Raw genomic sequence first — 264,852 nt, forward strand, 5'->3', positions numbered from 1 at the left:
GTCGAGCTAAGCATTCAGTTTCCAACAGATGCCTCTGCAAGCACATTAGCAGAGCTTGGAAGCAACAGCCATCCTCTACAGTTTGTCCCCAGCACCGGACACACCTCCACCAACCTGTTGCACATCATCGCTCGCTCATTACACACATGCTTATTGGCCGGGTGAAAAAGGATGCAGCCAGAGTCTAATTCTGCTCCACTTGGTCCACTGCCCATTGGGACACCCACCGATAACACCCAGCCCTCAAAACCCTTCCTCGGCGCTAAGCGCACAGGCAAAACACCTGCTTCAAAGCACTTTGCACACCAACGCCCACCTCACTTAGTGCTCGCCGCGCACAAAACTGGCACACGGAACTCCACCAGGATGACAACCATCAGCACAGGGCCTGCTGCTTTCGAGAGAAATTCCCAAAAGCCCGCCGCCGCCCCCCGCTGAGCACATACGCTGAAACTCAGGAAAGCATCTCACACAACCCTCCTGCAAATGTCGAACACCCACCCAGCACGGGCATGTTGCAAATGTGCAAGGACACACACACACACACCTGTGGCACGCTCGGCAGGCGCTCACCTGCTGTCTTGCTCGCCGCCGGTTGGATGCCACGCAGAAGGAAGGAAGGAAGGAAGGAAGGAAGGAAGGAAGGAAGGAAGGAAGGAAGCCGAGGAGAGAGATGTGTCCGTGCGTGAAAGCGTGTGTCCGAGTGCAGTGCGCATACTCTCACGGGGAGACACGGGGATTTCAGCTCCCCGGCTCCCACATCAGGCCGCTTCAATCACTCGCCACTCCCCACCCCCGCATGCAATGAGTCACTGTGCTGTGTGTGAAGGAGATGAGGAGGAGGAGGAGGAACAAGAGAAACGGGGATTTTCGAGGGAACCTCCACAAAGGTGGTTTGGAGCAGTGTGCTAGCGCCACCGCCCCCGTGTTAGTGCAGAAGGAGGGCGGCACAGGAGAGAGGAAGAAGATTCCTCCTCTACGGGGGGGTGGAAGGGAACGGGAAGGAAGAAATGGGTGGGAACCCAAAACCAACATGAAGACGTTAAAAAAAAGAACACAGTGCAGCAAGGAAGGGTTGGGGGAGACGGGAGGAAGGAGCCACGGCTAATGCTGCGATTCAGCACATCTCCAGCCTCAACTGTGCGCCAGGAACAGCACTTTTTTTTTTAAGGCCCCTGCCCCCGTCCAGGAAGCCTTGCAGTTTACACGACGCACACAACTGAACATGAAAGCTGTTTCCTTCGGCTCCACGCTGCTCCCTCCTTCAGCTGCTTGGAGAGAGCTTGTGGGGCACTGTTATGTTGTACACAAAAAGGCCTTGACTAATTGGGGCTGCTGTGATTCCAGACAGGGCTCCCCTATGTGTCTGTGTCTGCCGGCGGAGGAGAAAAAAAAGCAGAGCATCTCTGGCACAGGTAGCAGACACACACACACACACACACACACACACACACACACACACGGCAGCAGTGTTAATGAGGCCCGGGCAGGTGAACAATAGCCGGCGTAACCCAGGCGGGAATCTGCCACCATCTGCTCACGTGGGAAGAGGGGAAGGCGGGCAGGCAAGACGTAAGAGTGTTTTGGATCAGGCCAATGGCCCAGCGTAGCCCAGCATCCTGTTTCTCACAGACACTGACCATATGCCCGCTGGAAGCCTGCAGGCAGGACCTAAGGGCAATGGTGCTCTCCCTTCCTGCAGTTACGAGCAGCTGGAATTCAGGACAGGGTTCGAAATTCGCCAGGTGCCAGGGGCACATTTTGCACCTGGCTATTGGCCACTTAAGAACAAGTGAAGATGCCCGGGATCTCTCCACCATTTGGGGGATCCTTGGATCTTGGCTGTTTTCACACACTAGCAACACATCCTTCGGAATTCTATCGGTTATATTTTATCTGCGCATTAAGAATGAATTTCAGGAACCAATAAGTAGTATTTTTAAAATACGACTTTCATAATGGCAACTAGATATTCCGTTTTGGCAACTGTAACCCTGGTTTAAGGAGTTACAGTTACAGCTTATATATCTGACTTCCTAACACTCAGCAGAGGAAGTATCAGCTAACAGGCACAGCCACCAATAGCCTTGCCCACCACAAATCTGCCCAGCCCTCTTTTCAAGCCATCATGGCGTCTTGTGGGAGAGAGCATTCCAGATTTTTAACAAGCCACAGCGTCAAGTAGTGCTTTCTTTCACCCGGCAGGGGCAAGAAAATGAAGGTGCATGAACCCACCCCTCACTCCGCCAAAACATAGGCCTCCTCCCAACTTCACAGAGCAGGCCCTGCCATGTCTTCAAGCAGCTGGTTTTGACTGCCATGCAAGTAATTTGTTAATTAAAACTATTATCATTCTTGCTGCCAGGGAGGAATAGAGGTGCTTGTGAGATTTTCGGCCCCAGGTGCCAAAATAACTTGGCCAGCCGGGCACCATGACTTTATTATTATTATTATTATTTGGCAGGATGCGGGGGATCAACTGCCACTTGCTGTTCTGCCTCAGGCAGCAACACGCCTTGGGCCCTGGCTCCTCAAGTTTACCTCAGCTTAACTGAGGGATAAGGGAAACCTGTAGCCCTTCATATACTGGTGGACTACAACTCCCATCATCCCTGAACACTGGCCATGAGGGCTGGGGCGGCAACTCCGGCCTAGCCTCTCTCCCCAAACCAGCAGTTCTCACCTGCTATGATTCATGAGGACAAGCCCCACTGGAACACACCCCTTCCAGGCATCTTGGGGTGATGGTGGAGACTGTTCCTGCACACCCTTTGCTCCGCTTTGCTTGTGTTATAATCCAGGGATGGTGGACCTGGGGGACTGCAGCTCTCATCAATCCCAGCCAGCATGGCCAACAGCCAGGACTGATGGGAGTTGTAGTCCCAGTAACAATCGGAGGGAGGCAGTTTTTCACAGCCCAGCATTATGGCTGGGAGCAGTGCTATTTTTCTAGGAAAAGAGGTGCCGTAACTCACCATGAACACCTCGCTCGTTTCTCTTTGAATGGCAATGGTGCCCACCTGAGAGGTGCCAGAACTGAGTCCAGCTGGAAGAAAAGCCCATGGCTGGGAAACATCTGGTTTCAACACTGTGATATATCACCAGCTAAACATCGCAATATACCAATATATCATGATATCTGAATTAAGGATGGAGCTACGTAAAGACATTGGCTGGCTTCACGGTTTTCCCCGCATCGTGATTTTTGCCGGCTCCTGCTCTTGCGATTCGCTGCTCCCTGCAGGAGGCAGGGAAGAGCTGAACTGGCACAGTTAAGAGGGGCTGCAGGAATTGAGAGAAGCATTTGCCGGCTTCACGGTTTCCCCCACGTTGTGATTTTTTTGCATAGCACACACACATACGCATCATGATTTGCGATACATTGCCAGGTCAAAAATTACGAAACCGATAACACAATATGGACTTCAAACCAGTTTTGGGAGATATATCACCCAGCCCTACCCAGCATCAGACCTAGAACCACACCCTGTGAACTCGAGAATCACGACTTTCCCCTCTCATCCTCCTCTCAAGTAATGCTATCAGGGCAGGACCCTGGAGCAGAGGTCCAGGCCCCACCCGGCAAAAACTGCAGGCCCCCATTCCCCATATGCATCAATGCTGGCTTACCATATTTTGAAGACATGTGCAGTAATACACATAGGAATCAGACCACTGGTCCCAATAGCTCAGTAGTGTCAGGGGCTCCCAGGATTTCAGGCAGGAGTCACTCCCAGGCCTGCCCAAAGGTGTCAGCGATTGGATGGACCTGAGACTTTTTGCACGCAAAGCTGATCATCTACCCGTGAGCTACAGCCCTTCGTCATACTTGCACTGTTTACCTTGCAGTCAAAAGGTGGGGAGACTGCAATTTGAAAACAAGTAACACACATCACTATCTAAGCAGCCGCCCACATCCTCATAACACCAAGCGGGGACAGGAAGAGCATGAGACTCTTAATCTCAAGGTCGTGGGTTCGACACCCACCTTGGGCAAAAGATTCCCGCATCGGAGGGGGCTGGACTAGATGCCCCCTTGTGGTCCCTTCCAATTCTATGATCAGGCACGTCTAGTTGAGCATCCTGCTCTCACAGTGATGGGGAGCCCAAAAGCAGGACCTGAGAGCAACTGTTCTAAAATTACCTAACCACTATGGGCTTCCTTCACCTGCTGCCTCTTTCGTGCGTCGTCCAGTGAACCCAGGAGTCCGGCCTCCAAGGAGTCCAGCTGCCCTCATTCGCTCTCGCCTGATGTGAGAAGATAAGAGTGTAGTTTTCTCTGCCATCTGCGGAGTTGGGTTGGGGGAATCCAGATTGGGAGGGTTTGGAATAGGTAGGTTAGTTTCGGGAGGGTGATCATTTTGATCATGGCTATTTTGTCTGAGGGAGTGAAATTCACGTTGTTCCATCTCTGTAGGTCTTTGTTTATTTGTCGCCACAGGGGCTTGTAGTTGTGGAGGTATAATTTATTGAGGTTTTTGGTTATTTGTACCCCTGGGTATCTGATCTTGGTGTGACAGAGTTTTATCTTGGTGATGTTAGTGAGTTCTTTTTGGATGTGAGATGGGGTGTTGAAGCACATAGCTTCTGATTTTGCAAAATTTACTTGTAGGCCCGACACCGTTGCAAATGTGTTGAGTTCTCTGATTAGGGAGGTTGCTGTGTTTAAGGGGTCTGGTATTGTGACCAGTAGGTCATCTGAAAAGAGCCCTAATTTATAGGTTCTGCCGTTTATTTCCCTCTCGCCTGATAAGCCCCAACCCTGCACATATATAGAGCGATGAGTCTCAGGTCCCTCCCCTCCCCAAGTCTGCCGTTGCCTTTCCCAGAGCTTGCATCTCCAGGTAACATGACCCACCCCTGTTGCATCCACAGCCGTGTCGGGTCGATAGGACACCTTGTCGCTGCCAGAACGAGGAATCCTAACGCCGTCCCACAAACTTTTCCCGCAACCCCCTTGATGGAAGCGATTGCCACTCCATTCGCATATTGGTGGACGGAGAGGGGGGGAGAGCCATATACCCCCCTCTCTCCTGATCCTTAATATTGGTTTCCTTCCAATTTCAGTAATGGGCAAGCGGGGGGTGGGGGACTGCTGCGTTTTTCCAAAATGGGAACAGAATTTCTAGGGGGGGGGAAGAGGAGTTGAAAATCAGGACTCCTGAAATTCTTCCAGGTTTTGGGATGGTGGGTGGGGAGCTGGGAGCCAGGATTTTTTTTTAGCAGGCAGGGGTGGATTGAGTGAGAGCTCCAATATTCACAAGCAGGGTAGAGAAGGCCACAAATCCCATCATCCCTGCATTGGTGGGGTTGCTTGTGGCTGATGGGAGTTGGAGTCTCAGCAACACCTGGGGGGTAACAGGCCATCCTTGGTCCAAAGCAAAGCATCTGAAATCAAGAAGCAAAGATGGAGCAAGGCAGGTGATTCTGTTGGGACTCCCGTTTCCCATCATCCCCAGCCAGCAGGGCCAATGGTCAGGGATGATGGGAGTTGGAGTCCCGCAATAGCTCAGCTGGTAGATCATGAGACCCTTACTCTCAAGTTCATGGGTTCCAAGCCCCACATTGGGCAAAAGATTCCTGCATTGCAGGGGGTTGGATTAGATGACCTTCGTGGTTCCGCCCAAGTCTACAACTCTGTGAGGATATCTGGAGGGCCACAGGCTCCCCCATAGGAGAAAACGATTCATGCTTTCCTCAAACTAGCACACGATGCAGTTCACACATGCATATATACACACACCAAGCAAATAGCATAATACCGTAGTTCACAAGACAAATATTGTAGGTGCATTTATTTTTGTTTAATGCATGACAAATTCCCCACATGGATACTGCTTTTCTACAGGACTGGGGTGGGAAACCTGTGGCCCTCTGGAAGTTGGTGGGCTGCAACTCCCATCATCCCTGGCTGCACAGGCTGGGGATGATGGGAGTTGGAGTCCAGCAACATCTACAGGGACCTAGTTTTCCCCGGCCTGATACAGAGAGTTGCATTTACTCTGCATGAACACCTGTAACATGCATGGTAGACACACGAGTCTATCAGGCCCAATATGCACAAGGCAAAACAGACACGCATGTCCATCACAGTTTCCTACAGAATGCATGCAGGGAAAGTGTGCAAAAATTTGATTGATGACTCCCAACTACTCATGCCTTGAATAAAAGTATGTATGCCCAATCTCCCAGGCATGTTTTCTTCATTCAGCTACACAGACACACATGCACGCACACGTTAACATCTCCCATCTCTAACGCGAGTTGCGAAGCTGCAGCGCACACAAACACACAGGGTGTTACTAGAATCTTATTTATTGCACACAGAAAAACAGCTGCTCTATCGCACCCCTTGGTGCATTCACAAACCAAGCGCGAGCTACGGTGGTGTTACACACGCCCGGTCACGGGAAGGCTGTTGACACACGTGTTTCACGCAAAAGGCTGGGGGAGGGGGAAGGACGCTGCATGGGCACCAATGCTTCAGGCACCCTTGTGCAAATCACACCCTCTCTGCCTCGTCTGGGCAGGCACGCTCACATGCACACACGTGCACACGCGTGTGAGCTCCCTCTGTTCTCGAGCTCTACGGAACGCCTCTGGCTATCACCCCTGTTCTCACTGCCCTCTTTTGCTACAGGGGACGCGGCCTTCACTGACCTTGCTCCCTGCCTCGCACCCCTTCGCCTTCTCGCACCCAAGCCTCCCCTTGCCTCGCTGCCTCCCCCCTGCACACTCCCTGGCACACGAGCGTGCACACATACACAGGAGGCCAGCTCTGGCTGCCGAGATGCTCCCCTAATCACATTAGCAGCGTGTTGGCACAACAGCCGCCCCGGGGAGGCTGGCCCATTGTCTGTGCCCTGACGTGCTGAGCCCTGCCAACCGCCTCCTAATTACACCCTGTGCCAGGCAGGGGTGTGTGTGTGTGTCTGTGTGCATGCGGGGGAGGCCATTGCAAGCCTGATGGGTGCTGCCCCCATCACCCGCCCCCACCGCCAAGCACCAGCAGGGGCCCAGTATCCATACATTGCTGCCTGGCTGTATGCAGCTGCAGCACAACCACGTTCCTCCTCCTCCCTCCCCCCCCCACGCAGAAAAGAAGCAAAGCGTTGTAACGTGGCCCTAAACCACTTGCACCCCTATTCCACTGCACCCCAGACACTGCTCCCTTCTCTCTTCCCTCCCCCCATTCTCAGCTCTTAGGCTTCCCTCCCCACCAAGACCCTACCCCATCTCATCTTACCCCCACCTGTGCCTCGCCCCCAAACCTTCAGCCCCCCCGCCTTTCCAGATGCACCCCTCAATCAAATGCCCCCTAGCCCCACCCCGCTCATCCGCCTTCTTGCGTTCCAGCCACCTGCATGCCTCCACAGCCCCCCCTGCTGCCCTCCCCCCCCAAAGTGCACCCCTCTATTCTCCCTACGGAGCACCCTTTCTGCTCTCGCCCTACACCCGGCCCACCTGTACCGCACTTTCCTCCTCTCTGCAGCGTTTCCTTTGATGTCCATGGGTAGCGGGGGGGCCCCCCTCGACCATGCAACCTCCCTCTTCTCAGCGCACCCCTTATTCTCTTCTCCCACCAGCATCTCCTCCTCCGATAGGGAAAGCAAAGCAACCCCCGACCGCATCGCCCGGCCCTGCGCCCTGTCTCCGCGGTAGGGGCGGCGGCGCCAGCAGTAGCAGCGCCCGTCCGGAGTCGCCTTCCCCTTACCTGCAGGACAGAGGCGCCGGAGTAAGCCGGTGCTTGCTGCGCGAAGGGCGGGCGCCTTGTTGAGCTCCACGACCGCCGCCTCCCTCGTCCGGCTGCCCGGGAGCTGGTGCTGCCGGCCGAAGCGGCGGCGCTAGAGGGCGCGCGTCCTGGAAAGGGATGGATGGATGGATAGATGGAAGGAAAGGAGGAGGAGAGGAAAGAGGAGAGGTGGGGTGGTGGTGGGCGAAGAGAGCTGCAGCAGGCAGCCCTCTTCCCTAAACCCGGGTGGGTCAGGGGGCGGCGGGAAGGAATAGGAGGGTTTCCCGCGTGGAAAGGCTGCAAGCGGAGGCTGGACGGCGGCGCTCGTACATTGCGCGTGTGCACGGGCTGTGCCTCGCCGGTGTGCATGGCCCAGCGTGCGCGCGCACGCCCAGCAAGCCTCTAGGAGCGGCGGTGCATTTTCTGGGTTCCGGGGCGGGAACTGGGGCAGCCCCCGGTTTTGCAAAGGCATTTTGGAGGCGCTGGGTGTGCAGATGGACGCAGGTGGTGGGGGCCCTTACGGGGAGGGTCGAGGAGGGGGAGCCCGGCAAGGCAGAAGGTGCCCCAAAGATTGCCAACTTTCCAAGAGGTCCCTACAACGGTCCCTTTGGATCTGGGGAAAGAATTAGCAGGGCCAAGACAGCCTTTACACTGCTGGTTATTTTTATTTGCTGTGAAGCGCGTAACAGGCCAAGCAGGTTGCTTCTCTGCTCCTTCCCCAGTTTGCACCCCCGACGTGCGCAAGGAAAGCTTTGCGCATTTGGGGAGGAGGGGACCTTTCTTCCCTCACCCTTGCCTCCCGCTTTTAACAAGCGGCCTCCTGTGCAGGAACTGAGCCGCTGCAGCCCTTCCTCCTTCCTCAGGTGATGGGAAGGAGATTCATGCGCTTCATTTCTGCATGATTCCTTAATTTCTGCAGAGCTGGTGCCACAGGAGAGTTAAAGGGGAGGTAGGGGGTGATGGGTGGCGCTGTGGTCTGAACCACAGAGCCTAGGGCTTGCTGATCAGAAGGTCGGCGGTTTGAATCCCCGCGACAGTGTACATTGGGAACATGACTGTTGCTCGGTCCCTGCCCCTGCCAACCTAGCAGTTTAAAAGCACTTCAAAGTGCAAATAGATAAATAGGTACCGCTCCGGCCGGAAGGTAAACGGCGTTTCCGTGCGCTGCTCTGGCTCCCTCTGCCAGTAAAGCGAGATGATCGCCGCAACCCTAGAGTCCGCGACTGGATTTAACAGTCAGGGGTCCCTTTACCTTTACCTTTAGGGGGTGACGATAACAAGCTTCTCCAATAACTCGCCCCATCCCTGCCCCGTGGCTGGACTTTTGTGGTTACTGGAAAGGAGGATTTTTAAAAATTATTATTTCCATCATAGCTCCTTTTAACTGAATCATTTAAATGGAGGTTAAATCCAGGCTACTATAATCCTAAACATGCTTCCTGGGAAAGTTAACCCTACGACTTCAGAGAAGAGATTTTAGGATTGGGGCGCTGAAGTGAGACCTGCTGGTATAGGGCAGTATAATAATAATAATAATGCCCTCATTTCTCTCTTTCAGAAATCTAACATGTAGGGAGAGGGTTCAGAAATTCACTTTGCCCCTTCTGTGCTTCCCATCTTAGTTTGTTTTAATCCACAAAGCAATATTAACATGCCCGTGGTGGGTGGGGCCAGGTGCAAAAGTGGGTGGGGCAATGAATTCACATTTTTTCCTTTGTATGTTTCTAGACACTCCCCCCCCCCTCCCCAATCCAGACAAGCAAGAGACATGGTCAGAGTTCGAGGCCACATTGCAGTCAGGCAAAAACATTCAAAGTGTGAAGCCACATTTGACCCCTGGGCCTGAGATTCCCTGCAAAACCATATTCAGCACATTGCCTTAAGCATTCATATTTACATTGGTCATCTCATAATGTAAGAGCTCACATTCATAACTATTTATCCTTACCAGATTCATTCCTTCTTTTCATCTGTGATGAAATAATGTATGTCTTATCTCCCACCCTTTAAAAATTAGATTGTAAGCTCACGGGGGCAGAAGTCTCCTGGAGTTTTTTTTAAACTGAGGTTTCTCTATGAAGTTCCAAGTGCATTGATTTTAGAAATAAAGGGCTCTGCTACGGGTAGTGGAGTAGCAATGGGGGGGCGGGGGTGGTGGTTTGCTCCCTGTGCCACGTCTCTGGGGGGTGACAAGGCATGTGGTTTGCCGGCAGTGGCACTCCAGCACTGTACGGACGGTGCCAAGGATCCTGGCACCGTCCATATGGCACCGGAGCAGTGCTGCCGGCCCCCCGCTATGTACAGCGCATGTGCGCTGTCGCTACGTACGACGCATGTATCGTATGTAGCGACACTGCGCATGTGCGCTACGTAGCGACTCCCCGCCTCCGGGTGCACGACAAGTTTGCCGCTCCGGGTGCCCAAGCGGCTTCCTGCGCCACTGGCTAGGGGACAACTGTGGTTTAATTTGCAGATTCCGCATCCTCTTTTGTAAGGCTTGTTTGACAGTTTGTGTGTAACATCAAAACAGAAAGAAGTTTAATACACATGTCTGAGGTACTAGTCTTTGTTTCAGGCTTGCATGTTAGCTACACATACACACACATTTGCACAGGAGGTGGTTGTTGTTGTCGTCTTCCCTCTGTCTCAGGAGACAATGGAGTGCACCTTCGCGGGTGAAGTCGAACTGCTGCGTTTGCAGCACTGAAGTGACCACCCTGGGGCACAAGACTGGGCAGTGTGTATGGAGGTCCTGGGCTGCCCAGATGACAAGACCCTCCTCTCAGCCTTGCTGATGAAGTCCAAAGGAAAGCAGAGCAATACGTTTGGCACCAGCTTGACTGCAGGAGTTGCTGGAAGGAGACGTACAAGATGCCACCTGACCGTTTTAGGGACTCCACTGCAGATTTGTGTAGGGTTTACTCCTTAGCCTTTTCTTTTCCCGAATATATCTCACAAAACAGTGGAGGTTTAGGATCAGAGTTTTCTTTCTCCTACATGGGCTACTTACCTTCCCAGGTTGGTGAACCCCATCTGCGGCAGATCTGCCCCACGCTTTCCCCTACAGCACATGCAGAAACCGCCTTATTGACTGTTGAACCCACTATTATTGGTCCTGTCTGCTCAATCCGCCAGAGCCTGTCTTTGCATGCAAGGGTAAGTCGCTAACTCACCGAGGCTTTGAGACCCATCAGCCAACCCTCACCTGGTTTAGCTGGGCAGTCGAAGCTATTCCCAGGGTGTTGCTGCTGTCACATGCTTATAGCTTCTAGGAGCCACAAGTGAGAGCTGAGTGCAGGATAGGGAGAAAAAGTGGACAAGCTACCCCACAAGGAGCACGACATGCCCCCCTGCACTGCCCCTCCCCTAACACCTGGTGTCTCCTTGGGAAACCGGGACATTTGAACAAATCTTGGTGTGTACATTGGGAACACGACTGCATGCTTCAAATTCAACAGCCCTCCCAACTTCGTGTCCGTTTTCAAGGGGAGGCAGGAAACTGCAAAAAAGCTACAATTCAATTTTAAACTTAAAGATTGAGAGCTCAGTGTATGCCTGTTTATCAATTTAATTACCCATTTGAAGTTTGGTCATAAACACTTTACGTTTCAAAGGGTGTAGGGAGGGAAATGCAGAACACGTTGACATGCAGATTATGTTGTAAAGACTGTGATATCACGGGGAAGATTGGTGTGCATGTCCAGGACACAATTCTACGCTTCAAGTTCAAACCCCAGCTCAACCCTCCCAGGCACAGGTCTTCTTATGTGTACACACTCTCACAATTAATTTTCAACTGGAAGTTGGGCGCTCCAGATGAGAAGAAGAGTTTGGATTTGATATCCCGCTTTTCACTACCCGAAGGAGTCTCAAAGCGGCTAACATTCTCCTTTCCCTTCCTCCCCCACAACAAACACTCTGTGAGGTGAGTGGGGCTGAGAGACTTCAAAGAAGTGTGACTAGCCCAAGGTCACCCAGCAGCTGCATGTGGAGGAGTGGAGCCGCGAACCCGGTTCACCAGATTACAAGTCTACCGCTCTTAACCACTACACCACACTGGCTCTCATGAGAGTTTTGTGACTGTTCTGAGATGAGAGTTTTGTGACTGTTCTGATTTGAGCAGGCAGTCTTTGGAACCTCGCTTTCCAAAACAAGGGTTCAGGGGTGTGTGTGTGTGTCCCCAGTGGTGCACTCATCGCACACATGCTCGGCTGGCGTGCGCCTTTGCAGCCACACACTGCATGCAAAACCTGCCACTCATTTCTCAGCATGCGCAGGCTCACCAGAGATGTCTCTCGCTCCTGATCGCCTTGTCTCTCTGTGCTTGTTCTGTGCAGAGACAGCCCTTGGGCTATGCTGACTTGTAACATATGGCTTTGCTCTTGCCTGGCCACTCTCTGTGGCCATGTGGTTTCTGGCGTCCAGAGGACAGAGTCTAACATGAAGCAGGGAGAGAGAGAGGACACTGTGATCGACTCACATCTTCACAAGCTGTTCTTTCGTATGCACTTACATGCCAGTTCTAAAATAAAAGGAACCAGGACACATGCCTGCTTAGAAGTTGCTTTTTTCTGATGCTCCAAAAACCCAGATTATGAGACTGGCTGTGTTTACCGTATTTTTCGCTCCATAGGACGCACTGGACCATAGGGCGCACCTCATTTTTAGAGGAGGAAACCCAGGAAAAAAACATTTTTCTGGTTTTCCTCCTCTAAAAGCCCTGTTTGTTTGTTTTTTTGAGGATCAGCTAAAAGTTTTGCAGCTTTTTTGCAAAGGGAAAAGCCCTGGCTTTTTTGAGGATCAGCTGAAAGTTTTGCAGCTGTTTTTGCAAAGGCAAAAGGCCTTTTTTTAGGATCAGCTAAAGGCTTTGCAGCTTTTTTGCAAAGGGAAAAGCCCTGGGGGTTTTTTTTGGGTTTTTTTTTTGAGGATCAGCTAAAGGTTTTGCAGCTTTTTTTTTGCAAAGGGGGAAAAGCAAAGAGGAAAAGCCCCATTTTTATGGGGTTTAACTCACATTTCTGAAAAATCTTAAGGAAAAGGAGCCATTTCTACTGTTTCCAGACAGATAATCTAATCAGCCAGTCACATGTCGCTGGGGAAACAAACAACCTCCCTCTGCAGCACATTCAACAAAGGAGGGCGGGGCTGAAAGTGAGCTGGGACTCTTATCTCTCTCCCGATCTCTTTCTGATCAGCTGCTGAGCGGGGTCCTTTCAACACTCCCTTTTCTCTTTGTAAAATAAAAAGCACAATCTGCTTTGGGCTCCTGGGCAATTCAGCTCCAGGGACCACCATTCACTCCATAAGACGCACAGGTATTTCCCCTTACTTTTCAGGAGGAAAAAAGTGCGTCTTATGGAGCAAAAAATACGGTACTTTGTCTGGAATGTGAAACGTTTTGTGCATGCTCAGAGCTCCTCGGCCCCCATTCCTTGCTTCACAGAGGATTTTAATGGATCAAGTGTTGCCTGAAAAATTCTGGTTCCATATAGACCAGAATTTCTGGTTCCATATATTTGCAGTCAAAGTAGAAATTCTGGTTCCATATAGTTGGAAATTCTGGTTCCATATAGTTGCATGGAAATATAGTTGGTTCCATATAGTTGCATGGAAATATGGAAATTCTGGTTCCATATAGTTGCAGTCAAATATGGAAATTCTGGTTCCATATAGTTGCATGGAAATATGGACATTCTGGTTCCATATAGTTGCAGTCAAAGTAGACTCAAAATAGACCCACTGATTTTAATGGGCATGGTGAATGCAGATCCATTATTTGCAATGGATCAACTTCTGAGTAGGACTCTTACAAAAAAGCACTTTGAGTAGGTTTTTGAGCAGGCTTCCTCGACTTCCCCCTCCAGATGTTTTGAGACTATAATTCCCATCATCCCTGACCACTGGTCCTGCTAGCTAGGGGTCATGGGAGTTGTAGGCCAAAAACATCTGGCGGGCCGAGGTTGAGGAAGCCTGACTTAGAGGGGTACAACTCTCAGGCTGCATACATACCATACATTTAAAGCACATGCCTTCCGAGGAATTCTGGGAATTGTAGTTTGTTAAGGGTACTGGGAACTGTAGCTCTCTGGGGTTAAACTACAGTTCCAAAGAAATTTGGGGGAAGACACATGCTTTAAGTTTATGCTGTGTATGCAGCCCTAATTTCTTTCAAGGGACACATAAACCCATTACTGGAGTCACACACATTCTGTGCAAGTAGCAACTAAGAGACTGAGCTGTAAATCAGGAATTACTCAATTCAAATCTGACTTCTGCCATATGCTGAATAGCTGGGTTTAGGCAAGCCACTCTTCCAAAGCCTCACACTCCCATCAACAATATCAGGATGATAATCCTATCAGGGTACTTCCAGACTGCCACTATTTTGGGAGTGCAATTCAGTCACATATCGGCAAATTCAATTTGCGCAGTTAAAGTTGATACTCGCTTCCTCCCCAAAACTAGATTTCTTTTTTCTTCTTCCACATTTTAAATACTTTATTGAAATGCATAGGTAACATACACAATATACCAAGATGAAAAGAATTGTGTACTAATAATCTTACATATGTTTACATAAATTAAATTTAAATTAAATTTATGCAATCTTTCCCCTGCTATCTTTTTACCAACATAGAATAGACTTCCTATCATTTCCCGATGCATAACCATTCTGGTGATGAATGTACTTATCATTATTACCTTACTCTTTCTGTATTTTCTAATACTTTCTTACAGCAATTCATATCTTTTTTCTTTTTTCTTTGTTTAGACATGTGTCATTCAAACACTGCCATAGATATTGTACCGCTGTTATTATTCTGTAATTATCTCTTATATTTATCCCATTTTTTATAAACTCTTGTCTTGTATTACCTCTTAGTCTGTTAGTCAATTGCGCTATTTCCGCATATTCCAGTAATTTGCACTGCCAATCTGATAATGTTGGAACCTTTTCCCCCTTTCTAATTCATTGCGATCAGTATTCGGGCTGCAGCCGTTGCATATAGAAAAATTTCTCTTAGATTTTTTGGAATGTCTTTACCTAGAATACCAAGCCGAAAAGCTTCTGGCTTTAAAAAAACAACAACGTTAACTTAAAGAAATGAGGTTCCAAAACTCTTTAATCTTTCTGCATGTCCACCACATGTGATACATATCTCCTTTACCTTCCCCACACTGCCAACAATTGTTTGCTATGTTTTTATACATCTTTGAAAGTTTTGATGGGGTGAGATACCATCTACAGTATATTGCAGATGCTTAACAGACCTGACTAGTCTATTTGTTTAATAATGAAACTGGTTTTGCCATTTTGGAAGCCCTCTATCTCTGCAGAATCTCATCTTGAAATTATAAAACACAGGATTTGGGATAATGGAGTCCCTTGACTCATGATAAATGGATTATAAATTGACTCAATCGGCTTACCTGCATTTTGAAGACCTGCCCCATGTGAATATACACATATTAGGTATTAGTATTTTGCCAGAAGAAATCAAAAAGAGTACTATGTATGTATGGTACTACTGCAGCGAGAATGCTAGTGGCCAGGAATTGGAAAAGTAAAGTTGTACCAACTATAGCTGAATGGCAAAACTTAATGATAGAATATTTACAGTTAGCCAAAACAACGGGTAAAATAAGAGGACAGACCAACCAAGAGGTTTGGAGGGAATGGAGGATATTTAAAGAATACCTAATGGAAAGTGGTTTAAATGGAATCCTGGAAGCAGACTTAGATTGAACCTTAGTAAGTAAATGGAAAGTTTGAGACATGAACACGAGAAACAAAAGGGAACTACAATCGTACGTTATGTTAAAGAAAATAAAACAAGAAATACAAAGAGGATAATTGGAAGTTTTGAGAGTGAATGATCTCAAGTGATGAAAGTTGGTGTGTAAGGTATGTGAGAATAAGTGTATGTATGTAATATGTTTGATGGTATATATGTAAAGTATGTATGTAAATATGTTTGATATTGTTTGATGAGGTTTTATTTGTCATGATTTTAATCAATAAAGAGATATATATATTAAAAAAAGGTATACATGCGCCCGTGCGCAACTATTCCAAGCAGGGAATTGCATGGAGTCATTATGTCAGGATGAAGAGAGGGCAGCTCTTTGGCTACAGGCACCTGCCCGTCACTGTCCCTCGCTGTCACGCCACCGCCCGGTGGCACATATCAGCACATTGCAGGCTAATCCTAGCCGACAAACTGGCCTGGCGGGCGAGGTTACCACAGGAAAGAGCAATTACTCTGAGCACGCACGGGAACCCTGGGAGGAGCGAAGGGGCAGCGGGAGTGATGGCGAAGCGGAGCTCAACTGGACATCTTCAGATGGCTGCAGGCCGCAAAAGCCATTTCGAGCACGGGGCTGTCCCTCCGATGCTTTAGATCGGGAGGGGAAACTGCAGCCTTCCATACATTGCTAGGCACAGACTCCACCATCATCAAGCGTGCCGGTTGGGGATGATGGGAGTTGGAGTCCAAAAAGGTTGGAAATGGAGTCCCCCAGAAAATCCAGGCTTCCATCCCCTTCCATTCTTCCCTAGTAGATCAGGGCTGGGGGACCTGAGTCTCTGCAGCTGTTGTTGTTCTCCAGCTCCCATCAACAGCCCCCAGGTAGGATAGCTGATGGTCACTTACCTGCAACTGGATTCCTCGACCTCCCATTTTTGTCCCTCTCCCCTGTCAGAAGATGGGTGAGTTTCACCAGCGCTACACCGACAAGACGCAGCCTACACACCCTCCTTCTGAGAAAACCCCTTAATCCTGATGTTATTCTAGGTAAAGGTAAAGGGGCCCCTGACCATTAGGTCCAGTTGTGTCCGACTCTGGGGTTGCGGCGCTCATCTCGCTCTATAGGCCAAGGGAGCCGGCGTTTGTCTTCAGACAGCTTCCGGGTCATGTGGCCAGCATGACAAAGCTGCTTTCTGGCGAACCAGAGCAGCGCACGGAAACGCCGTTTACCTTCCCGCCGGAGCGGTCCCTATTTATCTACTTGCACTTTGACGTGCTTTCAAACTGCTAGGTGGGCAGGAGATGGGACCGAGCAACGGGAGCTCACCCCATCGCAGGGATTCGAACTGCCAACCTTCTGATCAGCAAGCCCTAGACTCTGGTTTAACCCACAGCGCCACCTGGGTCCCTTTGATATTATTCTATATTTGATATTATTCTATATATTTGATATTATTCATGTTATTCTATGTTAGTACAAATACCTGCTGGAAATGTAAAGAACAAGAAGGGGCCTTTTATCATATGTTGCGGACTTGTAAGGTAATAAAAGCAGTCTGGGAGATTATATATACTGGTATAATGAAATGGAAAAAAATGTTTAAAATAACCTTTGTTTTTTTTAATAAAAAAACAACAACCCAGAAGCTTTCTTATTAGGAATTATAGGTACTGACATCCCAAAGGAGCAGAAAAGACTTTTTTATGTATGGGACAACAGCCGCTTTACTAGCTCAGAGATGGAAAGAAGACAAAGTCCCACCCAGAGAGGAATGGCAAACCAAGCTGATGGACTACGCCGAAATGGCAAAGCTGACTGGAAAGATCAGGAACCAAGAGGACAAAAATGTTAAAAAAGAATGGGGGAAAATTATGTTATCTAGGAGACCACTCTAAGCAGATAGAAACATTAGCAGGATTTCAATTTAACTTGTTATGTAACAAATGCCATGGATAATATGGATTGATATAAATCAATAATATGCAGTTGTAAATGTTGAAAATAGGACCCCGTGGAGGGGTGGGGGGGGGAGTCGTGAGATTCAGAGTAATCTCAATATATGGATATGCATTTGGATTGTTAAGATTTTATATTTGTAAAATCAAATTAAAATGATTAAAAATAAAAATAACCCTGATGTTATTTTATTTTTATCCTCTGGTAGATTTACAAAAAGGAAAACACACACCAATAAATAACTTTTAGAAAGGGGCAAGATTGGGCAACGTATGCACAAAGCATTAAAAACAAACAAACCTGTTTATGCTCTGTTCCACTCCCCCTTTCTTCCTGCCCAGGGCGACCCTGCTCTCTGCCTGCACCTCAGAGACAGGACACCACACGGGGCTGGGCCTCAGCAGTGGCAGCCTCTCCTGTTCCTTACCTGCCCTCCAGCAGCCACTACAAGCTGCCCAAGGGAGGAGGCCGGCGGCAGCAGCCATGGAGAGGCAACAGGACGTTCCCTCACCACCACCACCACTGGGGACAAGTACCGGCTCATCCTCTTCCCTGAGCTCTGCCGCAGCAGCACTGGCAGGGGAAATAGGGACATTCTGGGATCAAATCAGAAGCCATGGGATGGCTTTTGTCATTCCGGCACTATCCCTGGAAAATCAGGACACTTGGATGGTATGGATCAAACGGCTACCCTGGGGAAATCGGGGGTTCTGACTCTTTTTTCTGCCTTCCACTTTTTCTCTCTCTCTTCTGCAAGACCTACACATTAAGATCCCCTTTGAGGAAATTCCTTAGGTTGCATTCCTTCCACACACAGAGAACTCGGAGTCCCAATTCTCTCACCTCCCCCTCCCCTTCCCCTTGATGTATAGCGACTCATTGATCTTCTTCCTGCTGAGAACATGAAATTCTATGTTTCCAGCCTTCTCTCCCAGCAGCATGCAATAACTCATTTGTGCCTCTCGGAGAAGCCGGATTTCCCAGCTGCCCCAGCCCCCCCCCCCACTTGTAGCCACTGAACCCATGCTTGGGAACACTACGGAGGAAAGGGGCTGGGGCAGCAACATGGACCATTATTTCCATGGCAACTGTATCCATGGCAATGGGCCAACCAGTCAATCACTTCCCTTCCACATCTGGCTGGTGGTGTGGTGGGAGACCAGGGAAGGAAAAGGTTTCTAGCTTAACCTCATCAGTAATCAGCGTGGTGACGAAGGAGAAGGAAGTTCTTACTCAAATGATCACACCGGACAACAAGAACAGCTTAAGAGGGGGAGTGATTGGCGCTGAAAGACTTTGCCCTAGAAGTCCCTTTGCAGGTTGTTTTGGTTGGTACAAACTGCTCACAAACAGACTTCAGACTCTAAGCACCAATTGGCAATATCTCTCAGCGATAGCCCAGAGACATCCCCTCTGAGGTCCATTTCCAAACCATTTGTACTGATGCCCCTTAGGCCATTGGCAAGGCACCCGACATCATAATGATGTTGGGTGATTGACAGGTGGGTGGTCCTGCCCACCTGTCAAAGGTGCTCTGCGGGTGGCAAAGGGTTAGATCTAGAGCAGAGGTCGCCAGGCTTTGGGGGACAATGTGCACATCTATAATTCTCACCAAGTGCCATGGGCCCCAATTGCAAAATAGCTACCACAAGGATGTGGCATAAAACATACAGCACTGAGCTGTGGCTAAATGTAAGATGTGATTAATAAACTCAAGCACACAATGATCTGGATTAGAAATGGCTGCAACTTTATTGATTACGGATACAGGAGGATTTGGGGCTCAGGCATTGGGTGGATATGTGTTTCAGCTCCCACAGACACACAGACACACACACACACACACACACACACACACACACACATATATATATATATTTAAAATGGTAAGTATCCCCACGTTCCTGCTTTAAAAAACACAACAACCTGGCAATGCCCATCAACTTGGGGGAGTCCAGCTCCCTCGATTATTTTATGGGGGGGGGCTGAAGGTACTTTGGCCCCAAGAGCTTGCTCCTATGGTGATGGCAGCCCCACCTTTACTTCACATCACACCTGATTTAACCAGTAGTTCCTCTGCCTGTCTGGCTTGGCAAATATCATCAGGTTTCACTACACCACAGCAAGGCTTACTCTGCAAAGCAGACAGTTGTGTCCAGGCAAATGTGGGCTGAGTTGCAGCAGAGGGAAAGAGAGGCACCATTTATTTATTTTTTGCTTCGTGTGGCATCTCTGCACACCTCCACAAAGAAAGGCCACACTTGCGCTGTGCTTATTTTGATCTGTGAGTTGGCTCGGAAACGTCGGTGGCGAAGAGAACAAAGTTGGCAGCGGGGAAAGAATTTGGTTCCAGGAAATGATACTTTATCAATAGGAAAGCTGTTGCTTGCGCCAGGATGAAAGATGCAGCTCCATCCAGTTGGGAGGCTCTGATCCATCCAAGGGGAAGCAGGCCATCCTTCAGCTCAGCAGTCTTGCTCTGCCTGAAACAGCGTTGCATGTCCCTTCTCGGATTCTATTTGTAGTTCTGGTGCGAGGGCCGTTTATGTCAAGAGCGGTGAATGCTGGTTTTCCTAAAGACTCTCTGCAGAACTTGGGCTACAACCAAGATCTCTGGCTGCCATCCACAGATCGGGGAGGTTTTCCTTCCCTTCTCTTTCTCATTGTACCAGAAACCCCACAAAAGTCGGTTACAGAATGCACAATTAGCACGAGGAATGCGCACCACTGCAGGATGTGGCGGAAGGCAGCCATTAGCTTCGACGGCTTTTGGAAAAGGGGGCCTGATCAACAGCTGTTAGACATTATTGCTAATGGAACATCCATGTAGGAACACAGGGCTGTCTCTGTCATGATGTTGGGGAGGGAGTCAGGGCATGGAAGGACAGAGCACAGGGCCCCGAAAGCTGCCATGCTGCGTTCGGGTGCAGTAGCTGTTCCACTGCAAGTTTTGAAGGAAGGTTTGACTACCGGTCAAGTCAGTTTCTGTATGTAGAAGCTTTGGGCAGCCGTGTGTCTTTGGGGCAGTCCAGACCTTACATGCTGGGGGTGGGGAGCCACAGTTGCCAAATGCAGCCCTCCTGTGCTTTGTTCTTGGGTCTCTTTCCAGGCCACACACCCCTCCCCAGCCAAAATCTCCCTCTTCAGGCCTTAGTCTGCTGGCCTTGCTCTGCCTGGCTGCAGGGTCCTCTGGTAATTCCTCTTGCTTGCCTGAATGGAGGGTTTAATAGAGAGGGCTGGGTGCATAGTAACTAGGGTTGCCATATTTTGAAAAGTGAAAACCCTGGCACAAGATTTAGAGAAGGCGTCCCGGTTTCTGATTTGATCCCAGAATGTCCCACTTTTCCTTAGGATGTCCCTGATTGCACTGGAGAAATGCTGGAGGGTATGGAGTTGTCCAACCCCCAAGCTGTCTGAAGGCAATTCTGTATAGGGAAGTTTTTAATGCCTCTAATATGTTAAGTGGTGAGACTAGGCCGAAGCCTGCTGGCATTTCAGTGGGCAGTAAAAATACTCTTATTCTGTGTGGTTCTTAATGGCTTTTAATATAGGAGTGAAGGTTTTAGCTCCGCTCCATTTGATTTTAAGGTTTTTCCTTTTCATTCTTGTTAATTAATGGGTGCGGGGGTTTGGGGTTTTGTTTTGTTTTTTTGCTTGGTTCTTTTATGTAAATTGCTCTTATGGGGCCCTTGAGTGACATAAATGTGTTCTGAAAGTAAATTAGTAAATAATCTTAAAACGCCAGGGAGAAATCCTAGGAACGGAAGGGGGAACACACTGAGCATGCTCAGTGGATGTGGGATGCTGGCCGGCTGTTGGGGCAGACAGAGTAACACAGAGGAAGCAGAAAATTAGGTGGGAGGGAGGGAGAATGGAATTCTGTGGGATAAATCAGCCTTATATAACCAATATGTTTAACCATATAAAGACCATAGAGCAAGCTGTTCTGCCAGGCCTACCTAAGTCACACTTCCTTCCTTGGGAGGAAGTGTTACCAATCTCACTTCTACTATGTGAACCCTACCAGTAAGAGGTCTAAGCTCGATGCTCCAAATCTAGACCACATGGCTTAAGCAAGCCGCCTTCATGTTTCTGTACCAATAATTTAGAAACATTGATCACTCTGGAACTGACCTAAGTTTTTTTCTGCCTATCTTGCTACTGTATGGAAAAGAACATGAATTTGGCCTTTGAAGTGTTTGTAATTCTAATGGATTATTTAAAATTTGTTGTACCGGTATTTGATATAAGTTGTTTAAAGTTATAGTGACTTTTTATATTGGATCAGGTGGTTATTATTAATGTTTGATGTTTTGTTTTTGTTTTTATATGTGTTGGAAGCCTCCCAGAGTGGCTGGAGCAACCCAACCAGGTGGGAGGGGTATAAATCAAAATTATTTATTTATTTGTAAGTAAACCATTTTTAACTTCCTTTCTTTGCTAAGGGAAGTGGGGAATTTTGGAAGCAACTTAATAGGGAATGTTTTAAAGGTCTAAGCCTATAGTTCCACTTACATTTACTTTGCTGCATGGTTTGTGATTTTAAATCTCTGCTTGGACTCTCTCACCAAAGAATACTTGCCCCTAACCTGGATCTAGGCTTCCAGGAAATTCCCTTTTTTTATTTTTCTACCTAGTGCTTTATTCTTTTAACCAAACAAAAAATACGAAAACCAACACATTCTGCCCTACCAGCCCCAATGGGAATCAGGCATCCCTGGTTCTCCTTGCTGGCAGACCAAGTCATCCGATTAGCCATAGGAAGTTGCCTTAGACCAAGTCAGACTTATTAGTCCCTCTGGCTCAACATTGCTCTCATTCACTCCTTACATTTAAAATACTATGATACTAATGTGAACAGTCACGGTTTCCCTCAAAGAACTGCAAGAGTTGCAGTTTCTTAAGGGTGCTGATAGTTATTAGGAGACTCCCATTACCTTCACAGAGTTCCAGTTGACATAGTTGTTTAATGATCGATCCCTCCTCACAGGGAACTCTGGGAATTGTAGCCTTGTGAGTGGAATGTGCTTTATTTGGATTCCTTCCTCCAAGGAGCTGAGGGCACCAACGTGGTCCTCCTCCGTTTCATTTTATCCTTAGAGATTGTGACTGGCTTAAAATCAACCGGCAAGCTTTGTGGCTGAACAGGGATTTGAACCCAACTCTTCCTGGCCTTAGACCAGTACTCTGAGAACCATACCACACGCCTTATAATCCAAAAATAAAAGAATGACAATGGAAAGCCATATCATCCTACACCCCACCCCCTCACACACAATAGTAAAAGAACAGGCAGCAACAAAGTGTGCAGGCGACAGATGACAGAAGGATCATGTCAGTGTTTGCCAAAAGCCTGAGAGAATAAAAAGGCTTTAACTTGAGCATCTAATGTATTTTTTAAATTAGGTTTGAGAATCCCTTTCCTCCAAGGAGCTCACAATTCTCCCCCCCCCTTTATATCCTCACAACAACCCTGTGAGGTAGGTCTGTTGGACAGAGGGAGTGACTAGGCGCAGGCCACCCAGAGTGACTAGGCCCAACCTGTCTACCAGGAGGACCTAGCACTGGCAACCAACTGTGCCGTTGTCCCATCTTGCTTTCTGTGTCTTGGGAGAAGAGCTTTGCTGCCAAAGAACGAATCGAGCTGAGCTGAGTCAAGCCTGCAATTGACCGTGGGGTACTGATGTTTCATTCGGGGTGGGTGAATCTGTCAGTGTTGGTTTCCCTCCATTTTCCATCTTCTCCCCAATCTTAAATTCAGTTCTTCCATATTTCCACATCAGTTAGCAATTAGAAAATTAAAATTCATTAGCTTTTCAGTGAGGATTCCTTCCAATAAACACTTACACGTGTCTGTGCAATTTCCCCTAATTTATATTTATCTTATCAAGCAATTTCTCCTTATATAATGTATTTTCATATATGCATATATGAAACACGCTGTACATTTACTAATCATAGAATATGCACATACATGTGTCTATGCAATTTCCCCTAAATTATATTTATGTTATCAAACAATTTCTCCTTATATTATGTATTTTCATATATGCATATATGAAACACGTTATATATTTATTAATCATAGAATTGTAGAGTTGGAAGGGAACCTGAGGGTCATCTAGTCCAACCCCCTGCAATGCAGAAATCTTTTGCCTAAGGTGGGGCTCGAACCCATGACCCTGAGATTAAGAATCTCATGCTCTACTGACTGAGCTATCCCAAAGCTCAAGCCGACGGCACCCAGCATTCCCAGGCGGTCTCCCATCCAAGTACTAACCAGGCCTGACCCTGCTTAGCTTCCGAGGTCAGACGAGATCATGAGTGTTCAGGGTAGTATGGCAATAGATTCATGTTTAAGCCCACTGTCCCTGGTACACTGGGCTTCAGCTTGTAGGTCAAGACCCACTAGTGAGGTCATGGCCTGATGCAAGGTGGGTTGCAACAGGAGCACTACCACCATGCAAATATATGGTAAAAGATTAAGACATGGAACCCTAAGTGCATGCTTGGGTTAAAAGTGGGTCTGAAACGGCCAGAGACTAGTGCCCTAACATATGAATTTTTGTACACATTACTTGCCTAGAGAACTGAATTGCAAAATTCAGAGATGTGCAAATTTCAGATACCGTTTCAGTATGCAAAGTGTGAATTAGGTAGGATCACCTATGAATGCGAACTGAAACAGATTTATACAGGTACTGTATTGGGTCAGTCTCCCTGTCCATCTCAATGCATTTCAAGGTCACAGAACATTGGGAAGGGCAATCTTTTGGATGGGGGTGGAGGGCTTTTGGGGAATATCCTGCAAAAACCATTATGAAAACAACTAAGCACTCTGAAACACATTTTAATGGCTATTTGGAAAAGCAATTCTCTCCTCGGGACTTTCAGCAACATAGTTTCCTCCTGGGCTGCTAGCTAATCTTTGGCACTCTGCAACAAGGTGATTGGCAAATGGAACTGCAAATATTACCGGGGTCTCCAAATAGCTCTCTGTCTATTATGCATCTCAGCATTAATGGGAGCGATGCTGCGGAGCCAGAGACCCTTCCAAAGAGGCAACTTAATTAAAACCTCTGCAGTTTTCTTGTTAATGGTAGGACAGGGAATGGCATTTACCTTGCATGTGTTTCACTGAAAGTCTTTGCTGGCTGTGTGTGCTACTGAAAGAGGGAGCAGGCAGTGGCACCATCGGGGGGGGGGAGACTGGGGGGGGGAGGCACTGGGCTCCACTAAGCAGAATGAGCTGGTGGACCCCCAAATGCAGTGGGGCTGGCTTGCCGCATTCTGAAGTAAGCAAAGTAAGATTTAGCATCATCTGAAGAGCCTTTCTCTTGTAAGATACTTAAGTCTATAGCCTAACCTAACTACATCAGTGGGTTGGACTAACTACAACATTGACTGGTTGGTCGATGGATGCAGAAGAATGGTGGGAGGAAGCAGTTTGGGAACCCCCAAGGGAAGAAGGCTCGGTGCCAGGGGATTGGTGGTAGGACGTCAATGAGTGGTCAGAAGGAGAAGACTGGGAGGAGGAGTTGGAAACTGAAGAGGTAAAAGGGAGAATCTGCGGTAAACTGAAGTCCAGAAGCAGAAGCAGGGAAGGAGAGAGGCCAAGAGGCAGAGATGAGTCAGGCTGCTGAAGGAGCACGGGGATCTCCCCTCCTGCTGCGACAAGCTCCCCTCCCTCCTGGTCTCCCAGGACCAGGAGAGGCATGAAGCGGAACAAGCATAGGCAGGCACGCTGGCATAGTCTCATATTGCTTGGGGGGGGGGGAACCCTGGAGGGGAATAGACTTAGGTGGCTGTGGGAAGGTGGGGAACTTTAGTTTCTGCAACTGCCTCATATGGGGGGGACAAGACCTACCGAAGCCCTGGTATGCTTGTGTGGATCCTGCATTTCTAATAAGGAGTTAATTCCACCCCCTCTGTGTGATTTGCTGCAGGCTCGCTACTGACAACAGGGTGGCTCTGTGTGCCATCGGCTCTGGCTCCACCTGCTGGAAGTCTCCCCATCTTCTACACCCCCCTCCCTTGCAGCGGAGTCAGCATTCTGGAACCCCGGGACTGGTTTTGAATTTCTGCTGTTGGCCTGCTGGAAGGCTGAATCCTCTTAAACCAGAAAAAAGATAAGGTTAGCTGGAGGAGGCTAGGCATGGATGCCAGTCTTGCGGAGGCTTTGAACTGGGAGAATCTGCCTCCATAGCCTATTCATTCTAGAGGATGCCATATTGTTGTTGGTTTTGGGGGGGGGGCTGAGTGGTTTGGGTGGCAGACGCTAGAGGGCGGGTTTACTGCAGGGGTGCAGGATCTTTGTGCCTCTCCAGATGTGGTTGGATTCCTGCTCCCATCAGCCATAGTCAGTAGGGCCAATAGCTAGGGGTGATGGGAGTTGTAGCCCAGCAACCTCTCAATGGCCACAGGTTTCCTATCCCTACTTAGCTGTGTTTATTTATACTACTATTATGAGTTTGGTTACAAGTTCCCAGTTCTGTACTTGCACAAAAGTTAAAAAAAGAGCTCAGTCAGTGGACTTTTTAAAAGGAACTAAGGTTTATGGGGTGGCCCAAAGCTTATCATGGGGGTACACCCTCCTCCATTCCTTTTTTGTAAGTGCCATCTGGGCTCACCCTGTACCAATTGGTTGTTGCAGCCCCTCCACCCCCACCCTAGTTTGACTGGAGTATTACTGCGGATCTCCAAAGGGGCCGGGATATTTGTGTTATTGATATAGATCAAAGCTTATTTTGGGGTGCAGGGGCATATAAACCAGTTCCTTTTTAGGATTCCGTTTGTGCAGAGAAGGACCTGGGAATCAACCGTAAGGCTGGATCTAGACACATAAAAAAAAGCGTTTCAGGAAAACGCGTTGTAAACTTCATTAAGGGAAATCACACTGGCGAAAGACAGGACTCCACAGAGCCATCTGGTGTCACAGTGCTATAACTCATATATAAAGCACATTTTCTTCACTAATGTAGCTGAGTCCCAACTCCAATATTGCTGTGGTTTTGTAGTTATCTTCTTTTTACAGGATAATAGAATCATAGAATTGTAGCGTTGGAAGAGACCACAAGGGTCATCCAGTCCAACCTCCTACAATGCAGGAATCTATTCCAAAGGTGGGGCTCGAACCCACAACCTTGAGATTGAGAGTCTCATGCTCTACCGACTGAGCGATCAGGTTCTTTAATAGACCCTTTGTCCTGTTCCAAGGAATCTGCCTTATTCCACGGCCGATGGCTTGTCCATCTAGCCCAGTCCAGAAGCTATGGGAAGTTGTTGAACTACAACTCCCATCAGCTCCAGCCACAGTCGGCCAATAGCCAGGGATGATGGTAGTTGTGGTTCAACGACATCTGGAGGTCCAAAGGTTCCTCACACCTGTAGCATGATCTGCTCCAGGTTTTCCCAAACCTGGGTCTCCAGCTGTTTTGGGGACTACAATTCCCATCATCCCTCACGACTGGTCCTGCTAGCTATGGATGATGGGAGTTGTAGTATAAACAACTGCTGGAGACCCAAGCTTGGGAAACTCTGATCTACTCTGACTGGCAGTGGCTCACCGGGGTCCTCAAGCAGAGAGGTCTTGCTGCTATCTGAGCCTTTTTTAAAAAAACTGGAGATGCCAGGTTTGGAAACTGGGGCATTGGGCGTTCCGGTACCCTGTGATTGAAGCACTGGAAAAACATGTTAAAGCAAATTTGCCCTGATTGCAGGAGCCAGACGGGGCAGCTTGAGTTAAGCTGCTGCTTTGAAGCATGTTTAAACAGTCCTTATTACCCTGTTTTAGAAATAAATAGAAGGACGCCACCCCCCCCCCTTACCCTGCTGAGCAAGAGTACAGATCAAAACGTGTTGGGAATAAATAAAAAAATCCACGCAGCTGGTTTCTTTCTGTGCAAGCCCAGATTGTCCTCCCCATGACAATCGATCCTCCTCCCAGCAATGTAAATGTCTCCCAACATGATGTCCCTGATCTATATGGAGAACAGGAGTGGATGAATCTGTCCATTTTGCTTTTTCTCATTTTTCAGTCTTCAATCCAGTTCGCCACACTTCCCCATAGGTTAACGTACTGTAAAATAAAATAAAAAGTCATAGTGCAGATTCCTCAGCATTCTAGTGCAGATCTCTCTTAATACGCACATGCATATTATGTACGTTACGAATTTTGCCCAATGTACACACATTATTATTTTTTTGCAAGCGATTTCCACTGATACAATGCATTCCTGTACGTATGTCGCTGTCACGCGAATACCTGCATTTGTATGAAAGTTTTCCCCCAACAGACACATTTTGCGGTTGGAGGACTGCATCACAAAATTTGGAGAGGTGAGACTTTCAAAGGGTAGCTGAATTTTGGCTCGCGTGTTGTTTGGAGAGGGGTCCGGCGGGGAGTGCGAATCGGGGCGTTTGGCTCCGTGAATTAAAATGCAAACTGCGCCGAATCTCTTTAACAGGCGAATCCTTCCAGGTGTGAAATGGGGAGAGGGGAGATCAGTTCCTGGGATGAGGCCGTGTTTGCCAACAGGCTCCCCCATGGCGAAACGTAACGACATGTATGACTGCTTCAAAATGCCCGGGATAACGTCAGAAAAGTCTCACTGTGCTTCCATCTCAGCTTCTTATTCTTCCTTGTAAAATGAGATGATTCCTACTAATTCCTCAGGGCTGCTTTGGGGAGGGCAAAAATAAAAAAAACAGAACATAAGAACACACGAAGAACCCTGCTGGCTAAGACCAAAGCTGGAGCTAGCCGCCATTATTATTATTATTATTATTATTATTATTATTATTATTAGCCCACAAGCAGGACAAGAGCTCAAGAGCCCTCTCCTCCGGTTGTTGTTCCCCAGCACCTGGTACTCAGTAGCACGGTGCCTCTAATCCCAGAGCCAGCATATAGCTGTCAACTTTTCCCTTTTTTTAAGGGAAATTCCCTTATTCCGAATAGGATTCCTCGCAAGAAAAGGGAAAAGTTGACAGCTACGCATCATGCCTAGCAGCTATTCATATTTTCCTTCCCCATATGCTTGCCTTAATGCCCTTTCAAAGGCAAAGTAAGCTTAGTGGCCACCGCCGCCTCTTGTGGCAGAGAGTTCCACAAGTTAATCTGTGCAGTTGCTTATTTAAAATGTGGTGGCATGAAATCCAGCGCTTTATTATGGCAGATACGGGAGCGGTGTTCGACCGGTCTGCCCTTTGCTAGCCTCCTCCTTCCTGTTTTCTTAAACCCTAACCGTGGATGGCTGAAACCGACTGTCAGCTTCCTTCTCCTTCGTCTGCATTTTGGGTCTAATTCTATACCGACTGTAAAAACGCTAAAAAAGAGAGAGAGAAATATACATCTCTCAATGCAATTTTACATTGGCGATTTTACATTGCTCTACAGCGCCCTCTGGTGTCACATGCTTAAAACAGATTTATTTCAATTGACCAGTATAGGATGAGGATTCAGATAAAATGAGAATCAGTTAGCTCTGCCTGTCACTAGCTCTCTGGCGCCACCTACTGTTGGCCTTCCTTGCCTTTTGCACAACCCAAGTCCCTTCTCTCTCCTTGCCTGGAAGTGCAAACTCCGGACGGCCGTGCAGTTGCCCACAAAACTAACCAACCTGTTTTGTAAACCGCTTTGAGGCTTTTTAAAGTCAAGCGGTGTGTAAGTTTTATGAAATAAATAAAATAAACGAACCCACTGCATGCTAGCCGCCACTGGTTACATCAATGCAATAATTCATTTGGGGGTGGAAATTGAGAGATTGATTCCTTCTTCATTTTAGAATCTAAAAGGTGTGGAAGGCACAACTGCTCTTTCTCCATATGCAAAAGCCAGAGTATATTTTTTTTGGGGGGGGTTGGGTGAGTGCGGAGGTCACATTTTGGTTATTACCAAGCAGGCTTAACCCATGTCGCTTTCCCCTGTTCCCTAGGATGCAAGAAGACGAGAATGAAGGGGCTAAATTGCGTTCCAGTTCCGGCATCCAGTGGGATCCAAGTAAGGGTCACGAGACACATGAAACACCACTATTAGGAACATAGGAAACAGCCGTGTACCATCTAGCTCAATGCTGTCTGCACTGACTGGCAGCAGGTTCCAAGATTTCAGGCAGAGGTCATCCTCGGGCCTGCTTGAAGATGCCACAGACATAAACCCCAACAGATGAAAACAGAGGCATCCTATTCTGCACCAATAATAATTTTACTATTTTTACCCTGCCCATCTGACTGGGTTGCCCCAGCCACTCTGGGTGGCTCCCAACATATATAAAAACATAATAAAACATCAAACATCAAAAAACTTCCCTTCAGATGGCTCAGGAGTCGCATAGCTCCATAACCTCCAACATTTCTCTGATGAAAGTAGGGGCATCTTAAGGGAAAGCGGGACATTCTGGGATCAAATCAGAAACCAGGACGGCCTCTGCAAATCCGGGACTGTCCCTGGAAAATAGGGACACTTGGGAGGGTCTGCACAGATTGAACCTTCTACATGGAAACGAGATTCCCTACCACTAAGCCACAGCCCTTCCCCATTCTTGGCCTTATCATTCCTTTCCCTTTGCAGCCCTTCTTCTGCCAGAAAGTGAGAGTGAAGAGGGAACCTCTTGTCTTTTCCTTGACTTGGAGCAGCATTGTCCCCCGCCACGTAAAACCTCGTAAGTACTGTTTATGTCAGGGTTTTCCTGGGTCGTAAGAATGTAAGAAAAGCCCATTATAGTAGCAGGCTAGATGCCCACGGTAAGTCCATAAGCACAATCATCCTCTCCCCACTTGTAATAAATGCAAGAAGGCAGAGGGCCTTCTCAGTAGTGGCGCCCGCCCCGTGGAACGCCCTCCCACCAGATGTCAAGGAAATAAGCAACTATCCGACTTTCAGACGACATCTGAAAGCAGCCCTGTTTAAGGAAATTTTTAATGTTTGATGTTTTATTGTGTTTTTAATATTCTGTTGGGAGCTGCCCAGAGTGGCTGGGGAAACTCAACCAGATGGGCGGGGTATAAACAATAAATTATAATTATAATTATTATTATTATTACCAAATGAACTTAATTTCTTCTGCCATTTGAGGAATTATTGCATAATCCTCAGCGGGGTGGTAATTTCCAGGGACGGGGTTATCCAGCTTTGGTTTCCTCTGGAGGAGAGAATACTGAAGACTTGGGATATATTTCCAAATAAACTAGGCTTTATTTCACCCTGATCAAAGATCCAGTTTGGCACACCTCATGTGCATTTGTATACACACACACACATGCACCCTCTGGAGGCTTCACCTGGGGCAAAAAAAGGCTACCCCACATAGCTACAGCTCTGCCTTAAGAGGTGTCGATGCACAATGAACAAGTTCCCAAAATATATAGTAGACAGCTAAGATAAAACCATTCAATAGTGTGGTGTAGATATTTCAGCTTTCTTTCTCCCTCCCCGTACTTCCCCTCCCCAGGCGTCAATACTTGAAGCGGATCATTGCAGAATATGAGGCACTGGACATGGAAATCCCATGTATTCGCAAGTTCCCCAAGCCACCAGCTGCTCGGCCCCTTTGCCTCTGTCTGGAGAGTCCGGTCAGTCTTCAGGAAGGAATCCTTTGGCTGGTGGGAGGTGGGAGGAACAGACTGGGGGTGTGGAATCTCTGGGCCGCTGGCACCATATAACACTGGTTCTGAAAGACTTACCATTGGCTCTCAGTATGTTTCTGAGCACAATTCAAAGTGTTGGTGCTGACCTTTAAAGCCCTAAACGGCTTCAGGCCTGAACACCTGAAGAAGCATCTCCACCCCCATCGCTCAGCCCGGACACAGGTCCTCCTCCGAGGGTCTTCTTTCCGGCAGTTTGCTCACTGCAAGAAGTGAAGGTACAGGGAACCAGGCAGAGGCCCTTCTCGGTGGTGGCACCCACCCTGTGGAAAGCCCTCCCATCAAATGTCATGGAAATAAACAACTACAGTGGAACCTCAGTTTTCGAACGTCATCCATTCCGGAAGACTGTTCGGCTTCCGAAAAGTTCGAAAACCGAGAATCAAAGGGCTGGATGCAAAGTCAATGCGGGGAAATGAAAAACGCACACCGGGAAATGAAAATCGTTTGAAAATGGAAGCATTCACTTCCAGGTTGTCGGCGTTTGGGTTCTGAATTGTTCAGCTTCCAAAGTGTTATTTTCGACAACCGAGGTTCTACTGCGCCTGACTTTTAGAAGACATCTGAAGGCAGGCCTGTTTAGGGAATTTTTTTTTTTAAATGTTTGATGTTTTACTGTGGTTTTATATATGTTGGAAGCTGCCCAGAGTGGCTGGGGCAACCCAACTAGATTGGTGGGGTACAAATCAATAAAGACAACATTGCTGTCACATGACTGTCATGTGTATAATGGAGCAAGCTTATTTTCTCCTGCTCTGGAGGGTAGGACTCGAACCAATGGCCTCGAGTTACAAGGTAGGAGATTCTGACTAAACAGCAAGAGCAGGCATAGGCAAACTCAGCCCTCCAGATGTTTTGGGACTACAACTCCCATGATCCCTAGCTAACGGACCAGTGGTCAGGAATGATGGGAACTGTAGTCCCAAAACATCTGGAGGGCCGAGTTTGCCTATGCCTGAGCAAGAGGAACTTTCTGACAGTAAGAGCTGTTAAACAGTGGAACGGTCTCCCTCGGGAGAATGTGGACTGTCCTTCCTTGGAGGTTTTTAAGCAGAGGCTGGATGGCCATCTGCCATGGATGCTTTATAAAGCTGAGGTTCCTGCATTGCCGGGGGTTGGACTAGATGATCCTTGGGGTCCCTTCCAATTCTTAAATCGTTGTGCCCAGAATGCAGTATCTTACGCAAGAAAAGAGTGCAGTGCAGAGTTTAATGTAACGGAGGGCCCTGAAAGAAAGACTGGCTTAGCTGTAAATTTCCTATTTCCTAGACTTCCTTTAAGAAGGTTGCTGCACCTCATAGTGAGTGGTCTGAGTGGATGGAATGGCAGCTGGTGACTTGGGATTCTCCCTTTGCCTTTTAGCCTGAAAAGGAGATGAACCATGCAGAGGTCCTGGCAGCAGTAGAGGAAGCCATTCCCGATGCGTTTGAGTCAGGACTCCTGCGCAGCATCCAGTTTGAGAACATCAATGTGATCTGCGGGACGGCTGGACGGAAGAACAGGTTAGACCTTCCCCATCCTGTCCCTGCCAGGCATCATTGCTCAATCAAAGCATCCGTCGGCCTGCCTTCTCCAGCCCTATCCTCGGTTTCTGCTCCAAGAAATCCCAGGAGTCCTAGACTTTTTGTATGTGTTGGGTGCTGGGGGGGCGGGGGGTGGGGAAGGGTAGACAGTAGTGGAGACTGTTGAATGTCAGCAAGTCCTCCTATGCCTCAGTCAGTATCATCTAATTGGCTCTTTGGCATCACCTGACTTACTAGGGCTGCTGGGGCGCCTTCTTTTATTTAATAGAATTGTAGAGTTGGAAGGGACCCCGAGGGTCATCTGTTCCAACCTACTGCAACACAGGAATCTTTTGTCCAACGTGGGGCTCAAACCCACGACCCTGAGATAGAGAGTCTCATGCTCTACAGACTGAGCTATCCCTGCAGTCTCGGCTGAAATGGTATGTAACTTCCTCTTCTGACTGACAGTCTTTGTGATGCAGGGAAACAGTGATTTCCCCCCCCCCTCTAGAAAAATAGGTGCCATTACTCACCACGAAGTTGTTACAGTAAGTGCCACACTGTACAACAACAACAAAAGAAGTGTGGGGTGAGCCGGGACAAGGAAGGGCAAACTTTGGTGGGAGGCAGTGGGTCAAGGCAGGAGGGGATAGGCAAGGGTGTGGGTGAGATGAAAAGGTAGGGGAGCTAGAGTAGGTAGGTACACACCCTCCAACATTTCTCTGATGAAAATAGGGACGCCCCGTTCCATAATGACAATTTTACTATTCTGCCATTCTGGGTGGCTTCCAACATATATAAACATAATAAAACATTAAACATTTTTTAGAAAGTCTTCCCTATACAGGATTGCCTTCAGACGGCTTGGGAGTTGGATAACTCCATACCCTCCAACATTTCTCTGATGAAAATAGGGACGTCCTAAGGAAAAGCGGGACATTCCAGGATCAAATCGGAAACCGGGACGGCTTCTCTAAATCCGGGACTGTCCCTGGAAAATAGGGACAATTGGAGGGTCTGTAGTTGTTAGGGTTGTCAAGAGGAGCAAGCGGGACAGTGTGTGTATTGCTGTATGCAGCTCTTGATGTGCGTGCGTGTGTGTGTGTTAAGGAAGTTGCAGTCCACAAGTATTTTTTATTAAATAAATAAGAGTACAAACACCTCCCCCTTCCCTATCTCCACATACAGGTGGCTGATCACAGTGTCAGACTTCCGGACGCGGAACCAGCTCCTGTGTTCGGGACTGACTTTGGGCGGAAACCACTTTGTACTGCGGCGCTGGGATGATTTGGTGATGGAGGACTATCGCATGCACCTCCGGAGGGCCCTCGCACGCCAACGCCTGCTGGACACCCTTAGTGACAACTGGGACGGGAACCAGTTGGATGGGATATGAAGTCCTGGGAAGAGAACTGTCAGCAGCAGAGCAAAACACGCTGTTTGTCTGTGTGTATTTTGCTTCTTTTCCCCACACTATAGAGACTCCCCTTTATGTAGGGTGGAGATCCAGCCTGCCAGCTACTCCTGCTGAGAGCAAATTTGGGAAGAGGGCACCCCCTGGAGGCAGTCTGAGGGACGTCCCCTCTCATCCGTTGCCAGCACAGTACAGTACAGTGTTTCTTATAGGGACATGGGTGGTGCCGTGGTCTAAACCACCGACCCTCTTGGGTTTGCCAATCGGAAGGTCGGTGGTTCAAATCCCCGCAACGAAGTGAGTTCCCATTGCTGTCACAGCTCCTGCCATCCTAGCAGTTTGAAAGCACGCCAGTGCAAGTAGATAAATAGGTCCCGCTGTGGCAGGAAGGTAAACGGCATTTCCGTGCGCTCTGGTTTCCGTCACGGTGTCCCGTTGCACCAGAAGCGGTTTAGTCCTGCTGGCCACATGACCCAGAACGCTGTCTGTGGACAAACGCTGGCTCCCTCGGCCTGAAAGCGGGATGAATGCCGCACACCCCATAGTCACCTTTGACTGGACTTAACCATCCAGGGCTCTTTTCCTTTCCTTTTACTTTTTACAGTGTTTCGTGTTTCATGTGCAAGGGCTCAAGCTGGCCGGCAAGCCATGCGTCCTGATCTGTAAGCCATTCCTTGTTTTTCATGCAGGCAACGTGGAGGTGATCTTTCAGGGATGAGCAGAAACGCTTCCCCTTATTAGTGGTTCATACATGAGACTTTTAATCTCAGGGTCATGGGTTTGAGACTCACCTTGGGCAAAAGATTCCTGCATTGCAGGGGTTTGGACTGGATGATCATCATGGTCCCTTTCCAGTTCCATGATTCTATGTCTTCCAGGGATTGGGGCTTGGGGTTTTGAGCCTTGGCATGGCCATGTTCAGAGGTCACCAACTGTGGATCTCAGCTCCCATCTGCCTCAGCCGGCATGGCCAATAGTCAGAGATGGAGGAGGTTGTATCCCAACATCTTCAGGGCACTACATGTTGATGACGCCTGGTTTGCTGGTCTTTAACTGGTAGGTTGGGATAAGTGCGTCATATGCAGACCTAAAGTGGGTCACACAGGAAGCATAATTTTTGTAGTTGTTGAGATTTTTTAAAGGGAAGTAGAAATCCTGTGTGCAAATGTATATAATACGTGCAATGGATGTATATAGGGCATTGGTGGGGAGGAAAGAAAGAATTAGGAGAGAAGAAGGAAGGAAAGAAGATATGAGAGAACACAAAAGCGGGGATGAAAGAGGGTGAGTAACAACAAATAAATGTGAGAGCGAAAGAAAGGGAGGTGAAAGGCAAAGAGGATGAGGAAAGAATGAAAGAATTGTAGTTAGAAGGTACCCTGAGGGTCATCTGATCCAACCCCCTGCAATGCTGGAATCTGAACAAATGGTTCCCCATCCAATTTAAAACCATATCAGACCCTGCTTAGCTTTGTAATGTGCTAGCAGTTTTATTGCTGCACCACGTCTAGACTCCAGTGCTTGGGCCACACCTATTGCTGGCTTTTTTTTTTTGTATTCATATTTTATCGAAAGAATTTCAGTTATAAAGCAACTGTGATACAGAGGGGACAAAAAACAAAAGAAAAATGAGAAAAGAACAAAAATCTCTGGCATACAGAGCTTGGAGGGTTGGCTAACAGGGAATGTGAAAAAGATTCGTCAGGCCTGCTTTAGCCAGTGCACTTAGCATTGCAACCTCAGGATGCATAAAGGATGGAGTACTCGCAAAGCCACTTCAGACAGATAAGAAAAAAGGGAGAAAGGTCTTGATAGCACTTTGCTGCAGAAGCTGAACGAAACAGCACATAATATGAAGAGGAAGGAATGGAGGGGTTTTGTCGTTCTTACCTCAAGCCTTGTACATAGCAGGGAGACATTCAACCAAACACTGAGAAGAACCTCCCTCAGAACTACACAGCTGATCAGAGCAGATGTTACCTCGGTGAGGATCATGCCACTCTGACTGGTCACTAAGCAACACCTACCTACCTACCTACCTACCTACCTGAACACACACCTTCCCAGTTAGCTGCCCTGGGCCAGAGATTACCCAGTGCAAGTAAACATGAAATTGAATTGAGTCCTGAATTGTTGACTCTTATCCATTTCATAGGTCTTTTGCTGCTTGGAGCAACCAAGAACAGGTAAGAGTCAGGAGCCTGTCTCTGAAACCTGGCAGTGCTTACAGTATCTTAATTTCAAACCTAGAACCAATATGAGGTGTTTGACACCAGAATCTAGAACAGGGGTAGGCAACCGAAGGCCCGTGGGCTGGATGCGGCCCAATCGTCTTCTCAATCCGGCCCGCGGACAGTCCGGGAATCAGCGTGTTTTTCCATGAGTAGAATGTGTCCTTTTATTTAAAATGCATCTCTGGGTTATTTGTGGGGCATAGGAATTCGTTCACACACCCCCAATATAGTCCGGCCCATCACATGGTTTGAGGGGCGGTGGACTGGCCCACGGCTGAAAAAGGTTGCTGATCCCTGATCTAGAATGATAATATTTTCATGGTATAGTGTTGCTGAACTGTTTTCCTGCTTTTAAAGCTGCACCACACCCACCCAATCAGAAAAAGCAGCCCCAGAATTGTTTTTTAAATGTTAATAATGAATAGTTTCGTTCTGGAGAAATGAGAAAGATTTCTGACAGACCCCAAAGCGGGAAGGCCACCAACCTAAACTGGTTCTATCAGGTAGGTAGTCGTGTTGGTCTGCCATCTGAAGAAGTGTGCACTGTGCATGCACACGAAAGCTCATACCAAGAACAAACTTAGTTGGTCTCTAAGGTGCTACTGGAAGGATTTTTTAAATTTTTAATTTGGTTCTATCAGGGCAGCTCTTCCGCTCCTGGCTCCAGCTTATCTCCAGGCCATGAATGCTGAAATGTTCGTGCACATTTCAATGACCACTTCCATTTGCTTAATTAAGCAAGGGAGGCTTAATTCTTGGGAAGCGGCAAGTTTTTTTTTTTTTATCGTGCGTCAACTTGCATTATCATATGCCTTTATGGTTCCTTCCAGAATAATGTGTAATCCACTTGGATGAAACTAAGGATCAATGTGCTGCAGTCATTTGTATGTTCAAATCTTTTCATACGTTTTTGGTGGGCTTTTTTTGTAGTATAAGCCAGGAGGAGCCATTTCACCTGCCACCAAAACCACGATAGTCAGAAGCCCCCGAGAAGAGGCAGAGTGGGTAATAACATCCGCAAGAGTGCCCCTGCACATGTGCGGAATGCACTCGGCCACCCGAAGGGCATTTCTGCAACGTGCACGGCAGTCATCGGCTTCTCGCTGCTGGCACGAATGGTCAGCAGGTGCCAAGAGCAAGATTTTGCCTCTGGGAGACCAGTGGTAGAACATGTCTATTGCTACCCTCAGCACCTTTTTGCTGCTGCTTAATGTCCTTATTTTTCCTTATTTTATGCTATTTTGGTGGTCTCCCACTCCCCCCATCGGTTGTAGGCAGCCCTGAGTGATGAAAACACATTTGTAATAATAATAATAATAATAATAATAATAATAATAATAATAATAATAATAATAATAATAAACCGTGGCACAAGTCCTATTGAGTTCAGCAGCCTTCCAGGCAGCCTGAGGGAAGGAGCCGCGACTACATTTCCCAGCATGCCTTTCAAGTAGGGCGGCCGCGGGTGGGGGGTGCGAAGCGCCGTGTGCGCGTGGCGTTCTTTCTTTCTTTTCCTTTCTTTTTAAAAAGCCTTTCAGGAAGCCTTGATGGGGGGGTGTGAGGAAATACCCGCCACTTGTTTCAGCAGTGGCTTAAAGCGGCGTGGACGGACTACAATACCCAGCGTGCCTCGGGATAGGCGGACTACGCGACCCAGCATGCCCGGCGGGGTAGAAATAAAAGAACCGTCGAATATGCGCCGCAGTGCGTGGTGGGAAATGTAGTCCGCGCCGCGTGAGGGAAACTTAAAACCGCCGGTGGCTGAGGGTAACCGTGGCGTTCTGACGGATGTGTGGTTTGCAGTGACAAAGCTTATTTCGGGGTGTACACCTTCAGCCCGTGGGTACATGCCTTTTTATAGTGTATCGTGCCCAAGGAAAGCATTGAGCTGGATGAGACTTAATGCCATTTCGTTGAGGACAGTCTCCTGGATGTGTGGGTCTGTGGTTTGTGGTTGCCCAAAGCTTATTTTGGGGTGTACACCCCCAGTTCTTTATTCTTTTCTACATTTTTTCAATAAATAAGAGAAAGTGTCATTATCTACTTAAACATTATGTACCAAACAAAACAACCTTTCAAACACTTTCTATTTGAGCCTAATCAGTTGTTTTGGATAATAGTATAGTTAAGATGTCCAGTACCCAATATACAATATCCAGTTAAATTATATATCCAGTATCACAAGAAAACCTTTATGTTGTTAAAACATTTAAAAACTGTATTTTATTCAAGGAAGCAGTAAAATCTTACTCCTTACTCTTTCCCACATATATTGGCTATTATAGTTGTGGATATGTACCCTTAACGGTGTCCTGTGCTGAGGGAAAGTATTGGCCCAGGTGTATTTCAATGTTGTCTAATAGTGGACACTCTCCTGGAGGTGTGGAGGTATGATTTGGAGTCACCCAAAACTTATTTTGTTATGTTCACACCTAGTTCCTTATTCTTTTCTACATATTCTGGATATTATTGCCATGGGAGTGCCATGCTTGACAGTGTCCAAAAGAAGCATTGTGTTGGATATGATTTGATGTGTTCTTGTTTTACGGTGTATACCCCCGTTCTTCTCTACACATTTTGGTATGGGTGTTATGTTTAACATTGTCCTGTGCCCAAAATAAACATTTGGGTAGATGTGATTCAATGCCATCTTATAGAGCACACTCTCCTGGAGGTGTGGAGGTACGATTTGCATTGGCCCAAAGCTTATTGTGGAGTGCACCCCCCTAGCTTGTTTGTTATTGTCTTTTGTGAATGTTATGGGAACTTATGAATGTTGTAGAAACACAACAGTTTGGAGTAGTCAATTACTGTGAATCTTGAAAGGGACAGTCCCACACTCATGATGGTATGGAGCAAGGCAAAGCTAATTTTGAGGTTTATAGACATACAAGTTTTAGTTTTTAAACAAATTTTCTGATTGCACTATTTTGAACGGTCCTGTCAATAAGAAACTGGGAACTAATAATCAACTTCATCATAGCAGGGAATGAGGTTTTCCCTAGAAAGCTGAATGATGGCTGGGAGTTTAATACCTAAAAAGGGCCACCTCCTTCCTTTAAAAAGTGTCAAACTAGATGTTTGCTTAATATTTAGGATGCAGCTACATGTCTTGCTCTATGTGTGTGTGATTCTTGCAGGGAATCCAGCATGCAGGTAGGGCTATCTCTCCTCTCCTCCACCACCACTGGAAGAGATTGTACAGAAACGCAATAGCCCAGTTGGGATGGATCGGATTGGGAGGCTTAATTTTCTATATGGGTTGGCTTCCTTTTTCTTTAGGGATCCCCCCAAAATAGAATTACGGAAGGCTTTATCCCAGTCTGGCTGAACTATCTGACGCACCCTATAGTCTCTTTAGTTGCTTTGGAAGTATTTGAGCCCTACTGCCGAGGACTCATTCCTTCAGCTTTAGGAGAAAATAAATGAAATGAGCTTTGGATTTACTCTCCCCTAAGACCAGATGACACTCAAACTCACAGTAACCTGTGATCTATGTTTAGAACACAAAGGGAAAGCTTTACCAACCGTGCAGTTTGCACATGGAGATGATTTTAATACAATATTCCTTTTATAAAGGAAGAACAAACTATGGAGCAGTATGCTATGTGTTAAAAAACCCTCTAGTTTGGCCCTATGATTTCTGCCACACCATAGGAATCTTGATCTTGATTTCATACAGCAGAAGGGATTCATTCAGGTATGTAGCAGGAGGTTAGGAGCAAGGGAAATACGACTGCTTCTTGAGTTTCCTTAGTGTTCTTCATTCAGGTTCAGGACGTTATCCAGCTCTTAAATGGGGTGGGTGGATTTTCTTATTAACTTAGGTTTTACAGAAAGACACCCCAGTAATATTTTATGTGGCTTTGAGTCATCTTGCTTGCAGGAATTTTTCTTATGCGGTGTGTTCTTCCCTGCAGTTTTGTTATGATGTGCCCCTTACTCAGTTCAGAGGGATGGTGGATTAGACCCCTAAGTCTGTCTCAGAGGGCATGACCCCAGTCTGATCCAGAGCCCATTGGCCATCCAGAGAGACTTGCTGGGGAATCAGGCTCCCTGATCGTTAGTGCATCCCCGCAGTCTCCATTGATGCGAAGTGAGGCCAGAGACTTGTCTGACAAATGGCATTTCTATGCAGACATTCTCTCACGTGTGGCTAGTTGGGGTGGAGAATGTTATTATGAAAAATAGTTGTTGTTTTTTTATTCTACCCTTCCTCCAAGTTGCTCACAGTATTAGCGGCTCTGTCCCCAAACCAATTTTATCCTCACAACAATCCTGTGAGGTAGGTTAGGCTGTATGTAGACCACCCAGAGAACGTGCTGTGGCACCTGACAGAAAAGAGATGGCTTGTTTGGTCTCTTTCCAGACATTGGGTTGTAGCCAACTGCCTGCTATATTCAAAGTAGAACCATTGAAATCAATGAGCCTGATCTCAGTGGGTCTACTCTTTAAGTGTGACTTACTTGGATAGAGCCCAGTGTCTTTGGTTTCCATTGTTACTCCCATACATGGATCTACTTCACTCTTGCCTCTGTTTTCTTGCCTCCTGGCTCCTCTTCTTATAAAGGAAGCTTTGCTGTATGGATAGTTGCTGGATAGTCTATAGCTGCACAGCAGGACCTGGGCTGGAACTGCTATCCCGTGCATCTTCTTTTGTCTGCATCCACTCCAGATACTGTATGTAGTGTTATGTCAGGATGATTATAGGAGGGAGCTTAGAGGCATAGCACTAGTGGTCAGCCTGCCTGCTCCTACCTTCCTGAGTCCCCAAATTTCATTTCCCCCCCAAAAGAATGTTTTCATAATTGTTATTATTCCTGCATACTCCCTCAGTACTAGTCTAGAACAGAATGGTGTAAGGTCAGGCAGCGCCTCAAATGTCTGTTGAGTGATACAGACATTTCTTGCATGCCACTGTTGGAAATCACAGGCTAATCTAGATGGGCTATTGGTCTTACCAGCAAGGGAAATCTTTTGTTCTGTTTGTTTCTCTCATTTACACGCCTCAACAGCCCAACTCCCAGGAGCTGCTGTCTGGATAGATATGTCCACGGGAACAGGTATGAGTACTGGATCTGGGGCAACAGAGCTGATGAAGTTTGTCCCCCTGCTCCTGATTTACCTCTTGCAGCTATTTGCACATCATTGGTTATTCATTAGTTCATTATCTGCCTACCCCCACCCGCTCATAATTTTTCCTCATTGGTGTTTAAGGCAATATATTCCCTGACAATCTTCCATCCAGGAACTGACAAAGCCCAGGCCAGCTTGGCTTCAGCATGTCTGCTTCATTTTACGCCATTAAACCATGCCCCTGGACATTATGGAAGGGGCTGGCAATGGACTACATAACTGGGCTACAGCAGGAATGAGCAACCTGATGCCCTTGAGGTGCTGTTGGACTACAGCTCCCATCATCTATGACCATTGGCCATGCTAGTTGAAGCTCATTGGAGTCCAATTACATCTAAAAGGCCACCGGTTTCCCACCCATGCTCTAACATTATTTTCAGTATCGGACCCACGTGCCCCCCCTTAAAAAAAACACGGGTTTGTCTTCCTAGTGCAAGAGCTATTTTTTTAAACCAGCCTAGTGTGGAGATGCATTGCAGGAAATTACTTGTGTTGTGAAATGGCCTCAGATACATCTGAGCTCAGTTAGTGCTTGATTGGCTGGACTTTTGCAAAAATAGCCCTGCGATGATTGAGAATGGTAGGCAAAGGACTGTATCTGTGACTTTGCAAGGAATAAACACGAGCCTGACACCTTTTCATCAGTATGATTTTCTAGGATGTTGGTGTCTTTCACCCACCCACCCCAGATAATCAGCTTGGAAAACTAAAGCAGATTCTCACTGTCAGTTTTGCCTCCTGCCTGGTAAAACTCTACCAGGTTTAGCAGTAACTTGGCAAGCAGTATACCTTTTGTTCATCTGAAAACACTGCATATGGCTAAGTTATAGCCTTGCTTCTTCCTCTTTCTCTCACATATATGGATGCAAACACACCTGGGGCCCCCCTCTGTATCCCATAGAGTTTATATTTGCAAATAAAACCAGTAAATTACATTAGTTGCTCTGCACAGGCATTGGAGGCAGAGACAGGGCCTCTGGCCCAGGACAAGAGGTTTGGTAGAGGAAGGTAAAAAGGGAGTGTGTGAGAGAGAGCGTGAGTGATTTAGTCTGTCCTGCCTGGATGCCATAGGATGGGCTTAGTCAGCACAGGATCAATTACATTCATCTTGGAGATTCTGCTCTCAGGGTGAGGTTTCCTAGAGGTACAGTTTCTTTGTGGGGTGAGAGGAAGGCTGCGAATCCTGGGTTGAGGAACCGCTCTAGGGGTGGGAGTGCAGATGGTGCAAAGAGCAATTTTCTCTAGCAAAGGGCAAAAATAAATAAATAAAGTGGCTGAGTTCTAGAGCAGAGACCTAGAACCCTGGCACTCTAGAGTATGTACCCAAGAGAAGGTTCTAGAATGGCAGGAGCCAATTCTCCCAACACAAGAACCAGATAAGACCCTCAAGCGAGTAATTCAGATCCACCCAGTTGGGCTTTGTGGGATGAGGTGGGAAGTGAAGGCCTTTTGGGACCAAGCTGGGCCCTTAGAGCAGAAACTCTATGCCAGGCTTGAGGATGAGATTGGAAGTCAGGAATTGGGTAGGAATCTTGAGAGATGGAGAAACCACACCTCTTGGCTCAGGAGCCAATCTGGGTCATTGCAAAGGTGCAGTTGTTAACAACTGGGATTCCTGGGCTCTCTCCAAGAAAAATGTGGGTGGAGGGGGGTGGGATGAAAGAGGGGAAAGTCTATTATACATCACACCTGGGTGCTACAAGGCCAGGTGTGGAGGGCAATTATAAACTTGGTGACTCACACCAGAGGAGAGGATTAAATGGGGTGGAGGGGAGTGTACCAACCTCCTTCCCTGTAGCCCCTGTCCCCCACCCAGCAACCACAAAAATCAAAACACAACCCAGTGTCAAATGCAGGCATTACCACCCCTTTCCCCCTCCCCTCCCCCTCCCCAATAATCATTCCCAGGGAACAGATCCCTGAATCACAAAGTCAACATTACATATTTCATTTCAGTACATTAAGGCAAGAGGATTCAATGCTGCGGTTCTCAACCCTTCTGGGACCAGTACACCCTCAGACAACCCAGTTTAATGCTGGGAAATTTATAATCCCTTCTTGGAGAACCCAGGAGTCCTGCCTCCTCAACCCATTCAGCCCAAGTGTCTTTCTGAAGAACTCAGGATTCCCTGGGTGACTCCTAAATCCCCTCCCCCCCATATGCATTAGATCCCACTTTCTGCCCAAATATGAGGACTAGATCTTTAGCTAAAAGCAATATCTCATCCAAATTTTGACTAAGTAACGGTAGATGTTCACTATTTCTAGTAAGCTGAGGAATCCTGCCTTCCGCAGCCTTCTGGAGTTTCTGTCCCGCTTGCTTCATTCCTCTAAAATCATACACTTCTCCCCAAGCTTGGGATCTTCTCCCTTCCCTTGCAGTGGTATGGAAACAGCAGTAGTGTAAGTGGGGGAGTACAGAGCATGATGAGCTCTTGCCAAAGGCTCCACTATGGAGAAGGCCCAGAGGGAAGACTGGCACTTCTTGGGCACTGCCTGCCCTTTCCTCTGAACAATCCAACAGAGAATTTCTTGGGGATCAGAGTTGGGGTCTCCTATGCACAAGAACTGCTAGTTAGTGGCTCTGAGAAATAGGACCCCCCAATTAATTATTCTCCCAAAGTAGGCCATATACCTCCAATCATACAATCTATAACTGCCACCTTTCCAAGCCCTGCTCCCCAAAATTACATATGTAGCGTTGACTGTTCCTCCTTCTGTTCCATCTCCTAGGCATCATTTCCCTATGAGGTCACCCATGCCTCTTTTAAAGAACCCAGGAGAACTGATCCAGTTCCCCTACCATGATAAATCCTTGAAGCCCCCATTTCCCCCTCCTAGAGCACCCAAGAGTCCTGGCTCCAGACCCTCCCCATAATTGTTCTCTTTCTCCCCCCCCCCCACCAATCAAGTAGCTTTTGTTCCCCCACTTACCCGGAGCTGGGACATGAATCTATGAGGGCCGCCCAAGTGAGGAGCTGAGAACGGCAGCACAGATACCCCCCTCCCACCCATAATTGGAGAGGAGACCGTGTTTCCTGCCTCCCCGCAACATCGTCATTATGGAAGACATTCTAAAGTTTTGTTTGTTTCGTTTCGCTCCCTTGTTGGGGTCTGTGGACAGGAGGTGCCAGTGCGGCCAGTCCGACGAGACGAGACAAGAGCCCTTTTTTAAAAGAAAAGAAAAGATGGCCACTCGACCAGCAGCACTCAGGTGCAGCGTCGGCAGCAGGTGTCAATTATCCACACAGTGAGGGGGAGGGCATTTCGCCACGTGGCACTACAGTGTGGCCTCGGCGACTCTTGGGGCGCAGTGGGGCAAACGACAGCCACGAGTCTGGAGCTAGGGTGGGGGCAGGGCGAGGCCACGCGGTATGGAGTTGTGGCTTTGCAGGCACAGTGGGAATCGCCACATGGCATTGTGTTGGGACGTGGCAGCGACAGAAAGGGACACTGCGAGGCGGCTGGGCAGGAGTGATGTGGCGAGAGGCACCCTGAGAGGGAGGCACACACAAAGCCACGTGGCACAGAGCCATGGCACCGGGTTAACCCAGCTATGCAAATGGGGCAAAGGTGTGCGACTCCGCTCAAAACATCCAGTGGCCCGCTTGCCCAACATCAGCTGGCAAAAGTTGCTGCCCAAGCACAAAAATCCCTCACGCCTATTTAAGTCCTTAATTCTTCCACCCTAGCGGCCAGCCTCTTGTATCCAAATGGCTGCCAGCACCCTTCTCTTGCCCCTCTGCGACCTAGTTGTTCCTACTTGGCTGCCTCTGCCTGTTCCTTCCAGCAGTTTTGGCTGCCTCCCTAGACCTCTTGTTCTGCACCTGCTTCTGCTGCAGGCAGCCACCTTGAAAACCCTGCCTATGTGGACCTCCTAAAACCCCTTTGCATGCTAGACTGGGGGCATTAGAGCACTCACCGAGAGCACAGCCTCTGCAACAGGAGCTCCTTCTTAGAGGCTATGACCACTGGCAGTCTCGGCTGAGTCTTTTGAGAAACGGCACTTTGCCCACCCTACTTTTTCCCAACCATGAGGGCTAGAAATCCACCTTATTTTAATAAAAGCAAAAGCTGAAACTTCTTAAGGTTCTGTGAATATCCTGGCTGCCCACGTAAACGTTTATTTGCCTGGGGCCTACCACCAGTTGGGTTTTTCTTTTTTTCTTTTTTGCATGCCTGGGTTAATCTTGTGGTCATGAAGGGAAAAGGGTACATTGCTGGCCTTGATGGGATGTCGGATGCACAAGGTTTACCCTACGTCATGGAGTTATGGGCACATGTGTGATGGGAGCCACGTAGTACAGAAACGTGGCGTGGCTCAGACAAGCAGCGTGCTACGCCACATGGTTAACGGTCGTGGGAAGGACTTAGCTGTATGGCACAGAACTACGGTTTCGGAGGAGCAGGAGTGGGGCGGTCAGCTGCATGGCACAGTTGTGGCGGGGGTGTTGGTGGCCAGCTGTCGATTTTAAGAGTCACAGCACAGGTGAAGTGGTAAAATGGGGCCAGCCACAAGGCCTACAGTCATCGTACAAATTCCCCCGCACACTTTTCCCCACAGCTCGTAATCCCTGACGTGGAGATTGAGAGGGGATGAGTCAAGGAGTCGTACCCCCCCCCGCCCCCCGCTCTTGGACAGAGCATCACTCTGAGGATCCCAGCAATGAGCAGCAGCAAGAGCAACCCCTCCCTGGCCCGTGTCTTGGGGGGGGGGGAAACGCAGTCCGTGCACTGGGTCCTGGTGTCCAAATGGCTGCAATGGGGAGAGCAAGTTATGGAGCACCCCCTTGTAACGCTGGGCTCTTGTTTCTTTGGCAGCTGAGCATTGGGGGAGGGGAAGGGGGATGCTCCATCCACAGCACAGATATGGTCAGTATCCGAGACCTCTTGCCCCTTTGGATTCGGAGGGGGAGGTGCAGGAGCACATGGCGCCGAAGGAGAGAGCACAAGAGACCCAGAGTGGGAGCACCTACCCACACCCTACTTTTATGTCGCTTTGCCTTCCCTGTTCCAGCCCCTCAACCTTGGCTATCCATCCGGAGCTGGAATTCCTGGTTGCCACAGATGCCCCTCTGGCAGAAGAACGTAAGAGAGACTCCCAACTTCTATGGGAAATTGTCTTGTTATCTTCCCTGTTCTGGAAGTGCAGAAATACGCAATGCATTTCCAAATGGAGGTGGCGTGGAAATAGCTTTTGAAATGAGGACAAAATGAAGCTTGTTGTTGAATATGCAAGGTGTGAGCTGGAGCACAACAGCACACATGTATATGGGGACCACACTACAACTTGCGAAGAAGCTGTTTTGCAGACTGCTAAAGCCAGGGTTGTGTGTACTCTGTGGTATAAATGGAGTGAGAATTGTTTGCTTTTTCATCACCAGTGTGAATTTAGGGTGTGATATGAATTCACTCATCTGGTATGACCAATGAGATGTCTACATCAGCTGAACATCAGGTGTCTCATAAGAGTGTGTATAAAGCAGGCTTGGAATTAGCAACTTGTCTGATCACTGATGGGGAACTATTCACTGCTTCCAGGCGATTTACCACGAAGCTTTTGTAAACAGTAACAGATCAGGGTTCTTTTGAAAAGGTTGTTGATGCACCATGGATGATTAAAAATAAGGATGGATGAGCTAATTCTTGCCCTGGAAGACTACACAGACGTGAACCAACACCACACATCAAAGTGCACTTAGTTTCAGAGGATGATTTTTACAAATACAGCATATACTGTCTTATCTTTGCAGTGAAGAGATCACACCTAGGTTTAAACTTATGGGAATGGGGCTGAACCCTACATACAGCATCTTGTGTCTGGCCATGTGGCACAACCCATCCTCTTCTGCCCAAATGCAAGCTCAAGCCACTCACCAGTTCTAGATCATACATGCCTGACAACAATGGCCTGTGACTAGAGAGCAGGTTCCTCCATAGAATGGGGTCTGCGGAATAAATGGACCCAATGTTGGTTTTCTGATAGGATTACTGAAACTCAGCTAAATAAGGGACTATAAGGTCAAAATTATTTTTGCCTATGTTTGCTAAGGCATACACCTTTATGCAGCTGTTCTGTCGTTCAGTTGCACCTCACCCGATTCTCTTTGTGATAAGCCCTGTGGGTGCTACAATGCTGAATTTATGACAAAAGGGTGGTAAGAGCCACAGGCAATCTCAGATCACAAACCACACCAAGACTCACAGATGATCCCTATCCATATTGGAATGACTGATGTCTCCTCATGGCTGGTCCCATGCTGCTGGAATTATATGGGACAGGCAGTTGATACTTCCTGTGCCAGCTATTTCTCCTTCCCTCCCAATCCAAGTTGCCAGTACTGTTGTGTAATAACCCTGTAACACTACTGGCTCCAGCTAATTCTGGTTTTCGAACACTACTAGCCTGATGTGGGATCCAGCCACTGGAAAGAGGCAATACTACACACAGTTCTATTGGTAGGCTTGATTTGTTGAGCAGCATGTGCCTGGCAAGTTGCCCACACCACTGCTTTGCCACTGAGCCAGAGCTCAGCAGCAGCAGAATAGACCTCTTGCCTTACTAAAAAGGTTACGAGGCTCACCCACAGCTGACAGTGGTGTAGGGCAGCTACATGCTGAGGTTGAGAGTCTGGGGTGGGTCTGTATGCTTTGCTCAAGCATGTTGTTCAGTACTGGGTGCAAAACTGCCTGCATGCTGAGAATCTCAGCTTCCACTTCAAAAAGAGAGAGCAAGTTTCTAGTTTTATGACTGTGGAAAGAAGACTAAATGGGCAATGTTTAACAAACTCCCCAAAGATGGGGTCAGGGGAGGAAGAAAGCGGCTCAGGGAGATTCCTAATGAGTTTGTGTGATCTGGGCCCTCCTCTTCAACAGCCAGCACATAATTAATTTTGTAAAGTAAGCATATATGCAAATTTACTTTTCTCAGAGGTTCTTTTTTATATAAAAGGCAGAGTACATAACAACCCTGGTACTGTGAAGATGCACAAGGCAAGCTGTTACATGGTTAGATGAATTGATGTGCAAATAGCTGCAAAGTAAGAACAATCAGCAGCATGGAGGATGAAATATAGATATCTATCTTCTCTATCTATATATACATGCAGGCATGAGCTGCTGGACAGCTGACACCATCCATTCGAGGCAGCGAAGGTGATGAAGCAAGCCGCAACGCCAATGGAGCACTGAAGGGCGAGTGCATGTAAGCAGATTCGCACACTCGAAACGCACACACTTATATATAGCTTGGAAAGCGATGCTCTGCAAGTGAAGTGTCCGTATGCTGTGTCGGTGGCAGTTGTTGGATGAGTGAAATGGGCAAACTGCTACATGGCATCGCAGAGGAGGAAAGTGCACACCCTTGAGGGTGCCCAGGCAAGCTTTGGTGAGCTTCTCCAAGTATCTCTCTGCCAGGGGGGGATCCCCACCCTCACCCGCAGGGTCTCTCCTCGCAGCTTCCCCTGTGCCTAGCCCCACAGCTGCAACCCCTCCACCCCCCACTTCTCCCCACTGGTGGAGGTCCATTGTACATTCAGGCGAGAGGCTCCCCAGGGCAGGGCGGTTTCCCCCATCACCTCTCCAGAAAAAACTTGAGGGCACGGGCAATGTTCATGCGGTGCCCGACTCGCGTCACGCCCAGGTCAATGAAATCTTCCTTGGTGAGGGACGGCAGGTGAGAGCCGTCGATTTCGTTGTCCAGGAACCGATCGCGGTGCTCGCCCAGCTTCAGGTACTCCAGCCAGTCGGCCACGTCGTACTTGGTCCAGAAAGGCAGTGGCTTGGAGCCGAACGGCTTGTCCGTGGCCGGCGGCAGGAAGTGGGTGGGAGACAAAGAGCGGCTGCCCGAGGGGAAGCCGGGGAAAGGGTGCTCACCCCCAGAAGTGGGCGAGCCGCGGAGATCGAAGACGCCGGTGTATATGGGCACAGAAGGCAGGATAGGGAGGGAGGACGGCCTGGGGGCAGGGCTAATCTTGTGCTCACTGGGCAGGGCAGCTGGGCTCGGGGCGCGCCGCAGGGCTGGGCGGATGTCAAACTCCACGCTTTTGGGGTGCTTGCCCTGGGGGGACTTAGGCCAGTTATGGAAAAGGCTGCTTACGGGCTTGGAGGAAATCAGTGATGGGGACGTCTCATCTGGGAGCCTGCAGGGAAGGAGACAAGGAACAAGAGATGGTTAGCCAGAAGAAAACATGAGCTGGAATAGAAGACTGGCTCCCCTGCAGCCCTGCACTGCTGCCTATGATATAGATGTGGAACCTGTGACGCTGTTGGGGCTCCCAACTCCCATCAGTCCCAGCCAGCATGGTCAGCAGTCAAGGACGATGAGACCCAACCAGTGCTGTAGATTCAACTCATTGCTAAGTTCCACTTTCCCTACCCTTGGTGTATGAAATCACTTGTTGGAATACATCTCAGTACCTGGACTTCAGCAGAAAACTATGTACACTTCCAGTCGCACACATGCAATGATCAGGCACAAGTATCCTTTTTTGGAAATCCAACAAACCCAAAGCAGATGTGGGATGTTGCAATCTGGAATGAAAGTTTGGGGGGAGGGGATGCTCCTCTCTTGCCCTGAGGGTTGTTTTTCTTATAGAAATCACTCTCTCCACACAGCTTGTTGTCCCCATGGGTAAAAAGTTCAGTGAGGCAGAAGTTTATAAGAAAACCACCCTGCAGGGAAAATAAGCTTCAACTCTCTCTCTCTCTCTCTCTTCTCACTGCTGTTTTAGATATATATATTTTAAAACTCACAAATATCTGGAGGAAGATATTAATGTGACTGAGCACCATATGATATTAAAGTGACTGAGCACTGACTTGCAGGAGCGCTGCCAACGAAGGACAAAATCACATGAGACAGCAAACTCCTCATATAAATGAAGCTATGCAGGTCTTTCTTAAATTACCTTTGAAGATGGAGAACCAGAAGGTTGCAGTAAGGAGAATCCACATTACCATATCCAGGACAGAGACCATTTCCATGTGGCAGCTCTCTCCACACCTAGATGGCTTCCACACCTGGATCCTATTGCCAGCGTCAAGAGGTTGCTGGCAGTAGGTGTAGAGAAGGGAGGATCCATGGTGCAAGCTGTGCTAGATATGGAGCACTGCTCCAAAGAAAATGCAGCTACGCACCATCAATCACTGTAACGTCTGCTTGGTGATCCTTCATGAAGCTGGTAGAAGTTCCTCAACAGTGGAACAGGAATGGTCTGACATAAGGCACATTTCCATCCCTAACCATGACACATTCATTCAAAAGGAGAAGCTTGCTTGCATTATCAGCTGCCATTTCCATCCTCCCCACATTCGTTTGGTTGGCATAACAGTGGGCCACAGCAGACAAAGGGAAAATCCCACAACCAAACAGGAACACATGGTGAAAAAACAAAATTTAGACTTCAGCAAGCGTAAAAATAGACCTGGTGGTTGGGAGTTTTTAAAAAACAAAACTTCTGCCAGGGTTGCCTTGACAGTCAGAGAGGTATCTCCATGAAGCCTAAATGTATCTACTAAAACTCCATTCTGAAAGTCAGGAGGCTTGGCCTCCTCCAAGTGTAGGTTTCTTGTGGTCTTCTAGGGACTCCAACTCCCATCAGCCCTTGCCAGCATTGTTCTGATCTATTGCTAAAAAGTGGGTTTTCCCTTGGAAAGAAGCAAGGCAAGGGGAAAACTGCTCAGACCCTTGCCTCGAAAGTAAGGGTCAAGCAGAAAACCACTCCGACTCATGCTTTCTAGACAAGGCACAAGTGGAAACATGCACAAGCCCTGAGTCTTCATCAAAAATTGGCCTTGACTGAATTGACTCTCATGGAGCAACTTGGGCTTCAGATTTTTCTTTTGGGAAGGAAAAAAAAATCAGAATAGCACCTCCCTGAATGTATTCATTACCATTTTTAAAAAAGCACACACAACAGGATTTTTGGAATGAATGAAAATCCTTCCAAGTTCAACCACCCCCTATGATATTCACAAAGCAACAAAGAGGCCTTTTCCTGTGTGCAATCAGAAAGGCATTGCAACTTGAGCACTCAAGTTAACTTGGGTCACACAGGGGTTGAGGCCCTGCTTCATAATGACCAAGAAAAGGGAAGCAACTTGATAAGGAAAACAGGCTCCTTCTCTGAGATGTGCACCATCAATGGAACTCAATAGGGGGAGCCCTATGGAACTTTTCCCAGTCTATATTCCATAATGGGAGAATGAAGTGCACTGAGCTGGCAATTGAGGGACCTACAGCAAGCCTGCCTCACACTAGGAAAGTGGATGGATCGAGCAGAATGGAACTGCCTTGTGGGAAGGAGATATGCTTACTAGAGTAGCCTCTGAAGGAAGAATTCATTCCACTCCAATGAATTCAGGAATGGTTCTCTTCTTCCAGAAGTCACCTGTTTCCCTACCTCCATTCCAGAGCATACCATACCCCTCACTCCACCTTCCCATAGTGCTCAGAAGTTATGGCTTTTCTGATATAACCTATTAGAGCACCTCCCTTTACCTGGGGCCCATAAGATGTTTTGGACTACAGTGCCTATCATCCTGGCTGAGCTTGATAGGAGTTGTAGTTCAAAATGTCTGGAGGACACCAGGTTGGGAATGGCTGCATTAGACTATGAATCCCATTGCTTCTCTTCTCACCACCCCATTTAAAATACCCAGGACCCCTCCCCTGAAATAAGGACTCCCAACCCATCCCACAAAAGACACAGGAGTCCTAACTGCCAGCCGATCTTTCCTACCCATTCAAAGACAAGCAGCTTTGATTATGCGTGTTGGGCGTAAGATCGCAACTTTTCTCTTTCCCAACTCCACGGCATCAGAGGAACGGCAAGTGAATTCTCCCAGCGCAGATGTGTGACCGCAGATGAATGACAGAATGGAGCAAATAAAACTCAGCAATGCAACTGCGTTGAATGGAGAGTGCTGTGGACCCACAATGCCTATGCATCTCTGCAAGTGTGTGCATCTGGAAGCACAAGTGCTTGTGCAAGTGCTGGCAGCCCGAGGATGGACCTGGTCTGCTTCAGAGGTGCAAAGAGAGGAGCACGTGACTACAGGAACACAACCTCAGCTAGGAAGGAGAAGACTCTGGCATGGAAGATTCCGTGGCACAGAAGCTGATCAAGGATGGGTGGGCAGAGTCCACGGATGTGGAACTAGCAGCCTTGCAGATGTTGTTGCACTCCAGCTCCCACCAGCCCCAGCCAAGCAAGGCGAATAATCAGGGATGATGTGAGCTCATATGGAGTGCCACAGGTTCCTTGCCCCTGGTGTAGGGCCAAAAAACAACTTGGGACCGGGGTGTTGTAAGGGACAGCTTTGTCCCCAATGTCCCTGCCTGGCAACTGTGGTTCGCAGATGGGGCAGTGCTGAGAGTACAATTTGCCCCACAGGTGTGCTCAGCTTGTGTGAGAAACTGGGCTTTTAGCACTGCAGCTCTCTGGAATCCATTTCCAGCCAAAATTAGGTGCCCAGTGTCACAATGAGTAGGTGCCTACTTTCCCTAAGTACTGACCTAGTCACGGAACAAGAAATTATTTTATTGCATTTTTAAAGAATTTGCAAAGTTTCTTACTGCTTTTAAGCCTGCTGCAATGATTTCATTGTTTTTGAACTTGTGTTTGCAGTGTTTTATTCTGTTGTTATCTTGTACACTGCTTCAATCGCTTTATATTATAAAGCAGTCTATACCTTTGTTAATAATAATAATAATAATAATAATGATGATGATGTAGCAGAAGAGGGGACAACTAAATCACAGATTTCCTGGGTCTAAAGGTAAAATGCTCCCTTTCCGCCTTCCAGACTAAGCATCAGTGCTCTTCCAGATGTAACCTGGTATTGTCAGTGGTCTTCAGACTGTGTTTCAGGGAATCTGAAGGTTTTCTCAATGGAAATACCAATCATGGTGGACAAGCTTCTCTTAGGGCTGATCCAGACTCTATTTTGTGCCATGCCTTCCGGCACAGGGCCACACTTTAAAGCTTCATGTCTGGGTGTTGTTGTTTTCGTGACAGCACCTTTCCTGGGACAACCCACGTTCTCCCACTGAGTTGGAGCAAACATCAATCCACAGAAAACCCAATGGCCATTTGCTCCGATTCAGCAGTAAAACACACATTTTCCCAGGGAAAAGCACCAGGACAAAAAAAAACCCTCCAACTATGCTCAGAGAGAGGGGTGCGGAAGGAAAACAGCATGTTCAACAGAGACACCTGTCTTCCTGCCTCCAGTAGGGCTGATAGCAACTTTGGGGGAAGAAAGGAATTTTGCAACGGAAAACAGCATGGGGAGAATTTCACCCTGCCCCAGTGCTGTCGCACCAAGTTGGAAAGCCATTCCCAGATGTGCTGGGTCACAGGGAGTTTGTTCCTTGTTTAGTGGGGGGCAGGGACCTGCATCCTCCCCAGAGTGTCAACTCAGTGCACACTAGGATGCAAGGCTCTGCATGGCAAGTGCTGCACAGCAAACACAAAGGATCTCCCCACAAAACGAAATGTGAATGCTACGTCGCTACACGAAGAACACAGAAAGCTGCCTTATACCAGGTCAGACCACTGGGTCCATACAGTCTACACTTACTGGGAGAGGTTCTTTGGGGCTTCAAAAAAGCAGCCTGCCTGGAGAGGTTGGGGATTGGACATGGCGTCTTTGCATGCAAAACAGATGGTCTACCACTGAACTACAGGCCTCCATCCCCAAATGGGAAATCTTACTCCTCTACGCATTTACACACACCGTTTGGGTCTCCAGCGCAGGCCCACACAGCATCAAGGCAAACGCAGCCCCACCACCCATGTGTGGTGGCCTATCAAGACCAAGACTGCCAATTTTTGCTGCCCGTCTGCAGTGTAATATAATCAAGGGGTTGTCAGCCAAAATAATGAGCTCCATTCAGCAGGGTGGGTCAACATGTTGTGGGCTACTTAAAAAGGGGCCATTTCCTGATCCCTGCCACAATGTGCTGTGAAACCCAATGGCTTGGTGACTTTCAAAATACTCATGTCTCTCTCTGATCCTTTAGGAGCAAACGTTGGACATTAGAGGAAGAGTCTTGCCCATTATTGGCTTGAAGAGACCTTTGCCTGAACATATCTGAGTACAGTACAAGACAAAGGTATATACTTTGTGCGTGCAAGATGCACACACATGCCAACAGACCCTAAATACATGTATATGCTTCTATAGTCACACTGCTGGTTTGGATGCCTAAGGAGGAGCTGGGCCTGTGTTCTGAGTGCACGCAAAAAGCAGCTGGGATGGTGAGTGCGTGCACACACACACACACACACAACTGCAAGCCAGTGGTACAGTAAATATATGCACAAGACTGGCGAAGTGCTCCATAGAAGGGCACACACCCTTGCCCTGTGCCTGCCAGCACACCAAATGATGTAATGGTGGTAGAAAAAAGGAAAAAATAAAAATAATAAAAAAGCAAGCATTGACGGGAGAATGAGAAAAGGAGACAAACCCAACTGAAACACGAGATGCGGCATGCACGGGGCTGGCTTCCTGCTTCCTGTTCCTCCTCCTCCTGCTCCAGTCGCCTAGTACCTTTGCCTCTGCAAGGAGCTGGGCCTCTCTGAACCGAAAGAAGCCACCGAGTCGGGCGGACGTGACCACGACACCCCGCCCATTTGCTGCAGCTTGGTGCTCAGCTCGCTGATGATGCTGGCCTTCATGGTGGACATGGGGGAGGCTTTGGGTTCCTCCCATGGCAGCGTTGGGGATTTCCGCTGCAGCTCCTTGCCCGGCTCGGCAGCGGCCGGCTGCTGGTGGTAGGGCGGAGCGGGTGTGAGGGCAAACATGTTCTCAGTACATGCAGAAACAGAGATGGTGGAGCTGGTGGGGGTTGCCACCGGCAAGCGACCGGGGAATGGCCGCGACCGTAGCTTGGTCTGCAGGGGGCTCTTCTCTGTGCTGCCTCCGCCACCACTGCCGCTGCTGCCTCCTCCTCCTCCGCCGCTGCTTCCCCCAAAAGCCTGCCCATCCAAATAGGTGATGTAGGTGTCCAAGAGTTCGGTGCCTTCCCCAGACATGCTGGACAGAGTCGAAACGCTGCTGATGGTCTCCAGGTGGTGGTCGCTGCTGCTGCGGCTGTCCACCTCCTCGATCCCCGAGTCCGTCACGGCTTCGGGGGCCTCGGCAGGAGGGATGGCGATGGAGGACACAACAGAAGAGAAGTTGACGTGAGGTGCTTCCTTGGCTTCCGCTGTGCCGGCTTGGGTCAGGGTGGCCACCTCGCTGTCGTAGGACGTCAAGCTGGATGCCGTGGAGTCCAAGGCGGCTGGAGCAGGGGGTGCGGCTGGAGGGGTCATTGCAGCAGGGACTTCGTTGGTGGCTTTGGGGGGCGACTCGGGCTTGTCAAAGCTGTTGGAGAACTCGAGGGGTGGCGGGAGCGGCTCGGTGAACACAAATTCGTCATCCACATCGATGGACGGGGCGGGAGGGGGCAGCACCAGCAACGGGAGCCCATTTTCCTCGGCCACGCGTTCCGTGGGGGCAGTGGCCACCTCTGCTTTCCCACTCTCCTGGCCCCCTTCCTCCTCCTCTGTTGGGCGGCAGTTCTCCATGAAACGCACATGCAGCTCCAGCTTCTCCCCTTCCTCGGGCCGCTTCTCCCACGGCGCGCCTTTGGCCGAGGATGGAGGATGCTGCTGTTGCTCAGGAGAGGGGTGCCGAGGGCTCTCGGGCTCTTTCCGTGGTGATGCCGGGCGCTGGTGGTGGTGGTGGTGATGGTGCTGCTGCTGCTCCGGCGTCCCCCAGAGCCGCAGGATGGAGCTTCCAGGAGACTCTGGTGTTTTGGGAGCCTCTCCGAACCGGGGTGAGGACGAGCGTGAATGCCTGTCATCTCGGCTCTCTTGCTGGGACTGGGACTCCTTCAAGGCCCGCTCACGAGCCACCAGGGCCAGTCCCAAGGGGGATCCAGGGTCTAAAATCTTGCCCGTCAGCGGGTGAATGAGAGGCGTTGAGTGGGACTGTAACTGCGGCAGGAAACTGGAGCACACGGAAGTGAAGGCGCTGGTGGTGCTGGCTCCGTACGTTTTCGCGGCTCGAGGCGGGAGGTAACCGGAGCTGCTCCCGCCGCCGCCGCCACCACTGCCAAAACAGGGAGCCATGTTGAGCTGGATGTACGGCTCGCTGGAGAACATGCCTTCGTCAATGGATTTGGAGTGGCGGAGACGGGGCATGGGCGTCTGTTGAGAGTCGTCGTCCGGCTGCTCGGTGGAGAGGAAGAGGGCAGACTTGCGGCGAGCCTCGCTGTACCACTCGCGGTCCCGCCGGGCAGCCCCAACCAGGGCTGCCCCAAACTGGCTGGTGAAATCCATGCTGTTGTGGAGCTGGAGCGAGGGCACAGGCACTGCCGTCTCCGGCTGGCTCTCTGCCTCCATGCTGCTCCCCTGGCTGCTGCGCCCGCTGCTGCTGGTCGAGGGGGCCTTGATTATGATGGTAGGGATGGGGATGGAGCTCTTTTCCGGTGGAGCAGGCATCTGGGGCTGCAGAGGCGACGGCTGTGCCTGAGAGGCAGATGCTCCCTGCTGCTGGCGCTGCTCGTCTTCCACTTTGGTCTGCTTGACAAGCGGCCCCTTCCGCCGCATGGGCTTGGTGGGGACGTACATGGCGGTGTTGGTGGCCCGCGGCGGCAGGTTGTAGTAGCGCAGGTCTGGGGTGTGGCCCCGCCAGCCGCGGGCGGTCGACCCCTCGGCCCCTGCCTCAGACTCCTGGCGGTAGAGGGACATCTTGTCGCGGGAGCGTGGCTCGTAAGACGGTTCCTGGTGCAGGGATGCTGAGTAGAGCTTGGCCTCGCTGCTGGGGTTGAAGGTTGAACGGGCCAGGGGTGTGGCACGCCCGGATGCCGAGGGCGTGGTGCTGCTGTATGGGGGGTCTGGAGGAGAGGTGGTTGGAGGCGGGGGGATGTCGTCGGAACCGGGGACTGAAAGGCTGCGGCTGAACTTCATGGCAGGGGGAGTGAGGTAGGGCTTGTCATCCTCAGCGGCACCTGGGGAGAAAAGGAATGCTATCATCACCAAACGGTTCTCCCATACCTCCACTGTCTAACCTGCGGCCCTCCAGCCAGACTACAGCTCCCACCATCCTCGAATCATTAGTCCTGTCTGATGGGAGTTGGGAGTCGGGCAACACCACGTGGAGCTGCAGGCTTCCCCGCCCCTGCTCTAAGCAAAGAGAACTCTCTCTTCCCTCCCGGCCCTTCTCGTTCATATCTGCTGTCATGGACTGGTTGGACCATGAATGCTGGGAGGCACTAGTTGGGGAACCCTCAAGGGAAGAAAGCTCAGAGTCCGAGGTATGGTGGTGGTGGTGAGATATCGGAAGCTGAAGGAGTAACAGGGTTCAGTGAGCTGGGAGAGTCTGTGGCGGAGAGAAGTCCAGAATTGGAGGCAGAAGCTGAAGCAGGTGAGTGAGAGGAGGGAAGTCAGGAGGAGAGAGATGAGTCAGGTTGGTGAAGAGCCAAAGGTGTCTCCTGCTGTGACAAGCTCCCCTCCCAACTCTCAGAACCAGGAGAGGTATGAAATGGGAGGAGCAAAGACAGGCTACATGCAGGAACAGTCTTCAGTTGCTTGCAAGAAACCCTGGAGAGGCAGAAACATAGATGGCAGTGGGGAGGCGGGGATTTTTAGTTTTGACAACTGCTGGACCTGTGGCCTCTACTGGCTGCAGCTGTACAAGTAGGGAAGAGACCAGGACCCTGGGCAGGTGGGCAGGCAGCATTGGAAACGCTTGCTGCCCCAGCTAGGTGTGCACCAGTTGCTGGGGCAGCTCTATTAAGCCAGCTTGCCTGCCCCAGTGGAGCCGCCACCAGAGGTGGAGCGAAGGCTTGGGACAGCCCCCTTGTGCTAATATTATGGTTTTAATGGTGATGAGGTTTTAAATTGGGTGAGTGGTTTATTTGGGGGGGGGTTTCTCTTAAATCATTTTTAAGCGTTATATATTAATCTGTATTTCTCTGTGTTTTTGTTTTATAAGGCTGATTAATATTCTACAGCCTTTTAAATGTGTTTGGAGGGGGGTCATTGTTTTGTTTTAACTATTTGCTGGTGTTTTCCCCTGGTATTTTTATCCTGTGAACTGCCCTGAGATCTTGTGATGAAGTATCGTATATAAATCTAATAGATAATAAATAATAATAATTTATTTTAAGGCAGAGGCGGGGGAACCTCAGGCTTGGGAGCCTCATGTGACCCTCCAAGGCTCCCTATCTGGCTCTTGCGATTCTCCAAACACACACACACACACACACACACACACGTGCGCACGCACGCGCACGCACACACACACACACACACACTCACTCACTCACTCTGCCAACTACACCCCTGCTCTGCACATTCATTGAGAGTTTTTGCCATTATCATTGAACTATGATACTGCCTTTTGCGTTCCTCAATGGAGGGCAGGGAGGGGCGGATGAGTCTGTGTAGGAATGAACCTGCTGTAAAATGTGTTGCTTCTCCCAACTCTGACCTCTGGCCCCGACATGTGGCCCCTGGAAGCCTGCCCAGAAGAGAATGTGGCCCATGGGCTCAAAAAGTTCCCCCGTCCCCGTTTTAAGTGATGGGTTACAATAGATGCTAACAGATACAGCCCCTACGTAACACCTTGCAATAACCTAATCTCATAGCAGGGCTGGGTAATACCTGGTTTTCAACATCGTGATATTATCACGAGCTAAACATTGCAATACACCGATTTATCACGATGTTTGAAATGAGGATGGAGCGACTTCCGGTTTGGGCGCCATTCTGAGCAGTTGGGAACCACGCTGCGGGCTCCGGTAAACCACGGGAAGAGCATCCCGTGGCACAGGGTTTCTAGCGGGCCCCAGATGTGCTGACCCGTTCTCAGGCAACCCTTGTAAAAGGGGCGCCTGAGAGAGCGGGCTCCGGCACGGGGCTGTAGAAGCTGTCTCCAACCGAGGAAAACACAGCGGCGGCAACTGCCGGATTTTGAGCGCCCTGCCCTTCCTCAACCTGGACTTTAAAGAAGTACTCTGTAAGTACGGAACCTAATTTCGGATCTAAAAGAGTAATTTGGCTTATGGAGAGAGATTAAAACGAGGAAGTCCGTTTCTCTCCGACAGCGGCAAGAGGATAGTAACGTCAAAGAAGCTGGAGCCGTTTAAAACTTGCTTTGAAGTTTAACTCTGATTTTGTATACCTTAGAGTCCCCAGTTTTTGGGGTAAGACTGAGACTTTGATTGATTTCTTCCAGTGGATTACAAAGTATTAGGCTGATATTATTAACCCTCTGGCTAAGGATCCCTGGTCGGTCCGGCAATGGCGGCTGTTGACCGGCTGGCGCAGCTGGAAAAGTACTGAAACCTTATCACTTCCGCCCAACTAAATCCCACGGTCTCTGTAGACCCAACAATGACACCAATCCAGGAGAGAATATTGTTGGAATTAAGACTACTTCAATCACTTCAGCAAAATCTTGTAGGAAAGTTTATTCAGATTGCAGCAACTTTGGAAAACTTTGCTTTATGCCCACTTGAAGGAGAGGAGGGAGTGAAAGTGGATCCTGTGGAATCTTTGGAAGATGAATTGGCACAGGCTTCTAAACAAGAGGGGCTTCCTTTGTGTGAGAGGCGGGGAGCCCCCAATTTGAACATTATAGCTGACTTTTGGGGTGGCAGCCCAGAAGTTCAAGAAGTTCAAGAAGAACAGGGAATCCAACAGGAACTTGAGAGTGGGGAAATGAAATCTTGTTATGATTTTATTGAAACAAGTTATCAAGAAGAAGGCTACATTCTGGAGAAGAAGCTACATCTGAAGGGAAGTGCAGAAGTGAAAGTGAAGGAAGTTAAATCAACCTTGAATGAGATAATAGGAGAAGGAGAATCTGGACTGGTGGAAGGTTGGGGGGGGAGACTGGGGTGTGTGGGAAAGTTGAAGGATGAGAAACAAATGGGCAGGAGAGGGGTGGGGTAATGGTTGAATTATTAGAAAGGAAGGATTGATCACGGTATCCGACACCAGAGGGAAAATGGAATATGAGATTGGAAGGAATATTTAGGCATAGGTTAATTTGGGTTTTTTAATAGACTGAGAATTGGAATCAGAAGAAATATAGGCTATAGCATAATAAAGTTAAGTTAAGAAAGGATATAAGAGGTAGTGATGTGTAATTTGATGTTTGTTTTATAGAATAAGATTTTGGAGCTAAAATGTGTTGACAAGAATGAGGTTTAAGATTTAAGATATAATGAGTATGATTGTATGATTAAGATTAGAGGGTAAAAGTAGATATTACAATGTTACAAAGTTACTAAAAGAGGATTGGAAATGAACGCAGAGGAGAGGACGTGAGGAGGTCCCAATAGAATGTTAAAAACCTCGGAAAGATAATGAGATTTTTGTATTTTTGTAGTATTATAGTTTTGTATTTTTGTTTTTTGTTTTTTGCATTTTTGTAGTTTTGATATCTGTTTTTTGGTTTGTTATTGTTTGTTTGATTGTGGTTTGTATTTTGTCTTATTGGGAAATTTAATAATTTCTTTATAAAAAAAATGAAATAAGGATGGAGCTATGTAGAAGCGGCGGCTGGCTTCACGGTTTTTCCTGCATCGTGATTTTTGCCGGCGCCAGTTCTTGTGATTTGCTGCCTCCTGCAGGAGGCATGGGACAGCTGAGCCGGCAGAGTTAAGAGGGGCTGCAGGAATCGAGAGAAGCACTGGCTGGCTTCACGTTTCCCCCCCACATTGTGACTTTTGCATAGCATACAAACATGCACATCATGATTCGCGATTTATTGCCAGGTCAAAAATTATGAAACTGATATCACAATATGGACTCCAAACCGGTTTTGGATGATATACAGCATTGATATACAGGTGAAACTCGAAAAATTAGAATGTTGTGGAAAAGTCCATTTATGTAAGCAATTGTTTTCATTAGCTACTGGAGTTTAATATATGAGATAGACTCATGACATGCAAAGCGAGATATGTCAAGCCTTTGTTATAATTGTGATGATGATGGTGTACAGCTGATGAAAACCCCAAAGTTGAAATTGTTAATTTGGGGTTCTCATCAGCTGTACGCCATAATCACCACAATTATAACAAATAAAGGCTTGACATAACTCGCTTTGCATGTCATGAGTCTATCTCATATATTAGTTTCACCTTTTAAGTTGAATTACTGAAAGTAACGAACCTTTCACCTGTATTGCCCAGCCCTACCTCATGGAAACTCTTATTCCCGGTGGTGGGATATTTTCGCAGTGAGTGATCAGTGCTGCAGACACCTGGACTAGTATGTGGTAAATGTACAATTCCATGGATGAACACGATCTTGGGGAGGGGTGCCTGGTTGCCTCTCTCTCCCCACAGTCCCAATTCTCCTTCAGTTCCAGTTGTAGAGCCTACTGCACACCCTCCCGACCCCAGTCTCACCAATAGACTTCTGGCGGAGCATCATGCCTGGGGGGTGACTGGCTGGCAGGTAGGATGGGCGCTCGTAACTGGCCTGACTCAGACGGTGCTGTTCAAAACTGGGCTGAAAGAAAGAAAGAAAGAAAGAAAGAGATGAAGCCAGAAAACTGGCAGGTAAGGCTGTAAGACCAGATGAAAGGACTCAGAGAGGCTGGGTGGCATGGGTGTAGTCAGGATTTTTTGGGGGGGGGCAGGCTTTATGTTGGGTGGGCAGAACTGAGTTATCTGAGATGCAATTGGTCATTTAGTTAAGTATTTTTGTTTACTTACTTGATGGGGGGGACTGCCCCCCTGCCTACTCCCATGGTGGGTGGATGTAGCAGCAATAATGAACTATTGCTCTACATATTATTATTATTATTATTATTATTATTTTTAAAAAACTAATATATTCTATTAATTTTCAAGAGAAAGAATATAGGTACCAACAGAAACATTACCAACATTATCAAAACTATTGGTTTCCCTTCTCCCAGAGAAGAGAAGACAAACTATCACTCTAATCATGAACTGAGGTACTTAGTACCAGGATACTAAGGTTTGCAGAAGTAAAGCAAAACAAAACACACACCCCAAACTTAGATGGGGCAAAAACGATTCCGCCAAAACGGCTTAGTGAGGATGCTTAGTAGCCACAGAATATTAGAGTATCTTTTAACAACCAAGCATTTGAAGAGCAAAACTCACGAGGGAAATTATTGGCGCTTGCTTGCATTTAAAAGAATACTTTTTTAGCCAGCGTTTCACTCTCTGCATAGGGAAACTTCGATCAAAACAACAACAGATCTTGCTAGATGTCTGCTCCACTGGTGAGCTGTGCTTCATCCTACCTCAGCAGAGAAATAGTTCTTGGCAGAGCCCCGAGATTTCCCCAAGGAAGGAAGCCCTCCGCTGCCACATCCATCCCCCACGTTGATTGTCTGTTGAGCTGCTGCCAGGATCTCGTCCAATTTGTCTGAAATGAGGCAGAATGAAAGAAAAGACAAGATTACAACCATCCCCACGCAGAGCACACCTATGTCCCTTTGCCCGCCAGGCTCAGGGCATGTTCCTCTCGACTGGTCTGCTCCAAGACGGAAAATGGAACCCAAGAATCGGAGGTTCCTCCTCTCCCAAGCTCAGGCCTCAAGACTACGCTAAGGGTGACCTGATTTCAGTCTCATGTAGTCTATTCTTATTTTTAAAATTAAGATCCCTACGGTCCACCGATGTGCTTAAAATTTACAGGGACAAATTGCATCCTGGAATCCAGGATACCGAATCTACGCTGAGCTATCCTAATCTGCATTCTTGCCTAAGAAAGTGCATTGCAGGACCAGACCGGTGACAGACGAACTTTGGAGAATGCCTTATGCTGAGATGTTTCTGCTTTCGACTACAACTCTCATAATTCCTGACCACTGGCCTTATTGGCTGCAGCTGATGGTTGTGGGGATTGAGCCTTGAGGGTCCAATATCATCTGAAGGACATCAAGGTTAGGGGAGACTCTCCTAGCCCCAATAATGTCTCCCTGACTGGCGCCAGCTTTCCCAGGTCTCTCACACCTAGCGAAATCTTGCCTGGCCAGTCCTGCTGCCTGAGTTAAGCTTCTAACTAGAGAGGCTGGGGTTTTTCTAACTGGGACCTTGTGCATGCAAACTCCACCTTTGCATTTCCCAATAAAAAACCTTCTGCCCATGCCCACACAACACTACACTTCCTCACCACCAGCCCTCTTGGAAAGCCGGGAACTTTTATGCTTGGGAGTCAGCAACCTTGGCTCAAGCCACGGACCTTAAAGATGACACTGTCAACACTGCTGCAAGCCCACCCTGCTACCAGACACTGCCCCCACCCCTTCAACAAGTAAAACCACATCAAACAACCTGATTGGTATTTGGGGTTTTGTGTGTGTACCTCCCAGCCATTTGGCAAAGAAGGCAAGACTGGTGCTCTTCACAGCCCATTCATTGCGAGCTGTACATCAGCTTCCATCAGCTAGACTGGTGACTGGGAGTGGCCGCTGAGACCATATAACACTGGTCCTGAAAGACCTACATTGGCTCCCAGTACGTTTCCGAGCACAATTCAAAGTTGGTGCTGACCTTTAAAGCCCTAAACAGCCTCGGCCCAGTATACCTGAAGGAGCGTCTCCACCCCCATCGCTTAGCCCGGACACTGAGGTCCAGCTCCGAGGGCCTTCTGTCGGTTACCTCACTGCGAGAAGTGAGGTTACAGGGAATCAGGCAGAGGGCCTTCTCGGTAGTGGTGCCCGCCCTGTGGAACGCCCTCCTGTCAGATGTCAAGGAAATAAACAACTATCTGATTTTTAGAAGACATCTGAAGGCAGCCCTGTTTAGGGAAGTTTGATGTTTGATGTTTTATCGTGTTGTTAATATTCTGTTGGGAGCCGCCCAGAGTGGCTGGGGAAACTGGTGGGGTATAAATAAATAAATAGCCCCAACAGCCAGCATGGATGATGGGTGTTGTAGTGCAGCAGCAACATTTGGAAGGGCGAAAGTTCTGCATCTCTGCTGTTATGGGATAGGAAAACCTTAAAATCTCTTTTTTTCTGTTGGCTTCTGCTCTGGATCTAGCCCCAACAGCAGGGGGCTGCTACCCAAACACCAGGATGTTGGATTTCAAGAACTGGCAAGAGTTTGTTTTGCAGGCTGACACCTATTCCATACACCCTAGCCACGGCTATGCACCCTAGTCCTCGAATACTGTTCTGCACGTGTACGCCAAAGTAAAGACAAAACTGAAGATTTTACATTGCGGTGCTGCAAAACCTGCAGCGTGAAAAGCCAAATTCTGTTACCTGCTAATGTAAATGCAGGAAATAACTGGCAACCCCCCCCCCTTGCAAGAAGCATTGGGAACGCTTCCAACCGAGGGCACCCAGGAGGAGGGCTGCTGCGCAGGTACCCAGCCTTTGCCCCGAGATTCCATCCCGCAGACTGTTGGCAGTCGCCAGGGCCTGCTTGGTACTCACTCAGAGCCATCTGATAGACAGTCCGCTTCTTATCAGTGCCCATCGCCGGCTCATAATCTGCAGAGACGACAGGAGGGGAGGATAACGGGGGTGGGAGGTGCGGGGGGTGGGGTGGACTGGGGACGGCATGTCTAGGAAGGCCGCGTCGTGGAGCTGTGTGGACGGAGGGGGACGGCAGCGGCAACCGATGGGAGCGTCGGTGGGAGAGTGCAGGGCAGGGCTGGGTGGGAGGCAATGAGAGATAAGCGAGGCGGCTGGGTGCGTGCGTGGCGGGGTGAGGGATGCGTGACACTCACCTGTTTTCTTCTTCCAGGGGGAGACTGGATGGTGGGAGGGAGATAGCAAGAGGGGAAGAAATTAGCACCTCCACTTTTGGGGGAGGAGAAAGGTATAGTTGGGGGGGGGGAGGCCTGGAAACCCCTTGTAACAACCGAAGGATATGGGCAGGATGAGGGAGAGAAGATACTGGGCATTAAGGCATCTCACGGGCATTGAGGCATCTTTCGCTGCCCACAACAGCTCAGTTGGTAGAGTAGGTGACTCTTAAATCTCAGGGTTGTGGGTTTGAGCCCCACGTTGGGCGAATGCTTTATGCATTGTGGGGGTTGGGCTAGATGACCCTCATGGTCCTTTCCAACTCTACAGTTCTAGGAGTCTATGAAATGAGGGTGGGTGGGGGCGAGGCAGAGAATCCCCCGAACTCAAGAGCTGTAGTCATGGGGGGGGGGGGCTAGCTTCTACCGAAGCATCTCAGGCTATGATTACAACATAAAAGACACAGACACATACACAGACAACCTCATCTCTAACCCTGTTATGAGTGGAGATATAAGGTAAAGCCTGCAAGCAGTATTCTACTTAATCATTCTCTAAAAAATAATAAATAACTTGAAATGTATTAGGCTACCTTTATCTACATTCTGGCAATGCTGCCATGATTCCTATAAGCTTTTAGGACTCCTCACCCTGAATGCCTAGCCCTGCTCCCCACAAGCCTCCTCCCTTGTTGGGTGTTTCTTTCCTGCAAAGTGGGTGGGTGGGGAGAATTCGGTGACACCCGTTGCGGGTGGGGAGGGGAGAAATTAGTGTATTACGTGGGTAGGTGGGGCGCATGTAGTATTTGCAGTTACAAAGTTGTCCAAGGGGTTTTGAAATCTCCCCCTATTTTGAAAACACGCTTTAAAAATGTGCGAGCTTCTCCCAAGCTGCTATGCTGTAATTTAAAAACGTCCTTGGAAATGACACTACACGACGTTCATCTGTCGTGGATATCATGTCATGGATGCTTTAGCTGAGATTCCTGCATTGCAGCGGGTTGGACTAGATGACCCATGGGGTCCCTTCCAACTCTAAGATTGTACAATGACTTAGTGCTGCTTCCAGGGATGTGCCACTTTCAATAGTGTGTCAGCAGTGGGGCTTCCTAGTCACTTGCAGCAGCTCCCCTTCAGGTTTTCGAAAACAGGGGGACTGATGAAAAGCCCTCAAGCCACCTTGCATTACTGAAAGCTTCCTAAAATTTCCCCCTGCCTAAAAATATGCTTCCCTTCATCTAATCGCTGCTCCTTTCCACACCTGAAATTATATGAATGTTTGCATCAGCCCTGCTACTTTGCTCTTTGACACAGGAAGGTCACTGATAATCAGGTCACAGATCAGGGAGGGGAGACCTTCCTTAAGCAGCAACATTACTCAAAACAGTACGAAGAACCGGGGAGCCCTCATACCCTGAGTCTCCGTTTCTGAGCAAAAGGGAACTGTGTGTGTTTCTGTAATCCAGCCCACTTTCTTGCCATTATTGGAGCAATTTGGGGTGGGGTGGGGACAGGAACTCACCTTTCTCAACTATGATGGGTTTTGAGAGTCCGGGGCAGCAGTGGGTGGACAAAAAGAAAGAAGATGGAGAGAGAGGAGAAGCAATGACACCTCACCTCTTCCACAATGATGCATAAAACTGGGAAACCCTCATTTATCCACCAAAATCATTATATACACCAGATTTTGCAACCAATCTAAACTCCCCCAAAGCCTGCAGTCAGTTAAAAATAAATAAAAAAATGATTTGGGATGAGCAGCTCAAATACGTTTTGTTTTGTTTTGTTTTTTTCAAATTTATTCCGGTTGCAAAATCAGGCTCAGTTCTTGCCCCACAGTATGCCCCAGCTAGCAGAATGAAACTGGGACTTAAGAGAAAAACCTATACCAGATTCTGTGCTGTGGCATTTTCCATGTACGATTCCAGTGGCTGAGGCCAAGTGCAGACATTGGAAACCCTCTCCATTGACACACACACACGGGGACGGTAATGCGTAACGTGAAACGCAGATGGCGACAACTTCCTGTCACAATGAGGATTGCCCTTTATCCATCTGGCATAGCTGCTTCCATGCAAGTCTCCTGCCGACTTCTGCTTTAAGCAGAATTTGAATGATTTGGACAAACTGGGGTGAGACGTCAAGAGGAAGCCTTCAAAAGTCTATGCCTGGGTCTTGGCTAGGTGGAACCCTCAAATCATCAATCATACTGTAGGCAACAATACAACATTTGAGGCACCTAAGACCTCTTGCCTAAGGGCCCCTCAAATCTGGGGGGGGGGGCGACAATGAATTCTTCAGCTAGGAAAAAAAACAAATTCTACCATAGTAACAAATTGTGCACGAATGGGTTCATTTGGGATAATCAAGGTGCACTGCATGGAGAAGATTTTGAATATCTGACTCGGCCTAGTTCATCATTTGCAGGTCTTCTGCTCTAAGGCAAAGGAGGACACACATCAGAGGCACCTCAGGGCAGAACTACAACTATTACGGGGCGACCCAAACAATATTTTTAGCAAATAAATAAGTGCAAGAAGAAGTAATTGCCCAAACCAAACAGGCCACAAGATGACACATGTATCAGCTGCACAGTCGCCCTGCATGCACCCATCTAAATGCCAGGTCACTGGCATGTCTGTTGGTCACACTGTGCTTCTAGTGCAGTGTTCCCTCCCTCCAGTGGAGGGCATGTACGCATGTTCATCATGAAATGGATCTGGGATGGCAGTTCCCCGCATACTCTTGAAACAGGAAATGATAACCCGTGAGCATCCTTACCCATTTCTTCCAACTCAGATGTCATGGATTTGGAGCGCAAGGAGATCGCTGGAGGTGGCAGTCGTCTTGTCTGCTGTGGTGCAGCTACAGTTAAAAACAAGAAGCAGCTCTGGGATGTTGGTTGTGAACCAGACTCGTGTCATCCAATCCCCATCACCAGTCTTCCCCTGAACCCGCTGGACCACCCTCTCATCCAAAGTAAGTTTTGTATCTTGCCATCCTAATTTTGCTCGAATGCAGGAGAGCCCTAATTTTGCTCGAATGCAGGAGAGCCCATTCGTCGGCTCTCAAGAGAACCCAGAACACACCATGGCAAGGAAAGGAAGAGGGGAAGGCACTGGTACAGAAACAATAGGAGAATCCACTGAGTGACTTAACATACAAGAACGTTCTGGCTATCCCTTGAAGAGATTGAGGGTATCTCTGTAACAGTGTCCATGTGGGTAAGTTTAATGTGAGATTGACGCTCCTTACATTGCCCACATGATGTTTTGGCATCAATATTCCAGTCTGTATCCCACCCACCCCACCCCACCCCCCGCCCACTTAATCCAGATTTATCCTTTCGGGGAAATCTGATAAGTAAAAACCCCCTATTGCCAATGACCCATTCGAGATATCTCAACAACCCTTTGCAAACTAAGCTCCCGTCTGGAAGCATCCTAAATCAGCTGTCCCTGAAGGAGAGTCATGTGACCTGTAACACAAAGAGCCACATATATTTTTCAGAGTGCACCGCTGAGGTTACTTCCTCCTTTGGTTCTAGACACATTACCTGGGAGTGAGCCCCACTGAGTTCAATGGGACTTAATGCTGGGATGGTTGCTGTGCTGCACTAAGCAGGACTCCTCCTCAGAGTGAGCTCAGGTATCCTAGTTCAAAATACCTTCCGCTTCCAAGAACATGGAAACGTAGCTAGGTCAGCCTACTTGTCCACTGAATCCAGAATCGGCTCCTCTGACTAGTAATGGGCATCGCATCACCTGCTACTTCTTTTTCCTGGGTTTGCCAGAGACTGAATTCAGGACGTTCTGCATGCATAACATGTGCTCTATTCGTGATTTATCACTCAATCCCTATCCAGAGCAATAGCGGGTCGTGCCTCTCGAGCCCGTGAGATTCAACTTTCTCCTCTGGAGATTGCCATCACCTTGTTTCTCAAATCCTTGAAGCCGAAGAGCCAAACTCCCCATCGAGAGGATTTACTGTTCCTGCTTCTTCTTCTTCTTTTAATTTTTATTTATTTATTTGGTTTTTCAGATTAAAGTTTTACAATCACATATCCAACATACAACATAAAAACAAGATTCCAAAGAATCTCCTGGACTTCCCTCCTCCCCTTTGTGGGTCATATTGTTAATCATTTCCTCCTGCATCTTTTATGATAATCCAAATATTTTTACCTCTCCATTATGTCCAAAATTCACCATTAAACTACAAGTGTTATTCCAATCCTACTAATGCTTTTAGCTGTTTACAAGGGTTTTTAAGATCAATTATAAATTCTCCCCATTCCTTATTAAAATTTTGGTCTTCCTGATTTCTGATTCTTCCGGTCACTTTAGCCATTTCGGCATAATCCATCATCTTAATCTGCCATTCCTCTCTGGTAGGGACTTTTATCTTCTTTCCATCTCTGGGACTTACTGTTCCTGCTTCTAAGCCCCAGTAGGTCCCATTCTCCAACTCAGAGAAGGTTTCAAGAGTAGAGCCTTCCCATCTTTAACTTCTGGACAACATATCCCCCCCCCACTTCTTTTCTTTTTTTAAAAGAAAACCCAAAGCACCACCCCAGAATGCACTGCGGTACCTTTCTTCTTCATGGCCTCTTCCATCTCCGGATTCCGCGTCACCATGACAACCTTCACCATCAAGTTGTTTCCGCCCTGCCGAATCATGTTGACGACCTGCCGGTGTCCAACCTTCACTACGTTCTGTCCATTGACCTGGAGTGGAGAGGTGATGATTAAAGCAGTGCAGGATGGGATGGAGGTAGTGGGACAACTTCTGGACCATTTAGCAAGAACTCTCAAGAGGACTCTCCCTCTTGGTTGCCTCCCCCAGGTCTTGGGAAGCCTGGCCAAGCAAGACCTGTCTAGCTGTGTCTCAGATGACCTCCTGCCAGCAGGCAAGTTCATTTTAACTTAGAGAGGCCTTCCTATAAGCGGAGCTGTAAATATGTAGAAGCTTACTGGTCTTTTTTATATTGATTTCATTGGTATTTCACTTGCTTTGTGTTCCAATGCTTTTCCTCTTAACTTTGCATTTCATTGCCGTTAAAATAAAATCTAACAAAATGCTGTATCGGCATAGTTTTTAGTCACCTCAAACACCACTTGGCGGAAAGGCGGGATGCAAATTTAACATACAAATGGGGTGGGGTCCAGGTTTAGTTGCACTCAGCGTAGAGTAGACAAACTTAAGTCCCAGTGATTCCAACAAGTCAACTCAGAAGTAGGATTAAGGCTGCAATCCTAACCTACTCAGAGGTTGTTTACGTTGTCGGCATCCCACTGAATTAACTCCCAAGTTAAACCTGGATGCAAGTGATAAAAGAGAGAGAATTCCTTCTCCCTCTCATATAACACAGGAACTCGGGATCACCCAAGAGAACTGATTAGCAGTCGATTCAGAATGAAACACACAAGTAGGAGTGAGCTAGCCATTACTTTAAGGCTTTAAAGGGAGACTGGGGAGGCTCACGGCAGCTACGGTCTGTTATTTTCCAACTCCGGGGGCAAAAATGCCACTGAATTCCAGTCACTGGGGAGCAAGAACAGGGAAATACTGCTGTCCTCATGCCCCACTTGTGGGCATCCCAGCAGGATCTTGCTGGTCACTGTGGGAAAGTGGAACTTGGGTCTGACCCAGCAGAGCACTTCTGGTGTTCCTTACGACTGAATCGGAGGATTGTGGCGGTGGTATGTACAGGTGCAACTCGAAAAATTAGAATATCATGGAAAAGTCCATTTATGTAAGCAATTGTTTTCATTAGCTACTGGAGTTTAATATATGAGATAGACTCAAGACATGCAAAGCAAGATATGTCAAGCCTTTGCTTGTTATAATTGTGATGATGATGGCATACAGCTGATGAAAACCCCAAAGTTGAAATTGTTAATTTGGGGTTCTCATCAGCTGTACGCCATAATCATCACAATTATAACAAATAAAGCCTTGACATATCTCGCTTTGCATGTCATGAGTCTATCTCATATATTATTTCACCTTTTAAGTTGAATTACTGAAAGAAATGAACCTTTCCACGATATTCTAATTTTTCGAGCTTCCCCTGTATAACATGCGTGCAAAGTCATAACAAAAGCCAAACATTTGCAGCATTATGTGCCATTCAGCCTAGTTTCTTCGTAAAACGCCTATTTATTTTTAAAACAGAAATAGAACGGGCCATCAAAGCTACAAACCTGTATGTTCAGTGAGGGAAAACCCTGGAAAACATAAGGAAGCTTTGGAAACTGGCAATTAGGAAAAACAACAACACAGGCCACGCGACGGCACGGACTTGCTTTTAAATGTGTGAGCCCAGCGCAGATACCCAAGGAAGCACTTGTGCGCCCATATGCACCCTCCCCGTGCAACACGAGTGTAGCACAAGAGTTTGTGAGAAGTCCCGAGAGCAGCACAGAGGCAAGTCTGCCAAACCATTACCTCAATGAGGAAGTCCCCCATGCGGAGACCAGCCTGCCAGGCCACACCCCCTTCATCCACTGACTCCAGGTACTGCAGCGCAGGGAAAGCAGGGGTGGGTGTGAACTCCTCAATTGGGGTCTGCGCTGTAAAGAGAGAGGTGTGTTAAGTGACGCCCCTGGAGCTACATAAGCACCTGCCAGGCTGGGGTGGGCAAGCTAGTGGGGTGGCAGCAGGAAGGCAGGACAGGGGATCGTGGCTTTGCTTGGCATTTCTGTGACACCTGCTCTCTGTGAAAACAAACCACCATTTGTTTCAGATCCCAGATCTGAAGACCCTTGTCAGGAGTGAGCGGTGTAGCTTGGGAAGCATTTAACAGAGTCGGCGCTTCTGAGCAGTGTTAGAAACTCAGATATATAATCTAGCCGCCAAATGGCTCCTTAAACCAAGGTTACAATCGCCAAACCAGAATGTCTAGTTGCCATTTTGGAGCAAGATGGATCTAGAGTCTTATTTTTCAAATGATGGACTGGCTGTGATTGATTTTCAGCTAAACACCTGGCTAGTTTCAGATGACAACCTTGAACTAGCTTTGGGAACTTAAAAGAAGAAAAGCCACCTGATCTGGGCATAGTCCACATATATTTTGGCCTGTTCTGACTTCTTTTCCTTAATGGCAAGTGCTCCTGCTCAGGCTGCACAGAAAAAGCATTTTGGTTCCATAAATTCATTCTGATTGTGCAGATAAAATATAACAGATATAATTCTACAGGATGCATATTAGTGTATGCAAACAGTCCAGATTCAATAATCCCCAGGCATGCACCTCCAGATGGTGATGTCAGGCACCATCCTGGTCCCCAGGCATCTTCACTTGGTCACAAGTGTTCGAAAGCCAGGTGCAAAATGTGCCTAAAGGTAAAGGGACCACTGACCATTAGGTCCAGTTGTGTCCGACTCTGGGGTTGCGGAGCTCATCTCATGTTACTGGCCAAGGGAGCCAGCGTACAGCTTCCGGGTCATGTGGCCAGCATGACAAAGCCGCTTCTGGCAAACCAGAGCAGCGCACAGAAACGCCATTTACCCTCCCGCCGGAGCGGTACCTATTTATCTACTTGCACTTTCGGCGTGCTTTCGAATTGCTAGGTTGGCAGGAGCAGGGACCGAGCAACGGGAGCTCACCCCGTCGTGGGGATTCGAACCGCCGACCTTCTAATCAGCAACCCCTAGGCTCTGTGGTTTAACCCACCTGCCACCTGTGCCTAACGCCTGACTAATTTCAAACACTGCTTCTGTGTGTGTGCAAAGCACCATTCTCTCCCTCAAGGCCATGACCAGCCCCTGCCACACACATCTGGGGTTAGGGGGCAGGTCTCTATGTCAAGGTCATTCCTGCAAGGTGAAGGTCAGCCCCAGCACCTGTCATTTTTGAGCACAGCCTGTACCCTGTCTCTCTAGCTTAATGTAAACCAAAGATCTAGAGCCAGCCCGGCTTTCTCTCCTGGAAAACCAAATTTTCCACTATGGGTAGTAGCACCTTGTACCCAGCCTTTCGCATCGATTTCCAGCCATCTCCGCACCTTCTGGCACTGTTTCTCTTAGGCCGAGTAGGAGAACTTTGGTCCTTCGGATGTTGCAGGACTGCAACTCCCATCTTCCCAGGCTATCAGCCTCCTATCCACTCTCCCTATGCCCGCCATTTCCCCAGCCTACTATAAGAATGGCCACAGCCAGTTAAGCAGTCACTAATCTTCATTAACTGATTTTGAGTTTGCTCATGTGCTCTGAAGCAGGAGAAAGCAGTGGAGGTGGGGGGCGGGGGGGGGGGCCCAGTGCAGACCTGGGCTCCTTCGACAGCCAGCCAATGGCTAGAGGTGGCCCTAGTGTCCAAGAGTGATGCTAACTCCCCCTCTCACCCTTGGCCCCTCTTAGCACAAAGCCAAATCCTTCGTTGTCCTTCTTCTGCAGCAGCACTGTCTTCTCTTTAATGATGTAGTCACTGCAAAGGAAAGAGACAACAGGACAGGTTAGGAGGCAGCCACATTCCAATGGGAATTCCCGACTCAGACACTCTTCCAATGTACAAAGAATAACTAGAGCGTAATACACTGCCCCGCACTGCTAACACAGCATCACCCATGCAGGAAATCCACGGTGCACCTGGTTTGCAGAACTTGCTGGCTCCAGATCTCTCTTCCTTCCCCTTTCCGTAGCCGGACAAAGTTCTGATACTGCAAATATGGCACCTACTGCACACTAACAATGGAATCCACTAGAGGAGGCAGCACATGGTCAAGGTTCTGAAAGGGCATATAGGTACAATGCAAAGGGAAATAGCACTGAATTTGTTCCTGCTGTAGGAGGCTCTAGCACTGCAAATGCAAGTGCAAAGCCTCCCTGGTCTACAGGGCTTAGGTTCTGGAAACCTAGAAGACACTGCACAACATTTGATACAAGCAGCACACGCTCAATGCAAATACAGATGTCTGTGCACAGAACATACACATTACCCCCTTGGAATGCACTGCACAGTGCTCGCTATCTACAGCTTTGCCAGCAAATTTATAAAAAGCAAAGCACAGTCTTTGCATTGCAAATATACACTGCATGGTGCTGTAGCAGTGCAAATCTAGCACACAGGAAAGCAGCATGACTAATACAGAAAACACTGCACAGACATATACTCCAAATACAGTGTCCACTGCACAACCTTTGTCACAAGCAGCACAGAGAAAATAGAGCTTACTGCACAGGGCAACACTTTTGCAACACAGAATATACCATGTATGCTCACTGGCACTGCATCAGACTGGCATAGGTTATGCAGAACAAGCTGCATAGTCCCAGTGCACATGGCACATTCAAATCCAGAGCCTACTGCAAGTCTGGAGCAGTACTGCAAATATAAAGCCCACTGTTCAGCCACCCTATCCAGTACTGCAGAAAGAGTGCCACAGTGCAGGCAGCCATTTATTCTAGCTGCAAATACAAAAACCACAAGTAATGCACAGGCTTCAGGCACTGCAAATATAACCACTTCACAGTACTGCAAAACTGAAAAATGCAGTGCCTGCTGCTGATAAGACACAGCACTGTGTGGTTAGAATGGCACACAGCCATAAATCCAGTTCACTGGATGTGACAAAAGTACTCTGCAGACTTCACAGTGCTGGTACTATCAACCCCCCACCCCCCCCAAAATCCAGAGTTCACTGCTGACAGCAATCTGACAGGGAAACAGACAGCAGACAGGAGCTCCCTGTTTGGCAATCCTACAATTCTAGTTAATAACCACAAGCACTGCCACTCCAGCTGCCCTGACACCATTCCTCCAAGTTTCCATATGTTACTTCCCTCATCATAGATCCCAGTTACAGGCCTTACAACATGCACCCACAGCAGTCTCTACAACAGGTCCCACTGAGCCAAACTTAGCCTACAGGTCATGTGCCACCAAGGACTTAATAAACCTCTTTTTGTTGCCTGCCAGGACTGCAGAAACAGGAAGGCCATCAAAGCATTTAGCAGGCCACACAATACACGTAGCTGGTGAGCAGCTTGATCTGGTGGGTCGCTAACCTATCCCATATTTACTTGAGTCTTTCAAACGCATACCCTTAGCGCACCACAGCTGCTATTCAATGTGCACAAAGCATTAGAAAGAGAAACGCGCACAGTCCATATTGGACACAGCTAAGAGGCATATGTGTAAGAGATGTGCTCTTTTTAAGCACATTTTTGACTGGCAGACGAACACATACAAGCAACACGCAGTGAACAGAAATGTGCGCTGCTGCCACACCCACAGACAGCAACGCTGCCGACAGAAGGAGATTTCCTGGATACAGAGCAGACTTGGGAAAGCTGCGCCAAGTGAACAGACACCATCTCACATAGAGCACAGCTCACCATGCTCACGAGTGAACTCCTGAGACCCAGCATGTACAAGCATGGTGATAACACCCTCACACCTTGTATCCGAAACACAGCAATGCTCAGCACCCAAAATACTTCTAAAGTATATTTATTTACTGGATCTCTAATGCCACCCAATAACCAAAACAATGCACCTTCGTCATGTGCTAGACTGACTCTCTGGGCTTCCATGTACCTGGCACAAGCAAAAAAAGAAACCACACCATCTCTATCTTCACACAGATCCTCTACATTAGGGAAACGTAATCCTGCACAGAATATCCCTGGGAGAGAAGCATGGGGGGAAAGGACGATCATGCATCTTAGTTCAAGGCCAACCCTCTTGAGGTTAGAACCCGTGAGATTATAGCGATCCACATGGACCCAACCAGTGGAAAGGAACAAGAGCAGGGAAGCTGCTCACACTTCTTGCTCCAAGTCCCATCTTCTGAAGCGAGGGCACTTATCGCTTTACAGAAGCAAAAACCTCTCCCCCCACACAGCATTTTGGACACCTGGACCCAGCAACCTAAGGTAGCAAACTGCAAGTGACAGAACAGTTTTCCTTTGATGAGATCATCATATCATAACATTAACATATATTTAATACATATATGAGTTCTCTGCAGAAACCCATGGCAAAGAAAGGCCTTGGAAATATCTCCTTTTTGTTCCTTATCCTCACAGGCCCAATCCAAGATACAACTAAACCTAGCTGCACACAGCTGCAGTTTTCAACACTGCAGTGTAACTGTAAAGGGATTTGGAAGCTCAATCTTCCAATTAAAAAGTGCATGGCTTATTCCGTTAGATATAATATATGCATGGACTGGTGTATATGTATTCAAGGGTTAACATGCCGATACGATAAATGTGACAGCATGCATTGAAGCATGCATGTTATGCTCAAATGTTCGCAAGTCAATGCAGACTCCGTATACAGTAATCTGTATGCACACAGTAAGTTAAGCTTATGTTCATGCACCAAATATATATATTTGGATCCACAGACCACAACATGCAACTGCACAAATTTCCACATGGATGTTAAAGGTGAACTGGGGGGGGGGATAGGGAGAGGGAGGATCACATTAAAAACATACCATACTCATGAACAAACCTGTATGTAAAACTGTCTGCATGCAACAGACTTTCACAAAGATAAATCACTACACATGTACATAACCAATGCACATGCTTGGAAGGAGTGTTGTTTAGTATGTGTAGAGGATATAGCACATCATGCTCCACAGGGTCAGGCTTTTACTATGAAGAATAGAACAAACCATAATCCAGAATGCATGTGTGTTGCTTACCAGCACACAGCTCTGTGCATATGCATAGACCAGACATTAACACATATACATCATAGAGAGGCACATGCACACATACAATACTTTGCTTCCCAGAACTCCTCAGCCACCACAATCTCAGGGCACCATACAGTTATGACGGCAGCATTAATCAATAGTGAAGCTGTATGCAGCGGATGGCGCCCATGCAGATGTGCGCGCGCACACACACACATTCAAACTTCACAGACACATGAGCATCCACAGTGTACATGGGGAGTCTACACCCATGTCGTTTCCCACCCTCAAGAATCTTCATGCACACAGAGGCACTACCATGCATACCTTGCACAAATCATTCCCAGACGCTCTCTGTGCATCCATACAGAGGCACACAAATCATGTAGACGAATACCTAACCATACACACAGCACACCCCGACCCGTATGTAGAGATGCATGCACACGCACACACAAGCCCTCACTGACGCACATTGCGCGTGCACACACGCGCAATCCTCTCAAAAACAGACACACACACCTCTCTCCGTAAGAGGCATGCTAATCTCTCTCTCCCCCCCCCCCCCCTCCCCGGACTCTCCCTCGCTGTCTCGCGCGCGCGCGCGCTCACATACCTAATCTCTCTGGCAAGCACCTTCAACCCATCACACACCGTCAGCATCGTCCCCCCGTGGCTCCCACTCGCATCCATCCATCCATCAATCCGGGCGGGCGCGCGCAGGCTGAATGGCCGGATGCATGGAGCGGGGGAGGCGTTGTGCGCGGAGGGCGCGAGCTGGGAGCCGGCAACGGCGCTGGATGACTGACTGAATGGCTGCATGAATGGCGGGCGGGTGCGCGGGCGTGAATGGGCTGCGGAGGGCGGGCGCGAGGCGAAGGGATGAATGGGGCGCCGGGGAAGGGGGCCCGCGAGGCATGAATGGGGGCCGGCTCCGCTGGGCTGGGAGGCCGCCGCCGCATGGGTCAGGGCCCCACGGCCGTGCCTGCCGATGGCTGCTCCGCTTCCTCCTCCTCCTCCTCTTCCGACCGTACCTGTAGATGTACCAGACGCTCCGGCGCCGGGGCCCCAGGGCCGGCCAGCTGGACGAGAGGGCCGGCTGCTGCTGCTGGCTCCCGCCGCCGTCGTAGCGGGCCATGGCTCCGCCGCCGCCGTTGATCCCAGGCCCCCAGTCGCCGCTGCCGCCGCCGTGGGGCCCAGCCACATTCTAGGGGCGCGCGGTGGGATGGGGAGGCGGGCGGGGGGCGCAATAGCGGCAGTAGCGGCAGCAGCAGCAGCGGCGGCGACGGCGGCGGCGGCGGGAGGGCTGCACCATACTCACATCATGGCACCGCGGGAAGGAAGCAAGTAAGGAAGCAAGGAGAGGACGGCGACGACGACGGAGCAGGAGGAGAAGAAGAGCGGGGGGCTGGCGGGCTGGCTGGCAGGCCGGCCTGCCGGCCTTGTTCATTGGCAGCAGGAGCTGAGTCCAACGCCGCCGCCGCCGGAGCGAGCGGGAGAGCGCACGCCGACCAGCCGGCACGCTTGCTTAACCCCTTGCGCACAGGAGCACCCGGCGATGCCGCGGCACTGCAGGAAGCGGGCAGGCCGGCCGGATGGCTGGCTGGCTGGCCCAGCTGGCTCACCCTCTCGGTCGGTCGTGGGTAGCGGCGAGAGGGAGCCCCGCGCCTCTGAGCATGTGCAGAGCGCCTGGCGCGGAGTAGCCGCGAGCAGAGCGCACGTGCACCCGACACACACACACACACGAGAGAGAGAGAGAGGCACGAGTTCGGGCACCTCTCTTTTCAGAAAGTAAAGATGCAAGAGGCATGATGCTCATGGTCTTCCCCCTCCCACCACAAACGCACCCCCCCAAGACAAATCCTTCCTCAATTAAGACTGTTTTGCGCTCTACCTGATCAATTGGAAAGCAGCACCCTATGACAACAGAGGAGGCAGGACAGAGGAGCCAAAGGGCCCTTCTTCACCCCAACACCTCATTCATGTTTTTTGTTACTCCATGCCACAAGAAGTAGCGAGGGCCGCTATCTTAGATGGCCATAAAAGGGGATTAGACAAAGTTACAGAGGATGAGACTATCCGTGGCTATTGGCTACGGTGGTTAAAGGAAGAAGCCTCTATCTGCTGGGGGTGGCGGCAATAAGCATGTTCTGCTTGTGGGTTTTCCAGAGGCATCTGGCTGGCTATTATGGGAAACAGGATGCTAGACTGAATGTCCTTTCCGTAGTCAAAACCAGCAGGGCTTGTTCTGTATGAGAGGATATACCCTGTGGAAATAGAAGCCAACATGCCAGCTACAGTTGCCTTTCCACTCTGTAACAAAACTGCATTTTAGGTCTACAGTAGGCAATGGCTCGCTTTCTGAACAGCTGGCTCCATCTCTCTGGAAAGAGCTCCCTTATGATCCCCTCTCTCACTTGAGTCCTCCTGTCAAAAGGCTCTGGGATCACTGTATAAATAGGTTTCCTCACCCCCAACAGTAGGACTTTTTAGCACTGGATGAGGGATCCCTATAGGAACAGCCCCAGGAGGAAATGGATTTGCCTTTGGAATTGGGGCAGCTGATTGGAGAAGGGAATCTTTATCTAGTCCCCTGCTCCTGGTGCCATAGCTGCATTTGGGGCTAGGCAACTCTCTTAAGCAGTGGCACCAGTACCAGCTGCAGCTCCACCTCGGTATTCAGGGAAGAAGGGAACCTTGAATAGAAAATCAGCAATGAGTTGGACAGGGTCACCCCGAATGCATGAATGGCTCCATTGCCGCCATGTTTTCAGCAAGCAAGGTTTCGACAGCTGCTTTTTCATTCGTGAACACCAGAGCCCATCACAGTCCCAAATCCCTTTACACATTACATTCCGCATAGTTCCTGCATATACATCACAGGGTGCACCTGAATTCACCCTTACTGTACTTCAGAGTACGTGTGCTCAGGATAAAGCTACAAGTACCAGTGATTTCTATGGGATTTGCCTCCAGGCAAAAATGTACATAGAACCACACACAGAGACTTTATAGCTTAATTCTGTGCAGCATAATTTGGCAGTGAATACAATTTTGGTGAGTGAGCGTTACTTCCAAGTAAATAGCACACAGCGTTGGTGCCCTGAAAAAGTTTACTTGGGAGTTTGCTGTGCAGAATTCAGAGGAGCTTATAAATTAACCTTTGCAGGTAAGGTTGTGCTTTATCTTCCCAACCATCACACAACTCTTCTCTGTACCATCCTTCAAGTTGCAGAACAGCACCGTCGCCCCACCCGCCCGCCATCTTTCTCTCACAGACATGTAAAATAAGCTAGTATTCTTCATGTTCGGCTAGTCATATTTGCATTTGCACACTCACACATACAAGCAGATTGCTTGTAAAGAGCAATCGTCCTGCTCACCTTAAAGAATTTCCTCTAGGAAATTTCCGTGAAGGTGTTCCTTTTACAAAAAAAGTGGTTCTTTTTATAAAGGTCACAAATGTCAAACACAGGCGCCTACAAACAAGATAATAACTTACACAGATATATTTGCAAGGCTGCACAATATTTCATACGGTACTTGCATGGTAGGCTACACAGATAGTTGCTTGGGGGGGGTGTCCCCAGAACAAGGGAAAGGATATCTTCCTCTGGAGCGCATAGAAGTCTTTGACAAATGAAATGGCAGACATTTATCAATAAGCAAGGCTAAACTTCAATGCAAAGGCTTTGAGCCACCAAGAGCCTCAACATATGTCACTGAAAGCAGCCCCACATGTCCCACCCCCACCCCCAATTGGCAGAAGTTCACTCAAGTAGCTGTGCTGTAGATCAGACAAATTAGATACTTTTCAATGCTTCTTGTCATATATATTTTTTAAAATAAAAGCACACATTCCTATAGCCACAAAAGTTGATTGGGGGAGGGAGGAGATACTATTTTTCAGACTGCTGGTATGTACAGGGACATGATACTGATATGTATACAAACGGCACATTGTCACAAGGTCAGTAATGTTTAAACAATCTCGATAAGGTCACACACACACACACACACTGAACTAGAGTGACACATTACCTGTGGTGATATTTGTCTCATCAGATGGGGGCAAACTGCATGTTACTTGCAGATGCAAGTAATAAAGCATTAAGAGTTGTTGTTTTTTTTTAAAGAAAGAAAAGAAAAAAGAAAAGAAAAGCAGCTTTGGGAGGGGCCCGTTTTGAGAAGAGAAGCAGTGTGTGTGGGGTGTGTGTGTGTGTGATTAACCCTTCCTCCTCTGGACATTTTACTTCTCTTTAATCTCTCTCATCCTGCCCACCCAGCCAAGGCTGCTTTCCCCTCTGCAGTATTTCAGCTGCAGGTTTGCCCTCATAAATTCGGAGCCTACCGTTAAGCAGTGGCTAAAGGTGATTCACAAGAGGTCAGCATGAAGGGGAAACTACTGTAACTGCCTATTTCTGACACAATACAGAAGGTGGGAGCAACTGCTGCCGCAGTATAAAACTAAAACTATTCTGCCCCCTGGGCAGGATAAATGGGACAAAACGTCAAGTGTGCATAAGCTCTCAGTCTTTCTCTCCCACATGGGCACACAACGTTCAGTAACTTGGCACGCACAGCGGCGAAGTAACAATGCACAGCTCTTTGCAAGGTACAGTGTGCAAACTCTCTAAAACTAACAGCCTTCTCCTTCAAACACACACTTCCCCGCAACGATTGCACCTGCCTTCTCATGACTTACGCTTCTTAGTTCTTCGGAGTCAAGAGATTTATCTCCCCCATTGGTGGGTGAACCTTGTCCTGCACTAGCAAACAAGTCTCCCACTTCAAATTTTATTCCTGTTACAGAAGCAGGTCAGTACACAGGTGAAGTGAAATGGGTCACAACAGGGAAGGGGAGAGATGTGCGCTGATTACCGGTATTTCCCTGCCACAAAAGCACTCCCGTTACACACTGCCCATCCTGGCTGGTCTAACACCCACTCCACTCACCCAGTCACATCTGTCCCCATGGTGCTGCCCAACTGGTTCACATGGCTGCTGGCATCCTGGCACGACCCATCTTCTCTGTCTGGCTGCAGGCAAAGACCACTGTCCCAGGGGGTTCTGGGCCTATCCAGCCACTTGGCACCAAGAACCCTAAGCAGGAATCGTGCGAGCCCCGTGGTGGGAAGAAGGAAGGGCGAGCTTCTGCACGGGCGAGCAGACCCTCCACGCCGGCACCTCGGCCAAGAGCTCCGGATCAAGCGCTCCCGCTTCCAGATTCAAAGCCAGCCCAGTTTCGGATGCACTGCCTGCCTTCTGAGCTCAAGGACATTTGCCGACAGAAAGAAACACAGCGCAGTGCGAATCGGAGCATCAGCGGCACACAAGCTCGGAATAACTGGGTCCGCTGGGGAGGGAGAGCCAAATGGAAGGATCCAGGGCGACGGGGAAGGGTGGGGCAGAGCTCAGGTTGAACTGTGGAGGACAGTGGTTTGAGATCGAGGGTTGGTGCTGTGTAGCACCAACACGGTACTTGTATTGGAATAATCTTTGCTCAATCTTGAAATGATATATTGGTAAAGTAATATGTGAAATCTTATGAATAAGGAATAGAAACATAGTGGTTGATGTCAGCGTCATTTTTTTTTGTTAGTTTGTTTTGCTTAACTTGGTTTAATGGGGAGATGAATTAGGGAAGTCTAAAGTTAATATTTAATACAGCCTTTTCTTTGTATACAAAGGCTAAAATATAACACATATATTTATCTATTAGTTAGTATTGTAATAAGGTATAATTGTAAAAGAAGAATTTGAACGATGTAGGTATATTTTTGTCTATCTAATTTGCTTGTTTGTTTTAATTTAAATGTATGAATGCATAGTAGTATGTATGTGTGAATGTTGGTTGGTGGTTTTGGTTGTTGTTAAAAATTTAATAAAAAGATATTTTAAAAAAGAGAGATTGAGGGTCACAGACAGGAGCCCGAGGGACAGAACAGAGGAAGGGAGCCAGTCATGCACATAAAAACCCCATCAGAACACTGAGATGTTCCCTGTGGCATGTGGGTCACAAAGGAGGGCAGAACTGCCAGTCCTGGGAATGGCTGGGGTTGTGGGGGAGGAGATCAGAATTTCAGAGGCAAGTGGGGACATGGATCAGAATTTGGGGCATATCAGTACAGTAAAGAGGAGAGTTGAGGAACACAGGGCTTGGAAACTAGAGTAGGGGATGTGAGTTGACTCTACAGTAATGATATTAGCTTTGGGGTAAAACAAAACGGTTTCAGGCAGGAGAGCAGGAAGGCTCCAGCAAAGTGACAAGCTTCATTTGTAGTTGTTCACCTTAGCACTTTTTCTTTGTTGTTGTTGTTGTTTATGGAGCCAGGAGAGGGTGAATGAAAGTGGAGGTCAGTCCATTAGGGCGAATGGAGCCCTGACCTACCAACCTCAGCCAGCTGCCTCTTTCCTTACAGCCAGTCTAGGGGGTGGCTCTGCCTGCTGTTGGGTCTGGCTCCACCTACTGTTGGTCTTAGTTCTTAGTCTGCATGGGCACAAACCATTGTTGGTGAAAGAGGGTGAATGGGCATGAGAGTGAGCGAAGAAGCCTGTCATCCCAATGCCAGAATTGTAGAGGTAGTGTACATGGTGGTGGTGGTGGTGGGGGTTACACTAAGTCATAGAAGATGGGTGTATCACCAATTTATGTTGGAAATGTGAAGAGATTGAAGGGACATTTATACACATGTGGTGGGGTTGCAAGAAAGCCAAGGAGTATTGGGAGGTGATATACTCAGAACTAAAAAAGATGTTAAGGGTTCCAAGAAACCATAGATGTTCTTATTGAGTATAGCAGAGGGGCAAATACCCCAAAAAGTACTCAGTCTTTTCTTCTACGCAATAACAGTGGCCAGAATAATTTATGTCAAAAGGCGGGAGGACAAAAATAGTCCCGCAAAAATAGACTGGCAGATTAAGCTAATAGAGTATGTGGAGCTAGCAATGTTGACTGCAAAGGTAAGAAATCAAGATGAGTCGGATATAAAAGAAGAGTGGGAATACTTTGGTGAATATTTAAAGAAATATAACAATCAGATAAGCTTCTAAGTGGGGTTAGATATATGAGCAGCAGTTAAAACAAGCAGAAGAGGGGTGGTAATTAAGGAGATGCATCTTAACAAGGATGATATAAGACCCCACAGAGGGATGTGTGTGGAAGTCAAAGAGTGTAAGATAAACGATGACAATTGTATAACTTATGTATTAAGATATGTGTTGTTGTTTTTTAAAAGATTGGTGTATCAATTAGGAACAGGGGCAAACTACATGTTACACACAAAAGTGTGTTAACTATAGGCCAGTGACCCTTAAGAAACTGTGCTTGATATCAGGGAAGTGGTAGCAAGGAAGCCTCGTGGTGCAATGGGTCAGTGTGCCTGGCTGTTCACCAGAAGGTTGCTGGTTTGAGCCCATCCAGGGGTGGCTGTGAGCATGATTCCTACATTGCAGGAGGTTGGACTAGATGACCCTGGGGGGTCCCTTTAACTCTACAATTCTATGAATTCTAAGGTGAGGAAGAATGAGAGATGGTGCTTAATCCTCTCCCCCACCTGCTGTTTTCAAATTCTCATTTTTCCTCCCTGTGGGGTTTTAAATGTGTGGTTTGCCCTTGCCAGGTTCTAAGAATGGACTACTTTAGTCAGCTTTTAAGTTTTCAGTTTAAGACGTGCCCAGAGAGGACTTAAGAAATCTTGAGTCTACATCAGACTTTTAATCTACCTGGGAAGTCTGCCACCTCTTGTCAGTTCTTTTTATTCATGGGCTGACAAGAGGCCTGTAAACTGAGACAGCGGTAATATGTACGAGATTTAAGAAGCCTAGGCTGGGGAGCTACAGACAGAGTGCAGTAACCATTTGGAGCTGCAGGGACTGGGAAATGGTCGTGGGGCCTGGAAGCAGGTTAGTGGGCGGCAATCGCCTGCTCCACCAGGCCTTTGAGTTGGCACATCAAGGCCTGCTCCAGATTTGAGGGGGTCCTCAGCACAGTGCCCTTGGGGGGGGGTCTTCTCCCATGCCTGTGAGCCTCCCACTAAACAGACCCTGTGGTGTGGCATCGGACAGCACTGGTTTCAGTTTTCCCACAATGCCCCAAAGAGCCAAGCTGAGTGTAACTCCAGGGTATTGTGGGAAATTAAAATGGCTCCTTGTAGCTGCCGCCTGTTGGGTGAGCAGGGGGAGGGGGTTTAAGCCAGGAATCAGTGCCAGTGGGTCGCACCAGACTTTTGGAACCAGGCAGTTGCCTGAGGGTGCCAAGTGCTGCTACCAGCCCAGTTGGATGAGGGGAAAGAGACCTGAATTGCAGACCCTCCAAGTGTCCCTTTTTTCCAAAGACAGTCCCGGATTTCTAGAAGCCGTCCCAGTTTCTGGTTTGATCCCAGAATGTCCCGCTTTTCCTTAGGAAGTCGCTATTTTCATCAGAGAAATGTTGGAGGGTATGGAGTTATCCGAGCCATCTGAAGGCAGCCCTGTATAGGGAAGTTTTCGATGTTTAATGTTTCATTAAGTTTTTATATATGTTGGAAGCCACCCAGAGTGGCTGAAGAAACCCAGTCAGATGGGTAGAGTACAAATAGTAAAATCATCATCATTATTATTTTATTATGGAATAGGGCATCCCTATTTTCATCGGAGAAATGTTGGAGGGTATGGAGTGAGCAGAGTGGGTTATATTAGTTCAGGCTGCCGGTAGGCAATCACATTTTAAAAGCTCTAAAATAGGGATATCCAACTCCCAAGAGATTGCGATCTACTTCCGGAAAAAGTAGGTGGCGGGACTGGCAAGCCAAAGTTGTTGATTTTTTTTAGGGTGGCTTTTTTGGGGGGGAAGCAAAAGTTGCTGAGCTTATTTGAGGGGGGTGTGCTTTTTTGGGGAGGGGGCACGCGCCATAACTCCGTCTTCCGTTTTTGCAATCGTGCGAGATTAAAGGACAAAGCGAGGGGGCAGGGCCGGGTGCTCTTTTTCCCCCACGGAGGAAAATGAGCCCGTGATCGACCGCGATCAACTGCTGTCACCCGGGGATCGACCTGTCGATCGCCTCTGACCGGTTGGACATCCCTGCTCTACAACATAGGTGGGCGACCTCAAGTCCAGGGGTCAAATGTGGACCTTCAGGCCTCTCTTAGCTGGCCGATGGAATTATTCTGCAGGCTGCAAACACACCCTCCTCAAATCACTCCCTTCAGTGGCGGACTCTGGGATCTCAAAGTTCAGTGGCACCCTGTGCAATGCCAAAATTCAGTCCCCCTGCCTTCTCAAGCTCCATTCTAAATCATAGTTGTGGTGCCCCCTGTGGCGATTCTGCAGATCTGCACCCAGCGCAACTGAACCAGCCGTGCTCCCCTAAATTCGCCCCTGCTCCCCTCACAGGCCCTGCTTTGCATCGCTAGTGTTTTTGCCTGGTTGGAATATGTCATTGAACTCTGATGGTGCCCCTTCCTTGCCTGGATGGAGGATATACTACAAGGGTGTGTCAGTGTGTGTAGAAACCAGCCTACTGTATGAAGGTTGCTCAGAAGGGAAGACTGCCCTCAGGCTGAAAAAAGATGTTTCCCTGCTCCTGCCCTACAGCGTTAATAATAATAATAATAATAATAATAATAATAATAATAATTTATACCCCGCCCATCTGGCTGGGTCTCAAAGAAAACTAAAACTCCCTAGAAGTTCCACAAAACCCAAAAGTTAGCACCTGAGGAAGTACGGAGAGATGACGTGTTTTCAATATAGGTGTTTTCCCAGGTTCAAACTCCTGCAAAAGCAGGGATGGGACACCTCAGGTGCATTGGCCAAATGTGCCCCTCTAGGCCTCTCTGTGTGCCCCCCCCCCCCCAGAAATCTTGCCCAGGCAACATCCCTCACTGGGCGGCTGTCAAACCACAAGACATCAGCGCAGGTGGGCCCTGCCACCGCCTGGGCCTCAACCACTGCCCTAGAGTGGCAGGTACTGGTTCTGGGCCTGCAGTTTTGCTCCTTTCAAGAACCGGGACTGGAAAAGAGGAGGAGACTGTGAAACTGCATACCCTCCGACAGTTCTCCAATGAAAATAGGGACAGCCTAAGGGAAATCAGGACATTCCAGGTTCAAACCAGAAACCGGGATGGGTTCTGTAAATCCGGGACTGCCCTTGGAAAATAGGGACACTTGGAAAGGTCTGCAATTGGGAATCCTGAGAATGCAGTAACTCCAACTGGAGCTGAGTATGGAGGCACAATGGGAGTGGTATCAACGTAGTGCATTTACAATATTTTTTAGGCTGCATTTAAGGGCAAAAGCTCTGAATGAGAGGATTGCAGACTCAGCCTGGCAGAATATGGAACATGGACATGGGCTGTGTATACACCATACATTTATAACACGTGGCTTCTCCCCCACACAAAAAAAATTAAAATCCTGGGAACCATAGTTCCCCCTCACAGAGCTACAATTCCCAGCTCCCTTAGCAAACTGCAGCCTGCAGGATTCTTTTGGGATGGGGTGGGTGGGGGAGGAAGTCATTTGCTGTGAATGTATGTATATGCAGCCTTAGGCCGAGAAAGCCCACTCCACAGAATGACCCTTGGGCAAGTCCCACTGTCTCAGTCCCCCACACACCTCCCAGGCTTCTTGAGAGGCTAATCAAGGTAAAGATAATAAAGCACATTGTGCACTGTGAGTGCCGACTAAATGATTCATGTAACTCGATCTGGAAGTGGTGGGTGCTACCATAATTAGTCTAATAAGAGAGCTGAAAAAATTGGGCTCCTCCTCCTCCAGATGCAGGAGACAGAAGCTCAGAGATATTTCGCCAGTGGCCCGACCAGTGGGAACTCGTGCATTTACGGGAGGCAGGGATGGAGAACCTGAGGCCTTCACAATGTCGCTGAACACAGGGCCGGCCCACCTGTGAGGCGAGGTGAGGTGGCAGCCTCAGGCGGCAGGGTCCACCGGGGCAGCAGATCTCTATCCCGCTCCCTCTTTGTTCCTGATATAGATCTTCCCTGACCCCCTTCTTTCCTGGTGGGGAGTGAGGGGAGGCCATTTCAGGTGCCGAAATGTCTTGGGCTGCCCCTGGTTAGGACAACAAGTCCCATTATCCCAGACCATGTCAGCTGGAGGGCCACAGATTTCCCACCCTTTTACTTAGAGGCAAAGGGAGACCTTTCTGCTTATTTTAGGAGCTGAAACAGCCTGGTCCTCCAGCTTTGTGGCTGCACAGGGTCTTGTGCCCAACGAAGCTGAAAACTTGAAGTAGCCGAGTTTTCTCAATATGTCAAATGCAGAACCAGGACAAGTTGCTTTACATTCTTGCCCCCAGATGTAACAAGAGTAGCTGCATCTGCCTAAATCAGCAGCTGAGCCAAAGTAGATGCGACATGAGCAGATCTGGGTGTTTAAAAGCTGTACCTGCCGTAACCGGGGAGGTTTAAGAAGCAAAAGGAGCGCATGGGAGAAATGGAAGTTCAGCTCGCGTTTCATTATGAAGCTCCCCAATTCACACTACCTGAAACATATGAGGACTGAAACACAGCTACCCTTCGAAATATGCACTTCTCTGAATTGTGTGATGCAGTTCTCCAAACAAATAACGTCTACAAAAAAATGTATTTTAAAGGTGAAATGTGCACAAAAAATGCATGTATTGGTGAAAAGAGAATACAAAGAAGCATTATATTAGGGGAAATCAGTTGCAAAAAGTGTACACTAGAGAAAACTGCAAGTGAAACTGTGTCAAGAAATGTTTCTGCTAAATGCTGGTGGATTTTCATGCTGCTGCAGATAGGAGGAAAATTGAAGACAGGAAAATGGGGGGAACCAAAATTGACAGATTCACCCATCCCTAGTGAGTACAGAGGGGTTCCAAGGAAGTAATCTGTAGCAGTGGCGGAGGGTTAGCTCTCCTCATTCCCACGACACTTTTCTTCCTTAAATCAGCCCCCCAACAGTTCTTTTTATGTGATTGTAGCAGATCCAGGTTTAGACACTCGGATCTGCCACCACATTTAGTTTGGCCCATTGGCGAGCCATCAGGACAGTTGGTGCTACATAGCAGTTAGAGCATGGGTAGGCAACCTAAGGCCTGGGGGCCAAATCCGGCCCAATCGCCTTCTAAATCCGGACTGTGGATGGTCCAGGAATCACTGTGTTTTTACATGAGTAGAATGTGTCCTTTTATTTAAAATGCATCTCTGGGTTATTTGTGGGGCATAGGAATTCATTCATTCCCCCAAAAAAATATAGTCTGGCCCCCCACAAGATCTGAGGGACAGTGGACCGGCCCCCTGCTGAACAAGTTTGCTAACCCCTGAGTTAGAACATCGCACTAGGCCTGAGGAGGCAGACCGGCTTCATGAGTCTTATGGGATGTGTGGCCTAGTGACTGGCTTACCTCACAAGATTGTTAGAAGGGCAAAATGTGTGCATAGGATGATGTTCTATGCTGCTCTGAGCTCCTTGAAGGAGGGGCAGGATGCAAGCGTAATGTGTCTCAGCATTAGCCCTCATCTAATGCAAGGAAGGTAACGGGAAGGTAAACGGCGTTTCCTTGCGCTGCTCTGGTTCGCCAGAAGCGGCTTAGTCATGCTGGCCACATGACCTGGAAGCTGTACGCTGGCTCCCTCGGCCAGTAATGCGAGATGAGCGCCGCAACCCCAGAGTCGGACACGACTGGACCTAATGGTCAGGGGTCCCTTTACCTTTAATGCAAGGATAGTACATTACTGTCTACATTACTGGGTTGATGTAAAGACTGCTGAGATGATTTAAGTGAGCGTTTTGAGCACTACAAAGCAGTAGTCTCTCTCTCTGAATATAATATAAAATAAATGTTATCACGTCATATCATAAAACATGTCTGCTGGATCAGGTCAAAGTAAAAAGGTAAAGGAGTCCTGGACGGTTCAGTCCAGTCAAAGGCGACACCATGACAGAAGCAGAGGGCATACAGAAACACCGTTTACCTTCCCGCTGCAGCATTACCTATTTATCTACTTGCACTGGCGTGCTTCTGAACTGCTAGGTTGGCAGGAGCTGGGACAGAGCAACGGGAGCTCACCCCGTCGCGGGGATTTGAACCGCCAACCTTCCGATCGGCAAGCCCAAGAGGCTCAGTGGTTTAGACCACAGCGCCAACCACGTCAATCAGGTCAGTGGCCCACTTGATCCAGCATCCTGACGAAATGCTTATAGTTACAGATAAGCAGTGTTTTTTTTCAGGGGGGTCCTCAAGGGTACACAGTACTGGCACCTCTTTTTGTTGTTGTTGTTGTTGTTGCTGCTGCTGTTGTTATTAAAAAGTGTGGCATTTACTGTAACAACTTCAAGGTGATTACTGCCACCTATTTTTCTAGGAAAAAAGCACTGCAGATATGTACTGTATTACTATTTGACTTGGGGAGTACAAAAGAAAAATAGGAAAATCCTTTAGATTTTTAGCTTCTGGGAAGTGTTTTTTTCCTTCTCCAACCCGTAAGGCATCTAGCCATAGAAATATGCTTTCTACCACTCCCACCGCTACTAGTACTACCACTAAAACAAGTTATTATAACTTAAAAAGACATCGTTATCCATTATGGGAATACATGTATGCTACTCCTGGCTTTATAATGCATTCTTTCCATCCATACGGGGCCTCAGCAGTTTCTTAGTAAATGTTATTCTCTTTGACAGGCACGCACACGTTACCCATAATACAACATGTTTCAAGCCAAGGCAGGTAAAGCAAAATCAGCTTAACCGTCCAATGGGAATCAGGAAACAAAACCTTTAATCACAGTCACTTAGGACTCGCTGCCTTGAATGAAGTGGATTCTCGTCCACCTAAAGCCTGTGTCATAATAAATCTGATGGTCTTTAAGGCTAACCCTTTTTGGCTTTAGGGCCCCATTCATCTTGGCCAATCCTCCAGGGGCCAAGTGACAGCACTGGGTTTGGCCCAAAGGGGTGCGGCTACCCCGCAATCTCTCACATGCACACTGAACAGCTTGGATAGCTCAGTTGGTTAGAGTGAGGCGCTGATAACGCCAAGGTTGCAGGTTCGAACCCCGCATGGGACAGCTGCAAATTCCTGCATTGCAGGGGCTTGGACTAGATGATCCTCAGGGTCCCTTCCAATGACAATTCTACGATTCCATAGCAGTCCTCAGGTGATTCATTCAGTGGGGGTCTTACTGCTATCTTTTTGCTAATTAAATTATCAATCTGTTGAGCGGGGGGGGGGGGAGGTAGTTTCCATTCACATAAGTGTGCGGAGTTTCCACCCACCTCAGCTCTGTCTCTGCTTCATTTGGTTTTTCCTTTTGCTGCTGTCACCAAAATTTGCAAGAGGGGCTTTGGGGCAGCGGTGGATCACAAGCCACTGAACTGGGGGTTAGCAACTCCTGTTTTAAAGTGCCCTAGTACTCTTGGTTGCTGCAGCAGACAAACATGACTGCCCCTTAAACTTGTGTGTAGAAAGCAGTCATAGAATCGTGGAATTGGAAGGGATCCCAAGGGTCATCTAGTCCAACCCCAGGCAAGGCATGAATCTCAGCTAAAGCATCCATCACAGTTGGCCTTCCAATCATCCAACCTCTGCTTAAAAACCCCAAGGGAAGGAGAGTCCACAACCTCCTGTGGGTGACAGTTCTACTGTCAAACAACTCCTTCTCGTCTTCTTTGGCACGAGGTTCACACTTTATCACATCCCACCTTTGACTTGAAATCACCGCGAAGCCTTCAAAGACTCCTGACAGAACCACCAGGCTGCAAAGGATGAGACAACCATCCAATCCATTCTTATTACATGCACTAGTGCCCCTCCTGTGCGTTCCCGCTTTACTCTCAATAATTCAGACTCTTGAATGCCGTGCCGTAAGCCAGTGATGGCCAAACTTGGCCCTCCAGCTTTTTTGGGGTGACTACAATTCCCATCATCCCTGACCACTGGTCCTGTTAGCTAGGGATGATGGGAGTTGTAGTCCCAAAACAGCTGGAGGGCCAAGTTTGGCCATCACTGCTGTAAGCAGTCAGCCAGAGTAAACCGAACACATCACACCATGATGCCTGTCGAGCACATCACTACGTGACTCAAGCAAATGAGCCAAGCCACACGCTACAGAGGAACGTAATAAGCAGATCGATACCTGTTCCTTCTCCACTCCCAAACACAGTTATATACCAAGTATGAAGCAAATCCTATTCACAGTGCAATGCCATGCCCTATTACTCAGAAGTCTCACTGTGTTCAACAGGGCTTGCTCTCAGGTGACTGAGAATAGGTTGCAATCTCACTAAACCTTCCTAAAAGTAGTAGTTCTTCTTCTTCTTCTTCTTCTTCTTCTTCTTCTTCTTCTTCTTCTTCTTCTTCTTCTTCTTCTTCTTCTTCTAGTGTGTGAGCTTCAGCAGTCTCAAGCCACAGAGGAAATACTAAAGACACCCCCCGCTCCACCAATTTCACTGTGGGCTCCCGCAGTCGACCTATTTATTGAGCATTCATCTTGATTTGCTTTCACAAATCTTATATAGAGGTTAGATTATATCTGGTCTGTTTTGAGTACAGGTATTCGTTCCAATCTGCCTGCAGGATGTTTGCGCACCTCTGTGAATCACGTGTTCATCTCACACTTTCCAATGCCACTCTCCTAGGCGGAAAACGTCTGTTTCTTTTTCAAAGTGGATTTGTTGTGCTGGGGCGACAACAGAGTGCTTAAATCCACTTTAACTGCATCAACCTAAATTTCCAGAGATGCTCTTGTCCGAAAGGGCCTGAAGCCCACAGAACAGAAAAATCACATGATATCCCTAATAAATATATCCAGTTGTCTTGAACTCAGGGATACTTTGCTTCCACAACACAAAGAGCAAGTTAAATTATTTTATGTTTCCGAAAGTTAAGGTTAGTTAATTAATAATCAGTAGCAACTTGTTAATTAGTTATAATTCCCTCTTATAGCCACTGTCCGCAAGATTGCCCCTTCAACAGTTTTGAAAATAGCTTTATTCTCTCTATTAGCTTGAAATCCTTTGCTTTGAAATTAGATTTTTTATTTTTATTTTTGCTCTATTTCTGACCCAACAGCCACATTTGAATGATCAAATCTTGGCTTAATAATCCAAGATATGCAAAAGCATATCCCTTGCTACCTCTCATGAGCAATAAAACAAGCCAGGAAGCATCAGTTACTCATAGTTTCCTGTTATGCAAAATCCCAAAGAAGACAGGATTCAGACGCCGATTTTGAACTGCATCCTTGCTTGTTTGGAAGCTGTTCATCATATTCGTCTTGGCTTGCACATGATAGGAAGCTATGCTTAACTGTGACTCTCTGGTTTGTTTCACCACATGCGCAAAGAGGCAGCAAGGGGCTGTGTTCATAGGCAGGCAGCGCATGCATTTCATGGCTTATTGATTTGATGCTGCAAGCATAGGCAGAGAGGCTGTCCTAGAATTTCACTCACAAAAATCAGAAAACTTCGCTGTTTGGACCGGAGGCAGTGTATGGCTTTTCATGAATGAGTCTAAAGAACAACACACAGAAACTGATTATGTTTGGATATGAGTAAGATGTCACCAGAAAGGGTGGCCTTTATGCCGTTAACCCACTTAAAACTCTTGTGCACCTTTGCACGGCCGCATTTCAACACAATTCCACCTTGCACACAACCACAGATTGCCTAACCTCTTGGGATCACCGTCCACTCACCTGGGGGCATCGAAACTGTCGTAGGAGCCAACCGTGTAGTGCCTGAAGAGTCGCTTGGCTTTGTCACTGCGGCTCTCTGTAAAGCAAAGCAGAGAAGGCGTGGGGATTAGGGTTGCAGGAGGGCACTTGGTACACAGACAGCATCTTCCTTCTTAACTTTGGGACCTCCTGTCCTTCCTGCTGGTTCCTCCAGCAGCCAGTGAGTGGCAGCACAAGCTCAGCGCAGCTGGTGGCATGCCCAAAGAGGGGAGGCAGTCAGAAAGGGGGGGGAACTATTAGTGTGTCAACCTTAGAGAAGAGGGGAAAGGAACAAAAGGGAAGCTGACTGCATGCACCCCTATTTTCCAGGGACAACCATTATTGTCTGGCATTTGTCCCTAGTAAAATACAGCCCCAACTTTTGTGTTTGGAGTTGCCTTTAGCACACACATGTGCACATATGTACACTGGTGGCATGTTATTACAGTCATACCTTGGTTTTCAAACAGTTTAGTTCTCAAAGGTTTTGGGTCCCGAACGCCGCAAACCCAGAAGCAACTGTTCCGGTTTGCGAACTATTTTTTGAAGCCAAATGTCCGACAGGGCTTCCGATTGGCTGCAGGAGCTTCCTGCAGCCAATCGGAAGCCTTGCTTTGGTTTCCGAATGTTTTGGAAGACAAATGGACTTCCGGGACGGATTCTGTTCAACTTCCAAGGTACAACTGTATTGTGGTTAGTAGTAATATAGCTTTGGATCTACAATGCTTGGCAGTCACTGGCAAGCGAGTGAGCTGGTGGAGTGCTCCATCCCAGGGGCAGCCCGTTCCATTTCGCTGCCTGAGGTGAAATGAGAAGGTGCCACCCTGTGCATTTGCCACACAACCTCCTGTGCAGCCCCCGCCAAAGGTTGTAGCCTCCAGGTTGCGGTGAGATCTCGCGAGAGCCCCGCAGAACTGCGCAGAGGTCTCTGATGACGCTCCAAAAACCGGAAACTAATGCAGATGCTTCTCCTCACATCTCTGGTTGTGGCAGAGGAGGCCCGCCATGGATTATGCCTCCAGAGGTGGCAATCTCAGCCTGCCTTATGGATGGACCATTCCTCCTCTGCACCCGCCATAGGAACCAAACAGGCAGCTACGGGAGGGAAACCCCGTACTTGGACCCTTCATACAAATGTATTGGGTTGCTGCAGGAAGGCTGGATCTCTCTGGCCCTCCTCTGCCAGACCCTAGCAAGGTAGTGAAAAACTGTGCAGGCTAGTTAGGTTTGTGGTCTTACTTACTTACTTACTTAATAAATAAATAAATCTTTATGGCTGGTGCCAACACTCCAGTTCTTTTGGCATCAGAGTAAAACCTTTGTATTTGCCTGGGCACTGTAAGTACAGGTGATTGCTGTTAGTCCGTTCTATTGTTTTAACTGCTTTAAAATGTGTTTGGTTTCCTCGGAAGGGGGTACTGCATTTTATCCGGGTATGGCTAGTTTAGTCGCATCACTAGTACATACCCTTGCACCTATGAGGATGAAGTGTAGTTCATATGTATCAAAATACATTTGAACATAAATGTTCTTATGGACATCTTGCCGGCCCCCCGCCCTCTGCCACTCGAGAACTCTTTTGAGCAGGGAATTGCCTCTTTTTTCGAGTAACGATGAAGGCACCATCTAGCGCGCAGGCTGCTATTTCACACATTGCAGCTGGCGAGGCTCATTTTGAACTGTTAGGCGTAGTAACAACATATTGTAGGACAATTCTGTCTGGGAAAACGCGCTTAAATCGCATTCATCAGATTTAGCCTGTGACTAGGTTAAATCTGTCTCAGTTGTGTATAAACAAAGAATGCCAGCCTACCAGTTCCCCTCGAGGCCCTGCCTAACTGCCTATCGAGATACTAAATATTGCCAGATGCGTTTTGAGTTGCAACCAGTGCTTTTTTTCCAAGGTGCTGGTACGCACCATGGAATTGCTACAGTAAGTGCCACATGTTTAACATTTGAAAACGAAAAAGGTGCCAGTACTGCGTACCCGTGAGTACCTCCCCTCCCCCAGAAAAAAAGCACTGGTTGTAAATATTTTGTAGTGAGCACATACAGATCCAATGTGAGATTGAACTGTCTCATTAAATAATCTTGCATTTACAAAAAGGGAACCAGTTGCAGCCAGTTTACCAATCCGTTTACTCACACACCCTTCTTCAGAAGCCAACGTGGGCAGCTGATGGCAGCAAAGTTTCCAACAATGTGCAACGTGTGTGTGTGTGTGTGTGTGTGCAGGGCTGTGAGTATAGGAGCATCGTTGTAAATGTGCTATGGTCTGATTCGCACATCATGTTAAACCGAAACATGACGTAGTGGAAATTGTGGCTGCTTTGCTCCTGCCCAATTGTTCTGCTGCTGAGTTAAGCCATGCCGTGGGCTTAGCGTGTTGATGAGACCAACCACAAGCTGGAACCAAGGTTTGTCCCATGGGTTTCTCCAGGATAGTTAATGGCTCAGATGACACGCTAAGTCAAACCATGGTTTGGTGCAGCAGAAGAACAACAGGGGAGGAGCAAAGTGGGCGCCACCTCATGTCCAGGAGCCCTCGTGCATGGTCCTGCTGAGAAAATCAGTCCACTGTCCCTGCGTTTCGTTTTGAAAATGGGGAGCAGCACGTGACAGGAAGAAAATATGGCCAGTTAAAAACAGTGTGGTCTTCTTCACTTCCTAGAGTTTGGTCACAGTTAAATTGCATGATGAACATGAAGACCAGGCGTGAGGAAATTAGGGCCCTCCATGTGTTATTGGACTACAAGTTCCATCACCCAGTGACCATTGGCCATGCTGCCTGAGGCTGATGGGAGTTGGAGTTGAATAACACTCGAAGGGCCACCCATGTTGTAAACAGTGATAGAAGATAGAAGGTGGAAAAGTCTCTAGCAGTGAAAATCTGGGTACAAGTGTGTGTGGAAGAAGCAGTACACTGTTGCTGCCGGTGATGGCGCTTCAATTCCATGCTTTAAAATTATTTTTTAAAAAACCTTCGCATTTTGAAAAGAAAATCTGCAACGGAGGAGGCGGGGGCAGAATTTAAACCGAAGATTGTTGCCTGCTCTACTTTTATTTTGGCTGTTCCTCCATTTTCTGGCTCCTTCCCTCCCTATGGGTTTCACATGCAACTGGGGAGGACATGTAATGTCAAAAGGGGGCCAGTGTGTTCTTCCTTGAAATATATGGAAATGTAATAGTGATTAATTCTAAAAGCTAAAAAAGGGTAGGGATAGAACAGGGGTCAGCAACCTTTTTCAGCCGTGGGCCGGTCCACCGTCCCTCAGACCATGTGGTGGGCCAGACTATATTTTGGGGGGGAAATATGAACAAATTCCTATGCCCTACAAATAACCCAGAGATGCATTTTAAATAAAAGGACACTTTCTACTCATGTAAAACACGCCGATTCCTGGACCATCCGTGGGCCAGATTGAGAAGGTGATTGGGCCATATGCAGCCCATGAGCCTTAGGTTGCCTACCCCTGGGATAGAAGATTAAAAGGGGTGATAAAGCCCCTATTGAGGACAGCCAAATTACCTCACGACAATTTCTCTGGAAGGAATAGCATTCCTCCACAGGGGCATGGTGTGTGGGGCTTTTTGTGGGGGAAATGACCCTAAAGCAAGCAAAGATAGCTCCTTGTACCTGACACAGTGACAAAAGTCATTTTTGAAACGTGGAAGAGGAGGGCAGGAAGAAGCCTTAGCTGATGGATATTGAATTCATAGGTTGTAGCCACATTTTTACCCATTGAAATAAAATTCTAGCCATTGAAATTAACGGACCTAAGTTAGCCACGGCCATTGCTTTCAACGTGTCTACTCTGAGTAAAAGTTGCTTGACTACAACCCTATGTCTCCTTCTGCGCAGCGCAAACGCTTAACAATTTCTCCACGTCCCCCCACTCCCCAAAAAGTGCTGAAAGCGCCTCCCAACTTTTGAAGTCATAGAGTAGGGCTGAGAAGGTAGAGAGGCACTTTTGGCCAAGCACAAGTTATGTGGGTGCCCAGCCAGCCAGCCAGCCTGTCAGACATGCCGTCTTCCAATAATATGCCTTCCCTTTCCATTCTCCCTAGTCTTTTGCTTTTCTTCCCCCCAACAGCCAGTCAGCATTCTGTGCCCAAACAGCGTGCTCAGTCCTCAGTAAGCTGCTTTGAGATTTCCCCCTCACTTGGTGGTTCCTCTCCCCCCAAACCCCCCTTTTTGCACATCTACAAAGCTTGGGCTTCCCCCAAGACTGATGACAACTCCCACTTATGCATGGATGGTGCTGTTTTGGCTACATAAGTGTGTGTGTAGATCTAGATAATCTATATGTGTGTGTGTGTGTATGTGTGTGTGTATATATATATATTTGTATATGAGGGAAAGGGGCTAGAGGGCAGTTTGGAGCACCTACCTTGCTTCCCTTCCTGTGATTTATTGGGCACTTCCTCCACGCAGTCCGATGGGAACCAGCCCACACGGCCCTTTACCTGTCCCTCCCAGAAGCCTCCTTCCCCAACACTCAGCACTGAAAAGGAGAAGGGCACTGTTAGGGGCGCGAACACGCTTTGGACGAAGGTGGCCAGCCGTTCCCCATTTTGTTAAGTTATCCAGAGCCGCTGTGGCACAGGGGCCAAACCTGACCTAACAGAGACCTTCGCTGTCCCCTGCCCATTGAATTTCTCTCAGCCTAGCCTTCCTCAGAGAGTCGGTGTGTGAGGAATGGCCTGGTTAGAGTAACAAACCGAATCCAATTAGCCGTCGTCGTTAAAAGCCCTGCCTCTTTTTTTTTTTTAAGGTGTGGTCTTCGAGGATTCTCAGATACTCCCAGTGTCTGGGGATCCTGCTGACATGATTTTAAGCTGACAAATGAGTAAGTGTTGGGTCCTTCTGTGTGGAACTTGCTTTTTGTTGTTGTTTTTTCTAGTCCCCATCTTTTAAAAGCATCTGAAGGCAGCACGGCTGGGCCACCTGTGGCTCTCCAGATTTCACTGGACTACAACTCCCATCATCCCTGCCCATTGGGCATGTTGGCTTGGGCTGATGGGAGTTGTAGTCCAGTGAAATCTGGAGGGCTGCAGAAGGCGCACCATTTTTCTGCAGGTTCTTCCCCCCCCCCAAACAATGTTGTGATCCATCACCTTTCGTTTTACATCTTCTGCTTTAAAATACAAGCTTCTAGAGCATTGGAGGGGAGGAGGGAATGTTGTTTGAAAGCATGTATTAGAACCCTCACATATTCCTTGGGGTGCTGGGAAAGAAATCTAAAGGCATGTTCTGGAACAGTGATTACTTAACTGTGCTCCACAGTCCAGCAGTACATGCTCTCCAATATCTTGACTCCCAAAACCATGATGCACGTCTTCCTAGCCATGCTCCTGTGCAAGTCACGTGACCTGCAGGAGACCACAGAGTCCAAAAGATGTGAATTTTGGGGCCCATGCTCTCGCAGAAGAGCAAAATGCAGCCCTTAAAAAGTGCTGGCTGTGTGCGCACAACAAATCTTGGCGTGAAATCATATGAGATCACAGCACCCAAAAATGGCCGCCAGTCTCTTGTGCAAAAAATCCTGTTTTTTCCAAGATACTTTTTTCTACCAGGCTCGGTGTCGGAAGGAGACATCTTTAGGGAGCTGGGGAAGGACCAGCATTGCTGATGTTTGTTCCCCAGCAACACTTTCCTTGGGCTTCAATGAACGCCAGGTGTCTACCATTGTCAATGCTCAAAAAGCCCTTAAAAACATCCTTAGTATACTATGCAGAAAGTTTTTGATATAGAGGAACATTCAAAAATTATATTCTCCATCTGCACTCTGAAGTGATACAGTCCACTGTACCATTCCCAGAATTCTGCATCCTCAAGTCTACTTAACTCTGTGGCATGTGCAGACCATGCCTTCAATAAAAACCTAGTCCCTTATCTTAGGAAGAATAGGGTCTCCCTCCCCTAGTAATTTGCTTACTGCACAGTGTCTTCAGATATTCTAATTCCTTTGGAGATTGCTAAATACTGGTTGGCTGGGTTTTTTTTTGCAGCATTTTTGAAAGCCAGAAGCCAGAATATCAACACCTTCAGTATCAAATATATATCTATTAGCATCTGTCCAAGCACCATGGCCCTCATCTAGTTTGTGATCTTATAGCCGGTTACTTGGGAATGAGCTCCATTAAACTCAGTATAGGTTTGCTCTGAAAGTCTTTGTAAAAAGGTCTAGCTGGCCAGCCTTCCACTGAGCTGTGCAATCTGCAGCAGTTAGACCACTGAACTCCTATTTGTGTGTCCTCTGAAATCACTTGCACACCTCCATTTTGTATCTTACTATTTAGGAGGTGTCACACCATTCATTTAAGGTCATATGGCTGTGTTGTTTCACAGCATTTCTTGTACATACTTACAGCATTTCTGCAGCAATTTAAACAGTCTTGTTTCACAGCATTTCTTTCTATTTGTAAATTGAGCAACAGCACAATTATAAATCTTATATAGATTTCATTGGCCATTGCCTGTAGAATCAATCACCAGTTCTATAGGGCAGGCATGTGCAACAGGTAGATTGTGATCTACCAGTAGATCACTGGACGTCTGTGGTAGATCACTGGTAGATCATTGCCCCCCCAAGAAGCTGAATAACTGTGGGACCCCCTAAAAAAAGCTCAACATTTTACCTCCTCCCTGAAAAAAACTCAACAACTTTGACCCGAACCCCTCAAAAATGGGTCTTCCTCCTTCCTAAAAAAAGTTCAACAACTTTGACCTGAACCCCAAAAAGATCACTGCCAGTTTTTAACTCTGTGAGTAGATCGCAGTCTCTTGGGAATTGGCCACCCCTGCATAGGGCATGTTCTTGGGGGCAGAGGTTTGTGCTGGTTCACAATTGCTCCCCCGCACCCCGCCATTCTTACTTTTAGCCCCGCTTTGTACAACTGCACGGGAGTGCAGAGGGAAGTTTCTTATTTGTAAGGCTGTGAAGTAACTGGTCTCCCTCCAACGTGGTGGCAGTAAAAGAATGTTGCAGTCCCCAAAGAAGAAGCTAAGCAGAACTGTGGTTGTGATACAACACAGTTTAAGAACCACTGCCCTAGAACATCACAGCCCCATTGAACACAGCAGGTGCACACTTTTAACTTCATGGCTCTATCTTCAGTAGGGGAAACATCATAGCTCTCAATGACAGCACATGCTTTATATTTGGGGTTTGATTCCCAGCATTTTCAGCTAAAAGGATCTGGTAGTAGGTGATGGAAACGACATTTGCCTGTGAAACTGCAGAGGCGTTGCCAGCCTGTGGAGACAGAGGGCGACAACACCAGTCCTGTGCAGAACAGACTCACTGGAGTTAATGGACACGACTTATTTCATTAATTCCGATGGGTCGACTCTGAATAGGACTTAGTTGAATACCGCCCAGTATTGGGCTAGATGGATAAATGTTCCAAAGCTTATCTAAGGAGACTTCCTACGTTCCGACAGAATATAACACGTCTCTTATTTCAGGTACCGCAGTTCAAAAATAACCCCTGCTTTTCAAAATTCTGATCTGGCCACCTTTCTCTGGACACAGACACACACTTAAGACAACGGGCCACTCATGCGTGGCTGACAGATGCACACCAAGACATTCTAGACACCAACTAAAGACCACACACACACACACACACACACAAACACACAAACACACAAACACAAGCCAAGCCTCACAGTTTCCCTGATTCTCAGCTACAGCTGTATCAGCCAAACGCAAGATTCTGAAAGTGCAAGGTAGGGGGCAGCCTCCCTATACAGTCGTACCTTGGTTCTCAAACGCCTTGGTACTCGTACGTTTTGGCTCCCGAACGCTGAAAACCTGGAAGTAAGTGTTCCGGTTTTTTAATGTTTCTCAGAAGCCAAACGTCCGACGCGGCTTCTGCTTAAGTGCAAGAAGCTCCTGCAGCCAATCAGAAGCCATGCCTTGGTTTTCGAATGGTTTTGGGAGTTGAACAGACTCCCGGAACGGATTAAGTTCTGTATTCAGAGAGAGGCTCAAGTTCCTTCCTGACTAAGGGACCCATCAAACCCTACCATCTGGGTATATATTGTTGTTTCTCCCTGCTCCCACTGAGTGTAAAATCTGCGTTTCCCCACTCATGCTGAGAAAACTGTGTGGGCACATGTTGAGGGAAGTACATAGCAACTCCATGCTTTTAAACTGGGTCCTTAAAAAAACAACAACCCCAAAACACTCCATGGAGTCCTCATCTACCCCGCATGTAACATGTCTTCCATTTCCAGGTCAGCCTTCCTCAACCAGATGCTGCGAGATGTTGCTGAACTGCAACTCCCATCAGCTCCAGTGATCATGGCCAATTGCCAGGGATGGTGAGAGTTCCAGTCCAAAACATTTCCAGGGCACCAGACTGGGAATGGCTGGTCCTGAAGATTCACTCCCTGGCATCAATGGGAGGGATGGGTAGGACTATGATTATAATTTCTTTCTTTCTCTCTCTTTAGGAAGCCCAACTGTTCTGCTTTTTGTTTTTTGTTTTGTTTTTGTTTTTTGTGTGAGGCTGGCTACAAAAAAGTTAAAGAACACCCATGTAAGCCCTTTGGTCTCTCCCAAAGAACCCAGGCGTCGGGGGGCTCAAGGAGACTCCCTAGGCAATCCAAGGGTGTGCGCAGAGATCAACGTACCCTTGATCTTCTCGCCCTTGCTGATGGAGAGCTCACCCTCGGCCTGGACCTGGTACGGTTTCACAGCCATGAACGTGCGACCAGGCACAGCCGAATAGAGTTTCCGCTTCACTCCCCGGCTACTCAGTGTGCTTCCCCCAGCAGACTCCTTCTGGTAGCCACTGGAGCTGCCGAGAGAGAGAGAGAGAGAGAGAGAGAGAGAGAGAGAGAGAGAGAGACACCAAGATTTAGGCAAGTATGATCCGACTGAGTCCTGAACCTGACCTGCATCTTTCTCCTCTCGCCTCTGTTCTACCCTACAGAGAGAGGCCTCTTGCAAACACTGTGATTTTCCAGTGTGGTGTAGTGGTTAAGAGCGGTAGACTCGTAATCTGGGGAACCGGGTTTGCGTCTCCGCACCTCCACATGCAGCTGCTGGGTGACCTTGGGCTAGTCACACTTCTCTGAAGTCTCTCAGCCCCACTCACCTCACAGAGTGTTTGTTGTGGGGGAGGAAGGGAAAGGAGAATGTTAGCCGCTTTGAGACTCCTTCGGGTAGTGATAAAGCGGGATATCAAATCCAAACTCTTCTTCTGTGCACTAAGTTAAAATGCACGTGCTCACTTCAATCTTTCTGTCGTTATTATCATCAGCATCACTGTCATTGTCACCATCCTTTCACATTACAGCAGCAGGGTTCCCTGTTCAGGATTCAGACTGAGGCATGCAGGGAAAGGGCTTCATGAGGCTTTCTCCCTGCACCATGATCTCAACAAAAGTTTCCTCCCAAAGCTGTTACCAGCCCAGGACAGAAGTTGCTACTTCTTGGGCAATTAGCAGCTGGGGTGTGTGTGTGTGTGTGTGTGTGTGTGTGTGTGTGTGTGTGTTTTCATTAGGACTACTGCAAACTCACCATCCAACCCTTTATGACACATTCCTGGTTGCCTCTTGCTATCCTTTCTAAAATATGTAAATTTAATGCACATTCAATGTAGCAGAAGTGTGACCTGCGAGAAAATGTTGCAGCGCAGAGCGTTCTGGTTCAGGATCCCAGTCAGCCAGTTTGGCCTTCTTTCAGGAGACTCTATTCCATTCCTCCTCCCCATCCTGGTCTTCTGGTCCCCCCAACAACACTTAATCTAACATCCTATGCCCACAGAGCATAGTCCAAATTGGGCTATTTTTGGATAACCCCATGGTGCTTCTTTTGCCTACATAAGAATCCACACTCAGAGAATGGATTTACTCTTATTCCTCCTGTCTTTTTTTCTCCAGTGGGGTTAATAGCAGCTTCAAAGATTTGTGGTCTTGATTGGGGGAGCAGTGCAGAAATGAGGGGCGGGAGCCGGATATTTAAACACCTCCACCTGCCCCCAATGCTGCTGCTCTGGTAAAGATTGAAGGCTATTCCTCTGGCTACTTTTAAGGTGTTGTATTTGGCTTTTTAAAAAACCCAAAACAAAACTGAGAAATTTTGATTCCCCCCCCCCCAATATCATATCCATTTCAGCCCTAAGCCACTCTTTTTCCCAAGAGGAGACAGATCTCAAGGGAGTGTTGGATGCAGAGCAACCAGCCGGGGAACCCCCAAGTGAAGAAGGCTTAGAGCCCGGGGGTTGGTGGTGGGACGACGATGAGCGGTCAGAGGGAGAAGACTGGGAAGAGGAGGTGTTGGAAGCTGAAGAGGTAACAGTGCTCAGTGAGCTGAGAAAGTCTGTGGCACAGAGAAATCCAGAATCAGAGGCAGAAGCTAAAGCTGGAGACAAGGGAGGCCAAGAGGCAGGTATGGGTCAGGTTTGTGAAGAGGCACGGGTATCTCCTGGTGTGACAAGCTCCGCTCCCTCCTGGTCTCCCAGAATCAGGAGAGGCATGAAGAGGGAGAAGCAAAGACAGGCCTGCAGGTGCAGTCTCTGATTGCTTGGGAAATGCCCTGGAGAGGTGGAGACATAGCCAGCTGTGGGGAGGCGGGAAATTTTAGTCTCAGCAACTGCTTCATGGGAGAAGACTTGAGTTGCTGTGCTCATTAGGTCGGACACTCTTGTGCTGATCTTGATTTGCTAATAAACAGCGAACTCCCAACTTGCTCGGGAGATGAAGCTGGATTTACTGCTGGCTCGCTCCTGTCGGGTGTTCCCAAACCTGTCCGATCCTGGCAGCTGTGCCATCAGGGAAGGACTTGGGGGCAGATGACCAGGGCCCAAGCAGCAGAATGTGCAGGAAGCACCCCGGTCCCCCCAGCAAGCAGCAGGCTGGCTTGCCACATTTTGAAACACACATTATCACATAAAGAGCGCCCAGTAAGACCGTTAAGTCCAGGCTCTAAAATTATCCTGCTGCATCACTGGATCCCAGCCCCTTTCAAAGGGGAAACAGGTATTCAGCCCCCTCCCGCTACTCTAGAGTACCAATGTGGCATTCTGGAGGTCTTCCCCTGGCACGACAAAGCCCCTGGATGCCCTCCACACCATTCATTATGAGACACCAAGTGTTTTCTCCCTTGAAAAGTACATAGAGATGAAGCTGGATTTCCTCTTCTCAGCTCTATGTGCTTTTCCAAGACTGAGATTGGCACCTGAGCATCTCAAGAGAAAGTGAAGCGACCAAGAAGACGGGGGGAAGGGGAGCAATTTAGGTGACTGAGGAACGCAGAATAGTTGGGTGAAAGAATAGGTGCCAAAGGAATCGGGGGGGAGGGGGTGAGTGTGTGTGTGCATGGACAAGCACACACACTAGAACCAGTGAAACAAATCCTCTTGAAATTACAAAAGAAATCCACTGTAATCTTCATCAAATCACAAATCACACCTGTCTCTATCGGCTCATCTCAGATCACCGAAGCCTGGAGCCTCACATATGAAGCCCCAAGCCTACCTGGGTCGACCGCGCTGCTTCTTAGCTTCGTCTGTGTGGCGCCCGCGTGACGGAGAGCGGCTGCGAGCGCCACGGGGACTGCTGGAGCTGCGCAGTGTTCCCGTGGTGATCTTCTGGCTCTGCACAGCCACGGTGGCAGACGGGGTGGATGGCGGGGCATAAAGCATCCAGTCCGGGAGGTTCATGCTGGTGTCGCTGTTGGCTCGCAGCAAGGTGTGCGGCACCGCCAGGCTCTGGGAGCCGTCCCGGCGCCGGCTGACGTATTGCGGGGTCTCCTGGAAAGGGACTGAAAGGGACGGCCGTGTCAGAGGACAGATTTGAAACAGGAAAGCTGGGGAGGAGAACATCATGGGGATTTGTACCCTGCAACCAAAAGCCTTAACGGGTTGTGAGTACAGCTGGTGCAGACCTGTGTGTTACGCTGCAATTTCTTGTGGGAGGCTAGCATAGTTAAATGTTCAGGTGGTGTTGCTGGGCATGCTGTTTAGCTTCTCGGGACTCTCACCTTTCGTTTTTTTGGGGAAAAAACAGGGTTCTAGGTCGTATGGTTGCACGGATGTGCTTGAAAATGTGTGGGACATGCCTGTTGGAAACTCAGAAGCCTGGGGGGGGGGGCAGCTGAAAAGGGTTTCCAGCAGTGAGGGAGAAGGTTCTGGCATCCTGCACAGATCTTTGTCCCTCCCCACTGACTGGCAAAATCTGAATGTGTGAAATGGGGTGACTTGTTGGCTCTAGGGTTGAGTGGGGACCTTTCCCCCAGAAGTGGCCCCAGAAGACCTTCTTTAATGCTGGTGGTCCCAATGGCTTTGAGCCAACCTGATAACCATGGCTATGAGCTGCCGTTTTACATTTCCTGCAACGTCCCACAGTGCCCTACATAAGCCTTGCTATGGAGCACTGTGGAAAATCAAAATGGCAGCCCTCAACTTCTCACAATGCCCTGCAGTGGTACTATATTGGGCACCCTGGAGCATTGTGGGAAATTTGAGATGATGGGCAGGGATTAGTGCAAGCGGATACCCCCTCCCCCACAAGATTCTGGGGGTCCTGGCAGCTGCCCAAGGGTGCTGAAACCGGGCCTGGAAAAGAGCAGGCAGGAAAAGGCTGAGAGGAAAACGGATGAGTTCAAGACTCTGATAGTGTGGAGAAGATCATGACAGCAACAGCAGTGCAGCAGTGGGGAAGAGCTCAGCTATGAAAGTCAGGCTGTCTTTATCAGGGCTTGCAAAACATGCCAATTTCCTGCAAGTTAGCACCATTTTTAAGAGAGCCCAAATCATGTTTTAAAAGCTCCAGTAATGCAGCAGCCTGGAAAAAAAAGTGAATTCCTATTTGCCACCATCAAATGTCCAGTTACCTGGGATTTCTTCAGCGTTTGTCTCTGTGATGTCAACTAAGTGGCAAAAAACAAGCGGTTGGTGCCATACCCTACTGCAGGCCTAAGGCCCCTACAAGATTTCATTTACATTTTGGAATGTACCCTTCATGAATACTGCTAAGGGAGAAGTCAGTAACATATAAATCAATTGTACAGTCTTGCCAAGGTTTTCTATTTACTTTATGAATAAAGAAAATGCAAAAGCCAAGGTGCCATTTGTGAAAAGAGGCTCAATGCTGAATTTAAACCAGTTCAGCTCTCATGGGCCACAGGCATCTAAACCCTTGTTAGAATGAACCAAGACTTTCCAAGGTTGTTCACTTCCCCCTCCTCACTCCTTTTCTGGCATGGCTGCAAAGGGATTAGAAGCTTCCACTTCCGTTTTAGATCAGAAGTTGTTTAGTACGTCGTCCAAACACTAAACTGTGGTGAATCTTAACTGTGCTCAGTGAAACCAAACCAGCTTCATAAACCACAGTTTCACGATACGTTGCTTCCACTAGCGATAGCTAAAATTAACCACAGTTTATAGTGTTTGGGCAACCTGCAAAATTTACGTTGATCTAAAACAAAAGCAAACGAACATGAATTATTCGTTGCAGCTGCATTGAAGGTGAGGGTAGAGGAACATGCAATCCCAGGGCGAGAGGCTGAGTTCATTTTCATAATGCTAAATTGTGGTTTTCTGTTATGACCAGAAATGTTATCCCCACAAAGTAGTTGTGAAGCATCCGTTAAAAATTCCTTTCCTCATTAAAGGTAAAGGTAAAGGGACCCCTGACCATTAGGTCCAGTCGCCGATGACTCTGGGGTTTTGGCACTCATCTCGCTTTACTGGCTGAGGGAGCTGGCGTACAGCTTCCGGGTCATGTGGCCAACATGACAGCCGCTTCTGGTGAACCAGAGCAGCGCACGGAAATGCCGTTTACCTTCCCGCTAGAGTGGTACCTATTTATCTACTTGCACTTTGACGTGCTTACAAACTGCTGGGTTGGCAGGAGCTGGGACCGAGCAATGGGAGCTCACCCCGTCACGGGGATTTGAACCGCCGACCTTCCTCATTAGAGAACTACAATATTCAGGGTGCTCATTGGTACTGGTGTGTGTGGAGGGGCCAATGGGTGTAAGGGGGGAAGTGTAGCAATGTAGCCAAGCTGCAATCCTATATACCCTTACCTGAGACTAAGTCCCCACTGAACTCAAGAGGACTTACGCGTGAGTGGGCATGTTATCTAATTGCACTGCAAATCCTTTACGTTCGTAGTGGAGGAATGTTAACAGCACCCACCCTGCAATCAAACTCACCAACATCTGAGTCCCGGTGGCTCTTGATCAGCTCTCCCAGCTCAAAATTCCCTGTAATGACCGCAACCTAACATGGAGAGAATATGTGTATGCACAATGTTTATTTTTTCCTCAGGAGCGCTGACAAAACTGTACAAAACTAGGGATCTCTCAACTTTGGTTTGTTTGAGAAACTCAAGGCTGCGGTGATTGAATCCCTCCATTAGGCCCTCTGTCGCCATAATCCACTAGCTTCCCAACGTAAGGCAATTTCTTAGCCCACCCTGCGGGCTAAAACTGGGAAAACTTGTGTCCACTTCAAAGTGGAGATTTCACATTATGGCTTTCTTCTTCATACACCCACCTTCCCAGTCCCTGATCCTGAAAAATTAAATGTCAGGGAGAGCAGTTTGAACATGGGTTTCCCCTGAGTTGTCTATGGTTTAATAGTAGTACATCATCATCATCAGAACCCTTGACTGCAGCTTGGGGTGATGCAGTCCAGACACAGGTTTAGCACAGCCTTGTAAATAAGTCCACTAAAGTTACTAGACTGCCATTTATTTATCTTTTTCCTAGTGTAGGGTTGGAGCTCTTGCATCATTCCTGGGTTGCCTGGCAGAGGAGCAACGGAGAACCCTGTGCAGCCTGTTTACTTACCTGCATGCCACTCCTCCTTACCCAAGCTAGCACACCTGCCCTGCTATCTATGAGAATGTGCCCAATTCTTCACCATGCTTCTTTCCCTTCCTAATTAAATATACACCCCACCTTTCCTCCACGGAGTGCAAGGTGGCCTACAGGGGACTCCCACGCAATCTCCCATCCAGGCATTGGCCAAAGGACTCCAGCATATCCGGAGAATATGGGCCTTAGCTCATGCAGAGTTCAAAGGAATTTTGGGTCTTAACTTACTCAGTTTATACCACTGTATAAACTGTATTGTCCAGGGCCTCATGCTGCAGATACGCTCACATTCTCTTACTCAGTCTAGACCCAGAGGTGGCTGCTTTAGCTGAGCTGCTGCAGGCCAAGGAGAGGTTTGCAGTATATCAGCTAAAGGGAGGGGCTGTGGCCCAGCAGTAGAGCATCTCCTGTGCATGCAGAAGCCCCCGGGGATCTCCAGGTAGGGCTGGGAGAGGCCCCCAGCCTGAAATCCTAGAGAGCCACTGCCAGTCAGTGAAAAATTACTGAGCTAGATGGACCAATGGCCATTAGCTCAGTATAAGGCAGCTTTCTATGACTTCTATGATTCTTACAAGCAGGGCAGAGCTACTGGTCCTATTTGCCTTCAGAACTCCCAAGCACCCCTTTTAGCTACAGTGTTTTGAACCAGGGCTAGGGGGACTGTGATCTCCATCTGATGGTTTTTGGGATTTAGTGCAAGGAGAAGATGGAGAAACTGATCCCTCCTCGTGTCTCCTATGCTATGCAGAATTAATGACACCGAGGCGCCAATGCTGGCGCCAAGGTGAGAGCGCCTAGTTCCAGATTTACAGAATCAGCCAGCAAAATAAATGTACCTATTTCCTTGTGAGAAGTGCAGGGCAATCCCAACAAAATGAAACCAGGAAACTATTATTCCTTAGCTTAATAGATCCGTCTAAGTCCCCAAACACCCATATTGGCATGGTCTAGGGCAGAGACAAGACATTCAGGGGCTCAGTCCTGTGATGTCTTGGTTCAGATTAGGTCAGTGTGCCCCACTCTCGCTCTCCCTTGAACCCCATTCACCACACACACACCTGGAAGGCAGTCTGACCATGGTTGTTCTTGATCTCTTTGTTAGCTCCCCGGTACAGCAGGATGCGGGCACAGCTCTCCTGGGAGATAGGGGAGGGGGAGGAGAAAGAGAAGGAATGAACAAGGCACATCTTCCATCCATGCTGTTCTCGGTGGACAAGTTGCCAGCAGCTAGCTAGAGCAGAGAGGGTTCACCTGTGGCACACCGAGTGCTGTGGGACTCCAACTCCCATCAGCCTCAGCCAGCACAGACAATGGTCAGGGATGATGGGAGCCGTAGTCCAACAACCTATGGCGGTTTACAGGTTAGCGACCCCTGATCAAGAGATCTGCAAAGGTGGCAAGAATGTGTGTGCATCGGTAAGTCCCAACATGGGTTAAATGAGATTAGAATTTATTATAAGACTACAGTGCAAAAAGTAATTATTTACATCAATTGCTCTACATGCTTTTGCCTCTGACCTCACCCACCACTGTCAAGTAACTCCTGGAAGGCTGCCCAGAAAATAACCCATTCTTGCTCTGGGTTCAGCCCACACTGCCTGTCATCTGAAGGGACAGTGCAAGGGTTGCTGAGACTGCTGGGTCTTTCTCACTCCCCCGCCGCTGTTCACTTCCTTGCAAAAGGCAGCAACACCAATTGGTGGTGCACTCAGGGCAGGACTTTAGCGCAGATGTCAAGAGCCCCAACTCAGCAGAATGATCAGGGGAGCCACTAAACACAGCAGGGCTGTCTTATCACATTTTGAAGTCCATGAAGTAATACACATTACCATCTAAAGAGGAGGTGGAGGGGCATAAGAGGAGACAGACTTTGTGCTGGTCATCGTTACCTGCCTTGCCCCAACCTCCAGCCCTAGGAGCAACTGGGAAGAGGGAAGAGAAGATCGGGGATGCTTTTTTAAAAAATAATTTGTTAAGTTGTGTGTCTTTGTTTCTCAATTTGTACTGTGTTATTTTATGCACCGTGACTTGCTGTTATTTTTATTGATTGTAACTTAGAAATGATTTATTGTAATTGTTAAAGAGTGAATTTCTGTTTAATCATTATTTGCTGATACGTAATTTTATTGTGTTCTATTATATTCTAATGGATTACTGAATATGAGTTTATTTGATACAAGTTGTTTGTTTTAAAGTTATCGGGGTTTTTTAATGACATTTTTGTACTGGATCAGATTGTTATACGGTGTGTGATCTTTGTTGTTTCTTCAGCTTGCAAACAGCCTGGTGTATAGCAATATAGAAAAGCAGTATACAGATTAAAAAGTGAAATGAAATGACCTAAAGTGACCTAACTGCAGCACTGGCAGCAACAGCAAAGAGGAAGTCTATCAGGGTCTTGGACAGCAGGTCCTTGCTGGGCTTTGGCCGATGACCCAAAATGGCAACCCCTGACTCAGAGCAATTCCTACCTGCTATCTGACCACTTCCCACAAGTTCCATCCCAAAGAGGAAAGGCAAACTTGGATGGAACACAGCAAAGGCATCGGCCTGACCATTCTCAAACTGTTGTATGTATGGGGGTTGGAGATCAATTTCATCTACGTTTTAATGAGAAACTACCAAATGCGCACTTCACAGAACCAAACTAGTATGTGAACCGAAACGCAATCGTTCTTTGAAATCGACACTTCTCCGAATTTTGCGATGCAGTTCGCCAACCAGACAAGATGTACAAAAATGCATTATATATTAGGATGGATATATATATATATATATATATATATATATATATATATGCACAATTGAGTATTGCTGGGGGAAACGTGCAATACAACGCTGACCAGTTTTCACGAGAATTTTATTTTTTAATTAAACAAATCACAAAATGCTGCAGGAAAGTTGAGAAACCCAAATTTAAAGATTCGGAAAAACGAGAAACCAAAATAGAGAGAGATGCCCATCCCTACAGGGTGAACTGTTATGTGTGCTGTGTCTTCTTTTTCTACTTCCGCCATTCCTACCTTGTTGTAGAGTGCGCAGATGTGTAGCGCCGTGTTTCCGGACGCATTCTGTGCCCCGGGCTCGGCGCCGTAGAACAGCAAGTGCTCCAAGTGCTGTGAGTGTCCGTGCTGGCAGGCCTGGTACGTGGGGAAGCAGAGGTCAGGAATGGAAGATGTGGGCTAGATGGTCAGATGGACAGGTGCCAAGTCACAGCCACCCCCCTCAATCTTTAGGCTTGGAGCCAACCCTGGCAGGAGACACACACAGGATGTAAGATGGGTAACCTAGCCCTCTCAAGCACACAACCCAGGGCTGCCAGACAGGGCATCTCAAGTGTGGAGTGCCTGGAAGCTCGGCCGCTATATGCAGGCCCTTACCTGGTGTATCTCTTGCCAGCCATTCTCATCAGTGGCGCCAATGTGTGCTCGGTTGTAGAGCAGAAGCTCGCAGCAGCGCGGGTCACCTCCAACCATGGCTGTGTGGTAGAGCGGAGTCAGCCCGCGGCGGTCCTTGTAATTGGGTGAGCCTCCCAGGTCCAAGAGTGCCTGCGGGAGGAAGACAGGCCGGCGTGAATGGCAAAGGCAGGTTCAGTGCCTAGGCTAGTTTCATGCCCCTTGGGGAATGAAACATATTGCTCCTCTTGTATGGGCATTTGAAGGCGCACCTGTTTACACAGCTTTCTCTTGCTTAATAATAATAATAATAATAATATTTATTTATACATACATACATACATACATACATACCCCACCCATCTGGCTGGGTTTCCCCAGCCACTCTGGGCGGCTCCCAACAGAATATTAAAAACACGATAAAACATCAAACATTAAAAACTTCCCTAAACAGGGCTGCCTTCAGATGTCTATTTGAGTTGTTCAGTTGTTTATTTCCTTGGCATCTGATGGGAGGGCGTTCCACAGGGCGCATAGCTGTCAACCTTTCCCTTTTTTGCGGGAAATCCCCTTATTATAGCAGTGGGGAACAGCAGGGAGGGTTGACAGCTATGACGGGCGCCAGTGCCAAGAAGGCCCTCTGCCTGGTTCCCCGTAACTTCACTTCTTGCAGTGAGGGAACCACCAGAAGGCCCTCGGAGTAGGACTTCAGTGTCCGGGCAGAACGATGGGGGTGGAGACGCTCCTTCTTGACTTGAACCTCCTGTTTTAATTTCCGCACTGTTTTAATTGGATTGTTTTATTGCATATTTTAATTACATGTGCTTATACCTCAATGTTTGTGTCACTGGTTTTTATTATTGCACGTTGCTTAGAAATGTATTTTGGCATGAAGCAATATATACATTAAGAGTTATAATTATGATTAATAACAACATAGAATTGTAGAGTTGGGGAAAGGACCCTGAGGGTCATCTAATCCAACCCCCTGCAATGCAGGAATCTCAACTAAAGAGTGGCTGGGGAAACCCAGCCAGTTGGCAGGGTATTGATAATAAAATCATTATTATTATTGTTGTTGTAAAGCATCCATGATGGATGGCCATCCAACCTCTGCTTAAAAACCTCCAAGGAAAGAGAGTCCACAAACTCCCAAGGGAGTCCGTTCCACTATCACTGTCTGGGGCAAGTGGCAAGGGGGAGCAAGTCAGGAAGAGCCAGAGATCATTGAAAGGCTCTCAGTTCTGGCCCAGGAGAAAATGACTTAGCTGATCAACATGCAGCCTCCAAAAGCGTGCCTCCTCCAAAAGTGCAGGCAGTGGCTCTCCCCACAAAACATGCACCATAGCTGTGGTCTTTTAAATGACTGCCTACCGAACATGGCAGTCCCTGCACAGAGACACGCTATGGATCCACAGACTGAAAACCAGAGTGGCCCCTTCTGTGACCCTTTGGCTAGCAAATTCAGCTGGCATGGAAACTCCCACCATATTGGATTAACAGGGAACCCAGAAGATCTGCACGTGATACAAATCCTGACGTTGGTTTGGCAGCTTCTTGCAGCAGCGACCTGTCCCAGCAAAATATTGTAAGAGCCTCCGGGCAGAGATCTGGCCCTGACATGAGAATGTAAGTTACAGGTAGGTAGCCGTGTTGGTCTGCCATAGTCAAAACAAAATAAAAATTCCTTCCAGTAGCACCTTAGAGACCAACTAAGTTTGTTCTTGGTATGAGCTTTTGTGTGCATGTACACTTCTTCAGATATGAGAATGTAAGATGCTTTGAGCAGGGACCGCTTGTCTTACACTTCTCATATATGCTTATATATAACAACAGAAGCATAAGGAGCCGGGAAGGTGGAGGAGATATACTGCCGCTGACATTTTCTTCCGCTCCCACATCTTTATTCTCACATCTCCTAGTACTGAGAAGGAATTGGCAATTGGCATTACCATCAGGGCTGGGTAGTGGTGGGAGCACACAGCTTTGTGTAGTGCTGTGGCTCCATCTCTCGCCCGGAAGTCTATGTGGGCACCGCCAAGGCATAGCAGCCGGATCACGTCAATGGTCCCATCCAGCTGGGCGGCTAACGTCAAAGGCGTCTCTGCAGGGAAACCACAGGGTTACTATTGTGAGGAGAGGGGCGGGTTGTGTGGTGGGCACCCCAAACCCCCCGACTTCCCCCGCTTTGTGTGCCCCCTCGATAGTTACCGCCAGTGTCGGAATCGTGGTAGTTGGGATCCAGCCCTTTGTCCAGGAGCCGCGCCACTTTCTCGGCCGCTCCATGCTGAACGTACTCCAGGAACTTCTTCAATCCCGTCTGGGGAGAGAGTTGCCAGTGACAGCCATTGTGGGGCGGGAAAGGGAAGGGACAGAATACTGCAGGTTGAAAAGAGGAACACAGTGGAGCTGGGCCTCATGCTTAATCCTCCCAGAGTGGCTTGCAGGCATGAGGGGCTCAAGCAGGGATACAGATGTTTCCTGCCTGCAAGGGCTCCGCCATTCATTTCCATGGAAAGTCCCAGGTGCGCATTCTTTTGCTTTCTGGCTTATTAAATGCAACCTTATAAATAAGCTCACGAAAGTTACTAGCCTGTTTATTTAACTAGCCTGCTAAGAATCTAATGGTTTGCAGCTCTATGCTAGATCTGAAGGAGCGGCTTTTAAGTAAATTAGAATACTCTCATAATTTGTCTGATCTGCACAGTATTTCCTTAGCAGAGCATACACGGCAACGGAGTTGGAATGCTGAAACTGTACTAAAATAGGGATTTTTAAAGCCAGCTGCTCTCCGGACAGAGATTTTTATTTCTATGGGTTTTTTGGGGGAGGTGGGGGGTGAGTATGTTGCAAGGTCTCTCTTCCCTCACCTTAGTGTGGAGTTTTGCCAGCTGCTTCTCATCCAGGTTGGTCTGCTTGTAAACTCGGGTCTTGTAGCGGAACTGGAAGAAGTGAGGAAAGGGGAGAGAGGGGGCTGTTACTGCAGTTGCACATCACGACACCTAACCACCTCTCCAGAGGCATGTCCCTCAAATCTAATCTCACACTTACATAAGAAGCTCTCAGGGTGCTTCAAGCAAGATGAATTTCCCACACAGAAATCACTTCTGTACAAGGACCTTCAAGTGTGGTTCACCACTGACGAAGACTAGGACAATGTGTCAGGCAGGCAGTACGTACTCTGCCACATGTGACAAAACTAAATACAATTTCCTCAGTGCCCTCCAGCACATCACATCTTACAACAGGGATGCACTGCCATACTTCTCACATCCCAGTTCTTATGCCGGGGTCACTGCCTAAGATAGGGAACGTCCCTTCCACACTGAATACAGAACATAGGAAGCTTGCGTTGTATCAAGTAAGATCAATGGTCTATCTAGCTCAGTATTGATGCCAGCTTTTTGGGACTACAAGTCCCATCAGCTGCAGCCTAGGACTGATGGGAGTTGTAGTCCAAAAAAAAAAAAAAGCTGTAAGGCACCAGATTGGGGAAGGCTGGTTGGTGTACATGGACTGGCAGCCGTGCTCCAGGATTTCAGGCAGAAGTCCACCCTGGAGATATCAGGACTGAACCTGGGACCTTCTACATGCCAAGCACATGCTCTGTCACTTGAGCTACAGCTGCTCCTCGGTGCTCTTGTCCACCTTTACTCTGCCACAATGTGCCCTGAACTGTTTTAAAAGCCAGGAGGGTGTTGATTCTTTTCGTTAAAGCTATGCTATAAAAAACTTGACTGTTGCACACTGCACCGTAAACACTTCAAAGCGAACTTCATCGGCTGAAATATGTGAAATGGCTGCAGAGCACGCAGTGTTTTAAAGCACGACGCGCCACTTTCCTGTCCAGGCATGTGCATTTCCATGCAGGTGCACTAGAGACAAGGGAGATCCACACCATACATTCAAGGCACGTGCTATGCCTCTTTGAGACACACAACTTCCCCCAAAGAATCCTGGGAACTGTCGTTCTCCCTGCACATAGCTCCAAGTTCCCAGCACCCTTAACAAACTACAGTTCCCAGGATTATTTAGGAGACGTAACGTGCTTTAAATGTGTGCCGGATGCCCTTGAAATATATGGGGTGGATCTGCCCGATGTGTCTGGCCCTCCCTGCAAACACAGATTTAACATCTATAGATCTGGAAGAAGAATGTCAACTCCAGATATCTGTATGATTCAGTACCTCCCACTCTTCAAGTAGTGCCTCGAGACATATCTATTTTCTCAAGCCTTCTCTAATTCGCCGGATTCATCTCTCTCTCTCTCTCTCTGTTGCTCCCCTCCACACACACCTTCCTTTGCCTCATATGAGTCTATATATTTAGAATGCAAGCCTATGGTTTCATCATTGCTAATCTTAGGTTTCATACTGAATGCATACTGGGGCAGATCCAGAGGCAGCAAGTCATTCTTCAGTTTCATTGAAATCAATGGGATAGATTAGTCATTACAAAGTCTCATCGATTTCAGCGGGGCGGGGCGGCGGCGACTCCAGCTTCACTAACTCACCACATGATTTTATTTAGAGTTGATGTATTGTTAGGTATCCTTGATGTGTTGCTATGCAATCATGAAACAGACAGTTTTGTGATAGACATCATGTGTTGGGTCCACAGGGTAGATGCACTGAGATTCAATGGACCTCAGTTGATGGCCTAGTTGGCTAAAGCGTCATGCTGATAATACCAAGGCTGCAGGTTTGATCCCTGTATGGGACAGCTGCATAGTCCTGCATTGCAAGGGGTTGGACTAGATGAGCCTCAGGGTCCCTTCCAACTCTATGATTCTAAGTTAATTGTGTCCATTAGTTTCACTGGGTCTACTGTGAGTGTAACTAACATTAGACACAACCCTTAACAGGACTTTGGTCCCATCTGGTCCCTGAGGCTCTCCTACTTGACCTTCTCCTTTAGAGTTCCTGGTTTAAAGAGGAAGAGGGAAAAGTGGCAGATTGTAGGCCTGGGGTTTTTATCTGAATCAAACCTGTGTGTGTGTGTGTGTGTGTGTGTGTGGCAAGAGGAGCTTTTACCCTTTGCCTCCCAAAGTGGGTCGTCAGTGCCTGCAGTTTGCCCAAAACAAAGGACCCCTTGAAAAGGGCTACTCTGACCAGCAGTGGTTCTTCAGGTACTCAGACAGGGATTGTTTACATTACCAACACCTGACTCTTTTAAACTGGAGAATTCAAGATCCTCTGCATGTAAGGTATAGTGATAGTCCGTCCTCCCAAATTAGTATATGTCCTTCCTGAAGCCTACAGAACTAGATTACAAATCTAGGGCCCTTCCAACTAGGGACATACAACTAACAGTCCCACATATTATTTGCTGTGACACATTTAATTCAAATTTGTCACTCTTTATTTCCCAAACATCATCATCATCATCATCATAATATATTATTATTTCTAATAACTGATGAGTATTTGCATGCGTTATGAATGCGGTTACTTGAAAAATATTGCCTGTACTGTTGTCATGAAATTTCATACTGATTGAGAGAAAAACCCATCATGGAAGAGAAGCACCAGGAATATCTGTTGGGATTTTGTTTGTGTTTTTCCAGAGAGTGGATGGTAGTGGGACAGAGCTACTTACAAAGTGTATTTGCACATCCACTACTATTTCTGATCAAACAGGTCTGGCATGTTTTGTAGTTTCCAAAACTTGCAACACCCATTTTGTCAAAGATTACCGAGGGACTAATAAATAAATAAATAAAAATGACTGTTTATACTATATGCTACAATGGGTCTATCATACCAGTTTTAACTATCTTGCCTCTACCTCCCAACTATCTTAAAACAAAACAATTATCTGTCTCCAGATTTAAGTTGATAAAAGTTGGAAGGAAAGACATCCAACTTTTTTAAAAAAAATGGGTAAAAGGCTTCACCCTTTTATTTAAAATAGTCGTATTTTGTCTTATTGCCTGACAACAAGCCTACAAGGCGACTGACATGCCTGGTTCACACATAATGCTAAGCTATGATTTGTTGAGTCAAAGTGTGGTTTGTTAGACTGCTTGAACCCAGCTCAGTAGGTTAACCATGGTTTATCTTTCTAGCAACAAACCATGATGTAAACTAATGGTTGATTGTTGGTTTAGAAATGGTGGCTTGTTCTAACTATGGTTTGGTGTTATGTTCAAAATGGACAACCTTGGTTTGTTGGATCATTCCACTCCAGATGTTTGACAAGCTACAGAAGCCAAGGGGAAGAACAGCTGAAGAACAAATCAAGTTCTAGAGATAAAACCTGTGGCTTCTTTTCTTGTCTTGTGGCTCAAGCCATTGTTAAAGCAAATTATGGTTTAGCTTCATGTGTAAATGCAAAGAGAAAATTAAACACCCAATAAGTATAATATTTTAAGGCAGTTGGGACTTAAGGACAGTTGGGACTGTGTGCGATTATAGAAAATGCTCTTTCCCTATTGCCTGCTGCTCAATGACTGGGGTGGTGGTGGATAAGGGTTTGCTGCACCCTGGAACTGCATGGCCTACTAACCAGGACCAAATAGTTCCAGATGTTTGTCTCCAGGTATAGGGTCTTCTCCTCACCTGGGTACCTGGGCAATTATTCACTGATTCTCAGCAGCAGTGGTGCGTAACTGATGAAAAACTTTAGAGGGTGGGAATGATGATATGATCACTGCCTAGTCTTGTGGTGGGAGAAGGGGCACCCAGAGGAAATTATCTTCCTAGCAGAGTCTGTCCGAGCCTCTGTTGATCTTACTGATATTAGCACTTTCGTTGGCTCTGTTTTTTAAACTCTGCTTTGTATTATTTATACAACTAGTCATTGTAAGCTGCCTTGAGGGGCTGAAAGGTGCAATGAAAATATTTTATAAATAAAAGCATTTTAAACGTGTGTGTGTGTGTGTGTGTGTGTGTATTGGGGCTGGGGATAGCACTGACATCTCCTTTGCAAAAATTTTACAAGGCCTGGGCTATTTGTTTTAATATTGGCTCCCAAAGGCTCAATGCCCCCTTTCCGTTGGCAGTCCTCCCTTCTGACTACAGAATGCTGTAGGGCCAGCAGACTTACCTCTAGGTAGGGCACTCCCTTCTCGAAACTCTGTGGGTACTCGCGCAATAGGCGCTCTTCGTCCAGGAATTTGGCATCCCGCCCATTGGTGGCTGGCTGGAAAAGCCCATAGTTGAGCACGTCCTTGAGGCTTTCATTGAGAGTGCAGAGGATCTGATTGCTTTGCCACCCAGATGGCCGCATCAGGGTTGAAACGTAGGCATTTCTGAAACGGTTTTGGGCCAGTGGGAGAGGGAGGGGTGGATTGAGAGCAAAAGGAATGCATCAAAATGGCACAAAGTGGCACCCTGTTTTGAGTTTGCTCTAAAGCAGTGTTTCGGCCCTTTAAATCTGGTTTATTTATCCACAACCTCTCTTTCTTCCAAGGGACTCAAGGCAGCTTACAGCATTCTGCCCACCCACCCATTTTATCCTCACTACAATCCTGTGAGATAGGCTAAGCCAATGGACCTAGTGATCACTTGTCCAAGGGCATCGAGGGTCATCCAGCTTAACGGCTGAGTGAGGGATTTGGACCTGGGTCTCGACCACTCTAATCATGATGCTACACTGACTTAAAAAGGGAAAAAAAGTATTTAACACTGATCTACCCTTTGCAAAACTTCTACATCCTGGGCTATAATTTTATGATGGTTGGGGGGGGGGCAAGTGGTAAGGATTACTAATGTGGGGAATGAGCACAGAAGAGTCAGGATCTAAAAAGAGGGCAGCTTAATAAATTTACAGTTTTTTGATTGTACAACAAGATTGTAAAGAATATTCTTTTCGCTCAGCTAATTTAGTTCACAGAGGGGGCTCTTTGACCACCTGTCCCACAACAGTCATGTGGGGAGAAACTATTATATAAAGGTAATTTAAACTGTCGGCACTCCCAGACCGTATGCATCTCACATCCACATCATACTGTATATTTAAAGCTGGGAACTGTAGCTCTGTGCGGCCAGCACCCTTAGCAATCTACAATTCCCATTACTGCCAAAGTGCTATAATCGTTAAATGTATGGTACGGATGTAGTTGTGAACAGATCTCGTAACTGCGGTTGCTGATATTCACTGCAATTTTTTTAAATAAAAAAATTCTTAATAAAAATCAGCACTTTTCTGTTTATCCCAGCTGCCTTTGCATTCATCAGCCAGGAGAACACTAGAATTATGTTTTACCACACCGTTTGTGCAGAATGCAGCCTGCGTATTTTCCACCTTATCTCCGCAAATGAAAGCGACAGAGATTGCACTTTTTAAAAACGAAAAACAAAAGCCCTGTTAATTGAAAGCTGAAATCCAGGCTAGGGGCCTGCAGTCTCCCTGAGGGGACAAAGTCCCTACAGGCGTCCTGCAGCTATTGCCTGGGGCAGGCCTAATTTCGAGTGATTCCTCAACAGAGAATTCAGGCAAAAATCTGAGAAGTAATACAGTACATCGAGCTGCCAAGAATTTCAGCGTTAAATGAATTACGAGAATGGTGACAGAGGGTCTACCTGTAGGCAGTGTCTCTGTTTGTGTGTGTGGCAATGAATGGCAGTGTCTGTTGTAATGCACTGTGTATGAGGTGCCTGCAAACCTGCTTTCACCTCAGTCAAGTCTTTAGCTGACCCACACCTGATGACATGTATGCCCTCCATATATGATGCATAGCTGTCAACTTTTCCCTTTTCTTGTGAGGAATCCTATTCAGAATAAGGGAATTTCCCTTAAAAAAGGGAAATGTTGACAGCTATGATGTCAGATGTAGGGGTGGTGGGTGTGGCTTGCCAAAACAGTCTTGTAGGCCGAATGCTGGGCCTTCCCGCCCAAATTAGGCTTGGTGGGCCTAATTAGGTCCGCAAGCCAGAGGTTCAACACCATAGGGATAGACAGTATATGTTGTCTCAAGTGTTTCCCTCACTGCCTCTGGATGTATTATTATTACCGGTATTATTATTATTATCACCATCAACAACATCATCATCATGCCCTTCACCCAGGTGGGCCACGGCAATTTAAAACACAACACCAAGAGTATGTAACATGTACTCTTATTTCATCCCCGATGCGCTGTCACTGCCTATCCTGACAGGCAGGCAAGACACAACGCCTCTTCCCATCAACGAAATTGCTAGGTTGAGAACGCAACATGCCAACTTGATTACTCCGATTTACATTTGCGGCAGGGGCATTTGAGCCGCGCGTGGCGCAGGCCACGTCCAAAGGGATGGTTCCCTGAGTCTCAGGCATGCTCCGTCAGCAACAGCGCACTCGCAGCCTGCCAGTCACTGGGTGCATGCGCCCCATGGCCTCCTCTGCCACATGCAGCGGCTGTAGGAAACGTGCGGGTGGGTACCCGTGATGAGGGTGCAACGGGCCAGAATGGCAACATATTTATACAAAATGGACCCACGCATAGTACTCTTGCAAGAAACTCATAAAGCAGACAGGAAAAAACTCCTTATTTACACAGTCATGGGTCAGTTTCTGATTTGATCCGCTTTTCTTTAGGACGTCCCTATTTTCATTGGAGAAATGTTGGAGGGTATGGTAGGATGTCCCTATTTTCATTGGAGAAATGCTGGAAGGCATGGGGTTATCCAACCCCCGAGACATCAGAAGTCATTCTTGTATGGTATAGGGAAGTTTCTTAATGTTTAATGTTTTATTGTGTTTTTATATATATATTGGGTGGCGCTGGGGTTAAACCACAGAGCCTAGGGTTTGCTGATCAGAAGGTTGGCGGTTTGAATCCCCGCGACGGGGTGAGCTCCCCTTGCTCGGTCCCAGCTCCTGCCCACCTAGCAGTTCAAAAGCACGCCAAAGTGCAAGTAGATAAATAGGTACCGCTCTGGCGGGAAGGTAAATGGCATTTCCGTGCACTGCTCTGGTTCGCCAAAAGCGGCTTTGTCATGCTGGCCACATGACCCGGAAACTGTACGCCGGCTCTCTCAGCCATTAACGCGAGATGAGCGCCACAACCCCAAAGTCGGACATGACTGGACCTAATGGTCAGGGGTCCCTTTACCTTTACCTTTATATATATTGGAAGCCGCCCAGAGTGGCTGGGGCAACCCAGTCAGATTGGTGGGGGATAAATAGTAAAATGATGATGATCACCATCATCATCATCATTATGGAATAGGATGCCCCTGTTTTCATTGGAGAAATGTTGGAGGGTATGCATTTTTCTCAAAAGGGATTGGTGTTCCCGCCTTTGTCCTTCTGACAGCACCAGGCGGTTTCTCTACAGGTGCATCTCACAGTCACGTTAGCACCAAGATCTCTCTTTCCAACTACGCTAGCAGTCCCTGCCTCCTTCCCTCACCTCTCCATCTCCGGAGTCAGATTTGGGGAACGGGGGGGGGGGGAGGGAGGAGAGGGGGTCATGAAGGACAACCAGCCAGACACATTGGTGGCAGTCCATCCCTGTTTCCATGGTCACAACAATTGTGATCTCTAGCAACGGTTTCCATGGTTGCCCCTGTGAATAGAAATGGGACCCAAGATGAAGGGGGAGAACAGCTTTAAAGAATCAGTAAAATGTTATGGGTTTGGGTGTTGCTGTTTTCTTTTTTTGTGGGAGTGAGAAAAAAAGGAAAGAGGGCCTTCTCAAAATAGTGTAGAGACGAACAAACAATGGCCTTTGGGTAGCTTAATGTAATATTCACATTTTAAACCCCATCCTCCAAAACACTGTGTATGCAGAGGAGAAGTGGTGTTATACATATCTGGTGTGTGTGTGTGTGGATATGAAAGATGCAGGGACTCAACAGCAACGGCTAAGTGAAAGAGGACTAAAGGTTATTTTAGCCAGCTCTCAATAAGGCTCCATCTGCACTATATATTTAAATGTACTTTCATGCCAACTTTTGACAGACATGGTTTCCCCCCCCCCCAAGAATTCTGGAACTGTAGTTCATGAAGGGTGCTAAGTATAGTGCCTAGCAGACCCCTATTCCCCTCACAGAACTACAAATTCCCAGAGCTCCCGGGAAGAGGGAGTAGTAACTGTTTAAACCACTCTGGGAATGGTAAATGTCTCTGGCATTTCATCTGTACAATACCTGGGCCAACTCTGAACACCTTTCTAGAACAGACATGTGTTCTTCTAGAACAGTGTTTCTCAAACTGAGTCCCCAGTGGACTACAACTCCAATCATCCCTAGCTGGCAAAACCAGTGGCCAGGGGTGATGGGAGTTGTAGTCACATAGATATCTGAGGTAATTTATAAACTATTGGGCCGTATCCAGCGCTAGTCCTACCACTGGACATCATTAGCTGAAGTTCACCTCATTTCAATGGGACTACTCAGAGGGAAAAGTTAGTGGGATGCCATAGATCCTACTTTGCTGAGGGTGTCTTTTATTTGACAGCCCTTCTTTTTTTCTGAAAGAATATCTAGTCCAAGCCTGCTTTAAAGACAAAAAAAAAACCTTAAAGAGGGGGACCGGGGTGGGGGGATGAAGTTGCCCACCCACCACGCGACCAGCTACATAGGGTACTAAGCAGCCGTTTCATAGGTCACCTGCTCATAGTCTCTCCTCTGCTGGAATGAAAATATTACATTGCTATTTAAAGTATAGTCATTATTTCTAAATGTGCGTGTATGCATGCAAATTAGCAAAAGGCAATTTTGTTGCAAGAAGTGCATCTTCTTCTATTTGGCAAAATTCACCCTTTAGTAGTAGTAGCAGCAGCAGCAGCAGTAGCAGCAGCAGCAAGGCTGGTTCAGGTTTCACCAGGCCCTGGCAAAATGCCTTCTGATGTGCCCCCTCCCTCCACCTGGTAATAGCGGCAGAGGTAGCTGTGGATGGCTTCTCTCTCACACAATGCCCCAGAACACATGCTAGTTGGAGATGCTGAGGGATAATCCAAATGGTGGCTCCTACACCCAGTTGCTTTTTAAAAGCGGGGTTGAGGAAGACAACTCCAAAGGCGGCTGGTGTGCTGACCGCTGGGCCTAGCAGCCTCAGCAGCAGTAGCAGAAGCAAGATTATACTCCAGGGTGGATGTTACTCTTGAGAAGTGGTTTACTTCTCAAAAGAGATGTACAGGAAGACCACAACCTCGGCCCAGAACTATGGGGTTGTGGGTTTACCGCCTTATGACAAAGACGTTCCAATATACTCAAAAGTTCTCTTGCCTTTTTAAGTTTTTTTTCAATGTGCTCTGAGACTGATCCCCTCAAACATGTGGCCCAGAAGTAGTGGGGGGCTGTGAGGACAGAGGGGGGGGGCCAAAGAGGGCTTACAGCTCCCACAAAGAATGGCCAGGGATGTTGAACCCTTCACCAAGGAGACCTGGCATATACAATGGCTGCTTGTTGTTCATAAAGCCGATTCGTGTCCTTTCATTTTTCCCTTTGCTTCAATTGCCAAGCCGCTTGAGGTTTCTTTCTTTCTGTATCCATCGTGGGGACCTCATTTTTCCCCCGATTGTGAACGGTATAGTTTATGAACCTCATGACTAGCCCCGTTAAATATAAGCAGATGTAGGAAAATCCGGACCTGAAAAGTAAGCAAACACTCAGGCTACGAGCGTGTTATAAAAGCAAAGCCAGGCCCACAGAAACGTTTTATCCAGGGTGATCCGGAAGTCACTAGAGTGCGGACTTCTGGGTTTAAGAATCCTTAGGGCTCACTCACAAACCCTGTGAATAGGATGGGCAATAAAAACAAATTAACTAAAGCTAATAACCCTGAGGTTGTGGGGGTGTTTTTTTTGGGGGGGGGTGTTAGAGAGGTTTCGCATCGGTGTGCTCTGCCAATGTGGTATAGTGGATGGACAGCTGGACCATGGTTCAAATCCCACTCAGCCATGAAGCACACTGTGTCCCTGCCTAATCATACATCAATCATAGGGGTTGTTGTGAGGATAAAGAGGAGGAGAGATCATGTGCGCCATTTTGGACCTCCTTGGAGGAAAGGTGTGATACAAATGGAATCGTCGCCGAGTGAGAGGAAGAAGGCATGTACACAGCAGCGAGACTTCTGGGGTGCCCAGGGAGTGGCTGTGCAGCCATGCAAGGACCCTAATGGCAGGCAAGGGGGAAAATGAAAGGGGGGCAGGGAGCACACTTCGCCTAGGTCTGCAGATGGTTCTCCAAATCAAAGGGTTGCTGATAAAAGGACTGGTGCTGGTGGCAATGTCTGTCTCCCTCTGTGTGTGTGTGTGTGGTGTGTGTTGCTTAGTGTCCTGATTTTATTGCTAATGAAGTGAGGAAGGAATAAGTTCCCTTTAGTGCTGAGGTAAGGATGAATCCAGTCCTGCATTAAATTACCCCGTACTAGGAGGAGGTAGTGGTGGGGGGAGTGGGGGGAGCAGCCCAGAAGGGAAGCCCCACTTTTATTTGTCCATCAGCCACAGACCTTCCTGGCAGCACTGGCAGCCAATCCGAGGAAACACCACATCCCTGTCCACAAAAACTCTGCCATTTAACCGGTTCCCTCCTTGAGCAACCCACGCTACTGCAGATTAGCATCATGTCCATCTGAGGCACAGGGGAAAGGAGCAAACAATGAGCCCTGTATCAGAGGAAATCTAGAATCATAGAATCATGAGTTGGAAGAGACCACAAGGGCCATCCAGTCCAACCCCCTGCCAAGCAAGGAAACACCATCAAAGCATTCCTGACAGATGGCTGTCAAGCCTCCAGCTTAACGACCTCCAAGAAGGAGACTCCACCACACTCCTTGGTAGCAAATTCCACTGTCGAACAGCTCTTACTGTCAGGGAGTTCTTCCTATGTTTAGGTGGAATCTTCTTTCTTGTAGTTTGACTACATTGCCCCGTGTCCGCTTCTCTGGAGCAGCAGATTATTTCAGTAATCTACCCGATTACTGAAACGATTGGTAAAATCCTGCCCAACTGCCTCACCATACTCTACAACAGATGTGGGAACCTGTGGCCTTCTGGTTATTGCTGAAGTGCAGCTCCTGACATCCCATTGGGGGCTGATGTTCAACAACATCTGGGAGGCCACTTAAAAACACATTGGGATGACCCAATGTCTCTCATCCTTGCCCTTCGATATCTAAACCTAAGTAACGTAACAGAAACAACAACATATTCTCAGTGTTGGTTCCAGGTTTTGGAGAGCCTTGTGCAAGACCTTCTGCCCCGTTCCTCCCAGTGAGTCTAACTCCATGCTGCCATTATCACAAAATGCTCCCCCCTTCTCTTCCTCATCTCTGCTGCCACCTGCTTGCCTGCCAGGCAGAAAGCCAAGGAGCAAACAGACAGTGGCATCTACTTATATACCACTCTTATCTGGGCAGCCAGAGCGAGAGGTAGCTGAACAAGCAAGCAGACTGCAGCTGTGAAGAGGAGCAGCAGGGACTACCTGATCGTGCCAGCCTGCGTATTCTGCTTCCATTTTCCTTCTTGTAACCCCTCAGGGCAGAGACTAGCCCTCAAACTTGGTACAGTACCTATAGATGACACTATTTACTATTGCTATTGCTATGAAAGGGCCATAGCTGAGTGGCGGAGCACCAAAAATTTCATGCAGAAGGTTCCAGGTCAATTCTGGGCATCTTCAGGTAGGGCTGAGAAAGATAGGAGCCCTTACGAAACTGCAGAGAGCTACTGTGAGTCAGTGTAGGCAATACTGAGCACGATAGGACCGTCTGACCCAGTTTAAGGACAATTCCTAGGTTAATCGTAACCATCTAGATGGCTAGAATTACGCCACAAAACACAAAAGGAGTGTCAGCGAGGGATGGTGGGGTAGAGACGGCAAAAATTAATTTTGAAACCGGTAACTTCGCATCGCTGTTGCTTTGTCTTCAGAGGGTCAGAATTTCTCCCCAACGCTCAATATAGAACTTGGCTAGATTCTTTTTTAAAAAAACACAAAAAACCACAAAATATCCTCCACACTTGCCTCCCGCTACACCTCAGCATGCACCTGGGCACAGGTGAGTTTCCATGCCTCTCCCGCACTCCGTCCCCTCTTGGTTCCTCACCGTCTGGTGCAGGTCGGGAATGCCAATTCGGAAGACCATCATACTGAAGTGTGCGTCCTCGGGTACCGGACATGGAGCGACTGTGGTCAGGGTTAGCGGGGCTGGCCGGCGGGCTGGGCCCCTCGCGGGAGGTCTCCGAGCCCGACTCCACCTCGGGGCACTGGGAGAGGTGCTCCCTCCTCCTCCGCACTTGATTCGGGGCTCTGGGGCATCGTCGGGGGCGCTGGGCACCATCACTGGCTGCACTGCAGTGGTGGGGAGAGAAAGAGATTAAAGGTTACCTCCGTGGAGGAGTATTATAAGAGATGTGCAGACGCTTGCCTTCCGTCTGGGCTCCCCATAGGCATCTGGTTGGCCGTGGTTATAACAGGGTGCTGTTAAGATGGACCACAGGGCCTGATCCAACAGATCTCTTTTACGTCCGTAGTGGTAAGGGGACAGGGATGGCCTCTACAGCACTGCTCTGCCAAGATGTGATCTCCTAACACACACGTATTCAGATACAGAAATATGGCCTTTGAATAATGCATTTCTGAGCAAGCGGGCCACAGACCCAAATGTGCACGCACACACACACACACTCACACACAAACCAAGGCTGACAGGCAAGTCAAGCAAAATGAGGTCTCCCTTCTCTTGCTTTCTCTGCTATACCGACACAAAACAAAGACACGCTAAGGCGTGCAGACAGAAACATGCAGACATACAGCAGGACTACGACTAGAGTGGAATCTAGCCCCAGGATCTTTGTTTTGTTGTTTCACCTGGCGCCGAAGTGACTTCAAAGCAATCCATTTACAATCTATTGCAGCCCACAGGGTGGGCCCCTCTGGAATTTTGCCACCCACCCGCACTTGTAGATCTGTCTATGCTTGGCTACCCAGCGCTTAAATACACGACCTTTCACAACCCCTTTCAAAAACATGGCATTGGGAGAGGATCCCTAACTTGGCACAGAGAGAGAAATACAGGACAAAACCTTATCAATACAGGATGTAGCACTTTACACTGGAATACAGGACAATCCTGGATTATACAGGGCAGTTGGCAACCCTAGCTGGAATCTAATTTCGGCCACCCACCCCACAGCTTGCGCCACAGGAGGTCCAATTATGTTTCTTCCTCAGTTGCTGCTCTCTGTTTAATACAACTCCATTCACTAGTACTGAGCAAGAGGAGTGGAGGGGGAGGCTGCAGTCAGTAAGTCCCAAACTGGGAGGGGAAAGTGGGCAGACACAATCCTGCCCCTCCCCCCCCCCGCACTATTGTACCAGGGATTGGGGTTGAGGGGGGAGTAGGGGTTTGCGTTTCCTACATCAGCCTTTGGCTTATTAGCTCTGAATCCCTGGAACACTTGCTGACAGGCAGCTTGCCCTATAGAAGCCTTGATCTGCACTGGAAAGCAGGATTCAGTCCAGTACAGATGTGGCAAGAACCCCGGGGAACATAAGTATGAAGAGAGAGATGGGGGGGGGAATAACTTGTGCGCAGGGAGGAACACAGAGATGTTGCGAGCTTCGTTTTTCAATCCGCGCACAGTCAGGCTGCTTCCCACTCCTACTTCCGGAGCATGATTATTGAGGCAACGGCCCAGTTCGCACATGACGCTACACTAAACCATGCTAAGCGTGAATGTATGACCGTGTGGGTACTTCACAGTAAAAATCCCAGCCGCTTCGCTCCTCTCCTCCCGTCCTGCTGCTCCTGCGCTACCTGTGCTAAGCCATGCTTTGTTACATCCAAAACAACCATGGTTAGTGTTACATCTGAAGCCAGGCTCATGGTTTGCCTACTCCCAACCATAAGCGTAGCCAAGGCTTGGGTTTGTATGGAGTGGCAAACCATGACCTAGGTTAATTGTAATGCCAGGTAGCACAACAGCAGGGGAGCCAGCATAGTGGTATGTGGGGTCACAATTAGGCATGGTTTCGTTTAGCGCTACTGGTCATGGTGTGTGATGCTTCAACAGGCAAATCACTTATTTTTTTAACATGCTCCCAAATGGGTCCTTAGGGCACACGATCGGAATGATTTGCATGCATACATGCCTGCATGATGCTTCCAGATGAGCTGCTTATCGAGCATGCATTCTGATTTGTTTTTCAGGGAGCCGAGACAACGTTGGCTACTTAATATGCCTTCATTCCAATTTATTTGGGGGAGGTTAGGTGACGGGTCATCAAAGCAAGTGCTGTGACGCACTTTCCGAGGCAATCTCCCACTGCTTCCTTTATCACAAAAAAATCCAATCTTTTGGGAATCCCTCCCCAAAATGGCAAATGCCTGGAAATGCCCTGAATAAACATGCACATACTCCCTCTTCGCTTGCCCAGCGCATCCAGACAAGGATTCTCTCACTCCTCCCACCCACTTTGCCCTTTTTAATTTCTGCATGCCTGTCGGATCTTGCACCCCTCTTTGTCAACTCCCCCCCCCCACTTTCCCAGTTCCCTGTCTCTGTGTTTCCTCCACAAGACTGCGAGGCGGAGATCCCTCGCTTCAGGTCCTTGCTCCGCATGCCAGCCAAATGTTCCCTTCCGCCCCGACCACCTCCACCCCAGTCTCCTTCACTGACTTTTCATGCTCTGTGTCCCAGTTTCCAGCCTGCCCCAGGGCCCAAGCAATCTGTGTGCAAGCAGCACACAACGTCCCAGAAAGCAGAACAGCCCTGGGACGCCTGCCCCACTTTCGGCACCTGCCAAAAGGGCCTATAATTAGCCCTAAAGGACACCATTTGCTCTGAACCCCCTGACACCTCCAATTTCATTTGCTAGATATTATCGCAGCCCAGGCAGATACTGTGGGCGGTGGGGCAGGAGGAGCATGGGTGTAGTGTGGGGAGGGCCAGGGGTGCCTGGGCACAAGATATGTGGGGAGGGGGCATGGGCCTGGCGCCCCCACGCAGGGACCCTTGCCCTGTCTGCCACCGGGATCATGGGTAGTAACTGATGTAAAAAGACACTCTGCTTAAGGCTTCGAAGATCTACTGCCAGTGTAGACAATAGCAGGTTTGATGGGCCAGTGGTCTTTCCTGGTATGATGTAGTTCCTCATATCTTCTCTGTGGAAATGAAACTAATTCTGGCATCAGTTGTGGTGGCGACTAGAGAGAGATCCCTTGTTTGGCAACATACTCAAGGTCCAACTCTCTAGTGGCCGAAGAGTTTTTTCTGCTTAGTCAGCATTTTAAAGTGAACCAACCAACCTACACGGGTTGGAGCTCAGGTATCAAATTGACGGTACACTTCTCCAAATTTTTGCAAAGTTAGTTTTTTTGTTCGGACCCGCTAACCTTGCTGCCTGATGCAGGCCTGATGCCACAGTGAGGAGCTTGGCTGACCACTGCTTGGCCCCACGCTCAACACAAAGGCAACCAGACCCATACCGACCAAGTCTAATGAAGTCTTCTCTGCACTGGTTCCAGATTGGGATTTGTCTTATTGGAGGTGTTGATGGGAGGGTGCTAGGTAACAGTTTGTTTCAGCTCAAATATATGCACATAAACGTGTATTTATGCATGCAAATCCATCCAAAAATGCATATTCTGGGGGAAAGCGTAGAAAAGCACACCAAATGTGTATTTTAGCAGAAATTGTATACAATTTTTAAATGCAGTTTTATTTTAAAAATCCACAAAAAAATGAAATAGAGCAGAATTGGGATTGAACACACAGAAAACCTACGTAAAATGGAAAAAGACTGATCCATCCATCTGTATTACCACAAAGTTATCATAGAATTTCTCCCTCTACCTCAGAATCATCAGATAACACCATAACTAAAGATAGGTCCTTGGAAACGTCAAGAATGCCAGAAGAAGAAGAAAATCCCCAGGAAGCCAAGTCAGTGAGATCAGAGGGCAATTCACACAAACATCTGGCCCACTTTGAAGTTAATACAAGATGGCTTTTTTCTGTGGGAGCTCAAAGTCCACCTCGGAAATGGTTCATGCTCCCTTTCACGGCTCAATACGTCCCGCAAAAATCTGTTCAAACCAGGCATTGAAAATGGAAAAGGCACCACTTTAGCAGGCAAAAACTAAAACGACAAAACAGCATCATGGCTTTCGCCAAAGAAGCCTGGGAACTGTGGCTCATTAAAGGCATTGATATCAAGGTGCTATAATTCCCAGCACAGTTCTCAGGATTCCTCATGACTGTTAAAGTGGCATAAGGGTGTGGATCCGACCCAGCACATGACAGGCCTGGGATAGATCTTATTTAAAATACTTGGGAGTATCCTCCCCTCCATCTCTCTCTCTCTCTCTCTCTCTCTCTCTCTCTCATTCTCTCTCGTAAAACAGGTTGAAACTAGATTTGCTTAAATGTTGTAAATGTAGACATGGACTCAACACAGATCTGGTTCAAATGTGCAAGTCCAGGGCACCCCAAGTCTCTTGTGTAAAACAGGACATTTCACGAGATGTTTGATACTGTAAATACTCCCAGTGGAAGTTAATAACGATGGTGTTAAACGGTATTAGCACAAGGGTAGTAAAATGTGTGCATATATAACACTTGTGTAACACCTCAAGTGTTACCATTACTGTAACGTGTCACTGTTATGTGTGAGACTACACGTAAAGACAGGCAGGCAGGCAGGCAGACAACAAAGAAATGTCGAGTCTCTTGGAAAAGAGAGACCATTGCATACCCTCCAACATTTCTCCAATGAAACTAGGGGCATCCTATTCAACAACAACAGTTTTATTATTCATATCCTGCCCATCTAACTGGGTGGCCCCAGCCATTCTGAGCAGCTTCCAACACATATAAAAACCTAATAAAGCAATAAACATTTTTTTAAAAACTTCCCCATACAGGGCTGCCTTCAGATGTCTTCTAAAGGTTGTATAGTTATTTATCTCCCTGGTTCGGGGGGTCGCATAACTCCATACCCTCCAACATTTCTCTGATGAAAATAGGGACGTCCTAAGGAAAAGCGGGACATTCTGGGATCAAATCAGAAACCGGGACGGCTTCTGTAAATCCGGGACTGTTCCTGGAAATTAGGGACACTTGGAGAGTTTGTCATCATGCTCACGAGCATGAGACTGTGATTATGCAGGAACAGAGAGAAATTACAGAGTGCCACTGGCCGCAGAATTTCCTAAGAAGCTGAGCTTGCTCAGAGCTCCATTGGAAGATTTATTTTTCCCTGAAGACATTTATCAGTATATCCTCCTCTTCCACCCCCAGGGAAAGGGGGCTATTTCGCAGAATGTTGTCTGCCCCACGCTTTTTTGATGGCTGCTGTTCCCACCCCACAATGTCTCATAACAACTCGAGGTCTGGAGAGCTGCAGGATATTCCAGGTTGCCAACACTGCAGCCACCTCCCCTGTTGGAGGCAGTAAGCTTCTGAATACTGCTTGATGGGAACCACAGGAGAGGAGAGTGCTGTGGAGCTCAGTTCCCGCTTTGCATAGGTATCCTGATTGCCGTTGTGAGAACAAAATGCTGGACCAGATGGGTCACTGGGAGAAGAGGTGTGTGCTCCTGGTCCAGACACTGCTAGAGAATTTGTCCTCCACATAAGGGATATTTGGTGGAATGTTCTCCACAATTTGGGCCCCTCCAGATGGCATCTTTATTGAGCTTTTGTCCTGATTTGCTTGCAGAGAGGTTATACGACAACAAACATTCATCCTCCCTCCCTCCCAGTTCGCTTGTGGGGGCGTTTATATGTCTTTCCGTCAATTCTTCATTCATTCCACACTGTCACTTTAAAGGTAAAGGGACCCCTGACCATTAGGTCCAGTCGTGCCCAACTCTGGGGTTGCGGCGCTCATCTCGCGTTAATGGCCGAGGGAGCCAGCGTACAGCTTCCAGGTCATGTGGCCAGCATGACAAAGCCGCTTCTGGCGAAGCAGAGCAGCGCACGGAAACACCGTTTACCTTCCTGCTGGAGCGGTACCTATTTATCTACTTGCACTTTTGATGTGCTTTCGAACTGCTAGGTGGGCAGGAGCTGGGACCGAGCAACGGGAGCTCACCCCATCGTGGGGATTCGAACCGCCGACCTTCTGATCAGCTCTGTGGTTTAACCCACAGCGCCACCCACGACCCTGTCACTTTACAAACTGCAAAAAGTCTGGCTTTTCTTTCAAGTGCATTTGTTGCATACCCATCAACTGTCCCGATTTAAGTGGGACATCCTGTTTTTTGGGGGGGCATGCCCTTGTGCGAGTCACCTGTCTCCCATGAGATGGTGGCCCCGAAAGATGTGTATTTTGGGGTGCCATACTCTTGCGCGAGTCACATGGCCGGCATGAGAGCGCAGCCCTGAAAGACACGCATCCCAGTTTTTCTCTGGGGCATGTTGGAAGATATGTTGTAGCAGTGCTTTGAACCCCTTTAACTGCACAAACCCAAAGTTCCTGGTATGCAATTGAATTCTTGTTGTCCACAAATGAGGTAGAGAATTTGGAGTGGCCATTTTTCTAACACAGCTCCATATGAATGGAGAGGCACAGTCCCTCCATTATACTCTGTGTCTACTAACCCAGGGACCAATTGTTGAGTTTCTGACTCCTGTTCCTGGTAGAACATTGTCCCATTTGTCTCTGGTTGTTGTTGTTGTTGTTGTTTTTTACTTTTGGGGGGGCTGAGGTGGGGAGATAATAGAACCATACAGCTGGAGGGAACCACAAGGATTGTCTAGTCCAACTCCCTGCAATGCAGGAATCTTTTACCCAACATGGGGCTTGAACCCTCGACCCTGAGATTAAGACTCTCCTGCTCTACCGACTGAGCTATCTCTCAGGGGTGTTGAGGGTGCTTTTCTAAGATGTTATTAACATGCATGGGCATGCATCGGCGGTTCTTCTGTTTTAATCTCCCTGTCCTGCGCATGAATAGGCACAAAATGCCGGTGCGCTGGTTAAGAGCCTAAGAATGTCAGGCGTTGTATGGAAGAAATGCAAGCAAGGCAAGGCCTCACATGGAGGATTACAGTCTAAAAAAAGAACACAAAAGAAAGAACAAGGACGCTGGCTGTTATGAGTGGGCGGGAGGTCATAGGGAAAAACCCAAAAACAGCCTTGCAGTTGAACTGGTTGTGACATATTGCTTGTGCGGATGCAGGACTGCGAATGGTATCATTTCCTCCTGTGCAGATAACAGCTTCTAAGCAGTCTTAGAAAAGCAGGTATCTAAGCTAACCACCAAATGGCACCTTAAACCTAGGTTAAGGCCACCACAATGGAATATCTAGGTGCTTTTTATTTATTTTTTGGTGATGAAATTTTATTTTTATTATTATCATTATTATCATTTCTATACCACTTTATATTTTAAGGAAAAAATATCTCAAAGCGGTTTGCAACACATTAAATAAAACAATACAGAATAAAACAAATTCAAGCTTCAAGGAAAATATTTCAGATCCTTCTCTATGTGACATTTTGCTTTCCGCATATCTATTTACCGTATTTTTCGCTCCATAGGGTGCACCTCGTTTTTAGAGGAGGAAACAAGAAAAAAAATATTTTTCTGGTTTTCCTCTTCTAAAAGCCCTGTTTTTTTTGAGGATCAGCTAAAAGTTTTGCAGCTTTTTTGCAAAGGGAAAAGCCCTGGTTTTTTGAGGATCAGCTAAACGTTTTGCAGCTTTTTTTGCAAAGGAGGAAAAGCAAAGGTCCTTTTGCATAGGGGGGAAAGCAAAGAGAAAAAGCCCCATTTTTATGGGGTTCAACTCACATTTCTGTAGCTTCTAAAGGAAAGGGAGCCTTTTCTACAGTTTCCAGACAGATAATCTAATCAGCCAGTCACATGTCGCGGGGAAACAAACAACCTCCCTCTGCAGCAGATTCAACAATGGAGGGCTGGGCTAAAAAGGAGCCAGGACTCTTATCTCTCTCCCGATTTCTTGCTGATCAGCTGCTGAGCGGGGTCCTTTCAGCACTCCCTTTTCTCTTCGTAAAATAAAAAGCATGATCCTCTTTTGGCCCCTGGGCAATTCAGCTCCAGGGACCAACATTCGCTCCATAAGACGCACAGATATTTCCCCCTACTTTTTAGGAGGAAAAAAGTGCGTCTTATGGAGCGAAAAATACAGTACCTACTTAATTTATAGAGCTGCCCCACAGCAGAAGTACTCTAGGAAACCAGTGTGGTGTAGTCGTCAGAGTGACGCACTAGGACCTAAGAAATCAGGGTTCGAATCCCCACTCAGTCATGAAGCTCACTGGGTGACCTTGGGCCAATCATAGCCTCTTAACCTACATCACAGGGTCAGCCCCATAGTTGCCTTTGACTGGACTTAACCATCCAGCGGTCCTTTACCTTTTCCTTTTTTTTTTTTAACTTTGTAGGGATTAAGTGAGGAAGGGGCTGAACCATGTACTCCTTCGAGAAAAGGTTGGCTTATAAATGCTCTTCTGCTTATTTGCTTAAGAAAGCTGGAGAGGCCAGCCAGAGGGATACGTCAGTTCCCAATGAGGCATTCGGAGATCTCCGCATGGTCGCAATTGGACCCCTGCAAAATGCTCCTGGCACCTGGCTAATTTCTAACATTGCTTCTAAGCCAGTGTTTTTCATCAGGACGGCAGGAGAGAAGGAAAGGGTTAAATTTCCCTTGCACGCCTGTAGATAAATATGCACCCCCATGGCTGCTATTTGCATTAAAAAAATAAATTAAATAAATGCAAAGTAATCAATTAACAGCTGCCCACAGCCTGCCCTGGGTCCTTTTCCTCTAGGTACATCCCCTTGTTGGCAACATTGCATGGAATCCTTGCCAGTGGTGGGTGGGGCCAGAGGCAAGAATGAGCAATGCAACGAGCAGGAATATTACCTTTACACACCCCTCTCTATCCTCTGCCCAGACAAAAAAAAAAGGTGCTATAAGAGTTCAAGGACACATTCCAGCCTGGCAGAAAGGCAGGTGTGAAGCAGGATGGGGGAGCGGAGTGGATACCCTCCAACATTTATCTGATGAAGATAGGGATGTCCTATTCCATCCTCATCCTCATTTTATTATTTATACCCCACCCACCTGACTGGGTTGCCCCAGCCACTCTGGGCGGCTTCCAACATATGGAAGAACATAATTAAACATTTTTTAAAAAAACTTCCCTAGATAGTGCTGCCTTCAGAGGTCTTCTACAGGTTGTATAGTTACTTATTTCTTTGGCTCGGGGGTCACTTAACTCCATACCCTCCAACATTTTTCCAGGGAAAATAGGGACGTCCTAAGGAAAAGCAGGACATTCCGGGATCAAATGAGAAACTGGGGCGGCTTCTGTAATTTCAGGGCTGGAAAATAGAGACACTTGGAGGGTCTGGGTGTGGCCTGCAGAGAGAGGCTCAGAGGGCTGCGTTTGGCATTCTGACGTTCATCCTCACTGATGCTTTAAACCAGGGGTCGGCAACCTAAGGCCCATGGGCCGGGGGACGTTTAACCAGCCCATGGACCCCTGCCTCCCACTCGGGGACCCCCACTGCCTGATCGATCGGTTCCCATGTGCCGCGCTAAACTGGCGCGGAGCAGAGTGGGAATCACCTTCTGTGATGCTGGCCGGCTTCCCATTGGCTGCGCACGCCTCCTCCGCACTGGAAATAGCATTTGTGCGTGCGCACTACTACCTACCGTGGCGTCTGTGGGACCGTGAACTGGCCCAAACCACAATAACTTTGCCGACCCCTGCTTTAAACTCCCTCCTTCCTTCCTTCCTTCCTTCCTTCCTTCCTTCCTCTTCCCTCAGTTACCACCAACATTCTTGTAAGTCTGGAAGCACATTGATACCTGTGACATTGTCTATGTCATGTCTGCGTCTGTTTGTTTGTTTGTTTAAGTCTCTTTCTTTCCATGTACAAACTTCCCTACTTCTGCAAACCCAGGGAATTCCTGAAGTGCATAGAAGCCAACTGCCTTAGTTTTTTACAGCTACCTCAATTTACTCCCAGCTGTTCGGCACTCAAGACTCTCGAGCTCCTCGTTAGGAGGAACCAGCGAGACCTGCGACGAAATGTTCTCGTGGATGCTTGCCTCCTAAAAAGGAGTGACCTTGGTACAGGATGCCAGCCGGGCCTGTATAAAGCTGCCTTTTAGCGAACCAGAATATCCATCCTTCTAGCTCAGTATTGGCTACACAGACTGGTAATGGCTCTCCAGGATTTCAGATGGGTGGGGGGGGGGCATTCCCTCTGTATCTGGAGACACTGTGGGTTGAGCATGGAGACTTTGACATGCAATGTGGATGCTTTAAAGGTAAAGGGACCCCTGACCATTAGGTCCAGTCATCTCGCGTTACTGGCCGAGGGAGCCGGCGTACAGCTTCCGTGTCATGTGGCCAGCATGACAAGCCGCTTCTGGCAAACCAGAGCAGCGCACGGAAACCCCGTTTACCTTCCCGCCGGAGCGGTGCCTATTTATCTACTTGCACTTTGACGTGCTTTCGAACTGCTAGGTTGGCAGGAGCTGGGACCGAGCAACGGGAGCTCACCCCGTCGCAGGGATTCGAACCACCGACCTTCTGATCAGCAAGCCCTAGGCTCTGTGGTTTAACCCACAGCGCCACCTGGGTCCCTCGTGGTGGGTGCTTTACCTCTGAGCAGAGGCTCTTCCCGAAGGGTCATGTTTATCTCCAGGATACTATAAACAGGCCATTCCTTCTCTCTCTCTCTCTCTCTCTCTCTCTCTCCCCTCATTTTCTGTTGTTCTTTTTAAGTCAGTGCTCAACATTCCACAGATAATGGAGCTGCTCAATCCTAATTATGTTGTTTTAGGGCTATTTCCCCCCATTAGGCCAGTTTAAATATATATATATATTTCTGTACTTTGCATTGCCCCTTCTTGAGGCTCCCCTGAGCGTACTAAGGCCTCCCTCTGGTTTTTAAGTGGCCTTTTTTGACCTCGTATCCGTCGGCACCGCTTGAGTTCGCTCTTGGTGACGATAAGGGATAAATATATTCACGCAGGCACTAATTAGTGTCTCTGAGGGTGCAAACATACCGATTCCCTCACTGGATCAGAGGGCAGAGTCAAGGTAGGGAGGCAGACTTTGACCTGTTCCAATAAGAGCCATGGATTTGCTGAAAATGCTGGCTGGCAATTTAAGCAGAGGAAAAGGGCTTGCAGCTCAGTGGTGTGAATCACAGAGCCGGAAGGGAATAGTGTTCGAAATTCGCCAGGCGCCAGGCGCATTTTACGGCTGGCGTGGGTCCATCTGTAACCACATGGAGATCTCTGGGTGCCAGCTTAGCAACCGAAGTCTCCGTCTGGCTGGCCTCTCCAGTTTTCTTGAGCAGATAAGCAGAAGAGCATTTATATCCCTGATGGGGAGTGGTCATGGAAGTACACCTGCAGTGGAACCAGATCAAGGTAGGCTGGAGTAGAATGTAGAAATGCAGAAACCAGCCTTATGTACAAAAATTAATATTTGTTTTAATTCCCCCGCCCACTTTAGCCTTTGGCTCCGCCCACCACTAGGCCCGTGTGGCCCCTGGAATGTCGCCCAGAAGGGAATATACACATTTCACTAACCTCTCCGTTTCACATAAGCACTTTGCAAATTCAAAGCAAGCTGGAGGCACTGACAGGATTTCTGGGAGACCAATGGGCGGCGTCTGTGGCTAGATTTCACTTCTAGGCAAAAGCAATCACGCGGCTAGCTTCAAAATGATCTAATTTTTGGTTTCTCTCCTTCCCCCTTTATTTGTTTAAGGCAAGCTTGCCTTCTCTATTTAAAGCAAAGTCTTCACCTGAGGCATTTTTTAAAAATAAAGTTTGCATGCATTTAAACAAATTAACACACGCAAATGAGTAATGGCTATTTATTCCTGTACCCCTCACCCCATGCCCCCTGACTGCTTTCCATCCAGAAGTGAAAAGCACCCTGCAGGCCACACTTCTGGGGAACCTATATTCTGTCATGTATCACCTCAGGAGTAATTGATGGTGCCATGAGAACCTAAAATCAGACAGGGCCTAAGCCTAAAGAGAGCAAGGCATCGGCTTTCCTCATTCTGTTTTTTGCCACAGAGCTAAAGTTCCCATCAACCTTAACAAACAAGAGTTCCCAAGATCCTTTGGGGGGAGTCATGCGCTTTAAATGTGCCTTGAATGTGTGGTGTGTGCACAGCCAGCAGTGTCTTCCACCTCCCTCTCTCTCCTTCTGTCATCTCTTTCTTTCTTTCCTTCCCTCCCTCTCCCTCTCCACTGCTGCTGCTCCCTTTCTCTCTATCTTCCCCTCCAAGATGAGTTTGATGGCCACAGGCTCATCACCCCTGCCCTAGGCCTGTGTTTCTCAGCACAAAGACAATGTTCCACAACAAGAATACATTAGGGTTTCCATATTCCCAAAAAGCGGGTCAAAGTTGTCAAGCTTTTTTTTGGGAACTTAGATTTTGGGGAAATTTAAAATTATTTTTTAAAAAAATTAAACACACACACCCTTTGCCATATGTCGATTTGACAAAAATCCACTCAGGCGCCATTTTCCTGTTCAATTCCTGGACGTATTGCAGCCCTGTGATACATATTCATGGAATTGTAGAGCTGGAAGGGACTCCAAGCGTTATCTAGTCCAGCCCGCTTAGGGTTGCCATACTTCAAAAAGTAAAATTCCTGACACCCACGAAGTTGTTGAGCTTTTTAAAGGAAGACCCCAAAATTGAAATCTCCCCCCCATTGTGATTTTAAGCTGTTTCCGCTGCTTTTCCCATCACATTGCCATACACCTGGGTTTTCCCTTACATTCTGCGAATTCGGCAAAATCCCCCCCCTCCCGGCACCATTTTTACATCTGAAAACCAGGACATGTCAGGAATTTCCCTGACATATGGAAGGCTTAAGCTTGCTGCGCCTGCATGCAGGAATCACAGCTAAAGAATCCCTGACAGATGGGCATTCAACCTCTGCCTAGGAATCTCCAAGGAAGGAGAGTCCACCACCTTCTGAGGAAATCCATTCCACTATCGAACAGTTATTACCATCTTTACACATGGAGTCAGTATAAGTGGGATTCGCAGTGTGGAATTCAGAGTAGGGATGTCCTCAAATTCTGATGAAAATGGAAAAGGAAGTGGAAATTGCTACAGATCACATGTTCGTCTGAGATCAGGAATGGAAATCGCACGAGCAAATACGATTGATATTCATTTACATTGTTATTGTTGCTGTCTTTAAGCAAACAAATGTGTAATTAATGACTTTTTCTACATTGATTTGACCTTTCCAAATGAATGTAAGTTGCATATGTTAGGAAAATAGTTCCTAACATAGTATTTGATAGAAAGTGAACTGCAGGAGAATGGAAACACAACAAATTGCGACAAATGCAGGTTGGAAAGGATATAGTTCCCTTCTTACATCCCTCCCTCAGCATAGCATGTTATCCTCACAACAACCCTGGACTCAGCTACATTAGTAAAAAAACAACATTTTGAATGGCTTATAAAGAAGTAACATCAGATGGCGCTGGAGAGCAAAAACAATGTCAATGAGATTTTTATACAGTGATTTTCTTTTTTATAGCGATTTAATTTCTTACTAATTTATAGTGGGGTTTCCTCCTCTGTGTAGATCCAGCCCCTGCCAGGGAGGTTAGGGGCATTATTTAGAGAGAGGAAACCCATGGTTTAAAGCTGGCTTTTTCAAAAAACCATAGCTAAGATTAACCAGAGCTTGTCCAGGTTGAGACACTGCAACAAGCTATGGTTAATCTAAAATGGCAACAAAGGTTTCTGGGAAGGATGAATACATGAACCCAAGAATTAGCTTACAGCTCGTTCTCATAACACTAAACTGGGGCTGCTAATGTGATGTCCTCCAACCACATTTAGAGAGCACTACATTGTATACCCCTATACCAAACCCTGGTGTAACATTACGTGCAAACTCAGCCATAGGTTCCCAGTTTAGGGGGGGAAACAGGAAACTATGGTTAATTAGAGGTTTCCTAGTACATCTGTCACTCGTGCAAATGGAAAAATGAAGAGGCTACCTGTGCAGGCAGAAGGCTTTTTCATATCTCAGGTAGTTAAGCCAAAAAATGACTGAACCATACTATTGTATTTCAGAGTTGAACAGTTTTTTTAACCTTGCATTTCCACAATCCAAGCTTCATGCTCTAAGTCTAGCCATTGCACTTACGCCTCAAGCCCCAAAGGAGGAAATACAGGAGCACATCAAATGGAAAAATGCAGCGAACAGACCACAGAGGATAAATTATTGGCCCAATGCAGTTAGAATCTGTTGGTCCTCCCTTAGGGGCAACTGATTTGTTGCTTTGAAAAAAATATGATCAAAAATATCTTACCATATCAAAAGTTGGGATGTTTTTGCTCCTTTGGGTGGGGGTGGGGGGAAGAATCCAAGGAAGAATCCAAGGAAGAATCTATGTACTCAAAATACAGTGGACCAATAAACCCAGCTCTGTGCATCTTTAGTCATTTCAAGTTCTTGTGCCCCAAGCATTTGCGGGAGGGGATCTGCCTCCACTAAAATCTTTTTGCTCCCTCCTGCTACTGGGTGTATTGTCACCCAAACAATCTGGCACCCTTGCGCTCATTTCCCAAGAAGGTGATGGAATTCCTAAATCAGTGTTTGGCGTTTGTTTGTGTGTGTGTGTGTGGATGAGAGAGTTGGGCAAACGGAATAAACTAAGTTACAGGTAGGCAGCCGTGTTGGTCTGCCATAGTCAAAACAAAATAAAAAATAAAAAAATTCCTTCCAGTAGCACCTTAGAGACCAACTAGGTTTGTTCTTGGTATGCAGAGAAGATGGGTGTATTGATTGATTGATTGATTGATTGATTGATTAAAATAGTAATCAGGGCTTTTTTTCCCAGCCAGAAGTCGCTGGAACTCAGTTCCAGCACCTCTCAGGCGCCATTGCCATTACAAGAGAACAAGGTAGGAGTTCATTGTGAGTTCCGGCACCTATTTTTCTATAAAAAATAGCACTAATAATAATAATAATAAGAAGAAGAAGAAGAAGAAGAAGAAGAAGAATAGTAAGGTAAAAAAAAACTCTGGACAGTTAAGTCCAGTCAAAGGCGACTATGGGGTTGCAGTGCTCATCTCGCTTTCAGGCCAAGGGAGCCGGCGTTCATCCCCAGGCAGCTTTCTGGGTCATGTGGTCAGCATGACTAAACCGCTTCTGGCGCAAGGGAACAATGGAAGCCAGAGTGCATGGAAATGCCATATACCTTCCCGCTGCAGTAGTACCTTATTTATCTACTTGCACTGGTGTGCTTTCAAACTGCTAGATTGGCAGGAGCTGGGACAGAGCAATGGGAGCTCACCCTGTCGCGGGGATTCAAACCGCCGACCTTCCGACCAGCAAGCCCAAGAGGCTCAGTGGTTTAGACCACAGCGCCACCCGCTCCTAACAACAACAACAACAACAACAATAATAATAATACTGCTGGTTGGGGGTCTAGGTATAGCCTGTGGGTGCTCCCAGACCCAGCTGTTTCACCGGTGACAGCACTGACCGGAAGCACTTTCCACCACCTTTGCCTCCTTCTCAAGCTGTAGCCTTGTCCAGAAACCTGCCATTGGACTTTTCCAAAGTGCAGCAGTCAAAGTATTCACCAGACAACAGACCGCTGAACCACATAGCTCCTATCTAGAGCTGTCTCCCAAGTTTGAATGTGTTCTGGGCAAAGTGACTTCTGGTGGTCCCTTCCTGACTACAGTGGCATCTCTCTAAAACAGGGGTAGGCAACCTAAGGCCCATGGGTCACAAGTGGCCCATGGGGGTCGTTTTACCGACCCACAAGCCGCCCCTGTGAGTCCCCACGTGCTGTGCTAAACTGGTGCAGCGTGGTGTGCGGAATCGCTTCCGCGGGACTGGAAATCGTGTCTGCGCAAACGCAGGAAATCATGTCTGCGCAGACGCCGAAAATTGCGGCCAGGCGCGCGATCCAGCCCATGGAGGGATCTCCGCTGGAGTAAACCGGCCCAGGCGAGGTAAACCTTGCCATCACAACCCCTGCTCTAAAACAACACCATGTGGCAGGAAGGAAGCTCCAGGAATCAGCAGCGGGCGCTCTGCTGAGGAGGGTCCCTTGCCAATTGCCTAATGGCGACAACTGCTGATACTCCCAGCTTTCCTATGATCTGCTCCACAACTCTACTCTTTTTCAGATCCCATTAATAGGGGATATACAACAGACAAATATTTGAAACAGTGCTTTTTTTTTTTAGCACTGGCACCAAAACTTTGGGACAGCATCCCTGGGTCAATTTGCAGAGCGTCCCCCTTTTCTACTTTGGGGCAGGCTTCGAAAACCTATCTTTTTAAAACAGGCATGTAACATTCAGTTCCTTTTTTTTCCACATTAGGAGCTTTGTATTCTTAAAACCATTCTGTTCATTTTGCCAGACTACAAAAGCTTTGCATATCAAAACATACGATCGCATTACGTTCCTTTGCACGGAGAAAACAGACATCAGATGAAACGCAGTACAAAATAAAATAAAATAAAAGCAATCAGAGAACAAATGAATAAAAATGTGTTGTTTTGGGTTGTTTTCTCCAAATACTGTCACTTAACAGTTTTAACACAGGCTTTCTTAATCGTGTTTGTTTTCTTCCAATTGGTTTATTAAATTTTGTTGCGCAATGCTGCTCTCTCGCTGCGTGTAGTACCCTAGTTTGAGTACATTTATAGAAAAAGCAAGATAATAGCAGTTGTGATGATGATGATGATGGAGAAACATGTTCCTCATGGATGCTCCAGGCAACATCTCCAACAACCTCTCTTTCCTGGATTCCTGCTGATAAAAGCTTTCTATTTTAATAAGATGTTCTCTGCCTGCTCTCCCTTTGCTGCTGTTCATATGTTTGCAGGGGGGAGAGAGGCACCTTGCAGAAAAGGCTGTTTGCCAGGATGCCAAAGGTGCTGCACGGATCTCCATGCCCATCATCTGGCAAGAGAAAATATATAGGATGGGCTTCCCACATTTGGTGTGGCGCCATACATTTTGGACTGCAAGTCCCACTGTCCCTGACTGCTGGTCGTGCCAGCTGAGGCTGATGGGAGTTGTAGTGCAAAACATTTAGAGCAGGGTTTCCCAAGGTTGGGTCTCCAGCTATTTTTGGACTACAGTTCCCATCATTCCTGACCACTGGTCCTGATAGCTGTGGATGATGGGAGTTGTAGTCCAAAAAAATCTGGCTGGCGACCCAAATTTGGGAAACCCTGATTTGTAGGAACTCAGGTTGGGAAGGCAGATCTAGGACACAGTCCTCATCACCAGGGCCAGCCCAGCCAGGAAGACAGAGACAAGATGCACACGAAAGCTCATACCAAGAACAAACTCAGTTGGTCTCTAAGGTGCTACTGGAAAGAATTTTCTATTTTCTTTCAAGAACAGAAAAGGCATCCATCATGTCTGTTCCCGAGTCCAGATTGAAGAGAAAACCCTAAATAAGGAGAGCAGGAGGCCTTGGAGCCAGTGTGGTGTAGTGGTTAAGAGCGGTAGACTCGTAATCTGGTGAACTAGGTTCGCATCTCCGCTCCTCCTCCACATGCAGCTTCTGGGTGACCTTGGGCTAGTCACACTTCTGTGAAGTCTCTCAGCCCCACTCACCTCAAGAGAGTGTTTGTTGTGGGGGAGGAAGGGAAAGGAGAATGTTAGCCGCTTTGAGACTCCTTCGGGTGGTGATAAAGTGGGATATCAAATCCAAACCCTTCTTGGAGTTGCCCATCAACGACTAACACCTCAGCAGCAAATTCGGAGGTTACCTGGTCCCAGTTTCTCCATTATGGTGAAACAGAACATTTAAATACGAGTAATTATTCCCAAATTTTCATCTATGCATAGAAATCATCATATGCATTCCATCCCCCCAACACCAAAAAAAAAACCCTGGGTCTTCTTGTCTGGTGATGGGTAAGGAGCCACTCAATGGTGGCTCCCGTGAACTGAGAGTGCCCCCAGAATCCTCAGTGGCTTTGCAGGTAGATCTCCGCTCAGACAGGGATATCCCTCGCTCCATCTCACTGCGAGCACAAAGAGCCCTCGAGCCAGCCCTGGCTGAATCCCAAGCCACCGTGTGGCCGATCCTACTTTGCATTGCCACGGCATTCTTCACTCTCTGGGAATTAAAATGTTGCATTCAAAGCAGGTTGTGCCAAACAATCAAAACTTGATGTATATTTTGCTTCCTTGGCATAAATTGGCTCCCTTTGCATTCTGTGTTCTGACATTTGAGGATTTCTTCCCCCACCCCCACCCCGAGGAGGATTTGTGACAGAACAGAGCGAGAGCAGGCAGGAAGAGCGTTGAGCAGGCGAGGGTCTGTACATTTGTGTGTGTGTGTGTGCGTGCGTGGGGGGGGGGGGCGGAAGCACATGACTGGAAGCTGCGGAGGCGCGTGGGACGCCGCGCAGGACACAGAAATTGTGTACATTTCCCCATAAACGTCGGAGGCGGTGAAAATGCATGGCATTCACTGAACACAATTTAGTGTGTCACAAGTGCTTCACCTACATTATCTCTGTAATCTTTACAACAACCCTGCAAAGTAGGCCAGCAGTGTCACCCCAATATTACAGGGAAGGCGGCTGAGGCAGAGACATGCATGGTGGGGTCAGCTCAGATATAGCACACCCTTCTCCCCTTGGGTGTTCCCACTCTTTTCCTCCCTCCTCTTGTTTGAGCAGACCATAGCTTGCCATCCTATATGAACTGGCAAAGCATCATGCTGGATTTAGATGGTGAAGAGTTGGTTTCGAATCCTCCCTCTGCCAGGAAATGCACTGAGTGCCGTTGGGCCACTGACACTCAAGCTCACAGATCAGCAAACATTTTCAGCAGGGGGCCGGTCCACTGTCCCTCAGACCTTGTGGGGGGCCAGACTATATTTGGGGGGGGGGAGAAAAAAGAACAAATTCCTATGCCCCACAAATAACCCAGAGATGCATTTTAAATAAAAGGACACATTCTACTCAAGTAAAAACACGCTGATTCCTGGACCGTCTGTGGGCTGGATTTAGAAGGCGATTGGGCCTGATCCGGCCCCCGGGCCTTAGTTTGCCTACCCATGCTCAAGCTAATCAAAGTCATGAGGTTGTTGTGAGGATAAAGCCACCCACCATGTATGCCACGGGCATTCAAAATTTGCCAGGCACATTTTCACCACCGGTTACTTGCGAGCAAGTGAAGATGCCCGGGTGCCAGGATGGCGCCTGACATCTCCACCATCTTGGGAATGCCTGCCTGGGGATCCTTGGACCTTGACTGTTTTCACAAGCCAGCAACACATCCTGTGGAATTCAATCCGTTATATATTTTATCTGCGCGATCCGAATGAATTTCAGGAACCAAAAAGTCGTATCGAGAAATGCGACTTTTGAGCCATCTAGCCCCAAAGTGGCAACCGTTTTGGCAACTGTAACCCTGGTTTTAAGGAACCATTTGGCATCTAGCTTACATATCTGAGTTTCTAACACTGAATGCCGCTCTGGGTTTCTTCGATGAAGGATAGGGTAAAAATGAACGTTTAACCCCCTCACACACATTAGAATTGGTGTGGTGCAGTGCAGTGGTGGAAATATCAGAGTAGGACTGAAGAGTTCAAGGCTTAGCCATGAAGCTCAGTGGATGACCTTGGGCCAGTCACACTTTCTCTGAGCTTAGTCTACCTCACAGGGTTGCTTTGAGGATAAGAGATGGGGAGGGACAATATACCCGAGTTCCTTGGATGAAAGATAGGAGAGAAATGTAATACCAAACTTTAAAAAAATGGTGACCTGAGCAAGTACCGTAGTTTGGTGTTACATCCGAACCGGGCAAACATGGTTTACCTTCAAACCAGAGACTGAAACCATGGTTTGCGTTGTGTTCAGTCTCAGGTCTGAAGGGCAAACCATGGCCTGCCTGGTGCAGATGTAAAAGCAAGCTATGGTTTGCTCGTACAGTAGAGGAGCGGGGGGGGGGGGCGCTACCTGAGCTTGTAACATTTTCATTTAAAGCGCACACCCCTCCAAAAATCCAGGGAACCGTAGTTTCTCCCTTACAGAGCTGCAGTTCTCAGCTCCCCAACAACAATTCTGTTCAATGGAAATAATTGGGAAGAACTCAGTAGCCAACCTTTGAAATGGAATATCAACAGGAGAACATTGCAGGGTATTAGAAACATAGAGTTGGAGGAACATCTTGTAGAACATCATAAAGTGTTAAAATCATAGAGTCGGAAGAGGCCTTTGAGAACATCTAGTTCAATTTCCTTCTTGGTACAGGTAATCAATAGCTCAGAGCAACCCCAGCACATGGCTGCCCAGTCTCCACTTGAAGGCTTCCAGCAAGGAGAGGACACCTCTCCCTTCTTCTTCTTCTTCTTGTTCAGTCGTTCAGTCATGTCCGACTCTTCGTGACCCCATGGATCAGAGCACGCCAGGCACCCCTATCCTCCACTGCCTCCCGCAGTTTGGCCAAACTCATGCCAGTCTCTTCGAGAACACTGTCCAACCATCTCGTCCTCTGTCGTCCCCTTCTCCTTGTGCCCTCCATCTTTCCCAACATCAGGGTCTTTTCCAGGGAGTCTTCTCTTCTCATGACGTGGCCAAAGTACTGGAGCCTCAATTTCAGGATCTGCCCTTCCAGTGAGCACTCAGGACTGATTTCTTTAAGGATGGATAAGTTTGATCTTTTTGCAGTCCATGGGACTCTCAAGAGTCTCCTCCAGCACCATAATTCAAAAGCATCAATTCTTCGGCGATCAGTCTTCTTCTCCCTTCTAGGCAGTGTTAAAAAAACAAAAAAGGTAAAGGACCCCTGACAGTTAAGTCCAGTCACGTACGACTCTGGGGTTGCGGCGCTCATCTCGTTTTAGTGGCCGAGGGAGCCGACGTTTGTCCGCAGACAGTTTTTCTGGGTTAGAAACGCATATAAACTAGACGCCAAATCGAGGTTGCAGTCACCACAAGAGAATGTCTATTTGCAAGGGGGTTGGACTAAATGATCCTCAGGATCCCTTCACAATTCTAGGATTCTATTATCTCAACTACATTGCTTGACTGTAGCTTGCTCTCGCAACAATTCACTTGTCCCAGTATGCAAGTGAAATCTCCACATAATCACAATTGGACCCACCACCCCAGTATCAAAATGCACCTGGAGAATTTCGAACATTGCCTCTAGGCTCCCCGTGCTGAGCTGCTCTCCCTGTCACCGATTGCAGCTATACTCTTTTCCCCACATACAAACACTTGCTCACACTGAACACACCACCCACTTTCTCACACGGGCGCACCCCAAATGGAGCCGGTGCGGTACAGCAATTCAGAGTGCCGGTCTGCAACCAGACAGATCCAAGTTCAAATCCTTACTCGCTGGGTGATGCTGGGCCAGCCATTCTCTCTCAGGCTGTGGCAATCTACCTCACAAGGTTGTTGTGGGCGGGGGAACAGAACTACCCATGCCGCAGTTATCTCCTTGGAGATAAAGCAAGAAATGAATGTCAAAAATAATTTCCTCCTGTGTTCTCTTTACACACGTACATTCAGGCAGAGTGAAGTCCGTGCACGAGCACCTAAGTCCTCTCCCCTTCATACAATTCTTTTAATCTGCTGAGAAAAAAGCATCGAATATTGAGGTGCAAAAGCACTACACCATACTCAGGCAAATACTGGGGTCTTGTCAGAGTCCCGCTTCTTTATTGCAAATAGGAGTGAGGTCATCATGCACGGCTGGTCTCACCCCCAGCTGCCATTTAAACCCCCTTCCTCCATAGTAATACTACATACATGTACAGTACAGGATTGCATTCTGGAGAAATTAATATAGCAGCAGGCGGGGGGCATAGAGCTGCACAGGGCTAGTACTCGTCTCAGTGGTGCCGGGTGGGCCGCCCTACACCAGGTAATCCCCCGCCAGATCTGGCCCTCTACCGTCACATGAAAGTTGGCGTGCTGGAAACAGCAGATGCAACAGCACGTGTCCCATTATACCCATGCAATAATTCATTTATGCACATATCCAAATGGATAGATATGCAAACTCTCGTTAGTCTGGAGCCGATTATGCACCTGCTATTCCCAACGTGCCAACAATTCAAGTGGCTGCGATCTCATGGGCCACTCGCCGCCCTTGAAAGAAATGAGCACATGCTCCTGTTTTGGCATGGCTGTACATTCCCACATACATGAGAGCGTGAAAGTACATGTTGGGCATGCACACAAACGCTGCAAGCCATATTCACATGGCACATGCACGCCTATTTTCGTCTAGATGCCTGGTCACAAAAATCATGTACAAAGATATTCGTAGCCGCATGTACATACTAGGGAATAAGCATGCATACTTAATTGCTTCACGCAGAGAAGCAGAAATATGCAGACATGCACCACTCCAAGACCAAACGTGCACATGTAGGTCTGCAGGTGCTCTCTCCCATGCATACCTATGCTCATGCAGATCCTTACAGGCATAGGGACATGTGTCTGCATGCTTGCAGAGAGAAAGAGAGAGAGTGTGTGTGAGTGTGTGTGTCTCACACGCACTGAGCCAGGCATGTGCATATCCCTCCTCCCTCACACCGCAGTAACTGTTCTCTCTGCACACCCAGCAGAAATACTCTCAGAAGCATGAATCAAAGACTCGGGAGCTAAGAATAGCCAAGCCCAGCTGGGCGGGGGAGAGGCAGCGCAGGCGCTGTTTGGAATAATGCCAGCCTGAGAAGGGGGGGGGGAGAGAGAGAGAGAGAGAGAGAGAGAGTGGTGCCTCCCCTCCCCCCAAAAAACTCCATCTCTGGAGGCAGAGGTGGCAAATGGATGGGAGGATCCTTGCTGGACCCCTGCCCAGAAATTGCTATTATAGCGGAGGGGAAAAGGTATGTAGATGGATTAGATAGATGGGGATGGGGAGAGAAATTGAAAATTGGGAGGATGGGGGTGCTGTGTGTCTCACACACCCCCTTGATGACCCAGCCTCTTTGCAAGCCCAGGCCAACAAGTCCATTTGAGAGAGGGAAGTGGGAGATCTGGCGCAGAGCTAGCCACGCAACAGGAGCCTGCAGATGTGCAGAACACACCATCCAAATCTGGCATGCGAGGAGCAGTGCCCTGCCTGTCAAGGCTGCTGAGAGCTTGATCCTGTGTCAATGCCGACCCTAGATGCAAAAGCTTCTCTCTGCGTGTCTCCTCATCCTTTCTGCATCCCTCTAGTGCCACGTGCAGTGGGTGTGAAATGAGGCCAATTCTCCCCGGTGTCACCCATGCACGCTTGGCTTACTCTCCTTACACTCACACGCAAAGCGCCGTTCACTCACTCACTCACACTCTCACATATACCTATGTTCAGGTTCCTTAGAAGCACATGGATCCTGTATACATGCCACCCTGCTTATACAGAATCACAAGCTCATCTTGAGCCTGCCATGCTGGCTTTGGGCCCGGGAGGTCTGAGCTGGGTGAGCTTTGGCTAAGTTGTTCTCTCTCTGCCTTAGTTCCCTCATCAGAAAAATGGGGATAATCGGCTGAAGGTGCAGGTTCTGAGGCTAACAAACACGTGGCTTGCAACTATATGTGTGTGATGCAGTAGCAGCAGCAGCAAAAAAGGCTCGTGCTATTCTTGTTGTTGTTGTTCAGTCGTTCAGTCGTGTCCGACTCTCCGTGACCCCATGGACCAGAGCACGCCAGGCACTCCTGTCTTCCACTGCCTCCCGCAGTTTGGCCAAACTCATGTTAGTAGCTTCGAGAACACTGTCCAACCATCTCATCCTCTGTCGTCCCCTTCTCCTTGTGCCCTGCATCTTTCACAACATCAGGGTCTTTTCTAGGGAGTCTTCTCTTCTCATGAGGTGGCCAAAGTACTGGAGCCTCAACTTCAGGATCTGTCCTTCTAGTGAGCACTCAGGGCCAATTTCCTTGAGAATGGATAGGTTTGATCTTCTTGCAGTCCATGGGACTCTCAAGAGTCTCCTCCAGCACCATAATTCAAAAGCATCAATTCTTCGGCGATCAGCCTTCTTTATGGTCCAGCTCTCACTTCCGTACATTACTACTGGGAAAACCATAGCTTTAACTATACGGACCTTTGTCGGCAAGGTGATGTCTTTGCTTTTTAAGATGCTGTCTAGGTTTGTCATTGCTTTTCTCCCAAGAAGCAGGCGTCTAGGCTCCATCAACTGAAGTGTAGTGTCCTGTCAAGGGAAGTAATAGTACCACTCTATTCTGTCTTCATCAGACCACAACTGGAGTCCCGGGTCCATTTCTGGGCACTACAATTTAAGGAGGATATGGAGAAGCTGGAATGCGTGCAGAGAAGGGCGGCCAGGATGTTCAAGGGTCTGGAAAGCAAGCCTTATGAGGAACGGTTGAAGGAGCTGGGTAAGCTTAGTGTGGAAAAGAGGAGATGTGATAGCCATCTTCCAACATCTCAAGGGCTGTCACGTGGAAGATGGAGCAAGTTTTCTCCTGCTCCGGAGGGTGGGACATGAACCGATGGCTTCAAGTCACAAGAAAGCAGATTTCGATCAAACATCAGAAGAACTTTTGGATGGTAAGAGCTTGTTCAACAGTGGAATGGACTCCCTCGGAAAGTGGTGGACCATTAGAGGTTTTTAAGCAGAGGATGGATGGCCACGTGTCATGGATGCCTTAGTTTAAATTCCTGCATTGCAGGGGCTTGAACCAGATGACCCTCAGAACTCTGCAATTCTATGATATGTGCCACATAATACTCTACACAAGGCTGCCGGTGTGTTGCAGTGGTTAAGAGTATTTAACTAAGACCTGGTAGGCTAGGGTTCAAATCTCCACTCCCACTGGGTGAACATGGGCCAGTCACTGTCTCTTAGTCTAACCTACCTCACAGGATTGTTGTGAGGATAAAATGGGGAGGAGGAGAACTATGGGTAGCACCTTGAGCTCCTTAGAGGAAAGGTGGGACAGAAATGCAAAATGAAATGATAAAATGAGATGCTAATTCATGGGGGGGGGGTCAAGGGCATTTTCAGGGGAGAATCAGTAAGTGGGAAGGGATGATTAACCCTCCTCCCCCCGCTTACCTAGGGACACAGGTGGCGCTGTGGTCTAAACCACAGAGCCTAGGGCTTGCTGATCAGAAGGTCAGCGGATCGAATCCCCGCGATGGGGTGAGCTCCCGTTGCTCAGTCCCAGCTCCTGCCAACCTAGCATTTCAAAAGCACGTCGAAGTGCAAGTAGATAAATAGGTACTGCTCCGGCAGGAAGGTAAACGCCGTTTCCGTGAGCTGCGCTGGTTTCGCCAGAAGCGGCTTAGTCATGCTGGCCACATGACCCGGAAAAACTGTCTGCGGACAAACATCGGCTCTCTCGGCCAGTAAAGTGAGATGAGCGCCGCGACCCCAGAGTCATCTGCAACAGGACTTAACGGTCAGGGGCCTTTACCTTTTACCTGCTTACCTATTCATTTGTGAAACTCTTTTTTGTTGTTTTTAATTTGGCCCCCCCCCCCCCGGCCCGCTAGGCATCAAGACCAGAAATATGCCCAGTGAGGGAGAAATGGTCAGGAAGTTATTTGCAGGGGGGGGGGAATGGGTGGTATGGGAAGGGTTAGGTACCGCCCTCCCACCTGTCAACTCTCGCCTAAAAATGCAGCCCCTGCTCCTACATTTGCAATACCTTGGCAAATGTGGATTAAGGAACACGCATTTCTTGAGACGTGTCATTCCGTCTGCCTTGGCCTATTTTGCAAAGGATGCTGGGATGAGAGATTAAAGAAGGAGACACTGTCAGTGGTCTTGAACTCCTGGGAGTCAGAATAACAATAAATTAATGCACCCGCCCACACAAAATAAAGACCCCTTTTCAGTCATTTAGAATTCCAAGGGCTAATCTTGCAAAATATTCATTACTCCGTATTTGCAGGCTTCCCACATATAACAAAGCATGCCCTCTTCAATATCAGCATGCAACATATATGGATGGTCTCTTTGGGAATCAGTCCCAAGGCATCCCTCCTTTTCCCTGGGGCTTAAAGCACTTTTGCCTAATGAAGTCCTTATTAAAGCGCTCTTTTCGGCTACTACAGCGCTGCAGGAGCTACTTTTCCCGTATGTTCACCCCACATCTCTTGCGACCGCATGGATAGGGCCAATAACACGTGTCTTCCTTGTGGGGTCAGGACCCTTGAACCCACATCGTCAGACCCACCCAGGCGGTTGCAGGCCTTTTGATACGGTTGCAGCATTGTGGGATGAGCCCCTAGTCGAGCTAGTGCCACAGCGCTGTGGTAGCACGCCAGGCAGGCCCAGCAAATGGATATGGGTACACACAGCACTTGGCAACAGCTTTCGAAATTAGCCGGGCGCCAGGCGTGTTTTGCGACAGGCAGCCGGCCTTTTGCCAGGAAGTGGAGACATCTGGTCTCCAGGTTTGGCACCTAACATCTCCATCTGGCTGGCTGGCGTGGCTGCGATGCCACGCCAGTCAGCTGGTCTGCAGGGCAGCACAGCACCAAGTGACATGCCGTGCTGCCCCCATACCATTTGCTTTGTAATCTTGCAAAAGAATTTGGGCCTAGACATATCGTGGTGGTGACCATAACTTCACTACCCGCTGCCATTGGTAGGGTAGCAGGTAGGGAGGCCGACAATAGGGGGAGCCGAAGCAGAGGCAGCTGGTTCTGGTTTTGTCCCCATCCTCCTCCCTGCTGAGTTCCACAAATTGCGTGACTTCCAGGTTTTTTTTTTTTTTTTACGTGCGTTCGAGTTACGCACGCCCACGTTATGCATGGCGACCCAGAACGGATTGCGTGCGTAACCCGGGGTTCCACTGTATCGCAAACCACCTCAACAAGTAAAAAGAGGTTATCTACACACAAGTCCAGCTTTACAGACGGCTGTTTGAAGGGTCTGTGGAGGATTGCCCTCTGTTTGAAGGATTGTCCATGTCTACTTTGAAGACCAGGGCCCATAAAAAGTTGGCGCCACCTAGTCGGCAGACCAGAGGCGTTGCATGGGGTGTGTGGTCTCGGACGCACATTTTTGATGGGGTGCAGTCAGGGCCTGCTCCGACAGGCACTGAGCCCAGGTAGCTGAGGCACGGCAGTGGCCGAGTTGGTCTAGTGCAGGCATCCCCAAACTCGGCCCTCCAGATGTTTTGGGACTACAATTCCCATCATCCCTGACCACTGGTCCTGTTAGCTAGGGATGATGGGAGTTGTAGTCCCAAAACATCTGGAGGGCCGAGTTTGGGGATGCCTGGTCTAGTGAGCAGGTGGGTGGATACAGCTGCCAAGGAGCCTATTTGAGGCGGGCTCTGTTCATCCTCCTGGTGTGTGCCCCCAAAACAGCTGCTCAGTCCACCGTGAGGGCGTAACACTTGCCCTGCCCCGGGCGCCAGCAACCCACGTCACGCTGCTGCAGCAGACTGAGCAGTCAAAAAGACCCTTGCGGTGTGAAGGGCTGCCTTTCTATTTAAATTCTAGTGATTATTTATAATTCTGCATCTATAGCCATGTATGCAATTTAAGAAAATCTTATGGATATCTTTGTCTTCCTTTGCCTCCTGGAGGTGTCTGTGTGCATTTCTTTTTGTGTGGTGTGTGTGTGGGGGGGGGGGGGTTCAGAAGGCCCCATAGGTAAGGAAGAGGACCCCTTTGGTATGTGCATGGGAAGCATTGTTAACAGCTACCTAATCCTGCCTTTGCAACCATTATACGTGACTCGGTTGCAGATGGCAGAGAAAATCAATCTGAACTGTCCTTGACCTCTGCTGAAAGTTATAAAGTTAGGGTAGATGCTCACAATCCGCAGGACACTGCCAGATTCACAGGGGCCACAAAGACTTGTTGTACCCAGAGGGGACAGTGTAGCCCAGACATGTGAGAGGTTGAGCCACCAACATGCTGGGAAGCCTTGGGCAAACTACCACCACTGGCTCCGACTCCGAGCCTCTGCTTAGAATCTGCTCAATGGGAATAACAGTGATCTGCCTCACTAGATGAGCATGAGAGAAGGATCTTGAGGTGCAGGGTTTGCCAAACTTGGGTCTCCATGCTTTTTTGGACTACGATTCCCATCATCCCTAGCTAGCAGGACCAGCGGTCAGGGATGATGGGAATTGTAGTCAAAAACCAGCTGGAGACCTAGGTTTGCATTGGACACGCTCAGAGTAGACCCTTTGCAATTGACGTGCCTAAGTTGGACATGCCCGTCAGTTTAATGGGTCTGTTCTCAATAGGGTGAACATTGGACACAACCCACAGACACTGCAATACCAAGCACATTTACTCCAAAGTACGCTCCTGTGGGTTGTGTAAATAGAATCACAGAACTGTAGAGTTGGAAGGGACCACGAGGGTCATCTAGTCCAGCCCCCTGCAATGCAGGAATCTTTTTCCCCAAGGTGGGGCTCGAACCCATGACCCTGAGATGAGGAGTCTCATGCTTTACGGACTGAGCAATTCAACTAACTTTTACCCAGAGTAGACCCACTGAAAATTATGGGCCTAAGTTAGTCATGGCCATTATGTTCAGTGGGTCTACTCAAAGTAAAAAAAAAAAAGTTTCAATGCTTAGTTCTATTGAGCTCAGTGAGCTCTTGCTAATAAATTGTACTTTTGACCACTCAATCCTATGTGCATTTATTCAGAAGTGAATCCTGCTGTGTTCAGTGGAGCTCACCCAGAAAGCCAGAGAACACAGACTGCAGCTGTATTCACATTTTCCTGGGAGTAAATTCCATTAACTCAGTACCTCTGAGTTAATCATGCAAAAGCTTGGGCTGTTTAAAGCACCACTGTGGTTGACAGCGCAAGAAAGAGAATCCTACATCACACACAGGTATAAAAGGGCACAATGGTTAGTGTGGCAAATGCCATGTCCCCTACACTGAGAGGCATGCGCAGCAGAACTCCTACAAGACATCCATGTACTGTATTAGATATAAGAACCTATAACCTGCAAGATATTAAAACAGAGGAATACATGGAATTCATAGTGGGGGGCAGAAAGCATAGAGGGACAACAGATTTAAGGAGTCCCAGACAAAATAATGTTTCTAATGTTCCTGTAACCACATGTTGCACAATGTGCAGAGAGAGGTGTACTGTACAAGGAAAAAACAGCTCATGCTACATTGGTACAAGAACCCACAATGGGACAATATACAAGGAAGAAAGCTTTAAAGACCCATAGTCCACAAAGGCCCACAAAGTACAGCGGGAAAATAATGTACTCGTGTGTGCGCACGCGCATGCACACGGAGCATGCACGCCAGCACCTTGGAAGCCACATGGCGACAAATCTACAGCCCAGCATGAGTTCTGCCGCGAGCGAGTGCCAAAGGGGCAGGTCGCTCTGAGAAACGGCCGTGTGCCTCTGCTCACAGATGGACCGTGGCTGCCACACAGCTCATCTATATAATGTGATAGGGAATATATGCACATGGAGACCTCGTGGCTACACCCACACGGCAATATGAGAACATACAGATGAATGCATATACATCCAGGCTGACAAACTCAGAGCTTCGTGAACACTACACAAGCGCGCGCACACACACACACACACAAATATCTGGTTTATTCATCCGGAGGACATGAAGGAGGTTGGTTCGAGTCTGTGCCTTTTGCAAAACACACCTACCACAATTGCGACTGTCAACGAATTTGCTGCTTCTTCTCTTTTTTTGGTAAAGGTGATAAAAGTGAAAGGAAAGGGGGGAGGGAAATGGCAAAGGTGTGCACAGATGAAGTGGGGAGGCAGCATGGAGGAAGAACAAGCATTGAAAAAGCGAGACGACAGAGGGCATTGAAGACCCAGCCGCATATGGGATACCTTGCTCCAACCCACTTTGATTTCCCAGGGTTTTGCAGACACCCCCCCCCACACACACACATTTCCACAAGCCGCTCTTCGAGGCCAGGAGGACTAGAAACTTGCTTTTGCATTTTGCAGAAAAGCTGCCGTGGGGACGGCGAAGACCCCAGGTCCTGCCCTTGTGCAGTAAAATCGCCGGTGTGCACATGCAGTGGCAGAGAAGCACACCTGCCGCACATAGTATATGGCATGTGAGCATGTGTGTGCATGAGTGTGTGCGCTCACCGCGAGGCGGATTTATTTATTTATTTATTTACCTGGCACACATTCCAACTGGATCCTGATCTGCTTAAAAGCCGCCGACACTCCCTCACCCCCCACCTTGGCCATTCAGGAGGAGAAGCATGCTTACAGCCTTTCTCACACAAGCAAGGACTAATTTGCCTCTCTATCTATGCACAACTGCAGGCAGACATGGAGACAGAGAGAGAGAGAGAGGGCTGTTCTTACAAAGGTATGGCCACAGCGAGGAGAGAAAAGCATGCACAACAGGCGTGCACAAGGGCAAATGCATGGACAGATATGCACGAAGGTAGGGATGCATGAGGGATGTGCAGAAAAAGACAGTGACATGCACATACACAGAGAGAGAGAGAGAAGGGGGGGGGAAATGCATGCATGATTTTATACCTGCAGATTAAGCACACAAGGTGGGCAGCTAGCACAATGGTGCACACAATGCCATACAGAAATACAGGCACACAGCGATTTATGTGCACACCCTCAGTTGTATGGTACACTTTCCCCACCACCCCATGCTCCTTCTCCTCCTTTGTCTCTCAACCCCATTGCTACCAGCACATCTGCACATGGCTACCAAAACGCACACGCCACCACCACATGCATAGGCTGGCAACCCCCAGGCACCCATTCCCCATTCCATCCCGTATATAGGTCTACACGTGTGCAAGTGTGCACACGCCGCCGAGCTCAGCCCACATGCCTCAGCCAAGCTGCCCACCTTGCGCATGGAAACTCATGCCCGCACACAGCCCCCCTCACACCCATTTGCAGGAAGCTTCTGCACCCCAGTTTCTGGAAGAAGCTCCCCCCACCACTCCCCAATGACTGCTAATGGACTACCGAGACATATACGCGCGTGAGAAAGGCACTCACGCGTAAAGCACATTTTCTCACTCACCTCTGTGCCATAGTAGATGCGGCCCCACACCCCAGCTCACAAGCGGAAAGCCCCCACATGGTTTTTTTTTTTAAAGTGGGGGCTCTGGAGGGGGGCGTGGCAGGGTCCACAGAGGTGGCCGCACGCGATGGCTCCGCTGTCACCTCCGGTGCGCGCCCCCCCCCACCCACTCCCCATGTCACAGCACCGCCGTCCCCTTTCCCCGTCGTGGGAACCCCCAGCTCTCCTCCCCAACCGAAGCGGGTGACGTTTCGCCTCCCACGCGAGAAGAAGACCGACTCCCCCACGCACCCCCGGCAGGCGGTCGCTCCCCCCCCCCACACACCCTGAAGCGGTTCACCCACGCGTGCAGCCGCCCCCCACGCGCACTCTCCCCGGTTCCCAGCTTAACCTCCCCCACCCCATCACCCCACGTTACCTGCCAAGGATGGGAGCCGCTCAGCACATGCTCTCCTTTCGGGGGGGACCCTCCGCACGGTCCCCCCCCACCCCTCCTCCGGCTCACCACTCCTCCGCCGCCGCCCGCCTCTCTCCGTCGGGTAGTGTCCTTGCGGTCCTTGCGCGGGGAGGTGGGCGGGGAGGGACCAGGGTCCAGATGTTTCCTCGGGAAAAGGGAGGGGCGCGGAGAAAGCACGCTAGGGAGAAAAGGAAAGGTGCCTATCTAGAGAGAGAGAGAGCGGTCTTTGGGGGTGGGGTGGGGGGCATTCAGGCTTGCATGGCGGCGCCCTTTGCTGCCTGCGATCCGGGCAGTCTCTCAGGGCTGCGCTGCTTGCCAGCCGCTCCCTCCCTGCCTGCCTGCCTCCCACCCTCCCAGCGCTGGAGCGAGGATGCTCTCTCTCTCTCTCTCTCTCTGCCGCCCCGCCCCCACCCCTGCTCTCTTTTTTTTTTGCTGTTCAGGAATGCACGGTTCTGGCGAGCCCACCTCCTCTCCCTCTCTCCCCCCCCGCCCCAATCTCATTCATAAGGTCACGTGGGTGTGAATATTGGGAGGGGGCCGGTGGAGAAGGAGCGCGATCCGGCAACCACACCCCCTCCCCATCTTCGGCCACTTAAGCCCCAACCCCGCATCTTCCCCCTCCTTTGCACACGCCCATCCACTCTGCCTCTCGCTTACCCCCAGGTCCTCACCCCGCATCCCCTCCCTGCGACCTCCCCGCCCCCATTCCCTCCCCCCGAGGCGCCCGCGGGTGCCTCCTCTCCTCCTTTTTTACGTCCCATTTATCCATCATCTCAGATCTCTTCTGCTTCTGCTGCTGCTGCTTCCTCGGGGATCAGCCTCATTTCCATCCCTCCGTTTATAATCGCGCGGCTGCTCTCCCTTCCAAGAGCCTTCTCCGACCCGCCAGCAGCATCTCTAGAACCAAGCCAGCCTCTTCTTCCCCACCTGCAGCCGCCTCGACAGGTGAGGTTTACATCAGTTTGGGCTTTCAGAGACAGAAACTGAGAGCAAACTGACCTTGACCAAAAAGGTGCAGCTCCTTTCTCTTCCCCTTTGTACCTTTCATTCTCTCTGGCTGGCAGGTGTGGATATTGGCCCTGGACAAACACACAAACACACACACACACACACACACACACACACACACACACACACACACCCTGTATCGGAGCCCCATCCTTACACCCTGAATCCCACTTCCATGCCCATATTTCCAGGTGTCTGTCTCCTTGCTGAGTATTTGGCCTCACCTACAGGTGCTGGGTGTATGGGACAAGGGTGGCGCTGTGGGTTAAACCACAGAGCCTAGGGCTTGCTGATCAGAAGGTCGGCGGTTCGAATCCCCGCTCCCATTGCTCAGTCCCAGCTCCTGCCCACCTAGCAGTTCGAAAGCACGTCAAAAGCGCAAGTAGATAAATAGGTACCGCTCCAGCGGGAAGGTAAATGGCGTTTCCGTGCGCTGTTCTGGTTCTCCAGAAGCGGCTTAGTCATGCTGGCCACATGACCCGGAAGCTGTATGCTGGCTCCCTCAGCTAGTAAAGCGAGATGAGCGCTGCAACCCCAGAGTTGGACACGACTGAACCTAATGGTCAGGAGTCCCCTTACCTTTACCTTTACAGGTGCTGGGTACCACCAGAATGGCTCACGGTCTTCTCCATATCTGTCCCATTGCTGGGTACCAGTCCTATTTGCTTATCCCAAGATGAGCAAGCATCCCAAGATCCTCATCCTCATCCCTAGGCTCCCTTCTTGCTAGAGATACCTACCGTCCCTCCAGACTTCCAACGAGGTGGCTTGGAAAAGGCAGCATTGAATGGCAGTGATGTCTGTCACTTATTGGGGCTGATAGGATGGAAGGCAAGGGAGCCAACAGTAGGTGGCGCCATAGGCAACGACAGGCAGAGGCAACTAATTTTGCCCCCATCCTCCCTACTGAGGTGTACCAGGACAAGACTGAGACTAAGGAGGAGGAGGAGGAAGCTGCCACAGTCAGTACAACCCTCTGGGCCTGGTTGTAAGTATGAAGGCTGGTGAGGCATAGAGGGATCCCAGCTGAGGTTGGTGAGGTTGTGCCCCATTTCCCCTAATGGAACAACCTTGTGGAATGTATTAAAAGGTAGGGATGCCTGTGGGATCGATGAGGCGATGCCCGGCTATGGTACTCAGTAACTACACTGAGAAATGAGACTCACAAAGGCAGATAATATGTGCACACAAGGCTGTACAACAGGACTCCAAATACTGCTGGACTACAACTCCTATCATTCCTAACCATTGGCCATGATGGCTAGGGGATGATGGAAATTGGAGTCCAACAACATCCAGAGGGAACAAAGCTTCCCTAATCCTGCTGTACAAAGTACATGAATCGTGGCATTCATTCATAATTTATTTGTTATGAGCATTCATTTTATCATAAGTAAAATTTATTGTTCTCGAAGCAACTAGCATAAGTTTGGCCAAACTGCGGGAGGCAGTGAAAGATAGGCGTGCCTGGCGTGCTCTGGTCCGTGGGGTCACGAAGAGTCGGACACGACTGAACGACTGAACAACAACAACATTTATTGTGTTTTTAACGGTTATAGCACAACAAAAAGTAGAAACAGAAATGCTGCAGGAAAGACAAACTGGAGGAATTTACAGGAAAACCTGCCCTATTCCACGTATGCACATTGTATGAATGGAAAATAAAGAAGCAGTCAAGTTATCATTCCAAGCATCCAAAACTTATGGAGATGATTGCCAAGAGAAGGTGCTCTTTGCCATATAGTAAATAAAAGCATGCCATACCATATAAAAGGAGTCCTTGCCTAAATTTCAGATTATGTGTGATTCCCCGCCTCCACTGCCCCATAATTGCCATGTTCCATAAAGATATATACCATCTGTCCAATCTGAGGTCTTGAACAGTTTTCCATGATATACAGGTGGAAACTCGAAAAATTAGAGTATTGTGGAAAGCTTCATTTCTTTCAGTAATTCAACTTAAAAGGTGAAACTAATATATGAGAAAGACTCATGGCATGCAAAGCGAGATATGTCAAGCCTTTATTTGTTAAAATTGTGATGATTATGGCGTACAGCTGATGAGAACCCCAAGTTAACAATTTCAACTTTCATCAGCTGTACACCATCATCACAATTATAACAAACAAAGGCTTGACATATCTCGCTTTGCATGCCATGAGTCTATCTCATATATTAAACTCCAGTAGCTAATGAAAACAATTGCTTACATAAATGGACTTATCCACGATATTCTAATTTTTCGAGTTTCACCTGTAAGTATTTTTATACCAATGTTCCATCATGTTCCCAGGATGCCCCCCCATAATATAAAACAATTAAAATGTGCAGTCAAAAATAAAATAAGCTGAAAGGCATAAAGATATAAAGGCAACGTGAAACCTGTCAGCGGGATAATGAAAGTTGCACCTAGAAAAGCTCAGATTTTTTTTTTAAAAGGTCTCTTCTGCCAGTTATAAAGGACAATAAAGTTTAAAATATGTGTGATGCTGTACTATAGCCAGCAATGGACACATTTAAAGCACACATGACCAAGCAATTGATCCTGGTTTACGTGTGACTCTGCAGTGTAGCCAGTGATAGGCATGGGCCATAGACTCTGGCATGGCTAGCATATACAATGTGTGAAGAAGAGAGTACACACTGACATCCTTGGGACACAGATGAATTGGGGGGGGGGGAGGGCAGAGCACAGGCACTCAGGATAGCTAAGTTGGCTAGAGTGTGCTGCTCATAATGCCAAGGTTGCAAGTTCGATCTCCGTATAGGATCCTGCATTGCAGGGGGTTGGAAGAGATGAGCCCCAGGGTCCCTTCCAGATCTACAATTCTATGATTCTAAGCTTTGTATGGAAAAGGCCCTGTGTTTAATTCCCAGGATTGCTAGGCAGGGCTGGGAGAGATCCCAGCTAGATGGGCCAATATATTCAGACTCTGTGTATGTTCCAATAAATGTTACTGCCATCTGTAATTCCACACACACACACCGCATGAGAAACTTGCTATCTGACATGCCTGGGCCATGGAAATGCACACAAAGTGTTAGGGTGTTCAGAAAGACAGGCGAATGACGCGTAAATACACTCCTATCCACTGGCAAATACGGACCTACTCCACTAGGATTGTAATTTATTTGTCAAATCTGATCCCCACCTCCAGCTATTTTGGACTACAATTCCCATCAGCCCTAGCCAGCTGTACTATACTACGATACTGTGGAAGGACGTGTGGATCCAGAATTGGCCCCCACAGTCACTTACGGACTCATTGTTAAAACGGTGTTTATGGAAGACAATCTTACTCGGCTACGAGTGATCGCCAAAGAAGAAGACTACGATACGTATCTTGTACAGTGGTACCTTGGTTCTCAAACTTAACCCTTTCCAGAAGTCTGTTCCAAAACCAAAGCGTTCCAAAACCAAGGCATGCTTTCCCATAGAAAGTAATGCAAAATGAATTAATCCGTTCCAGACTTTTAAAAACAACCCCTAAAACAGCAATTTAACATGAATTTTACTATCTAACGAGACCATTGATCCGTAAAATGAAAGCAATAAACAATGTACTGCAGTCACACAATCAATCAATCAATCAATCAGTAGCTGAACTGGGTTCCACATAGTCACAAAAACAAAAAGAGCCACAAAAATGCAAAATAAATGGCAAAAATAGACAGACCTCAGCGTAGCACTCAAAATGGAAGTGTGGCACTCAAATCAGAAGCATAACACTTGAAATTGGGCACGTTCGACTTCTGAAAAAAGTTTGCAAACCGGAACACTTACTTCTGGGTTTGCAGTGTTTGGGTTCTAAGTTGTTTGAGTACCAAGGCGTTTGAGAAGCAAGATAACACTGTATCTTCTAACAGCAGTTCATTCTCAGAGAGCAGAGCCTTATGCAGCCAAAACAACACCAGCAGCGTACAAGGAGATTACCAGCAGGTTTGGGAGCACATCAAGATTTGCTGAAACGGAGAACATGTTGAAGGAGGAAAACCCTCAATGGGGAGGGGATCCCAAAAGCAGGAATTAGAGGGGGACTGAGCGCTGACTGACTGTTGGAAACAGAAAACTGGGTAGGAGGTGCAGTGGCTGTGATGAAGTTTGGCGTGTAAGAGGGCAGCAGCCACAACCCCCCAGGAGTATCCAGAACAAAGGAATTTTACCACCTCATAACTAGCCTTTCAAGAAAGGGTTAACAGTAACTTTTCTTGTAGCCCAACCTCAGCTCCTATACAAATGGATGCTTTAGCTGAGATGTAGGGGGGCTGGACTAGATGTCCCTTGGGGGGGGGGGTTCCTCCCAACTCCATGTTTCTTTGATAATTACCTGGAAGGAAGCTCCATTGAACTCAGTGGGGCTTATTTCTGACTGCGGAAGGTTAAATGTGCAAAAGACTCCGAAGATCTTCAGCTTTTTTAATTAGAAATGCAAACATTCTTGCAAGGAAGGGTTACTATTCAAACTGCTAGTGTGGAAATAGAAGCCCACATGAAAGAAAAGGACCTGAAAGCCTCTTTTATCTCTTCATTCACCCCGTCAGTTGCTCTGGGCCTTCCGGCAGATTACTGTATTTTTCTTGCTCCATCCTACAGCTGTGCTCCCTTGCATTCTCGCTCTACTCCACCACTGGGAAGGGAAATGGAACGGAGTATCCTGTGAAAGGGCATGGCTGGCTGGCAGGCACCCTGAACATGAGCACTCCGCGCTGCAATGTTACATTACGCTATATCGACCAGCCTTGCCTTTTAGCCCAAAACTGGCTTCCAGCGGAGCTCGTAGCAATTAAAACACTGTACAAAATGCTGCTGGAAGAGCAGCCGTCCTCAGCTGGGTCTGCATCCAGGTGTGACAGAGTGATGCCTGACAGCTGATTCCTCATCCCCTGGTGGCCTCAGCGATGTGAGTTAGTAGCTAAGGGAGGTTCTAAGCTGCAGCTGGGGGGTTAATTGCTCACAGCCTTGCTAGGTCCATCAGACTAGTTCGGCACCCCCGTTTCCACCACCCACTAAGCAAAAGGTTATCATGCACACTGCATGCAGATACAGGTGGGTAGCTGTGCTGGTCTGCCATAGTCGAAACAAAATAGAAAATTCTTTCCAGTAGCACCTTATCTGAAGAAGTGTGCATGCACACGAAAGCTCATACCAAGAACAAACTCAGTTGGTCTCTAAGGTGCTACTGGAAAGAATTTTCTATTTTGTTTCGACTGCATGCAGAAAGTGTAATGTGTTGGGAGCGACCCACAGACACAAAGCAGGGACACTCATTGCTCATTGACACACAAATGCACAACATCTGCACTGTGGAAGGAGCCGTCAAAAGTGCCCACACTGAGGTCACTTCCCGTTGAAACGTATTCTAAACGTAAGCAAATAAACACTCACTCAACTCTATTGTTTATTTGAACGGATGACTGTTTTCTCTCTCTCCAGTTTCCTGAATTAATTTGCTTCATTTATTTGTTTGTTTTTGTTTATAATGTTAATGAGAAGTGATGTTTCTGTCCTTGCTGTCTTGTTAAGCTGCCCAAGGACCGCAAACTTATGGTGAAGGTGTTGGGTGGGCCACTCTCCCAAAAGAGGAGTACAGATCGACATGAAATTTGCAACTGCTAATTTATACGAATGCACAGACATTTGGAGAGAGCTGCTACCATTTGAATAGAAACACAAGGCATCTCACTCTAGTGGAGAAAGAAGACTGTTGCCGGGTGACCCGTGTGCGTGTTTGGTCCAGGGGATGACTGTTGATGGACAGTTTCAAGACATTTATTAGGGTTCCTTTTCTTTAAACCAGGTTGGGATTGGGCAGCCCTTGAAAGTGACGATGCTTTCAAAAAGAGGGCCATTTTCCATCCAGAGCTTCAAACAGAGGACCTTCTTCTGTAGCCACCCAGTGAAAGTGTGTGATATAAATTATGTAGGTTAAGTAAATGAGGGGTGGGTGTGTGGGGAAACCCCATAGAGGCTAGATAATGAATATATTTTTAACTTTTTTCTTTTAAGAAAAAAGCTAACCAAAAAGGAACAAATTAATCCAGATTTATGCTGGCCAGGCGACAACCCCAACATAACACAGTTCTCTCTCGCAATCCAGCTTGGGTGAGGCTGTGGCCTGGCCCTGTTTCTCGCATCTGGATTGAATTAGACATTCCGGCTTCTGGCTGGCTGGAGTTCTGTCCCTCCCTTCCCCCCCATTTCTGCCCCAACCATCGCCTGAGTGGGCAGACATCGCGTGAAATCCAAGAGAGAGGGAAAAGAAGGAGAGAGAGACACAGATCCAGTACGTTCTTGAGTTCAGTGGGTGGGAGATTCAGGATAACTGACCTCTTGCCCTCCTCCAGCAACGCCGGGTTTCATTTGTACGCCAAGTCCTGGTTGGAGAGAGACAGCGCCATGGAGATGTGGCCTCTGATGCAGCTGCTGCTCTTGGGGTTGCTGCTGGGGGCGGCTCGGGGACAGAGAGATGAGCTCAGCTCTGAGGAGGAAAGAAGAGCCCTGATGCTGAAGGTGAGAAACTCTCCATTTCCCTGGTACCACCCCATCTCCTAACACAGGGACAAATACAGCATAAACAGTGGCCTTGGTCATTACAATTTGCCAGGGGACTCGGGGAGGGCAGCTGCCATGCTGGAAACAGAGTGTGAGTGCACACCATACATTTAAAAAACACACCCCTTCAAAGAATCCTGGGAACGGTAGTTTACAGAGCTACAGTTCCCAGCACCCTTAACAAACTACAGTCCCCAGGATTCCTTGTGGGGAAGGGATGTATGATATGTATAAAGGTAAAGGTAAAGATACCCCTGACCGTTAGGTCAAGTTGTGGACAACTCTGGGGTTGCGCGCTCATCTCGCTCTATAGGCCAAGGGAGCCGGCGTTTGTCCACAGTCAATTTCTGGCTCATGTGGCCAGCATGACTAAGCCGCTTCTGGCAAACCAGAGCAGCGCACGGAAATGCCGTTTACCTTCCCACTGGAGTGGTACCTATTTGTCTACTTGCACTTTTTGGGGTGCTGTCGAACTGCTAGGTGGGCAGGAGCAGGGACCGAACAACGGGAGCTCACCCTGTCACGGGGATTCGAACCGCCGACCTTCTGATCGGCAAGCCCTAGGCTCTGTGGTTTAGACCACAGCGCCACCCGTATAGGGTTGCCATTTGTCTGGTTTTTCCCAGACATGCCTGCGATTCCAAGGTCGAAATTACCATACGGAGGGATTTTATAAAAATCGGGAAAATGTCCGGGTTTTCGCAAGCAGAGGAGAAAAAGCTCAACAACATTTTGTGTGTCCCCCCCCAAATAGCTCAACAACGTTTAAGGCAATTCCCCCCCAAAAAAGCTCAACAACTGTTTTGTGTCCGGATTTTTACATCTTGAAATATGGCAATCCTAGATATGTACAGATCCTGTGTTGCTTCCAGAATGCCGGCCTGTCCTTATCCAATATGGAAACTTTTCCCAGAATCCATTAGGCATCACCAAAAGGATACTGGGGGTTCTTATGCCCTGCTCCCCACTGCAATCTGCCAAGCAATCAATTTATGGCTCTGCTTCAGGCAGCAAAATGTGTTGGACAGGGAAACGAACAAAGGAAAGTGAAGCCCTATGTAGACATTAAAGCTTCATCCACACCAAATGTTTAAACCACATTTCCCCCTCCCAAAGAATCCTGAGACCTGTAGTTTGTTAAGGCCACTGGGAATTGTAGCGCTCTCTGTGTGGGGTAAACTACAGTTCCCAGGAATCTTCGTGTGGGTGAAGGAAACATGCCTTTGATATATGGTGTGTCTGCAGCCCCACTGAACACATACAGTATGGCATGGAGTGGGACCCACCATCAACCTCACTCTCTCAACTGCTATGTGGGAATGCCACATTCAGACATGACGATTATTGCATTCATTTTCCTGGTTGTCTCCAAAAATCCATTGTCACACCATTCTGGAAACAGCAGCTCTGTGAGTAGGAATAGGGGCCTCCTAACAACTCTCAGCACTCTTCACAAACTACAGCTCCCAGAATTCCTTGGGGGGGGAACCATGGATATTTAAAGGGGTATCATCACACTTTAAATGTATGGTGTGGACGTGGCCTCAGATATCACCAACAAAGAGGACCGAAGAGGACAGGCTTTCACAAAACTTGCATATGCTAATTTATATGTCTAGATGCAACTCATTACTGTTATTTAAATAAAAATAGAGTCCATCTTGTTGTGGAGAAAACTGCGGCCAAGTGACCAGTGTGCAGGGGCGTCCAGGCCTTACACCTGGAATGGGATCCTGTGTGGAGATGGGGATGGAGCCACCCTCCAGCTGCTGCCGCCCGCCTGGAGGGAAAGGTGGGCATGGGGGGGGGGGGCGCCGCCGGAGGGATCCTTGCACCACGGCGCCAGATAGGCTTAAGACGGCCCTGCCAGTGTGCCTGTTGCAGGAATGCTTCATGCCTGCTTGGTCTGCAGTCAGTGATAACAGACCCTCCCAGTGTCCCTATTTTCCAGGGACAGTCCTGGACTTACAGAAGCCGCCCCTGTTTCTTCCTGATTTGATCCTGGAATGTCCCGCTTTTCCTTAGGACGTAGCCATTTCCCCCAGAGAAATGTTGTAGGGTATGGAGTAATGCGACCCGCCCCCTCCAAGCCAAGGAGATAACTAACTGTACAACCATTAAAGGACATCTGAAGGCAGCCCTGTATGGAGAAGTTTTTTTAAAAAAAGTTTAATGTTTTATTATGTTTTTATATATGTTGGAAGCCTGGGCAACCCAGTCAGATGGATGGGGTATAGATAATAAAATTATTCTTATTATGAAATAGGATGTCCCTATTTTTATTAGAGAAATGTTAGAGGGTAACAGTTGATGGGCAAACTTCAAGGCCACTGCTGCACAGTTCTTTAATCTTATACCGGACCTGACAGTCCTTCTAACCGAGGACACTTTAAAAAGAGACAGTCCTCTGACAGCTTTCAAATAGAGGTCTGCCCTCTGTAAAATTGGACACGTGGCCACTTCAGTTGCGTAATGTTTAGACGCCTGCTCTGTGTTTTTTTCTTAGACGTACTAGGATCTGGGGCACTTCCAGCCTCCAACCCAAACATATTACTTAAGACTCTCTCTCTCTCTCTCTCTCTCTCTCTCTCTCTCTCTCTCTCTCTCTCTCTCTCTTTCTAAGCTAGACCTGCTCAGGCAGCCAGGAAAAATTCCGGTAGGTCTGACTGTACATGCATGTTCCTACTAAAGTAATTTATACAAAAACTCTTCGTTTGCCCTGAACGCCTCTCCCGGGTCCCTGATCTGAATAATCTTACAGCTTGGATTCTGTCCTCTCCCATCCAGCCCTACAGCCGTTGAACTCAGTCTGCTCTCACCACAAGGGCCCTTCTTTCCTTTTTGCAGAGGAATTGGGGCCTCTGTCTTACGCATCTGAAATTCGCGTGCTTAACAGGCCCGGGGAAATCCAGGGCAGGATGATAGGAACAGGATGACTTCACCTGCGCTGTGATGTCAAAACAAAAAACAACAACAACAACAACAACAACAAAAACCCCGCACTCAGTGTTGGCATGCTTTTTCTTTCTTTAAAGGGATGTTTCGATTTGAGCAAGCCTTTGCCTTTTGCTTGACTGCCAGCTGACCAGATGCCATCAAGCTGCTGCGTTCTTGTGACTGAGGTCTGGAACAAAGCCTGGATTTCTGAATCCTCTTGGACGCTAAAGCATGGAACTCTTTTAGAAGCAGTAACCAAGTTTTGGGAATTGGCTTAGCATCTTCCGTGGATGGCCAAGTCAAAGCTTAGTGATTATCTAGTGTGCATTTGCGATCTCACTGTTTGCTCTGCCTGTTTCCGTCTGTTTCTATTACTTAATATCTTGACAAACTGTTTAAGCATCTCTAAAGCAGTGGTTCCCTAACTTTTTCGGGCCACCCCCCACCATAGCTGTCAAGTTTCGGATTTGAAAATAAGGGATCAGCAGTCTCACCTATCCCGGGGACAGTCACATGTCGTTGGTGGGCGGAGCCAGAAGCAAAAGTGGGTGGAGCACCAATGTAAACTCCAAGCGGGCTCAGGCTCGGAGCGGAGCAAAGAGGAGGGCAGCCATGTGTTCCGCGCGATGGAGCCCCATCGTCTTCTTGTCTGATCCCATCAAAACAGGACAGGAAGCAGCAGCTGCTCAAAGGCAGCCAGGCTCTGCCCGCCAGCTAATCCTATTGGCCGGCTGAGGGGCGCGGCGGCAACGGATAGGGGCTGGTGCAGGGGGAGGAATACACCCCCCTGTAAGGACGGGAAACGGCTCCCACTTGCTTTGAGGGCTGAGGCTTTTCTCTCCAAGTAGGCGAGGTCTTCCCAGCCAGTCCCTGGCCAGCAGGGGAGGAGCTGCTTCCATTAAAAATGGGAAATTTAAGGCAAATAAAAAATAAGGGAGAGCAGTGGGAAACTGCTTAAAATAAGGGAGAATCCCGGGGAAAACGGGATACTTGACAGCACTGCCCCCCACCCCACCCTGGTTCTATAAACTCATCCCAGCGCCCCCTACCCTATAAAAAAGCATTATTGAGAAAAGCAGTATGCACGACTCATTAAGGAAAATAATTAGAGAATCAGAGAATTGTAGAGGTGGAAGGGACCACAAGAATCATCTAGTCCAATCTCCTACAATGCAGGAATATTTTGCCCCATGTGGGGCTCGAACCCATGACCCTGAGATTAACAGTCTCACGCTCTAACCGACTGAGCTTTCCAAAACTGAAAACTGTAACAATTAATTGCACATTTATTCAAACTCCAATCAAAACTATTTAGTTTAATTAATTTAACAAAACTGACGAACTTGGTCCAGCGATACCAGCTTTTCAAGGACTGATATAGCCATTTACACCTCCATCTTCCTCCTGTCACCCCCTTGCCTCTTAGAGAACTGCCCCCAGGTAATCCCACGGACCTCCCCCCTGGGGGGGGGGCGTACCACCCACTTTGAAAACCACTTATCTAAAGTTTTGCCTGGGTGGTTTCTGAGATTCCACCTTATGCTCCTTCCATGCTTCGAATGCCCTCTTTAGTTACACTTCCTCCTGTTTTAGGGAACCCAAGAAACTGCCTTATACCTAGGTGCTACTGGAAGGAATTTTTCTATTTTTTATTTTGTTTTGACTAGGGCAGACCAACACGGCTACCCACCTGTAACTGCCTTATACCTAGTCAGAACAAGGGTCCACATAGCTCAGTACTGTTGACACTAGCAGTGGTTCTTCAGGATTTCAGAGAGGGAACATTCCCAGTCACAGCTGGAGATCTTGGGGAATTGAACCAGGGACCGACCTTTCGCATGTCTTTCCACTGAGCGATAGCCCTTTCCTACTTGTTACCTCCCAATCTGAATGAAGCCTATCTGCCTCCAGCTTTGCTGTCGGCCTGGGGCTGCAAAAAATCTGCAAGAGGTGGCCAGTGGCTTGCGTTCTGCGGGGTTACCATGCAGGTTTGTACTACTAGATCCATGTTTCTCAAACGTTGGGCAACAGCAGTTGTTGGAAGTTCTGATTTGATCCCAGAATGTCCTGGTTTTCCTTAGGACGTCCGTATTTTCATTGGAGAAATCATATAATTGTAGAGTTGGAAGGGACCCCAAGGGACATGTAGTGCAAACCCCTGCAATGCAGGAATACTGTTGGAGGGTAAGGAGTTATGCAAACTCCGAGCCAAGTTGATAAGTAACTATACAGCCTTTAGAAGACACCTGAAGGCAAGACAACTGTATAGGGAAGTTTTTTTTATGTTTCGTGTTTCAGTACGTTTTTATATATGTTGGAGGCCGCACAGAGAGGCTGGGGCAAACCCAGACAGATGGGTGGAGTATTATTATTATTATTATTATTATTATTATTATTATTATTATTAAACAGCACATCCCTCTTTTCATTGGAAAAATGTTTGAGGGTGTGCAAAAATTATGGTGCTGGAGGAGACTCTTGAGAGTCCCATGGACTGCAAGAAGATCAAACCGATCCATTCTTAAAGAAATCAGCCCTGAGTGCTCACTAGAAGGACAGATCCTGAAGTTGAGGCTCCAGTACTTTGGCCACCTCATGAGAAGAGAAGACTCCCTAGAAAAGACCCTGATGTTGGGAAAGATGGAGGGCACAAGGAAAGGGGACGACAGAGGATGAGATGGTTGGACAGTGTTCTCTAAGCTACTAATATGAGTTTGGCCAAACTGCGAGAGGCAGTGAAGGATGGGGTGCCTGGCGTGCTCTGGTCCATGGGGTCACGAAGAGTCGGACACGACTGAACGACTGAACAACAACAAAACACCCCTTTCTCGTAGGCAGAGCAGAGCTCAGGCAAAAACACTTGAGGAGGGTGCAAATCAATCAAGACTGGTGAGGGGCGTGGCTTGGCAGGGCGTATGGCTTCGGAAGAGTCCAGAGAATGTAAGCAGAGAGACCATTTCTTTCCCAACCCCAGAGCCCATGAGGGTGCCTGTTCCTATTCTAACCCTCCTCGTCTATCCTCCCCTTTTCGCAGCACTTGCAAGAGGTTCTGGAGCTCTCAGAAGCAACCGGAGAGGAGGCTGCGCAGGAGGTCACCCTGACTGAGGTCGGGGACCCAGCTGGCAAGGAGATCTTAGACGAAAATGCAGAGGTGGAGGAACCCGTAGAAGAGCCTGCCCGTACCACACAGCTGTCCCCAACCACAGCACCCCCGGCTCAGCAGGAGGAAGAGGATGACTTCACCTACGTGTGTGAGTAACGCAAAACACTCAGGTCCCTTCTTCCTTTTAAAAAGGTGACCTTTCCCACCTCAGAGTTTCAGAACCCCAGGTAACATAATGGGAATCCTCTTCTAGCTGGCTTTGAAGGGTGATTTGTTAAAAGAACGGAAGATAGGTGTATCGATTTCTGCTAGCCATGATGGAGCCCTCCAGGCTTGGGAGCAACGTAGTTCTCTCTGGCCCCATCTGCACTACAGATTTAAAGTTTTATTATGTTTTTAGTTTTATTATGTTTTTATAAAGCTGCCCAGAGTGACCGGGGAAACCCAGCCAGGTGGGCGGTGTTATGTATTGAAGTTCTCACCCTAGGCCACTAGGGGTGTGTGTAGATAGTTCATTCTGCTGCAGTTTTCACTCAGGTCCGCACATGCAAATGAGGGATTGAAAGTGACGTTCAGGGATTGGGTAACTACAGAAAGTTGTTACTGTTGCTTGTAGCTGAGTTCTATATAAGCAGGCTGCTGAGCCCTTCAGTTCACTTCTGTTCCAGCCTGAGAATAAACAAGAGCTGCTTGAAAATCACTGTGTCGTTTGCTGTGTCCACCCACTACTTAACAGGCGGAGTATTGTTGTTGCTGGTGGTGCAGTATCATGTCACTTTAAACAGCCATGGCTTCCTCTGAAGACAGTCCCAAGGGGAGCTCCACAACTGCACCTCCCCTCGAGATTCCCTAGACCAGGGTTTCCCAAACTTGGGTCTGCGGCGGTTTTTGGACTACAATTGCCATCATCCCTGACCGCTGGTCCTGCTTAAACAGCTCAGAACCGTAATACCTCAAGGACCGCCTGTCTCCATATGAACTTAGACAGATCCTGAGATCATCCTTGAGGCCCTTCTAAGTGTGCCTCCTCCACGAGAGGTCCAGAGCATGGCAACATGAGAACGGGGCCTTCTCTGCAGTGGCTCCCTGTTTGTGGAATGCTGTCCCCTGGGAGGTTCTCCTGGCACCTTCATTATACACCTTTAGGCACACCAGGCGAAAACATCCCTCTTCAACCAGGCCTTTGGTTGATTGATCTGATGTGTTGTGGAAGGGGGATTTTTGGATTGTGTTTGTTCTTTTTATTATGTATTTTGTGTTTATTATATTGCAATTTTATGTTGTGAACTGCCCTGAGATCTACGAGTAGTATACAAATTTAACAAACAAACAAACAAGGTGATCTGTGGATGTTGTTGGACTACAACTCCCATAATATTTTACCAGTTCCATGCTTGCTGTGGCTGATGGGCTCCACGTCTATCCTCGTAGCCTTTACAGCTCCTTTGCAGCTCATAGGCTCTCAATTTTTAATAGAATTGTTTGTTTGTTTGTTTGGAATCTCTCTGGAGTCTTTGGGCTTACTCTAGGGAGGCCCAAGTTCGAATCCCAGCTCAGCCATGAGCCGATTTGAAAACTGCTATTGTGCCCTCCCTTAGCAGTCGTTCTGAGCAAGTTCAACATACCCTGTTTCTCGAGCCTTCCCTCGCCTGTCGTCCCATGCTCCCAAATGATATATCTTCCACTCTTTTCTGAAGCCACTGCTTTCTGCTTGTCCTCAGGCACAGAAGCCAATTACATCTAACTCCAATCAATTCCTAACATAAATCCTGATTTCTTGGGTCTTGGCTGGAAGCAACAGTAAACCCTACCCATCAACGACTTCCTTTCACTTTATAAAAGCCTCCGCTTTTGGCTGGGGAAGAAGGAGGGTGTGTGTGGAAATCACCCTAGGACTTTGCTGCAATGCCAGGAATACCCCCAACCTCTCTAGAATTCTAATATTCACAATGGCAATCAAAAGTTTAGGCACAGCAGTAAGAGCAATCTCTCCTGCCAGCAAGGATCCCACGGGGAAGTAAGTGCTAAGATCATTTATTTATTTGAAGTATTTTTATCCTGCTCTCCAAGCCAGAAAAGAGTCCCAGAGCAACTAACATAAGATCTGTTAAGATAAGGCTGTCTTCTGCCAGCTGAGTTTACAAGAGACATGACACAAAAGGAAAAAGGGATGGTGAGGGGAGAGGAAAACAAGCGTACTCCGTTTTTAAGGCACCTGTTGACCAGGCTTCATAGTGGTTGTCATAATGACCAGTTGCAATGGAAAGAATTCAAGGACAGGATGAGCCAAAGGGAGCTGTCAGCTGAGACAGTGGGGTGGCCCTGCTTCCTGTCTCTCCTCCTCCTCCTGCAGCCGGATGGAATGGCTGCTACGAAAAGATTGAGAGCCGAAGGAAAGAGGAGACCCATGGAGCTGGGATCTCAATAGAGCCGATGGCACAGGCCCATCGGTTTTGCCTTGCTGGATTCAGACCAGCATTTAAGGTAAAGGTACCCCTGACTGTTAGGTCCAGTTGCAGAAGACTCTGGGGTTCCGGCGCTCATCTCGCTCTGTAGGTTGAGGGAGCCGGCGTTTGTCCGCAGACAGCTTCTGGCTCATGTGGCCAGCATGACTAAGCCGCTTCTGGCAAACCAGAGCAGCGCGTGGTTTACCTTCCCACCGGAGTGGTACCTATTTATCTACTTGCACTTTTTGGGGTGCTTTCGAACTGCTAGGTGGGCAGGAACTGGGACCGAGCAACGGGAGCTCACCCCGTCTCGGGGATTCGAACCACCGACCTTCTGGCTCTGGTTTAGACCACAGCGCCACCTGCGTTAGGTGTCCTGCAAAAACCACTAGCCAGTTGCCTCCGGCAGTTAACCAGAATAGCATAGTGGCAGATAGCATTCCTTTGGGAATTAAAATGTATGGCCTTGAGAGACAGACTATTTGTCTATCTAGTCCAGTACTGTATTCACTTACAGGCAGTAGCAATGCAAGGTCTAAGAAAGTAAAAAAAAAAAATAATCCTGCTCATCACCTGTTACCTGAAATCTTTTTAACTGGTTATGAAATGTTATGCATATTCCTGATGTCAAGTGCAGATGGCATGTGCCTACAATTTTGGCACTGGGCACTTCTAAAGACAGACCTACAGTTTACATATGAACAAAACTCTGAAGGCAGTTTCATACAGGGAAAAACAGCTTCACAAGGGCAGGAGGTTGGAGTGGAGCAGCGAGTTGCCTTACCCTTTCCCCACCCATGACTTTTTGCTCTTCGGTGCTCTTACCCCAAACCGTTCTTACTCATGAGGGGCTCCCAAGCCCTTGCAAATACGTGCTGTGGTGAAAGGGTTAATCACTCTCCACTTTCTCACCCTAAATCATCTCTCTTCCCCCTCCTTACTCATCTCTGAAGCTTTTCCCTAGAAGAAACAAATGGCATCAAGGTTTATGTTGCACATGTAATTCAGAGCGACAGTTCTCCTTCCTTCAAAATTCAGAGCGACAGCTATCCTTCACATCACAAATAATTGGCTGTTGTAACTTTCGCCTGAAGCGCAGCATCATTGGTACTCCTTTAGGGGCTAGGGCCAAAGTCTCTGCACCTCTGCTCAAAAATTCCCTCCCCAGTTGCTCCTCTCCTGACTTTGAATTAAAAGAAATAAATGTCTGGAGGGGAAAGGGTTAAGCACCCCCCCATTTCCTGCTGAAGAGTCCAATCTCCCTGCCAGCTCTTTTCATTTATAACACTTGCACTTACACTTACACTTACACACACACACACACACACACACACACACCAGCAGCAGGATAAAATTGCACACCTTGGTTGGTGTGCCATGTTTCGTTTGGCCTTTGTTCTGGAAAAGGATTCTGGGAAAGCCCAATACTGGGGCTGTGCTGGGGGTGGAGCACCCAACTACCTAGCACTGAAGTTCGCAGAAATCTGATGTGGATTTTTCCATCCTTGGAAACACAACATTTTTTTCTCAGCATTAGGGGAGAAACCAGGGTGGGGCGGGGGACCCTGCCACACACAGTCGGTTCCATTGCTGGCGAGCTGCAGCTGTGAAAGCCATCGAGACTTAGTGGCAGAAATGAAAGCTGCCATAGAAGTAAAACGTTCAAAGAAAGGATACTGCTGCGAATGATCACAGACGGTTTAAAAATAAAAATACGGAAGGCGCATCTTGGCTCTTTGTTCCCACTTCAATCGCACTTGGCTCAAGTCGAGCTAACTCGAGTTAAGCAGTTTCCTTAAACCATCAAGTAATCCAGGAATGCTTTTAACAAATAAATAAAAGCCGCAGCTGAAGATGAATAAGGGCTATATTTAGCACACTGGAGCACTCCCCAAATATTACCTTAACAACCCTGCAAGGTAGGCTGGCATGATTAACCCCTATATTAAAAATGGGAGACAAAAAAACTGAGTAGCAGGGAAGGAATCCTTTATATATTTAGGGGTTGTTTTTTTTAAAAAATAATAATTTTATTTACAATCTTATAATTATTACAGTGCTTTTCATATATCAGAACCATACAGTAAATTACACATTCCTTCCAGTAGCACCTTAGAGACCAACTAAGTTTGTTCTTGGTATGAGCTTTCGTGTGCATGCACACTTCTTCAGATACACTGAAACGGGAGTCACCAGACCCTTAAATATAGGGAGGGAGTGGGGAGGGGTATTACTCAGAAGGGTTACCTGTAACAGTAAACTACATCACATTGTAGTTACACAAATTCCTTTCTTTTTTTGTACACCTTTTGCTTCTTCAGTTCAAGCTGTGATAGGGTAGGGTGGGTAACAGTGGGGGGCGGGCATAGTCTGTAGGGCAAATGGGGCACTGCCCCATCAACTTCAGCCACTTGGCTGCCTTCTTGTATAGAACCGGTCCAGGGAAGGGCACTGCTTGTCAACCTGCTTCTCCGAAACTGGAATTAGCTCTCCCAGGTTCTGCCCTATCAGTCCCAATGGGCGCTAGCCGCTAAGGGTGGTGGAAGATAGGTTGAAATCTCCCACTGCTTGACCAGCATGGCCATGTGTGTCCTACTTTACAGAGCCCTCTGTTTATAAGCCTGTCAGAGTACACATCTCCATAGGATGGTCTGTTTCGGTCCTAGCCTGATGCAAACAGAAAGAACAACCCCCCAAAAAGGAGACTGAGAGGGACATTGAGTTTGTCTATCAACAGTTAACACCTGGGCAACAGACAGAACAGGTCAGCTGGTCGCTGTCTTCCCCATTGTGGCGGGATGATCTTTCCCTTTAAAGTGCAGCAAATATTCCTAAATTTGCGTATGGCCGGCTAAGCCAGGTGGGGTTACAACTTACCAGATGAGTCTTTCCCTGCATGTCAGGACAGACTCCAGCAGATTATGCGGGGGACACCAATCATGGGTCCAATGGTCGAGAAGGTGGTTTCTGTGCGTTCTGCAGAGGGAAGTGAGCGGTGGATGAGGCTTGTCCACCTGGAAAGATAGCCCATCTAGGAAAGGGAAAACTCCTGATCCCAAACCTCCGCTGCCTTGCGGGATGTATTGGGCAGAAGGAAAGACTATGGAGTAATCCCAACACAAATCCAGAATGGAGTCCTTAAATTGGTTGGATGAGATGGTGCCTTGTACGCCTCCTTCCGGTAACTCCTACAGCCAAGCTGGTGAAAAAACCAAAACAAACCTATTGCTCTGCTTTCCTTTGGGCCACACGGCTTCATACACACGGCCCATGCATGCACGCACCCCACTTTGATGCTGATAATGCATTTGATTCCCCCACCCTGCGCACTCCATTGTCTCTCAAGACAGACAGGTGCCAACAACAAGCATATGGCGTAGCATGTGCAAAATGTACTGCAAAACCGTATTCCCCTTTTGTCTCTCTTTTTTTGGTGATGGGAGTCCTCTGCCTCCCTCCCCCTTCTTTCCTTTGGCTACCCTGACTCCCCAACAGTTTGAGCCCAAAGCCGCGTTAGCCTGTTAAAATAGTAGCTTTCTGTTTGGAAACTTCTGCTGTAGCTTTTCCCATCCTCCCCACCCACATTGTGGCCGAACTACCCTTAATAGTTTTAGATGTGTCTTTGCATGGAATGGACAGGATTTTAAAAATGCAAATTGCATCAGTTTGGGTTGGGGTGCCCTGATAATTAACAGAACCAGAACAGATTGGAGAGGGGATTTAACACTTTCCTCCCCTGCTGTGGTCCTAAGGAAAATCCATCTTCTGAAGTAGGGATTTGCTCTGTGTGTGTGTGTGTGTGTGTGTGTGTTGGCAGAGGTGGGTGAGTGGGTGGGTGGGTGGGAATCCCGTGTTGACACCAATGGGGAAATGTCTTTCCCATGGGTTGGCAAACTAAGGCCCGGGGGTTGGATCCGGCCAAATCACCTTCTAAATCTAGCCTGAAGACAGTCCAGGAATCAGTGTGCTTTTACATGAGTAGAATGCGTCCTTTTATTTAAAATGCATCTCTGGGTTATTTGGGGGCCTGCCTGGTGTTCTTACATGAGTAGAATGTGTGCTTTTATTTAAAATGCATCTCTGAGTTATTTGTGGGGCTGGGCATAGGAATTTGTTCATTCCCTCCCCCTCCAAAATATAGTCCTGCCCCCCACAAGGTCTGAGGGACAGTGGACCGGCCCCCTGCTGAAAAAGTTTGCTGACCCCTGGTCTTTCCAGTGCAAGCACCCCTTTTCACAGGAAGGATTTTCTACCAGCGGAGGAAAGGGTTAAACCCCTCTCTGCATGCCTGCCCAGATCGGCCTTTCTCCTTGATGCAATTTGCATTTTTTTAAAAAAATTTGCACATGAAATGCAAAGGCATCTTTTAATGGCCTGTGTCTAGTGTGCTGCCTCACACACATCAAACATACCCCTTTCTTGCCTGTGGTGTTGGCTGCACTGATGAGTTCTTCCTTCCAATTGCACACAGAGCCTGTTCAAGGCCAGACACCCCCCTCCAGTTGACCACAACTACCTAGATCCCTCCTGCATCACCCACAGACCACCCTCTCTTATCTGTCTCTTGCACAGAGAGGCTTATACAGATGTGCTTGCATGCACCCCCCCCCAATAACCCAATCCTTAGAAGCTACCCAGTCTGCTCATTCCATTCCTTAGCTGAGCTGAACTGCCTGCATTTATAATTTGACCACAGCAAGAATGATGCTCCCATGATGTGATAATTTACTGTTTGTGTAGGGACCAGAGCCGTGCTCTTAGCAGTAGGTAAATTTCTTTTAAAGAAACCCAACATAGGCAGTAAAGGCAGTCTCCAACTCAGAACAGTTTCTAACTTAGAATCATGGAGTTGGAAGGGACCACAAGGGTCATCTAGTCCAACCCCATGCAACGCAAGAATCTTTTGCCCAATGTGGGGATCGAACCCACAACCCTCAGAGTATGAGAGTCATGCTGTATCTCCGTGGACTCAATGGGAAGCTGCTGTCAGATAATTTGCTCTACTTCAAGGGTGGGGAAACTCTGGCCCTGAAGATGCTATTGGACTAACACCCATCAGCCCTAGACTCTGTGGCGAACAATCAGGGAAGATGGAAGCTGTAGGGCTGCCTTCAGGTGTCTCCTAAAGGATGTCTATTTACTTATCTCCTTGGCTCAGGGGTCGTATAACTCCATACATTTCTCTGATGAAAAGAGGGATGTCCTAAGGAAAAGTGGGACATTCCGGGATCAAATCAGAAACTGGGATGGCTTCTGTAAATCCGGCACTGTCCCTGGAAAATAGGGACATTAGGAGGGTTTGGCATCTATAGAGACGGTTTTACTTAAAAGAATGGTTATTGACATCCCTCTTGTCTGGGGAGACAACAGAAGAGTGGGCCTTGTGCAGGGTGAAAAGGGTAAAGTCAAACTGTTGGAGAGTTACAGCGCCTGCTGTGGCTGTAGAGACAGATATTGGAGAGACATGTTTTATTGCAGGTGGGGCAGAATCATAGAATCATAGAGTTGGAAGAGACCACAAGGGCCATCCAGTCCAACCCCCTGCCAAGCAGGAAACACCATCAAAGCATTCCTGACAGATGGCTATCAAGCCTCTGCTTAAAGACCTCCAAAGAAGGAGACTCCACCACACTCCTTGGCAGCAAATTCCACTGTCAAACAGCTCTTACTGTCAGGAAGTTCTTCCTAATGTTTAGGTGGAATCTTCTTTCTTGTAGTTTGAATCCATTGCCCCATGTCCGCTTCTCTGGAGCAGCAGAAAACAACCTTTCACCCTCCTCTATATGACATCCTTTTATATATTTGAACATGGCTATCATATCACCCCTTAATCTTCTCTTCTCCAGGCTAAACATACCCAGCTCCCTAAGCCGTTCCTCATAAGGCATCGTTTCCAGGCCTTTGACCATTTTGGTTGCCCTCTTCTGTGTCGGAATACACTTCGTGGATCCATTAAGATCCGCGATTATTTGTTTGTATTAATGCTTTATTTCAGTACTATTTTTAGTGTCCTTCCGTTTGAAAATGAAAGTAAAAGTAAACTCAGTGAGCACTTTGCCACTGAAGATCACTCCGCCCAAAAAATATAGTTCCAGAGGTTTTTGAAGTTATCAATGGACATTTATTCTGCTTCCCGCCTTTTTGGAGGGCAGCAACAGTGGTTTTATTGGTTAATATATTGGTTATGATGTCACTCCTGGTGATCAATAAAAGGCTGAGGCTCCCCGTTTAGGCATCTCAGTTAAGGTTAGTTCCTTTAGGATCTAGGCAGTTTTACGTTCTTCTTTAGTTCTTTCAGTTGGGTCAAGTTTAGTTTAAGGGTTTCTGGGAGCGGGCTGGACGGGTTGGATGGGTTTGATGGTTTTACTTTAGTCAGGGTTTAGTTTGCGGAAGATCTTTCGGTAAGGTTTTAGTTAGGCTTCTAGATCTAGCATAGGGTTAGATCGCGGAAGACTTATTGGTTTAGTTTTATTTAGTTTAGTATCGCGGAAGATTTGGCGGCGCAGGGACTGAGAGATTAGGGAACTTTAGCATAGGGCTAAGAACAGCAAGTGTAAAAGAGCCTATGCGGGTCAGCCAAAGCCGTAAAAAGAGTATCGGTGTCTGTCTTTATTTGGGGAAAAGGTAAAGGTTTAAGATTTAATTTTGAAAAACGTCAGGGATTTCACCATAGTGCTTTAACTTTGCCCTTAGTTCATTTGTTTTCACACCAGTAACAGTACAGGAGGTCGCAAGTAACTTCAAGTTAGTTCGAGGCATCCATTTACTTTCGAGGCATCCATTCATTTTCGAGGCATCCATTCATTTCCGAGGCATCATCATTTCCGACTTACTCACGCAACATCAGGTTATGAGGCTTGGCCGGCGCCCGTGCCAATACGCACGTGGAACGCTGGCCGCATTTCCCCAGCAACTGGTATCCCGTGTGTGGGTGGCCTAGACTCACACACGGGAAGCTCCAGCACCGAATCCCCGCACTTCTGGACACGTTCCAGCTTGTCAGTATCCTTCTTGAACTGTGGTGCCCAGAACTGGACACAGTATTCCAGGTGAGGTCTGACCAGAGCAGAATATAGTGGTACTATTACTTCCCTTGATCTAGACGCTAGACAAAGGTATCCGGTTTTGCTGCTACAGGGGCATCATGGTAAGGTTTGGTCATTGCTGGGGGTCAGCCAGACAAAGGACACGAATGGGAAATTTGGCTGCTCATTGTCTTGGAAAGCACCTAGGCTTGAACATACCTCCAAGTGATAAAGAGCCTCAAACTGCATTACAGCCTCCTTAAGAGTGTGCGCAAGGAGAACAGCAGAGAGATTGCATTGGATTTTCACTTTGCTAAGAGTCAATTTGGATTTCAGGGAACTGGTTGCTGGGTTGCAGTGAAAGTGTCTTTCCTTAGCAGTGCAGTGTGAACAGCCTCGCAATTGCCATGTACTCTGGTTACAGTCTCTTCTCTAGCTGCCGGGAAACCCATGCGTGTGGCTGCCATGAAAAAGGAAGGAAGGAAGGAAGGAAGGAAGGAAGGAAGGAAGGAAGGAAGGGCAAACTCAGTGCTGGAGATCATTAGGGAAAGATAAAAAATAAAGCTGCCAGTATCGTATTGCCTTTACACAAATTGATCATGCAACCACGCTTGGAATAATGTGTCTAGTCTTGGTTGTTGCACCTCCAAAAGGATATTGTACCGTTTTAACAGTACCCCGTTACTGTTACCTTTTTAATATGCTTATAATTTTCCAAATAATCTACAAAACATTCCTAATCTTCTTTAAATATCTCATTTGGGTGGTGTTGGGCCAGCCACTGTCTAATTTACCTCATAGGGTTATTCCGAGGATAAAAATGTGGTGACCAGAATCATGTATACCACTTGAGCTTCTTGGGAGGAAAGGTGGGATATAAATAAAATAAAATAAGCAGAACATTGGAATTTCTGGGCTGCGGTGGGGAACCCGTGGCCTTCCAAAGGTCGCTAGGCTACAGCTCCCATCATCCCTGGCCATTGGCCATGCTGCCCAGGGCTGATGGGAGTTGGAGTCCAACAGCATCTAGAGAGACAGTTTTCCCACCTGTGAGATTATTTCCTTACAAGAGCATTCCTCCTGTTCAGGGTTTTTTTTCAGTTGAAACTTGCCAGAACTGTTCAGGTGGGCGCCGTTGCCATTATAAGAGAACAAGGGAGGTGTTCACGATGGGTTCTGGCACCTCTTTTTCTAGAAATATAGCACTGCACCTGTTCCTCTGCTTCCAGACCCTTAAAATTTGCCTTTGTTTCTCCTCTTCTTCCTCCTTCCTTGTTGTCCAAGCAGTCTCCCGCCTGAACAGCCTGGATGCAGCCGTCCACCGCCTCAATGTGCAGTTCCACCTCATGGACGTGAAGGTCTCCCAGTTCTCCCAAGGCCTGGCTGAGCTGAAAGGGAGCGTGACCGAGGCTCACGAGTCGCTCGACTCCTTGAAAGAAGTCGCCACGCGCAACCAGAAAGAGCTCGGGCGAATCGATGGTGAGGACTGGGGCAGGGGGGCGGTGCACATTGGGAGTGGTAGGAAAACAGGGAATGGCCCTATACTGTCACTGATTCCATTCCCTGCAATGCAGGAATCTTTCGCCTAACGTGGTCCCCACGACCCTGAGATTAAGAGTCTCGTGTTCTACAGACTAAGCCATCCCTCCAGTGAAGTGTTTTCTTTTTAAAGACAAAAAGGATCAGGAAGGCCAGCCACAGGTCTCCAGCATCTTGTCTGCTTCTGGCCCTCAACTTGCAAGAGCCTATGGAAATGCAAAGCCATGCTGAGAGCTGGATCGAGTGCCTGAGGCCGCCAGTTGCCAAATCCCTCCTTTAGCTCAAAAAAGCTGTCGTTCTTTTGGTGTCAAGATTGTGTGGTGTGTGTGTGTGTGCATGTGTGTCAGAGAGTCAGGATTTCATATGCTGCTCAGGGCTGATGGAGCATAAGGATCAAAGCAAAGATTATTCAGGGACATTGTTTGAATCCAGCACACTGAGCTCGGGTTGAGATGTGAGGGGGGAGAGGTTTCTCTCTCTTTTTATCTCTATATAATTTATTATTCTTATTTTTCAAATGTTTTCACGTCGACCTTCAAATCAAACACACTATTTCGTAAGTCGAATTCCCACCCTCATCTCTGCAGCATTTTTACTCAAACCTTTTCTAGTGCATTAGATCTTGATATCTACCACAAAATCTATCTGTTCTAATTGTTTTGTCATTTCCCCTCCTGCCCGCGATTTCATTTGACTGTAATAATATTTTTAAAGGCCACGAATATTTTTATAATATTTTGACTATAACATTTGACTGTAATAATATTTTTAAAGGCCACGAAATGCCTCCATTCTTCAGGATGGAGGCGTTTCTCAAGGCCATTCACCCTCTGTTGCCCCCACGTGTCAAAGTTCAGACTGCAGGCTTCTTGGGGCAGAGACCTATCTCCTTGCATTCCACTTGGAGTTGCAAGCCGTAGGTAGCAGCAGCAGCAGCAGTTGCCGTCGTAACCATGAGACACTCTCTGCCCTATCCCAAGGTTGCTTGCGAGGCCGCCGGACCCACGGCAAATGCTTCCTGATCTTCAAGAACTTCGAGGTCTACGACGCGGCGCAAAAACTGTGCGAGCTCAGGGGAGGGAACCTGGCCATGCCAGCAGACGCCACCGAGCTGGCCATCCTGCGCCGCTACCTCTACGACGCCTTCCAGCCTAACAACTGGCCTGTCTGGGTGGGCATCAACGACCGGCGCTCGGAAGGGCTGTGGCTCTTCGAGAACGGGCAGCGTGTGTCCGTCTTCGACTGGTACCGCGACTTCCTGGTGACTCAACCCAACGGCGGCGCCCGGGAGAACTGCGTGTCCCTCAGCTCAGACGATGGGAAATGGTGGGACAATGACTGCGAGCGGCGGATGTATTACGTCTGCGAGTACCGCCTCTAGGGGGGGGGCAGCTGGCTCAGGTCCAGTCCCAGGTGCGCATGGTCGCCATAGGTATCCTTCCGCTTACAGTGCAATGGTTAGCATGTCTGGGCTATGCAGGGCTACAACCTCTGGAAGGCAGTGCCCTGTCCCGTTTTCACACCCCCAACCTTACTCCAAGGCACGCAACACACACTCTTCATGGTGGGCCTGTTAGCCAAAGTATCCCACTTATTTCCTAGACCCCTGTCCCCACACCATAATAAAGAGGTGCTGGAACTCACCACAAACACTTCCCTCGTTCTCTTAGAATAGCAATGGAGAGGCGCACAGGTTCCGGCTGACAAACAAGCCCTGCACGTCCCAGAGTTTTGCTTTTTCTACTGCATGGCGATTCGGCAATTGTAATTCTAACAGGATCTCTTGGGAACTAAAATGTTTTTTTTTAAGGGGCCCGGTGTGCAATACACCTCGAAGGGTGGGTGTGTGTGTGGGGGGATTTTTTGTTGTTGAAAGTGTGGCGCTGTCCCTGAAACCCATTCATGGGCCTAGTCAGGATTTACCGTATTTCCCCGTGTATAAGACTAGTCCCCCCCCCAAAATAATGTCCAAAATTAGGGGGCGTCTTATACACGGATAGTGTCTCCCCCTATTTTCTTATATCCGAGTCCCCCAAAATAGGGGGCATCTTATACATGGGGGCATCTTATAGACGGAAAAATACGGTATGTTACGAGGGGCAGGGCACCTACCTGTCACCATCCTGTGTCTGGTTCTTTCTAGGATTCAGAATGAAATGTCTCGACAACAGTTGTTTTTCGTGACTTTCTTTGGACCCCAAGTGCTCAGAAATCTTCCCGCAATTTCTACTTTTAGTTACGTACCCCACCCCCTCGGCTATGTCCACAAGCCTGTTGCACACTTAAGACCATTCAGTTCCCAGTCGAGAAGCCATCGTGACCGGGGGGGGGGGGCTCAGCAGCCTGTGTCTGCTCTGAGGGTCAAACTAAACATGGCGTTTGTCACACAGTGTGGCCTTTGTGGCACGGCCGATTTTTCCGTTAACAAATAACTGGTGCATTGGGGTCGGTGGCGGTGAACTGATGAGGATGGTGGTAGTGAACCCTCTGCTCCCTCGTTTGGATTGGGCCCTCTTGGGCCTACACTTGAGTGAAAGAAAAGTTCCCATTTGACCAGAAGAGCAGCCCTAAGAGGAGAGTGTGCTCAATACCTTCCCAGGTCTGAACACCACATCCCTTCAAGCAACAATTAGGAGTGGGAACTTTGGGTACAAAATGGCTGCCTCAGAGTTCAACAGACTCGCACAAATTCATTCACAGCTCATCTTGACGGCTCCTCTGCATCAGGCCCTTTTCGAGCCTCCTCATAAATTCCTCAGCAGGGCAAACGGCTGGAAAACCTCTATTCTGAAGCAATTATATACATATATTTCAAGCATCAGGGACAGCAGACCTACCCTATACTGAATAGGCAAAAATACTGACGGGTGACAAACTTGCTTTCAAATTCTCTGCTTCCCACTGCACCCCAGACCTTTTGTGCAGCACCATCCTATGGACATTTACTTAGAAGTAAGCCCCACCAAGTTCAACGGGACATAGTGCCTAGCAAGTGAGCTTTAGGCCTAAGTGAGTTTAGGCTCAAGTGTCTTATCGCCCTATGTTGCTGGCCAGCTCTATGAGGGAGTTGGGCCTTCCTTTCTCCCCCCACTGAAGGATGTTTAGCAAGATACTAAGGTGAAATTCCTCACCCTGTGTGCCTCTTTCCCTCACCAGGGCCTATAAACGGTCACTGAATGCACTTTAGGAGCTCAAAGGGGGGAATGTCAAAAACTTGAGGGCTCTGGCACCTGCAAAGTATGGACAGATGAGGGGAAAGCATAGACGCCACATGACAGAAGTCATAGGGCTGAACTGTGGAGTCAGGTGGCAATTTAATTTCACCATTGCCAGTGGAGTTTTTATCTTGTATGTAGCTCCCTTCAGCTCCCTTATACTGTCCCACTTTCTAGGGCGGCCTCCACCAAAAGGTGCTTTGAGATGACCACTGGTTAGCTCAGTTGGTTAGCGCGTGGTGCTGACAGAACGTCAAGGTTGCAGGTTCGATTCCCCCATGGGACAGCTGCATTTTCCTGCATTGCAGGGGATTATAGAATCCTAGAGTTGGAAGGGACCCTGAGGATAATTTTTTCCAACCCCCTACAATGCAGGAATAGGCAGCTGTCCCATACGGAGATCGAAGCTGTAAGCCTTGGTGTTATCAGCACCATGCTCCAACAACTGAGCTACCCAGACAGGGTTGGACTAGATGATCCTCAGGGTCATTTCCCGCTCTACAATCCATGACTCAATCACGACAACTCCCATCAGCTCCGGAGAGCAGTGCTAATCCAAAATATCTGGAGGGCCCCAGTTGGTGAAGGCTGCCGCTGCCATAGGTCATGAGCCTGCCGCCGTGGGGTAAATCTCTTCAGCTGCTTCTCCCCACCCCCCTTCCTGTTCACCCTTTTAAAGAAAACCAAAAGCGCTCTTTTAAAATAAAGCATACTTTATTTTCTTGTTGAAGCACCAATTTCAATTTTTGAAAAACACACACAAAAGAAAACATGTTCCAGTACTGAATGGGGAGCGGGGGGTGGGGGGAGAGGTTAAAAAAATGAAACCCAAGCGTTGTTCCTCCAAGATGCCTCCACCCCCCCCAAATGTGGGGGTGACATTAAGGGGAGGGAGCAGGAAAGAGAAAAAACATGCATTCGTGTTTTCAGCTTTGTTCCTCCATGTTCTGGAGAGACACGTTTCAGCCACATGCAAACCGGACTAGGGATGTATGTAAACGAAGTTGGGGGGGGGGGAAGTAGAAAGGAACGGATTAATACTTTCTTTGGTTTATTATGCCAACTGACTGCTTGCCGCAGAAGGGTGGGTGGTAGACCAGAGGGGGGGCACCTCTGATCCCAAAGAGGGGAGGGCCAGTGTCCTCTTTTTTCTTTTCTCTGTTTTTGAGTCCTTCTAATCTGTACCTGGGACCCCCCACCCCAACCCACGGAGGGGAAAAGAAGGCAGATGCAATCACATGATTTCAGGTGCAAAGGGAGATCGCTCAGGGCCTGAAGGGATTTCCCAGTCACAATTTCCTCCATGCCCCCACCCTGCCCAATACCCTAGAAAAAGGATGTTTTCTGATTAGATCCCTCCTCAGACTGCTGCTTGGGATATTAAACCATCAACATCCCCTGCCTTTAACCTCAAAGAACACCTGGACACCAATATACATAAATATTCTATGTACTATATATATATTTTAAGAAGGGGAGGGAATGGGAAATCCACAATACCTACTGTGGAAAAACTGCCTCTTTCCCCTCCCCCAATTGCAATCCTCCATCTCCGCCCCCCCCCCCCCCGCAATATATGGCTAATTACAATCCAGCCCACTTGGAATATTCCACTCTGCTATTTTTCCCACTTCCTCCACCCTCCTATGTGAGCTACTTCTGCATTCCCCCTGCTTTCCAATTCCTGTGGTTTCCTCTATCCGAGTCCCTGCCAAATCCAACTCCCCAAAATCCTCCCCGCCCTCAGTCAGAGCTCCACCTCTCCCCCCCTACACACATGGAATATTCCAGCCCCACCTCTACTCCTCCCCCCCCCCATTCTGTCCTCAGATGCTCCCTCTCCTTTCCTTTCATGGAACAGCCCTGTCCTTTGCTGCTGCGCATCTTCTACCAGGCAGGAGAGAAAAAAGGGGCTGCAATGCAATTAGAGAAGCGCTGTGCAAGCCATACGCACCTCCTCCCTTTCACACACCCCTTTTCCCTTGTGGCATGTGGAATATTCCTTCACATCAGGCCTCCCACCCCTTTGATGGACCACTTCTGTCCTCTGCCTCCTCTCCTACCCCTCCCACCTTAAAATGGACCATTCCCGTTCTCCAAAATGACTACTATGGCCATATCTATTATCTTTTCGCTCCTGGCTGTTTCTGGCTGATGGACAGGCACTGGCACCCCTCTCCAAAAAAGCGCCAAATGGTTTGTTCTGTTCCTCTTCCCCCTCTTCTCTCTCAAAACCACACAGAGCATTACGCCTGTCCCACAGGGAGAGACAGAAGGGAGGAAAGAAGGAAGGAAGGAAGGGAAGAGGGTTCTCTGGAAGCATTTCTGCCACCCCCGTGCCAGGGGGGGAGTGGCAAAGAAGGGTGCCCGGCCCACCCAAGCCACTTACTCCCTTTCCCCATGTCCTAATAGAGCATGGCTCGGTTGCCGTGGAGGAACACCAGCATATCGACGTGCTCTGGCGTCAGGGCCTGCCGCTTGGTGTGCATGGCGTCACCGGCGCTGCTGAACAGCCAGCCCGCGGGCACCGAGGTGGCAGGCACGCCAAGCAGCTTGCGGGCCGCCCGGGACAGCAGCGGGTACTGCGTGTGGTGCGTCTTCCACCACTGCAAAGGGTCCTGGCCGAGGGCGGAGGCCTTGCTGGACTGGAAGCTGCTGGCCTCCTGCTCCACCTGCTGATGTGCCGAGCTGGCGCCCGAGGCGGCGCGCATGCTGCACAGGTCCCCCAGCAGGAACTCGATGCCTGCATCCTGCTTCGGCACCTTGGCTGGCGGCGACGGGGGCAAGGCCATGCCCGGCGGGCCGGAGCCCTGCGCTGCCGGCGACTCCGCCAGTCGCGACGCTTCCGCCTTGAGCAAGTGCAGGGTTTCCACGCGGTCCGAGTGGCTCAGGAAGTCGAGGCCGCGGAAGCGCGGGTCCAGGGCGCAGGCCAGGTTGAGGGCTTGGTTGACGTCTGGGCTGGAGAAGTGCTGGTTCAGTTCCTTCTGGGCTGCGGACTTGGCTTCCAGCGCCAGGGCAGAGTCCCACTCACTGCCCACCAGGTGTTTATAGAGAAGGCTGGTGAGCACGGGCTTGACGAGGGAAAGGCTGGAAAAGGGGTCTTTGGTGAACGTCGAGGTAGCAATGGCCATGGGCTTGAGGACCTTGGCCGCGTCCCGAAGGGCAGCCCAGTCCTGGGGGCGCAGCGTCGCCTCCCCGTCGGGGCCGAGCCCCGCCAGAGGGTCGCTGTGCTCCAGCAGGCCTTGCAGGACGGCATAGGCGCTGTGCCACTTGCCCCCGTCCCGCAGGAAGCGGCCGAGGTGCGCTTGCAGGAGGGGCTCCTGAGCCCACAGCTTCTCTCCGCGGCCTGCCCCGGCCAGCGCCCAGGACGCCAGGCGCCGCAGCCGCTCGAAGGCACCCTGCGCTGCTGGCTGGCTCAGCACAGCCTCCATGGCGGCTCGCAAGGCCTGCCCAATGCAAGGCAGGGCGGTCCAACCGAGCACCGCCGCAGCCTGCTGGGTAGCGAGCCCAAGGCCCCCGACAGTGTACGAGGTGCTCTCGCGGACCCCCCACTCCTTGGCCGCCTCGCTGAGGGCCTCCGTCAGGCCGTCGGCGCTGGGCTCTTCGGGGATGGGGCGGCTCGAGAGCACCCTTGCACGGGCTTCGAAGCAGTCATCCACGTAGTGCACGGTGAGAGTGAGGTAGGTGAGGGTGTTGCTATGGCGCCAGATGTCCAAGCTAAGCGAGCACTGAGGCAGGGTCCGCACCAGCTCCCAGATTTTCCCCTTCACGTGGGTGTGCATGTCCCTCAGCACCGTGTGGGCCAGGGAGGCAGCATCTGGGGGCTTGTAGTTGGGGTCCAGGACCCCCAGCATCTGCCCAAACCCTTCTCCTTCCACCACCTCCACAGGCATCAGGTCGAGCACGATGAAGTCGGCTACCGCCCGCGTGGTCCTGCCTGGGGCAGGAGGCCGGGGGGCTCCGAAGTCGCCCGCTGTCCCCAGGACCCCTTTGTCCAGAGCTGCCGTCTGGGTCCCAACCAGCTGGTTGTACTCGCAGCGGTGCTTATAGATGAGGTGCTGGCGTAGGTTGGTGGTGTTGCCGCTGTAGCTGAGGCGGACTCCGCACAGCTTGCAGATAATCTTGCTCTTGTCCAGGATGCGGCCATAGGCGTCCCCCTGGAACCCAAAGAAAGTCCAGTAGCGGCTCTGCGCCCTCCCCAGCCCCACCAGGTTCTGCGTCCCTTCCAGCAGCGGGAAAGGGCTCCCTCCCGGGGGGAGGCCCGGCTTGTGGAGGGGCAGCAGGGGAGAGGCGGCGGCGTCTCCGCACAGGTACTGGGTGCGGGAAGAAGGGGCGTGGGGAGCGGGAGGCGGTGGCGGGGTCTTGAGGTGCAGCTCCTGGAAGAGTTTCATCAGCAGCTCCTTCTCGCCAAATTCGTACTTAAAATGCTCGCCTGGAAGGGAGAGATAACAGCGCAAAGGTGAGGGTCCGCTACATCTGCCGAGGCGCAAGGCAGCCAACCCTGGAACAGTCCCTCTGCTGTTGTGGGTTGAGCAAATTCCACTCCCTCCCCCATGCTATTTAGCAGCAAAGTCCCCCCCCCCCCACAAACCCCAGGCTAGGGACTTGTTAAGTCTGTTCAACAATCTGGCCATGGCCGAAGAGGCCTCCATCTCTGCTGCTGGAAAAATAGACCAAACTGGAAAGCTCAGTTGGTTACACTAAGGTCGCAGGTTTGACCCCAGTATGGGACAGCTACATATTTCTGCTCTGCAGGGATGATCCTTAGGTTCCCTTCCAACTCTACAATTCTGTGATTCTATGTGTGGGGAATCTTTGCGCCTCCCGGATGTCGCTGAACCACAACTCGCATCAGACCCACCAAGCAGTAGTGTCAAGAGGCAGCAATGCTTCTTGGTACCTGCTGTTGGAAACCGCAGGAGAAGAGTGCTCTTGTGCTCGGATCCTGCTTATGGCTTTCCCACAGGCATCCGGTTGGCCACTGTGAGAAAAAGGATGCTGGACCAGATGGGCCTTTGGCCTGATCCAGCAGGCTCTTTCTATGTTCTTACGGATCCAAATTCCAAAGTCCCTCCTTATTCCCAGGGGCTGGTCAGTAGGGACCCACAAACTTTGAACTGTGGCAGCCACTTCGCATGTGCAGTTGCCATGACCCTATACTTCTGCTTTTGGACCTGGTGCCATGCTGAGCTTTGGAGCTGCTCTGAGCACAGCACAAGGCTTAGGGAGGATGCCTTCCTCTCCTTCCTTGGCTCCAAGCTTGGGAGAATCAGGAGGGCGTTTTCTTTCTTGCTCACCAAAGTGGGGGGGGGGAGGGGGCTGCGAAGGTGAACGCGGCAAGTCAATATTTGGACCCCTTGGATCCCAAAGGTGTGTACACCAGCTCTTCAAACAGTGTGCCAGGTTGGGTTTACATTTAAGCAACATTGTACAGTTGTACCTTGGAAGTTGAACGGAATCCGTTCCGGAAGTCCGTTTGACTTCCAAAACGTTTGGAAACCAAAGCACAGCTTCTGAATGGCTGCAGGAAGCTCCTGCAGCCAATCGGAAGCTGTGGAAGCCCCACTGGATGTTCTGGTTCGAAAGAACTTTTGCAAACCGGAACATTCACTTCCAGGCGTTCGGGAGCAAAAACGTCTGAGTACCAAGGCATTCGGGATCCAAGGTACAAATGTACTGTGAATTGCTTTGGTTTGATTCTGTTGCAGGAAATTTAAAAATAAATAAATGTTGCATTAACAACAACAAAAAATTGGCAATAATGGGAAATGAAGGCTAGTTGTGGAGTAAATATATTCTTCCAGAGAGACCCTTTAATGGGTAATCTGGGAGCCTAGGAATATGACCACAAGCCAAGATGCCACAGTATTCCTTACAGTGGCACCATTGGGGCAAGACGCCCAGCAACCCCACTCAGGAGAACGAGAAGTGCCCTCAAAGCAGTGAGGCTGGCTTGCCCCATTTTGAATTCATTGAAGGAAAGCACACTGCAATGCAAAGAGGACCCCCAACCCCACACAATAGAACTATTAAATCCAGAGCCGAAATTATCTAAGCACACCTTCTGTTTCTAGGTCATATGCGAAGAATGAAACTCAGGAACTATTTCCTCAGTGGGGCAATATTTTGTGGCTGCTGTTAGCAGTGGGGAGGGTCATGGGGTATGTTTAAAAAGAGGATAGCCCATGTCATTTGGCCCTCAGGTGCACTTTGTCCCTAACTGGGCCGTGGAGGGCCTTACGGCACATTGCTATATAGATCCCAGGTTTGATCCCTGACACCTCTAGTTTAAAAATGACCAGGCAGCAGGGAGTGGGAAGGACCTTTGCAGGAGATCCCGGAAAAATCGTCACCGGTCAAGAGTATCGGCAGCTTCCTTAGGTGATTACAAGGCTGCAGGAAGAAGGGAAGACAGGAGGCCTTGCAATATGTCCCACTCCCCTGTTCTTCTTTTTGCCTACCTAAGCGTAATCCCAGCGTTCGTGCATACTCCTCCCCTATCCACACCAGCAGCTCTGTGTTGGCAGGTATGGTCTGGCAGACCCGGTAGTAGATATAGCCTCGGTACTGGAAAACAGTCAGATTCTGCTCCTCCTCGGTGGAGGCGCACGCCACATATCTGCAGGGAGGAAGCGGGGATGAGTCACACTGTGGTTTTTTTGGGGGGGGGGCATGCGTCATGCTTTACTCGCTGGTGGATGCACCGAGCGGTAACCGCAGCAGTACGACTCCAGGGTAAAGCCAGCCCACAGTCTGCAAGGAGGCTCGAAGCACTCCCCTATGACTAAACAAGAATCTACCATGGGGATCACTCCAGCATCCTATGGGGGCTGAAAAGCTGCCAAACCTAATTCATCACGGGGTGTGTTTGTGTGTAGCTCCATGGATATAATGTACGCGACTAAGCTGGGACGGGTGTAAATTCTCTTCTTTCCGCTGGGCCTCCCTCCCAAGGGGCTCACCTCATCCAGTTGGATCTGGAATCATCCGACGCGTCGACAAAGAAGTAGGAGCCGTTGTCCTGCACCTGAAGGAGGGGTGGAAAGACCAGGGAAGGAGAAGAACAATGAAACGAAAGCTCCACTCTCACCCACCCCTACCTTAAGGCTCCTCTGTATGTATTTACAGAGCATCCATCCTAGATTTGCTTGCGCAAAACTTGTGCAAAGGTTAGATTATATCCAGTCGTAATTGATCGCCCATTCTGATCTGCTTGTGGGGAGGTTACACAACAGTAAACAGTCATCCTGAATTCCCAGCTGGCTCTTTATATCTCCCCCCCCCCCTTTAATCATTCATTCATTCATTCCACACTTCCCGGTGCATTTTCCTGGCACTTTCCCAACCACAAAAAAGTCTTATTTCTTTTCCCCTAAAGTGGATTTGCTGCACTAGGGTGATATCGGGTGCTTTTACTGCACTCCAAATGTGCAAATCTGAATTTCCCAGTAGGAATCTGAAACCCTCCCGCAAAATATTGAAGAGTTCTGGACGCACCCATAACAATTTGCCTGACATCACAGGTACCCCAGCCCCAAGGGACTGGGCTGTGCCTCCAAGTGGATGGCTTAAAAATGTGCCGTGATCTGGGACCAGGTGTGTGTGCGTGTCACTCTCACTGTACACTAACCCATCACTTTCGGCAGCCTAAGCTGGATTTCAGGTCTGCAAGCCAGAGCCAAGCCAGAAAGCATTTCGAAAGGGAATAGAGTGCCATCTACAGTGGATCTGAAAAATGTCAAATGCCTTAAAGCAGGTGTGAGCAAGTTTTCAGATTTTTAAAAATTGTTATCTAGACTACCCCCAGGGTCTACTAACTGAAGCCGGGTACAAAATAGTGACCCAGAGATTTCAATCCAGAACAGCTCAGGAGAAGGAGCCAATTGCTCCCTTCAGCCCATAAAAGTCCAACACAGAGATAACTTACAGGTAGCTAATACAAATCAGTATCTACTCCAGTCAATTTTGTGTGTGTAGGGCCAACAGCCTTTGTTGAGCAACTGGGAGCCAGAAACCCATGCAGATCAACTGCAAGTCATCCAAGGACTCATCAGTTACAGTGGAACCTTGGTTCTTGAACTTAATCCGTTCTGGGAGTCTGTTCGACTCCCCAAACCGTTCGAAAACCAAGGCATGGCTTTTGATTGACCGCAGGAGCTTCCCGCCCTCAATCAGAAGCTGCGGAGGGCGTTCGGTTTCCGAAAAACATTCACAAACCGGAATACTTACTTCCAGGTTTGCGGTGTTCGGGAGCAAATTTGTTCGGGAGCCAAGGCATTTGGGAAACAAGGTAGCACTGTATTCCCAAACAAACCTTCTGCCCATCCTTCCACATGGACCAGTTTGCTGAGCAGCTTTGGGTTCCGGTTTCCTGCCCTCCTTTAGGGCTGCACTTCTGTGCTGCAAGGAGACGGTGTATCCTGATCACCCAAAACACACCTGGAAAAATATTCCACTTGAGCCTTTTCATGGCTCAACAGCAGCAAAGCTGCCATTTTGCAAATGTTGGCTCAGGTGAACATTAAAATAGCATGCTGCGTCACACCAGGGGGCTGTTTAGTCCATCACTGTGTTCCTACAGAGGCCAACCAGATGCCTCTTGATAGGACAACAATAGCCCTCTTCTTGCCGTTGTTCCCTAGCGACTGATACTCAGAGGTCTCTGATACTGAAGGCAGTTTGTGACAAATAACCTTTCCCCCACACCTGCATTTTATTTTATTTTTTAAAACGAGAGCTTTATCTTCTCCCTCTCTCTTGGGATTGCACCTGAAGAAGCAAAGGATTAATTGCACACAAGCGGCTGGAGAGTCGAGTTCAAATCCTCACTCAGCCAGGAAGCTTATTGGATAGCTAGGGCATGCTACAATTTTTCCAGCCTTACCTAGCTCTCTATCTCCTGGGGTTGTTGAGATGTTAAAACTGAGGGCAAGGGCAACACAGAGGGAAGATGAATAGCTCATTGCTAGAGCATGCATGCACTTTGCTTTTGGAAGATCCCAATGACTGATATTACCTGGCCAGGCTGGAAAAGACCTCTCTGCCTATCAAGAGTAGACAATACTGAGTGAGATGGACATCCAGAGTCTGGGTGGACATGAGAGGCCTGAGTTATGTGGCCTTGGTCAGGTTCTATCAGCCTGGATAGCTCAGTTGGTTAAGAGCATGGTGCTGATAACACCAAGGCTGCAGGTTCGATCCCCGTATGGGGACAGGTGCATATTCCTGCATTGCAGGGACTTGGGCTATATTATCCTCGGGGTCTCTTCCAACTTTACAATTCTGTGGTTTAAAAATCATGTTTAAAATGTAGCAGAATAACCACATTTTAAAACAGAAACAACTCTCTCGACCACCTCATCAGTGTGGACGGAAGAGAATTGACTGCCACTGAATAAGGACTTGTGCTAGTCTTGCGGTAAAGGTGCTTGGGTTTGAGGATCATCTGAACTAAACCTTTTATTGCACGTGTGGAAAGATTTACAGCCCACAACCAGCCTTTATAAGGCTTAGAGCAGGTCTGGGGAAGCTGTGGCCTTCTGGATATTTGTTAAGACTCCAATTCCCATGAGTAGGTTTTCATATGTCCTGGAATTCCCTGACATGTCCTCTTTTGGGGGTCCTACATGCCCATCCGGGGGGGGGGGATTTTACATTTTAAAGCAAATGTCCTGGATTTTGGGTTTAATTTTTGTGTGTGTGTTTTGCGGACGGGTAGCTCTGGTTCAGGCTCTGGCAAGGCAGCAGAGGTGGGGTATTGGGCGATTGCCCTAAAAAATCTCAACGTTTTGTGTTCAGTTTTTTACCTCTTGAAATATGGCAACCCTAACATCAGCCTCATACCATTTTAAGCAGTCATGGCTTCCCCCACCGAATTCTGGGAGTTGTAGTTTGCGAAGGGGGCCAAGCGTTGCTAGGAGACCCCTATCATAGAACTACAAGTCGCAGAGTAGCTTAACAATCAATCCCTTTCCCCAGGGAGCTCTTATTCACTTGCCTTCCTCCAGTGGCCATTATCTATCATAATCATTAACAGTAGCTTAATCTGGATTTGCAGACCTATCTATTTCAAATATCCTTTGACTAATGAGGTTTTATTGGATAGGCTGCTGATTTTCTGCTTCATTGTTGCCATCTGCGATTAATTTAACGCTGGCAGTTTTGCATTTTCCAAATGTTCTTGCTTCCCTTCAAATTTTTGTAATTTATAAAGTTTTAGGAAAATTCACTTTCTGCAGCTTATATTGTTGTCCAACTCCTGGAGAGATAGAGCTTTGGTCAGAAATATGGCCTAAATTCTGAACATAAGCAAATTAAATGGAAATCGCAGCAGGAGATCCAATCGTGGATTTTTTTTATTTTTTGTATTGCCACAGCTTTGACTGAGCAGAAGATCTTTAGCACAGCTAGGAAAGATTTCCCTGGGAGCTAAAACTAGACTTGAATGCCTTTGCATTTACCGGTAACTTGTAATAAATAAAGATATGCATAGGTATTAGTCGGGGTGGTGATAAATCTATAGCATCAAAGCACACACAGAGAGGGAGTTTAACCACCTCTTTCCCTTCCCTGAAGCCAGTATTTACATTGGAGGGAAATTCCCCATTGACATATATGAGAGATTTGCCTCCTTTAGAGTAAAGAATTATTTTATTCTCAGGACTGCCACAGGAGAGAAAAGTGTTAACTTCCGTCCTCCAAATCTCTCTCCCCCCCCCTCCCAGTTTGTGCAAAATTTGAAACAAACTGGCATCTTTAATTCAAAGATCCATATATTGCTGCATGTAGCTTTGAACAGCTACTACAAGTCAAAGTTAGCATAAAAGGACAGGGGACTCCAGGTGAAACTCGGCATGTAGTTGCAAGAAAGCTGGCACATCCATCTAAGGCTGATCGTTGCATATTTACAGCTCGATCCTCTGCAGAATCAGGTGCTCAAATAACCACAGCTGTCCTTGAAGGATGACATCATTGTGCCCACAAATACAGCCACCATTTAGTCAAGGGTGTTTTTGTTGTTGCTTCGTTTCATAATGCTATAATTCGTGGCAAACCGATGGCATCTGTGGAAAAAGGGAGGAAGCCTCAAGGTGCACAGAGGTACATTTTTGGAGCCCCACATTGCGTCAAAACATAAACCCTTCTTCGGGGACCCTTTGGGGCACAAGTACCAACTCTTGGCGGCGAACAGAAACCGGTTTGGGATTTTATCTGTCACATTTTTATCCCGCTCTCCTCGAGGAGCTCAGGGTGGTATTACCCCTGCTGCCACTCCCTTTATCGTCGCAACACAGTAGGTTGGGCTGAGAGATGGCAACTGGCCCAAGTCGCCAGTGAGCTTGGTGGCCGAGTGGGAAATTTAAGCCGGAGTCTCCCTGAGTTCAACAACCAGGAATAGGGAACTGGTGGCCCTACAGATGTTCTTGAGACTCCAGTTCCGGTCAGCATGGCCAATAGTGAGGGGAGATGGGGAGAATGGGGGTACAGGCTCTAAGTGCTGCACCACTGGATTCTCTACTAGATTTGCAATGGACCACAGAGGCCATTATAGTGATCAAGTACAGTTGTACCTTGGATTCCGAACGCCTTGCGAGCCGAACATTATGGCTCCCGAACGCCGCAAACCCGGAAGTGAGTGTTCCGGTTTGGGAACGTTCTTTGGAACCCAGAAGTCCGAAGCTCCTGCAGCCAATCGGAAGCCGCGCCTTGGTTTCTGAACGTTTTGGAAGCCGAACCGACTTCCGGAACGGATTCTGTTCGAGGTACGGCTGTAGTCACCTATGGTATTGCATGGGTAAGACATGGCATGGTGTGATAAGCAAAAGTTTCTGAGAAGCTCAGCTTTACTTTTTAAGCAAGTCTGTAGTCCTCATGGTTGTGGGATAAAATTTAAAAAGGTGGTCGTCATTATCAGATATGTGGATTAAAAAACCCAGAAATAAGTCACTGCATGGGCGGGGCGGGGCGGAATTTGCCTCCCCCCAAATCAAGTAAATAAATAAAAATGCTTAACTACAGGTAACTGACCACTTGTGTTGCAGGTAGCTCGGTTTTATCTCTGCTCCTGCCCTCCTAACATAAATCCTGGCTAGGCCCAGGTAAGTCTCCATGAGACTTCCTGTTGTCCTTCAGCCATTACAGTACTTTCATGGCCTCCTGCCAGGGCCAGTAGCTGGGTTGAGGGAGCCTTGGCAAAGTGCCATTTAGCGTGCCTTGCCACCAAGGACCCTCCCGCAAATCCTAATCCCCACCCCGCATTGCCTGCTTATAGGCAGCAGCAACAAAGCCACCTGCCATTTTCAGTTTCCTAAATGACTCTACACAGTAGTGTTGGAAAGGTAAAATGGTGGGTGGCCTGAAGCCACACTGTGCAAAGAATAATCAAGGCAGAGGGGAAAGGTGGTTGGGCCTAACTGGAACAGACCTGAGCACCCATCAGCCCTCAGCAAATGCCAAAGCATGCTTGGTGCCAACACAAACACCCCTCCTTTCTTTCTTACCCCCCTCACATATTTATAGAAACCCCAATTTCTCCAATACCCCCAAATCTCAAAAATGGAATAAAGAGGTGCACACATGATTAGACACATTAAAGAATGTACGGCCCCATCTCTGCACTTTAAATTCAAAGCAGTGTTATACCACTTCAAACAACCATGGCTTCTCCCAAAGAATCCTGGGAATGGTAGTTTGTTAAGGGTGCTATTTGGAGAGCCCTCTTCCCCTCAAGGAACTACAGCTCCCAGAGTTCCCTGGAAAGGGGGGCTGGTTGTTAAACCACTCTGGGAATTGTAGCTCCGTAAGGGGAATAGGGATTTCCTAACAACTTTCCTTGGCACTCTTAACAAACGGCAGGGTTCTTTGTGGGAAGCCACAACTGTTTAAAGCGGTATGATACTGCTTTAAACGCACAGTGCAGACAGGGCCTGAAATAAACATTTCTGCATTTGATTTGCTCGGACGCGGAAGCTGGCTAACACACACGCCACACAATTATTTACACTGGAATTGTACGGAATTTCTTTGTCAGGGCTCCCTCTAGAAGCTGAAAAACACGGGTCCTCTTAACCGCTTATTGTTTGCAAAACAATGCAGATGCTGAACCCATGTGAAGAAGGCAAACACATGGCCATATGTGGCTAGTGTTTCGTGTGCACATCTTTGCAAAGATGTATTTCACTCTTGAAAAGCATGAACTGGGCTTTAGAACAAACAGCCAAATAACTTCCAGGGTCACAAATACTGTTATTTGGCCCGCTGCAATTCAGGGGCTCGGGGGAGCTGCCTCAAGGGGGGGAAAGAGAGAGAGAACAGTGCTATGTTTTATGGTGGCCCAGAGTAATATTTTCCTCAAAAGGCATTGTGACAAGGAAACAATATTTTGCACACCTTGAAGTTTCCTTTCTTTTTGGATCGGTGCACCCTACCCTTTTCTGTTCTGAACTGGGCCTTTGACGCAATGAAACAAAACATATATATCTTCCCACAGCACCCGGGCATTTTGAAACAAAACAGAACAAACTACCCAAACCCTATATTTTCAGTTTCCAGGGCTTATGCTTATGTAATCCACCACACACCGCAACTTTAAGGGTTATTTAATAACAAATGTAGTTGCGACACAACACTGTTATATTTGCAAGCTTGCTTGTGACGCCACAAGGGATAGAAACTTTTAAAAGAAATAAAACCTGGCAGTGCCTTCACACAAGCCATACTCTGCATATCTTACTTGCCTGAAGATACAGTTTTTATTTTTTGGCACCACAGCTCGATTTGTTCCCCTTCTGGATCTCATCCTGTTCCAGTTAGTGCACTGTTACCTTTGGTCGCAAAACATACCTTGCCAAAAATATCCCAGAATTGCAAAAAGAAAAAGAAAAAAGAGACGCTCTCGTACTGCAAATACACATCAGTGATGCCGATTTGCTTAGGACTGAGTTTGAAGAAGAACTGGGAAGAAGTTTCTGGTAGGGAGATTTTCCTATTTCTTAGCTGAAGCAGGCAAGCCTCTTCGCCAGTTCCCACTAGTTGAAATAAATACTGGGTTGGATTCAGATTAAGCTAGGCATGCTCTGGTCCCATGGAAAACCCACTGTATTGGGTTTTTATCAACAATAACAATGTTATACAAATAAGTATACCAAGTTTTTTCATGTCATTTGTGTATCACAAAAATGGCACAATAAATGTGGAGTAATATCGACAACATATGGTTCAATGTATAAGTTCTTGGTTCATGAATTGGTTTAAACAATTAGGAAGACAAGAGGGGGAAAGGGGTATGTGTGGCCCTCTGCTTGAAGAAAGGCCCCCTATCCCTGGACTAAAGCATAACTAACTTAGTTTGTATCCAATCTGAAGTGCTGTGTTTTTAATGCATAGAAAGCTTTTGTATTCCCTTAATGTGCTTAACCTCAATGATTAATTCTATGGTACATAAATGAAATTCTGTTAACAAGCAAGACAGCATGGAGGAGACAAGTGTGCTTTGCCCTAGGAGAGATTGGCCTGGTGTGTTATTGTGCCTGGTGGAGTTGGGAAGCCAGGCTACAAATTTTAAGTTGGGGGGGGGGGGAACGATAGGAGAATCGTGTGTCTTACCGCCCAGGAATACCGGGTGCAGTCGCCATGTTCCCGTACCACTTCCCCTTCGTAGGGGCCAAAGATGCAGCCACGAGGCAGGGCTGGGAGGGCGCTCCAGACTCCAAGGCCCCCCTGAGAACGCTCCTTGACTAGAAGTCCCTCCGGCAAGGAGAGCAGGGCCCGTGACTGAACCCTTTCTGGAACGGGTCTGTCAGCCACAAAGGTAGGGGGTCCGTGCTGCGGGCAGGAGTCCCGGAAGTAAAGGCGGCAGTCTTCACAGACTGTGGGGAAAAGAGAAATGGAAGCAGATCTGGTTTCACCAACAGATCGCAGGCTGACTTTCAGTATGTCAACAGGTTCTGCTACTCTCAATTCTTTTATTTTCCCCAAGACATTTTATTAATTTTACAAATAAAAAAATACAAATAAACACGCATCAATAAAATCACACTGTATGTAGAGATTCTCCAGATCTCACAACTTCCCCCCATGCTGTCCATGGAGTTTTATCTTAAACGTCTACAACTGCATACTCCAATTTTTATATCAGACCGTATAATGTTTTTTACACTACAAGCGAGTCAAAATCCTGCTCTTGTTTCCATCTGCTTACAGTGGTCTCCTAGATAACTTTTAAAATTTTCCCATTATTTTATAAAGTTTTCATCCTCTTGGTTTCTGAGTCTTCCAGGAAAGGTTATGGAAATCAAATCTGAAATTTATGGCATGTTCTACACCGAAAGAAAATTATATTAAAATGATGTACCGGTGGTACAAAATGTACAAGACAAGTTCAAATATCTGCTGGAAATGTAAAGAAAAAGAAGGTACCTTTTATCATATGTGGTAGACTTGTAAGGTAAGAAAAGCTTTTTGGGAGATGATATATAATGAAATGAAAAAAATGTTTAAAATAACTTTTGTTAAAAAAAAACAGAAGCTTTTTTTATTAGGAATTACAGGTACCGACATTCTGAAGGAGCAGAAAAGACTTTTTATGTATGGAACAACAGCCGCGTGGATGTTATTGGCCCAGAGTCCTTACCAGAGAAGAATGGCAAACCAAGCTGATGGATTATGCCGAGATGGCAAAGCTAACTGAAAAACTCTCAGTTGTTTTTAAACAGCAGTTGGGGAAAACTGCCTGTTTAGAGTTGTGCTTGGCTTTCTGCAGGGGTTTAGAGCAGGAGAGATGAGAAATTTGGTTTGGTTCTAAAGGACCGTCAAAATTTGTCAACCACTGACACAGGCAGGTCAATGGGAATTCCTAGCCTGTACTGCTTGTGTCACTTGCTGTCACTAAAGCATCATCCTTCAGTAGACAGCTAGGTTAGTTTAAAAAGAGTGCATGCGATTTGGCAATCAAATATATATTCTATCACAGATTAAAAATGAAGCAAAGGCAGGCTACGAAAGATCCACTCAGCTGATCACCTGTGGCAAGTAAGAAATATCTGAAGGTGGCCAGCCAGGGAAGCTTCAGAGAATTTGGCGGTTCTTCCTCTCCCTCCCGGGGTAAGACGACAAATGGCTTAACACAAGGCACTTACAATAATAATTTATTATTTGTGACTAAGTGGGCTAGGAGCTCCTTTACAAAAGGAAAGGGATCATATATGTTTGGGACGGGGCAGAAACAAATGTTTTACTTACAGAGCAGCTCATCCTCAGAATTGGTGCAGGCATCCTCAGCTACTTGCATGGTGTGGTACAACCGTGAAGCCTACAATGTTAACAGGGAGGAAGTGTTTAGAGTTGGTACTTCTCATGCCCAAAATCCATGTCACCTTAAATACTTTCCCAAAGAGCAGGGAAGGGGGATCTGTAGCCTTCCGAATGCTGCTGGAATCCAACTCCCATGAGCCTCAGCCAGAAGGACCGATAGTCCAAACAACATCTAGAGCTGCCACAGGTTCCCCACCCCCACCCCAGAGCAATACTGACCCCCAACCTCAACTTCTGGCCAAACCATACGAATGACCACCTTCTTCACACAAACAAGCCCTTCTTGCAGCAGAAGCCCCCCCCCCCCCGCCACAACCCTGGATCTACCCTCTTCCTCTAAACTAAAACACTGGCCATGCTGATACCAAACTCCAACACCTCCGTTCTTCAGAAGGAGCCCACTGCCTACCCCAGTGGATTACAGTCACCTCCGATTTACTAGTACCCCCCCCACCCCAAATAGCTCCGTCAGTAAAGCATGAGATTCTTAGTCTCTGGGTCGTGGGTTCGAGCCCCACATTGGGCACAAGTTTCCTGCCTTGCAGAGGGGGTTGGACTGGATGACCCTCGTGGCCCCATCCAGCTCTACAATTGGATGGGGCTTCTGTGATCCAAATACTGGCTGCCTCCCCTACTCCTTTCAGAACCACGCTGGAGAACAGCTCCAATCAAAAAAACACGAGGCAATCACTTTGGACAGGCTCAGCCGCAAATCCAGCTCCCCAACAACCCCCAAAACCTGACGTCGACCCCCACCCAGGCTCCCCTATAGTGCTTCTCCGCCTCACACACACACCCCGCCCCGTCTGCACGCAGAGCTGCCCCGGACACCCGTCCACCTGCAACACCAAGCCCCGCTCTTGCAAATCAATGCTCGTCCCCTCCCAAGTCACTGCAACAGCAGCTCCCCTCTCACCTGCACGCCCCCAACCCTTATTACAAAAATAAAAGCCACCCCCCCCCCACTTATTCTCAGCCTGCCCCACCTCCCTCCTCAAAGGAAGGAACCCCGAGAAGCCGGCCAAGTCTCGCCCTGCCTGGGCGGAGCTGGATCGATGCCGCTGCGGCAGCTCCTCCAGGCGGGCGCCCTCGTGGGAGGGAGGCGGGCGGAGCGGGGAGGCGGCCCTTCGCCCTCCTTCCTTCCCGCCCTCTCTCCTCCCTCCCTCCCGCTTCCGGTTCTGCAAACTTGCCCGCCGCGCGACACCGGCCGCCGTCGCCGCCGCTCGCAGCCGCATCTGTGCTCCCCCGCCCCTCTCTTTTTTTCCTTGTGGAACGCTCGGCCTCGCCAATCCCTTCACACCAGCTGGGCGGTCCGCGGCCAATGAGAGCGTGACCCAGAGTTCCGCCGCCGCCGCTGCAGCCTATGAAGCGCCTTCCATCGGCGCGGAAAGCAAGAAGAGGCGGCCTCCCCCCCCCCGCCTCTTCCCTCCGCCGAGTTGGCGGCCAATGAGGAGAGGGGCACGAGGAGCGGGAGGGGTGGGGTTTTTCGATGCAATAAGAGACGCTCCACCCTTTCTAGGGGTGGGCGTCTAGGGAAGCCGTTGAGAACCAATAGAAGGGTAAGGGGGGGGGGGGAACCACAAAAAGAGCCGCGCTTCAGAGGATGGGATTCCGTTAAGCTGGGAGAGGCGGGTTCAGAGCTCTCCCAGCCAATGGGGTTGGTCATCGTGAATAAATCGGCCAATGGGAAGGCTCGAGTGGAGGTTGGTCGGTTGGCAGTTCACTTCGCTTTGAAATGGGTTGTGAGGGAGAGAGGTTGGGACGAGTGTCAACGTTTTAAATTTAGTATTTTTAAGTGATTTTTTTATTGTAAACTGCTTTGAGGTTTCACTCCCCCTACAAGCAAGTGGTGTGTGTGTATGTGTATATATATTATGGAATGAATGAATGAAGGAATAAATTAATATTTTATTTCTTACATAAAACTCAAATATCTCCCTCTCCATTCTAGTGCCTATGCATGATTCAAGGTGACTTACAGCAATTAAAATAATTACACTGAAGTAAAATTATATCAATACAGGCAACAACCTCATAATATGTATAATATCTATACATACATAATAAAAATATGTAAAATATGCACAGGAAAAATGCATTTAATAATAAAATGCATTTAATAATAATAATAATACTGTAATATATAATTTAATAATAATAAAATTATTACTTGCTCTTCACCCTAATGTCTCAGGGCATATTACAGCATTAGAAGCAACATGTAAAAACAACTTCCAACCATAAAAGTGAGGTGGGCCCTGAAAACATACACCTCAAGTATTAAAAGCTAGGCTAAAGAGGTGCCTCTTCGGCATTCTCCAAAAGCTGTACAATGAAGGCGCCAGGCGCAGCTCTTGTTCTTGCAGGTGTTCCGCAGATTAGGGGCCACCACAGAGAAGGCCCTCAGCCTCTGAGGGCGGAGGAACTACCAAGAGGCCCCCCTCTGCCTATCAAAGCACCCAGGAAGGTCTGTAGGGAAGGAAGCAAGTCTTTCAGATATTTGGGTCCCCGAGTCATAGGGCTTTAAACACCAATGTGAACACTTTGAATTGGGCCTGGAACCGAACTGGCAACCAATGCAGCTGTTTCAAAACAGGGGTTATATGAGCTCTAAAAGGAACCCCAGCCAGCATTCTGGCTGCTGCATTTTGGACCAACTGAAGCTTTTGAGTCGTCTTCCAAGGGCAGCCCCAGGGAGAGTGTGTTGCAGTGAACCAGTTTGAAATTTACCAGAACCTGGAACACAGTGGCCAAGTCATCTGTGTTAAAAAGGGGTTGCAAGAGAGAGCACAACATTGGCTGCGATTATTGATAGCAATGTCTTTCGCAGATCAGCTATAGAAGGCAAAATCCTGCCGGAATAAAAATGATTATCAGCTGGGGGGAAAGAGCTATTATGATGGGAGGGAGGCTGAGACCCAGCATTGGAGCCAATTAAGGTCTACTTAGAGTAGAGTAGAAAAAAATTCTGGGACACGATCTATGAGGAAAAGAAAAAATTACTAAAAATTACATTTCACAAAAAACGGAATCATTCCTTCTTGGAATTCTAACTGATAAAATTCCAAAAGAAAGATTACAATTATTTTTCTATGCAGTGATGGCGGCTAGGGTATTAATAGCCAAATATTGGAAGGGAGACCATGTACCAAATAAAGAAGAATGGCTACAAAAATTGAGCGAGTACTTGGAACTCGCTAAGTTGACTGAAGCCTTAAGGAACAAGTCAAATAAAATAGTCCAGAGGGAATGGGATTGTCGAAATACGTACCAATTGAGTCAAGGTTCAACAACCAATGTTTGGTTGTGTTTAGAATAAACCCGTAAGTGGGAAAATGTCTCCTTATACCAAGATAAGGAATATATTGGAACACAGAGAAATGGTACTAGTTATAGAAAATTAATAATGATGATGATGATAATAATAATAATAATAATAATAATAATAATAATAATAATAATAATAATAATTTATTTGTACCCCGACCACTGTGGGGTCGACGGAAGTCAAAACCAAAAACCAAAAGTGTAATGGAAAGAGATTCACCCCAGAAGGTTCAGTATTCAGGTAAAGAAATGACCTTCTGCGATGACTATTATAGTTACTTTGTATTATACTTATTTTTTTTTTACTGTTTGTGTTTGTTCTGTTCTGTTTTTCTTTTCTTTTCTTTCTTTCTTTTTTCTTTCTTTGTGTATTCAGTAGAAATGTTTGTATTCTTTGTTTTGTTTGTATTTGCATAATAGTTCAATAAAAATGGGGGGGGGGAATTCTACTTAGAGTAAACCCGTTTAAATTAAGGGACCTGAGTTATAGTCATGCCCATTAATTTCAGTGGGTCTGCTCTGATGATTACTAACATGGGATGCAAGCCTGAAGTGCATTTAAAATATGTGTTAAATAATTCTTATTTGAGGGTAGGCGCAGAGCCTTGAATACAAAGGAATCCAAGAACTGATGATGTTACACGATGTTTGGTTTTTCTGAAGGCTGCCATGTTTATTTCTTTTACAATATTTATGACCCCCTTCCCTTCAGCATAAATACCTGTTTCCAAAGTGGATAAAAAAGGAATGTGATCCAATGAAATTTCAGTAAAAAAAGCATAAAAACTGAGGCAACCAACTAAAACAATAAAAATTGGTTAAAAGTATTGATTAAAAACTTGAAGTCATTAATTAAAAAGCTGTAGCAGCTTTCACATTTTTAAAAAAACTAGCTTTCATACATACTGAGATGCATTTGAAAACAAACATTTCTGCCCTTGGAGTTTGGATGGAGATATGCCATCTCTATGGAGGGTGCACTCATTCCAGAGCTGATATAAATGAAGCTGATAGCATTAACATGGGAGGGGAAGAGATCTTTCTCAGTGTGGCTGCAAGTTTTTGTATTTGATGTTTGCGGAGAGGGGAAAAACCTGTAAGTTCCTGTGAATGCTCACAAAATACAGCAGTGGCAACCTTTGGAAGATACGATCCTAAGTGTATTTATTCTGCTCATTCCAAAGGAGCCAGAGTAGTTCTAAAAGATCATGCAGACACATCCTGTCCCATGAGGCTGCAGCAGTGGGAGAGATGGGGATGAAAGACCAGCTATATACTCTGATGAAAGACCAGCTATTCAACTGTAAGAACAGGTTTGCGACTAAGCTTCTTCCCCCCTTTCCTCCTCATCACTTTGTTCTTTTGAGTTGAGTCTTTTCAGACTATAAACCTGTCTTGGAGTGGGACTGTCTTATTATAATTGATTCTATGTAAGCTGCGATGGGAGTATTTAGAACTGAAGAGCAGGATAAAATACTTTAAATCAGGGTTTCTAAAACTTGGGTCTCTGGCTGTTTTGGACTACAACTCTCATCATCCCTAGCTAGCAGGACCAGTGGTCAGGGATGCAGACAACTGTAGTTCAAAAGCAGCTGAGACCCAAGTTTGAGAAACACTGCTTAAAATAAAAACTTTGTCCTGCAACTCAGGCAGCAAAAAGTCTTGAACTAGCAGTGATGAATGCATATAAAGTGATTTCTAACAGCCCACTTTTTTTTACAATTGCTCAAAATAATAAAAAACACTTATAAAAAAAGACAAGCAATCAATGCAAAACGCTTTAGCCAGAAACTTATCTATTTGCCAATCTATAGCAGATATATTGAGAGAAAGGGCACACAGTACTGTAACCACACTGGTTCCTATTTGTCAAAGCCAGATCCATTCCCTCAATCTGTCGCTGTTTCTCCTCATCTGATTTTGACAGGAAGCTATGTGCTGAGATAAAGGACTTTTTCCTGCCTATCGGTGCATTTGGGACATTTATTGGAGCAGAAAATGGCTTGCCAGTCTTTCTGACACTTGTCTTTCTGCTCGGTCCCTTCCTGTTTACAGTAATTCCTGTGGAATAGGAGTGTGTGTATGCGGTGCATCAACTGGGGATGGAAAAGATGGTGGAAGATTGCATAGCACAATCTTAGTTGCACAGTTTTTAAACATTGACTTCCAATGAAGGTGATATTTTATTACACTGATTATAGTGGTGGTTTCGAATGTGCTGACTATGGACTGTGACAAGAAAGAGGTGTTTGTTCCATTAGTTTCCTCCTCCCTTTCTCTCTTTCCCCCATAATCAATGTAATTGTCTTTAACACAATCTCTCCAATAAATGCTCACCCATTTCCTTGAACGGTCTTTCTCCCAGCCTCCCCACTATAATGAGAGATTAAACGAATTATAGCACAAATGTGATGAGGCATATGTTGTGACTGCAGGAAAAAAAGGTGGGGGAATCATTTCTTACACTGGTAAAAGTAGAAAGGGCATAACCACCCATTTAAATTGGTTGCAGAAAAAAGGGGTGTGAATGTTTTGTTCCAAGGTGGTCTAGATTTTTTCACAGCTGGTGGAATGTGCTCATTCTTCTGTAGATTGACATCTAGGCATCGTGATTGCAGAACATATATATTCTCGGAGAAGTATGGGCAGGGATTAGCTAAGGCAAGAGTGGGTAACCTGCAGCCCTCCAATTGTCGGAGTACAGCTCCTGTTTGAGACCATTGGCCATGCTGGTGGGGGCTGATGGGAAATGGAGTCCAAGAGCGCCTGGAGGGCTCAGGTTCCTGATCCAGCTAAAGACTCAAAAGCTGAAAGATGGAGCTTCATTGTTTACAAAAAGGAGGAGGTGATGGATGGATTTATATAGCCTGCCTTTCTGTGCTTACTTAATAGCAAAGTAGTATTGTGTTTCTGCTGTCTCACGACTACAACTATTCAACAGAATTACAGATTCAGACATAAATTTAGCAAACGGATGCAGTTACAATATATAACCAGCCCAATTATGACAAGCAGACAGGTAGTGGCTGGGTGGGGGACATGGAAAAGCAAAGTGTTTTCTGAGTTTTGGGGTTTTTTTGGGGGGGGGGGAAGCACATTTTTTTCTAAGTAGGAAGGAAGCCTCGTTCATTTTGAGGAAATTACTCTTGAGTAAAACGTGCCAAAGCCAGCCACTTAAGTTTTATTATGTAAAGGCAGCACACTTGGGGGGTAAATGAAATAATTTGGACAAGGAGGAAAGTGCTTAACCAAACATAGCCTAGTATCCACCTCTGTCCAGAGTCAGGCTAGCAGTAATGAACCACTCCTGCTTTTTCTGCTGCTCTCAGAGGACCCCTCCCAAGTCCCAGATGCGGATGGTCAGCATTTCTTCCTCTAATCCTTTAGCAATAGTGATTAACTGATTAAGCTCCTTAACTGCCTGCCAAGTGCTGCAGCCTCAAAGTTGCTTCAGTGTTTGTGCTCTAACTTTCTTCAGAAATGTCTGATTTAGCTTTTTTTAAAAGAAAGAAAGAAAGAGAAAGAAAGAAAGAGTCTGGGGCCCCTGCTGACTCAGGGTCTGGTACTTGCATTGGCAGCCCTGTTCAGAAACCTGATGTTTGAAATAGATTATACTCTTGCATACAAACTGGAAAACATGAGAGAGGACTGGAGCATGTACTAAAACAGGGATGGAGAACTTGCGCCTGCGTGGGGAGCAAATGTGGCCCCCCGGGACTCTCTAGTCCTTGGCACTCTCCACAGGCCACACCCCCTCCTGAGCCACACCCCTTATGATTCCCTGCTTTGCAACTCTTGCCATCAGCTCAGAAACATCTGAAGTGGCAACATTAAAGCTAAAATGATGGGACAAATCTGACATCTAGTGGACAAAAGGGGTGAATTTGGTTCCTGATTGTTTTTTTAGCGGTTGGAAAAAAAATGTGATTCTGCCCATGCTGCTTTAATTCTGATTATTTTATCATTTATTCTTTAATGGAAATTGTGCTTTGTTTGATTTTGTGTGCACCCTGAGGACTCCCAGAGTTGAAAGGCAGAGAGAATATTTTAAATAAATGAAAAGATGCCCTAACAAACTATATGTATGTGTCTATGTATGTATATACACACACATGCATATGTGAATAATAAATGGAAGGTACTGCCAACCTAGCACTTTGAAAACACGTCAAAGTGCAAGTAGATAAATAGGTACCGCTCCGGCGGGAAGGTAAACGGCGTTTCCATGCGCTGCTCTGGTTCGCCACAAAGCAGCTTAGTCATGTTGGCCACATGACCCGGAAGCTGTACACCGGCTCCCTTGGCCAGTAAAGCGAGGTGAGTGCCGCAACCCCAGAGTTGTCTGCAACTGGACCTAACGGTCAGGGGTCCCTTTACCTTTACCTTTACTATAATTACAGACAGATTATTGCATTCCTCTCATGCTGGGTTGAAGACTTCAAGATTCCCAGGGGCTAAATGAACATTCATTTCAGCCCCCTTATCACTGAATCTTGTTTCTGTATCATTTTTTTCAGCTGTCATTCAGTGGACCCTGAGTCCTCACCAGACTGTCTTGTGTGCTGCTGTTTTGGCTACAAAAGCAATTAGTGTGTGTGTGTGTGGGGGGGGTACATATGTATATTTGTAGTTTGTCATTTCTTCCACCAGATGGCAAAGCTGTTCCATTTCTTTCTCCTCGCACTCCTTTTCTCTTGAGAGAGGTGACCAGAACTCTCTCTCCATCATCTCCTGAAGAGTGACTGTCTGCTGCAGCAGAGGACCAAAACAAACAAACAAAGAACAGAGAACAAAAAGATGCTGTTTCCAGGTTCACGGGAACAGTGCTTCAAATATGAATGAAAAAGCAACTCTTTTTACAGCTGTTATCCAATCCTAGCCACTTAACCAAAGTAGTATTCTGTGAATTGACCTGTTAAATCTCCATACAATGAAAACAATAGTTTAAGGTTGGGGGGAAATTCTTTGTTTTTTGGTGCTGCTTGTATATGATTCAACAGATACTCTCTTGGAAGAGTCATTTCCCTCTTCCAAGAGAGTAACACAAGAACATAAGAACAGCCAGAAGCTGTTAAGGCCAGTAGCCCATCTAGGCCAGCATCCTGTTCTCAGAATGATCAGCCTAGGCCGGGGGTCAGCAACCTGCGGCTCCGGAGCCGCATGCGGCTCTTTTACACGGCTGCCGCGGCTCCGGGGCTCCGGGGCGGATACGCCCGCCCACTTCTCCAGCTGGCAGCGACCGCCCTCCAGCTGGCCGGCGGCCCGCCCTCCGGAGGCTGAGGGCGCTGCTCAGGGGCGTACCCAGGATCACCTGGCCTTGAACAGCGGGGCAGCGGGGCTCGGAGGCGGTGGGGACGCAGTAGAGGTGGCGCAGCTCAGCCGAGGGCTCTGGCGCGCACGCTCCTTCGGGAAGAGATGGAGCTGGGCGAGCGGGAGGGGGAACTTTGAAGACTCCGCCTCCGCCTCCGAAGCAGGCGCCCATGGGAGAGGCCGCCCCCCGAGCCTGCCTGGCGGGACCAACCCTGCCCAGCTCCGGGAGTCTTCCTAGCGTGGGAGGCGGCCTTGGGAGCTCCGGGGTTGGCGGGTATGTGGGACCCCGCGGCATCCAGAGGCAGCTGGGAGGCGGGACGGGATGGGGGCAGGAAGGGGGCCTTCAGACGCGTCCCCGCACGGGCACTGGAGGCCAGGACTCCTCGGCTGGGTCGTGGGACCGCGGGGGAGGGCTGGCCGCGGTTCCTCTCGGAAGGCTGCTGGCTGCTGCGTCGAGGCGATGAGGAGGTAGGCAGCTGTGGGCTGGGCCAGGGGCGGCGGGTGGCGGGCGAGGGGGGAAGCCCACTTTTTAAAAATGGTCGAGGAAGCGGCGCCTGTTTCCCTGCCGCTGCCTCCTTCGCTCCTGGTTCCGCTCGCAGCCTCAGACCGCGCTCTCGCGGGCACGCGTCTCTCTCCGCCCCGGAGCAAGGCCGGGACGTTTTGCAGTTTTTCCTCTGTCCTGAGTGTGTGTTAGGGGAGCCTTGACAAAGCAGCTGTTGGCGTGGAAGAGAGGAGTCCTAACTTGGATCTGTGTTCATGTGCAAAATCTATCGCCATTGTCATTAAGGGGGCAAGGTTTGAACACTACGAACTACTACAGCCACCTGTATGCAAGTCAGCACAAACATCACAGGCTTCTCTGGTGCAATTCTGTGCTTTATTTAGCAAGAGAGGAGGTTGGAAGAGGTGAACATAGCCTCTGGTCTGGAATATTAAGGGTAAAAGACACTAAGATTATTGTAAAAGCCAGCAGTCTTCAATAAGACATGGGACAAACAAGTGTGCAGTTGAGGACTCATTTTAAAAACAAAAAAACCAAAAAAACAAATCAAATATTTGTATGCTGTTGCAACCCACCTTGGATCAGGCTGTGACCTGGTAGTGGTCCCCAGGGTGGATAAAAATGAATGATTTTTTTAAAGGATTTTTTAAAATTTAAATCGGATTTTTTTTATTTAAATCGGATTTTTTAAAATTTAAATCGGATTTTTAAAAATAAAATGCAGTGTTATATTTGTTTTAAATGTCGCAATGGTTTTGCGGCTCCCAGTTTTTTTTCCCCTTCGGAAACGGGTCCAAGTGGCTCTTTTGGTCTTAAAGGTTGCAGACCCCTGGCCTAGGCTCACCATATGTCAGGAAAATTCCTAACATTTTCTGGTGTAAAAATGGCATCGGGGGAAAAATGTCAGGGAAAACCCAGATGTATGGCAACGCAGTACATCTGGAGGCAGTGAGAGATTTCACTTTCTTGGGTTCCATGATCACTGCAGATGGTGACAGCAGTCACGAAAATAGAAGACGCCTGCTTCTTGGGAGAAAAGCAATGACAAACCTAGACAGCATCTTAAAAAGCAAAGACATCACCTTGCCGACAAAGGTCCGTATAGTTAAAGCTATGGTTTTCCCAGTAGTAATGTACGGAAGTGAGAGCTGGACCATAAAGAAGGCTGATGTTAAAAAGGCGGGTGTTAAAAAGGGTGTTAAAAAGGCACAGGAGGAGGCTGGGGCAGTGGAAACGAATGGTGGAAAACTGAATGTCCTGAGCTATGGGAGGATCACAGCTCCTGTTCCACTTCTCTTTTCTTCCCCTGCTAATCAGTGGGATTAGTCTGGAGCCAAACCACCCAGGGGCGACACAGCAACCCTTGTTCGGTTCACCAAGCTGTGGGGCAGTTTCAATGGTGCCACACAAGGCATTCTCCAAGTAGCCTCCGTCCTGCTGCTCTAGCCTAGCTCCACCTGCCCCGAGGACTGAGCCTTGAACACAAAGGAAGGATTTGGGATAAGCTGGAAAAAATACTTTTCAGGTTTGTATGTTTTAGACTCTGCTTTCTTCTCCCTGGGATTTTCATTTCCTCTCTTGGTTTGTTTGCCTTTTTGAACATGTGACTGTGGAAGGGGGGGGGGAGGAGGCACAATGGTATAAGGAGACCCAGAGGCAAATTGGTGTTTTCATTGAAAAGGATGGAACATTCAGCAGCGGCCTCAAGTGTCCCAATTCTTTGCCTTCTTGGAGTCAAAATGTAAGGGGTGGTCAATGAAAAGTCACCAACTTGGATGGCTTTAAAAGATGATTCAACAAATCCATGGAGGATAAGGATATCAATGGCTTCAAGCCACGATGGAGGCTATGCTCTGCCTCCCTGGTCAGTGGCAGTTGTTGTTGTTGTTCAGTCGTTCAGTCGTGTCCGACTCTTCGTGACCCCATGGACCAGAGCACGCCAGGCACGCCTATCCTTCACTGCCTCTCGCAGTTTGGCCAAACTCATGCCAGTCGCTTCGAGAACACTGTCCAACCATCTCATCCTCTGTCGTCCCCTTCTCCTTGTGCCCTCCATCTTTCCCAACATCAGGGTCTTTTCTAGGGAGTCATGAGGTGGCCAAAGTACTGGAGCCTCAACTTCAGGATCTGTCCTTCTAGTGAGCACTCAGGGCTGATTTCTTTGAGAATGGATAGGTTTGATCTTCTTGCAGTCCATGGGACTCTCAAGAGTCTCCTCCAGCACCATAATTCAAAAGCATCAATTCTTCGGCAATCAGCCTTCTTGATGGTCCAGCTCTCACTTCCGTACATTACTACTGGGAAAACCTTGCTAGAAACCACCACAGAGAAGAATGCTATTGTGCTCAGCAGGCACCCCACAGGTCTCTAGTTGGTCATTGTGAGAACAGGATGCTGAACTAGATGGGCCATTGGCCCCATCCAGCAGGCTGTTCTAATCCAATTTTTTTAAAACACTGTGAATAATTAGGACAAAACAGGATCTCCACTGATGATCAAAGCACCAAATATATCCTGAATTCATTCTCACACCCAAATTTGCTTATTGATAATATCCATATTTTTTTTTGTAACAAAACTATGGCCCACAATCCAGAGTCACACTAGTAAATGAAGTCTGGCTTGGAGAAATATGCTTCTAAAGTTAGTGCAAAAATTGCAGACAAAATATATTCACTCTCCGGTTGTTTATTCTGCAGTATATTTTGTCTGCAATTTTTGCAGTGATTATTCTGCAGAAGAACTAAGGCAGAGTGGATGCAAGATCAACAACCCATTAGCGGGAGATCTGCTGCGCAAGGATGGGGATAGATGACCTTTGAGATATTTGGGCTATCTTGGTTCGGATAGTTGATGTATTTAATGCCGAGTACTCATGGTCCTGCCCAGAGCCTGATACAAGCCGGTGATTAGTTGGATGGGCTTGATATGAGTGAATGAATGTGTGCGAGAGAAGGAGTCACCATCCACAGCTTATCTCAAATCTCTGCCAGCAGAAGCTCCTATACTGTATATCAAGAGAGGGTAAGGATGAAAGATGGGCGTTTCTCTTGCCCCATTTTGTTGCAGCAAGATATTTGTTGCCACAGCTGACAAAGCAGCCAGGCTGACCTGGTTTGTATCAGTCTTTGGATTCCTTTCGCCCCTCCCCCACAGCCCCAGGCTTCCTACATCCATCTTTGCTTTACAGCCATAATCTCCCATTCAGAACTAATCTGTCTTTATGCACCTCCATAACAGATGCTGTGACCATTTTATTCTTGGGAGGGGCTTTCTTTTGTATGCTGCATTCAGACAGTCTTACGAATTTTAACATTCAAACCAGCAAGTTGTTTGGATGTGGTTTAAGCGGTCCCTTGAAAGCAGGGTTGCAAACTTCAGTTTGATCCAGGTTTGTAAATTGTGATCCTGGTTTAGGGGGGGGGGGGGGTTTGCTCAAATAGCAGTTTCCTGGTTTGGATGTCATGGTAAACTGTGGTTTTAAGAGGGAATATAATGAATTAAGCTCTGCATATGACAGGAAGAAGGGAGGGGAAAAGGAGTATAGGGGGATGCCAGAATGCAGCCATAATCCATGTGTGGGCATGGAGGCTGAATGGCTGGGTAGTAGCTTTCAGCAAGAATTTGTATTCTATTGAAGGTGAGGCATGAGACCAAGAAAAGAGAATGGCTACCGGTAAGTAAGCCTTGGAAACACTAGCCTGGGTTAAACTGATGGGTATTGATACACCACCAGAAAAAACATCAAGAGGTCACAAAAGCTTGGAAACCAGTGATTATTTTTATTCTGAATCAACTGGTATGGGCCACTCAGCCACCTTATTCTGATGTGTAGGCTGTGACACATCTGGCTTGTGATCATATTTTGAGGCTGAATCTTGGGTTTGACAACAGAGGCATAGAGAGCTGAGTCCTTGATGCTGTCAATACCTTGCTTGGAACTCTTGGTCTGGTGCTTTCTTTGAGTGTTACTGGGTCTCCTCTGCTTCTTTTCCATCACCCACTTTTCTTTGCTGTATCTTGTGTGTGTGTGTTGCAGTGTGTGTGTGTGGGGGGGTGTTCCCCACAACAAGCCTGTAGTCCACATTGTTCTGTTGACTGTTGTCAGGACATACCAGGGCTAGAACCTGGAAGATTAACTGCTGAAAGCTGCCCAGAGTGGCTGGGGCAACCTAGTCAGATGGGCAATATATAAACAAACAAACAAAAATATGCCGATATGGTGAAGCCGATTGGAAAAATAAGAGATCAAAAAGTTGGAAATTTTGTCGAAGAGTGGAGATTCTTTCCAGACTATTTGTGAAAAAGTTACAGTCAAATGACATTGTGAGCAGGATTTGAACTATAGGCAAGGGAAGAAGAATAAATAATGTAATGTAAGTTACAATATAAATAGAAAATAAATGGTAGTTATGGCAGCAGATAAAGGATTACAATAGGGGCATCGTGGACGTAAGGATGGGAAGTCGAAATGTAAGAAATGTGAATTGAACAATGTCAATTTTCTTTAAAAAGATAACTAACAACAACAACAACAACAACAGGTTGTTTCAGTGACCGTGAGCAGTTGCGCCTTGTGGTGATGAATGATCAGAAAGGGAGCTTGAAGCATTTTCCAAGCAGTGAAGCATCCAGAGCCTCTGGATTGACCTTGACCATTGAACCCTCTTGGATAAGAAGGGCCACAAAGACTTCCTGTTTGAACCAGATCTCACCCAGGGCTAGCCTGAGGCAAATGGCAAGATGATGCCCTCATTGTTCCACGCACACAAGCCAACTAGACTGACAAGTCAAAGGTTGTTCTTGTACTGGCAATATAAGATAGTGTCCTCTTCTGCACTTGAACGAAGTAGACTGAATCTGGGGGTGCAGAACAAACCACATGGCATACACAGCTCTGTCCTCTTACAAAAGGGTACAGCCAAGGGACTCACGAGGAACAGCTAGGGGGCTGTCTCTGCCTGAGGTGTCCACCTCACTTTGTCTAAGATTAGGGCTGGCCCTGGATCTTGCCTGAACAACAAGGCCCAGGAATGGGCAGACTTCAGGTTTGTTTGATCTTCTTCTTCTTCTTCTTCTTCTTCTTCTTCTTCTTCTTCTTCTTCTTCTTCTTCTTCTTCTTCTTGTTAGAACACCAAGATCTACCAACCAGAGGCAGGTGCAAAAGATATCCAGTTAGAATTAAAGGAGCAGCATGTATTGGAGGCACCTGTTGAACCCAGGAAATTGTTTTCATGATCAGAACTGGTCTCGTCGTCCTATGACACAAGCTTCCATACCTGATTTTCCCAGCAAGCTTTCTGAATATTAGCTGCCTAATTTAGAAGTGTGGTGGGAAAGCTCTTTTTGTTCTTTCTAGTGCTAAACAATTTGGAGTCAGAATCCTTACGGATCTAGTGTAAATTAGTCACAGATCTACCTGTAGCTCTTGGCTGTGTATCTCTTGGTTCTTGACATCCTGGCTCACCTTATGGTCTTGAGACACTCCCATAGCCATAGCCATGACCCAAACAGGTTTAACTTCTTCCCATTCCTTCCTGGCCTCTCCTTGTCCTCTGCTCTGACCCTTTCTCCACTCTCTGCTGTTGCCAGGTATCAAAGAAGCATGCCACAAACTCGCGTTGAGTTTGTATCCCAGGCAAGCCCAGGCAAGTGGGTAGCAGAGGGCTGATCCCTTTATTTAAGGAACAGCTGTCACTCAGTGGCAGAGCACGGTCTTTGCATGCAAAGGGTGCCAGGAGGGTGGGAAAGTCTCTTGTCTGAAACCCTACAAAGTTGCTGCCATTCAGTGTAGGCTGTACTGAGCTAGACTCAATGGTCTGATGCAGCGTGTCCCTAGACTGGTATTGTTGTTGTTTGCAGGTAGACTCTGCAACTTGTCATTGATATAACAATAGTGCCTTAGGGATGGATTTACAGTATACTGGACTGTCATCCTGCTTGTTCAGCGATGCTTCCCCAATGTTACCTCATCATTGCCATGGGGGGGCGAGGCACCCTTGATCTATAGTGCAACCAAAACAGGTCAACCCTCACCGTCCAGAAGATCTTAGCTCTTCCAGACATCCTATTTATTGTGCATTCGTGATTACTGGTGTGCATCATGGCATCAGGGTAGCGACATGCGAGTCCATTTTCAATATTGTTTGCGTCTGCAAAAGTTGCTTGGTTTCCATGACCCGTTGCTTCCTGCTCAAATCCTGTAACCTTCCATACCACAAATGCTCCCATTTATTTTTCTTTCTTTTTCTTCTTCTTCTGCAGTTGGGGGTGGGGGGGAGGGGCTTTGTGGTAGAAATAAAACAGCAGGATTTCAGCAGGAAGCCACAGGGCATCACGGATAGGATATGAAGCAGTCCGTCTGCCCCAACATGTTTTTAGGAGCAAACGGTGTATAACTGTCCCGATACCATTCTGTGCCTTTTGACACAGTCAAAGGGAGCCCTCTGTATAAGTCAGCTTCCTGTGTTCCCAAGAGCTGGGAGCACATGGGCTCTCCTTTCCCATTCATATGTCGCTGTGTGCTGCCCAGGTGAAGCGGCCCCTCCCTCTCCAAGGGTGCCCCAGCTGATGTTATGAAAGAACATGAATGAAACTGTGTGTCTTTATTCATGGGAGGCACTGTCTCCAGCTGAGGGGAGCACATGTGCCTCCCTTGTGTCGAAAGAGAGGAGCAGCCGTCTCTGGCCATGTCGGGGGAGGGGAGCTGGGTGGGGGGAGGGGAGGGGAGGCTGCTACACGTGGCCAAGTGCTATTTATAGCTCACTGCAGCCTGGTGCAAAAGGGATCGTGTGGAGCAGCCGGGCTATTTATAGTAACCAGCTCTCAGCAGCAGCACCCGACTCACATCCTAATAACCCACCGCAGAGAAGAGAGAGAGAGGGAGGGAGGGAGAATAAGCAGATGAGGGGGAGGGGATGTTCTTGCAGTATCCCACCCAAATCCAAGCTTGTAGTCTCAGTCAGATCCTGCATTTTAGACCTGCTTACCCATCCCATCCATTCATCTGCAAGGAAATGTATTAAATTTTCATATATGGGCACCTTCTGCCCAACATGAAATTAAATGCATCTATATCTGTGTCTTAAGGGTAAATGTTTTGGCCGCAGTTCAAGATTCTGAATAATAGCTGTAGGGTGGGGACATTATTTTCAGATGCTCCTTTCCCCCTCGAAATAACTCTACGGCTTGACCATGATATCTGAAACAAGAGCTGGGCTGATTGATCCTCACAGCAAATGATCCTCAATTCTGAAAATTGGTTCTTTCGAATTGTCAGGTGGTGCTTCCAGCGGCTGATGGTTGTTTCAGCATCGTAGGTGGTGGAGTCCAACTTATGAGAAGTGTTTTCAAAGCCCCAAATTGGCCTCCTGCCTCCCACAAATGTCAGGGTCCCAATACTCAATGGTTTAGATTTCCAATAACGAGAGAAGATCCACCCCATAATCTGCCTTCTTCCAGGAAATCAGCCCCAAGCAAGCCCTCTCAGAGGTCAAGAGAGGCATGGGCCATTTCCAGGTTTTGAAGGCCCCAGACCATAATAAAAATTAAAATGACAAAACCAAGAAGAAAAGGCACCAAAAATAGAGTGAGACATAATTCAATCACATAGACACATAAATGTATTTATTTAGCAAATGTTTTTCTAGTCTTTTCTAGCTAAGAGAGAGTCTCATGTTTTGGCCTGATGTATGTAAGTTCAAGTTGTGAAACCTTACTGAAATCAAGATACACTACATCCACAGCATTCCTCTGATCCACAAAGCTTGTAACACCATGAAGAAGAAGAAGAAGAAGAAGAAGAAGTCTGCAGGGACTGCACTTGTTCTCCAAGAATTCTCAAAGATCATAGACAAAGGCGCTGAGATTACACCAGCAAGCTCCTTTAGTACCGTACCCTTTGATGCAGCTCATCAGGCCCTGGAGATTTGAATTAATTTAAAGTAAGCTAGGTGTTCCCTTACCACCTCTTTTCTTATCTTGGGCTGCAGCTCCCTTCTTACATCACAAAACCACAGCAGACTTTGCTACCAAACTCTGTCATTTTGTCCTTACCCACAACAACTTCAAATTTGGTGATGATCTGTTCCTCCAGATCAGCGGCACAGCAATGGGCACCCGCATGGCCCCATAGTATGCCAACATCTTCATGGCAGATTTAGAACAATGTTTCCTAAACTCCTACCCACTCAAACCTCTCTTGTACCTGCGATACATTGACAATATTTTTATTATCTGGACACATGGTCAACAGACCGTGGACACCTTCCACCAGACATTCAATGACTTTCACCCCACCATCAACCTAACAATGAACCAATCTATGCAAGAAATACATTTTTTGGACACTACTATAAAAATACAGGATGGACACATAGACACCACCTTATACTGTAAACCAGGGGTGGCCAACTCCCAAGAGACTGTAATCTACTTACAGAGTTAAAAACTGGCAGTGATCTACCCCCTTTTTTGGAGTTCAGGTCAAAGTTGTTGAGCTTTTTGGGGGAGGAGGAAAGCCCCTTTTTAGGCATTCAGGTCAAAGTTGTTGTTGAGCTTTTTTTAGGGAGAAGGAAAGCCCTGTTTTGGGGGGATGCAGGGCAACAAAAAAATTGAGCTTTTTTTAGAGGAGCCAAAGTTGTTGAGCTTCTTTGGGGGAGCCAGTGATGTACCAGTGATCTACCACAAATGTCCAGTGATCTACCGATAGATCACGATCTACCTGTTGGACATGCCTGCTGTAAACCAACTGACCAACAAATGTATCTACATGCTTCTAGCTACCATCCCAAACATACCAAACAATCCATTGTATATAGCCAGGCCCTACGTTACAGCCACATCTGTTCCAATTCTACAGAGACTCACCTAAGAGATCTACAGCAAACCTTTTTAGAACTAAAATATCTGCCTGATGAAGTTAAACAACAGATCAACAGAGCCAGACTGATACCCAGAGAGAACCTGCTGCAAGACAGACACAAAAAAGAAAATAACAGAACACCACTAGTAATCACATACAGCTCCCAAGTTAAAACAGTACAATGCATCATCAGAGATCTACAACCTCTCCTAGACAATGACAGTACTCTTTCTCAAGCTCTGGGAGGAAGACCTTTCATTGCCTACAGACAGCCACCCAATCTTAAACAACTCCTCACCCACAATAATACAACAACAGGACTTAACATCGACACTGGTACCAGAGCCTGCAATAAACCCAGATGCCAACTTTGTTGCCACATACACCCGGACAACACTATTACTGGCCCCAACAACATCAAACATACCATCTCAGGACTATTTAATTGCTCATCTTCTAACATTGTGTATGCCATCAAATGCCAACAGTGCCCTTCAGTTCTCTATATTGGACAAACAGGCCAAACCCTACGCCAAAGGATAAATGGACATAAATCTGATATCAGGAATCACAAGACAGAGAAACCAGTAGGAGAACACTTCAGTCTCCCAGGACATTCTATACAAGATCTCAAAGTAGCTGTCTTACTACAAAGGAATTTCAAAAATAGACTGGAAAGAGAAGTTGCTGAATTGCAACTAATTACCAAACTTAAAACCATGGAGAGACCTGGTCTGAACAAAGACATTGGATTCTTATCTCATTATACATGACAAAGCTATCTTTAGCCATCTCACCCCTTGCCTTTTCCTGTAAGACCAATTGCAGTCGTTAACAGTCGTCAACAGGTTTTCCACACCTATCAGCCAATCACCCATTCCCACCACCCCTCTGAGTAATACCCCTCCCCACTCTCTCACTATATATAAGGGTCTGGTGACTTCTGTTTCAGTGTATCTGAAGAAGTGTGCATGCACACGAAAGCTCATACCAAGAACAAACTTGGTTGGTCTCTAAGGTGCTACTGGAAGGATTTTTTTTATTTTTTTATTTTGTTTTGACTATGGCAGACCATATGGTGCTGGAGGAGACTCTTGAGAGTCCCATGGACTGCAAGAAGATCAAACCTATCCATTCTCAAAGAAATCAGCCCTGAGTGCTCACTAGAAGGACAGATCCTGAAGTTGAGGCTCCAGTACTTTGGCCACCTCATGAGAAGAGAAGACTCCCTAGAAAAGACCCTGATGTTGGGAAAGATGGAGGGCACAAGGAGAAGGGGACGACAGAGGATGAGATGGTTGGACAGTGTTCTCGAAGCTACTAACATGAGTTTGGCCAAACTGCGAGAGGCAGTGAAGGATAGGCGTGCCTGGCGTGCTCTGGTCCATGGGGTCACGAAGAGTCGGACACGACTGAACGACTGAACAACAACATGGCAGACCAACACGGCTACCTACCTGTAACTGAATCATTTATTCTGTTATCACCAGGTTGGGCATCACTTTCCTTTTGAATGAAGACCTAAAGAGATGATGGGATTTGTAATCCAACCCCTGGGTTAAGATTGAAAGTTCCACCAAAAAGCTGTCTTGAGTTTTGAGAAGGGACACAAAAACTTGTGGAAGGGAGTGACAGGCGTAAAGGGAGTGACAGGCATAAAGGGCAGGAAGCAGTGACTTATGAAGACAGTGCTATTGTTGTTTATTTATTTATTACATTTGCATAACATCTCTATCTTCCAAGAAGGTGGTGTACATGGTTCTCCTCCTCCCTGTTTCATCCTCACGGCAATCTTGTGGTAGGTTAGGCTAAGAGATGGTGACTGGCCCAAGGTCACCCAGTGACTGAATTGGGGTTCAAACCTCTGGTCTCCCAGGTCATAGTCCAGCACTCTAAGCATTACACCACACTGGCTCTAGCCTCTACCTTAAGTTTCAGTGCCAACTGAAAACTTTCCACTTCTGCCTCTTTACCTTTCTTTTTGGGGGAGGTGGTCATCTAGTGGCACTGGCTTGTACTTGGTCTAGGAGACAAAAGCTCTGGTAAGTTTGAATTGCTATAATATGATTGTTTGCATGTGTGTCCCCTGTTATGTATTCTCCTGCCCTGAGATTGCTGGACAATAAAGGGCAGGATACAAGTTTCACAAATCAACAAACAAATTGTAGTTACCCAGGCAAAAATAAGCAGGACTCTGCCCCAAGGCCAGGGCTGACCCCAAACCCTTTTGCCGACTGAGATGAAGTGGAAAGGACCCACCCCTTCCACAACCTGCAGTACCAGCAGCCACACCTTACTGTAGATATCACAGGGAAGCTGCTACAAGTCTAGTGAGGCTTCACCAAAGTGTTTTGCCAGACAGCTGTCTGCAACAGGAACTTGAGCAGTATGACAGTAACTGGCAAGGGTGTACACTAATTTTAATGGCTGTGGGGGTTTGGGCAGGTGGCAAGCAAATGGGGCTCATTCTGTTGCCTCTCCCAATCTTCTGCTTGAGACAAGTGCCTCAGTATGACTCACAATTGGGCTGACCCTGCCTAAAACAGACAACATGTAACTCCTTAAAAGAAGTAGATTAACAATGCAATCCTATACAATTTTACTCCAATGGACATACTCCCAGCAGAGCTTACTCCCCTAAATCAAGCACAATAGGTAGAAATGTGAAACAAGGCTGGTTGTAAGTATCCCAGCAGTATTAGATCAGAAGCAAGCAAAATACAGAGCAATAGTTTTAGGGATGGCAGTGGTAGCTTGAGAAACATGCCTCTTTCAGTGTCATAGTGACTTTGGAGGTTTGGCAAAGTCAAGAATGATGACCTAGACTTCTTGGTTATCTCAGGAAGTCTTTTAAAGAGCATTTCTTGGATCCTGTGACATAGTGGTTTTAGCTGACCTGGACCTACCACAACAGCCAATTCCCACAGAAATACTATCTTATTCTAGTTTTGCTCTGGAAATGAAGGTGCACGTGTGCAATGAAAGATCTGAGTGGATTTTGCAAGGGACAAATCTGTAAGGGAGAGTTAGAATGGTGTAGTGGCTATGTTGGACTGGGGAGACCTGCGTTCAGATCCTGACATAGCAATGGCATTCATTGGATTATTATGGGCAAATCAGTGTCTCAGTTCTTAAGGGTGCCCAGCTGTTGTGAGTTGTGAGGATAGTATGGCATAACTTTCATAGATCACCATGAGGTTTTTTGGAATGAAATACAAATCTGAAGGAAAATCATATAGATCCAGCCAGCAGGAATCTGGGGTGCTCTTCAGAGACACTGCCTGAAAAATCCATGCTGATGTTATATTTGGCACGATGGTGTGACTTAGTGGATGATGTGTTGAAATAGAACTTTGGAGAGAGATATGGATTCAAGTCTTAAGTCAATCTTGTAGCTCAATTAGTAACTTTGGCTCAACTTTAGCACGAAGTAAGTTATCTTGTGAAGGTGGCATCTCTGAGCAAGTTATCTTTAACAAACATGCTTTGTGGAATTTTTGGTTTTGAAGCAAAGAGGATCCATTTCTCTCCCCCCGCCCCCAAGTTCCATTGACAAAATCTTTCTTCTTGTTCCATAACTGATTAAACATGAGGCAACAAAGTCTGCACATCTCACTGAATGAAGGTATGAGTATATTAAGAATCAGAACATAGAGCATCTTGTATAGTTTTGAGTGGTTCTGTTTCTTTTTGTAATGCCTATAAATCCTGAGATAGTTCAGCAGTAGAGCATGAGACTCTTAATCTCAGGGTCCTGGGTTCAAGCCCCATGTCGGGCAAAACATTCTTCCATTGCAGGGGGTGGATTAGATGACCCTCGTAGTCCCTTCCACTTCTACTATTATTCTATACCTATATTCACAGGAGCAAGAGGAAACAGTGCTGCATACCTCAATAGGAGATATATAGGATTAAGGACTTTGGTGACGTCTGTATGTCACTAAGTATACTTGTTTCCAAACGGGAATGGTTCCCAGCACCTCTCATTGATAAACTGAGCCCGTATTGTCCTGGGTTGAGGATAAAACACTGCACTGTCCCATGAAACGATGCCAAGCTGGAATGCCAAAATATGTGTCATGTGCCTCACAGTTCTCTGCAAATCATTTGTTTAATCACTTAGGCAGCAATCCTATACACACATTTACTTGGGAGCAAGTTGTGTTGAACTCAATGGGGTTTACTTCTCAGAAGGATTGTATGTCCTATGCATTTTTACTCAGAGGTAAGTCTCATTGGGTCCAATGGTGTTTACTCCCTGGTAAGTGCACATAGGATTGCAGCCCTAAATGCTTTAAAACCCATGTTTTATTTAAAACCAAAAACAACAAGAGTAAGTTTCCAGTTCTGTGGTCACTGAGATGCAGCTGAAAACAGGATTTAAAAAATAAACAAAAAAATAAACAGCTACAGTATCTTAGTGGGGGGAAATAACATTAGTAAAGAAGCCAGATTCATTGCATTGTAAAACAACACACACACACACCCAACATCTTGTCAGCATTTTCCAAAGACTAAATCTTTAAAAAAAGCAGGAAAGAATTTCAGATAAAGGATACGGTAGGAATATGTGCAGCGTGTCCACCAGTAGTTGATTGGTATCGTCCAGGATCATAAAAATGATATGCACATTATGCTAATATCATGCAGATTAGCTGCAGTCCACCAGCTCATGACATTTTTCATATGCACCCCTCGATGCCTCCACCGCCCCTTCTCCGACAAAGGGACTCCAATTGGCACGACCCTGGAGTTTGCCTGTCCTTTCTCATCAGCCAGGGCAGCTGTCCCAGGTGCTGAAGCCGCCTTTGCATCCACGAGGAACTGTCCATGGTGCTGGTGGTACCTAAGGCGCTGTCCCTCCCAGCAGCACCTGCCGGCCCTCCCTTCTCTAGCGCCAGTGCGCCCTGCGCTCCCCCCAGGGCTCCTCTTCCCTCCCCAATCAGCGGCGCTTCGTGACTGCCTGGCAGATGCGTCACGCTCGGGCCCGGAGTTCCCTTCCCCGATTCGTGACTCGCCTGCCGGAGTCTCGGGCGGGACTCGGCAGTCTCTGCAGCTCCGCGATCTGGATAGTTCCCCTACCCTTCTCTCCCAAATTGACAGCTTCTGCCTTCCTACCCTCTGGGGCACCCCGATGGAGAAGGTGAGCTTCTGCCCAACGGGGAATAGACAGGGAAAGACGGAGACGGAGGTTAGGGTGGAAAGGGATCTTTGGAGTATCATTGTAGACCTGCCCTTCTAGGGATATCTAGACAAGGTTAGGGGGTTGGGAATGATGGGGTGGTGGTGGTGGAGGAGGAGGAAGAAGAAGAGGAATTGGGGAATGGTAGTGGGAAACTGGAAATCTACCAGAGGAGATCAGAGAGTACCGGGTGGCACAGGGATGTGATGGTTTTTTTGGACACGCTGGACTGGGGCTGAAACATGACAGTTGTGTTTATGTGTACATACATATAACACAGAGAGAAAAGGATGCAGAAGGAGGGAGGACTGTGTCAGAAAAAGCAAAGAGTGTGTTAGTGTTTTGGTTTTGCAGGAGAAGGAGAGAGAGAGGCAATGGCTGGTTCCGGAAGGGGGGAGGCAGGCATGATATGCATCGTTGGCCACAGTTGTTCCTGTACATTTTTGCTCCCCTGTGCCCAGTTCGCAAGCCCTCTCCTTTTTTCTTCTCCCCCCCCCCCAACATTTTAAGAGCTCTGATTTGGGTGTGTGCATGTTTTGTCATTATTTACACGACTATGCTGTTGGGGTGGAGAGCTTGATTCCTTGTCTAGCCAATAATATATACTCTTCAGTATTTGCATGTTGGGGTAGAGATGTGTGGAATTGTGCATGAGTGTTAACACATGCAAATATCACAGGATGTTTGGTTGTGTGAACGTGTGCACTTGAGCAAAATGCGCAGGATGTATGCCTAGGTGTGTGTCACCCTTTGAGGGTCAACTTCTGACTTGACAGATTTCCTGTCTGGAAAACACATGTCAGAAAGAACATGCAAACCATGTATAGATCACCCTGCATGTGGGGACTGCTGGTTCATCAGTTTTTTGTTTTGTTTTTTGTTTTCTCTGTAGGCTCAGAAGCCACAGTTGGCTGTGGCTTCCCACTGTTTGTACCCTACAACAGACATGTGTGCAATCATCGCATGCAATAATCAACACACAGTTTACAACTCTTTCCTGCGCATGTGCTTTCTATGTAGAAAAACTGTCTAATCCAAAGCAGCCTTAAGTATAAAAGTGTGTGTGTGTGTGTGTGTGTGTGTGTGTGTGTGTGTGTGTAAGTCACAAGCTTCTTGCAGAAAGGCTTGTCAGCATGGAATATGTTCCTATATTCACACTGATGAAATGTTGCACGTGTGTGCCTATGGTATGAAAATATGTGTGCATGTCTGGATGTGTGCTTTGGCCTGTATGTATGTGAATGACAGGCATGGTTTATACATGATAGAGAAAGAGGGAAGGAGGAAGAGTAGAGGAAGATTATATATATATATATATATATATATATATATATATATATACAGTACATAGTCTGGGTGTGTGACAATGTAGGGTTCTGTAAAGAAGATGGTGTGTTTGGTGCTCTGGGTGCATGTGTGTGCTTGCACAAACATGCCCACAAACGCCGGACACAGGTGCCCATTTCTAGATGTGTGGCTCATTTCAGCGTTTTCTAAATCGTTCTTATTTTACATTTATGCACAGCCGCTGCTAGTCAGTTAGGAGTTTTACCAGGTAGAATCTAGCCTTTCCTGGAAAGTCTCAGCCCCATCCAGTGGTGGGATGAAAGGGCACTCACTCAAGGAACCCATCTCCTACCTGGCACACCCCCACTTGGAGAAGGTAGAAAAGTCAGCCTTGAATGGGAACTATGGGAGGGGTGATCCATCCATCCGATGAGGTTTTGGCTGCGTTGAGGAAGAGGAAGGCATCCTAAAATCTTAGAGAGGAGACTGGGAAGAGGTTAATCGGAAGCTTTTGAAAAGGGCTTGGCCCTGGGCTTCTGCAGAGGATGGGGGCGGGGCAGGGTAAGGAGCCGAGCTTGAAAGCGGGTCCCCCCCCCCCCGTTTTGTTTTGGGAGGGTGGGGTGAGGGTGAGAGAGACTCGATGGCGAGAGATTCCCCCACCTACAGCAGATAGACGGTGGCTGGCTGCGTGGGTGGTAGAAGCAGGGAGCTCCCCAAGAAGGAAGGATGGAAGGAAGGAAGGAAGGCGGCGGGGGTGGGGGCATCTCATAGAGAAAGGGGCGGGGAGTCTGGGTGGGACCCAGGGACGGTGTGTGCAAGCCCCGGCTGCCAGCCCCGCGAGAGAGGCTTCGGAAGAACTGCAGGGAGGAAGGAAGCGAGAACCATCCTAGCCTGCGGAGCCAAGGCTGAGGCAGGAGAAGCGAGAGAGGGAGCGCTGCAGTCGGGGTGCAGGCAGCGCTAAGGGAGAGGTCGGCAGAAAAGAGGGAGGCAGCAGGCAGCCCCATGTAGGCGGCGATGGCATTCCAAGAGCAACAGGTGGATGCAGGAGATCCGAGGCTGGAGAGACAGACCATCAGGCAGAAGCTGCTGCTGCTGCTGCTCTTCCCTACCGCGCAACTGAAGGGGAGAAAAAGGAAAGGAAAAGGTCTTCCCTGGGTCTTTTTGCGGTCTGGGCTTTCTGGGTCTGTCCAACCCCCGTATCAGAAAGCCCTTACCCCAAAAAGCATCCGGGGTTGTACGATGGCATCGCTGGACCGCCACCAGGGGGCACCCTTGAGAGGTCATTCCCACTGCAATGGACTTGGAGGAGGCTCCTTCACCGGGCGCCCAGAATGGCTTGCTCTCTGTCGCCCATCCTGGCGGGCTCCCCGCCTCTCTCTCTCTCTCTCTCTCTCTCTCTCTCTCTCTCTCTCTCTCTCTCTCTCTCTCTGTGTCTGTCTCTCTCTCTCTCCTGCTCGCGTCCACAGGAGGAGCCGGCCGCGCAACGCAGTAGTGAAACCCCGCTTCGCTTGCCTCGTCTAGGGAGAGGCTGATTGACGTCAGCGGGAGGCACAGCCCCTCTCTGCATCCCATGTTCCACTCTGGGAAATGAGACCATCTCATGGAAGGAAGTTTGGCTGCTCCTGGTTTTGACTCTCCCAGTGCCAAGTTGCTCCACTGATCATCTTCAGTGAATCTAGAATCCACCTGTCCCATGCATGTGATAGGTTGCTTGCCTCTCTCAATTTCCTTCTTTTGACTTCTGCACTCCTCTGTCACCTTCCCTTCTTTCCACTGTCACCCTTCCTCTGCTCTGTCTCCTCCCTCTCTATCTACAGCAGGTGCCATCTGCAGCGGTATTCAGGGCGGCAGCCAACCCTCCCAGTTGCAGAAAGTCATTGCTTGCTCATCTGCCTTGCTTCAGCCAAAGGGAGCAGGAAGGTCGCATATTCCCAGGTGCCCTCCTCCCCTCACAGTGCTTCAGGAGATTTCAGATATCCACCACTCGCTGGGCAGAATCTCAGGGATAGCTCAGTCGGTAGAGCATGAGGCTCAGGGTCGTGGGTTCGAGCCCCATGTTGGGCAAAATGATTCCTGCATTACAGGGGGTAGCACTAGATGACCCCCGGGGTCCCTTCCAACTCTACAAGTCTATGATTCTATGACTTCTATGCTCCTTTGTCATATTCACTTCTTTCCATCATCACCTCCCTCTGCTCCTTCTCTATCCACCAGGTGCCACCCGCAGTGGTGTTTTCTGTATGTCTGCGGGTGAGTATGAGGCAGAAATGCAGCCGGGAGCTGGTTCACACATTTACCAAGCTGACAGTCCTCTCTGTATGGGGAGGCACTGGCAACACCCAGCCATGCATCCGCTGTCCTGCGGGAGATGGCTTCTTGTTGTGGCTAGAGTGCTGAGTTAGGACTGAGGAGATCCCAGGCTCTGATCTCTACTTAACCCTGCAGTGTGCTGCAAGTCACCATCTTGCAGCCTGACCTGCCTCACAGGGTTGTTGTGAGGATAAAAATGGGGTGTTGGTGGTAGACGGCCATAAGAACACAGCATTCTGCCTTTTGCTGAACCAGATCACAACAGTCTGTTTACATCCGTGTGATCTACATCATACACTGACTGGCAGCGGCTCTGCAGGACTCGGTCGCTTTTAAAAGAATTTGACAACTTATTTCCATTTGATTACACTGTTATATAAAACAGGATCTTGCTTCCCCAGACTTCCAGACTTTCCCCAGCCCTTCCTGGTGGTGCCAGGGATTGATTGAACCTGAGACTTTTTGCCTACAAAGCATGCAATCAGGAATCTGCTTTATACCGAGACAGATCAACTATTCATCTCATTCAGTATTGTCTGTGTTGCCTGGCAGTGGCTGTTCAAGGTATCAGGCAGGGTCCTCTCCCAGTATCCTCAGGAACCAGGTGTGCTGGTCCAAGTTCCTTGGGAAAAGAGTGTGATAGAAATAGAACCAATAGACACATGTGGAACCAAGGAAGTTCAGCGCATGATCTGTGAATTTAAATTTATTGAAAATGCAGTGGTACCTCAGGTTACAGACGCTTCAGGTTACAGACTCCGCTAACCCAGAAATAATGCTTCAGGTTAAGAACTTTGCTTCAGAAATCGTGCTCTGGCGGCGCGGCGGCAGCAGCAGGAGGTCCCATTAGCTAAAGTGGTGCTTCAGGTTAAGAACAGTTTCAGGTTAAGAACGGACCTCCGGAACGAACTAAGTTCTTAACCCGAGGTACCACTGTACTTCTATTACAGTCCCACGAGGCTCTCGAAGCATCCTAGCAAATGTTTTGCACAGTACAGGGAACCAGGCAGAGGGCCTTTTTGGTAGCGGCACCCACCCTGTGGAATGCCCTCCCATCAGACCTCAAGGAGATGAGTAACTATATAACTTTTAGAAGACATCTGAAGGCAGTCTTGGATAGGGTTTAATGTGTAATGTTTTATTATGTTTTTGTATATGTTGGAGCTGCCCAGAGTGACTAGGGCAACCCAGTCAGATGGGTCAGGATACAAATAATAAAATTATTATTATTAAATTATTGTCCTGGGGCAATACCTGGAACAGAAATAGCATGGTGATCTGAATGGTGCTGGGATCATTCCTGACTTCATCCTTGTTCTCCACTGGTGATGCCAAGCCTTCTGAGGGAACGGGGTTCGCTCAGCCCATGATGGAAGCAAACCTTCCCTTGCTTCGGGTTTTCATGTGCACATCCAATCCCCGCAATCCCAGTCCAAAGAAGGCATTGGGAATGACATGCATACACGTACGGCAACTGGCAGGCAGTAGAGGGGGAAGGACCTGGGCCTAGCAGGCCATTGAGTGCAGTAGATGGCTGGTTTGGGGAGTGGGCAAATGGACACATTGACACTTCCTTCCAGGCTTTTCAGAACATCCACAACCATAGGGCCATGACTTGCATTGGATATTGTGGACTGACAAGATCGCTCAGACAGGCAGGAATTCTCTGGACAATCTTGGGCAAACCATTCTCTCCTCTCTGTTGCACCATCTGCAGTTAGTGACCTGCTTCGCCGCATTTCTGTCCGGATGAATGAGGCAATTATTGCAAAGCCCTTGCTGCATTAAACAGAGTTTAGAGCAGTGTTTCCCAAACATGGGTCTCCAGCTGTTTTTGGACATTCGTGACCGCTGGTCCTGCTGGGAGTTGTAAGCCAAAAACAGCTGGGGACCAAAGTTTGAGAAACATCGGTTTAGAAAAATTGCTAATTTGCAATGCTGGCGGTGATGTTGCTTCGGGGTCTCCTTTGCCCCTGTCCTCCCAGCTGCCATGTTAAAACCATCCAAAGAAGAGAAAGGGCTGCTGTGTCACTCAGTGCACATGCGTCGCATGCAGAAGGTCTCAGGTTCAATCCGCGGTAGCTCTAGGTTGAGCCAGGAAAGACTCCCTGGTCTGATAGCCTGGGCAGTTTAAAACAGCCTTTCTCAACCTTGGTTCCCCAGATTTTGCTGGACTACAAACCCCATCGTCCTTAGCTAACAGGGCCAGTGGTCAGGGATGATGGGAGTTGTAGTCCAGCAACGTCTGGGGAACCAAGGTTGAGAAAGGCTGGTCCAAATAATACTGAGCTCCATGGAGCAATGGTTTGACTCACTAAGAGGAAGCTTCCCATGTTCCTATTGGGCAGGGGCTGGGAATGTTTTTCAGCCCGGGGGCCATATTCCCTTGAGGGTAACTTTCCAGGGGCCACTTGTTAGAGGTTGGTGGGTCCAGAGGCACGTGTAGGTGTGGCGTTTCACCCCTAAAGGTTCCTCCAAGGGTTAACTTGGCAGGGAGGAGCTTGACCAATGGGAGCTCTCCAGGCAATTAGAGTGTGGAAGGATGGCAGTTAGAGAGGATAGAAAAGGCAGTTAGAGGTTGGAAGTTAGGCAGTTGTGTCAGAGTTAGAGAGGGATAGAGAGAGGGAGATAGAGCTAATGAGCAGAGCTAGAGCAGGTTGAATAATTAACAGGAGGCATTAGGGATAGTTATTGGAATACTAGGTAGAGAGTTGAAATATACTTATCTGAATAACCATACAGTTATATTAAACGTTTTACCAAGTCATTTGAAACCATTACGCTTGTACAAACAATAAAGAAACTTATGTTTTATTTTTACCACAATCTGAATCTGAAGTGAGTTATTCATTGCCAGAGTGAATACTGGCTGGTGGCAGCGGATATACCATATGTCGTTGGGGCAGTTACCAATAGACCGTTAAACGTCCGGGGGTGCTGCTCAGGTCTGAGAGAGTGGCCGCGACAGTAGGTGGAGCAAAAAATGAACATTTTACCCTTGTGCAATAGGCTACCCACACTCACACACCTACAGGAAGAAAGGTGCTCTAGGAGAGGTGCATAAGATGATTCCCTTGCAGATTGAAGGTGATCCACCTGTTCTTTGAAATATCCAGATGGAGATGGTCCTTGGGGAAAAAATCCCACCAATTAAATGCCTGTTGAAACAGGAAGGTTTTACGTGTTTCTCTAAATGTATGTGGATGTTCCTTCACTTTCTCTAGGATGAGATAAGAGTGTCTCCTAGAGGCTCCTATTGATCAGTACTTCCAGGACAGCTTTGCAGCCTTGTTGCTACCCCCCAAGCACTTACGACATGCAGTTTGAGAGGAGCATTCCAGGATGCCTGTAGTGCATTACGGCGCTGGAGAACTGCTGGCTCTCAAGATATTGCTGGACCAAATCCCCCCAGCCCTAGCTAGCAGGGCCACTGGTCAGGGATGATGGGACTTGTGGTCCAGCAACATATGGAAGACAAAATGTTCCCTACCTCTGGCCTATGCTCTCACTAAACTCAAGGCAGTATACAGTAGTCTGTTCTGGCTTCTAACCAGTACAAAATTCATTTGGAAATCTGAAATCGTCAGAGTGGGGTGCGACTGAGACTTGGAGTGGCTCCTTTATTACAGAAAATAACCATCTCTCCTTAGATGTTATTGTACAGTGTTAAGGTAAAAAGGTAAAAGGTAAAGGAACCCTGGGTAGTTAAGTCCAGTCAAAGGTGACCGGGGTGTGTGGCACTTATCTCGCTTTTCAGGCTGCTGTTTGTTCGCAGACAGCTTTTCCAGGTCATGTGACGAGCATGACTAAACCGCTTCTGGTGCACGGAGGACTGTGATGAGTGCCAGAGTGCACGGAAACTGCATTTACCTTCATGCCACAGTGGTACCTATTTATCTACTTGCACTGGCATGCTTTCGAACTTCTAGGTTGGCAGGAGCTGGGACAGAGCAATGGGAGCTCACTCCGTCACGGGGACTCGAACTACCAAGCTTCTGATCTGCAAGCCCAAGAGGCTCAGTGGTTTAGACCACAGCACCACCTGTGCCCCTATAGTATTCATCATGCCCGAATGGCAATTATAGCATAAATGATATGGTTTTTTGGTTGTATTTCATTTTTAAAATAATTGTGATGATGCATGCAAGCCACCTTGGGAGAGCTTGCCGTGAAAGGTGGCAAAGAGATACTGGAAAGAAATAAAAAACAGAATGACACAAATCTTGGGCGTTGTGCTGTCTGTGTTTTGCACCCCACTATATCTGCATCAGAGCAAGGGGTCCTGGGGCGGACATTTTGGATCATGGCTCTTTTGACACACTTGAGTGAAAGCTTGGGTGGCTAGTTCAATTCTTGGGCATCGCTGGTGGGCACTTTATGAATGGAGGCAGGAGAGAAGCACAGGCAACAGGAGAAAGTCTTGATGGGTGCAACGGTGGGGAAAGCAGCGAAACCACGAGAATGTGTGGAGGGAGCTGTGAGGCCATTCAGACGCAAGGGCCATAAAAACTTGGGCATGAAGTTTTCAGGTTGATGAACGTCTACTGGCATTGTTGCTGTCTCCCTAGAGGCAAATCTAGCGGTGTCTGTTTTTGCCTACTGACTACCAATGCAGCCTTAATGGAACGGCTGAGCTGATGTGACACTAGGAGATGTTTTGAATCCTTGGGTCACTTCCAGGCAGAGAACTGATGGAACAATGGTCCTGATATGTTTTCCAAAACATTTGCACACTTCCCAAGCTGTATTTTTTGTCACTTTTCATATTACAAAAGTTGTTTACTACTACTACTACTACTACTACTACTACTACTACTACTACTATTAAAAACTTGGATTTGCTGGGCAAGAATGCTATTTAGCCATTGCTATTTGTCTCAATGTACCCAATTAGCTGTGATTCCTTCATTGCAGTGGGTTGAACAGATAATCCTTGGGGGTCTCTTCCAAAGCTACAATTCTATGATTTTCTTTGCAGTGGGTTCTGAAGGTGCACTCTTCCTGTGCGAAGGGCATCTAACTGGGTGTGTGGGAGATTTCCATGAAAGTGCACCAAGTGGGAAGACCTCTTGAACTCCACTAAAGGAAGATCCCTTTGGAACATTAAAAAACAAAACAAAAGAATCCAATCCAAGTGTTTTCTATTGGAGGTTGTGAATCAGGCCTTCTTTCAAGCACCAGATCACACATTGTTTCCCCTCCCTCCAGCCCCAAACTCCTAAATATTACCTGACATTACTGTAGCATTGCTGAAAACAATGTTCATTTGAGCATGTGCAAAGTGGCCTTCCCCAATCAATGCGCAATACATGTTTTGAAGTTAGGAGCCAAGTCTTGGGGGGGGGGGGGCGGAGGCAGATGATTCTAACAATCTTGCTATGAACATTCTGATCTTGGTTACTCTCTGTTCAAATCCCAAGGCCAGCAATACTTTTTTTTTAATTCATAATTTGAGTCCTCTGGAAAAGACATGAACTTTGAGATGCTGGTAATGTGTGTGTGTGTGTGTTTATGCATGCATGCATGCCATGTTAAGCTTGAGGCAGAAATAGGCTGTGCTCACCCGCAGATAGATGATCTGTTCTCATTTCCCTCCAGTGAATTTTCTCCTGTCGGTGCTTAGAGATCAGAGATCAGGTAAATGCCCTGCACCGACAGAACAAAAAAAATAACAGGATCAATGAAGCAAGGCCTATCATGAGGGTTCAGAACAACATATGGATGGAATCATTTAAAAATCCTTAGCATCTGCTTTTGCACTTCTGTGTTCAAAGTGATTCGCACACATTATTTTTCAAACAGCAACCCTGTGAGGTAGGTAGGATTTTCCTGTATATCAGGCGGTGGCCTGAGATTGAAAGGGTTTTTTTTTAAGCCAAATCACACACACATTCAGGGTAGAGGTGCCCATTTGAACCAGGGACCTCTTCCTGATTCATAACTAAGACGCAGCCTCAACCGGTCGCCACTTCAATCTTGGTGGAATGAGAAGAGATAAGTCTCTGTTGCTCGCATACTGCCTGCACAGTGAGAATCGTGGTCTCCTGAGTCTGCAATTAGTTATGGGCAAACAAGATACGGAGATACCTGCTGCATATTGTAGGAGCCAAGTCCTAGGAGCCGAACCGCCCCCCAGTTGATGGACATTGCCATTCAAATGGTGCATGTGCGCTGTTGTGATATTAGTACAAGCCGAGCTGCGAAGAGCCTCGTCAGCGAGGTCACCTGACTAAGAGTCATGTTTCCACTCTGTGGGAATTACACTGGGCATACCAGCTCCCACACATGTGATGTCATTGTAATTTACTGCTGTACTTTACATTCAGTTCTGCATCAGGAGATGCAGACGCTTTACAGACAGCTCTGAAATAATGAGCTGGCTACGCAGAGACATTCTGCACTTTATCTACAATAAAGTAGGTTTTTAGCCTTACTGGCTGATGCGTGTTGTTTTTCAAGCTGGGAAACAATCGCATATTACATTGTGCCCCTGGACTCCAGAAGCCAGAGGGCACGGAAGCTTCGTCCGCCTTGGGGTCAGTCTCTCAACTTGCCCCCGCGGGAAGTTTGTCATGTGATTGATTATGTGGAGTGGGGCTTACCTGGGCCCCCTAATATTTTATTCAAGGTACTTCTTTGCATATTTAGGGGATTGGCTTGTTTGGCCCTTAGTCTCACTACTGGTATGTGCACACTACATTTTTAAAGCACCCCCCCCAAGATTTCTGGACACTGTAGTTTATCCCCCCCCCCACGAGTTATAATTCCCAGCAACCCTTAACAAACTCCAATGTCCAGAATGGGATTTCTTGCAATGGAGAAAACACTCTTATTTTAGGCTGCAATCCTTTGCTCTCTTGCATGGAGGTCAACCCCACTGAAGACACTATGGCCTACTTTTTAATAAGCATTGCATAGGAGTGGACTGCGAGTTTCACTGAAAGTTATTCACCCTGAGCTCACCACAGAAACACGTCACACAAAGCGCGACACCTTCAACACGCAATGTAATCTCTCTAATGTTTAACCCCATTTATCACATTCTTATAATTATCATAGTTCATTGATTTATTGAGTACCATCTAAACAACCATCTCAAGGTGATGTACACCAACATTAATTAAAAATACAAAAATAGCAAACGAAGTGAAGGTGGTGAAGGTCCTGTGTGAGTGTCTGGAAGCAGTTGGAGGATGGATGGCAGCTAACAGATTGAGGTTGAATCCTGACAAGACACAAGTACTGTTTTTTTTTGGGGGGGGGGACAGGGGGCGGGTGGGTGTGGAGGACTCCTTGGTCCTGAATGGGGTTACTGTGCCCCTGAAGGACCAGGTACGCAGCCTGGGAGTCATTTTGGACTCACAGCTGTCCATGGAGATGCAGGTCAATTCTGTGTCCAGGGCAGCTGTCTACCAGCTCCATCTGGTACACTGGTTGAGACCCTACCTGCCCGCAGACTGTCTCACCAGAGTGGTGCATGCTCTGGTTATCTCCCGCTTGGACTACTGCAAGGTGCTCTATGTGGAGCTACCTTTGAAGGTGATCCAGAAATTACAACTAATCCAGAATGTGGCAGCGAGACTGGTGACTGAGAGTGGCCAGTGAGACTATATAACACCGGTCCTGAAACACCTACATTAGCTCCCAGTACATTTCCGAGTGCAATTCAAAGTGTTTGTGCTAACCTTTAAAGCCCTAAACGGCCTCGGCCCAGTATACCTGAAGGAGCATATCCACCCCCATTGTTCAGCCCAGACACTGAGGTCCAGCTCCGAGGGCCTTGTGGCGGTTCCCTCACTGCGAGAAGTGAGGTTACAGGGAACCTGGCAGTAGTGGTGCCCTCCTTGTGGAATGCCTTCCCATCAGATGTCAAGGAGATAAAGAACAATCTGACTTTTAGAAGACACCTGAAGGCAGCCCTGTTTAGGGAAGTTTTTAATGTTCGATTCTATTTTTAATATTATGTTGGAAGCCGCTCAGAGTGGCTGGGGAAACTCAGCCAGATGGGCGGAGTATGAATAAATAATAATAATAATAATAATAATAATAATAATAATAATAATAATGAAAACAAAACCAGCACCATACCAAATAGATGTTCATGGTGAATTCCCATTTATCCAGCTGGGAAAGCCTGTTGGAACAAGAATGTCTTCAAATGTTTCAGATATGTGCAGAGAGTAGGTCCTTGTTGTATCTTGACACAGAACAGGGGCAGCCATGCTAAAAGTCATCTTCCGAGTTACTGCAGAGTACACTTCTGAGATCTTTGGAACTTGCAAGGGGAACTCTCCTGCAAATCACAGTGATCCACTGCAGGGATAAGGGACAAGGCAGTCTCTTAAGTTACATGGTCTTGTTCTTATGTTGAGGAATTTATTTGGATTGATAAAGGAGGATACTCATCAACAATGAGTACCAAGAAGTAATTATACACAAATCAGGACTGCTCTTAAGGTGAAAAAGTAAAGGACCCCTGGATGGTTAAGTCTAGTCAAAGGCGACTGTGGGGTTGCGGCGCTCATCTCGCTTTCAGGCCGAGGGAGCCGCCGTTTATCCACAGACAGCTTTCCGGGTCATGTGGCCAGCAGGACCAAACTGCTTCTGGCACACAGAGGACGGTGACAGAAACCAGAGCGCACGGAAACACCGTTTACCTTCCCGCCACAGTGGTGCCTATTTATCTACTTGCGCTGGTGTGCTTTCAAACTGCTAGGTTGGCAGGAGCTGGGACAGAGCAACAGGAGCTCATCCCATCGCGGGGATTTGAACCGTTGACCTTCTGATTGGCAAGCCCAAGAGGCTCAGTGGTTTAGACCACAGCACCACCCATGGTTTTTACCACTAGTTAGAATGAGGCAGCTGCCTCATTCTAAGTGAATACGGCTTGGCTGCAGGAGTTGCCGGGAGGAGGCATCAAAATCCCCATCCAATCATCCTACAGACTCCACTCCGGATTTGTGTGGCGTTTACTCCTCAGCCCTTTCTTCTCCCTAAGATGTCCTGCAAGGCAGCGGAGGTTTGGCATCAGAGTTTTCCTTCTCCTAAATGGGCCATCTTCCCAAGTGGACGAGCCCCATCTGCCCCTCACTTCCCTCTACATCAGGTGCAGAAACTGCCTTCTTGACCGTTGGACCCACTCTTGGTCTCATCCGCTCGATCTGCCGGAGCCTGTCTTTGTGTGTAGGGGAAATCCTTAACTCGCTGAGGGTTTGAGGCCCACTGTCTACCCTTCCCTGGTTCAGCCATCCTGTCAAAGCCATTTCCTGGGGTGTGGCTGCTGTCACATGCTGACAGCTTCTGGAAGCCTCAGGAAAGAGCTGGGTGCAAGGTGGGGGCCAAAGGTGGACAAACTACCCCAGAAGGAGCACAATATGTCCCCCACCAGAGGTACTACCCCTCCCTTAACACTCCTTCCCTGACCCCCCACCATGCTCTAACCAACTGAGCTGTCTGGCTAGATGCAGCAACTAAGCTTCATCTAAGACAAAATGGCCGAATGACACTTTTTTGCGTTGGGGGAGGGAAAGCACATTGCATCGCACAGTGGCACTGGAAATGTCAGTCGGGAGAGGGGGTGCACTGGTAGGGAAGATGCTCAGCAGTGCCACTGGGACCTAAAATGATTTCCTTGGAAATGATGGGGGAAGAAGCACTGCAAGATAAATAATGCCTCACAGCTACCCTAAATGTAGCAAAACATGTCAGAAAGAACCAGAACCAGCTGAAGCTACACATGTTACTCCTGTGAATAAAAGGGTGGGTGGAAGTGGAATTATTCCGGGGTGGGGTGGGCACATAGAAGATACAGTCTAGTTGGGTTAGAAGTAGCTCTTTGGAAACCCCAAAGCAGCATTGTTTGATGGAACAGGTGGGAAAACGTGGCCTCCTTTGATAAGGTCAGAATCAACTTGCTGCTTTGAGAGGAGAGGAGATGAAACAATACTTCTCTTTTTTTAGAAAGCATTCAGAGAAGTTAATCCTTATAAACAAACAAACAAACAAACAAACGAGCTGGGCAACTGCAAGTTCTTAAATAAGAGAGAATTTACCGATGGGGATTTTATTCCATTTTGTAATTAGCAAGATGTTCCCTTAAAAAATAAAATAAATAAATGCATTTCTCCTCATCTTTGCTCTCCTTCCTTCCTCTCTCTCTCTGCCTTCCTTTCACTTTTGTTATTCTTATAATCAATTCAAGTATTTCTAAGTCCTTTGAGTTGGTGAGGGAAATGCCCTTACGGATTTTGTTCCTACTTTGGCAAAAAAAAGAAAAGAAAAAAAGAACAAGAAATCCCCTCTGATTTTACACACACACACACACACACACACACACACACACACTTCCTTTTTTTTTTAACAAACAAACAAAACAAACAAATCTCTCCATCCATTCAGACAATCCTGGCTTTCATTCTGCCTCCTTCTTCCTCATGTGTCTCATTCATGCTTTCCCTCTTTCTCTCTTCATTCACTCCTCCATCCTCTCTCTCTCTCTCCCTCCCTCCCTCCGCATCACGTTTTTCATTCATTCCCTTTTGGGCTCTGCTCACCCCACCCACAGGAACAGCCTGGATAAGCTGTGCGGAATGTGCCATGTGTAGGAATTAAAGCCAGCATAGCAATGAGGAGGGGCGTTGGTGTGTGTCTCTCTCTCTGTGTGTGTGAGAAAGACAGAGAGAGAGAGAGAGAGAGACGATGGAGTTGCCCGTAGCATTAGGCCCTGGTACCCCCTAGAATTACACAACACTCCCTTTTAAGGCTTTCTCTCTCTGTGTGTGTGAATGGATGGGGACTGATAAGCAGCATCAGTGTGTGGATGTGTGAGAGGGAGGAAGGGAAAAGAAGGAGAAGGCACCATCAGCAGCCAAAAACGTGACCAGCCTGTATCAGTGCATACAGCGGGAGCCCGAGGCTGAGAGTGGAGGCACACGTGGGAGCTAAAAATAAAACATCCCAGCCCCCCCCCGCCCCGCTCCCGGTGACTGGGGAGGAGGGGGCCTGCAAGGATCTAAAAATATTTCACATGCCATGAGAGCTGCTGCTCCCTCCCGTGCGGGGTGATCCTTGCACAGGCCTCGTCTCTCTGCATCTTCCTGCAAAGGAGGGGATCTGAGGCCATGCACCTTTTTCCCCTCCTCCCACTGAGTGTAGAAGACAAACGGCAGCCAGCCGAAATGTCCTTAAACGAAATCGCCACCCTTCGTTTCTAAGAACAGGAAGGATCGGGCTGGTGGGCCATGCAGTCCGGCATTCTGGTCTCACCGCGATGCTTCTCCAAACCCTGAGATAAGGACACGAGCCCAGCAGCACTCTCTCTACTTTGGATGCCCAGCAAATGGTATTCAGAGCAGGGGTGACAACTTGAATTTAATATTTTTTTGGGGGGGGGAGACAGGTAAGTCCCAGCCCAAATATTGCCGTACCTTGGAAGTCAAACGGAATCCATTCTGTTTTTTTTTAAATAGCAAATCTTTATTACTAATTTAAAATACTTACATATATACATATACATACACAAATACCAATTTAAAACATCACCAGCATCCACAAGAAAAGGACAAAAAAAAATACATAAAAAGAATCACTTTCCATCATTGATATTACTAATAGGGGCTCCAGTTGTACCCCAAGTAGGATGATTATCAAAAGTGAAAGAAAAGAAAGAATCAATAAGAAAATACGGAATCCATTCTGGAAGCAGGGGCATAGGAAGGAGGGTGTGGTGGGTGTGGTCCACCCCGGGAATCATCCCTGAGGGGGTGGCAAAATGGCACACCGTGGGGGGGGCGGCACTGGCTTGCAGATTGCCCGAGCCACGCGTCTCTCCTGGGAGTGACACAGTGGCTTGGGGCCCCGCTCTGCCCAAAACAGCAGCGTGGGGCTTGCGTCCGCCAGGCGGACTCCGTGGGCAGTTCTGGTGGCGCCCCCCTGGGCGGATCGCTGCAGCGCCCCCACCACTCCAGCTGCCAGAGCAGCTAGCTACGCCCCTGTCTGGAATTCCATTCGACTTCCAAAACGTTTGAAAACTAAAGCGCGGCTTCTGCAGCCAAACTTAAGCCGCGGAAGCCCCGCGAGACGTTCGGCTTCCAAAAATAGTTTGCAAACCGGAGCACTCACTTCCAGGTTTCGATCGTTCGGGAGCCAAAACATTTGAGAACTAAGCTGTTCGAAAACCAAGGTCATAGGATGCGGCACGCCCCCCCCCTTGAATGGCAGTGCTCATCAACTGGGGGCACGTCCCCTAGGCATTGGCTCCTATGATTCAGAGGCATATTGCCATGAATTTGTCTCATCCTATTTTTTAAGCTTGCATCTAAGTTGAATTTAGTGGAAAGCTTGCATGGAGTGGAATTGTTTACGGTAAAATTGTTTTTTCACTTTGTGTTTGCCACCCTAGGCTCCTTCGGAAGGAAGTCCAGGATACAATTCCTACCCACGCCCTGTGTACATACGGTATATTTATTTATTTTTAAATGATACTCGGGGCTTTTTTTCCTGCGGATACTGCGAGTACCATCCTCTCCCCAATGTTAAAAGTGTGGCACTTAGTGTAACGACTTCATGGTGAGTACCTTTTTTTTTTAAAAAAAAGAAAAAATCCTGTTGACACCCATCAAAAGATAGTAAAAGTTTATACCCAGTACAAAGTATCAAATATACCAGAATAAAATAAATGTTTAAAAAATGTAATCTAAAAGGAAACAGGAGCAAAGAAAAGGGAGAAGAAAAAGAGAAACAGAAAAATGAAATGACAGATATCTGAAGAATTGTGCATGCACATGAAAGCTCATACCAAGAACAAACTTAGTTGGTCTCTAAGGTGCTACTGGAAGGGATTTTTTATTTTTTATTTTGTTTTGACTATGGCAGACCAACACGCCTACCTACCTGTAGATAAAATCAAGTCATTCCATTTGTCTCAGGGTATCCTGTTGCCCTCCAGGTGTTGCTGAAAGTTCCAATTCCCATTTGCCCCAGCCAGTATGGCCAGTGATCACAAGTGTTGGGTGCTGTAGTCGGTGCTATTTTTCCAGGGAAAAAGGTGCCGGAACTCCCCATGAACTCTCCTCGTTCTCTCAGAATGGCAACGGCGCCCACCTGAGAGGTGCCGGAACAGAGTTCTGGTGAGTACTGGCTGAAAAACGCGCCCCCAGTTGTAGTCCAAACAGTATGTGGAGAGTCACAGATATCACCCTCCCCTGGTGCCGATTCCCTCTGCTCAAAGAACAGTGGGAACTGTAGTTCTGCAAGAGTGATGGGAGAAGAGGGCTTCTTAACTGAATCTTCAGCACCCACCTGCAGTTCCCAGAATTCTTTCAGGGAAGCCGTGACAGCTGGAAGCAGCATAATCAAAATCAATCATGAGCATTTTGTTTTGGGGGCAGATGTGCTTGCTGAGACCCTACCTGCCCGTGGACTGTCTCACCAGAGTGGTGCGTGCTCTAGTTATCTCCCGCTTCGACAACTAAAATGCGCTCTATGTGCGGCTACCTTTGAAGGTAACCCGGAAACTACAACTAATCCAGAATGCAGCAGCGAGACTGGTGACTGGTGACTGGGAGCGGCCGCCGAGACCATATAACACCGGTCCTGAAAGACCTACATTGGCTCCCAGTACGTTTCCAAGCACAATTCAAAGTGTTGGTGCTGACCTTTAAAGCCCTAAGTTGCCTCGGCCCAGTATACCTGAAGGAGCGTCTCCACCCCCATCGTTCAACCCAGAAACTGAGGTCCAGCTCCAAGGGCCTTCTGGCAGTTCCCTCACTGTAAGAAATGAAGTTACAGGGAACTAGACAGAGGGCCTTCTTGGTAGTAGAACGCCCTCCCATCAGATGTCAAGGAAATAAACAACTATATGACATCTTGGGTTCCATGATCACTGCAGGTGGTGACAGCAGTCACGAAATTAGAAGACGCCTGCTTCTTGGGAGAAAAGCAATGACAAACCTAGACAGCATCTTAAAAAGCAAAGACATCACCCTGCCGACAAAGGTCCGTATAGTTAAAGCTATGGTTTTCCCAGTAGTAATGTACGGAAGTGAGAGCTGGACCATAAAGAAGGCTGATCGCCGAAGAATTGATGCTTTTGAATTATGGTGCTGGAGGAGACTCTTGAGAGTCCCATGGACTGCAAGAAGATCAAACTTATCCATCCTTAAAGAAATCAGCCCTGAGTGCTCACTGGAAGGACAGATCCTGAAGTTGAGGCTCCAGTACTTTGGCCACCTCATGAGAAGGGAAGACTCCCTGGAAAAGACCCTGATGTTGGGAAAGATGGAGGGCACAAGGAGAAGGGGACGACAGAGGATGAGATGGTTGGACAGTGTTCTCGAAGCTACTAACATGAGTTTGGCCAAACTGCGAGAGGCAGTGAAGGATAGGCATGCCTGGCATGCTCTGGTCCATGGGGTCACGAAGAGTCGGACACGACTGAACGACTGAACAACAACAAGAAGAAGGGAGAGGTGTCCTCTCCTTGCTGGAAGCCTTCAAGTGGAGACTGGGCAGCCATCTGCTGGGGGTGCTCTGAGCTATTGATTACCTGTACAAAGAAGGAAGTTGAACGACTGAACGACTGAACAACAACAATGACATTTAGAAGACATCTGAAGGCAGCCCTGTTTAGGGAAGCTTTTAATGACTGATGTTATAATGTGTTTTTAATCTTTGGTTGGAAGCCACCCACAGTGGTTGGGGAAACCCAGCCAGATGGGTGGGGTAGAAATTGATTATCATCAAAATCATTATTATTATTATTATTATTATTACTATTGCCTACACTTTAGGGGGAAATCTTATAAAATGTTTTGGGCACACACGCTGAAGCAAAAACTGGAGAAACGTTTGTCTGCTGCATGCCCGCTTCATGCAAAGGAGCTCACATTTCTACTTACATATATGCACACAGGAAGAGAGAGGCATTCATTCCCTCGCATGGCTGCTTTTCATAATGAAAAGCTCGTTCAGGGATTGTGGGAGCTGCAGTCCTGTAACAGTCAGACAGTGTGCTGCAGTGGTTAGAGTGTTAGGCTAGGACCTGGGAGGTGAGGGTTCAAATCTGCACATGGTCATGGAGCTCACTGGATAACTTTGGGAGCCAGTCCCTGCCTCTCAGCCTAACCTACCTCACAGGGGTGTTGTGAGGATAAAATGTAGAGGGAGGAGACCCATGTGTGCCAGCTTGAGCTTTTTGGAGGAAAAGCAGAGTATAAATGTAATAATAAATAAATTAGACAAAAGAAGGGAAAACACGCAGGGAAACACATTGACTATCCCTTCTCTAGAGGACCTACAAGGTCCATTGTAGCTCATCTACAACACAGCGCTTTCTATGCATTTTTACTCCAAAGTAAGTTCCATTGAGATCTATGGGGTTTACTGCCAGGTAAGTAAAGTGGGTGCAACCCAGCCAGATGGGTGGTGAAGAAGAAGGAGAAGGAGAAGGAGAAGAAGAAGAAGAAGAAGAAGAAGAAGAAGAAGAAGAAGAAGAAAGCTGAAAATTGCAGGGCATAGAATAATAGACTCCTAGAAGTTGGGACCCAAGAATCATCTAGTCCTGTAGTTCCCAATTTGATTTTTAAGGGGGGGGGGCAATTCGAGAATGAGTTATTAACAGTGAACGGCCTTTTAGCCTTCCTTCTCATGAATAGAAGCTCACTTTTTGAATAATAAGAATTACCGTATTTTTCCGTCTATAAAACACCCCCATGTATAAGACGCCCCCTATTTTGGGGGGGGACTCAGATTTAAGAAAATTGGGGGGCGGGGGAGATCTATCTGTGTATAAGATGCCCCCAAATTTTGAACATTATTTTTAGGGGGAAGAACCTAGTCTTGTACACGGGAAAATACGGTATATGTCATGGGGGCGGGGCATCAGGATTTTAGAGATGCTTAGATGGGCCATAGCAAAAAAAAAAGGTTGGGAACCACTGATTTAGTCCAACCCCCTGCAATGCAGGGACCTCAGCTAAAGCACTCATGCTTCCTCGATTGCTATGGGTTTTAAAATCCTATCTAAAATTGTTCTCTGAGATCTTTTGACCCATTTGGCCCTGTGTGCATGCAGTGCCAAGCCAGGATATCCACAAAGTGCTTTTAGAATTCCTTTGCAGCGACTTTGCTCAGCCCTTTGTATGATTAGCTGAGCAGTCCAAGATTCTGCACCTAACCATAGTTTCCTGTCAAGTACAAACCTGGAGGTACAGTGGTATCTCAACTTACGAATTACTCGACATACGAATTTTTCGACTTACGAATGAAAAAAGTGCCCGCACTCCTACGAATTTTTCGACATCCGAAGGACATCCGCTGGCGGTTTTAGATGGGGTTTACTCGACTTACGGATTTTAGATGCGGTTTACTCGACTTAGGAATTTTTCCGAATTTTTCGTTTCCAATGCATTCCTATGGGGAAATCGTTTCTTTTCGACTTACGAATTTTTCGACCTACGAATGTGCATTCGGAACGGATTAAATCTGTAAGTCGAGGTACCGCTGTACATTTTTTCAGCCTGGTGCTGCTGTTCAAAGGCATCTCCTTTGCAACTGTGACAAACAGGGTGCAAGCTGTTTTCTGTAACGTCAGACACACACCAGTCCTGTCCCCGGATATCTGTATTAACCATTTGCAAATTTGTGCCATTAAGCTGCAGGAAATGTTTGTTTCGACAGGATCTGAAGAGTGTGCACAGCATTTGGAGGTACTCAAGGAAGAGGAGATGAATATTAACACACGCCAAGTTTGCCAATTAACCATTATCTGAAATTCACAGCATCACCCCTTTTAACTGTACTTTATAGACCTCCTGGCTTAAAATAACATAGCCTCAGAGCAGCCTCTGGTGGCCGCAAGGAGGAACTGCATGTTGAGTGTGACAGCAATGATGGCATTAATACTGGAGTCTGTTAGTTATTAGAAACTAATAGACAGTAGTATTTAGATAATATTTGGGATATGAAGGGAAAATACAAGCTGCAGTACTGTGCCAGACATGGAATTCATGGGTTAGCTTATGCAAGCCAGCCAAGCAGGGTTAGGTCAGTGCAGAGCCATTAAGAAACAATGGGAAACCTATATTATTATTATTATTATTATTATTATTATTATTATTATTATTATTCCACCATTATCTTGCAAGGATCTCAAGGTGGTGCATATGGTTCCTCTCCTCCCCATTTCACCCTCATAGGTGAAAGTTCCTAAATAAGAGAGAATTTACAGGGGCAGTTTAGGCTAAGAGATGGTGACTGGTCCAAGGTCACCCTTGGGATGTGGGTGGTGCTGTGGTCTAACCACTGAGCCTCTTGGGCTTGCCAATCAGAAGGTCGGCGGTTCGAATCCCCACAATGGAGTGAGCTCCCGTTGCTCTGTCCCAGCTCCTGTCAACCTAGCAGTTCGAAAGCACGCCAGTGCAAGTAGATAAATAGGTACCGCTGCAGTGGGAAGGTAAATGGCGTTTCCGTGTGCTCTGGTTTCCATCACGGTGTCCAGTTGTGCCAGAAGCAGTTTAGTCCTGCTGGCCACATGACCCAGAAAGCTGTCTGTGGACAAATGCCAGCTCCCTTGGCCTGAAAGCAAGATGAGTGCCGCAACCCCAGAGTCGCCTTTGACTGGACTTAACCGTCCAGGGGTCCTTTACCTTTACCCAAGGTCACCCAGGGAGCTTCATGGCTGAGTGGGGATTTGAACCATGCTCTTCCATGCGGCTGATTGTAACTTGGTTCTCACAATCGTTCAGCAGCGTCTCTAGGGACTCAGCTACATTAGTCAAAAAAGAGTTTGAATGTGTTATAAACATGCAACACCAGATAGCGCTGGAGAGTAAAACAAAATTCTACGTGGTTTTCCATAGCGTTTCACTTCCTTTTGTTATAATGATTTCATTTCTGACTTATTTATAGCATGTGTCCCCCCCCCCCAGTGTGCAGATCCACCCTAGGTTATAAAAACCTAAGAGCCCTTCTGGATCAGGCCAATGGCCCACCTAGTCCAGCACCCTGTTGCCAGTTGCCAACCCGGTGGCTATGGGAACATTGGTTTAACCGGATTTGTGGTTTTTTTGGGTGGGGGGGGGCAGGACACCCACCTGTCACCATCCTCTGTCTGGCTCTGTCTAGCAGATTTGGAATTTAATGTCTCAACAGTAGTTGTTTTTGACCCAGTGCTCTTCTGTCATTTGAAAATAGGAAGTTAAATAAAAAAAAATAACACCAGCATAGGAGCTGACTCCTAGGGTCCGAGGAATCTACCCCCACAATAATATATTTTAGGGGGCCGTGCCCCCCCCAATTGATAGCATTTCCATCAAAATGATGTATGTGTCATGTGATCAATTATGGTGCTTGGGGCTTACCTGCCCCCCAATATTGTTTGAAGTTGGCAACCCTGAACACCAGGGTTTCATGTAGTAAATGAATATATTTTGCAAAATTACAAGAACACGCCTTTTCTTCTTTTAAAAATCTGAACCAAAACAGTTTTCCTGATTTGCTGAAAACCTTTCCGGCACTTCCTTTTCAAATTCCTCCTTTCTTCCAATGCAGTTTTACTGTGCGCACTCAGTAAGCAAAAACCCTGGATAGCCCATTGGGCATTTCAATATTCTGATTATTTCTACTTTTAGTTAAGTATTTTATTTATTTGCTTGATTTGGGGAGGGGGTTGGCTCCCCCCACCCTTGTCCCCCTGGCTACGCCTATGTATGTGAAGCCCACAAGCAGGACTGAGAACAACAAAATTATCATCGGCTCGTGATTCCCAGCAACTGGGGGCAATATTTGCTGCTTCTCTTTGGGATTAATTGTAGCCGCAATAAAACTCCCCCCCCACCTGAGTTTAATGAACTAACCATTGCAGCAAGAATGTGGGCAGACCTCTCAAGCATATCAGCATTAGCCACCAGGGATCCTTCCTGCACTTATTCTCACTGTGACAAGGCACATGGCGAGTATTCAAATCTGGATTAATTGCTTTGGAATAACCAACACCATATACAGTTCTGGTTCACACAATCGCAAACCGCATTGCTGTTTTAGTCAAGAGCAGCCCTGAACCCGGGGAACCTGGGGGCGAAGGCAGAAAGAATAATAGAATCATAGAGTTGGAAGGGACCTCGAGGGTCATCTAGTCCAACCCCATGCAATGCAGGAATCTTTTGCCCAACGTGGGCTCGAACCCACGACCTTGAGGTTTAGAGTCACCTGCTCTACCAGCTGAGTTATCCTAGGAAGGAATGTTTATCATGGCGAAACCCAAAGGGCGTAAAACAGGGGGTGGGGAACCTTTTCCAGGCTGAGGGGCCGAATTTCCACCTGGGCAAACTGCCAGGGGGCCACATGGTGGTGGTGGGCGGGGCCAGAGGCAAAGTAGGTGGAGCAATGGAGGTGAATTTTATCTTTGTTCACAGTAGGTTACTTTCACACAGAAACTCATGTAACTCTCTTTCTCTGTCCTCCATCAAGGCATGGTTAGAGTTTAGGGACACCCAGGCAAACACACACACACACACACACACACACACACACACGGAGGACATGAAGTAGAGTTGTGAGAGACGTGGCCAGAGGAGAAGGATGTGGCCTGAGGGGAGTCTCACAGGCCAGATAGAGGGGCCATATTTGGACACTGAGCCTGGGGTTCTCCATCTTTGGAGAAGGGGACGACAGAGGACGATGGTTGGACAGTGTTCTCAAAGCTACTAACATGAGTCTGACCAAAGTGCGGGAGGCAGTGGAAGACAGGAGTGCCTGGCGTGCTCTGGTCCATGGGGTCACGAAGAGTCGGACACACTAAACGACTAAACAACAACAACCATTCACTTCAACAGGTCTGCTCTGTGACTAGCACTGGATAGAAGCCTAAAGTTTTAATGCAGTCATGACAGTCTGTATTTTGTGTATCTCCTTTCCATCTGAGCTCACTGCTAGCTACCCGCCCCCAGCCCTACCCCTTATACACCAACGGAGGAAAAACCAGTACAAAGAAACTAGCCTACTAACCTCCATGCATCTGGTGAATTGAACTCAGGTCCAGGAAAACTTATTCCATAATTTGTTAGTCTTTAAGGTGCCACAATAATATTTGTTTCTGCTGCAACAGACTAAGAGGGCTATGCTTTTGGGGGGGAAAAGGTTAAAATATTCCGGGCTTGTCAATTTATTCTGCTCATTCTCCCTTGATTTTCCCTTGCTTTTCTAGAATAGGTGGTGCTTTCTTTCTCTCAGATCTATATTATTATTATATATTATTATTATTATTATTATTATTTGTATACAACCCTATACAGGGCGGTTTGCAAGATAAAATCACAAGATAAAAGCATAAAATACGTAATGAAATGCATAATAAAAACAAGACCAACCCAATAATCTCCCAAGTCCTAGGAAGAACCAAACAAGAGCTACTGAAGCTGCTAATAATAATAATAATTTCATATCAACTTTTATTTTGCATCAACACATACATCCTGTATAATAAACAGAGACGATGTTACACTTTGTCTCACATTTCCTGACCTGCACTCTTTAAAATTTATACTTGCAGCAGCCCGCAGCAGCAGCAGCGAGAAGTGCCTAGCAGAACTTTGATTTATGTACCGGTACTTAAAATGTCCTGTTATCTCCCCTGCAGGGAACAAGTCTTCCAGAAGGTGGTGCTGCTCCCCAACTGAGCAACCGGGAAGCCGAGGAGCAGGTGCTGCAAAACCCTGCAGGGGTCCTCTGTGGCACTGCCTGGGACCCTTGGCAGATGGATTTCCCAGCCCCAGATCAGGGAAAGGGGCACATTCCAAAATGCCGCACCTGGGTCCCAGTTTGCCTAGCCCTCGCGGGATCCCAGCTGCAGCACTGACGAATCTGCAAGTACCTGTAGAAATCAGCGATTCTCCACTGCAGAAGAACTTCCTGCACATTTCCCATGGTTTGAGTGGAAGATCCCTGTTTCCATTTCAGGCTCCCCATTTGAGAAGATACTTTCTCCCACTGCCATGGCAAAACCACCCAAGTGGTACCCAAGAACATAGGAACGGCGGATAATCTCTTCCCCAACGATCTGAAGTGGGAATATCTGGACACGCACACAGCTTCCTCCACCCTGAGGTTCCCAAATCAAATCGTCAGAGAAAAATGCAGCCCAGAGGGAGGTTTCTCAAAGCCCTGAGTGGCTGCTGTTTCTCACCGGTGATCCATATTTGGTTGCTGGGTCCCAAGCAGGGCCAGATTTAGGTCTGATGAGGCCCCAAGCTACTGAAGGTAACGGGCCCTTTATATGTCCAGCTGTCCTTTGTCAACAACAAATTGTCGCTGTTTTTTTGCATTGAATATATACTATATGGTCATTTATGGGCCTAATAGGTATCTAAAGCCATTTGCACATAGCAAAATATGTATTTTATCAAAGGAATTGTTGAACTGAAATACAATTATGAATAAGTTTATTTTTTATCTTATATTTTGGAAATGGATATCCAGTTTCTTTCCCTTTAATTTTTTTGGGGCCCCCCAAGAGAGTGGGGCCCTAAGCTATAGCTTGTTTAGCTTATACGTAAATCCGGCACTGGTCCCAAGTCCAGGGCAGTTTACGTCTGTGTTGAATTGTGATTACTCATTGAGCTTCCAGGAAGGTGCTGGCAATGTCTGTATAATGGGTTTATCAAGCAGGGTTGTATACATCTCCCTTGCAAGGGCTCTTAACACAGGCCTGCAGCAAAGTTTCTTGCAGGCCAGAGCGGTTCCACCTGCCAATCACCTGCCATCGCAGTAACATCAGGCAGCCCATTTCCCACTGACATGGTTTGAAATCAATCCTTGCAGGAAAAACAAAATAAGAAATTAAAAAAAAATCATTCCAGTAGCACCTTAGAGACCAACTAAGTCTGTTCTTGGTATGAGCTTTCGTATGCATGCACACTTCTTCAGATTTGAAGAAGCCAAGATACAGGGAACCAGGCAGAGGGCCTTCTCGGTAGTGGCACCCGCCCTGTGGAAAGCCCTCCCACCAGATGTCAAAGAGAACAACAACTACCAGACTTTTAGAAGACATATGAAGGCAGCCCTGTTTAGGGAAGCTTTTAATGTTTGATGGATTTGTGTTTTAATATTTTGTTGGAAGTTGCCCAGAGTGGCTGGGAAGCCCAGCCAGATGGGTGGGGTATAAATAAAATAATAATAATATAATAAAATAATAATAATAATATATTATTATTATTATATTATTATTATTATATATTATTATTTGTAGCAGTAGTAAGGGAGGTCTGGCAGGTCACTGTGGTGGAGTGTGGTTAAGGGTTAAGGACCTGGGAGACCAGGGTTCAAATCCCCACTCGGCCATGATGCTCACTGGGTGACCTTGGGCCTGCCACTGTCTCTTAGCCTACCTCGCAGGGTTGTTTGAGGGTAAGATGGGGAGGGGGAAACCATGTATACCACCTTGAGCTCTTGGGATACAAATCAAATCAATCAATTGGCCTGTGAAGCTCCCCATTACTGCCCTAAGCCAGAGGGAGTGGGATTCTGGAGGTTGCGTTGTGTTTTAAGCACGCAGTTATTCCATTGTACCAAAACACAGCACGGAGGCTAATCATTGCTTTTTAAGTTATGAGCATAGCAATGCAGGGAGCTGCCTCATACTGAGTCAGAGCAATGGTTCCCCTAGTAGTACCGACACTGTCTGGCAGCAGCTCTCATAAGGTTTTTATGCAGTGGATCTTCCCATCCCTACCTAGAGATGCCCGAGATTTAACCTGGGGCTTTTTTGCATGCAAAGCAAATGCTCTTCCAATGAGCTATGGCCCTTTCTCCGTTCTTTCAGACGCCTAGTCAGAGCAGCTGCCTCTTGGGACATCAGTCGCAGGGTGAAAGGCATGATGTATTTGCCTCTCCTGAGTGGCAGCTGCCAATCTTAGTTTGTGCAGAAACTGGAGGAATGAGAAGGCAGGCTTTTTTTTCTGTGTGAAGCAAGACGGGAAGCTAGAGAAACCAAGGCAGGAGAAACAAATTGTGATCCTCCCTCCATCCTCCCCGAACCTCCTGGGTCAATTTGTTGCCTTGTTACACTTCAGAGAACAAAGAAAATAGCCTGAACATTTTCTTCATTCGTGTGTTGTAAAGTGAAAAGCAGGGGGGGGGGGGAGGGAGATTGAAGAGGGTGGGTTTTGTTGTTGTTACTAAAGAGGAATTTTTGCATTGCCCCATCATAAGAACGTGAGTAAAACTCTGCTGGATCAGGCAAAAGGTCTTATCTAGCCCATCACCCTGTTCTCACAGCGGCCAACCAGATGCCCATGGGGAAACTGGAATAAGGAGGCAAACACAACAGCACTCTTCCCACCTGCGATTCCCAGGAACCCGCATTCAGAGGTGTAGTTCAGTGCCGGATTTACGTATAGCTAAACAAGCTATAGCTTAGGGCCCCACTCTCTTGGGGGCCCCCCCAAAAAATTTAAAGGGAAAAAAACCTGGACGTTCATTTCCAGAATATAAGATAAAAAACGAATAAAATCAAACCTACATACAGCAACAGTGTTTTCTGTTGTGTAGGCTCCTATGATGTAAGTCATGGGTCCCACCTGCTAGCCTGCTCCCTAAAATATCCCTGGTTTGCTCCTTTCTATATATAGGGTGCCCAGGCCCTTGCAGAGCCAGGCAGAGGCCCGGGCCAGGTAGATAATGTGGCCTTTTCTTCTTCTTCTTCTTTTTACCCTGGGGATCTCCGAAGTCTTATAAATAAGTAAGTATATAAATAATTTTCACAAAAGTTATGCTGGCAAATAATTTTATTTCAAGGCTTGAACCGTATCTGCATATAAAGACAAAATGGTAATATAGATATACAATAGTGCCTTTTAAAAAAAATAGGGGAAAGGATTGTTTTAAGTATTCGCATTTAAATAATGGTGAGCGATTGTGAATAAGCTGACCGAGGCCCCCTTTGGAATCGGAGGCCCCGGGCCAAGTGGCCCATATGCCCCCCCCCACCCGTTTGGGCCTGAAGGTGCCTACATTCTGCATGGACTGGTGGAATGGCAACATGCGCAAATGGCTTTAGATACCTATTGTTGTTGTTGTTGTTGTTCAGTCGTTCGTCGTGTCCGACTCTTCGTGACCCCATGGACCAGAGCACGCCAGGCACGCCTATCCTTCACTGCCTCCCGCAGTTTGGCCAAACTCATGTTAGTAGCTTCGAGAACACTGTCCAACCATCTCATCCTCTGTCGTCCCCTTCTCCTTGTGCCCTCCATCTTTCCCAACATCAGGGTCTTTTCCAGGGGGTCTTCTCTTCTCATGAGGTGTCCATAAATTACCATATGGCATATATTCAACGCAAAAAAACAGCAGCAATTTGTGGTCGACAAAGAACAGCTGGACATTAAAGGGCCCATTACCTTCAGTAGCTTGGGGCCTCATCAAACCTAAATCTGGCCCTGGTGTACTGCCACTGACAGTGAAAGAAGAGCACAGGCATTGTGGTCAGCAGCCACAGATAGTGTTATCTTCCTTCCATACCTTAACTGTTACGGCCTGAGCGAAGAAGTTATTTTCTTTTGTCTAAGAAGGTTCCATGTTCAGTCCCTGGTATCTCCAGGTTGAGCTGGCAGAGAACCCTGTCTGAAACCTTCGAGAGCCGTTGATCCGGAACATGGATATAAAATTCACAGCATGCTGTGCTTTAAGAGAAAACTATATGAAAATGATATATCGATGGTATCTAACACCGAGTAAACTGGCAAAAATGTATAAATCTAAATCAAATAAGTGTTGGAAATGTAAAGAGAAAGAAAGTTCCTTTTATCATATGTGGTGGACTTGCAGTAAGGTTAAGGCTTACTGGGAAATGATATACAATGAAATGAAAAAGATGTTTAAAATAACATTTGATGTTTTTTTAAAAAAACAAAACAAAACACCAGAAGCCTTTCTCTTGGGGAATTATAGGGACAGAAGTACCTAAATTGTATAGAAACTTATTCATGTATGCGACTACAGCGGCAAGAATGTTACTTGCCCAAAAATGGAAAGAAGAAGAAGTCGCAGCAAAGGAAGAATGGATACAAAATGTTACGGAATATGCAGAAATGGCAAAGCTTACCGGAAGAATAAATCAAGGTAACAAACTTTTTATAAAAGAGTGGAAATGGTTTATTGAAAATTTACAGATAAATTGTAAACAGATAAAAACACCGGCAGGATTATTGTAATAAAAATGCAGTTACATAAGAGTATATATTTAAAGAAGATAAACAAATGAGTAAGTTAAGTGAATTTGGATATGCAGAAGATTAAAAATAAATTTAAGGAACCGCAGAAAGGGGGAAGAAAGTCAAGTTTTAAAATGTCAAAAAGGATTGTAAAATCAGTGAAATGTATAATTTCTTTTTTAAAAAAGAGAGCCATTGATCCAGTTTTATTCATTCATAGATAGAGAATGCCTATATTCTACATTCAGGTCCTATGTTTGATGTTTAAACTGCACCCTTTGGGAGCAGGGTTTGTCTTCGTTCATGCAACTTGCCAGATTTCTGCTATCCTTCTGCAGCCCTTTTAGGAACCTGAAAACCCAAGAAGAGCCCAGCCGACCCATCTCGTCCAACATCCTGTTCTCACAGATGCCCCTGGAAGAAGAAGGATCTGAGCACCGCAATACCCTTACCCGCTTGCGATTCCTGGCCACTGTCGCGTTCATCCGAAATGAATAACATGCAAATCTCAAAGCAGTAAATACATTCAGACCTGTACGGCTGACCAAACATACATTTGCATTTCCCACTTGATTCCATCCAAGGGCATAGACGCAGTCAAAGTTAAACACTTCCGAGTTCCCTTGCGAGAGGTGCAAGAAGCCTCCTGCAGCTTTTATACTGTAGCTGTTGTAGAAGAGTACATTTCAGCATTTGTGAGGATGCGGGTGGCGCTGTGGGCTAAACCACTGAGCCTTTGGGGCTTGCTGATTTTAAGGTCGGCAGTTCGAATCCATGTAACGGGGTGAGCTCCCATTTCTCTTTCACAGTTCCTACCAGTTTGAATCCATGTAACGGGGTGAGCTCCCGTTTCTCTTTCCCAGTTCCTACCAGTTCGAAAGCGGCACGGCAGCACCATGGTCAACTCCTGCCCAGAAACCAATGTCCCCACTGTGGAAGGACGTGCGGATCCAGAATTGGCCTCCACAGTCACTTACGGATCCACTGTTAAAACCGTGTTTCTTACTCGCTACAAGTGATTGCCAAAGAAGGGGAAGGAGGAGGAGGAGGAGGAGAGGGGTACTCTCATTTTGACTCATAAAATCACCATTTTATCGGGAAAAATAAATACAGTAAATAGACAAAAAGTACAAAGATTCACAAAATGTTCAGGGGTATGCGTATCCCTGCGTATCCCCAGAGAAAAGCACTGACTTTACTTACATTTCAGCAGTTTGCACGAGAAATGATTCCCCCTTCTAGGCACTTATTAGCAGTGTCGAAGGAGCCATGTCCTGTTTAGCACCTTACATTAGGAGAACATCAGTGTGTGCTTCCTGGTCGTAAGATCCGAATGTGCTTAAATCTGGCAGGTTAGTGCCCCAGTTGTCTTGAGTTGTGTTGGCTGTTTCTGGTGCATTCAGGTTCCATACAGGTGTTAGTTATTAAGCATGGCTATAGATTCAGCTCCCCTGGAAGCAGGGCTTTTTAAAAGCCAGAACTCACTGGAACTCAGTTCCAGCACTTCTCGGGTGTGTGCCATTGCCATTATAAGAGAACAAAGCAGGAGTTCATTGTGAGTTCTGGCACCTCTTTTTCTAGAAAAATAGCACTGCCCAGAAGGGCTCTTAACACAGGCCTGCAGCAGGAATTCTCCTGGGCCAGCCCTTCAGATGTTGCCAAACCACAACTCCTATCAGCTGCAGCAAGCATGAACAGTGGCCAAGGATGATGGGAGTTGTAGTTCAGCAGCATCTGGAAGGCCAAAGTATCTCCGCCACCTGTCCTGGGTAGCCAGTCATTTTAATTATTGTTCCGTAGTGCTTTTAAATTTTTGCAGAAGGGCGGTATAGAAATACTTTTACAGATAAATAACAAGCAAACTTCTCCAACAACAGATGGTACAATAAACGACATGTGTTTTGTGCTTCCGCGGACATATCTGTGCTAAAAACCTGCACCACTTTTATACCAGCTCAACTGTCCTGCCTTCTTCCAAAGAATGATGGTTTGTTGAGAAGGCTGATATTGTTGGTGACCCTCCTCAAGTGACGACAACTTCTGAGAAGATCCACCACCTCTGTTCTGTACCCTTCTAGCGAATGAGGCTGATTCCTGAGCACACCAAACTTGCATGAACTGGCTATCATCCGCCCTGGTATGGCTACACCAGCACTTAGGAAACATTTGGAATAATCCAGGGAAGGGGAAATTGTAGCTTTTGGACTCCAGCTCCCATTAGCCTCACTCAGCAGGGGCTTGGGAGGAACAGCTGAACGGGCTGCTGCTGCCTCCACCGGCACACGGCATTTTCTGCCCAAAGCTAATAGGAGGGGCCGGCCCTAGGAGGGCCACAGTAGTGGCAGCCCCCACCCCAGGTGAATTCATCCTGTGCCTCTCCCGCTCCCACGACAGCTTCCTCTGCATGCATCCCAAAATGGCCGAGTCCCTTCTGCCGCCCAATCCCTGTCTCATGCTGCAGCCTAGATAAACATTCCCAGCTTCAGAAAACAGCTAGAATAACAGAATGCCATTCTCCCTTGGCTCGGTTTCTGATGGTCTGTCAGCGAGATCACATTTCTGCTGGTTGTCAAAGAGGGCTGCCAGGCACCCTCTCTCTCTCCCTCCCTGTTCTACCTCTGGAGGGTCAAATCTCTTGTGGTGGTTGTTGTAGAGAACCATGCCAGAGGATGTGTTGCCTCCTGCGGAACTTGGATCCTGCAAGGCGCAGGAGGATTTTCAACATGGCTGGCCCTTCCCCAAACCTGCCAGGTCCCATTGGCCGGCCTCATCCTAGCGGCCTCTGTGAAAGGAAGAGACAATTGGCAACAACCAGGTCAGTTTCCGCGGAGGCAACGCCAGGCCAGGCTGTGCAGGAGGGGCTTGTTCGCCTGACGGCTGATTCCTGCCAACTCAACCCCCCCCCGTTACTTCATGGACCCAGTTCTCTGGGACCAGCGCCCACCAGTCTGCCCCGCAACCTGGGCTTCCTGGCGTCGTCCCTGAGAAGGTCCTTCCTGCTGGCCACGAAGTCTGTGGCACAGTGAACATTGCCGTAGCAGCAGAGGAGCATGCAGGCTGCTGAGAAAGCCATCGTCATCAGGCGCCACATACCCAGATGCTTGGGGATTTCAAAAGGAGCTCTGTGCGTGCAATAGGGGAGGCCAGTTCCCTACACCGAGACACTCCCAGATAATTTGCTCCGCAGCAGGGGCCTTAATTTGCCTGGCTGTTCTCTCTCTCCTGGCTTATCTGGAGTTGCCCAGCCGATCCTCAACTGATGCTCGCCCTTCGTCATGTGCCTTTCGCAGAAGCCTGGCATGCAGAAATAAGCAGGGCAAGCTTCCAGAAATATAGCCCCGCCCACCCCTCCCTCTTATACAGGTGAAACTCAAAAAATTAGAATATCATGGAAAGGTTCGTTTCTTTCAGTAATTCAACTTAAAAGGTGAAACTAACATATGAGATAGACTCTTGACATGATAAGCGAGATATGTCAAGCCTTTATTTGTTATAATTGTGATGATTATGGCATACAGCTGATGAGAACCCCATATTAACAATTTCAACTTTGGGGTTTTCATCAGCTGTACACCATAATCATCACAATTATAACAAACAAAGGCTTGACATATCTCGCTTTGCATGTCATGAGTCGATCTCATATATTAAACTCCAGTAGCTAATGAAACAATTGCTTACATAATGGACTTTCCCACGATACTCAAATTTTTCGAGTTTCACCTTTATTTTAACACACTAAGCTGCTGGGAAAGTCGCTGTTTGTTTGGCTTTTTAGGACATTGTGTATATCCTCCTGCTTTTCCAGCAAGGAGCACAAGGTGGCATTTTAACCCACTTCATTTCATCCTTACAACAACCCTGCGGTGTAGAGCCAGTGTGGTGCAGTGGTTAAGAGCGGCAGACTCATAATCTGGGGAACCGGGTTCGGTCTCCGCTCCTCCACATGCAACTGCTGGGTAACCTTGGGCTAGTCACACTTCTTTGAAGTCTCTCAGCCCCACTCACCTCACAGAGTGTTTGTTGTGGGGGAGGAAGGGAAAGGAGATGTTAGCCGCTTTGAGACTCCTTCGGGTAGTGAAAAGCGGGATGTCAAATCCAAACTCCTCTTCTTCTTCTTCTGTGAGGTAGGTTTAGGCCGAGAGATTACGTGGGTGCTCCCAGACTGTCGCTATTTTTCAGACCCTCCCAGTGTCCCTATTTTCTAGGGACAGTCCCAGATTTACAGAAGCCATCCCGGTTTCTGATTTGATCCCGGAATGTCCCGCTTTTCTTTAGGACGTCCCTATTTCATCAGGGAAATGTTGGAGGGTGTGGAGTTATGCAACCTCTGAGCCAGGGAGATAAGTAACTGTACATCATTTAGAAGACATCTGAAGCCAGCGCTGTATAGGGAAGTTTTTTTTAAAAAATGTTTTAATATATGTTGGAAGCCACCCAGGGTGGCAGGGGCAACCCAGTCAGATGGGTGGGGTATAATGTTGTTGTTGTTGTGTGTTGGATAGGGCATCCCTTTTTTCATTGGAGCAATGTTGGAAGGTATGCTCCCAGACTGCGGCTATTTTTAGATGTGATTCAATGTCACACTAGGGTTGCCAGGTGTCCACTATTTGAGTGACAGTCCACTTTTTTGCATTATGTTCACTATTTTTTCCACAAAATAGTGGACATTTTCTTTTATTCAAAAGCTTTATGATGAAATGGTATTTAATACGTGTTAAAATGTTTGTAAGAAAATATATAATTTAATTTAATTTAATGATAGCCATGTTCAAATATATAAAGGATGTCATATAGAGGAGGGAGAAAGGTTGTTTTCTGCTGCTCCAGAGAAGCGGGCACGGGGCAATGGATTCAAACTACAAGAAAGAAGATTCCACCTAAACATTAGGAAGGAACTCCCTGACAGTAAGAGCTGTTTGACAGTGGAATTTGGTGCCAAGGAGTGTGGTGGAGTCTCCTTCTTTGGAGGTCTTTAAGCGGAGGCTTGACAGCCATCTGTCAGGAATGCTTGATGGTGTTTCCTGCTTTGCAGGGGGTTGGACTGGATGGCCCTTGTGGTCTCTTCCAACTCTAGGATTCTATGATTCTAAACCCCCCCCCCCCGCTTCTTCCGCTATTTTTTGGAAGCAGACCTGGCAACCCTATGTCACACACAAGCAAATGCGGGGCTGCGCCTTTTATAGTTGATTGGGAAGTCCTTCACAACAAATCCGTTTCCCCCAAAGGATCGAACTCTTCGCAAGGTGGAATGTGACAGGGAAAAGCATTGGGAAGGGCAGGGCAGGCCAACCCAGCCATTTGGCAGGGTGAGGCCGGCGCCTCAGGCGGTAGAAGCCTCCAAGGCAGCCCACAAGCACCCTGTCTGCTCTGCCATCTCCACTGGCAGCACAGAAGTGGTGTTGGTATTGGTGCTGATTTCACGTGAGATCTCGCTGAAATCGCACAGGATTCTTATGAAATCTTTTCTTCTTCCTTCTACACATTTTTGTTGCCTTTTCTTTTTCTCTTTTTCCTTGCATCGCCTTATTTCTTTATTGTCGAAACCTTTTCAATAAAATATGAATACCAAAAAGAAAGAAAGAAATCTCACGTTGTTTTGGCAAGATCTTGCCCAGAATCAGCACCAAATGAGCTCTTTGAGGGATGAACTACAGTTCCCAGAATTCTTTTGGGGGGAAGTCGGGTGCTTTAAATGTGTGTTGGATGTGCTTTAAATGTATGGTGTGGAAGTAGAGATGGGTTTCTGTGGTCCTCCAGATGTTGCCAGAATACAGTTCCCTGACCATTGGGCATGCTGGCTGGGGCTGAAGGTGCTGGAGCCCAAAAATATATGAAGAACTATCTGGTTCTACATAAAGCCAAACTTTGCAGACAAGGCAGGCCCAAATAAACAGCCATATTGCTGCTAAAACATTAAAATTTATATGTTGTGTACACTTGATGTTCCAAAACCTAATCATGACCATTTCCCCAGAAATTATTCATCACCCACTTTGCTTCATGAACCATGACTCTATATGTTTAACTTTATCATTCCAAGAGTTTTCGGCTATTCATCAACTGATAGCAGTTCAGATCTTTCCCACTCGCGAGCAGCTTCAATTCAAGCTGCTGTCAATGGATTTGAAATTAATTCCATGTCCTGTCTTCTCACTGTTTCTTTTTAACTACCCTAATAGAACGATTCGAGGGTCTGGGGAAATTAAATCTCTTACTGTCTCTTTGATTACCTTTATGACTTCTTCCCAATATTTTAGCGCAGGGCCGTCATTTGTGGAGAATATAAATAGGATTCCATGAAGATTTTCATATTTTCCCCCCAGCATAATACTGATCAAGATTTTGCCCCTCTTTACAACAACAATGAAATGCCCGATTCTCAGCAGCTCATGAATTTTGCAACTGAAACAGCGTGTGGTATGTGGTCCTGCAGACTTTCATGTATGCTGCTTTATTTGGCAGACTTATATTCCAATTTACAACAATTGTTCACAAAGTGAGATACAACAGAAGTGAAACAATGTGAAAACTACCAGGTGTCACCTAGGAGCTCAAGGGGCTGCGTGCGACCACGCAAACGTCACCCCCCATTTGATGTGGGGAGCGATCAGTGCCTAGGCATCTTCTATACTTGTCAAAAGTGATTGAAAGCCAGGTGCAATATTCGCCTGCGCCTGGCAAATGTTGAACACTGCACACAAGCGTTTGGGCACCCTCTCTAACATTGATTCCATTGGCCATCTTCCAATCCTCTGGTTCAAAAAATGGGAAGGGCGATTTTGGGTGATGACACATATCTTAGTTAAAAGATGAGCAATTTCACACGTGACATTTCCAGATTTTGACTTCACACTTCACTTGCTGTGGTTTCCTGGGTTCCAAAGTAGGTGGATCAATGTAAAATACCAAGGAGACAAGGCTGGCAGGTTAGATGGGCTCAGAATAGCTCAGTGGATGATGGTGATGGTGATTTTAATTTTTATTACTACATAGGAAGCATTCAGAAATATGATCACCCTCCCCTGCCAGTCTGAAATAGTTCAGTCCATACTACTGACTCAGACATCTACCCTCTCATTTCATTGCAGGAGAAGATCAGGCCTCAGGTGACTTTAAAAGAGGATTAGACCAAGGCCTGGCCTACATGTGCAGCAGAATAAGGGGGCAATATCCTAGAGTGCTAGAATTGTTCAATTTCGAACTGTAGATGAGAGAATCACATTATTTTCCAGTGCTCCTTGATGTAAAACCACCACCTTCCCACATTAGAACTTGGACGTGCATAAGCTCCACTTAGACCAGTGTTTCCCAAACTTGGGTCCCCAGCTGTTTTTGGGAGTACAACTCCTATCATCCCTAGCTAGCAAGACCAGTAGTCAGGGATGATGGGAATTGTAGTCTAAAAACAGTTGGAGTGTCTGGGAAACACTGACTTAGACCCTTGGACAGCAAGGAGCTAGGAGAGTCTACCTTATTCTGATCCTCTCCTCTACGTGTTTGCTGCACAGAGAATGAAGATGACTCGCAGTTTGGAGGCTGTTCTGTTTTATGGGGTGTTTTGTGCTGTTATCGACCAGTGTTCTAAACTGTGATTTTAGTGTTTTAATCCGGACGTCACCCAAGAACTTTGGCTGTTGCGGGGGGAATGATAACCAGAGTAAATGAGCAAGCCAGTAAACAAAATCTATCTCAGTAGTGTCTACTATGGTGCTGACCAGGGGTGGGGAACCTCAGGCCCCCGGGGGATCCAATGTGGCCCTCCATATCCTTTTATCCAGCCCCCAAGACTCTTTCCAAGCCACAGGAAAGCTCTGCTCTGTGCAATGGTTTTGCCAGGCTGGAATGTGATAATGCCTCTGTAGCTATGAGCTTGTATGTGTCGTATCTCTGACGTATCTGCAGCTGGAATTTAGCCAGCTGCACAGAGGCCAGAGTCAACTCGAGAGGTTCGGAGGGTGGCAACACGAGAACGGGGCCTTCTCTGCAGTGGCTCCCCATCTGTGGAATGCTCTCCCCAGGGACGTTTGCCTGGCGCCTTCATTATACACCTTTAGGTGCCAGGCAAAAACGTTCATTTTTAACCAGGCCGTTGGTTGATCTGATTTTACATCCTATGCCCTTTTAAAATGTGTTTTTTTTTGGGGGGGGGTATTGGGTTGTTGTTTTTTATTTTTATTAGGTATTTTGTGGTTTTATAACTTGATTTTATTCTGTGAACTGCCCTGAGACCCCCAGGTATAGGGTGGTATATAAATTCAGTAAACAACAACAACAACTCATTGCTCCACCCACTTCTTCCTTTGGGCTCGAATCACCACTGACATGTGGCCCCCCCACAAAGCTATCCATGACAGAATGTGGGATGAAGAGGTTTCCCTGCCCGGTGGTGTACACACTTACTTCGCTTTTGATCGACAGCAGCGCTCCAGGGGTCTTTCCCAGTCCTGCCAGGAGAAGAAAGGGGTTGATACTGGACTTGCGTCGTGCAAATCAAGAGGCTGCTGAGCTATGGCCCTCCCCTAGGTGATAAATCCGGGCCGTGGAGCCACAAGCTCTTTGGAACGCATTTTGTCATGTCAGAGTGCCATAATGGTTTTATATGGCTACTTCGTGAAGATAGGGATGCCACCCAAGCGAGCTCATCGTACCTGTCGTGGCTGGTCCATAACTTGTCAAGGCTCCTGGCTTATCGCACATAGTTGCTTGCTTCCCAAAATCTGTTGCAGCAACTTTCAGCACCTTTCAGAAGGCAGCTCAGCACCTTTTCAGACGATAGGACTGCCTTCCCTTTATCCGCAAATGTCACACATTTTTTTTCTCAACCTAATAGCACGTCGCACTGTTTAAGAGATGTATGATTTCTGGTGGAGGCATGGGAAAATGTGTGCATGTTGCTTCTGGTGAGTAGGGGGTCAGAGAGAGAAGGGAGGGGGGATTTAAATTTTGGGTGGCCTGAAACATTTTTTTTAATATTTTCTCAGCAACAACTAACACTGGGGAGCCTCAGGTTGTTCGGATTTCTGACCCATTTTTGCTTGGCCTTAGCTCTGGGTGCTAATTTATGCCATGCGTAAGAAGCAGCAGCTACCACTCACACCTCACTCTGCGTGGGTACCAGTTTTACAGCTGGTGTGTGGAGGTGGTTATATCGAGAACAGCCAGGGGAGGGGTGACCCCGAAAAACCAGCGCTTGGTGTGGTGGTCACTGAGCAAGTCTCGGGGGTCAAGGCAAAGAGCTGGACAATATCACAGGAGCCTGGAACCGGACAATGTATCTACTAATAAGGACATTCTTAGGACATGTAAGATCATTAGACGTCCCTTGACAGAGATGCCAGGGTCTTTCCCAGGAAATTTTGTTTCCTGAAGGTGGGATGTAGCTGAGTCAGTTTTTCGATGCCCTCTGGGAACAGAAGGCATGGAACCAACAGCCCCTGTGATAAGCAGGCATAAGCAGAATTAAGACTGTGATTGGCAACTCCTATGATTGACAGGCAACATAAAGCCTTTGGATTGGTTATTCTCGATATAAACAGAACTAGGAGCCTAGCTGTCTCTCCACACCTGGTCAATGTTTCACCGGTGGCAATTCCACCTTCAGGTGACCTCAGGGAACCTGGACCACAAAACACATATGGTCTGCATTTACCTATGACTGCCCACAGGCCCTGTCTTGCCAAGAATGGCAAACTGATAGTTCCCACACCCATTTTTGAAGCATTTCTCTAAACTGAACAAATAGTTCATAGAATCCTATAGTTGGAAGGGACCCCCGAGGGTCATCTAGTCCAACCCACTGCAATGCAGGAATCTCAGCTAAAGCATCCATGACAGATGGCCATCCAACCTCTGCTTAAAAACCTCCAAGGAAAGAGACTCCACAACCTCCGGAGGGAGACCTTTTCACTGTTGAACAGCTCTTACCGTCAAAAAGTCCCTGATGTTGAGTTGGAATCTCCTTCCTTGTAATTCAAAGCAATGGGTTCGAGTCCTACCCACCAGAGCAAGCTTGTTCCCTCTCCCATGTGACAGCCCTTGAGATATTTGAAGATGTTGTTAAGCAAATAGCTGCAGGGTGGGATTTAATACCCCCTCTTGGTGCTGAGGTAGGAAGATATGAATTTTAATATTTCCTCTGCTGAAAGGGATGCTGAGTGGGAATTCTGAGTTACAACCATTTGGGGCTAAGGGTGTCCTGGCTTGTGGCTGATAGCAACTTGTTAATGGATCACAAGTGAGATCAACATAGGATGAAGTGTGAAGTTGGAAAAGACAAGGTGAGCCCATGGAGGAATTATGGTTGTAGGTTGCTGTTGTTGCAGTGATACAAAGAAGTCATATCACCCATAGAATGATACTTTTGGAGGGGTGGCTGTCAGTTCCATGCCGCTTTGAGAATATAAGAACCAAGCTACTGGTTAGGCCAGAGATAGGGGATTTATGGCCTTCCAGATGTTGCTGGACGACAACTCCCATCACCCCTCACCTTGAACACACTGGCTCAGGCTGATGGGAATGAATAAGTCCAACAATATCTGGAGGGCCACACAGTGGCATAGTGTGGGTTGCCAGTGCCCAGGGCTGCATGGAGGGGGGAGGGAGGGAAATGGACGGAGTGCATTTGCATTCAACTGCACAATGATGTCCGCGTCACCCAGGAGATTGTAGCCGCAGAGATAAGAAGAGTCGTTGCAG

The 264,852-nt window shown here is 47.7% G+C and overlaps 4 protein-coding genes and 1 pseudogene across 5 annotated transcripts; 2 read left to right on the forward strand and 3 right to left on the reverse strand.

Moving 5' to 3' along the window:
- Positions 1-23,665: 23,665 nt before the first annotated feature.
- On the reverse strand, positions 23,666-23,784 carry LOC117059491 (annotated as a pseudogene).
- A 3,897-nt stretch (positions 23,785-27,681) lies between these two features.
- On the forward strand, positions 27,682-34,033 carry C14H19orf81 (chromosome 14 C19orf81 homolog). The gene is made up of 6 exons (XM_033169952.1): positions 27,682-27,772; positions 29,371-29,435; positions 30,006-30,096; positions 30,886-31,006; positions 32,441-32,580; positions 33,772-34,033. Exons 2-6 carry the CDS (start codon positions 29,372-29,374, stop codon positions 33,977-33,979), a joined length of 624 nt encoding a protein of 207 aa, XP_033025843.1. The 5' UTR covers positions 27,682-27,772; position 29,371; the 3' UTR covers positions 33,980-34,033.
- Positions 34,034-48,254: 14,221 nt separating this feature from the next.
- On the reverse strand, positions 48,255-158,090 carry SHANK1 (SH3 and multiple ankyrin repeat domains 1). Its single transcript, XM_033169946.1, is given in 26 exon segments — positions 48,255-49,508; positions 54,928-57,373; positions 61,790-61,892; positions 62,659-62,783; positions 64,804-64,860; positions 65,100-65,123; positions 66,640-66,648; positions 67,899-67,982; positions 69,709-69,844; positions 71,568-71,692; positions 73,463-73,545; positions 93,437-93,512; positions 97,846-97,959; positions 102,099-102,265; positions 104,949-105,234; positions 107,632-107,698; positions 109,356-109,433; positions 111,321-111,437; positions 111,678-111,845; positions 113,645-113,796; positions 113,904-114,012; positions 114,563-114,634; positions 118,740-118,895; positions 118,897-118,944; positions 126,675-126,919; positions 157,995-158,090. Coding segments are annotated over 25 exon segments (5,604 nt in total). The 5' UTR covers positions 126,909-126,919; positions 157,995-158,090; the 3' UTR covers positions 48,255-48,940.
- Positions 158,091-165,227: 7,137 nt separating this feature from the next.
- Positions 165,228-184,459, forward strand: CLEC11A (C-type lectin domain containing 11A). The gene is made up of 4 exons (XM_033170703.1): positions 165,228-165,552; positions 171,566-171,782; positions 182,394-182,585; positions 183,626-184,459. Exons 1-4 carry the CDS (start codon positions 165,439-165,441, stop codon positions 184,024-184,026), a joined length of 924 nt encoding a protein of 307 aa, XP_033026594.1. The 5' UTR covers positions 165,228-165,438; the 3' UTR covers positions 184,027-184,459.
- Positions 184,460-188,218: 3,759 nt separating this feature from the next.
- Positions 188,219-203,382, reverse strand: LOC117058479 (zinc finger BED domain-containing protein 1-like). Of its 2 annotated transcripts, none has more exons than XM_033169660.1 (6): positions 203,362-203,382; positions 202,100-202,169; positions 200,465-200,727; positions 192,823-192,887; positions 192,322-192,479; positions 188,219-190,292 (listed from the first exon to the last, which is right to left on the reverse strand). In XM_033169660.1, exons 2-6 carry the CDS (start codon positions 202,146-202,148, stop codon positions 188,266-188,268), a joined length of 2,562 nt encoding a protein of 853 aa, XP_033025551.1. In that variant the 5' UTR covers positions 202,149-202,169; positions 203,362-203,382; the 3' UTR covers positions 188,219-188,265. The 2 variants fall into 2 exon arrangements, with proteins under 2 accessions (XP_033025551.1, XP_033025550.1); XM_033169659.1 differs by lacking the exon at positions 203,362-203,382 and adding an exon at positions 203,209-203,279.
- Positions 203,383-264,852: the final 61,470 nt, after the last annotated feature.

This window comes from Lacerta agilis, chromosome 14, assembly GCF_009819535.1.
Source record: "Lacerta agilis isolate rLacAgi1 chromosome 14, rLacAgi1.pri, whole genome shotgun sequence".
NCBI classification, from domain to species: Eukaryota; Metazoa; Chordata; class Lepidosauria; order Squamata; family Lacertidae; genus Lacerta; species Lacerta agilis.

Bases quoted from the DNA above. Each gene is read 5' to 3' on its own strand.
- C14H19orf81 (XM_033169952.1), top strand. From the start codon at position 29,372: ATGCAAGAAGACGAGAATGAAGGGGCTAAATTGCGTTCCAGTTCCGGC. The intron at 29,436-30,005 runs GTAAGGGTCACG...TTCCCTTTGCAG, and splicing joins CGGCATCCAGTGGGATCCAA to CCCTTCTTCTGCCAGAAAGT. The intron at 30,097-30,885 runs GTAAGTACTGTT...TCCCCTCCCCAG, and splicing joins CCCCCGCCACGTAAAACCTC to GCGTCAATACTTGAAGCGGA.
- CLEC11A (XM_033170703.1), top strand. From the start codon at position 165,439: ATGGAGATGTGGCCTCTGATGCAGCTGCTGCTCTTGGGGTTGCTGCTG. The intron at 171,783-182,393 runs GTGAGTAACGCA...TTGTCCAAGCAG, and splicing joins GGATGACTTCACCTACGTGT to TCTCCCGCCTGAACAGCCTG. The intron at 182,586-183,625 runs GTGAGGACTGGG...CCCTATCCCAAG, and splicing joins AGAGCTCGGGCGAATCGATG to GTTGCTTGCGAGGCCGCCGG.
- LOC117058479 (XM_033169660.1), bottom strand. From the start codon at position 202,148: ATGCAAGTAGCTGAGGATGCCTGCACCAATTCTGAGGATGAGCTGCTC. The intron at 192,480-192,822 runs GTGAGCCCCTTG...TCCTCCCTGCAG, and splicing joins TCCAGATCCAACTGGATGAG to ATATGTGGCGTGCGCCTCCA. The intron at 190,293-192,321 runs GTAGGCAAAAAG...TCTCCCTTCCAG, and splicing joins AACGCTGGGATTACGCTTAG to GCGAGCATTTTAAGTACGAA.